Here is a 213,589-nt window from a genome sequence, read left to right on the forward strand (position 1 = left end):
TGATGGAGGTGAGAGTTCTGCTTGCCCTGCCCTGAAGAGAGCTCATCCAAGTGTTCAGTTCTGGGTCTTGGTCTGTCAGTAGGGATAGGGTTCATTTGAAGTAGTTCAGGGAAGCCAGGGGAGGGAACCAGACACCTTGATCTCAGGAAGAGCTGGAGCAAAGGGGTAGAAGACGCGAGGGCCCGGGGTTTCCGTCTTCAAGTCTCCGAGGAGCCCCTGGGAAACGGGGTGCCAGACCTGCTCCGGGTGAGCCCAGAGGGCAGAGTTAGGGCCAGTGCGTAACGGGGCACAGGCAGAGAATTCCAGCACGTCCCAGTGACGGTTCTTTTAACCAGATGGACTCTCGAATAGAAGGTTTGCAGCCTCGGCAGGAAGTGAGTGCTCCAGTGCTGGAGGTGCACAGGCAGGGGCATGTGCCCTGGATGTGGGGTGGAGGGGGCTGGGGAGGAGTTGGAGCATGAAACGGGCTCTGACCAGATGACCTTGAGCCCCTGAGCCTGGGAGTCTTGACCCTCTCTTTACAGGTGGTGCTGGGAACCCCCCGAGCCGCGCTTCCACAGTGGTGCCGAGCCCTTCCGAGGGAGCCGCCCTCTTCACTCACAGCCCCACGAGGTAGGTAGAGCAGTGCAGCCACCGCTGGGTCCTCCTAAACCCAGCCTGGCTGCCGGGGGTTCTGGATGGGCCTGGGGAAGCAGCCTCTGGGCGCCACTCGTGGGGCTTTTCTCGTAAAGCTCAGAGAGCACTCTGCCCTTGCCTCACCTGCTCCTCACCCAGAGAGGGAGGCCAGGCAAGGGTGATCCCTTGGGGAAGAGGCACGAAGCTGGCTGGGTGCCAGGACTCCTGGGCCCCCCCTCGGCTGTGCTGCTCCTGCGCTGGGTGACGGTAGGAAAGTGCTGGTAGCGCCTCGGTGGGAGGGTGGACTCCCGTGAGGAGGAGGTGCAGGGATTCTTTGGAAGGGTGAGAAAAGCTGGGGTGCGGCTGCCAAGGCTCCGGGCTTGTTGACCGGAGGAGGAGTGAGAAGGGTGAGTCACAGGGAAGGTGCATGAGTCACACTCACCTGGGACGGCTGGCAGGGTGGGGCCCACCTGACTATCAGATTCACAGGTGACCTGCCGGAGGAGGTGGAGAGGCAGGGCACGGAGTGCAGAGTCCTCTGGCCAGAGCAGGAGACCTGGCTCAGGTCCCTGCTCGGGCCTCAGTTTCTCTGCCTGTGGAATGGGTGCATTGGTCTCCTCCACCCACCTACAAGGTTGTCGCGCAGACTGCATAAGCTCACAGATGCCGAAGGGCTTTGTGAGCTGGAGAAAGGGGAAGGATCATCACTAGGGGGATAACCCAGCTTCCAGTGCTGAAACAGAGAGAAGCGAGTTTCAGATAGTAACTGTGTGGAAAGCCTGGGAAACACTCCCCTGGGTCATGACATCACCCTTGACTGCCGAAAGGGGCCGAGTACCTCCAGGGCTTACTCATCCCGCAGCCCGGCTGGCTTCCAGGCAGTGACACGACAAGCTGACCACAGTTGGTGCTGTTCCTCTTTCCCCAAGCTCAGATGCAAGGGCCTTCCAATGCTGGGACTCCCACAGAGGGGGACCAGCCGCCTCCCAAGGGCACGAGACGAAGGGGCCTCCCCCAGCTGCCCAGATGGACCGGCGGGGCCCGCCTTGGCTCTGATGCTCTCGAGTCTGAGACTCAGAGCCTTGACAGCTCCCAGAGCCCCATGGCCTGAGCGCTGTGTCCCCATAAAGGGTTGTACTCTCTGAATGCTTTGGCAAGTGACACAGGAACCATCTTCTGCTTTCCCACTTCTGCAGAAGTACGCAGCCGCTGAGCGCATCAGCTGAGGGCTCTCTGCATCTTCACCGTCCCGCTGTCTCTGTGCTGGGCCCCGCCTTTTGCCCACTCCCCAGTGACCCTTCCGTGTCCACGCCTCCTGGTGTTTCCTCAGCTCTCCATGCCCCAGCTCGCTGGAGCCCCGGGTGCCTCCTCCTCCTTGAAGCTCGCTCTCGTTTTCACTTCTGGCAGGCTGCACCGTTCACTTTAATCTCCTACTTCTCCAGCCTCCTTAACTGGGGCCCTGTTTTTTTTCCCTCAAATGCTCAGCAGGAGTCTGACTGCTTCCTCTCTGGTGAAACAGAGGTTCATTCACCCATTCATGTGTGCACGCATGTGTGCCTTCATGTGACAGATATTTATTTAGGCCCTGCACTGGGGGTCGGAGAATCAGCAAAAAATGAGATTTTCCTAGCCCTCGTGGGTCTTACCATCTTGGGTCTTATATAAGTTATTATTATTGTTGTTTAGTTGCTAAGTTGTGTCCAGCTCTTTGCTACCAAGGCCTGTAGCCTGCCAGGCTCCTCTGTCCATGGAATTCTTCAGGCCAGAATGCTGGAGTGGATATCCATTCCCTTCTCCAGGGGATCTTCCCACACCAGGGATTGAACCCAGGTCTCCTGCCTAGGCCGGCGGATTCTTTACGGCTGAGCCACCAGGGAAGCTCTACAGAAGCCATTAGGTGGATAGCAAACTCCTCCCTTCTTCAGCTGCGGAGGAGGGGCCAGTGTTAGGAGAGCAGAGGGGACTGCGCGGGTGTGACGGGCTCTTGTCTGGACAGATGAAGGAGGCCTCCCCGAGAACGCTCAGACCGAAGATGGAAGGGACAGTGTGAGCGAGGGACAGTGTGAGGGAGAGAAAGGAGCTGGGAGAAAGAGCACGGCGCAGGGAGAGAGGCCTGGAGACCAGGCGGCGCCTCCGTTGTGCGGGCCCTGGGGGCCTTGGTTAGGGTTTGGAGTTTTATCTAGACCCCTGGGGAGGCACTGGAGGTTTTAAAGTAACGGAGAGTTTTGCCCCAGTTTCAGGATTGGAACCCTTGAAAGAGACAGTCGCCAAGTCCCAGCCTGATGAGCCCCGAGGCTGTAATTTTTGGCTCTTCCACACTGTGGCGTCCTGACGCTGCGCCTCAGGACGAGGCTTGGTGTCGGGCAGTCCTGGAAATGTGTCCTTTCCAGCATTCTCTGGGCTCCTTGCGGGTTTTCACTGTCGAGCTTCTGCACTGGAGAGTGGAGGTGAATCAAACCTGGGGACCCTGGGAGATCCAGACTTGTGCTGGCTGTTGCCTGGGGCCCCGCAAGCCTCAGAGGGCTTCCCCCGAGTCTAGCGCTCTGCTGAGGGGTTGGCAAGGGAGGTGCGCGTGCAAAAGCTCAGCCCCCTGGGGGGTGCCTCTGTGTTAGGGAGCTAGTGGGCAGAGTGGCTAAAGAGGCTTTGAGTGCAGGGTCCTGACCCTCTGGATGCCAGGATTCACGGCAGGTCTTGAGTTGAGGAGCTGCTTGAGCAATGAGATGTGAGAACAATCCATTGGTGGGATGCAGAGGGGGTTGGAGAGGATGAGTGTCACTGGGCATGGCCTCGTCCCTGCCACCCCCCTACACGCGCAGTAAATGGCTCTGGGGCCGTCTCTCTCCTGCCCCCTGTCGGTTCACTCCCCTGGTCTCCCTCCTGCCCCCGTCGGTTCGCTCCCCCGGTCTCTCTCCTCTCCCTGCCGGTTCGTTCCCTCCGTTGGTCAGCCCTCCTTGGTTGTTTCACTGGGGTTTGGTTACAGCCTGAACTCCAGAGGCCAACAGGTCCAAGCATTACTCTCGCTCTGACTTGCTCTGTGCCCCTTGACATGTCCTTTAACTCCTCTCAGCCTCAGTTTCCTCATCTGTGAAATGGGAATGACAGCCGGGTTGCTGAGGATTAATAATGGGTACGTAAAGTCCTAAGCATATGCCTGGTACCTAGTGATGGCTTGGTTATCTTTCCTTCCCTGTTGATAGGTAATGGCCAAGTCCGGGTCATCATCCATCCCTCTATGACCATAAATCTGTAATTTGAACTGGAAACAAGGTGTCCCCAGAAGCCCTGACAGAGGCCTCTAGCGGGACACCGCGTGGTTTGGAAATGCCTTTACGTTTCCCCACTAGGGGCTGGACCAGGGCGCGGCTCCGGGGGCTGGACCAGGTCTTGGCTGGTCCAGCACTCAGCTCAAGGCTGGCCTGTCCTGGTTCTCTTAAATACTAAACAAACACACACAAAAATTAATTAATTAAAAATAGTCATGAACTTTGGGCATCAACCTACCAGCACCTTCATCTTATGATTGAGGAATCTGGGGCCCAGAGAGGGACAGTGACCCTTCCAAGGTCACCCAGCCTTTCAGGGGCAGGGCCTAGACCTGACTCAACTATTTATTGCAATTCTAATTTTTAAATGCCAGTCACTATTAACTTAAAAAAATCCCCAAGTCAACTGGGAAAGGGGTAACAGTGGCATGAGCATTTGAAGGTAGGGGTCACCCCGAGGCAATTCGGGGGAGCATCCAGGCTGGAAGGGCCCCAGTGATACCATGTTCAACCTCCCAGTTTACATTTGGGGAAACTGAGGCCCAGAGAGCAGAAAGCAGAAGAGCAGTCACAAGCCCACTGCCGTCATCTGCCATGGGTGGGCGGCTCTTCCCCTCAGCCCACCGCCTCATGCTTAAGAGAGTGAGTTAGAACATGCGCAGGGGTCTCCCAAGGAAGTTTGGGGTTTTAATCGTGTCAGCGAGAAGGACCATTTCCGGAACCGTGCGTGCCCTGGTGGTGCCTGTGGTTTTGGGCCTGGCACAGCTATTTCAGACCAAGCCACAGGGCCCTATTTATAGGCCGATGCGATTAGGTTGGTGTGGTCGGGAGAGGCTCGCCTGTCCTCTGCCCAGCCCAGCCATGGTGAAGGAAGAGGCCCTCGGGGGCGACTCTGACCCGTGGGTGAGTAGCCGGGGGTCTAGATTTGTCCCCAAAGCCTGCTTGAAAGAAGGACTCCAGGGGTCCCCGTGCTGACTCCCCATTCAGCCGCTGGCCAGGCCCCGTGGAGAGATGAAACCGGCTCCAAGCCTGTCCTCTCTGGGCTGGAAAGGTCCTGCTCGGAGTCCGGGGAGGCGAGGACCTCTGGCAGGCAGGCCGCTCCAGTGTTTGCCCTCGGTCTGCACCGCAGCCCCGCCTGGCCAGCGTTTGCATCCTGCTGTGGGGCCACACCTCTGAGCCTCGGCCTCTGCTCTTCCCTCCCCCTGCCTGCGGGCTCCCTGCTCCCCAGAGACAACTGCCCGCTCTGTTCACCCGTCACGGCCCTGCTGCTCCCGTGCTCCTCCCGGCTGGTTCTTCAGGCCCTGGGCGCTTCCTGCCTTGTGTTCCTGCTGCTGAGGAACCCCCAAGCTCACGTGTACACCCCGCGGGGCCGGGAGGTCCTGAGGCAGAGCCCGATACAGGGAGAAGAGGAGAAAGCCCTGTGTGCTCGGGCCCCTCCTGGGCCATTCACCTTTCTCGTGTAGATGAGACACTGTCTACGTGCCGTGCTACACAGGAGCTATTTTTAAAAGGTGTGTAGGAGTGAGCCAGGCTTTCGAATCAGACGGTCCTGGGTTCCGGACTCTGCTCTGCTCTTCTTAACTGTGTCACCTCGGGCTGACCCTTTCTGAGCCTCTGTTTCCCCATCTGTAAAATAGGCATGTGCTAGCTTTGGGATGCACTGTCAACGAGACAGAGCTGAGAAGGACTGGCCATGCTGTCTGGCCCATTTTGAGCCTCCTGTGTGCCGCAGTGAGTGCTGCTTACTTGGGGGGGCAGGGAAGCGCCCTCTCTAGGGCTCAGTGGGCTTGGGGTCCAGGCGCCCAGCTCCACCCCATGTTCTCCTTCCCTCCCTTGCTTAGCCTCCTGGGCCTATTCTGTTCCCCAGATCTGGGAGGCTTTGTTTGGGGATTGTTTTGCCTAAGAAGTTTCCTCTGTGGTGCCACTGGATGACTCAGAGGCCTGACTCACCAGGAGGCTGGAGGCCGGGGAGGAATGGAGTGGGCGGAGGAGGGAAGAAGAGAAGGAACCAGGAAGGGGCCTCCATTCCCGCCCAGCCCCCCCCCCACCCCCATCCCACAGCTCCGATGGGCCAGAGCTGGCAGCTCCCCGGCACTGCCTGGCCTCAGTTTCCCCCAGAGTGAGAGGTGCTGGGCGTTGAGTGGTTCCCAGTGTGGGCCGAGCCTCAGAATCCCAGGTTCCCGGGCCCCACCCGGAACCGTAGACTCCGAGGCTGGGTGTGGGGCCTGGGAATCCGAGTTCTCAGGAGCTCCCCGGGTGATTCGGCTGCACACCTGCTCTGCGGAGGTGTCTGGGAACCAGGGAGCCCAAGGCTGCTTGCCTGTGGGCCTCAGAGGGGCTGCTCAGCACTGCTTGGCCGTCTCCACTCACAGAGAGAGCACTTTTCTTGCTGAATGTCTTGGCAGAATGGTGCCTGGAAAGCGCATGGGCTTTAAGCAAACAAACCGGCTTTCTGAAGTACAATTTACATCAGTTGCTGGAGTAAGTAGATAGATAACTTACCTACATGTAATCCACCAGTTTGAATTAATTCAGTGATTTTTAGTAAACTTTCAGACTTATGCCAAAGTCATCACGAGACACCCAGTTCAAGCACATTTTCATTACCCCTCATCTCCCCTAAAAGGAGCCCGTGCCTGCTGGCTGGTGCGCTGCACACCCACCCCCTAATCCCTCGGTGCTCTCCTTTCCATCTCTTGGGATGCACGGACCTGCGTGCCACTCCCAGCTTCACCCTTTTCTGGCTGTGTGACCTCCTGTGGTTGTTGCCCCTCTCTGAGCCGTTGATTTTTCCCCCTGTTAGAGGGGGAGGTATAGCCTCCTTGTAGCTGTCGTTTGAATTTCACTAACGTGATAGAGTGTCTGATGTGTGGTAGGTGCTGGGGTCGTGGGAGCCTGGCAGGTAGCACACACGATGTGGTACAGACACCCGGCACAGCTGTCACAATACAGCAGACACCCGGTAGGCTCGTCACAAATCAGCAGACGCCCGGTAGGCTCGCTGTGTCTCAGACACGGGGCTCAGCCCCAGAATTGCTGTGTCTCCTTCCGTCCCCACAGCACTTACTGGGTGAGTGTTAATGTCATTTCCGTTTCATAGCCAGGGAGACTGAGGCACTGAGAAGGGGCGTGGCTTGTCATGGTCGTGGAGGTAACGGGCGGTAGGGCTGGGAACCTGTCCTCCTGGACCTTCACATGTGGGGGTCACGCAGCAAGGGACACATTTCATGGAGCCAGGACAGGGTTATGGCACACAGCTCTCCTGGGGCCAGGGCTCGGGATGGTGGTTGTGATGTTGAAAATAGCGTAGATAGATGGTACAGGTCTTTCTTGACTCACTACGGGGTTACATCCCAATAAGCTGAAAAGATCTCAAGTTTATCAATGCATTCATACACTTTTCCAATCATACACTTTTCCTATCTTAAATTCATACATCATAGCTTAGCCTAGCCTACCTTACATGTGTTCAGAACACTTACACTAGTCTACAGTTGGGCAAAATCTAACACGAAGACTCTTTTTAAATGCCGTCCCAGGCAATTTATTGAATGCTGTACTGTCGATGAACAATAGAATGGTTGTCTGGGTGCAGAATGGTTGTAAGCCTACAGGTTGTTGCCCTTGGGATCCTGTGGCCGACTGGGAAAGATCGCTGGCCCAGGAAAGATCAAAACTCTAAGTACGGTTTCTACTGAACGTGTATTGCTTTTGCACCATCCTAAAGTCAGGAAATCGTGAAGTTGGACCGTTGCAAGTCGGGGACCAACTGTGCAGAGACCCTCATACAGCAGACGTGGCATGATGTGGGGGGCATGATCCAAGGTGTGAGTGACGTGGGACAGACAGGAGGACTGTGCCCCCCGGGTGCACAGGCCGGACACGTGTGAGGAGCACAGGCCAGGTATGTGACGCCAGGACAAGGTCCCCAGGGTGGGTGTGGGGTTTGATGCTTGGCAGTAAGACACTGAGGGTCCCTTTCTCAGGTCAGCGCCCGGGGCCCCAGCATGCAGTGGCTGGAGCCGGTTTTCTCCTCTCACAAAGGCCTGTCTGTTGTTTTTATTTTTCCCTCCTCTTCTGCCAAAGAGTGGGAGTGTCCCAGAGGAGCGGGGCCCAGGGCAACTACCCTCCCCGCCCCCCATCCCATCAGCTCAGACCGCAGTCAAGGCTTGGGGCCAAGTCCTTGGCGCTGGCAGAGCCTGCCAGCCCCCCAGGTCCCCGCTGTCAGAGGCAGCTGGGAGGCCCTGGTGGCTGGGCCAGCGCAGAGTAATTTTCCTCTAAGCCTCCCTCGCTCCTGTCCCCCTCCCTGGCGGCAGCTGCTGGCTGTGAGCCTCTGCTTCAGGGCTTAGGGGAGAGGGAGCCCCGCCCCTACGGAGGTGGAGGAGCCGACCCAGCCCTGCCAGCTGCTGTCAAAGTGCAGGGAGGAGGCTGCAGCTCACAGGCTTGCATTTCTGGAGCCCTCCCGGCATCTGTCGCTCACTCCCTTACCTCGTCTCAAACTCCCCAAGAGCCCGATGAGAAGACTGAGGCTCAGAGAGCCAAAGAGCCCGCGAGGTCTCACAGTCAGAAGCAGAGCCCAGGCTAGAGCCCTGCTCCCCTGGCGGCAGGACGAAGAGAGGCAGGCAGTGTCGCAGAGGGTGTCGGGGGTAGCGTTGGGGGACTAGGGGATGAGGCTGTAAGAGCGGGTGGACTCCGGACCCCAGAGGGCCTACGGAGCCAAGCTTAGGAGTCCTGACTTCATTCAGTTTGCGCTGGTGGCTGCGGAAAGGTTTTGAGTCGGGAATGACGTGATCTCTGTGGATAATGGAGAGTTGATGCACCGAGGAAGCTGGCGCAGTGGTTCCACAGGGGAGATGGGGACCCTAAACCAGGACAGCGTCTGGGAGGCCGACGGGGAAATGAGTGTGAAGGGGGAGCGCGCGGGGTTAAGCATCCCTGCTCTGGCCTCAGCCCTTTCCTATCTCCTGGGGGGGGGGGGATGATTCTGGAGTGTCCCAGAGGGTTCTGGAAGCTCTCAGGAGGGGGTACCTATAAGATGAGGTGGGTGATTGGGCATATACCCGGGGATGGAGGTGAGGCCGGAAGCAGCGCTGCGGAGAGGAGGCCACACCCATTCTGGCCGAGGCCACACCCATTCTGGCCGAGGTCACGCCCATTCTGCAAGAGGCCACACCCATTCACGGGGAGGCCACACCCATTCCGGAAATCTGTCACGTGCCAGGCCCTGTGCTCTGACTGGATTTCATTAATTCTTCCAGCTGGTGATGCTTACTCTCCGAGCTGGGAAAGGAACACAAGCATTCCAGTCTTATACCTCTGTTTATATTTGAGAGGGGAAAGGATGTTTTTTAAAAGCCTTATTAAAATGAAAGGGATTAGCAAAGATAAAATACATCTTTGAATCTCTGGTAGTTCTATTGTAGTTCAGCTTTTGAGATAAATTGCAAAGGATTTCTAACCCCGCTATAGCACTTGGAGTTTTTCCGTAACTGATTTTCACCGGTATCAAGTTCTGGTAGGCCTGGGGCATAATCTGGCTATTCTGTAGCCAAGGACCCAGGCTCAGAAAAGTTGAGTCACTTTGCCCAGGGCCACCTAAGTACTAAGAGACAGGGCTGGGGTTGAGCCCTTGTCCCTTGGGGCGGGGGCAGACCAGAGGAGGGGGAGGGCATCCTGAAGAGATTTGTGGATGCGGTGGGACGCAAAGTGGGCTCTTGGAGTGCTGGCTGGAGACCCTCTCCTGAGATGAGTCCCTGCCCCTGGCACCAGCTGCACCTCCAGGTCTCCGGGCCTCCCCCGGGACCCTCCGGCCCTCCATCGCGTTGGGGGCAAGGATGCAGCGATGGGTACGGGAGGCCGGTGGGCGTGTTTGCAGGGCCTAGACACGTGCTGGGGGTTGTTGTGGTTATTGAGCACCTGCTGTGTACCAGGCAGGAGCTCCTTCAGTTTTCCTAGACGATCCCCAGGGTAGGACTCATCACCCCATTTTATAGAGGAGGAAATTGAAACGCTCAGAAGGGCCATTTGCCCAAGTGCCCCCTGAGGTAGGGATTCCGGCTCCGCCCATGCTCAGCCTGGACATTATCTTATTTTCCCCTGGATGGAAGTTTGCACAGCCCTCACCCTGCTGGTCGTTCTTGGTACCCTGAGCTGGCCGAGGCTCCCCTCGCTGTTCTGGGTTCTGTACTGTCTCCTCTGTCCCCTTTATGATTCTCAGAAGTTCTGCCTGCAGGGTGCAAACTGGTGCCTGGAGGGTGGGCTCCCGCTGTTGCTGGCTGTGAGGGGCTCTGAGACAGAGAAAGGCTCCATTTGGAGCTTGCAGCAGGAGGGACCTGTCACTGTCCTCTGAGGTCCTGACACCGTGGTTCCCATCGTGGTGATTATCGGATGAACTTGATCCCCAGACAGACTGGGGGAGGCGGCGCGGTGGTGGGGTAGGGAACCTTGCTTGACCAGAGGCGCAAGCATATTTGCCTCTTGCTGTTCCTTTCAGAATCTGATTAAAGTTCCAGGGCTCGAAGGGTCTTTAGGGATGGGCTGGTTTGCTCATCACTGTATCACCTTGGCTGGGTCACCACTGGACCACTCCGTATCTCTCTGGAAGAAGGGGGAGGATACTGGCATTTTTGAACCTCTGTCTTATGTCAGGCATGATTCTGGAAACTTTCACATGTATGGTCCCGTTCAATCCTCAATAAAATTCATTTTGTTTATTTATTTGGTTGTGCCAGGTCTTAGTTTCGGCCTGTGGGATCTAGTTCCCCAACCAGAGACTGAACCTGGCCCCCGCACTGGGAGCGGCGTCTTACCCACTGGCCCACCGGGGAAATCCCTCCGCTCACCTTTTAAAAAGACATTTTAATCCTGATTTTATACGTAAGGAACTTGAGGGTCAGAGAGATGTTAACAGAGGGTTCCTAAGCCTCTAGCAAACAACCACCACAGTTTCCTTAATACATGCGCACTGTGCTAAGCCCCAAACGTCTTTTACTTTATAATGTTCTCTCAGCGACCCCAGCAAGAAGCTAGTCTAATCCCATTTTACCGATGAGGAAATTGAGGCTCAGAGAGCCGAAGCCACACAGCTGGAAGTGGTAGGCCAGGGATTTAGATCCAGATTTTCCTGGCGGGAGCTCTTTCCACAGTCACACAGACTGTTTTTCTTCCTGCTGGGAAGCCCTGCCCCTCTGCAGCAGGGCGCTGCCCCCTGCGGCTGTTGCTGCTTCTGGCTCTGGTTGGGGCCCCATAGGCCTTGCTGCCCCGGGAGGTTGGCAGGCGAGACTGTGTCCCCCATCCTGTCCTGGTCCTGCTTCATGGTGTCTGGAGTTGGGCCTCCTTGTCCTGCTGCTGACGTGTGTTTGTGCCTGGACTTCCCTGTCGGTGGGCTGGGGTCCTGGGGCAGCTAGGGGACGGTGGTTCGCAGCTGTTTGCAGCCTCCCAGGGCCGCTGCCTCCCCCGAGGAGGGGAGACCGACTTCAAAGGGGACCTGGCAGGCAGGCACTGGCTCACACCCATGGCCGGATCTGGCTGCTCCCGGGGCACGGGGTCAGGAAGCGGCAGGGCTAGCCCTTTCTGAACGTCCTGTCCTGGCTCTGGGCACTAGGTGGGGTAGCCTCCAGAAGCTGGGAAAAAGCCAGTGGCTTCAAGCCCTGGGAGAGGCAGCCTCTTGGAGGTGGCTTCAGCCAAGCCTCACTGGCCGTCTCCCCAACAGCTGTCCAAGCCTGGGATGGACGGAGCCAGGGCAGAGGTCCAGCTGGCCCTTCCCGGGGGCCTTGTCGTGTTGTGGGCTCAGGCCTCGGCTCTGGCCTGGGGACGGAGACCTCTGTCCTGCCTGGTGCTCGCTAGGTGACTCTGAGAAGTTATAGTCTTGCTCTTGGGGTCATGGTCTGCAAAGAGAGGACGGACTATTGAGCGTTGCTACAAATAAGCCCTACTCTGTGCTTCTTGCCCCAGAGCTCCCAGCCACCCTGCAGCTGGGCAGCACTGTCCCTTCCTACCAGTGAGTGCCCAGCACTCAGAGAGGGAGAGCAACTTGCTCTGGGTCACACAGCTTGGGCCTGAGCTCAAGAATCTCACTGTGAAATCTGTAACCTTTCTCCGGCACCACTAACTGCTCACGCATGGTGTGTACATGCTGAGAGGCCTCTGTGCAGAGAAGCCAGCTCACACACGGGGCACTGACTTGGGGCTCCGTCCGTGTTGTGTGTCAGGCCTTGGCCCTCCTCACTGCCCTGTGAGCTCCCCGTTTTACAGATACAGAAACTGAGGCCCTGACCACAGGCGCTGAGTCTCCCAGATTCTAAAACACATGTTCTTTCAGGTCCCCAGGGCTCCCCATGCTGAGGCCCTGTCCAGTTTTACCAGGTTTCATAACCGGATTCTCTGTTTACTGACCATTGTCCTATTTAACAAAACCCCGGCCAGCAGGGCGGGTGTTCCCAGGAGGACCCAGAACCCAGCCGTGAGCCAGAAAGCAAACAAGCTCCGAGAAAGAGGGCTGCTCATGAGTGGCCGGCTGCCTGGGAATCAAGAACAACAGTGTTTGGTGCGAAGAGACGAGAGCAGGGTGGTGTCTTCCAGAAGTGGCCAAGGGCTTTTGTACACTGCGGCCGGGGGCGGAGGGTGAGGCTGCCTCCTCCCGGCGCGGGTAGCTGCCTTGGGAGGCCCACGGAGACACGGAGGCTAGCCTGAGGTCTCCACAGGAGCAGGGCCACAGCTGGTGGTGGGCGGTGGCGGTCCTGCGTTGAACTGCAGGGGAGGGATATGGTTGGATGCTGAAAACTGCCTACTGTGTGGACCACTAGGCAGGAGCCAGAAACGCCTGAGATCAGAGGGCGAGGGGGTCTCTTGCGGTTCAGAGGAGGGCAGGGGCTAGGGTGTGCATGCTTGCGGAGCGACTGGTGGCCAAGCAGGCTGCTCCCGGCACAGGGGGCTGTGCCTGGCCTGCGTGCCCTGTACACCTTGGGAGTGGCACAGAGTGTAGGCGCCATGGTTCGCCCTCCGCCCAGAGGCTGCAGCCCGGGGACCTTCCTAGTCATGCCTCTGTCCTGGGTGCTCTCCCAGGTGCAGGGCTGGAGGGCTTTCCTGGGCTGCCCTCTTCAACCGGGGAGGCGTGGCAGGGGATGCCACCCCAGAGAGTCCGGGCTGCCAGGCTTGGCTTGGGCTTGCCTGGGTCAGCAGCTGCACCCCTTCACTTGCAATAGGAGCTGCTGTTCCCTTGCTGCCCAGGCGGGATGGTGCTCGGGGCCCTGCCTGAGCCCCAGATAGAGTCTGGGCGCTGGAGCCAGCCAGACTTGGGCTTGAATCCCAGGAGTGCCTCTTTCCAGCTGAAGGACCCTGAGCAAGTGCCTGGAACTCCCTGAATCTCCGTCTCCTGGTTGCTGTGAAGAGACTCAGGGTCAGAGCCCACCTCCTTTCCTCGCTGTCTCCTCCCAGAGATATGCAGACCCAGAGGTGCGGTGGCATGCAGCGACTAGTAATGCTCTGCCCCCCTTGTGTAGGTCAGGGGCTCTGCACTGTCTGCCTCAGAAGGACCTGTAGAGGTGCCCTGGACAAGTGTTCCCATTTTACAGGTGGGAACTTCGAGGCTCAGAGACCTGTAGGTTCCCGATGTGGTCGCAGAGCCAGGATCTGGGGAATCCTGAGGCTGAGAACGAGAGTTCTCGGAGTCAGAGCTGCAGGGCCTGGCCGTTCTTTTCCGTATGGAGACCGGAAGAGCAGATGAGGACGGTGATTTGCCCAAAGTCACCCGGGAAGTCAGCAGCAGAGGGAAGCCTGGCACGGGGTGGGGAGCTCCTCCTTCCTACTTAGAGGTTTTTCTTTTGCACTTAAGCTCTCCCCACTCTTCTGAACCTGTACATCCTCTTCTGGGCAGAGAGCCCAGGGGCCTGTGGCCCCATCACAGTCTCTACACATCACTGCCCTGCAGTGAGAGTTTCCAGGCCGTGGATGCCCCGAGGGCAGGGGCCAGGGCCTGTTCTGCAGGTCTCCAGTGCCAGGGACCCAGGCCCCAGAGCTATGTGACAGGCACAGCTGCAGGGGCCTTTGTGATCATTAACCTGGGGTCAGTGACCCTGGGCTGGTGGGCCGTGACCCCTGGGACCAAGGCCGAGCCACACCAGCCCTCTGTTAATCACCAGCTGAGCAGAAGGGACTGCTCGGCTGGGCTGGATCTGGCTTAGGTTCACTTGGGGTCGGGGTGGGGGTGACTGGGGATGATAAGGAAATTTCCTCTTCCTGCTGGCTTGAATTTTCCAAATTGTCTAATGAGCAGATATTACTATATCTATTTTTAAGGTATTTTTCCTAGATCAGTCTTTAATTAAAAAAAAATAAACTACATCAGAGAAACACTTGTAAATAGTTTCAAACCCTATAGCACATTGAAAAATTTTTCACACAAGTGTACTGAGGTGTAATATAGAAACCATTAACAATTCACCCATTGTAAGCGGACAGTGTTATGCCTTTTAGTACCTTTTTCGGTTGGGTAATCATCACTGTAATCCAGCGCTGGAATGTTTTCATCACCCTAAAGTGTTCGCTCGTGCCAACTGCGGTGATGTGGGTGCCTAACCCCGAATTCTTCATCTCTTTCAAACAAACTGACTTGACAGTTTGGTGTTTACTCTCTTGATTTTCTTAAGGAGAAAGTGTATGCAAAATCAGACACCCTTGTAAAGCAGAAGCGAGGCGCTAGCGTAGAGCCGCTGCACATGCTGCTGTCTTGCACTGTGAGGTCACGCCGTCCTGGTTGGCTGCCTACTGTGTGCTGGTAGGCTGCCTACTGTGTGCCGGGCTCGGCCTGAGCTGGCTCGCTCTTGCGCAGCTGCGGAGCGGCCCATTGCCTGGCGGCTCCGTGACTTATTTAAGCAGGACCTTCGGGTCCTCTCCAGGTTTCCTCCGGCGACGCTCCAGTGGACACCCTTGCACGTGTATTTCCGTGCTCCTCTGTAAGTCATCCTGCAGGAAACGGCCCTGTTGCCACATTGCGTATTTTGAATCTGTATAGATGTCAGTTGCTCTGCAGAGAGGGGAAACTGGGTTATGCTTCCGTCAGGCGCATGTGAGAACAGTGGGGTTTTATCCTCCAGATGCCTAGGGAGAGGGAAGAGCTCTCTGAATTTAGGCCAGAGGCGTCCACTGGAGGTTCTGCAGGCCCAGGGCTAGACATACAGCCTTGAGAAGCCAGGGGCCTCTTGTGGGTCCCCACGGACACTAAGATAGAATTCAGACTCTTCAGGGATTTCCCTGGTGGGCCAGTGGTTTAGAAAGCCACCCGCCAGTGCAGGGGAGACAGGTTGGATCCCTGGTCTGGGAAGATGCCACATGCCGCAGGGCAGCCGAGCCGGTGCGCCACGACCCTTGAGCCCATGCTGTAGTGCCCATGCTCTGCAAGAAGAGAAGCCGCTGCAAGGAGAAGCCTGCACGTTGCAATGAAGAGTAGCTCCTGTTTGCTGCAACCAGAGAAAGCCCGCTCGCAGTAATGGAGACCCAGCGCAGCCGAAAATAAGTAAATAAGCAAAACAAAAAAACAGGCTCTCTGAGAAACTCTTCACCTATACCCATACGTCTTAAAAAGTATTCAGACTCTTGAGCGTGGCACACGGGCCCTTGTGACCTCTGCTGCCCTCTCGAGCCTCATCTCTTCCTGGCCCGGTGTTTCAGACAGGATCCCTATCAGTCACTGCAGTGGCCTGCGTTTGCTTGCCCTTTGCCCTTGCTGTTCCCTCCCCTGGAATGCCTCTCTTCTCCATCTCCCTTCTCCCTGTCCTTCAAGGCCCAGGTCACAAGTCCCTTTGTCCGTGAAGCCTTCTTATAATCCCTGCAGTCCAATTTATCTTCTTTGTGTGTGTCCCTTTAGCCCTTTATCTGACCCACAGTCCCCCTTAAATGGGAGGAAGTTGTGTGTGATGGAGGGCAAACTTCAGCCTGATTAGACAGAAGCTGGGCTCCAGGAGGAGCTGGGACGGATGATTGGAGCTTGCAGGGAAGGGGGACAGGAACTCCCATTTACTCACTGGCAGACCAGGCCATTTTCACACACGCAGATGGATTGGATTCTCAGCAACTACTTTATACCCATTTACTAGATGAGGAGACTGAGGCAGAGAGGAAGAAAGTAGCTTACAGTGGAGCTGGGCATCAAGCCCAGGTCTCCAGCTCCTCTGTTCTCTTCCCTGTCATTGCATTTCCCTGTTACTGAGAAAGGAGATGTGGAATGCAAAGGGAACTAGGAAACAGAGATTGAGCCCAGCAGAGTAGTGGGAGGGTGGAAAGAGGTGGGAAGGTTGTTGAAGGTGGGAAGGTTGTTGAAGGTGGGAAGCAGGCCTGGATGAGTCTGAATAGCACTTATAACCCAATGACTGTAAGTCTCCAGAAGGAGAGTAAGGGATGGGAAGGGAGCCTGGGCGAAGGGGAGGAGGCTCAAATCCTTGTCTTCCCTAAAGAGAACCATAGATGAGATCTAAAACTGAAAACGCAAGAGCAAAATCTAAACAAACAACCCCCCACCCCACCCCCAAACCCCAAACAACAAAGGCTGGTTACCTACGGCATGAAGGCAGACCTCGAAACCATCAGCTCAAGGAGGAAGCTAGAGGTGGGTTGGTTGCCTGGAGGTACAAGTTAGTGGGGCTGAGAGGTGAAACTGTATAAATGAAGTGACTGAATTTAAGGTTTGATTAAAAACAAACTTCCAGCAAAGACCTTTTAGACTTCCCTGGTGGTCCAGTGGTTAAGAATCCACCTGCCAAGGCAGGGGACGTGGTCAGGGAAGACATCATGTGCCTTGGGGCAGCGAAGCCCGTGGGCCGCAACTGCTGCGGGAAGAGAAGGCACCGCGGAGAGAAGCCCGTGCCCCCCTGCTTGCTGCAACCGCAGAAAGCCCTGGTGCATCGAGCTGCAACCAAGAGCAGCCCCAAAACATTAGTTTTAAGTAAAAAGTAACTTTTTAATGCGGAAGGAAAGAAGGGTGGTTTTGAGTAAAATAGAGCCTGCAGTCCCAGATGTGGAGAGATCAGCTCGCCCTTCTCTGTTCGGCTTGCTCAAGGGTCCATTGAAGGTCAGCCCCCTGACCCGTGTCCTTAGCTGGTGACAGCCACGTGCTGCCTAAGCGGCCATCCACCCGGACCACTTTCATTTCCTAGTTGCGTGCACATTGGTTGACGGTTCTCAGCTCAGTGCCCACCTCTTTAGAATGGGGCTGTGAATAGTACCCAGTTCATAAGGGAGGTTCATGTGACGCTGAAAACCTTCAATACCTCTTAGTTAGCTCCTGTGATTTTTTGCTGGAGATGTTAGGGGTGGAGAGGGGAGGGGTCCTGTGTGGATCCAACAGGAAGCCCAGCTAGGAGGATCCCTGCCGTTCATGCGTGTGTCCATTTAGTGTGCACTGAATTAGCACCTGCTGTATGCCAGGCCTTGTGCCTGGTCTCCACCCCGGAGCTGGAGCTGGAGTGAAGGGGCGGCCGCAACCGTTGGGTCGGTCCCGGTGGGAACCCCGATGTCTCTTAAAAAATCCAGGCCAGATTCCCGCCCCTCCCCGCCCGCGGGGGCCCAGTCCGGCCCTCCACCCTCCCAAACGGGGCGGTCTCGGGCTTGGGCGGAGTGGGCCGGGCGGCTACTTAAGGTCGGGGCGAGCCTGGCGGCCCGGCTGCCCCCTGCCTGCCTCCCGGGTCTCCTGCCGCCGTCGCTGCCATGGCTGCGCATCGCTGCGCGCTGCTGGGCGCGCTGGTCCTGGCGCTGGGCGCGCTGTCGCAGCCGGCCCGCGCGGCCGCCCCGGCGCGGGGGGCGACCCAGGCACGGGCGCCGCAGGGGCGAGTGACCGAGGCGCGGGTGAGTGCCCGGGGGGCCCCCGGAGTAACTCTTTATTGTAAGTTCTTGCAGATACAGCGCTAGGAAAAAGGGAGTAATTCAGGTCTAGAATGGAAAACCTGTTTTGTTGCTTTGTAAGTATCTCTTGCTGCTTCCGGGGCTCCGGTGGAGGGGGTGGGCGCCTCCGCCTGGCTGTTTCCCTCCCAACAGGCTAACCTCACCTTGGCCGGATTTCTTCCCTCTGCGCTGCCGTCTGACTTCTTAGCCATCTCTGCCGCCCGATTTCTCCTTCCTTCTGCCTCATTTCTCGCTTTCCCTCTGGGATTTCTCCTTTCATTTCAGAGTCTTCTTTCTCGTCTGATTTCTCGCAGGATTCCCCTCTTCCCTGGATTCCTCCCTCTTTCCTGTACCATCTCACCCTCGCCTGCTTCCCTTCATCACTGTCGTTTCTTCCCCCGTCTCTGACGCCGCCTCTGCCTTGTCTGGTTTCTCCTGGCTCCAGCTGTTCTTTCGCGTTCTCCACTCCGCTGCCTGAGTTCTCCCGTCTGGTTTTTCGACTTCTTCCACCAGATCCGGCCCGAGGTGGCCCGCGCCTGCTGATTGCCCTCGTCTGACTCCCAGCTAACCATCCCTCTCCGCTCCGTTTCCAGCCCCGTGCATGGTCTGACCGCCTGTCCCCCGTTCTCCACCACCTCGTCTCCAACAGGCTCCCGCAGACCCCGGCTGCGCCCTTTCCCCTTTTCCAAGAAATGGAATTTGGGGGGTGGGGTGGGGTTTTAGGGGCAGGAGGGAGGAGGCCAACAGCTCAGGAGGCCGCTTGGGCTCAGCCATCTAGGCCCTTCTTGGAGATGGGATGGGGCGTGGGGAAAAAGAGCCAATGCAGGCAGGCCCCTCCCTTCTTGGGGACTCGGTCTCCCAATCTGCAGGGTGGAGCTGGATAATGAACTCTGTGAGGACCCTTATACTTCTCAGGGCCACTGAGGATGCTGGAAGGGTTTAAGCTGAGCCTCTGGCCACCCCCAGATTTACCATCGCCATCTGAGGGGTCTCCCCGTGGTCCCAAAGCTGTTGGAGTCTGGACCAGTTCCTGCTCTGTCATTTCCTGGCTGGGGGTCCCTGGCTTCACCCCTCTGTGCCTCAGCTGCTGCATCCAGTTGGCACTAAGACAGGAAGGGAGAAGGGAGGGAGAGCCTTCTGTTCCCCCATCACCAGGGAGACAAGGAGGAGCGAGAGATGCTGGCCAGGGCAGGGCTTGGAGCCTAAACTCTGCCCCGTGTGCTCAACTCGTCGAGGGCAGGGTCCTAGGACGCGGTGGGGAGAGTCAGGCTCAAGTGAGGTGCTCTTGGTGCTGGAAACCAGCCTCCCTCGTGCCCCAGGGTCTGTCCCCGCCACAGTCCCTGCCCCTGCTCAGGCTCTGCCCTGTCTCTTGCAGCCGAGCAGCATGGTGGTGGAACACCCCGAGTTCCTCAAGGCGGGGAAGGAGCCCGGCCTGCAGATCTGGCGTGTGGAGAAGTTCGACCTGGTTCCCGTGCCCCCCAACCTTTACGGAGACTTCTTCACAGGCGATGCCTATGTCATCCTGAAGACGGTGCAGCTGAGGAATGGGAACCTGCAGTATGACCTCCACTACTGGCTGGGTGAGATGGCCCCGCCCCGGCCCCGCCCCCGCCGCTGTAAAGCACAGACCTTTGAGACCTGGTCCCCAGGAAGTCCCAAAGGGAATTTAGCGATTACTGAGCATCAAGTAAGTGCCAGGCCCTTGGTTACGTGTTCCCAGGACTCCAGAGGCAGCCTCCCCGAGTTCAGACCCCAGCTGTGCCCTTTGGCAAGACATGCAGTGTCTCTGTGAATTGGATGTGATGATTGCTCCGGACTCCCTCGTAAGACTGCTGTGAGGGTTAAACAGGCCACCGTCTATGGACTCAGAGTGGGCGGCGACTTAGAAATCTGGGACCCGCCCTTTCCAGCCAGATTCTAGTTTGCCCTTCCGAGTTGGGAGCCTGAAGTCCTGCTGCGGCTCTTATGTATGACCCTGTGAGTCCTGGCCCCTCCCTGTGCCTGATTTCTCTGATGCGCCCTGGCCTGACCTCAGGGGAGTGAGTGCTGGGAGGACTCTTAGAGACCTTGGAGCCAACTCCCGCCTCCCCCATTATACAGATGGATTCACCGAGGCTCACAAGAGACAGAGCCTTTCCCAGCTTCTCCAGCCAGGCTGGGGCACTGCCGGGGGCTCCGGATGCCGCCTCTGTAGGCGGCCGCTGGCCGGGAGCCAGGCTCATGCCGCTCTGATGTCCCACAGGCAATGAGTGCAGCCAGGACGAGAGCGGGGCAGCCGCCATCTTCACCGTGCAGCTGGACGACCACCTGAACGGCCGGGCGGTGCAGCACCGCGAGGTCCAGGGCTTCGAGTCGGCCACCTTCCTCGGCTACTTCAAGTCTGGCCTCAAGTACAAGGTGGGTGCCGGGCAGCGGGGACAGAGGCACCAGTGGCCGGGCTCACTCCTGCCCGTCCGCCTTTCAGGCTTGTGCAGGTGTGTAGGCAGACAGGCCGGAGCTCAGCCCTCGGGGTTGGCTAGCCCTGGCTTTGAGTTTCGGGCCCTTGCTAGCTGTGTGACCTTGGACAAATCACACGCCCTCTCTGAGCCTCTGGTCTCTTATTAAATTGAGAGAAGAAAATTTCCGTCACTCCACAAGGTGGTTTGCCTCGCCCTAGCAGTAAAAGGTGGGCCACACGGGCCCTATGCGCTGTGCGTAGCATTTGCCGTATGCAAACCCAGCATCCCCAGAGCTCGAGCCTACATCCTTTAGTCCTGAGGCCCTGCCAACAGAGTGGCCTATTTTCGATATTTGAAAGGGGATCTTTGATCCCACTCTCTTTCTGTTTGTTGAACTCTGAAGACTCTGAGCTCCAGCCCCTAGTCAGGTGGGGCTGAGCAGAGCCACGCTGGGAGCCCCAAGAGGCTGTTGCCAATATGCTCTGTGACTGCTGGCAAGCCACTCGGCCTCCCTGAGCCTCCCTGTCCTCTTCAGTTACATGAGAGCCACTTGCACCTGCCCTTCAGACCTGGGGAGAGGGTGTGGTGAGGGCAAGCTGGAAGATGCCGTGCACGGGGCCTGGCCTTTTGGAAGGGGGTTCTCTTTGGTCAGCATAGGGAAGGGATCACAAGCTTTGATGGCCTTAACGTCAGAAGGCAGACCTCTTATTTTAAGGGAGGGAGGAGAAACTGAGGCACAGAGAGGTTAAGGAATGGTCCAGGTCACACAGCAAGTCAGCCTCCGAGCCAGGACCGGAGCCCATGTTTCCTGACTCCCAGCTTTTTTCCAGTACACCAATCTGCCTCTCGTGAGCCCAGGGTAGGTATTAAGCCTCATCTACGCTGCTAATATGCTGTGCGACCTTCGAGGAGTCATTGTCCATCTCTGGGCCTCCAGTGTCTCTGTGTTAGCAGGGTGGTGGTGCTTTCTGCCCAGCGGACACACCAGGGCTTCCCAGGTGGCGCTAGTGGTAAGGAACCCACCTGCCCCTGCGGGAGATGTAAGAGACATGGGTCCCATCCCTGGGTGGGGAAGATGCCCTGGAGGAAGGCGAGGCAGCCCACTCCGGTATTCTTGCCTGGAGAATCCCATGGACAGAGGAGCTTGGTGGGCTGCAGTCCACGGGGTCGCACAGAGTCAGACACGACAGCAGTGACTTCGCACAATGCTGTCTGCCCAGCTGACATGCCAGGGATTAGATGATGGGAAAGCTCTAGCGATGGCAGAGGGCAGGGTGTGTCCTGGGAAGCGGGCCTCAGCCCTGGGCTGGGTGAAGCTGGGCTGGATTCCCTGGACCCCTGTCAGCCAGTTCATCCCTCCCTAGAGCTCCTTCTACAGACTTGTCCCAGCTCTACGTTTTCTGGAGTCTCCTCTGGGGCCCTGTTACCAGCAGGAGAGGAGTTAGGAACCCAGGCCCTGGACGGGGAGAAAGACCAGGACTTTTTGCATCTCCTAGAGCAGAAAGTGGAAGGAGCGCTTAACCAGGAGTTAGAGAGATTGGCCCTAAGGCCACCCTTCTCCCTGCCGCGCGCCTCTGCGTGGTGCTGGCACACGCTCCGTTTGTCCTTCATTCCAGCAAGTACTTATCAGGTCCCTTGAGCAGCAGTGCCTGCTTCCTGGTGTTGCTGTGTGGACAGCAGCAACTTAACTTGTGAACACACTAAGCGGCTGACGGAGCTGGTAAGCGATTGAGCTGGGATTTAAACCCAGATACGAAGGGCCTAGTTCAGAGAAACATTTGGAGACTCTCTGGCCTCGTATCTTAGCCCAGATGGAGCCCAGGCATTTGCATGTTTAGCAAGCCTCCTCCCTGCTCTGGTGATTTTCCCGAGATGTTCTTGGACCGTACATACTCTGAGGATGCTCTAGGGGAGGGGCTCCCAACCCCTCCTGCCTTTGGCTTCCGTCCTCAAAGGCCCTGCTTTTGGTGGGAACGTGAGGTCCACGGCTGGTCCTGTTTTCCCCCTTCTGCAAGTCCTCTGGTCGCCCCCGCCCTAGGCCGGCCCAGCCCAAGGCTCTCGGCCTGGCGCCCTCATCAATTATGGATCTCCAAGGAGCAGAGCTTGTTATGCAAGACTTGTTTCTGTGAAAGCCTGCTCCTCGCAGCTGGTTCTGTGCTTGGGGTGTGAGCAGGGGCAGGGAAGGGACGAGAGCCCCTAGAAAGGGCTTTCCTAGGGTCTGTCTTATCTTGTTCTGTGACCCTCAGATCCTTCAAACGCACTGTTTTTGATCTCTCCTCCTTTTTTTCTTCTTCCTCCTCCTCTTGACTTTCGGATATAACCCCAGAGACCCCAAGGAGCTGGGTTATCTGAAACCCTTTGTTCCAGCAGAGTCTGGGCTGGGCTGAGTCCTGGAAGCCCCTGGCCCCGAGGAACGCGGTGGGAAACCCACAGAATCCCTTGGGTCCTTCCTGTCCTCCCTCCTGTTTTTAGATAAGGAAATTAGAGGGTGGAGGGGATCAGCGCCAGTCAATAGGTTTTTCTTTGTTTTATAAAGAGCTTAACATATTTTTAAAAGGTAGATCTTTACAGCTTTTACCTTTCTCCAGACTACAAGTATAATACACGCTTATTGTAAAATGTCAAACATAGAAATAAGGCTTTTAGTAAGTAAAAGTTGCTCATGATTCTACTCTTAGAGATATATGCCAAATGTCTGTAATTTTTCTTTATATATGAACATATAGATGTGTATATTCAGATATAGATATAGAATTTATCCTGGCCTCCCAGGTGGCACTAGTGGGAAAGAACCTGCCTGCCAGTTCAGAAGACGTAAGAGACCTGGGTTCGATCCCTGGGTCAGTAAGATCCCCTGAAGGCAGGCATGGCAACCCACTCCAGTGGAGGAGTGCCAATCTCTTGCCTGGAGGACTCCATGGACAGAGGAGCCTGGCGGGCTGCAGGCCACAGGGTCGCACAGAGTCGGACACGACTGAGCGACTAAGCCCATCACGGCACGTGATTATACAGGGCTCCCCAGTGGCTCGGTGGTGAAGAAACCACGTGCCGATGCAGGAGGCATGGGTTCCATCCCTGGGTCAGAAAGCTCTCCTGGAGAAGGAAGCGGTAACCCACTCCAGTGTTCCTGCCGAGAAAATCCACGGACGGAGGAGCCTGGCGGGCTACAGCCTCTGGGGTCACAAGAGTCAGATACAAAATTAGCAACTAAAACAACAAACATACATATATATATGTGTGTGTGTGTATCTTTAATTTGGAAAATAGCTTTTTAAAAATTTTTCTATTAAATTTTGTTCAAATAATTTGATGCCAATCTCTGTCCACTAATGATTAGACCACAGAAAGCAGCAATAAATCTTAAATATTAAAGTAAAAATAATAAAAAATAGTAAAACTTTACAAAAAAAACCTTGCCCCTTATGCTTGGAGAGTCACTAATGTCTCCTGAGAGCTGGCTTTTGTTTTTGTATTAACTGATCTTCCCAAGTCTAAGTTCCTAGATCAGTAAGATTAGAGGAGTTAATTAATCTGGAAATGACTGTCCACACTCATTAGAAATCTGTAGCTTTTAATTTATAAATTCATATACAGAGAATTTACTGGAGCTGAGATTTATGACATTGAACAGCCTTTTTCCTTTTTTAAAAGAAAAGTTTAAGTTTCTATTTTTTTGACAAAAAATAGAAGGCATGCTTGAACAAGTAAAATATTTTAGGGATGTATTAAAAAATGTTAAGGGTCTTCCTCTTCCCTGATTTTCCCATTTCCTCCTCTCTAAGGAATCCATGGAAATGGTCGGTATGTCCGTTCAGCACCTTTGGGAAAGCTTCTCAGATCCGCTGTCTCTTTACCCTCACATATGGGGTCCCGGGGTGAGCACTGCCCGTAGACACTCAGAAGGTCCTGGGCTGGTGGACCTGGGCAAGGCTGGTTCCAGGAAGGGCAAACTTGGGGGTAAAACTTCCACCAATTAGCTGGGACCCTGGGCATGGGGCTGGACCTCTTTGCACCTCAGTTTTCTTGCCTGAAAAGTGGGGTGATGAGATTTGCGACCTCAGGAGTTTGTGGGGACCACATTGCATGTCCGTGACAGAGGAGCCTGGCATGGACTTGGTAAGAGGCAGCCTCCGCGGTCACTTCCAGATGAGCATGGGGCACTGAATCGTCTTCCCTAGCTGCCCTTCCTTACATGCTTCCCAGTTGGAAGGCCTCTGAAGCCAGGTGGAAAACAGGGCTCTAAGAAGACCAAGGCGGTCCTGCTGAGCCCTACCAAGCGGGTGCTGTTGCAAGGCTTCACGCTGGTACCAAGAACGGACACCAGAGGGCGCTCCCACTCACAACAGCGAAAACACGTTTCTACTTGATAACCCTGCTCCGAACAGTGGTTTGTTCCTGCCTCCCATCCTGGATGACCCTAGTGACCTGGGCTCTAAGAGAACCTACTGTTGGGCGAAAATGTGGGCCTTACAGATTCGTTTGCACCCGGGTTTGAAACCTAGCTCCGCCACTTACTAGCTTTGAGATCTCAGGCAAGTCTCGCTGCTTCCGGCACCCGTTCTCCGCATCTGTATATCTGATGGTGATAATGACGCCTCCCTCACAGATGAGTCCTGCAGAAGGCCCAGCGCAAGGGCATTATCATGTCACAGCCAGTTCTGTGTTGCTTGCTGTGTGTGGATGTAACAGGAACCCAGTCACACTCCGTTTGTCCCTTGCCCTCGTGGACTCAGTGCAGCAAGTCAGACCTGGCTTTGCTCTGCAGGGTGAGGCGTCAGCAAGGGACCTGGGTGGGGGCAGGAGGTGGCCGCAGTTCCGGCCCTAGTGGCCCGTGACGTGTGCGGCTTTGGAAACGGGAGGCGGGGTTACACTCCGTGGCTCTGCCGCTGCCCACTGAGCGCCCTTGAGTACGTCGCTTCCCTTCGCTGGTCTTCAGCATCTGTGCAGTTGAGTTCCGTCGCCGAGTCATGTCTGACTCTTTGCGACCCCTTCTTCGGTATACTCATGGGTAAGATGGGAAGCTTGTGAGCGCCTTCTCTTCTGACTTGACCTCCCTGGGGCTTGGGGCCTGTGAGCGTCCAGGGCTGGGGCTGCTCATAAGGACACCCAGCCCACTAGACTTTCTCCTGTCCCGAGGGTAGGTTTTTTTTCGCCTGGCTGCGTGGGTTTTTCTCTAGTTGTGGTGCGTGGGCGGCTCATTCCGGGAGCCTCTCCTGTTGCGGGGCGAGGGCTCTGTAGCACTGGGGCTTCAGCGTTTGCCGCGTGTGGGTTCAGCAGCTGCGGTTCCCGGGCTCCAGAGCACAGGCTCGATAGTTGTGGCCCATGGGCTTAGCTGCTCCGAGGCATGTGGGGTCTTCCCAGACCAGGAGTCAAGCCCAGGCCTCCCGCATTGGCGGGCGGATTCTCCACCCCTGAGCCACCAGGAAAGCCCCCACGGGCAGTTTTGACCGCTGCTGGGAAGCCCTCCTGAGCTTCCCCGGAACTCGATGTGGACTGCGGAGGGCGGCACAGCAGGGGCTTAGATCGCAGTTGCAGAAGGAGGAGGCCTGAGGCTCAGAGAGGGCAAGACACTTACCCAAGTCCCCCAGCACTCTAGTGGCGGGGCAGGGACTTGGGCCTGAGGTCAGTGTTCTGTCCGTTACCCACGGCTGCCTCTGAAGGCTCAGCTGTGGAACTTGCTGAAGCATCATGGGAGGGGGAGGGAGGCAGTCTTGACTCTTCCTAGAGAGCCTTGAAGGATGGGAAAGATTTGAATGAGCGCTTCTTAAAGCGGGTTTTGCAGAACACTTGAGCTGCAGGCAGGATGTGGAAGAGAAAAGCAGTTTCTTGACTCAAGGCAGGGTAGTGCTCTCTAAAACATGCCAAGCGAGCGTATTTACCCTTGGACTTCCCAGTGCCTTTATGATGCGGATGTGTGTTCTGTAGCAGTCAGGGGACAAGTGAAGGGCATGCCTTGTGCTTCCCTGATCATGGAATCCTTTTCTTGCAGAATATCCTGGGGGGTTAGTGTTCCTTAGAACATTCCCTGGGGAATGCAGATTTTGAGAAGGGAATATTTATAGCATTCTGATCCAGGAAAGTGGGCCCCCGGGGTCTTTGTTAGAGTATGAGATTCAAAAGGCTGGCAGCAAGGTGCAGAGGTGGGGTATCTGCTGGAAGTCCACTGGTGCGTGGGGCACAGTGCCCTTCAAATCATTCCTGTCCATTCCCAGACCTTCCCCCCTGGACTAACGCTGTCTCCTTGACCCAACAGAAAGGAGGCGTGGCATCAGGATTCAAGCACGTGGTCCCCAACGAAGTGGTGGTGCAAAGACTCTTCCAGGTCAAAGGGCGGCGTGTGGTCCGTGCCACGGAGGTGCCTGTGTCCTGGGAGAGCTTCAACAATGGCGACTGCTTCATCCTGGACCTGGGCAACGTGAGTCCTGCCCTGCCCTTTCTCAGGGGCCACTGGAGTGCCCCAGGCTTGACCTGGGGAGGTGGGCTCATCCATGTGAACAGTATGAAGACACAGTGGGGCGGGTCGCAGGGGCAGTGGGCCCTGTGCTGTGTGTATGAGTCAGACGCACCCGCAGAGACTCAGGTGGAGATGTGCGTGGTGCATAGACTCAGACCCGTCACCCACATGCACACAGGCCTGTGAACGGCTCAGTGGACGTACGGTCCCCCTGACGTGTTGATGTGCACGCCTTGTGTATCTTTTATTCATAGTCAATAACTTGCAGGTATATGGCGGGCATGTTCAAAAATGATAGGCTCTTGAAATACAGCCAATATGTTATAATAACTGCAAATGGCATATAGTTTTTAAAAATTGTAAATCACTGTGTTGTACCCCCGAGGCTTATATAGTATTATAAGTCAACTGTACCTCAATTAGAAAAAACTATAAGCTCCTTCCTAGCAGGTGTAGACGTGTCACCCTGATGAATGTCTACACGTGGAGACTTGGGGGTGTTGTTCAAGGACCCACATGTGCTGTGTAGTTGCACATGCTCACTTGTCTGTGGCTCGCTTGTGTGGGTAAGTGTGGGAGGCACTTACCGGACCCACCTTGCAGACGTGTGATGCTTTGTACACATTCTTCCCAAGTCCACTTACACGCATCCCTGCAGGAGGACGTGGCCAGATGTTATGTCCCCAGCCTCATGTATGCATGAGGTATAATGTCTGTTGGAGAGGGAAAAGGCAGCCCACTGCAGTACGCTTGCCTGGGAAATCCCATGGGCAGAGGAGCCTGGTGGGCTGCAGTGCATGGGGGTCGCAAAAGAGTTGGACGTGACCTAGCAACTTGCCAGCAGACAGACACACACACTGAGTGTGAGCTTGTGATGGAAGTGCGACAGACACACAGAGGAGCACGTGAATTCTGTGGGTGCCGCTCGATGGGTCTGCCGGAGCGGGCATGCCCGTGTAGTTAACACCAGCTCGAGGAAAAACACCTCCAGCCCCGGGAGGCCCTGTATGGCCTCCTCTAGTCCCTTCCTCCCCATGGGTAACTCTCACCGCAGAGTTCCTCCACCAACAGTTCCACCTGTTCCTGAACTTCATGTTCCTGGAACCTTTCCTGTTGACGTCTGACTTTCTTTGCCCATCATCCTCTTTCCAAGGGCCGTCCATATTGCTGCTGCCTTCAGCTGTAGCTTGTTCCTTCTTGTTTTATAAACTTTGCCAGTTTATCTCTTCTACTGTTGACGGACACTTGGGAGAGTTTGGGGCTCTTCCAAGGGATGCAACTCAGCCTTCTTGCACAAGCCTGTTTTTAAAACAGTTAGGTACACAATTTTATAAATGCTAATATTAATTCATGATTATTCTGCATGAATGAAAATCCATGGTATAAAAAGAAAGAAAGGGAAATACCATCAGTTCAGTAATTCTCAGGGATGATGCTGAGCTATCTTGCCAGCAAGCAGTCTGAATCAGACACGGCATTCTTGCACATGTCTTTTCGTGGACATTGCTTTACTGCTGGGTGTGTTCCCAAGAGAGGGATGGCTGGGTTGTAGGATATTTGCATATGGAGCTTTAAAAAGGCACAGTCAAATGGTTTTCCAATTTCACTCCCACCCTCAGGCAAACATTCTTATGCACATTCTGTAAGTAGGTGTACCTATGAAAAATGCATATCCACAGCAGACCCTCACGTGCCCTGGTACACACAAGTGACACCTGTTGTGCTTGGACGGGGGTGTGTGTGCTCCCCCAGCCCTCATCTGGGCAAGCAGAGAACAGGTGAGCTTGTCATGTGGGGCGCTGCCTCACGCGGGGGCTTTGTCTTACAGGACATTTACCAATGGTGTGGTTCCAGCAGCAACCGCTTTGAGAGGCTGAAGGCCACACAGGTGTCCAAGGGCATCCGGGACAACGAGCGGAGCGGCCGGGCCCGCGTGCACGTTTCCGAGGAGGGCGCCGAGCCTGAGGCCATGCTCGAGGTACCTGCGGCCGCTTCCCGGGAGCACAGGGTGGGGCTGAGCAAGGGAACAGGGGGCTCATTCTTTCTCTCCATCCAGTAGGCAATTGTGGGGTGATTTTGTTTTTCTACTAAGCCAAGGAGTCTCCCCCTGACCTTCCCCAGACTCCCCTGAGAGGTGGGGCTGGCATCCCAGGATCCAGTGCATCCGGGCTGTGAGCCACACCCTTCTGCCAAGAGGGTCGGATCCTCTAAAGAAGCTGAGCAGGAGGGTCTTGGCGTCTTCCGAGGACAAGCCTGGTGCTAGAACCAGGCCAGAAAGAGACAGTGGAGACCCAATCCCCTCTTTCCTCTTCTGAACATTCCAATTAGTTTATAACCCATTTCGTCAACTGCATGGTGGGCATCGCCAGCCAGTGTGCTTTGAGGACATATCAATAGAGGCAAAGGTCTCTGGGAAAAGGAGGAGACCACAGGCTCTGCTTCGCGCCGCTTGTCTCCTGCTTGTCTGGGGACGTTGAGGGCTGGTTTTTGGGAAGAGCAGAAGGTGATTGTTATGGGGAAAGAGCCTGGACGCCAAGCATGGCTTGAGAGGGGCAATAGCTGGGGCCATTGAGGCTGGAGATAGCGCAGAATGGAGGCGTGAAAATAGATTCTAATGTCGCAGGGATATGGGTTCAAATTTCTACTTACCCACCTTATAGTAATGTAGACGTTATTTTTCTGGGCTCCAAAATCACTGCAGATGGTGACTGCAGCCATGAAATTAAAAGACGCTTGCTCCTTGGAAGGAAAGTTATGACCAACCTAGACAGCATATTAAAAAGCAGAGACATACTTTGCCAACAAAGGTCCGTCTAGTCGAGGCTATGGTTTTTCCAGTGGTCATGTATGGATGTGAGAGTTGGACTATAAGAAAGCTGAGTGCCGAAGAATTGATGCTTTTGAACTGTGGTGTTGGAGAAGACTCTTGAGAGTCCCTTGGACTGCAAGGAGATCTAAGCAGTCCATCCTAAAGGAGATCAGCCCTGGGTGTTCATTGGAAGGACTGATGCTGAAGCTGAAACTCCAATACTTTGGCCACCTGATGCGGAAAGCTGACTCATTGGAAGAGACCCTGATGCTGGAAGGGATTGGGGGCAGGAGGAGAAGGGGACGACAGAGGATGAGATGGGTGGATAGCATCACCGACTCGATGGACATGGGTTTGGGTGGACTCCGGGAGATGGTGATGGACAGGAGGCCTGGCGTGCTGCGGTTCAGGGGGTCGCAGAGTCGGATCCGACTGAGCGACTGAACTGAGCTGAGCTGAGTGCTGTAGGCAAGGCGCTGCTTCTCTGTGGGCTTGGCTTCATCGCCTGTGAAATGAGAGGTAATCTGTGCCTCTTGAAAGTGAAAGCTGCTCAGTCGTGTCCGAGTCTTTGTGACCCCATGGACTTTACAGTCCATGGAATTCTCCAGGCCAGAATACTGGAGTGGGTAGTAGCCTTTCCCTTCTCCAGGGGATCTTCCCAACCCAGGGATCAAACCCAGGTCTCCCGCGTTGCGGGATTCATCACCAGCTGAGCCACCAGGGAGGCCCCTGTGCCTCTTAGCATGGCAGCAAAGGTGAAATGAGGTCTGTTGAAGGCATGTGGTGGGAGGTGTTGGTAGCTGTACTTATCCTTCTCAGAAGGCTTGGTGGAAATGGTGAACGTCTGAAGGACTGTCCTGGGGGCAGTGGAGCACGGGGTCCTCATGGAGCTCCTGGAGACAGGCGTCGGGGAGGGACAGACTCCACAGGCAGCCCTGGCTGGGCTCTGCACCCCGGAGGCACAGTCAGGGATCCAGGACATCTCCAGAGGGGGTCTTGCCCTAAGTGGAAGGTCGCCATGGATGGTGGAGGCCCATGTGGTCCCTGCCTGCGTGGGGAGAAAGCTCTCTCTGGAGCTCAGTCTCCTCCCTGGGGGAGTGGCAGGCTGCTGGGAGCTCACTGCCACACTTTCTTCCATCTCTCCATCTCCGCAGGTGCTGGGCCCCAAGCCAGCTCTGCCCGCAGGGACTGAGGACACAGCCAAGGAGGACGCGGCCAACCGCAAGCTGGCCAAGCTGTACAAGGTGAGCCTGGGCTGAGGTCCCTGGGTCTTGGGCTCAGGATGGGGCTGCAGGAGACCTGGGCTTCCCCAGCTCTGCTGGCCGGGGGCTTTGAGCCAGGCACGTGTGGGGGTGCCATGGGGGGACTCTGCTTCTATGGCTCCAGGGGACGCCTGTCTGCTGCCTCTGCATTTCTGCCCCAGGAACAAGCGTGTGGGTGACCGCAGACACATCGGTGTCACCGTCACCAACGGGGCCCATGAAGTGGGGAGGGCAGAGGGCCACAGAGTCAACGTTGCAGGATCTCTGGGGGGTCCAAGGAGAAGAGGGTTTTAGGGAAATCCAGGAAAGTACTACAGAAGTGTGTGTCTGTGTGCGTGTTATGGGTAGTGACTTTATTTATCATTTCTTCTCATGATTTTCAGAAACTGAATTAAGGCTCATCTTGAGCCAAGGATGTCTGGCCTCTGAGCCCGTGTTGCCCATGTTGTGCCCTAAGCTCATTTGTGGTAAAATAACACCAGAACGAGGTGCAGATTCGTATCGCCACCACAGGAAGACCACGTTACTGATATTTATTCTGATATTGAAGTAGTAACACATATTCGTTGTGAATATTAGGGTTGAGCAATACTCAGAAACATAAAAAAATAAAAGCCAAATCTTACTAGTTTAAGAGAACCAGTACTATTTAAAAATGGGTTCCAATTACAAAAGTAACAATGCTCAATTTAAGAAGGTCAGCCTCCTCTCCTCCCCGCTTCATGGGTCGCCATGGTTACGTGGTTACCATGTTGGTAAAGGAAACTCCGGATACAGCTTCCTGGGTCTCCTTAGGTGTTTCTCCGTCTCTATTTGATATTAACAGATGCGAGCTATTCACACTCTCCCGTGGCCTTCTTTTTTCCACTGGACCCTTTATAACGGCTGTATGGTTCTTTATTTTATGCATGTGGAAATCTCTGCAGATCCCTCATTGATGGGCGTGAGAATGTTCCCACCTTTTCTGATCGCCAGCTGTCTCTCTTTGTGCCCGTGTGCTAAGTATGGCATTAGGGGAGGTTTCCAGATGTGGATTGTTTGGGTCACAGGCTGAATGATGAGTCAGTGATTGAAAATACTGGTTCCTGCACAGAGAACTATAGTCAATAACTGGTAGTGACCTATAGTGGAGAATAATCTCAAAAATTATATGTGTGTGTGTAGCTGAATCACCTTGTTGTGTATCTGAAACACTGTATATTAACTAGTCAACTAAACTTCAGTAAAATATATATATATTAAGAAATAACAAAATAGTTAAGTATGTTTGACTCCTCAAGATGAAAAGTTTTTGGCATATACCAATTGCCATAGATAAAATAAATGGCAAATAAAAGAAGGCACTGCCCCTTGGGAGTTCCCTGGCTGCGAGCGGTCGGACTGTGGGCTTTCAGTGCTGGGGCCCTGGTTCAGTCCCGAGACAGGGAGCTGAAGTCTGCATTCAGCTGCGTGGCAGGACCAGAAAAAAACAGAAACAGAAATACCAGGTCTGGAGTTAGACTGCCTGTACCACCCCAGGGAGGAAGGTGCTGCCATGAGAGGTAGCTGACAGAAACACAGGTTCTGGGCTTAGACTGTCTGGTCGAATCCCGGATCTGGCGCCTTCTAGCTGTGCAGGTGACTCACCTCCTTGTGCCTCGGTCTCCTTGTGAATGAAACGGTCTCCTTGTGAATGAAACAGGGATAGTAGTAAGATCACCTATAGCGCTGCTGTAAGGGTTAGAGGAGTTCTGTACCTGTAGAAGTTACTAAATTACATAGATTTTTTAGAACAGTGCCTGGCACAAAGTAAGTTTTCAATAAATGCAGAACACTTACTATCTAACTTCCTGGCGCATGCTACTAAACTACATTCTGGAAGGCTCCTCGATCACCCTCACCTGTTTACCCAGAGCCTTGTCAGCCCTGGGTACTGTCAAATCTTTTGAATTTGGACAAGTAGGGTACCCTCAGAAAAGTTCAATGAACTTTTTATTTTAGAATAGTTTTTAGATTTACAGAAAAATTGCAAAGATGATTCAGAAGGTTCCCATATACCCTTCACCCAGCTTCCCCTGAACATCTTAACATAAGCAGGTACGTTTGTCAAAACTAAGAAACGTCAGTTCAATGCTGTTGACTAACCTACAAACTTCATTCAGATTTCCCCCGCTTTTGCTTCCAGGTTCCAGACCGCGTTACTTCTGTGTACTTCCCTTTTTAAGCCAGTGAGCTTGAATGCCCTCTCATCAGCTGGGCGGTGGTCTTCCTCTGCCAGCTGTATTCCCGCACTTGATTCCCCTTCCCTCTCTGCGTGCCATTTCCACGCCACACCCATGTGTAGGTCGCAGATGTGGTTGTGAGAAGGTGGAAAAGGACAAAGAAATCCCACATGAGCCTCAGGGCTGTGTTTGTCCGCAGCGTCGTTTGAGGTGGCGGGGTTGTCGGCCTCCGCAAGTGCGGGCTTGCGGGCGCCCGTGGGCAGGACGAGGCGGGGACAGCTGCTCACGGGCCCGGGGCCCCTCTCTCCCCCCAGGTCTCCAATGGTGCAGGCACTATGTCGGTCTCCCTTGTGGCTGATGAGAACCCCTTCGCCCAGGGGGCCTTGAGGTCAGAGGACTGCTTCATCCTGGACCATGGCAAAGACGGGAAGATCTTTGTCTGGAAAGGTACTGGGGTGAAGGGAAGGGCTCCAACAGGGCCTTACACGGGCGCCCCTACAGCCTTGCAAGAACTTGGCTCATGAGCCTGGGGCAGAGGAGGGAGGCTGAGGCTCTGAGTCGCAGCTTCCCTACTGGCTGAGTGGCCTTGGTCACGTCACTTAATGTCTCTAAGACCCTGACTTCCTTATATGCAAATGAGGACAAGATAAGGATCTTCATCACAGAAGGTTGCTGCGTGGATTAAATGCAGCAAGTTGTGTGTAGTTCTGAGCTTAGTAAGTGGGTCGGTGTGCTCGAGGTCGTTAGCCAGGACCCCTCGCTAGACCCCCAGGAGCTCATGGCATGGTCAGCTCTGGGGCCTCTGGCCTTGGCCGTCCACGGTCTAGGAACAAAAGGGAGGGAGGCTTGCCTTCTGCTTTCCCTGGGCCGCTGAGCGCTGGGGTGCGGCCCTGACCCCAGGCCCCTTGCTCGCCTTTGGCCGACAGGCAGGCAGGCCAACACTGAGGAGAGGAAGGCCGCCCTCAAAACAGCCTCCGACTTCATCTCCAAGATGGACTACCCCAGGCAGACCCAGGTGAGCCAGGGAGCCAGGTAGGACAGTGAGAGTGGGCCCGGCGGGGTGGGGAAGGCTGGCTTGGGGGGGGTGTCTGAGGCTCCCCGGGGGATGCCGGCCGGGTGGCCTCTGCCCTCCGAGGGACTCCGGCCCAGCCACGACCTTCTCTTCCTCCATCCCTGCCAGGTCTCTGTCCTTCCCGAGGGCGGCGAGACCCCGCTGTTCAAACAGTTCTTCAAGAACTGGCGGGACCCAGACCAGACGGAAGGCCTGGGCCTGAGCTATCTCTCCAGCCACATTGCCAACGTGGAGCGCGTGCCCTTCGACGCGGCCACCCTGCACACCTCCACTGCCATGGCGGCCCAGCACGGCATGGATGATGATGGCAGAGGGCAGAAGCAGGTACCCGGGGGGGCTAGGGTGGGCGTGTTGAGGCGCCTTCCGGCTCCCGCCCTGGCACCTCTGGCCCACCTCTTCTCTGAGGATGTTTCTCTAAGAGGCTTTGACCCCAGTTTTGATGGGTGGGATTCTTTTGTCTTGCTTGAGTTTTACAACCAACATGCCCTAAGTCACTGCTATCTTACAGGCTCCCTGCCAAGAGTCTGAGACCCTGCCCTGCCCATGAAGAGTGTCTGGGAGGGGAGGTGGCCACAGCTGGTTGCTGAGGCCTGTGTGGTCAGTGGAAGATGGGGGGGTGCACAGGGACTCTGGGAACGCAGGAAGGGCAGTGAAGGTGGGTGGCTGGGGCGTCTCCATAGAGATGGGGGCCCTTGGGTGGGGCCTCAGAACATGAGTAGGAGTTTGCTGCCAGAGTAAGAGTGGGTATTCGGGCAGGAAGCTGTCCTGGGAGCTTGGTGTTGATGATATTCTCAGGGAAGGGCCTTAAATTCCTTGTCCAAAGATGTAGCCTTGATTCTGTATCAACCGTTAGGTGCTAGTGAGGGTTTGTTTTTTTTTTTAAAGGCAGAAATGTGACAGGCGCAGTTCTGTGCTTCCAGAACTCGCTGTGAAAGTGAGTTAGAGACGGAAGAATGAGAGCGGAGGCCTCATGCGGAGGTCGTGCAGCAGTTTAGGGAGAAGAAATGGCCTTGAGGTCGAGCCCAAGGAGCTCACAGTGAAGTTGGAGAGGTGGGGAGTGGGGTTCAGAGATGTTTAGGAGATAGGATTAACTTCAGACATTGATTCCATCCTACATAATAGAAATGGCAAAAAAGCTCATTTTTTGTTATTACTGGTTTTGCCGTTGGTCCGTTAGTTCAGTGGCAGAGGAGCGTGCGATGAACGCGATCCAGGATAGGGCAGCGTAGAGAGAGCCCTGGCAGCTCAGCGGAGTGGTCTTGGGCAAGTTACTCAGCCTTTTTGAACCTCACTTTCCTCATCCGTGAAATGAAGCTTGAGTTAAATGTTAGTCCCTGGACTGTAGCCCGCCTGGCTCCTCTGTCCATGAGCAAGAACACTGGAGTGGGTTGCCATTCCCTTCTCCAGGGGATCTTCCTGACGCAGAGGTCGAACGCAGGTCTCCTGCATCGCAGGGAGATGTTTTTACTGTCTGAGCCACCAGGGAAGCCCCTGGGAAAATGAGGCTTAATCCCACTCCATCACCTTCAAGAATTTTCAAGGTTCAAAGATCCTATTTGCCTGGACTCGCGGCACCACCAGGTGGCGCTGCAGGGCTTCATGACCGCTTGGAAAACCGTGTCATCCGAGCTCTGCAAAGAGATCTGCCAGCAGGAGTCATTCTGAGGTCACTCAGTGACGACCCTGCCTCTGCAGGTGATATCTAAAATCCAGACAGCTTGCTGATACAGCTAATGGCAACATTAGTAATCATCATCACCATCGTAATTATTACTAAGAGTAGCCACCACCTGCAGGGCCATCATCCTGTGCCAAACGCTGCTCATGAATTAGCTCATTTGATCCTTACAATGTCCCTTATTATTCCCACTTTTCAGATCAGGAAACTGAGGCCCATAGACATTAAGCAAGTTGTCCAAGGGTGCACAGTCTGCGAGGGGGTAGAGCCTGATTTGGCTCCCGGTCGTACATTGATTTGTGCCCCGAGCCTGTGCTGCACTGTGTAACACGCAGCAAAAGCATTTTCTAAACCCCGCCATGCAGCTGCCAGTCCCTGGGCTGCTCTCGACGGGGAGAAAGTACGGGGGAGCAGAGGTGCGCTGTCTGGATCTGGAACAGAAGACCTGGGTTTGAATCTTAGTGGCTCCGTGATTCCAGCAAGTTATTTAACTTCAGGCTGAGTCCGAGGGCAATCCTGTGGTGTAACCGCTACCCAGCACCCTCTGGTTTCTCAGCTGGTCAGAGTTGGGGGCCGGGAATGCCGCCCGATGTCTGAGCCCAGCTTTGCTCTGGTAGATCTGGAGAATTGAAGGTTCCAACAAAGTGCCCGTGGACCCCGCCACGTACGGACAGTTCTACGGCGGTGACAGCTACATCATCCTGTACAACTACCGCCACGGCGGCCGCCAGGGACAGATCATCTACACCTGGTGAGGGTCTGGGGTCCTGTGCTTGGGGCGGAGCGGGGCCCCATGCCGGGAGCACGGCCACCACGGGGGCAGAGGGGGCGGAGCCGGGGCAGAGAGGCGGAGCGGGGGTGGGGGGGCCCAGGCCCGGAGCACGGCCACCTTAGGGGCGGAGAGGGCGGAGCCGGGGCCCACGCTGGGAGCGCGTGGGGCAGAGGGGGCGGAGCGGGGGCCCACGCTGGGAGCGCGGCCACCGCGGGGGGCAGAGGACAGGGCTGAGGAGAGCTTGCAGGTGTGTGAACCTGCACCAGCACAGCCGTGCTCCACTGGGAAAGGCTTTTGTTTCCGGGGCAAGACCGCTGGTCTTACTCTCAAAACAAATTGTAAACTCATCTCATAAAAGCATCACACGTCCATTGTAGGAGAGACGTGGGGACTAGGGAGAAACGAACAGAAAATCTCTCCCTCAATTCCACTCTAAGTTCTGTTTATCCTCTGATGTTTTCTAACTAAGAATTATTTTTAATTCTTTAAAGAGAGATGATATATTTACGATTTTCCCCACCTTGCTCTAAAACCCGCTCTCCTCTGTGGGTGCTTGCCTTCATTAGCCTCTTATATATCCTTCTAGTCATTTTTTATGCAGATAAAAGCAAAGCTGACCCTGTATCCCTAGTTCCCCTCCCTTCCTTATGCAAAAGATGGCATACTGTGTATACTGTCCTGCACTTTGCTTTTTTTTTTTTTTCAGTTAATACTTCCTGGAGCTCAGACTATGTCAGTCCATAAAGAGCTCCCTTACTCTTTTTTTTTTTTTTTTACAGCCACATAATATTCCACTGTGTGGCTGTCCTGTAGTTTATTTAACAAATTCCCTGCGGATGCATATTTGCTTTGATTCCAGACTCCTACTATTACAAGCACTGCTATGATTAGTTGGCTTAAACAAACATCATTTTGGATGCGTAGAGAAATATCTTTAGAGTGAGTTCCCAGAAGTTGGATTGCTGGCTCTGACAGTGAATGTGCTCGTCCTTTTGACAGATAGCACCCAGTTTCTCTAGATGAGCTTTGTGCCGTTTGCATTTTCACCAGTGACAGATGAGAGTATCTGTTTCCTCCTGGTCTCACTGGTGGACTGTGTTATCACACATCCGCTGTTTGTCAACTTTAGAGTTGATAAAATGATATCTCAGTACAATATTTTTCAGTTCGTTTCTCTTACTGTGCAATCTTAAAGGTTGACTGATGGGTTTCTTCTTTTTTAAACTTTTCGTTTTGAAATGACTTGCTGAAAAGTTGCAAAAACAGTGCAGACAGTTTCCATATACCTGTTACAGTTCCCTCTAGGGTCACCTCTTACTTAACCATAGTGCAGTTTTCAAAACTGGGAAATTAACATTGTTGCAAGACCATGTCCTCCTCTATAGACGCTTCTTGAAATTCGCCAGTTCTCACTAATGTCCTTTTTCTGGCCTGGGATCTAACCCAGGGTCTCACATGATATTTAGTCATCACATCTCCTCAGTGGCATTTAATCATTGTGTTCTCCGTCTTTTAATCTGTGACAGTTCCTCAGGCGTCACTCTTCTTTCCCAGCTTCGATGCTGTGGAAGAGCATTAGTCTTATTCTGTAGGTTGCCTCTCAGTTTGACAACCTCAGACTTTTAAAAGCAGCTTGAAAGAAATGTTTCTGGACTAGATATTAATAATACACACATGGTACAAAATTCACGAGAAGGCTTTTAGAACATTTCCTTTGATCAGCACGTTGATCTGTTAGACTGCTTATGCAGATAACACAGGTCAGTCATGGGAATTTAGACGGCAGAGGAAGGGGTGAGGCAGAAAGCCCTCCTCCATGCATCTCCCTGTGGGGCAGGTTTAGGACGAGGACGTCCACTGGTTGTGGTCAGACCGCTGTAAGAAGACAAGATGCTGAGCTGGGGTGTGTGGTGTGTTGGTTTGGTTCCTGGCTCTGGTTCCTTTTCAGAGAAATCTCTTTTCCTCTCTATTTGTCAGTTTCATTACCTGTAATCTGGAGATTTGTGGGTTTCTCAAGCCCAGGGTGACGGAGGGGCCCTGGCCTCTGTGCAAACCGAGGTGCTGAGGTTCACTTCCCTTCCAGGCAGGGCGCCCAGTCCACCCAGGATGAGGTTGCCGCCTCGGCCATCCTGACGGCTCAGCTGGACGAGGAGCTGGGAGGGACTCCCGTGCAGGTGAGCCCAGCCTGCTGCTCACTCATCTGACCGTCCCTCATCCCACGCGTCCATCCTTTTGACAGACATTTATGCAGGATGCGGACGCTGCGTCTGCAAACGTGAACACACAGATAGATCCTCCCCCTGGCTCCCAGCCCCGCCCTGCCCTGAACCGCTGTGATGTGGTTTATTACAGTCTAGTCGTGGGAGAAAGAGGTTCATTAGACATGCAGGCAGAGGGTGTACAATCACACGCGGCCTGAATTCTCACCAGCAGGGTGGAGCTGGGGTCTAGGCTCTGACCCAGTAGTGGTGGCTCTTGCTAGGAAGGGACCACTAGCCACCGTGTGCGGTGATCTGGATATAGGCAGCACGGGCCACAGCTGGAATCTGAAGTGACGCGGGCACACAGGGCAGGAGCAGATGGGAGGACAGAGGAGGTCCGTCCTCCGCTCAGACCTCCTTGTCCCATCCTCCCACCGCCAGGCCCTTGACCGCAGTCTGCACTGGCTCTGCAGGAGGGCTCTCTCCAGACCCGGAAGGCTCTTTTCTCACCACTCTGCCAGCTTTCTTGGCCGAGGCTGACGTCACAATCCAGGAAGAATGTCCATGAACCATCCCTGGGCTTCCATTTAAGGGAATATTTGCAAACATGGGCTCTCTGGGTTCCTGGACTGGACCCAGCCTCAGCCACGCCAGGCCTTGTGGGAGGGGAAACGCCAAAGCAGTGCCCCGGGGACCTCAGCCAGCAGGGCCGTCTCCAGCCCTCCTGCACCTCCTGCTCCCCTGCCAGCCCCTGCGCGCTGTAGGGCCATGCCCCGCTCCACACACAGACCCAAGCGTGACGGCTTGTTTGGGGGTGAGCCTGGGCCACGCCAGCTGCCCTGATCTGAGCCCAGTGTGTGCGCACAGCACGATGCTCGTGCCTCCCTTTCCTGACCTGTGCTCCCGTCTCCCTCTCAGAGCCGTGTGGTCCAAGGCAAGGAGCCCGCTCACCTCATGAGCCTGTTCGGCGGGAAACCCATGATCATCTACAGGGGCGGCACCTCCCGCGAGGGTGGGCAGACGGCCCCTGCCAGCACCCGCCTCTTCCAGGTCCGGGCCAGCAGCTCCGGAGCCACCCGGGCCGTGGAGGTAATGCCCCGGGCCCCGGACCCCTGGCAGGATTGGCTTCTCAGAAACCTCTCAGGCCTGATGGGCAGATCTCTGGACACAGGATCTGGTGGGGGTGGCTGAGGGGCTAAGAAGCAGCTTTTTGTATCTCCCGGCCCTGGCAGCAGGATTGTATGTATTAGATTTCCCCTTGTTTCAAGAATGCCCAGTGTCCCTCGCATACCTTCCATGACAGGCAAGTCACTACCTAACAGATAGTCCATTCTTCACAATCGGGATGTTGTTCTTGATTCCATTCCACTTGGCTGCTGTCCCTTTCATGGTGGAAGGTGCAGAAGCTGAGCATAATCCTACTGTGCAGCCTAGAGGACAATGGGATCATCACCTCCTTTGTTCTAGGTGCTCAACTTCTATTAATGCATCCCAGGTTTCTAGAGTCTCCTCGGCTGAGCACAGTGCATTTGTGACTCACGGGAGTCAGCGAGGCCTCTCAGCGTCCCGAGTCCTTGTCCTCAGCTCTGATGGGGCACACGCTCCCTCCTCTAAATCCACCCTTAAGAGCTGCTCTTGCTGCAGCGTCTCCTGGACCTGTTTCCTGATTGACTAATTGAGCACTACCCTCCCAGGTGATGCCCAAGGCTGGAGCACTGAATTCCAACGATGCCTTTGTCCTGAAAACCCCCTCGGCCGCCTACCTGTGGGTGGGTGCGGGAGCCAGCGAGGCAGAGAAGACCGGGGCGCTGGAGCTGCTCAGGGTGCTTCGGGCCCAACCCGTGCAGGTGGCAGAAGGCAGCGAGCCAGGTAGGAGTGGGGGCGGGGGTGCTTGCTGCTCTCTGGGGACGGAGCTGCTGGCTTCCCCTGCCTCCTGTCTGCTCGGGGCTTTCATTAACCTCCTCCTGCCTCAGCACTTGTCCCCTAACGTGTGTCCATTAAAGTGGCTGAGATGAAAATGGGGCTTCCCTGGTGGCTCAGACAGTAAGGAATCTGCCTGCAATGCGGGAGACCTGGGTTTGATCTCCGGGTTGGGAAGATCCCCTGGAGGAGAGCATGGCAACCCACTCCAGTATTCTTGCCTGGAGAATCCCAGGGACAGAGGAGCCTGGCGGGCCACAGTCCATGGGGTTGCAAAGAGTCGGACACGACTAACACATACACGCGAGATGAAAATGAGAATGTGGTCGGGGAGAGGGAGGCGTCTGGGAGTTAGAGAAAGGAGAGCTCAGTGTGGGCTGGGGCAGGCGGGGAAGGCAGCTGGAGGGGGGCTCACTTGCGGGAAAGCTGTGGAAGATTGTAGGTGGCGGCATCGGCCTAACCTTGAGAAGCTTCGTGGACAGAAATGCCACAAGCCTGCCTTATTTCCAGAGTGTGGGTCAGGAACACTTCCATCATGCTAACCCTAGATCTTTCCCTCCTTACTTTTAAGCCCGCTCTCTCTTGCTTGATGCTGAGCAGAAATGGGGAAGAATAGTTCAGTCTAGAGTCACATAATCCACTGAAAATGTCAGAAAGAGTGGACATGTCCCGTGTCTGCTAGGTCTCCTGCGGTGGCCACGAGTCACATGCCTACGGGCTTCCCTGCTGGCCCAGGGGCACAGAATCCCCCTGCCAGTGCAGAAGACTCAGGTTCAATCCCTGGGTCGGGAAGATCCCCTGGAGAAGGAAATGGCAACCCACTCCAGTATTCTTGCCTGGGAAATCCTGTGGACAGAGGAGCCTGGTGGTTAGTCCATGGGGCTGGAAAAGAGTCAGACACGACTAAACCACCGCCAGTTACGTGCTTCAATTAACGCGTATTTAAATGTGATTGCTGGGAAAACGCATTTGAATATAAAAAGCACGCGTGGCTAGAGCAGGTATAGTGGGAAAATACAGGGAACAGGAGCTGGATGAGGTGGCTTCCTCCGCGCACGCTGTGTGGCGCTGGGCGAGTGGCTCGGCCTCTCTCAGCCTCAGCCGCCTCGTTTGTCAAGGGCGTCGCCAGTCTCAGACCAGGAGCAGCCCCGGCCCTGTGTCTGCTGCCGAGTCCACCCTCCCGGGCCTCTGCTTCATCACCCTCGAGTCCCGCAGGCCCTTTCCTTTGTCACGCTGGGGTTTTAAGATGCCGGGTGGCGGTTGAGAGCACTTGGCTGTGCGAAGGCAGCGTCTGTCCCAGAGTCTACGAGGAAGTGCTGGAGGGGGAGGTGGTGTTGGCTGGTAACTGGCGTGGCCTCCCCTCGCAGATAGCTTCTGGGAGGCCCTGGGTGGGAAGGCCGCCTACCGCACGTCCCCACGGCTGAAGGACAAGAAGATGGATGCCCACCCTCCTCGCCTCTTCGCCTGCTCCAACAAGATCGGACGTTTTGTGGTGAGTCCCAGGGGAGGTCTGAGGTCGCTGCCTCTGCTCGCCCCTTGGGAGGTGTTTTCCAGGGAGCAAGCTGAGGTATCCACAGCGGGGGCAGGGAGAGACCTTCAATGACCCAGTGCAGACCCCCACAGGCTGGAGCCAGCTCAGCCCTCCCCATGGAGGGCAGAGAGAGCTGGGGGAAGGCGGTTTGCAGGTGGGCTCTCATTACCCTCTTCCATCCCTTCCTAGATCGAAGAGGTCCCCGGCGAGCTCATGCAGGAAGACTTGGCCACCGATGACGTCATGCTTCTGGACACCTGGGACCAGGTAATGGACGGTCCCACAAGTAACTTCCCTCTCTGAGCTCCATGTCCTCATCTGCAGAATGGGCGTGATGGTGCCTACCTTGCACGATCCCCACAGATGAGAGGCAGATAGAATCCCCTTGCCAATAGCAAAGCACCGTCGAGTGGCAAATCAGATGACCGGCGTTCTTCCCAGGCCTTAGGGGAACATGAACTCTTACTCTGAACCTGTTGGTAGAGAAAGTTGGACTTTGGTTCACACCTCATGCAGGCGTAATCTCTCACCTAGAAGGAGACATACGCCTGTCCCCGAGGGCCCTGTGTCCTCGTGGGGGATGGCAGTCAGTAGCCCTTCCTAGCAAGCTGTCTCCTCCCCGAGTTGTCAGGGTTGGACACAGCAGCCATGCAGGTGCGAGACTGCCCGCCATCTGCCCGGCTTCTTCTTGGGCTCCCCGGTTGGAAGATCGATACCAAAAGGTTTGCAATTTAGCCGTTCAGCTGCGGGCAGCTTTGCTCCATCGGTTCCTTAATCGGCTTGCTCATCTGTGTGTTCATGCGCTCAGTCAACACGTGTGAAGCACCACTGTCTTCCAGGCAGAATGCTGGGTTGCTGGGAGTCCTGTGAGGAACAGGATAGGCCCCATTAGAGCTGGGGTGGAGGGGCCCGTGCAGCAGGCGCACAGCCGCACATGCGTAAGGGCGAGCGTGCCTGCATCCTGTCGTCTGACACCATCTTATGGATGGGCCCCCTGGTGGCTCAGATGGTAAAGAGTCCCCCTGCAATGCAGGAGACTCGGGTTCAGTTGCTGGGTTGGGGAATCCCCTGAAAAAGGGAATGACTACCCACGCCAGTATTCTTGCCTGGAGAACCCCAGGGATGGAGGAGCTTGTCGGGCTACAGTCTGTAGGGTTGCGGAGAGACACGACCGAGTGCTGAACACTTTCACAGTTTATGAATGATGGGCATTCATTAAAATATTCAGATACCCATCAGAACAGATGACACATAAAAATCAGCTGAACTGATTTTTTGGTGTAATAAAGCTCGTCTTAAGACGCTGAAGTTGAATGGTTCTATGAAGACCTACAAGGCCTTTTAGAACTAGCACCCAAAAAAGATGTCCTTTTCATTATAGGGGAATGAAATGCAAAAGTAGGAAGTCAAGAAACACCTGGGGTAACAGGCAAATTTGGCCTTGGAATATGGAATGAAGCAGGGCAAAGGCTAATAGAGTTTGGCCAAGAGCACGCACTGGTCATAGCAAACACCCGCTTCCAACAACACAAGAGAAGACTCTACACATGGACATCACCAGGTGGTCAACACTGAAATCAGATTGATTATATTCTTTGCAGCCAAAGATGGAGAAGCTCTACACAGTCAACAAAAACAAGACCAGGAGCTGACTGTGGCTCAGATCATGAACTCCTTATTGCCAAATTCAGACTTAAATTGAAGAAAGTAGGGAAAACCACTAGACCATTCAGGTATGACCTAAATCAAATCCCTTATGATTATACAGTGGAAGTGAGAAATAGATTTAAGGGCCTAGATCTGATAGATAGAGTGCCTGATGAACTATGGACTGAGGTTTGTGACATTGTACAAGAGACAGGGATCAAGATCATCCCCATGGAAAAGAAATGCAAAAATGCAAAATGGCTATCTGGGGAGGGCTTACAAATAGCTGTGAAAAGAAGAGAAGCGAAAAGCAAAGGAAAAGGAAAGATATAAGCCTCTGAATGCAGAGTTCCAAAGAATAGCAAGAAGAGATAAGAAAGCCTTCCTCAGCGATCAATGCAAAGAAATAGAGGAAAACAACAGAATGGGAAAGACTAGCAATCTCTTCAAGAAAATTAGAGATACCAAGGGAACATTTCATGCAAAGATGGGCTCAATATAGGACAGAAATGGTATGCACCTAACAGAAGCAGAAGGTATTAAGAAGAGGTGGCAAAAATACACAGAAGAACTGTACAAAAAAGATCTTCACGACCCAGATAATAATGATGGTGTGATCACTCACCTATACCCAGACATCCTGGAATGTGAAGTCAAGTGGGCCTTAGAAGGCATCACTATGAACAAAGCTAGTGGAGGTGATGGAATTCCAGTTGAGCTATTTCAAATCGTGAAAGAGGATGCTGTGAAAGTGCTGCAATCAAGATGCCAGCAAATTTGGGAAACTCAGCAGTGGCCACAGGACTGGAAAAGGTCAGTTTTCATTCTAATCCCAAAGAAAGGCAATGCCAAAGAATGCTCAAACTACCGCACAATTGCACTCATCTCACATGCTAGTAAAGTAATGCTCAAAATTCTCCAAGCTAGGCTTCAGCAATACGTGAACCGTGAACTTCCAGATGTTCAAGCTGGTTTTAGAAAAGGCAGAGGAACCAGAGATCAAATTGCCAACATCCACTGGAAAAAGCAAGAGAGTTCCAGAAAAATATGTTTCTGCTCTACTGACTATGCCAAAGCCTTTGACTGTGTGGATCACAATAAACTGTGGAGAATTCTGAAAGAGATGGGAATACCAGACCACCTGACCTGCCTTTGAGAAGCCTGTATGCAGGTCAGGAAGCAACAGTTAGAACTGGACATGGAACAACAGACTGGTTCCAAATAGGAAAAGGAGGAAGTCAAGGCTGTATATTGTCACCCTGTTTATTTAACTTATAAGCAGAGTACATCATGAGAAACGCTGGGCTGGAAGAAGCACAAGCTGGAATCAGGATTGCCTGGAGAAATATCAATAACCTCAGATACGCAGATGACACCACCCTTATGGCAGAAAGTGAAGCCTCTTGATGAAAGTGAAAGAGGAGAGTGAAAAAGTTGGCCTAAAGCTCAACATTCAGAAAACGAAGATCATGGCATCTGGTCCCATCACTTCATGGCAAATAGATGGGGAAACAGTGGAAACAGTGTCAGACTATTTTTTTGGGCCCCAAAATCACTGTAGATGGTGATTGCAGCCATGAAATTAAAAGACGCTTACTCCTTGGATGGAAAGTTATGACCAATCTAGATAGCATATTGAAAAGCAGAGACATTACTTGGCCGACTAAGGTCCATCTAGTCAAGGCTATGGTTTTTCCAGTGGTCATTTATGGATGTGAGAGTTGGACTGTGAGGAAAGCTGAGCGCCGAAGAATTGATGCTTTTAAACTGTGGTGTTGGAATACTCTCGCGAGTCCCTTGGACTGCAAGGAGATCCAACTAGTATTCTAAAGGAGACCAGTCCTGGGTGTTCTTCGGAAGGACTGATGCTAAAGCTGAAATTCCAGTACTTTGGCCACCTCATGTGCAGAGTTGACTCACTGGAAAAGACTCTTATGCTGGGAGGGATTGGGGTCAGGAGGAGAAGGGGATGAGAGAGGATGAGATAGCTGGATGGCATCACCGACTCGATGGACGTGAGTCTGAGTGAACTCCGGGAGTTGTTGATGGACAGGGAGGCCTGGCATGCTGCAATTCATGGGGTCGCAAAGAATCGGACACGACTGAGTGACTGGACTGAACTGAAGACTCAAGATGGTGGTAGTGATGATGAGTTATTTCTCCTCCAAGGCTTAGACCCTTGTTGGCTCAGACACCCAGAGAGTGGCCCCCGCAGACCCTCAGTGCTCGCTGGTTGGATGAGGAGACAGTGAGCACATGAGTCTGCTCATTGGTTGAATAAGTAGATGCCCTGAAACGGATCGTTCGTGAGCTTCTAGAGAAGGAGCTCGTCTCATGGCTGTCTTCTCTTGGTTGTCAGCATTGGTGACTGAAGCAGGCTGGGGTGGAGGGCGCGAAGTTGTGGGGGAGTCTGAGGCCGGGTGAAACGTCCCATCACAGGGGCAGCTACTGCTCAGCTTCATCCACCTGCGAGTGATGGTTGTTGCCAAATCCTCCCCATTCTCAAGGGGAACTGCAGTCTGGATTGAATGTAATCAGCTAGTAACTCCACTTGTCTAAAGAGACACAGCAGACCACCCCCCCCAGGGGTGGGCAGGCCCGTAAAGCGGGGTGTAGGTCAGCAGTACCCCGAGTCTGTTGCCCAGTTCTCTAGTCACAGTCCGTGGGCTTTGTGAATGGAGGGGTGTGTCTGGCCCATACCTGGAACCTCCTCCTCTTCCTCCAACAGTGAGCTGGGTCAGCGCCCCTCATGCGGCTTTATCTCATACCTTCCCTTTCCCGCCTCTCCTCCAGGTCTTTGTCTGGGTTGGTAAGGATTCTCAAGAAGAAGAGAAGACAGAAGCCTTGACCTCTGGTGAGGACCCATGCGTGCCTGCGAGTCTGTTTCGGGTGGTGGGGTGGGAGCAGCTTCCTGTGCGGGTTTGGGAGTTCGTGACAGCAGGGTGGGGGCTTCCTCCCCCATGGCCAGCCCCTGGTGAGCCCTCCCTGGGTGGTGAGAGAACAGCTCAGTTCCTGCAGAAGCCGTAGGTCACACCAAGAGGAAGAGGCAGATAGAAGCTGCTTCGGGTTCCCAGGATGCCCAGGGACTAACCGCATCTGGATTTAGACGCAGGAAAGCAGGTCTCTGGTAGCTGAGTAGAGTCTGATTTGGGAGCTGGAAATCCAAAAGCTGGTTTCTTTAACACCTTCCAGTAGGGGACGCTAGAGAAAAATGAGGCATGCTTTGTGAAGCTGGAGGTTAAACTGTGACCCCTGGCCTTTCCTGTGTTTCTGGGCGGGGCAGTGAAGGAGTCACGTGGTTGTCGTTGCCTTTAAGGAATGGTGGTGTCCGGGGCGGGGTTGGGTGTTAGGGGCAGTGGGACCAAAACCACCTTGGGCGTGGAGCCACCTCCTTGGTGCTGGAGACGCTGAGGATTCTCCTGCCCGTGTCTGCAGCTAAGCGCTACATCGAGACGGACCCAGCTAATCGCGACAGGCGGACCCCCATCACCGTGGTGAAGCAGGGCTTCGAGCCCCCCTCGTTCGTGGGCTGGTTCCTCGGCTGGGATGACAACTACTGGTCCGTGGATCCCTTGGACAGGGCCCTCGCTGAGCTGGCTGCCTGAGGAAGGCAGGTCCCACCCCATTGCCGGCCAGTGCCTTTCAGAACTGTCCGCCCTTCAAGGAGACCTTGCAGTGAGCAGGGTCAACCTGGTGTGTGCGCGCGCGTGGTTGGTATTTTCTTTTTCCTTCTTTTTTTTTTTTTTTTTTTTTACTGTAGCCAAAAACAGTCCTGCAAAAATTCAGGGTCCTTGCAGAATTGTCTCAAGTGTCTGTGCTTTTTGAAATTGAATTCAATAAAAAGCTTTTTGAAGTGTGTAACCTGCTGTGGCTCAGTTTGTCCTGAGAAGTGTCCTTCTTACTGTTCTGGGAAGGGTCCATGGGGTGGGGGTGGGGGGTTGTGCCTGTGCCTGTGACCCAGTGAATGAGCTTCATTCAACCCACATATAAATCTGATCCTCCGAGAAGCAGATGCCAAGATGAGATGGAATGTGCAGAGACTGGACTAGAGGGAGAGTGCTTGTATGGAAGGAGATTGAGAGGCAGCCAGGGAAGGCTGGAGAGCCTTCAGACAGATGCCATCTGACCCCACGTGAAGCAGGGAGGAAGAGGGGTTGGGTGGATGCATCTTAGACTGCCGTGCAGTCCAGAAGGCTTTTGCATAGCTTTGGGGGAGTCCTGAGCCAAAGTAAAAAAATAATAATAATAATGGCATAGTCCCATTTTTGTTATCATTTTAAACATTTGCAAATGTACAATTCAGCAGCGTTAAAGACACTGACAGTGTTGCGGAGCTGTCCCCGCCATCTCCACCCAAACCTTTTTCGTAATCCCCAACTTAGATTTATACCCTGTGCCCATGAAACAACTCCTTCCCCCTTCCTACTTCCCATCTGCCCCTGGGAACCTTTATTGCACTTTCTGTCTCCATGAATTTGCCTGTTCTAGGTACATCGTAGAAGTGGAATCATGCACTTGTCTTCTGTCTGGCTTATTTCACTTAGCTTGATGCTTTCAATATTCATACATTTTACAGCCCATAAAGTAACTGCATTCCTTTTTGTGGCTAAGTACTATTCCATCGTGTGTGTATATACTGTTTCATTTATGCTTTCGTCCATCAATGAACACTCAGGTCCTTTCCACCTTTTGGCTGCTGTGAATGACGCCTCTGGGGGTCTTCCCTGGTGGTCCGTCTTCAACGTGGGGGACACAGGTTCAGCCCCTGGTCGGGGATGCTGCAGGGTGACTAGATCCTGTGTGCCGCAGCTGAGAGTTGATGTAGCCAAATAAATAGCTTTTCTTTCTTTTTTTAAAAAACAGTGCTACTCTGAACGTTGGTGTACAAATATTTGTTTGATTCAGAATGTTCTGGAGCCCATCAGTCAACAAAGGCGTTGGAGGTCTCCCAGGAGCGGATGAAGTGTGTCTAATCGCCCCACTTCGGTCAGTCGTTGGGAGGCATGGCCTTGGAGCACTGGGGGCAAGGAGTTCAAGGCCAGTAGCAGGACCCTCTTACATTCCTGGGGGTTGCCCTGCCCTGGAGCATCTGCCTGACTCTTGCTCGTTCCCTCCACTTGCCATGAGTGTTTCTGCTGACATGAGGTGCCCCTGGGATGCTCTCCCAGTTTGAAGCATGGGTGAGGGCCTTTGTGCCCCTTTTGGTCCCCCAGACCCTGACTCTTTGCTCAGGCTCATGTTGCCACAAAGTCCTGTTAGGCAGTTAGAATAGGAAACAGGAGTCCAGAATGGGAGTGGCTAAAAGACAAGGAGGGGAAAAGCCCATGAAAACAGGACAAAGGAACATCAGGACCAGAGTGAGGACCTCAGATGGAACAAACAGCACTCCTGCCTAGCCCAGGTCACACAGCGCAGACCCGGGGGGAGGAAAGACGTGTAAAAACATCGAGATCCCGGCAGGACTGACAGCTGCTGCTGCGCAAACTCCGACCAGAAAATGACTCTATTTACTCTATTTTAGCTCGTTTACCCTCTCCTTGTTTTTCTTTTCACCAATGATTCCGGAAAACTTAATGTACAAGTGGACCTAACGTAGTGACTTGTGAACAATGTATGCTTTCATCTTGCTTAACTCCTCAATATAATGTTTGTTCTCTTGTGGTATTGAAACGTCCACCCTATCTTATGGTAATTATGGTCTTGCTGTGTAACAACAATTATTACTGTTACTGTTATTGCTTTTGTTACTGTGGCAGCACTATCATTGACTCAACAAGTGCATACTGCCCAAAATGTTGATACTATGCCCGGAAATGTTTCTTTGGTGTTGGCAACACAGGAGGTTGCAGAAGGGAAGCGAGAAGTGGGGGTGGATGCCCTAGAGGAGGTGATGATGCGTGTTGGGACTGAATTGTAGGTTTTGAAAGTAGAGTTAACACTGTCTTGCAGATTTGTGTGACACCCCTGAGGGTAAATGAGATAGACTGTGGCCAGGCTCCAACATTGGTTTGGATTTGGAAAAACTTCACGGTCAGATAGACCATGGAACACTCCTGATTAGATTTTACTGCCGCAGGAGCAGCCAGTGACTTTTTTCCACACCTTCTCTAACTTCATTTCTGGAAAAACATTCTGTCTACTATTTTTAGCTACACTGCTGTGGCTACTGTAATTCTGCTTCTCATAATTATTAAAAAATAAAAAATGGGGAGATGCCGGGAGCCAGCACGGGAGATCCCACCCATGACAAGGTCATGAGAGGCCTGATGGGCAAGGCGAGTCAGGTCTCGAGGGGTCCTCTGTCTGAGCATCTACCCCAAAACCAAAACCTGTCTGTTTACCGTTTGCTATACTACACTCTTCTGACATTACCACTTTTTCTCTGGAAAGAGTTAATTCAGAGCTCCAGTTAACGGTCTCCTGCATATGAAAAGAATGTCTCGGCTTAACCCCTCTGATGGCTTTCTAACTTATCTGCCCGGAACAGCCCCCAACCGTGAGAGGCACGAAGCTCAAAACATCTTAAAGATACAGAGCCTTTTAGAGCGAAGAATTAGTTTGGTGAAGAGTCTGTTGAGTCAGTGACTGCTGCCAGGCCTCCATATTCTTTATCTTTTAGGCACCTGAAGGATATTAATCAATGTAATTGGGATATAGAAATAGGAATATAGCAGTTTTGATGTTAGCAGCACTAGACTTTTGAGTTAATTACTTTTCTTCGTTATAAATCACTGTACTCCTTTTACTTGTTATAAATTGTTGTCTCTTTGCTATTTAAGAATGTAACTTTATTTAGTGCTTTCTAAGAGTGGCACCAGCCTTTGGGAAGAACAACATAAATAAGTCTTCTGGTTGACAAACCGTTATCAGAAAAAAGGCTGTAAAATGCTAATTGGCTCTCTGGCCGGAAGATGATGCAAATCACCTAAGACTTGTGTATACAACTAGGTATGCAGAGAGAAAAGCCTGGTTTTGATAAGAGTCAGGGCTGCTGATGCTGCCTAATTTTATATTATCCATTGATGTCTATGTACAAACAAAGGTATAAAAGGCCTTTCTGGACAATAGGGGATGGCCCAGTCGCTGGACTGGTTTCCCCCATGTCTCCTCTTTACTCTATTTTCTGGCTGAATTCCCATCTGGGGCGTGGAGGCTCGCCATGTCTACTTACTTGCCCCGGCTTCTAAGATCCACGAGAGAGGGAGCCCAAGGTGGGGCACCCCCCCCCGCCCCTATTCAAGAGGGCACCCCCCCCCCCCCTATTCAAGAGGGCGCTGGTGGCCTAACGTAGATGGTGCAAGTTCCTAGTCTGGAACTTTACTGGCTTTCCACGTAAACCAAGTTTTCAGCCTCTCTTCTCCACTAAATTTTCCTACTACACTATTTCTTAATCTAATCTTATATTTCTAAATAAATAGCTTTCCTCGCCTACGCCCTTCACGCTTCAAATTCCCTGGATCCACTGGGGCTGGACCCCGGCAGGCAGATTCTTTACTGTCTGAGGCAGGGTGTGCAGCAGCCCAGAGACGGAGCTGGAGGGAGGCTGCTGTGCTCAGGGACAAACAGCAGGAATTGCGGGGCGGGGGGCGGGGTTCAGGGGAGGCTAGGGCAGAAGACGGGGAAGCCAGGAATTCACAGAGGGCCTCAAAGTCTGCAGTGAGGGGGTTGGACTTGATCTTGTAATGCCTGCCTTTATTCCAGAAGGCCAATTTCAGGGGCAAAGCTATCAACAAGACAAATGTGAAATCCTGGAACAAAGGGGCCTTGACCACCTGGAGCTGGTAGGGCTTCCTTAGAGGAGGTGAGGGCTGTCTAGACAGCTCCCAGTCCTGGCAACCTGTGGGAGGTCCCGCATAGGCAAACCTGCCCTGCAGTTTTCATTTCCTTTTACCGGCATTCAAGGAGGTTTATTGGCCAATTTCTGTTTATTGGTGTCTGTGGCTTCAGAGAGAGAGACCTGTATGCTCTGAGAAAGGGAGTTGCCTGAGGCAACTGAATTGCTTCAGCTCCATATTTTTTCTCTCAAAGGCAAAATAATAAGTCAGGAACACTATCACTTCAACCACATATTTTTCTCTTCCTAATGGTTTTTGAGAGATGGTGGATTCCATCATGTACCGATGGAGAAGTCATTGCAAAATGCCATGAAATGCCCAAGTGCCAATGGGGCATCTCCTGGAAAGAGGTTGGCCTGGGCTTAGAACTTGCATCCTATCTTGGACAATTCAGTTGAATAGATAACACATTTATGCCAGGCAGTGCGCAAGGCATTAAGGACAGGACAGAAAATTTATGTGAGCTTCAGTTTCCCCCCCTGCAAAATGGTAATATTGTCTTTGTACAGTACCTAACCAGAGATGCTATAATGTAGGTGTTGAAAGCCGGACTTTGAAGTCAGACCTGGGTTCAAGTCAAATTCAGTGATTTAAAAACTAGGATCAATAGAATTCTATGAGGTGCTTCAGTAATTTCACAATTTGACTGAAATTTAGTTTTTAAAGTGGTAACAAACATCACAGACACTTGAAACAAAATGGAGAGATTGAAGGTTGAGCCTCATTTAAGGATGTAACTGCCTTTCATAACTCCAACTTTTTTCAATGCAGCCTCATTGATTGACATTAAGTAACTGTTATAAATGTGAACTTGAGAATTTATTCCTTTGTTTACTTTGGAGTTTCCTTTGAAAAAACTGGGGGAAAGGTTGCTGCTAAAAAGAAGTTTGGAAATAGGTGGTTCACTGTTTCCTAGCAGAGTGACCTGGTGAAGAAGCCCAGTGTGAAGATCACAGATTTAAACGGCCGTGTAACCTCAGAGACCTGTGGAACCCTGGTTTCCTCCCATGCGGGTGAGTTGCAACATGTCCTGGCTACAAACACCCAATCTACTTCCTTCACCTGGACTGAACTGACAGCCCCAAACTAAAGTTTAAGGCCTGCTTGGCTATGAACGCACGATTTCACTAGTCAGATTGGAATCTCGACAGTGTTGAAAAGTTGTGGTCTACGTATAAAATGACTGTTGGTGGTGGTGTGCGCCCGGGAGTGGTGGAGGCAGGCGCTGTCACATGACGTAACAGGCGCCTCAGGAGCCTCTGACAGCAGACGGGTCCACGCTGGACTCTCAAGTCTGCCGCTTGCTAACCACGTGACGCTGGGTAAGCCACTCTGAACTCCAGGGTCCTCATCAGTAACATGGGGATAAAAATGCATCACAGCAAGCTGTTTCAAAGATAAATGTGTGCCCAAGTACTGGAGCACAGAGCCAGGCGCCTGCTGCGCCACAGTTGGTGGCCAGGGACCCAAGGCCCCTCTTCGTTTTCTCTGGGCTTCTCGGGGGCACCAGGGGTAAAGAACCTGCCTGTGACGCAGGAGACACGTGGAATGTAGCTCAATCCCTGGGCTGGGAGATCCCTTTCAACAGGAAATGGAAACCCACTCCAGTGTTCTTGCCTGGAAAAGTTCATGGACAGAGGAGCCCGGCAGGCCCCCATCCACGGGGTCACAGGGTCAGCCGTGGCCATGCATGCCTTTTGCTCATCTCGGCGGTGCTGGGCCTTCTCCGCAGCACGTAGGCCTTCTCCAGCTGTGGCCGGGGGTGGAGGTGCTGCCTTGCGGCACGCCAGCTTAGTTGCCGTTCGGCATGTGGGATCTTGGCTCCCTGACTTGGGACTGAACTCTCGTCCCCTGCATTGGAAGGCAGATTCTGAACCACTGGACACCACGGAAATCCCTCGGGACAGTTCTTTAAAGGTTGAATGTCACAGGTAATACCCCTAGCTTTTTGGAGGGTAGGGGTTGTTTTTTCTTTTTAAAGCTTTCCAAATGGAAATATCCTATTAGCTTTTTCTGATAGATCTGTGATTATCGTAAAAAATTAAAATATAGAAAAGGTGAAAGCTTCTATGTGATGTCTTCCCAAAACATCCATTCCTAACTCTTCGTACAGGTGTTCACAATGCCCCCACTGGTTTCATATCACTTATTCCTCTTTATAAGTAGGGTTTATGCCAGTGGGTTAGCTGGATGACAGGAAGAAGTGAGGCCCTGTCCTGTTTGGGAAATCAGACCAGCCAAGGATTCGTGAATCTCAAACTCCTCAGGGAAGCTACATGGGCACCAGAGGGAGTAAGACGTGACAGACGGTGGAAGGCCATGGGCTCCCCTCTTCCTCTGGCCCAGGAGAGCACACAGCAGCCAGAGCAGCCAGTCCAGGCCTGGAGAAACGCATGTGCCGCTTCTGAAAAATGAATCCACACACACCACATGCAGGCAGAAACAGATTCTCATCCCAGAAAATCAGTATGAGCGCACACTTTATTATGCACAGGGTTGCAGAGGGGGCCGCCTGGGCAAGCCCTCACACTAACACTGCCCGCTGTCGTCCTCCAGCTCCTTCTCCAGCTCCTCCCTCCCAGGCGACTTAACTTCAACCCACAACCCACGAGGCAGAAGAGCAAAGACTGGCTGGTATCTGGAAACAGACTCAAGGAACAGAAAGCATTAAACCTTTAAGTCTGAGAAGAGACTTCTAGCCAGGATATGTGTTTGTCTCCTGGTCCTTAGTAGTCAAGGGTGAGCCACCTCGCAAAAGAGAGAAAGTCACTATTTTAAAATTGAAAATAGAAATGCAGCTTGACTTCCCAGTCAGAATGCTCCATATGCATCTAACGAGCTCAGCCAGGACCCATATCCACGGCGGTTCAAGGCTTCGTAAAATAAACCTGGAAATGGGCTGCTGGGGAGGGGGCTCGTGAAGACTGACAGGGTGACCCAGCTAAGGACAGATGTGAGGGCGGCTCTGGGTAGGGAAGCTGCTATTCTTAGAGCTTTAAAAGTGACCTCACAGCTTCCAAGAGGAAGTGGTACAAATGTCACCAGCCGGCTTCCCAGAAACCAACAGGAAGAATACCAGGGTGCTTGGCTTCACAGGCATTTGTGAAATGGAAGATGCTTCCTAAAATTATAGCAGTTCAGAAGCACTGACCAGTTCCTCCTTCAGCATCAAATATATGACAGAAAAATGACCAGGCAGATAAAAAAGAGCCCTATCTACACAGATATGCCAAGTTTGACAGTGTTTTTCCAAGCTCCTTGGATACTGCGTGCCTGACAGACTGTGAATTCCTTCTGTTACTTAATGAACGGTAACCAAGATAGCTCACAGCATCCAAGAGTTGGTAACAGGCAGACAGTAAAATATAAGTTTTCTAAAGATATATTTTATCAAGTATTAGTCCTTAAGCTATTCAAATTGGTATATAAACAACTATTTATAGGACGTAGAGAAAATTTTGTTTTAAAAATTCAAATATTTAGAATCTGATATATGAGAATAGGCAAAAGTGAGGAAAAAAGCACTTCTGTGATTAAGTATTTAGCTGGTTTGAAAGACAGAGGAATCATTTACTCATAAAGGGGCTCAATGAAGTAAAAAAAACAACGCCCATTGTTCTAAAAGGACCTCTAAAGCAGTGGGTTTGAGGCCCTCAAGAATCAGGGTGATCATGCCCCTTGACCTTGACCTCCAGTGCTGACAGGTGCTGGCAAGAACACGTCTCCTCTCAAGTAAGGAATAGTTTGCAACCTGCTCTGAGTTTAGAAAGTAGGCGGATGTTAGGAAAATTTCCTTAATTAAGATTCCCCGGAAGTAAGGCACGCGTGGCCCAGAGAAGCTGGTTGTAGCCCAAGGTGACTATTCTCTGCAAAACGTTTGTCTAGCCAGGCTGTCAGGTTGGGAAGATACTCTATCTTCTTGCTTCTGGCCTGGAGGCTGATAGAGGGTGCAGAATGACTCAATGAAATTTGAAATAAGACGGATTTCACCTATCATGGAGCAATCTAAACATATGAACTTTTAAATATTTTAGAGTAAGGTTATCTTACATTAATCACCACTCTCTCTCTCATGTCGTATTTACAAGCTAACAACCTTCATCTGTTGCCAGGATCACTACACATTGTAAGAATATCACACTCAACCTATGGAAAAGGGGAGGGAGGGAGAAAAGTCAAGGTTCCCACCCTACTACCTCCTTCTGGGCGAGAGGCTGGTTTGGTCCCCATCTCAGCTCTGGTCAGCCCCCGCGGCTCACTGTCTTTTCTCCATGATAGCCTGCAACATATCTATGGGCAGAGGGAAGATGATGGTAGAGTTTTTCTCAGCAGCAATGGTGGTCAGCGTCTGCAGGTACCGCAGCTGGAGGGCGGCAGGAGACTCGGTGATGACCATGGAGGCTTCCTTCAGAGCCCTGGAGGCATTCATTTCTCCCTCCGCCGCAATGACCTACGGAGCAGCAGCAAGGAGACATTAGCCCAGAGGAAACGCTGGTTGGCGAGCTGCAGCCTTCAAACTAGGGCACATCTGGCTCCGGCAATACACGGAGTTTCCCAGGGAGTTGGCCAGAATAGCTCTAAGGAAAACAGTTTCCAGATCCTCAGTTTCTACGTGATCTTTTCCCTGTAACTGATTTGCCTGAGTGTGTGCCGGAGGTCAAGACATCCCCTGTAGAGGAGGGGGGATGGACTGGGGACTGCGGACTGATTTATATACAATGTTATGGATATAACGGATAACTAACGGGAACTGACTACAGCACAGGGGACTCTCCTCAAGGCTCTGGTGACCTAGATGGGGAGAAAATCCAAGAAAGCAGAGGGGATATATGTATACGTATCACTGATTCACTTTGCTGTACAGCAGAAACTAACATTATGAAGCAACTATACTCCAATAAGAATTTTTTAAAAAAGACATCCTCTTTCACTATTTATTGTCTTTCTCCCATTTCCAGGGCATCAAACAAAGGGAAAATTCAGAATACTGTGTAGGAGTTGAGAAAGTGAATGACCCCAATGACTGGATACAAAGCCTTTTGCAAGTCAGATAGATTTCCAATTCTTTGATTTCAAAGAAAGGGAAGAGGACCTTATTGTACTGCAAGCTGATAGATAATTAAAATGTTTTCCACGAAAGGTCAAGAAAGTCATAGGATTTTTCAGCACATAAATTCAGAGGGAGCACTAAGTATTGTATAAAAGTACTTTAAAAAAAACCCCTCCCATTTCTATCTACTTATTTATATAAATAAGGTTTCTTTTTCCTCATACCTGTAAAAATGAAAAGTAAGGGAACTGAACTGATGCTGAATCTTGCCTTATTCCAGCAGTAAGTAACAGCCATCGACAAGACACGAATTCATTCTTCATTCACCTCGTTGGGGCCCTTGGTTGCAGTCAGAGAAAACTGAGAAGTATCCTAACTTATGCACTAGAGGCGCTTCAAAAGGTGATAAAATAACTCATAACAAAATGTATTAGGAAAAGACTCTGTAGGGGATGTGAGATGAAAGTATAAATTCAAGGAGAAAAAGGGAAAATGAAAATTCCTATTAAAAGAGCTTATTTTCTCATCATTCTATAAAATAGAGAGTGGAATCATTATGTTACCTAAATTTCAAAGAAAGCATTTAAAATGAATGATGTTAACAGTTTTACCTTAAAATGTCAATATTTAAAACATGCCAGGACTTATATGTTTGGCAGATATCCACATTCAAAATGAAAAAATGTACATGTCTATTTACAATGGGACACACAGATTTTCTGAATTCTTTGAGGGGTTATGTGAGCAAAGCTTGAAGGCTTTTGGAGAGGTGGGGAGGGCAGGGGTTTTAGAGTTTAGGTGGCTGCTGCTGCTGCTGCTAAGTCGCTTCAGTTGTGTCCGACTCTGTGTAACCCCATAGACGGCAGCCCACCAGGCTTCCCCGTCCCTGGGATTCTCCAGGCAAGAACACTGGAGCGGGTTGCCATTTCCTTCTCCAATGCATGAAATTGAAAAGTGAAAGTGAAGTCGCTCTTAGCAACCGACTCTTAGCGACCCCATGGACTGCAGCCTACCAGGCTCCTCCGCCCATGGGATTTTCCAGGCAAGAGTACTGGTGTGGGTTGCCGTTGCCTTCTCCGAGAGTTTAGGTGGTCTTGAGCCCAAATTGCAAACCTAACCCTTCCTAGCTGAATGTCCTCAGAAAGGTTATTTAACATTCTGAGCCTCGGTTTCTTATTCTTAAGATGGGATAGCACCGCCCTCATGGGACCACTGTAGGGAAGTCAGAGGTCTAGTATGCTTTGGAGTGTATAAACAGAGGCTAATTATATAGCAAGGGCAAGTAACAAGACCTAATTTTTGGATCCACCTATGCCCTAATTCTTAAAAGATTCAGAAGCCAAATGAAGGCAGCTATTCCTAAGTCCTAATCCTAGGAGGAGAGGTGCAAAGATATCATAACCCTTTTAAAAGTGTAGTTAGGTTGTTCTCACAGGAACCTCAAAATATTAATGGTTCTTTTTTTTCTTTTCATGCTAAATTTTTATTTCAATGTTATGCAACTGCGTAAGTATGAATATTTATTCAACATATAACAATTATGACATCCACAGGGGATTTCTTAGGGAAAATGAGATGGCAAACACTAGATCCTAACAAACTACTGACCAGGTAAATCTGCAGCTGGGAGCACTACGGAGGGTTTAGTCCTTCTCTGAATATGAGAATTGAAAGCAATGGTCTTATGACCAATAAAATTTCATTCAGTTACACAGTAAACGTTGGGGGGCTTCCGGGTGCCAAGACCTATAAAGGGGCTAGGGATAGAGGAGGGACTCCTCCACGTCCTTCAGCTCCTGGCCAAGCAGGGGAGATGGACTTGGAAGCAGATCATTTCGTTCCAGTGTGACAAACGCTGGCCGAGGCAGGTCCAAGGCCCAGAGCTGGCAAGAACAGCAAAGCAGTGTTTGCCAAAGGTGAGGCGGTGGGGCTGTGCCCTCGACGAAGCAGGACAATAGAGGATGGGGGCCTTGCTGTTTGGACTAAGGTGAGGAAGAATATTTCAGGCAGAACACATGAAAAGGTACTGCAGTATAAAAAACCTAGTGTCCCAGGAACCTATAAGCAGGTGAGCACTGTGAGGAAGAGGGGGAGATGGGGGTGAACAGGGCAGAGGGGGAAGTGAAGTGTGAGTTGGGGAGGGAGGGTAAACAGGAGGGGGAGGTGAGGAAGGGGGGAGGGGGGTGAAGGGGGAAGGGGGAGGTGGGGTGAAGGGGGAAGGGGGAGGTGGGGTGAACGGGGGGGGGTGGTGAACAGCAGGGGGGAGGGGGTGAACAGGACGGGGGAGGGGGGCAAAGAGGGGAGGGCAGTAAGGGCAGCAGGGGCCCAGGTGTTTGGTCTTTATCCTGAAGGTGATGGGAAGCCTCAGAGCTAGTTTGAGAAAACACTCCAACAGATGTTGGAGCATCCGTATGAGAAGAGACAGAGGACAGCTTTCAGAGCGACCTGGTGCCAGTCACCAGTGGTGTGAGTGGAGGAGGAAATGGGCCGTTGAGAGAGACTCAACAGTGCGGAGTGGACTGGGCGGGATCCAAGGGGGACAGGCTGTGTCTGGGTTCTGTGCTGTGCATTAGGTGAGACAGAGGAGGCTTACTGCAAGAACGGAAGAGATTAGAGGATAAAAACCTGAATTTATCAGGCAAAGCATTATGTCCCCCTAGGTGTGTGGGAAGGGACCAGTGCCAGCCACACTGAGAGGGGCTCTGGGAACTGTCTCCCAGGCGAGGCCTGGACAGAACTGACAAGCTGACCCTGCCACGGGCACAGCAGGCTCTGATTTTCCCGTCAGCTCAGATGTCCAATAAGGTGCTTTTTTTTTTTTTTTTTCCTGTCTGGACAACTGCAAAGACAGCTCAGCTCCCACTACCAATCAACACACCATCTCTTGGCTGGGAAGCCAGACCCACCCGGCTGGGCACACCTTTTGTTACTAGAAAAGCTGGTCTGAGTGAGCTGCCAAAGATATGAACACAACACCCTCGCTGTGTCTAATACAAGCCAAGCAGACGCTGTGGGCAGGGTCTTAGAAAGCAGCACAAGCTACCCGCAGGCACGCACAGTTTCTCCCAGAAGCGCCGGAGGCCCCGTCAATCGACCCTTCCTATTTACAGAGCATCGTGTCAAAAGCTGGCGAGTTCAGGCCTGTGGAAGGGTCCTGCTGTCTCCTGTGGCCCAGGGGGCTGCTCCGAGGGAAGGGCTGGAAAGGTGAGCTGCGTCAGTTATCACACAACTAGGCCCAGAGATACGAGCCCAAAGCCCATGCCAGGCACTTTTCTGAGAATTGTGACAAAGGAAAAAAGGGAGGATCTGCAAGCACAAAAGATATTACATGTCCAGTCACGGTCTGAAAACCTTAAAAAGAGGTCCTGCTAACATAACATGTTCAGGAGAACCTGTCCTCGTTTGTAACTTTTCTCTCAAATGACGCTCGTGAGCACTTAATGAGCTCATTCTCTTTGCGGAGTAGGACGCCTTCATCTCAGCCGACCGTCATCCATCCAGCCGCAGCGGTGTTTGGATGATCTCTAGTCGGGGTGACTACGAAGTGCTGCTGTGAACGCTCCAGAGCACGTCTTCTGGGAAACCAGCATGCGCTCCGCTCAGATCCACACGGCCAGACGCTCCAGAGCTGTCGCACCAACGTGTGTTCTCACTGCCGAGACCTCCCCCCACCCACACCTGGATTGCTTTCTTTCTTGTTTAAAGCCGTTACAGTGAACGTTTAGTGTGGCATCTGCTTGTGACATGAGTTTGCATCTCCGGCTAATTAACTTGAGGAATTTTTCTCTGAAGTCTCTTAGGCTATAGACGCTTGCAACCTTTTCCTTTGCAACGTATTTAAGAAACAGTGACCCCTATTTCCCTGAGAGCTTGAATACTGGGCCTCGTGGTTGTTGCAGGGTAACTGCACTCTATGGAAGAATTAAGACTCCTTGAGATTCTGTGTGTTAACCCCACCCTTAAAGACAGCCAGATCCCTTGAGAGCCCAGTAATTCAGAATCCTAACTGACTTTATTTTTTCTTGTAAAGGGAAGTCAGGACTCTCTTTCCTAACTGGTCAGAGTATTTGCAGAGGGGGCTCAGTCCTTCCTGGAAAGAAGGCCGTGAGGAGCACAGGGAATCCTAATTTCCACAGTCACTAATCAGCTGTGTGATTCTGAGATCGCATCACTTGTTTGGGGTTTGATATTTTCGTCTAAATGGTGGGAATGGCAAATAAGTTTCATTTTTAGGCCAATTTCCAGCAGCTGCAGGTCGTTACCTAGAGCGCATCAGGGCTTCCCAGGCGGCACTGGCGGTAAAGACCCCGCCTGCCAATGCAGGAGACAAGAGACGTGGGTTTGATCCCTGGGTCGGGAAGATGCCCTGCAGGAGGAAACGGGCTCTGTGTTCTTGCCTGAAAAATCCCATGGATAGAGGAGTACGGCAGGCTACAGCTCAGAGGGTGGCAAAGAGTCAGACATTACTGGATTGACTTGGCACGCCCGCACGCACACCTGGAGTGCTTCAGCAGCATTCTCAAGTCAAGTCAACGCTCAGTGGGAAGCAGCGCTGTGGTCAATGACGGGCATGGGAGCTGGTGGGGGGACAGGCAGCATTTGCCACTTTCAGAAGATAATCTCTAAGGACCCTTAGGGCGCCAATATTCTATGTCGTCTATGTATGATAAATTCTACTATTCAACGTGGTTTGGAAACGGGACTTTTGGTTAATGACAGATTCTAGGTAAAAGGGATCCCTAATTTTCAAAATAACTAGATTATAGTGAGGCATAGTTAATATCATTCTCATAAATACAATTTAATCTTCTAAATAAAATACCATGGTTTGGAGAGAAAATACATGAGGGCTCTGTAGTGCTCGGTAGGGCTCTGGAGGGGTCTGGGGGGCTCTGTAGTGCTTGGTAGGGCTCTGGGGGGCTCTGGAGGGCTCTGTAGCGCTCTGGAGGGGTCTGTAGGGCTCGGTAGGGCTCTGGAAGGGTCTGGAGGGCTCTGTAGTGCTCTGGAGGGGTCTGGAGGGGTCTGGAGGGCTCGGTAGGGCTCTGGTGGGGTCTGGAGGGGTCTGGAGGGCTCTGTAGTGCTCTGGAGGGGTCTGGAGGGGTCTGGAGGGCTCGGTAGGGCTCTGGTGGGGTCTGGAGGGCTCTGTAGGGCTCTGGAGGGGTCTGGAGGGGTCTGGAGGGCTCGGTAGGGCTCTGGTGGGGTCTGGAGGGGTCTGGAGGGCTCTGTAGTGCTTTGTAGGGCTCTGGGGGGGGGGGGGGCTCTGGAGGGCTCTGTAGCGCTCTGGAGGGGTCTGTAGGGCTCGGTAGGGCTCTGGAAGGGTCTGGAGGGCTCTGTAGCGCTCTGGAGGGGTCTGGAGGGCTCGGTAGGGCTCTGGTGGGGTCTGGAGGGCTCTGTAGGGCTTTGTAGTGCTCTGGAGGGGTCTGTAGTGCTCTGGAGGGCTCTGTAGTGCTTGGTAGGGTGCTGGGGGGCTCTGGGGGGCTCTGTAGGGCTCTGGAGGGCTCTGTAGTGCTCTGGAGGGGTCTGTAGTGCTCTGGAGGGCTCTGTAGTGCTTGGTAGGGTGCTGGGGGGCTCTGGGGGGCTCTGTAGGGCTCTGGAGGGCTCTGTAGTGCTCTGGAGGGCTCTGTAGTGCTCTGGAGGGGTCTGGAAGGCTCTGAAGGGGTCTGGAGGGGTCTGGAGGGCTCTGGTGGGGTCTGGAGTGCTCTGGAGGGGTCTGGAGGGCTCTGGGGGGGGCTCTGTACTGCTTGGTAGGGCTCTGGGGGCTCTGGAGGGCTCTGGAGGGCTCTGGGGGGCTCTGGAGGGCTCTGGCACCAGAAGCACCAGTTAACACACTGTTGTTGTTTAGTCGCTCAGTCACGTCTGACTCTGCGACCCCACGGACGGCAGCCCACCAGGCTCCTCTGTCCACGGGCTTTTCCAGGCAACAACACTGGAGCGGGTCGCCATTTCCTTCTCTAGAAGATCTTCCCGACCCAGGGATCAAACATGAGTCTCCTGCTTGGCAGGTGGATTCTTTACCACTGAGTCACCTGAGAAGCCCAATTAACACATTAGGAAAATCTAAAAGTTCTGGTTAGTAAAACATTCTGGATGCAGTGTGTCAAATGAATCTATCTGGTGCTGGCTAAAAAATTAGAGTGACCCATCTCTGGCTTCGGAGAAGGTGATGGCAACTCACTCCAGCACTCTTGCCTGGAAAATCCCATGGACAGAGGAGCCTGGTGGGCTGCAGTCCACGGGGTTGTCAAGAGTCAGACACAACTGAGCAACTTCACTTTCACTTTTCACTTTCATGCATTGGAGAAGGACATGGCAACCCACTCCAGTGTTCTTGCCTAGAGAATCCCAGGGACGGCAGAGCCTGGTGGGCTGCCATCTACGGGGTCGCACAGAGTCGGACACGACTGAAGCGACTTAGCAGCAGCAGCAGTAGTATCTGTGGGTTACAGGGCATCCTAACAGAAGGGCAGGGTTCTGTGGTTAGCCAATTATCACCAGCTGCTACTGGTTTCTAACAACAACAATCTGGTTCGCTGCTGGTATCTTGGGAGATCTGTCACGCCCACAGCAACTGCTCCTGTGAAGACTATCCCTCTTTCTCCATCCATTCACAGGTGAGGGGTTGTGGGACCTTTTCAGGATCTTTGATTGACGCTGGATCAGAAAGAATCACTCTGGGGTGAATTTGGAATGGGGGCTGGTCTGTTTCCCACAGCACTCAGCTGGGAGACACACGCACTTGAGAATCAGGCCTTCTCCCCTCCAGCTGTCTGCAGTGACGCGAGGCCCGGGATGTGGAATGCCTGCCTCCCCTGAGGCTGCCCCCCGGTCTCTGGCTTTGATTCTGGTGAGGCTTGACTCTACTTCCTGCCCTCGGGTTTGGTAAGACATCCCTATGAACTCATTTGAGCATGTCTTCTTTTCCAGATTCACAAATATTCCCTCAGCACCTCCCATGGATGTCACACACCCATGCAGGGTTAAGACACAGCCAGGGATGATGATTAAAAAAAAAAGAAAAAAAGGAGAGGAAAAAAAGCAGACATCAAGGAAAAAGAAGTGGAAAAAAAAAGAGCAGAAAAAGGAAGACAGAAACTGCAAGAAGGAGGAACAACTTGGGAAAAGGAAGAAAGAGACAAAAATAAGGGGGGAAGAGCGTGTGCAAACTGATGGGACAGCCCGTCCACTCTGGAGTCAGACTGTCAGTGCGTCCTCAGCAGAGGACCGGGAGAATGACGCAGGGGGTGCACAGACCTAACGGAACGACGCAGCTGTCTATGTACCGGTATTCCCAGGAGAGGTGGTTAGTAAAAAAGCAAGGTGAAGAACAGTATGTATTGTACCCCTACTTCTGTAAAATAAACAGGCCAGTAGACTAACAGCCTAGTCAAATAAACCCCAAATGAAAATCTGGGGCTATTAACATATACACTAAGCTGTTAAGAGTGGCGGCCTCTGGTGGCAGGGGGATATGATTTAAAGTGATGAGCAGAGCTTTCATCTTTACTACTTTGGGACTATTTAGATTTTTTACAACCAGCATGTTTTACATTGTATATTTTAAAAGGGAGCCTCAACAGGAAAAACAAACCACACAGAGAAAACAAAGTCACCTTGGCTCGGGCCTCCCGGGACGCCTCCGCCTCCGCGGCCATGGCCCTCTGCAACTGCACCGGCAGCTTCACGTCCTTGATCTCCACACGCTCCACCTTGATTCCCCAGTCATCGGTGGCATCATCCAGGGTGCACTGTCAGGAAGAGAGAAGGCAGGCTGAAAATGCTCAGCCCTCGCACAGGCGCCTAGGGCAGCTGTGTTCATTGGGATCTGGAGTGGGCAAGGTGCTGGTGGAGGGCTGCAGAGAGAGTTACCCACGGAGGCATGCAGGCTGAAGTGGGAGCCTGGATTACTGGGAAGTTGTTCTTGATTCTGCTACTAATAAGCTAATGTGGGTTGGCAAACGTTTTCTAAAAAAGCTAAATTCCTTCAGTCGTGTCCAAATCTCTGCGACCCAGTGGACTGCAGTCCGCCAGGCTCCTCTGTCCATGAGATTCTCCAAGCAAGAATCCTGGAGTGGGCTGCCATGCCCTCCTCCAGGGGATCTTCCCGACCCAAGCACTGCACCTGCGCCTCTCACGGCTCCAGCACTGGCAGGCGGGTTCTTTCCCACTGCCGACACCGGGGAAGCCCTTAAAGGGTTAGATAGTGGTTACTGGTTTCCAGTGTCTGGTGCAACTAACTCAGCCTTTGCAGATTAAAAGTGGCCGTGGGAAATAATGCACCGATCAGTGGGTGTGGCTGCATTCTAATAAAGCTTCACTTATTAAAACAGGCGGCCAGAGGGCTGCTGAGCTCCTGTGAGCCCGTGGGAGCCGTGCTGCTTCTCCACGCCTCAGCCTCCTCCCTTTGCAGGGCTGGAGGGACGTCACACTGCTCTGTGTCGCATGGTTGCTGGGGTGTCACATGAGACCAGAGACAGCTGCACAGACAGCAACAGCTCAGATGCGCAGCACTCGATCTTTTCTGACCAAGTCAGATCTGATTCATCATCTGTCATGAAGGCAAGATTGGAAAGTGTTAAGAGTTACAAACGAGGTCAGGACTCGCACAGAACATGGCTCCAGCTGTACCTGCCCTGTCTCGCAGAACAGCCTCTGAGCTATTATGCTAGAAGAAAAAGGCTAACACTAACTTTGGGGAAAAAATTATACTGGAGGGAATTAAGAAACATGCACGCATTGGAGTGTTACTGCCCTATAACCTCCTCATATGAAAAAGATCCCCTTCCACCAAGCCTGGGGAGAGTTTTCTATGAAGGAAAAAAGGCCAGTGAGTCTCCAGGTTGACTTAATGAAACGCTCTCAGATGCCCATGGGCCCTGAGCTTCTCTTCCCAAACCTGCAGCTGAGTCGCACCGGCGGTGCCCTCCTCACCTGCATGTTGTGTGCGATTTCTTCCCTGTCAGAGAGGATCTGGGAAAGGTTCTTGGTGCCCAGGACGTTCCTCAGGGTCGTTTGTGCCAAAAGACGGGTTGCGGAGTCAGCGTTGGTGATGTTTGCCACAGCCAGAGTGGCGTTCTGCACGCGGTAATAGACCACGCCGTCCACGCTGATGGTGACCGAGTCCTTGGTGAGGATCTGCGAGGCAGGGAAGCATGGGAGACCTGTCAGCCTCCTCTTTAGTGAAGCTGCAAGGACTGTGATTCCACCCAACGTCTTAAAATAAGAGCTGGTTTTTTTCAGTAAGTGCTGTTGACTGAATGTTTGCGTCTCCCTAAAATTCATGTTGAAACTCCATCCCCAGTGTGTTGGTGTTTGGAGGTGGGGCCTTTGGGGGGCCATGAGGGTGGAGCCCTCATGAATGGGATTAGCATCCTTCTAAGAGACCCCAGAGAGAGCCCTCCCCCTTCTACTATGTGAGGATATAATGAGCAAACAGTGATCTAGGAATGAGGAGGCAGGCCTTCATCAGACACCAAATTTGCTGGAGTCTTCACCAGCACTACTTCAGAACTGTGAACAATACATACCTGGTTTATAAGCCACCGAATTTGTTACAGCGACCCCAAGGGACTCAGACCACGAAGTATCAGAATGTTCACTATGTCTTAAAAATTTTAATAAAGTACTTTCGTTTACTACTAATTCCATTCACTCATTTGATCATTCAACAAACCCTGAGACTTAGTCACAGTCAGTAGCTGACGCTGTGCTGGGTTTCAGGGATAAAGGCGTGAAAACCCTCACTTCCTACTTTCACGGAGGCCAGGGAATCAAGGGACGCTCTGAGGGGACAAGACGGACAGCTGTAGCTGGCAGAGGTGGGACATGAACTAAGTCGTGAGAAAGGATATTACAGTTTTCTGAGGATAGAGCGAAGGAGCATTCAAGGCAGACGATCACGTGTGAGACGGAGCAGAGGCGCCAGAGAGCCTGTGTCTGATGAGCCTGAAGAAGCACAGTGTTACTGGGGCGAAAGAACTGAACTCTTTCCACAGGGCGATGTCAGGGTGAAAGTCTATTTACAGTGTGCTTCATAAAACGCTTGCAGGACACAGACCCCGTGTGTCAGTGCTTCCTGTCACGTTCAAGGGCAGAGTCCTTGGTTTGATACCTGCCCTCCGGCCTCCTTCCTCCCCACTCCTGCACATGTCCTCCACTAGACAACGTGGGGCTCCCACACGCACCGCGCTCCATGTCCCGGGCCTCCCTGCAGGCGTTCCCCCCCAACTCCTCCCCACGTCAGACAGATATGGCAGCTAAGACACAGCTCAAGTGTCCTCTTCTCTGTGAAACTTGCCTGACCCTCCCGGGAGAGTTACATACGCATTCCTTCACCCACTCCCTGCAGTGACGTGACTTATTGACACCACTGCCTCCCTGTTCGACTGTGAACTTCTGAAGGCAGTCTTTCTTTGCACCTCTAGCACTGGCAGAGTGCTCGGCACACAGCAGGCAGGCAGTGAAACAAGAGATGGACTGGAATGGAGCGCGGCCCCGGGGCTGGAGGGAGGGAGGACCGGTGTGGGGAGAGGCAGGGGCCGCAACTCCGGCTCCAGCGCTGCTGGTTCCTCCCTCAGGGACCTCCAGCGAGGGTTCTCGACTGTCTGACTTAGCGACTCCTCATCTGTATGCCGGGGCTACTAATATTGCCCAATTCTAAGCAAATTTCTTTGAAGGTCAAATAAGATGTTTGTAAGTGAAGCCATTTTGAGAATGTAAAGAGCTATGTACATGGAAAAAAAGTCATAAAAACGATAATAGCTGTTTAGTTCTGCCAGGCATCAAAAGAGTTAATTCTTTTTTCTCAGTAACCTAAAACTTCAAATCTGGAGGAGAAGCGGGGAGTTTGTAAATAGATACATAATATATTCCCATCTTGGGTGAAAATTAATTTTCCCATGATGTGATGGAAAGTGTAGGTCATTTCTAAAGGAATTGTTGCCATGGAGACTGCGCGGCTGGAGGTTCGTAAAGCTGCAGCCTCTCTGTCTACTGATTACTGTAGGCAGAGTGTTTATCTTCCTTCATAACAAGCTCACAGGGGATCAGAAAAAGGACTGCCTGCCAAGTTTCAAACTGCTCTGCGTTCAGGGAGCAGCTGGAAGGCAGAAGCTTGCCGTGACCCTGCCAGATGACCGCCGTGTTTACAGAGGAAAGTGCCAGAACTCCCTGCTACCCTCAGAGGGCTCCTTCTGAGAGTCAACCTTCCACACAGAGAATATAGACATGCTCTCAGTCTTGCTTTTATGGGTAAAAATGATTTCTGGTGTCACTACATATGTGTGGATTACAAAGTCTCACCTCGCTAACTATGTGGCTCAGGACCAGCAGGGGAGCTTCTGAGTTGGCCTCTGAACTTTGTGACCAGGCTCCACCGCTCTGCTGAGGACCTGGCCTCTGGCCAGCAAACGCCAGCAATCTCTTTGGTCCTTTCCCTGCATCTGCTTTCAGGCTCTCTACCTGTGACGGTCATGACGCCTCCTCAGACACAAGGGCCAGGATGCCCGCCGCTGTGTCAAGGGCTGGGACGGCGCTAGTGGAGGGTGCACGTGGCGTGGGGCTGTCCCACGCTAAGCCTTGAGCAGGGACTCTGAGGCCCTGGCCCCGCCCGTGAGTCCGGAGGGACTCCTGTCTGCTTTCTGGGATTCTGCTGTGAGCCTCAACGGTGAGGCACTTTGAAAAAGCCTGAGATAATCACTAATATAAAATATCATATTCTTATCTAAAATACCAAATGGGCAGTCTCTAATTCTTTGGCTTCTAACCAGTTTATCTAGAATACTAAGAGGCATGTTCTATCAGAAACCCAGAGAGAAGTGTGGTCGGGGGGATGCTGATGACAGTGGTAACATTATACTTACATTAACATTATAGCCGCTTTGTAATGATAAGCACTTTCATAGCACTTACTATTTATCAGCCTCTGCTCTAAGCACGTTACATAGAGCGTCTCATTTAGTCCTCACAAGAACTCTATAGGGTAGGTCCTGCTATTATAACCTCTATTTTATAGATGAGGAAACGCGGGCCCAAAGAGGAGAACTTGCTGGAGGCCACACGGCCAGAAGACGCCGAGGGCAGAGGGGCTCTCAGCTGTGCTGTGGCCGCTGGCCCCGCTGCCTCTCCACGCCAGGCCCAGGACAGCTCAGCCACCCACAGCAGAAGACAACCTTACCTCCTGAGGAGGGATGTCAAATGAAATAGTCCTCATGTCCACTTTGATGAAGCTGTCAGTGCACGGCAGAATAAAAAACAAGCCTGCAACAGAGACACACCCGCCATCAGGGCACACCGGCACCTCACTCATCAGCTCACTGTGCCCTTCGGTTCTAACAGGGTCAACCCGATTAACCGCGAGAAAGCCGGGCACCTCAGGGGATGAGCCGGGAGCCAGGAGCGGCAGCCTCGACTCCCGCGGCTTTCTTCCCACAGCCGGCTGTCCCCACGAGACCTGGGGGCTGCATCTCCTTACTCTGCTTGTACTGGCACCCGTTTGCTTTCACTTACCATTTTTTTTGTGGCCGTCCCACACAGCAGGTGGGATCTTAGTTCCCCGCAGGGCCTGAACCCGTGCCCCGCTACAGTGGAAGCGTGGAGTCTTAACCACTGCACCACCAGGGAAATCCCTGTTTTCACTTAGATCGATGCAATTGCTTCTTACGTCATCTTGCTATTTCTTCCAGTCTGTTTCCTACAAACAAGCCGCACCGCGCCCTGCACAACCTGTCCCTGCTCACCTCTTCACCACTCCCCTCTGTACCCGTCCTGCACCCCGGATACGCTGGGCCCCTCTGCACCCGTCCCGCGCCCCGGCCGGGCTGCGCCCCTCTGCACCCGTCCCGCGCCCCGGCCGGGCTGGGCCCCTCTGCACCCGTCCCGCGCCTCGGCCGGGCTGGGCCCCTCTGCTCCCGTCCCGCGCCCCGGCGGGGCTGGGCCCCTCTGCTCCCGTCCTGCGCCCCGGCTGGGCTGGGCTGCCTGCAGTTCACTGAGCTATAGTGCTCTTCTTTGCATGGCTCTGCATATGCTCTTATCCTGGGGACACCTCTCCCCCAGTTCTCACCTTTTCCTGCCAAGATGTCACCTCCAGAAAGCACCCTGCCACTTGGGGTGGACACTCTTTTCTGGGCCTCCACAGCCACCTGTGGCTTCTTGACACAACACTCACCATGCGGGACTGTGACTGTCAACTGTCTCTGCTCGCGACCCCACCACCAGGCAGAAAGACCCTTGGGGCAGGGACTCTGTTTCCGTGTCCCTTGAATTCTCAGAGCCTGGAAAGCTCAGTGGGAGCTTAACTGAAGTTTGCCGAAAATAATGACTGGAAGCCATTTATTTCAGTAGGGATTCTCACGCTCAAATTTCGATAGCTGCAGCTATTTCTGGCCTAAAGATAATCTTATCAACTCAAATAGGAAGGGGAGGGGAGAGGCGGGAAGGAAAGGGTAATTTCTGGTAGGCTGTACTGCTATTGTTGCACAAATTCTGCTGTGAGAAGTCTTCTAAGTCAACAGAGACCTTCATGAAGAAAATCACATCAGTAAAAGGATGAATTTTGCTTTCCAGACAAACAGTGCAAGCACTCACCAGGTCCTTTGGCTCCTCCTTGTAAGATGCGACCCAGTCTAAAGATGATGGCTCTTTCGTATTCTTTTATGATCTAGATTAAAAACACAAATCATAATTTAACATGAGAAGTACAAGTAGTTACAGGCATAGCTTTTGAAATATTATATATATAAATTTCTCCTCTAAATAGGTGAGCTGTTTATAACACCAGATAACAGCTACAGGCAACACGTTCATGTTTAATGACCCCTCCCAGAATAACCAAGAATTAATTACTTTTTTTGTGGATTACAAAGGCAGTAGATACTCACTGTGTAAAATCTGGATAGTATAGAAAGAGTATACAAAAGCAAATTCACAACTTCACTCCTCAGCTGTTAACATTATTATTCAATTACTCATGAATCGTCAACACAGGGGGAGAAAAGTTAACATCCTCATAGTTTGTCTTCTGGTTCCTTAAACTATAATAGTAACTAATCTGAAAATTCTTAGAGCATATTTTATCTTTTTAGCAATATGTAAGTGACTGTCATTTATCACAGTATTAATAACTTCATGGCAAATAGATGGGGAAATGGTGCAAACAGAGGCAAACTTTATTTTCTTGGGCTCCAAAATCACTGCAGATGGTGACTGCAGCCATGAAATTAAAAGACGCTTACTTCTTGGAAGGAAAGTTATGACCAACCTAGATAGCATATTCAAAAGCAGAGACATACTTTGCCAACAAAGGTCCGTCTAGTCAAGGCTACGGTTTTTCCAGTGGTCATGTATGGATGTGAGAATTGGACTATAAAGAAAGCTGAGCACCAAAGAATTGATGCATTTGAACTGTGGTGTTGGAGAAGACTCTTGAGAGTCCCTTGGACTGCAAGGAGATCCAACCAGTCCATTCTGAAGGAACTCAGTCCTGAGTGTTCATTGGAGGGACTGATACTGAAGCTGAAACTCCAATACTTTGGCCACCTGATGGGAAGAGCTGACTCATTGGAAAAGACCCTGATGCTGGGAAAGATTGAGGGCAGGAGGAGAAGGGGACGACAGAGGATGAGATGGTTGGATGGCATCACCGACTTGATGGACATGGGTTTGGGTAAACTTCAGGAGTTGGTGATGGACAGGGAGGCCTGGCGTGCTGCAGTCCATGGGGTCGCAGAGTCGGACACGACTGAGTGGCTGAACTTAACTGAACTGAATAACTTTAGAGAAGAAATAACCAGCATAGGTGGGACAATAACCACGTGCCAGGTGCTCTGCTAAGTACATAGTTCATTTAATCCTCACAACAGCCCTGTAAGACAGACGTTGCCATTTCCTCCCATCTGACAGGTGAGGAAATTCAGCAGAGGTCACACAGTAAACAGTAGCACCTGCAGTCACACCTCAGAATCCTGACACTGAAGGACTTTTTCTCACAGGATTGTCCTGCATCCCTGATTCCAGAAAGCTTTAGATGGTGGTCCTTACTTTAACCCACAGGAAGGACTGACTGGATAGGGGCTGAAAAGAAGTCTGTTTAAAAAATTTTTTTTTATTTTTTGGCCACACCCCAAGGCATGGTGGGACCTTAGTTCTCTGACCAGAGGTCAAACCCACACTCTAGGGCATTGAAAGGTGGAGTCTTCACCACTGGATCACCAGGGAAGTCCCTGAAAAGCAGTCTTAGAATTCCATCGTAATAGGCGGCTACAGTAATTTTTCAAGAGATGAAGGGAAAAGAATTACAGGTCAGTATGGTTTCTCTTACACACACACCCCCCCTTCATGGGCTTATGTACTTATGAGTTGGCCCCTTTCCAGATGTGAATGAAACCTTTTTTTACCTTTATGCACATCCATATTGACATTGGGAAAGTTATAACTGTGAACAAGAATGATATAGCCACCAAAATCCATCCACAAACACCGAGGCCTGCACTGGGGCTATCTGTGAAAATAAAAAAACATACAGTTCTTATCACTGTTCTTAGCATGATCCCCCCCGTCTTCATCCTTGCCATTCACTGAACGTTGGTCGTTTACATGAACTTTCCCATCGAATCCATGTAAAAACCGTGACGTGCAAATGCTACTCCCCCTAACCTTTACTGTGTGCCGAAGTGACGAACCTTTTAAGATCCAGACCAACTACCAAGAAGGTTAAGTTTAGTGGCAAAATCATTACAATGCTAAGCACTAAGTATAGACGCAGCATCTGCTCAGAACATTTTGAAAACACAAGAATAGGAGGAGCTCACACCATACGGCTGGAATGGAGGTGAAACCAGAGTGCAGTGGGTCGGCAGTGGTGGCAGTTGTTAGAGGGGCTTCTTGCAGGACGTGATGGTTAAGGGAACACCAGTGACAAGGGGACGGAGGATAAAAGGCATTTAAGCTGAGGGTACAGCATAATTAAAGGTGAAAATCACACGATATACTTGTTCAAGCTCACTTAGGTCCTCTATTTGAAATGCCTGTAAAACATGTCACTAGCTATACGTACAGTTTATCACCCACATTGGTTCTGATTTCTTGCTGCTGGTGCTGCTGCTAAGTTGCTTCAGTCGTGTCTGACTCTGTGCGACCCCACAGACGGCAGCCCACCAGGCTCCGCCGTCCCTGGGATTCTCCAGGCAAGAACACTGGAGTGGGTTGCCATTGCCTTCTCCAATGCATGAAAGTGAAAAGTGAAAGCGAAGTCGCTCAGTCGTGTCCGACTCTTAGCGACCCCATGGACTGCAGCCTACCAGGCTCCTCCATCCATGGGATTTTCCAGGCAAGAGTACTGGAGTGGGGTGCCATTGCCTTCTCACTATTATGAAAATGCTATAATGAACATCTTTGTACATGGTTTTCCTCCCACATTCCTAATAGTTTACCTTTTCTGTAACATGAAATTGGGTTTTCTTTTTTTGGCTGTGCAGTGTGGCTTGTGGGATCTTAGTTCCTTGATCAGGGATTGAACCCATGCCCTTGGCAGTGAAAGTGCAGAGTCCTAACCACTGGTCCACAAGGGAATTTCCTGAAATAGCTTTTTGTCTGATCACAAAGATAATATTAATACATGTCCCACTCCTAATATTAATACATGTCCCACTCCAAATAGTTTAGAAAAGTACAGAAAAGGAGGGAGAAATTGCTCGATTCCAAGTTGATAAATATTCTTCCAAGCCCTTTTTGTGCATGCACGTTTTTCAAAGTAAATAACATTTGCAACCTGTTTCCCTCCCTTCTAGGTATTGCTCTTTCAGCTTCCTTTTCGGGCTTTGCTGCTACACATTTGTGCTTTTTCTGTGTCAGTTTTATTTTTATCAATTTGTGGTTTAGTTGCCAAGTCATGTCCAACTCTTACAACCCCATGGACTGTATAGTCTGCCAGGCTCCTCTGTCCATGGGATTCTCCAGGCAAGAATACTGGAATGGTTTGCCATTTACTTCTCTAGGGGATCTTCCCAACCCAGGAATCAAACCCGGGTCTCCTGCATTGCAGGCAGATTCTTCACCAATTGAGCTACAAGGGGTCAAGGAATTTTTATCAATTACACTTGCACAAAGTTAAAAAAGTCAAATAGTTCCACAAGATGAGTGCAAGAGAGAGGGCAGTGCTCTGCTCACCTCTTCGATTTCTTCCAAGGCAAGTGCTCTCTCAGCTGTGTGTTGTGGTATACGACTTACCTGTTTCTAAAGAACACACTAGTTTTGTTATTGCTTTTACAGTTTTAAGCTTCATCTATTGACTTCCTACCCCTCCCCCACCACATAAAGACACCTATCCTTGGGATTGCATAAAAATATCAAATTTTATATTTCACAAATATGCAAATATGATTCAGAGCTAAGCCATGCAGTGAGGCCTAAGTTGTTCTTCACGCATACAATTTACTGATTTTTTTTTTTCCTGGAGTCACTGTCCTCTTTTTCTTTCGCTTAGTTTTCGGTGTACTTAACGATTCAACTTTCTTCAGCTGTCTACACCTCCTTTCCGCAGGCTCAGGTATTCCACCCATTTCACCTGCTGAGGAAGCAGCTCGGAGCCGTGTCTGCTCCGATTCTCGCTCTCCCTCTGCTTGCCGCTCACTGCCATCCTGGAAATCCCCCTTCTCTTCCTGAGCTGCTTCCTGCTCTCTGTATCTGAGGTCTTCCTGGTTCTTGCTTTCCTTTTTGTGGGGGACAGAGGGCCTGAATAGGCTCAGGGATAGATCCCTGTTCTTTTCAAGCATGGAAGGCTGGTCTTTCCAGGAGCCATTTTAATGATGAGAGGGAGGGAGGGGGCCAGAGAGGAACAGGTAGGCCAGGCATGGGTGATTCCTTAGATCAGAGGAGCGATTTAGATGGCAGTGAGAAGAGGTTCCGAATAAACAGGAGGCCAAGAAGGCAGCAGATGATGGCTGGGAGCCCAGAGAAAAGATAGACACACATGGGCACCCAGGTCAAGTGCTCCACAACCTGAGATGAAGGATGAGAAATACACAGGAGTACTCTGGTCTGGTCTGGACCATGCCATGTGGGATCTTCCCAACCAGGGATCAAGCCCGTGCCTGCTGCAGTGGAAGCGTGGAGTCATAAGAAGGCCAGGCAAGTCTCTACATGAGTCCTTTGGTTATATGTGACTTTGCAGTTTTCTTATCCCGTGTCATAGTGTGAGGTAAATGTTCTACAAGTGATCTAAGTTAACCCTGGAGGCTTCTAAGTTATCTCTTTGAGGGGCATGGACGCATTCAGTGAGAAATTTCAAGCAAGGCCACACGCCACTTGTGGAGAGAAGTCCGGTCAGGCGCTGTCATAACAGGTGCGAATCACAGCAGCCTTTTTAGGCGGCTTGTTATACTTCCTGCACTATGTTGAATTACTTTAGACACATATCTCATTTACTCCGTACAAAGTCCCTGGGAAGTTAGGTGTTTTTAATTCCACTTTACCATACCAATGAAGTCACCGAAGAAACATTTTTGCTGAGGCCACACACAATGGAGGACTTGGGCTTCAAATATAGGTCATCTCGCTCCGAAGCCCATGTTATATATCAACTCACTCTTTGACCTTTTGCCTCTGAATAATAATAATTTAAAAATCCTTATTAAAGAAGCTGTTGTGTTTGGAGCACTTCCTCAAGACAAACTCTGAACTGGAAAAGCGTGGTAGGAGTTCCGAGAATGAAATCTGATATCCTTACAGAGAAGGTCCTCTTAATTCCAGTTGTGCCTATTTATAGCAAAAGACAGCCTCAAGGCTCATTTCCAGGCTCAAGCCTAGGTTTCCAAAGTGAAAGGAATTCCAAACAAGGAATAGGTGGGCCACAAAAACTTATCTGACAGCGTCTGGTACTTTCTCAAACACGGCTCCAAGACTCCCTTACTCCAGGCAAAGCTCCGTGTCCTCAACATCCTAGACGATAAACTCCCTGAAGGCAGGGCTGTTTCTTTTTTATGTTTATATTTTCAATGTCTAGCACAGTTATCTCCCAGAGAGAGGATACAAAATACTTCTTAGCTTACCTGCTGGATGTATAATTTCTTTGTGCATTTATATCCCTTGTAAGATGAATTTCTAGCTTTAGCTCTGTGACTTCTTACTTGTGTGATCTTTACCTCTCTGAACCTTTATGTCTTGAATTAATCAGACTGGCCTCCCAGGATTGAGGCAGTGCTCAACAAACACATGAGTTTTCTGTCACTCTCCTATTTTATTGCCAGGAGTAATATCAATAACCTCAGATATGCAGGTGACACCACCCTTATGGCAGAAAGTGAAGAGGAGCTAAAAAGCCTCTTGATGAAAGTGAAAGAGGAGAGCGAAAAAGTTGGCTTAAAGCTCAACATTCAGAAAACGAAGATCATGGCATCCGGTCCCATCACTTCATGGGAAATAGATGGGGAAACAGTAGAAACAGTGTCAGACTTTATTTTTGGGGGCTCCAAAATCACTGCAGACAGTGACTGCAGCCATGAAATTAAAAGACACTTACTCCTTGGAAGAAAAGTGATGACCAACCTAGATAGTATATTCAAAAGCAGAGACATTACTTTGCCGACTAAGGTCTGTTGCCGGGGGCCAGCGTGAGGAACTCCGCCCATGGCAAAGGTCATGAGGAAGGAGGCTTGGCATACGCAAAGGCGTGATCAAGCCTCAGGAAACGCCGTTCCCGAGCATCTAACCCCAAAACCAGAGTCTGTTTTATGCTCTCACCTACACCTCTGACTTTACGGGGGGCTCTCCCCCATAACCGTTTCTCTCGGAGAAGGAGTAAACGTGCCGCTCCAAGGCAATAAAAATTCCTGGGCGTGACAAGAGTGTTTCAGCTTACGGACCCCTCTGAAGGTTATCTAGCCCGCCTGTATAGGTTCGTCCGGCCACATGTGATTGTTTACAGCCTCCCGACCTGAGAGGCACGAGATGTTTTAGACTTACTAAAGGCAAATTCTTTTGGGGAGTTAGAAATTATTAGTATAGTGTGTTGGTTAGGAATTATATTGGTGAAGGGTTTTTCATTTGTTGTGTCAATAATCACTACTAATTCCCTACCCTGGGTGGGACAAGGGTGTCTCAGGTCAAACCTCTCTGCTGACAGACTAGCTTGTGTGACAGCATTATCCATACTCCTGCCACATGATTGTTGACTACCTCTCAACCATAAACAGCACAGAGAGTTTCGGAGTATTTTGAGAGTCTTAATTAGCATAGGGCTTTTTCTTCTTGTTGAGTCAATGATTGCCGCCAGGCCTCCATATCCTTAGGCACCTGGGAATATATTAATCAATGTATTTGGACTATGGAAAAGGAAATATAGTAGTTTTTAAGGTTAGCAATACTAGACTTTTTGAGTTAATGGATTTTCTCTTTTGTAATAGATCACTGTGCTTTGTTATAAATCAGTGTCCTTGCTATGTAAAAACGTAACTTTATCACTATCTTAAGACTAAATAGATCTTAAGGGGAGCATTGGTGAAAGGATTTTCATTTGTTGGGCTGATGTTTGCTGCTAAATCTCCATGTCTCCTGCCCTTATAATGAATATAACTAGCATATAGGAGAAATAAGTATTAACCTTTAAGATTAATCATGTTAACCTTGGGTTAAATAAATTCCTTTCTTGATTGCAACTCACTACACCCTCACCCTATAGGAATGTAACTTTATTTGGAGGGTGGTGCCTGCTTTAAGAAAAAACACCCTTGGAAGAAATAAGTTTTTTGGTTATTAGGAAAAAAGGATCATAAAATGTCAGCAGGTCTCACTCATGGCCAGAAGATGATGTAATATTCCTAAGACCTTTTTCTTACATTTATGTGAAGCACCTGATTTTGATAAAGGTCAGGACTGCTGACCCCCAAGTGACTCTGTATTCATCCCTATGTGTAACAAAAGGTATATAAGCAAACCTAAAAATAAAGAAAATGGGATCAGTTTCCGGAAAGACTGATTCCCCCGTCGCTTCTTTCTTGCTCCCGTTTTTCTGGCTGAATTCCCATCTGGATTCAGCCTCTTTTCTCCACTAATCTTCCTACTCTAATCTCTCTATATATCTGTAATTAAATATGTATTTTTCCAAAGACACGCCGTCCCCCTACCTTCAAATCACCCTGGATCCACCGGGGCTGGACCCCGGCAGTCCGTCTAGTCAAGGCTATGGTTTTTCCTGTGGTCATGTATGGATGTGAGAGTTGGACTGTGAAGAAGGCTGAGCGCCGAAGAATTGATGCTTTTGAAGTGTGGTGTTGGAGAAGACTCTTGAGAGTCCCTTGGACTGCAAGGAGATCCAATCAGTCCATTCTGAAGGAGATCAACCCTGGGATTTCTTTGGAAGGAATGATGCTAAAGCTGAAACTCCAGTACTTTGGCCACCTCATGAGAAGAGCTGACTCATTGGAAAAGACTCTGATGCTGGGAGGGATTGGGGGTAGGAGGAGAAGGGGATGACAGAGGATGAGATGGCTGGATGGCATCACAGACTCGATGGACGTGAATCTGAGTGAACTCTGGGAGTTGGTGATGGAGAGGGAGGCCTAGTGTGCTGCGATTCATGGGGTCGCGAAGAGTTGGACACGACTGAGCGACTGAACTGAACTCCTATTTTATTCAAGTGTTCAATTTCCACCACAAATAATGGGGAAAAAAATCGGAGAAGGCGATGGCACCCCACTCCAGTACTCTTGCCTGGAAAATCCCATGGACGGAGGAGCCTGGTAGCCTGCAGTCCATGGGGTCGTGAAGAGTTGGACACAACTGAGCGACTTCGCTTTCACTTTCATGCATTGGAGGAGGAAATGGCAACCCACTCCAGTGTTCTTGCCTGGAGAATCCCAGGGATGGGGGAGCCTGGTGGGCTGCCGTCTATGGGCTCGCACAGAGTCGGACATGACTGAAGCGACTTAGCAGCACTTAGCAGCAGGCACCTTTTCCCTTCTTGATAAAAACCTCTGAAACTACTCAACTTTCCCCTCACTTTGTGCCTGACTGGCTAGGCCTGGAGAGTCAAAGACCCTCAAGAAGCTCATTTATGAATGAATTATTAATACCAGGTGAGTACAGGGGATTTGACTGCCAATCAAGAGGAAGAAGAAATTAAGTGGATTTTCAGAAAACTGGGCTTGGTCTTTCACTTTTCGAAAGCTCAGCTAGAAATAATCTGAGCATACACACTGGTGAATCAGCACTGTTTCACCCTGAAACTCTTCCTCACCTGGTTATAGCTTTAAAAGATGCATAAAATCACATTCCTTAGAAAGGTGAGGTTTAAACTCCACCAGGCTGTAATTGAACCCTTACTCATCTACAGTTACTACTAGTCAAGGGGAAAAGAAATCCTCAGTTACTCCCCCCAAATTGTAGGAAATTCATTTCCTCCAAGATTCCCATTCATTACCTTGAGGTCTGGATCCTGCCTCCTACCTTTATGAGGTTAAAAGACAAATAACGAGTAACAGGTATTTCTGAGATATCTTCGTTGATATACCTGTTGATATTGCTGGGTAGGAACAATCGTAAACGTCAGGGACCCCAGGATAACTGGTTGTAAACACTACTTCGCCCTGGTTTAGAGTATTTTTTTTTCTTTTACTATCAAACTCTTTCCTGAAAACTGTATTAGAATAAATTTTTGACCAAGCAAGGTTCTGAAAATAGATATAAGCCCATACATTAACATTTTTTTATTGAGCATTCCAATTGGGCTTTCTTCCAAGAAACTTGCACACATTTAAAAAGAATCTTACTTTATTTTAAAAGCAAGGTATTGTCACTATATTAAACTTATAGTTCAGAATAGAGGAAGGAAAAGTGATGTATACTTTCATTATCTCTAGATGGTGATTATTTTCTGCCTTGCTATATATATGTCCTGTAAATTTTTGTCCTTTTTCCCCAAAATTATATAGTTGTATATGTAATAATTTAAAATCTGTTTTCCTCCTCTATACTGTGGACATCTTTTCATATCAGGAAATATCTTTTATTATTATTAATATCCTATATTGTTAATATCCTTTAGTATCCTTTCTTATTAAAGGATATTATGAAATATCCTTTATTATTATTTATCCTTTATTAGTATCCTTTATTATTAAATAAATATCATTTATTATTAAAAGGATGCAATTAAATATCCTTTATTACTACACTATTCCATTGTTTCATATGATGAACATTTAGGTTGTGTCCAGTTTTCTCCACTAGAAACTCAGTTGTTTTGAAGATACTTGTAGTAAAGCTTCTATACATCCTCATTGTGTAAACTAATTTTGCTGAAAAGATGAAATTACACAATTCTTAAATTTCTCTCATTCTGGAAGTGTCTTTTATGAATACTAATAATAACCATTTATTGACTGCCTATTACATGTCAGCCACAAGCTAAATTCTTATATACAGTACTTCTCATATTTATAAAAATCTGTAAAGTAGGTATAAAATATTCCTCTCAGAGTACCAAAGTACTAAAGAAAAAGACTTTTTTGGGGGAAGAGACAAAAGAAAAAAAAACAAAACCATGAAACAAATGAGGGAATAAAAAGAACAAAACCGACTTGTAGAGTCGTTGTTGTTGGGTTGGCTTCCAGACAAGCAGCAAAACAATCTTTTCAAGACCATAACATGCATAATATCAGAGCACTGCACGTTGACCATGATCCCATATCAGCCAATTTCCTTGAGGCTGATTAAATTTGTCGCCACTAGAAATTATGTGAAATGATCAATTCTGTTCACTATTGTGACTCTGCTCTAAAGTTCAAAAGATACTGGATTTCCTCTTCAAGCAAGTACCTTCTGGTGTATCTGAAAATCTGACAAAGTCATACATATTACTCACACAGGAAGAAGCGGTGTGGCCGCAAATATTAAAATACCAACACTGAAAGCTGGAGAAGGCAATGGCACCCCACTCCAGGATTCTTGCCTGGAGAATCCCACGGACAGAGGAGCCTGGCAGGCTCCAGTCCATGGGGTTGCAAGAGTCGGACATGACTTAGCAACTAAAAGAGAGAGAGAGAGAGAGAACGCGGAAAGCGTGATGTTTTCCTTCCTCCTTCCCAGAATGCAGGAATACCTGAAATACTTCATACCAGAAATTGCCAAGAACAGTGTTGCTTGGGTCATGAAAGATAGCCTGGCTAATTTAGTCTCAAAAACATGTTATCTGGTTCTAACAGCAAGTTTTAAGGGGTAACAGTAGGTCAAAATGAAAGGTCTTGGGATTTTTTGAGTTTTTCTTAAAAGCATATTTATTCAGCATACAGGTGTTCTTTTTTGGCCTCACTGGAGATTCAAAGTCAAGGTGTGGCAAACTTTTCCTGTAAACGGCCAGAGAATAAACACAAGGCTTTATTGACCGTAAAGTCTGTTACAACCACTGACTACTACGCAAAAGAAGCCGCAGACTACACACATGTGAAGAAGACGGCTGTGTCCCAGGCAAGTGTAACTTATGAACACTGGAATCTGAGCTCCATATCACTTTCAGATCTTCCTCTATTTTAAAAAATGTATAAGTATAAAAACTATCCTCAGCTTGGGGGGCTGACAAAAGCAGGTGGTCAGCCAGATTTGGTCCATGGGCCATAAGACCCATTCCTGTTCCACATCATATTCATCTATCTGAGGAAGAGGAAATCGTAAGTTAAATAAGACACTGGCTCTTTCTTCCAACTTTTCAAATAAGGCTATATTTTCCACAGTCCCAGTTTCTCTTCCCTTATATTGTTTTGAAACAGGGTCTTTGAAAGATCTGCTAAATAAGAACTCAAGGTGGAAACAAGCAAAGGGCAGATAAAAGGGCAGAATGTAAGTACGTCTTCAATTAATCAAAATTTTATATAACTGTTTTTCAATCAACTGGGATTTTAGGAGACACAGAAGGGAAGGAAACAATAGAAGAAAAGGTAAATAAGAAAAATGGAGAAAGGAAGAGAAACAACCGAAGTGAGGGTAGCATCCTATAGAGAGAAAGACGAAAACAGGTAGAGAGGGGAGAGAGAGGCCGAGGCTAGCACACAGCAGGGCGTCGGCAGATACACGCTGAAAAAATGATGGCATTTACTCGACTGATGACCACAACTTGCAATTAACTGGGCAGAAGCTTTGGAAGCAAACAAGAGCATGCTATAATCCATCTTTCAAATGATTATTTTAATTAGGCATGGTAGATGGTTCTCTGAATGCCCTTATCCTTAAACCTCTAGGGAAGAAATTATTCTCTGGGCTGGACTGGCTACAGGCCAGGTGGTATCAGGTTAAAAACCATGGCCAAAGACTGACTTCCCTCCCTGTTATAAACCTGCACATCCTAGACTTCAACAGCTAGTACTGATGAAGCATTACGCGACCTGAACTATAAAACTTAAAATGTGTTTACCGTGAGAAGTAAGGAGATAGACTAGTCCTTTTAAGGAACATTTTCAATTAAAAAAAAAGAAAGAAAGAAAGGGAATGCTGTGCTTAGCTCAAAAAGCATACAGAAATTAAGTAAGTGTAAGTATTTTATTTCCCAAGCATCTTGAGGATTTTCTGCAGCTTTCCTTCATTTGAATATTTCTGGCCATAAAAGAGACAGAATAGGTGCGAGTATCATCAGTAACTTCAAATTTGAACACCTGCGTCTTTAGAAGGGACCCCCCCCCCCCCCCCCCCCCGCTAATCTATAGCACTTCACCATCTCTAAATACCATTTATCGTATCTGTAACTACCTTACTCAGTGTCTGTCTTTTCCGGACTTTTGGCCTTGTTAAAACAGCGCAGCACCACAGCTTCCGAGTTGGCTTTGCTACTTATCAGCTGTGTGTTCTCTGCAAGTGTCTAACTCTGTGCTTTGGTCTAATCATCTAGAGAGAGGGCTAAAAAGAGCACCTCCTCGGAGGGCCAGCGTGAAGAGTAGGTGAGCTGTCACGCAGGACACCTAGTTTACAGCAAGTGCTCAAGCATTTATTAAGTAAACAGCTGTTGAATGAGTTGAGTGATTCTACTGTTTCGGGTTTTTTGTTTTGTTTTGTTTTTTTGGGCTGTGCCATGCAGCTTGTGGGATCTTAGTTCCCTGACCAGGAACTGAACCTGGGCCCTTGAACACTTAAGAGCAAGAAGTCCTAATGACTGGACCTCCAGGGAATTCCCAGATCCTGCTGTTCTTCGGGGAAGAGAAGAAAAGGCTGACTATTAGAGAAGATCAATGGAAGTTACATGTCCATATATAGGATCCCAAAATACAGTTCACCAATTTTTGGCGGTGAGCAGGTAATAGGAGAGGTAGTGAGAAATACAATGTTGTTTTACTCGTGAAACGTGGACGTTATAAACCAGTGTTATTTAAAAAAAATCACCACCACCACACACACACACAATTCAGAATCAGCCTCTGTCCCAAAGCGGTGGTCACACTGCTTTCTCCAAATGTTTTCTTTCCTTTTCTCTTTAAAATCAGACCTTCACACCCATGAGGTTAGAGAATTCAGGGAAAGTATGGACTGAATATGACCCACGTCTGGAAAGACTTATGTTCTTTATTAAATTTAGACTGACCCTGAAATATATTAAATAAAACAAAACCCTTATACTTCTTCAGTTTTTTCCCCCCCTAGCGCTTTCAATTGGATGTCTTAAGTGTTAGTTACTCAGTTGTGTTCGACTCTGTGACTCCATGGACTGCAGCTCGCCAGGTTTCTCTGTCCATGGGATTCTCCAGGCAAGAATACTGGAGTGGATAGCCATTCTCTTTTCCAGGAGATCTTCCCGGCCCAGGGATTGATCCTGAGTCTCCTGCACTGCAGGCAGATTCTTTACTGTCTGAGTCACGAGGGAAGAAGCCCTAGATATCTTAAGTGAATGTGAAAAGTGAAAGTCGCTCAGACTCTTTGCGATCCCATGGACTATACAGCCCATGAAATTCTCTAGGCCAGAATACTGGAGTGAGTACCCTTTACCTTCCTCAGGGGATCTTCTCAACCCAGGGATCGAACCCAGGTCTCCCGCATTGCAGGTGGATTCTTTACCAGCTGAGCCACAAGGGAAGCCCTTTAAAGAACCTATAATTGAGTTTTTCTCATAAAAGTCTTTGGAGGGCAACATCATTTTAATTAAAAAATGGAAAACAGAAATGTAAGGGAACTAGCTCTTAAGGTTCCCAATTCTTCAGCTGAGGTTGAGTAGCTAAGCAGTGGCTAAAAGCTTGGGGTTTTGCTGTTAAGAGTTCCATTCTACTGCTAAATTTTCTTATTAGTAAAGTGAGGGAAAGTGAAGTCGCTCAGTCGTGTCTGACTCTTTGTGACTCCATGGACTGTAGTCTACCAGGCTCCTCTGTCCATGGGATTTTCCAGGCAAGAATACTGGAGTGGGTTGCCATTGCCTTCTCCAGGGGATCTTCCCAACCCAGGGGTTGAACCCGCACTGTAGGCAGATGCTTTACCATCTGAGCCACCAGGGAAGTGAAATGAAGGAAGAGAACGGTTATTATCTCATATGAGAATATATGTAGAGTGCCTGACACTTAGGAAAGTGAAAAGTTTTAAATGAGTCAGGTGACTCAGACAGTAAAGTGTCTGCCCACAATGCGGGAGACCTGGGTTCAATCCCTGAGTCAGGAAGATCCCCTGGAGAAGGAAATGGCAACCCACTCCAGTACTCTTGCCTGGAAAATTCCATGGATGGAGGAGCCTGGTGGGCTACAGTTCATGGGGTTGCAAAGAGTCGGACATGACTGAGCAACTTCACTTCACTAAACGAGGGAAGAGAATAGTTATTATCTCCTATGCAAAAATATGTAGAGTGCCTGACACTTAGGAAGGGTTCAGTAAACAGCAGCCATTATTATGATCAGAACTGCAAGGTAATTATTGACAGTACATAGGAATAAACTTTATATTAAGTGAACTACCTTCTGGGGCCTGCACACCACAGAGAAACATCAAGACTAACAACCTGCTTGGGGATTCTGTCCCTGGAGGAGAAACAGACCACGTCTGGGGAGATAAGTCAGAGTCCTAAACATTCTTGGACTTTCACACTTTTTGTCCATAAATTTTAATTTCCAAGCTGTTAATGTTTTTATTGTGTTGTCCCCAATAAATAGTATCTTAATAATTTACATTTTAAAGTTTCAAAAGTACATTCACAAAAATGTTCTCATTTGATACTCAAAACTTTGGAAGCTAGATAGTACGGTAAGATGATGCTCATATCTAGATAAGGAATTGACTCTAGAGATTGAGAGACTTCCCCAGGTGACCCAGGTGGAAAGTGATGCTGCTGAGGTCTCAGTTCAGACCTCTGAATTTTAGATTCTACCCTCATTTCGCTATCTATACAATCTTACCATCCATGCATATTTACAACTAGGCAAGGCTAGTATCTAATTTACATTGTCTGATATTTCAGGACAGACGGGTTATTGCCAGTAACTTCAAGGCTAATCTACTGAAATGTCAGGGCAAATGTCTGGGGCTCAGGTGTCTTTACAAGTCTCAGAGTATAGACAAAGGTCCAAAAAGAATGGAAGAGTGGTGTGTGTTAACAGAGATCTGACGCACACTTCCTTCTTTCTCCTGTGACCTCTAACCGCTCTTTCCACACTTTCATAAACAAAGGAGATTCCTTATTAAGTACAATATATTACTTTGACAATTACAATCCTTTTATCGATAACATAAACCCAGATAGTCTATCCGTAATGAGGACATGTATGAGGAACAAGTCCATACCCTAAAATCAATCATCTGAGTTGTAACAAGCTTAATAAAACAAACTGTAAACAGAAAAATGTCTCCATTAGTGTAAAACAAACTGTAAACAGAAAAATGTCTCCATTAATGTAAACTTTATCTCACTCCTTCCTTTTTCTTTCAACAAATATTTCTGCAAACCTACTGGGCACTTGATTCTGAACTTACTACCGTGATCAAGGAAATCCTCTGCTTTCAGAAGCTCTCCTGGTCTAACAAAGGTGATTATAGTTCATATTTATAGTACTGTGTAATAAACATTATGATGGAGGCCGGCACAGATTGTCAGGCAGAAACAGAGAAGAGGGGGTCACTTTTTCTGGTTACAATATTTTTCAGGAAAGTGTTTTCTGACATCTTCTTACAAAACAGACTTTGAATCCAATCTTTATCATATTTATCAACATTAAAAAATTTTTTTCTTCAAAGTTGACCCGGTGATCGATGACTTTGTCTTTTACAGTGTGCAAGTTATACCATGAGGTGGGTCCAATAACCTATTTAATTATAAAAAGTGACATAAATGCCAACTTCTGCAGACCTGTCATCCTTGAGTTAATCTATGACCACTGATGGATTTAACTCAGATTAATCATTAAATAAGTTACAAAGTATTCCCCATCTGATCGACTGTAACAACTGAAATAAACAAAGCAGTCCCCTGATTCTGCTTATTTTCAGGCATTCTCCCAAAGAGATTTATCCTGTTGACATGACTCTTAATTATAATCACGCATGTCTTTGTAACCCACCTGCATTATTTCATTACAGAGTGCACGCACTGGCTTTAAAAGAAAGACTAGTCTTGCCTGAGGGTATGATCATATTTACGTTCCTAAGACTAATTATCAGCAAAATCATAACGGGACAGTTTGGGCTTTTATATTCCACTGCTTCTCTCGGAAGCAGCCCTCTGGAGTTGTCTTATCCAGGAGTTCTTAACTGAAGCTGGGTTCCTTTGCGGTCTCCCAGCTTCTGCTGATGCTTGACAAGCTCCTCCTTTTGGGTCTGCATTCCAGAGAGCCCGAGGACTTCCCTAATGGCTCAGACAATAAAGAATCTGCCTGCAACGCAGGAAACCTGGGTTCAACCTCTGGTTCTGGAAGCTCAATCCCTGGGTTGGGAAGATCTCCTGGAGTTAGAGAATGACTACTCCAGTATTCTTGCCTGGAGAGGTCCATGGACAGAGAAGCCTAGTAGGCTACAGCCCATAGGGTTGCAAAGAGTACCACACGAACTGCGACTAACACCTTCACTTTCTGGAAACAGCTCTAGGATGGGGGAAATGATTTGCAAAGTCAGTGCAGGGCTGAACCTAGTTCACAGGTGTGTGTGATTTCTTCCACTCTGAGCTTCAGTTTCCCGGCTGTAAAGGGATAGAGAATGACGTTCTCCTTGTGGAGCTGTTAGAGGATTGCACTGGATAATGCTTCTGAAGCATCTGGGCTGTGTTTGGCACGTGGCAAGCACTCGGTAAATTCTATTTAATAAATTCTCGTATTGGCTTTCCTATCAGTGGCCCATCTCTAAGTCTTACATTTTTTTAAAAAAGGTGACAGAGCCCAGGCAAAATGTTGTTTATATGTATGACTTTCAGAGGAAAAGGTGCACAGTTATCATTAGATTCTTAAAAAGACTTCTGTCTAAAAAGTAGTGAAGTACAGAATCAAGAAAAATAACTTAAAAGAGTGAATGCTGTTCTGTGAGCAGGAAAAACAACTCACATGAAGTCCAAAGATCATGTTTATTCCCAAAAAACTTCCACGGATTTCCTACCAGAGTGTCACCAAACTTAAGGTACAGAAAAGTGACAATTTAAGATTTCTATAATTCTTTTGATGTTCCTGGAATGGAACTAAAGACAAAGATTGCTGGAAAAGGAAATGGGGGCATGCTGGATCAGTGGACAGGGCTGTCATCACAAATAATCAGAACTGATGAGTCCAGTGCAGCAGTCCTCAACCTTTTTAGCACCAAGGACCAGTTTCCTGGAAGACAATGATTCCACGCATGGAGGTGGGGGTAGGGGTGGATGGGATGACTCATGTGCATTACCTTCACTGGACACTTTATTTCCAGTATTACTACATCAGCTCCACCTCAGATCATCAGGCCTTAAATCCCAGAGTCTGGGGACCCCTGCAGTACAGCGTTCTTTGTGGAGTGCTGGAAAAGCCCATCCAGCCCCCTAAATTTTTCACTGTCATTCTGTCTGAAATTCTGTCCTTAGAAAGAATTCCTTTGGATCACTAAGAACCCCTGGGAGGGAACCAGTACTCCTGAGAGGTTTACAGCCTCTCTTTATGAACCACCCCCATCTCCCCCAAGGAGTTAGCCAGTAACGGTTCGAGGAGCTAGCCCTCTCAAGAGTGCTAGTCCCTTCATAGGGGAACAAACTGAGCCACACAATTTCTGTCTGCAAGACTGGGAAGGCCCTGGTAGGGTGGGGAACTCACAATTCCTAGGGAGGGCCAAAAGCCAGGATGCCTATGTTCCTAGAACAAAGGAAGGAAAGTGGAGGGGCCAGAGTGAGGCGGAAAGTGAAGCTGGGAAGAGATACAGGAAGGATGCCAAAAAGAGCCTTCTTCCGCCAACTGTGTAGGGAACCTGTAGCGAAACCGCACCGGTCTGTTCCGGGGTTTAGTAGGACAAACTGGCCAGGGTGGGGAGCAGGAGGAGTTCTTTCTAGCTCGGGAGGACCCGGGCTTACTCTGAGGGTGGGCGAGAGCGGGGTGGCGGAGCTGTCCTCGGATGGGGCTGGAAGGGACGGGGGCGATGACGCCAACTTCCCCCGCGCCCCGGGCGTGGCGGGCAGGTTTGGGCCCCGATTCCACCAGCCGCTGCCGCCCGTCACTCGTGCACGCCACGAGATAACGAGCGGAAAGCGCTGGCACAGGGCCTGGCATCTGGCAGCCGCTGGATAACGCGAGTCCCTGCTCTGGCTGTGGGCACCGGAGACACGCCCTTGATGCCGCGTCCCGGCTGCGCGGGGCACTGGGCGTGCATTCTGCACCCTAACATCCCTAAAACTTTCCCCCCAGCCTGGGAAGAAGGGCTCATCATTCTCCGCGTACAAGGGGCAGGGACGTCGGTTGTGAGCAACAGTCACTCGGCTATGGAACCTCGGAGGTATTCCTGGGGCTTTGGGTTGGGGCTCTTCCCGAAAGCAGATGAAGGGGACGGCGGGCGACCCCACGGGCCTCGCCAGGGGCACGGGGCTCACCCTTGAAGGAATCGGGAAGCCGCCGAGCTTGGGTGTCCACTGCTGGCCGCTTGTCAGACATGCTGCCCGAACCAGAGTCGCTACTCTCGCGTCGAAGCCGCCGGAGCCTGAGGTGGAGCTGCGAAGAACGCCCGGAGCCGACCCGGGAGCCCCGAGACACAGGCAGCAGTCCCGCCCCTTCTCCGCGGCCCAGCCAATCGCCGCCCAGGACGGAGGAGGACACGCCCCCCGCCGCCGCCCGCCCCTCCCGCGGGGCCTCTTCTCCCGCCCTCCCAGCTAGCCAGGGGCTGAGGGGCGGGGCCTGAGGGGCGGGGCGCGCCTGAGGCCGGGGTCCGGGCCGGGGGCAGCGCCGGAAGGAGGGGCGTCGCCGGAAATGGAGGGCGGAGGCCACCGGGGGGGGGGGCGGCGGCTGAAGAGATAGGGGAAGGGGCCGAGCGGATGGCCTGAGGGAGGGCTATGGAGAAAGGCGCTGAACGGCTTCCTTCTGGGCAAACGAATTGGAAGATGGTGCCCTCCTTGGGCGGGTAGGGGCCAGGTGAAGGGAGGCAGCAGAGGGGCACGCGTCCAGAGTGAGGGCACCAGAGCCGCCCTAGACCGGGAGCTCCCGTGGTGAGAGGGGAGGGGGGCGGTGCGGCCAGCCTCCAGCCCACAGGAGTGAACTCGAATGAGGTGCCCTTTATTGAAATAAAGTCCTTTCCCCGCCGTAGGCAGGCAGGGCACTCATTGCTGGGGACCCAGCACGCCGGGGGAGGCGCGGGGCCGGCCCTCCTGGAGTTGTTACAGGCGAGTACACACAGCAAATCATGGCGCGTGGCCGCGGGCGCCCGCAGTGAAGGGCTCGGGGAGCTCGGAAAGCCCCGAGAGTGGCCGCTCTAGATGCCGCGCCAAGGGAAAGCCTCGGTAGGGAGGCGGCATTGACTGAGAGGTGAGAAGGAGCCACCCGTGGGAAGGAGGACAGGCGCGGTGGGAGGTCGCTGAGGGAATCCCAGGCGGGGAGAAAAGCACTAGCGAGAGGATTCCCCACCTCCAGCTTTCTGCTGGGTGGTGGCTGAAACCTCACGGTGGAAAACCAGGCTGTTTTATTCTCGATGGCTTGTCCGGATGCAAGCATTTCAAAGTATGGCGAGGTGCACGAGCAGATGCCCTTAAAAAAAAAAAAATTTCATCTGGAAATAAATACAGATTCTCCGCAAGTTGCAGAGACAGGAGCGAGAACTTATGTGTCCACTCTAGCTAGTTCCCTCTCATAGTGAAATCTTAGGTGTAGTATCAAAGCTAGGAAATCGACAGTGGCTCGCGAAGTATGTATCCTTCTGTGCCATTTTGCCTCATGCCTAGTTTTGTATAACTACCGTTACAGTCAAGCTGCAGGGCTGCTCCATCGGCCTGGCCTTAGACTATCCAGCACTGTGGTGTTTGGGGAGCCGATACGGTAGGCTTTTTAGCTTTAGCTCTGGGGCCCCGTGGTTGTCAGGGTAGACAGCGGGGCACACACAGTTGTAAGGGCGTTGGGTGGCAGATCACGGTTGCCTTGGGGTGCAGGCACTAGCGTATGGTACAAGCCTAAGGCAGAACTCTCAAGTTTATCTCCAGTCACATCGGGAAAGAACTTTATATTCGTGGGAGTGGAGTACTGCTTGTGAAGTGGCTTGGTTTATAAGCCTTCTGGAGAAGATAAGGAGGGGAGTATGGCAGTTTAAGGCTCCTTTCCCTCGCAATCATCCTTGAGAAAGTCCACAGCTTCGTATTTTCCATTCCGCAACAAATAAGCCCCAGAGGCATGAACTTCCTGTTTATGCCATGGTTCCCAGGAAGAAGGAGTGAAGGCACAAGCAGCTAATTAAAACCTTTAATAAAGGAGGGCTTGATTACAAATTGGAAATGATGGGAAAGTAGCTTTCATTTTTGCTGGAAAGGGAAATATTTCAGAATGAATTTCATGTTTGTACTACTACTCCTGCTGCCTTGATTCAAATCTCAAGGCAATCCCAACAGCCTCACTTCTGGAGGCTTAGAAAAGCGGCTTCTCCCTTTGGAACAAAGACTTTGGTAAACACTTGTTGGCCCTGGCTTCAGATTGCATCAGTGTGGGAGCTAATTCCAGGCTCCAAACTGAGAACAAGCTTTGACTTGATTTTTAAATTACTTTCAAAGTAGATGGGAATTTCCAGATTTAAGAGTTTAAAATGCTGAATTTTATTTGCCCATGAAGCTATTGTATTCTGGCTTTCTCATGCATATTCTATATAAATTTACTGATTAAACATACTTTAGGAGTTTCTGGTGGTCCGGTGGTTAGCAATCCACCTGTCAATGCAGGGGCTGAGGGTTTGATCCCTAATCTGGAAAGATTCCACATGGCATGAAGCAACTGAACCCGTGGGCCACGACTACTGAAGTCACGTTCTAGAGCCCGAACACTTCAATGAAGAGTAGCTCACACTTACTGCAGCTAGAGAAAGCCTGCGTGCAGCAACAAAGACCCAGTGCAGTCAAAAATTAATAAAATTAAAAACATACTTTGTAAATAAATACTGTTGTATCATCCTCTCTTTTTGAGGGAATTTCAGTAATGATTTGGGCTCCCTGGTGGTTCAGATGGTAAAGAATCCACCTGCAATTCGGGAGACCTGGGTTCTATCCCTGGGTTGGGATGATTCTCTGGAGAAGGGCTTTGCAACCCATTCCAGTATTCTTGCCTGGAGAATCCACATGGACAGAGGAGCCTGGCAGGCTACCGTCCATGGGGTTGCGGAGTTGGACACGACTAAGTGACTTTAACTTCAGTAATGATTAGAAGTTAAAATGTTTTTTTGAGAACTTTATGATTTAAAAACTGAGACTTATATAAAATTACAAATTGAAGAGAGAAAGAATTATTTATAGTATTATTGCCTCTAACAGAACTATTATCATTTTGGTGAATTTTTCCTCTAGCTGTTATTTAAAGGACATGCTGTGCTATGCTTAGTTGCTGTCTTTTCTGACTCTGCAGACTCACGGGCTGTAGCCCGCCAGGCACCTGTCTCTGGGGACTCTCCAGGCAAGAAGACTGGAGTGGGTTGCCGTGCCCTCCTCCAGGGGATCTTCCCAACCCAGGGATCAAACCCAGCTCTCCCAAATTGCAGGGGGATTCTTTACCATCTGAGCCACCAGGGAAGCCCTATTTAAAGGATATTTGCATAGAATTTAAAATCAGTATTCATCCCATATTTCTTTTGTTTTATTTTGCTGTTATTTTCCTAGCATCTTCAGGTACCAAATTAAGTATCGATTGATGGTAATAGTGATGACATTAAGACGTGGATATGTGTTTAAGACAGACATGCACCGTGACTTTGTAACTAAATATGTAAGAAGGCAATTTAATTAGTGTTTTTTCTGTGTCCACCTAAAAAGCACCTGAAGAACAGCAGAGAAAAGTCCTTATTTATTTTTCCTTTAAATTATGATTCCAGGCTGTTCACAATGCCTGTGGTGAAATCAACTAACCAAATGCTTATGTGAGAACAGCATTACCAGCAAGCTGTATCTGTTCCTGGAATTTTCCCCAGGAGTGGTCTGACAAGGTTGATCTGTTTCTCTGTGTAGACTAATTCACATTTATTATATTACAGTAGTATTTTTGTCTTCTTGACTCTTCTGTTCTTCAGGAAATTACTCCAGGAACTACATCATAACGGGAGTTTCACCAGAGGACTTATTGTATATGGGCTGTGGCAGCAGACCAGTTACACCATAGTACTTGGTAAGAGCACTGGCTGTTCGTGTTTTCAGATCTTATGAAAATAGAAAACATCATTGGTATTTAGTAGAGTCATCTATGGCAAGAATTTTATTAATGTGCTTTGTTAGTTCACAAAGCAGATATTTATCAAACACCTATTATGTGCCAGGCACTGTTCTAGGTGCTTGGAATATAACAATGAATGAAAAAGACAAAAATTCTTGCCTGCATGGAGCTTACTTTCTAGTATTCCTTTCCACATGTATTGGTTTGCTCTGTGTGTACTCAGTTGGATCCTACTGTTTGCAGCCCCCTTGACTACACCCTGGCAGGTTCCTCTCTCCCTGGAATTCTCCAGGCAAGAATACTGGGGTGGGTTGCCATTTCCTCCTGCAGGGGATCTTCCCAGCCCAGGGACTGAACCCAAGTCTCTTGCATCTCCTGCATCAGCAGGCAGATTCTTTACCACTAGTGTCATCGGGGAAGCCTGAATTAGTTTGCTGGGGTTTACGTAGTGAAGTGCAATGGGCTGGATGGCCGAAGCATCAGAATCGCATTTTTCTTGCAGTTCTGGAAGTGAGGAGTCCAAGATCAAGGCTCAGCAGAGTTGGTTTCTTCTGAGGAGCCTGAGGGAAGCGTCTGTCCCGGTCCTTCTTCTTGACTTGTAGGTCAGTTTCTTTTCTTGTGTTTTCGTGTTGTCTTCTCTCTGTATACTTCTGTGTCCAAATCCCCTCTTCCTATAAGGACACCAGTCATATTGGATTAGAGCCTAGCCTAATGACCTCATTTTAACTTAATTACCTCTTTAAAGACCCTACCTCCAAATACAGTCACATTCTAAGGTGCTGGGGGTTAGGATTTCAACATACGACTTTTAGGGGAACCCAGTTCAGCTTCTAATACCACATATGACTATGGTGTATCCAAATATTTCTCTTGTTTTCTCATATCCATATCTCTGAGGTATTCAAAACCATTTATGTTCAAAGGTACCGGGTAACACAATGTACCAGGTAACCTACTTATGGGTGATTTTTTTCTAGACATGATTTATTTTTATTAAATACTAAATGGAAAGTCCTTGGTTAGGAGGGATTACTCTGCTAGGAATGTTGCTCCATCTAGTGACTGCTGTATTCAACTACTTTTGTCAAAGTTATAAAAATGAAAAATGGAGAATTATGTTGGAGAAAAGGTTCTCTTTTCAATAGGTTATTATTCACAGGGCACTATGGAGTCATGGTAAAAACAATATTTCTTTCCACCATTGTATGTGGAAGGAAAGAGAGGTGTATATAATGACACTATTTTTAGTAATCGAGTAATATTAGTATCATCATTTACTATCACCACCAATTACTATTTATTTTTTTATCCCCTGAGGAAACCAAGACTGGGTTTACTCCCTTGGCTGAGATCTCACAAATTTTAAGTAGTGTTTCCCTCAAGTCTGTATGACTCCAGAGTTTAAGCTCTTAATCGTTCAGAATAAATAAGCGAAACAGAAGGACTCAAACATTTCATAATACAGCCTTGATGCATGACACATCTAAGCATGCATCCAAATGAGCGCGCGTGTGTCTTCAGTCCTGATGCAGTTGCTTAATCTTTACCTTGAAAGGCTGCTTTACTGTTCGGTGTTGCATTGATATGTTGTGTCAAAATGTGTCTGTTTTAGGTAATGAATTTATAAAGGACACAATCTACAACCAGGTCAGTATCATATAGCTTATTGTATACCTTGAATTACATGGGACATTTAAAATAACTGTTTAAAAGCTTGGAAGTTTTGGTAGTTTTCAAGAACAGTTTTTGCTTCTCTATTATACAAGTTGAATGGGGCAGCTAAACTGCCTGGAGACATCAAGAACAGCTTCTGCAGAAAGCTGAGTGTAGTAAGACAAATCCAAGTTAGAAAAGGATGCCTTTGGAATACAGAGGATGCCTCTGTAAATGCGTGTGGGTATGTCAGAGCTTGATATTTTGGGGGGAAGTATGTAATCAGATATGCAGGGATTGAAAGTGGTAAGAAATGACAATGGACTAGAAAGCATATGCCAAACTTAGAAGATAATTATGAAGCTGTAACTTATGAATGATCTTGACAAGAGGGATGGAATGACCCCTCTTATCAAGATCATGTAACAGAGAATCTGAATAGGCCTTCATCTATTAAAGAAATTAAATAAGTGATAACCTTCTGAAACAGACAGTACTGGGCCCAGATGTGGTCCCTGGTGATTTCTACCAAACATTTAAGAAAGAAATTATACCAGTTCTCTACAGTCTCTTCTATAAAATAGAACCAGAAGGAATACTTCCTAACTCCTTCTATGAGACCAGCATTACTCTGATAGCAAAATCAGACACACACATTACATAAAAGAGAACTATAGACCAATGTTGCTCATGAAGAGAGGTACAAAAGTTCTCAACAAAGTGTAAGCCAATGTCATCCAACAACATATAAAAAGAATCAGATGCAGTTACATGTGAAATGGTTCAGCATTTGAAAATCAGTCAGTATAATCTATCACATCAGCAGGGTAAGAAAAGTCCCACGATCCTATCAACAGAGGCAGAAAAAGCATTTGACAGACTCCAATACTCATAAGAACTGAGTAAATAGAAAGGGATAGAGAAAGCGTCCTCAACTTGATAAAGAACATGTACAGAAAAGTTACAGTGAACGTCATACTTAGCAGTGAGACAGTAGGAGCTTTCCCCACTAAGATCAGGAGCAAGGCAACTCGTTTCCAACATCGTACTGAAGTCCTGAAAGTGAAAGTGATAGTCGCTCAGTTGTGTCCGACTCCACAACTCCTTGGACTGTAGCCCACCAGGCTCCTCTGTCCATGGGATTCTCCAGGCAAGAACACTGGAGTGGGTTGCCATGCCCTTCTCCAGGCGATCTTCCCGACCCAGGCGTCAGACGCAGGTCTCCCTCATTGCAGGCAGATTCTTTACCACTTGAGCCACCTAGGAAGCTCCCAGCTAATGAAAAAGAGGAAGTAAAAAGTTTACAGATTTGGAAGGGAGAAAATAAAATTGTCTTTGCAGAAGACATGATTGTCTGTGTAGAAAGTATATACTCTTACAACATTACATAAGGAAGCAAAAGAAACGAGGAAGTTAAAGGGCCCAGAACAAATAGTTTCACATTTAATAATGGTGTTTTCTTATGTAGTCAACAATTAATATGTGAACATAAGGTTATTGAATGATCCCAGCTTCTCATTTGTGGCTAGCTGAGCATAAAATATCTTCTCACTAATCTTGAAATCTTTTTGCTTGGACTTTAAAGCATAATGGCTTGGGACTTACCTGGTGGTCCAGTGGCTAAGAGTCCATGCTCCCAATGCAAGGGGCCTAGGTCCAATCCCTGCTCAGGGAACTGGATCCCACATGCTACAACTAGGACTTGGCACAACCAAAGAAAATAAATATTTAAAAATAATAATAATGGTTTGAAGTTACTGGATACATCATTGGAAATTTTATGGGTGCTATATGTACACTGCATCTTTATTCTAAAAAACCTTTATTTAAGGAAGTTAGCAATAATCATTTCCATATCAGCCATTAAGGAATGCAAGCACAGTAATGTAGGATTTGATTATTGTGCCTATGCTGCCTATCTTTCTGCAGTACAGTATTCCCACAGGACACGACAAGTATTCACTAATGTTGCCTTTTTCTTGCATACTGATTAATCTCCATTTATAGAATAGGCACAAATGAGTGACATTTTAGCTACTGAAAAATACTAGCGGCTGCTGCTGCTGCTGCTAAGTTGCTTCATTCGTGTCCGACTCTGTGCGACCCCATAGACGGCAGCCCACCAGGCTCCCCCGTCCCTGGGAGTCTCAAGGCAAGAACACTGGAGTGGGTTGCCATTTCCTTCTCCAATGCATGAAAGTGAAAAGTGAAAGTGAAGTCGCTCAGTCGTGTCTGACTCTGCTGCTGCTGCTAAGTCGCTTCAGTCGTGTCCGACTCTGTACGACCCCAGAGACAGCAACCTACCAGGCTCCCTCGTCCCTGGGATTCTCCAGGCAAGAACACTGAAGTGGGTTGCCATTTCCTTTTCCAATGCGTGAAAGTGAAGTCGCTCAGTCGTGTCTGACTCTACCATGTCTTAAATGCTTACTGTATGCCAGGAATGATAGTATCTCCTTTAATCCTCATGAACACCTTGCCTGGTAGTTTTCAACCCCATCCTAAATTGAGGAAGCTGAGATGGAAAATAATTTGGTCAGAGTTGCTTTGGGAGACAGCATAGAGGAGTCGTGAAGACCATGGGCGCTGTCGCCCCCCTGCCTGGGTTAGAATCCTCATCCCACCATCTCATAGCTCTCTGACCTTGGGCAAGTTATTTAACACCCTTAAGCTTCATTTTCCTCATCTTCAAAATGGAAGAGTAAGTGAGATAACCCATGTAAAGTGCTCAGCACAATGCCTGGCACATAGTAAGCAACTTCGCATGTGTTAGTGGTTGCTAAAAGTAATTGTATATTATATAGACTTTATATACTAATTTTTATTATTACAATAAGCAAGCGACACCACAGATTTAAACTTAGGTCACTCTGACGCTAAAGCTCCCCCATTTCCCTCTAATCAGCACCATCTCTGTAAGTTTTTAGTCACTGTTGAAGACAGAACCGATTCTCTTTAAATTGCTTAGACTCTGTGAAAGAAGATGTGCCAGTCTATCAGTTAGGATAGAGTAGATTCTGTTGCATTAACGAGGATTGGAAAAGACCTTGATGCTGGGAAAGACTGAAGGCAAGGGGAGAAGGGGATGACAGAGGACGAGATGGTTGGGTGGCACCACTGACTCAGTTTTGAGCAAGCTCTGCGAGGTAGACAGGGAAGGACAGGGGAGCCTGGCATGCTGCAGGCTGTGGGGTCTCAGAGTCAGACATGACTGAGGAACTGAACAACAGCAGCAATGAACAGCTTTCATATTTCCATGATTTTTCACAAAAGTCTTTATTTCTTACTCCTGGGATGACAGAGGCTTTTTCATCACGGTCAGCCAGGGATCTCAGCTGATGGAAGCTCCACCTTGACGTGTGCTTCCACCATCACAAGGGAAGGGAAAGGGGGTGCAGTGACTTGTGCACTGTCTCTTGAAGCTTCTGCTGAAAGGCACACGTGCACTGCTGTCTAGGTTTCTGGACAGAAGCCAGTAGCTTAGCTGGGTCCAACTTCAGACAAGCAGGGAAAAGTGTGGTTCTCTGAGCTTAGGAAAGAGAGAATTAAGTAGACATCAGTGAGCAGCATTAAATGACTACTGATACCAATAATTTGAATTTTTTTTAGTTTCCTAAGTGGATATTTATATTTTCATTTTCTAAATCTGCCCCCACCCTTTCTTATGTAATAGGTCTTCCTTGACTTGTGATGGAGTTATGTCCCAATGAACCTAAGTTGAAATCATAAGTTGAAAATATTACAAGTCAAAAATGCATTTGGTGCACCTAACCCACAGAACGTCATAGCATAGCCTAGCCTACCTTAAGCGTGCCCGGAACACTTACATCAGCCTACTGCTGGGCTAAGTCATGTCACGCAAAGCCCGTTTTATAACAAAGTGTTGGCTCTCTCGCGCAGTTTATTGACTTCTGTATTGGCAGTGAAAACAGGACAGTTGTGTGGGTACAGAATGGTGGTAAGTGTATCTGTTGTTTCCCCCTGTGACTGTGCGGCTTACTAGGAACTGTGGCTGCCCAGCATCAGAGAGAATGCCATTGCTAGCCTAGTTCAGTTCAGTTGTGATTGTGTGGCTTACTAGGAACTGTGGCTGCCCAGCATCAAGAGAGAATGCCATTGCTAGCCTAGGAAAAGGTCAAAATTCACAATTCAAAGTACAGTTTCTTCTGAAGGCATATCCCTTTCACACCATTTTAAAGTCAAAGTCCTAAGTCGAACCATTGTAAGTCAGGGATCATTTGTATAAGTTCTTCAGGAAAAAAGCCTAAATATGGTTTCAGAGAAACACTTATCTTTCAGAGAGATTATATCAGAATTGTCTGGAGACTTTTTCAAGATCATGTGCCCAGACCCCACCCAAGAAATGGAAATTTCTTAAGGTCAAGCTCTACATGTGTATCTTTTGTAAAAGCTCCCCAGATGGTTCTAGTTTTCTCTCTGTTGTGACTATGCAATTGTAAACTCATACTTGTTTTCAAGGATTACGCGTAAGACAGATGGGAAGAAACAGCTGAAAGGGTCAGAAAGAGGAAGGTATCTCTGCAGAAATTACAACCTGGGTGTAGCAGAGTTCCTGGCTCAAGCTGAAGCCTTGCTTACCTCACAAGTCAGTGTATCTGACTTGTGGCATGCCTAGGTGACTTCACGGTTCCATGTATAAAAGGGATCACCAATCGTCATGAGAAAAACCTCATTTTAAGTTTAGTAGTGGCTGTGCATCACAGGAGCAGCCAAGAGGAGCTACCCCATGTCCAAGGTCAGGGCGGCAGCCGAGAGAAGCTACCTAACGTCCAAGGCCAGGGGCGATAGGCAAGAGGAGCTACCCCACGTCCAAGGTCAGGGGTGGTGGCTGAGAGGACCTATCCCACGTCCAAGGTATGGGCAGTGGCCAAGGGGAGCTACCCCATGTCCAAGGTCAGCAGTGACAGCTAAGAGGAGCTACCCCACATCCAAGATAAGGAGCAGCGGCTGCACTTCACTGGAGCAGCCGTGAAGGGATACCCCAAGTCCAAGGTAAGAGAAACCCAAGTAAGACAGTAGGCGCTGAAAGAGGGCATCAGAGGGCAGATAGACTGAAACCACATTCACAGAAAACTAGCCAATCTAATCACACTAGGACCACAGCCTTGTCTAACTAAATGAAACTAAGCCATGCCATGTGGGGCCACCCAAGACGGATGGGTCATGGTGGAGAGGTCTGACAGAATGTGGTCCACTGGAGAAGGAAATGGCAAACCACTTCAGTATTCTTGCCTTGAGAACCCCATGAACAGTAGGAAAAGGCCAAGAGACAGGACACTGAAAGAGGAGCTCCCCAGGTCGGTAGGGGCCCAAGATGCTGCTGGAGGTCAGTGGAGAAATAACTCCAGAAAGAGTGAAGGGCTGGCGCCAAAGCAAAAACAATACCCAGTTGTGGATGGGACTGGTGATAGAAGCAAGGTCCGATGCTGTAAAGAGCAAACTGAAAGTGATCAAACAGAAGATGGCAAGAGTGAACGTCTACATTATAGGCAGCGAACTAAGATGGACTGGAATGGGTGAATTTAACTCAGACGACCATTATATCTACTACTGCAGGCAGAAATCCCTTAGAAGAAATGGAGTAGCCATCATAGTCAACAAGAATCCAAAATGCAGTACTTGTATGCAATCTCAAAAATGACAGAATGATCTCTGTTCGTTTCCAAGGCAAACCATTCAATATCACGGTAATCCAAGTCTATGCCCCGACCAGTAACGCTGAAGAAGCTGAAGTTGAATGGTTCTATGAAGACCAACAAGACCTTCTAGAACTAACACCCAAAAAGACGTCCTTTTCATTATAGGGGACTGGAATGCAAAAGTAGAAAGTCAAGAAACACCTGGAGTAATGGGCAAATCTGGCCTTGGAGTACAGAATAAAGCAGGGCAAAGGCTAATAGAGTTTTGCCAAGAGACCGCACTGGTCATAGCAAACATCCTCTTCCAACAACACAAGAGAAGACTCTACACATGGACATCACCAGACGGTCAACACCGAAATCAGATTGATGATATTCTTTGCAGCCAAAGATGGAGAAGCTCTATACAGTCAGCAAAAACAAGACCGGGAGCTGACTGTGGCTCAGATCAAGAACTCCTTATTGCCAAATTCAGACTGAAATTGAAGAAAGTGGGAAAAACCACTAGACCATTCAGATATGACCTAAATCAAATCCCTTATGATTATACAGTGGAAGTGAGAAATAGATTTAAGGGACTAGATCTGATAGACAGAGTGCCTGATGAACTATGGACAGAGGTTCTTGACATTGTACAGGAGACAGGGATCGAGACCATCCCCAAGCAAAAGAAATGCTAAAAAGCAAAATAGCTGTCTGAGGAGGCCTTACAAATACCTGTGAAAACAAGAGAAGTGGAAAGCAAAGGAGAAAAGGAAAGACACAAGCATCTGAATGCAGAGTTCCAAAGAATAGCAAGGAGAGATAAGAAAGCCTTCCTCAGGGATCAATGCAAAGAAATAGACGAAAACAACAGAATGGGAAAGACTAGAGATCTCTTCAAGAAAATTGGAGATACCAAGGGAACATTTCATGCAAAGATGGGCTCAATAAAGGACAGAAATGGTCTGGACCTAACAGAAGCAGAAGATATTAAGAAACGGTGGCAAGAATACACAGAAGAACTATACGAAAAAGATCTTCACAACCCAGATAATCATGGTGGTGTGATCACTCACCTAGAGCCAGACCTCCTGGAATGCAAAGTCAAGTGGGCCTTAGGAAGCATCACTACGAACAAAGCTAGTGGAGATGATGGAATTCCAGTTGAGCTCTTTCAAATCCTGAAAGATGATGCTGTGAAAGTGCTGCACTCAATATGCCAGCCAATTTGGAAAACTCAGCAGTGGTCACTGGACTGGAAAAGGTCTGTTTTCATTCCAATCCCAAAGAAAGGCAATGCCAAAGAATGCTCAAACTACTGCACAATTGCACTCATCTCACATGCTAGTAAAGTAATGCTCAAAATTCTCCAAGCCAGGCTTCAGCAATATGTGAACCATAAACTTCCAGATGTTCAAGCTGGTTTTAGAAAAGGCAGAGGAACCAGAGATCAAATTACCAACATCTGATGGGTCATCAAAAAAGCAAGAGAGTTCCAGAAAAACATCTATTTCTGCTTTATTGACTATGCCAAAGCCTTTGACTGTGTGGATCACAATAAACTGTGGAAAATTTGGAAAGAGATGGGAATACCAGACAATCTGACCGGCCTCTTGAGAAATCTGAATGCAGATCAGGAAGCAACAGTCAGAACCGGACATGGAACAACAGACTGGTTCGAAATAGGAAAAGGAGGATGTCAAGGCTGTATATTGTCACCCTGCTTCTTTAACTTATATGCAGAGTACATCATGAGAAACGCTGGGCTGGAAGAAGCACAAGCTGGAATCAGGATTGCCTGGAGAAATATCAATAACCTCAGATATGCAGATGACACTCCTTATGGCAGAAGGTGAAGAAGAACTAAAGAGCCTCTTGATAAAAGTGAAAGAGGAGAGTGAAAAAATTGGCTTAAAGCTGAACACTCAGAAAACTAAGATCATGGCATCCGGTCCCATCACTTCATGGCAAATAGATGGAGGAACAGCACAAACAGTGTCAGACTTTATCTTTTTTGTGCTCCAAACTCACTGAATATGGTGACTGCAGCCATGAAATTAAAAGATGCTTATCCTTGGAAGGAATGTTATGACCATCCTAGATAGCATACTCAAAAGCAGAGACATTATTTTGCCAACAAAGGTCCATCTAGTCAAGGCTATGGTTTTTCCAGTGGTCATGTATGGATGTGAGAGTTGGACTGTGAAGAAAGCTGAGCACCGAAGAATTGATGCTTTTGAACTGTGGTGTTGGAGAAGACTCTTGAGAGTCCCCTGGACTGCAAGGAGATCCAACCAGTCCATTCTGAAGGAGATCAGTCCTGGGTGTTCACTGAGGGCAGGAGGAGAAGGGGACGACAGAGGATGAGATGGTTTGATAGCATCATGGACTCAATGGACATGAGTTCGGGTGCACTCCGGGAGTTGGTGATGGACTGGAAGCCCGACGTGCTGCACTTCATGGAGTCACAGAGTTGTACACGACTAAGTGACTGAACTGAACTAAACTAAGTTTAGAGGCTTCTCCCTGCCCCAACTTTTTATTGAAGAAACATTTAATCATAGAGAAGATGAAAAGTATTTCAGTTCAGTTGAATACAGTCGCTCAGTTGTGTCTGACTTCACGACCCCATGGACGCCAGCACACCAGGCTTCCCTTTCCATCACCAACTCCCGCAGCCTACTCAAACTCATGTCCATTGAGTCGGTGATGCCATCCAACATTCGCATCCTCTGTTCTCCCCTTTTACTCTCGCCTTCAATCTTTCCCAGCATCAGGGTCTTTTCAAATGAGTCAGTTCTTTGCATCAGGTGGCCCAGGTATTGTAGTTTCAGCGTCAACCTCAGTCCTTCCAATGAACACCCAGGACTGATCTCCTTTAGGATGGACTGCTTGGATCTCCTTGCATTCCAAGGGACACTTCAAGAGTCTTCTGCAACACCACACTTCAAAAGCATCAATTCTTCGGTGCTCAGCTTTCTTCATAGTCCAACTCTCACATCCCATACATGACCACTGGAAAAACCATAGACTAGACGGACCTTTGTTGGCAAAGTAGTGTCTCTGCTTTTTAATATGATGTTTAGGTTGGTCACAGCTTTTCTTCCAAGGAGCAAGCATCTTTTGATTTCATGGCTGCAGTTACCATCAGTAGTGGAGCCCCCCACCGCCCTGCAAAATAAAGTCTGTCACTGTTTCCATTGTTTCACAATCTATTTGCCATGAAGTGATGGGACCAGATGCTATGATCTTAGCTTTATGAATGTTGAGTTTTAAGCCAACTTTTTCACTTTCATCAAGAGGCTCTTTACTTCTTCTTCACTTTCTGCCATAAGTGTGGTGTCATCTGCATATCTGAGGTTATTGATATTTCTCCCGGCAGTCTTGATTCCAGCTTGTGCTTCATCCAGCCTGGCATTTCACGTGATGTACTCTGCATATAGTTAAATAAGCATGGTGACAATATACAGCCTTGGTCATACTCCATTCCCAATTTGGAACCAGTCTGCTGTTCCCTGTCCAGTTCTAACCATTGCTTTCATTGTTATTCTTTACACACACTGCTCAGACTATCTTTTTCTAATGTAAAAGTTACCATGTTTTCATAGAGTGGCAATGCAGTGATTAGTAAAAGTGTTTGGTCGTGTCAGTGATTTATTTTCCCCCTTCAGTGAAATTACTCAGTTTTGTACTCAGTTAGCAGTCATTGAATCATTCTTAGCTCTATGTCAGATATTTTATTCAGGTGATGAAATCATCAAAAGCCTTTTTTTGAGACCTTCTAGGCCTTCCAAAGGGGTAGCAAGTTAATTGCCCCTCAGCAGTACTAACGGGCGCATTGGGCGTGCACCAGATTGTGACTGCAAGGGAAGTGAGCAGCACCGGGCTGGCATCTAGTGGACTTCATGTTCAGAAGAAGCCTCCTCTCAGGATCCGCCATGGAGTCCCTAATTTAGAAGCAGGTGAACCGCAGCACTAACCAGAGAGCAAGTGAAGTACAGAAATAGGAACAGAAGATGTTTCCTAAGTCTCGAGGTGATCTTAGGCAAGTTGTTGCTTTGTCTTCGGCATCCTTTCGCTTCTCGTATCTGCCCCTCTTGTGCTTCGTGGTGCTTGGTGCTCATTACCACGATGCTCCAGTCCATCTGGGCTTGTCTTCTTCTGTCAAAACTTTCTTTGATCCAGAATTATCTACATTCATCTTTTGGAGAGTCTCTGATATTAGAAAAAAAAGTAACTCCATTGTATTGATTTGCCCTAATGAATGCACGGGCTTCCCTGGTGGCTCAGATGGTACGGAATCTGCCTGCAGTGCAGGGGCCTACGGTTCGATCCCTGCGTTGGGAAGATCCTTTGGAGAAGGGAATGGCTACCCACTCCAGTATTTTTGCCAGGAGAACTCCATGGACAGAAGAACCAGGTGGGCTACAGTTCATGGGATCACAGTCAGACACGACTGAGCGACTCTGAGAGAAAGAGAGAATGAATATATGGATTATTAGTAGCCAACCTCTTTATGTGTTCGGATATAATTGATACTTTAAAGAGGAATGCCTATTCAAATGAACTTAAATTTGAAAGGATTTCTTTCATTATTAGAACGTAAAAAAAAATTCAGGCTGTTTTAGGAGGGCACATTTAGGGGGTAGAGGTGAAAGCAGTTTGGTTATCTTTTGGAGCCCAGTTCTGTGGGTACTTAGAAGCCTAAGCTGTTAGGCCTTTTCAGGTTTACTTCCCTGTGTGAAGAGCCTGTTATTTCTTGAGCTCTCAGTTCTTTCAGAGTTTCTTTTGACGATGGTAGTAGGGATGTTGACTTTATTGTAGGAGTTGTTTGAAAGGTCTTACTTGTATCTTGGTTACTAGGTTACTAGGTATCTTTGTTATTAGATCTCTGCCTCCAGAGACTTAGTGGAGGAGGGAAAACAGATGAAGAAAAATATGTAATAAGTACTATAATAAAGTTTCTTTGAGGAATTGACGTTCAGCAAATATTAACTAGGTGCCTGCTGTGTGCCCAGCACAGCCTAGGTGCTGGGGATATGGTGATAAATAGGACAGGCTTCGTCCCTGCCTCCATGGAGCTTACTGTCTAGTGGTTCCAGACACGGGCTGCAGGCAACATGTTGTCAGGGAAGTGTTTACTACATAGAGGTCAGGCAAAACACAGACTTGCTTTCATATTCTATCATGGTAGAGTGGCATTTCATATGAAATGGAAAAGTAGCTGATCAAGTTATCTTGTATGATTATATGGGAATATGTACTCACTGAGCAGGAAGTTCTGGGGAATCAGATAGCTGTTGCCATAGGTCAGTTTAAAGGGGAACAGGCATGATTGAACCATGATGGCTGCCTTTAATGGCATGGGGTAATTTAAAGCAAGCAGGTGACACATTCAGATTGCAGAAGTATTGCTTTAATGGAGTACAACTGAGAGCCTTTATGGGATAGTGTTGTAAAAAAAAATCTCTTATAGCTTATAGTCATAGGGCTGAGATAACTGAAAGCCATATTCAGAGATTGATTCTGTGATTTGGTAAATTATGTTAGTACATGAATTCACATACTTTGCAAGCATTTTATATGAATGTCAGGTTAAGCTAGATTAGTGAATAGTGGGGTCTTAACAAATGGAATAGCAGCATATGAAAACATCAAGGCTTAGAGAACCCCAAACTCCTAGATTTATCCAAATTAGATAAATAGATATCTCTGTTGTGGCACTGTTAACATTTTGGAATGGATTATTGTGTTGTGGGGGCTGCCCTGGGCATTGTGAGATGTTTAGCAGCATCCCTGCCTCCAGCTCCATCCCTGGCCAGTAGCACCCCATCCCTGAGACACAGCAATCAAAAATGTCTCCAGATATTGCCAAATGCCCACCCCCACCCCAGGTGAGGCAAGGGAGGAAATTGCCTCTGGTTTGAGAAGCATTGGATAAATGTTACCTGTTGTGTAAACCTCGCTTGATGAAACCATGACTCAGAGAGAAAACCGAGAAGTCTCATGCTCCATCTCCCATCATCATTTATCAGTAATTCACACTTAACACTTTGTTAAAATCATATTAAACACTTTATAAAAGTAAAACAAATTGCAGTTCTAGAGTAAGAATCCATTTGTCAGGGTAAAATGCATAGCTCACTTCACACTTGTTCCATCTGAACATAAATACACACAAGGAATTAGTAATAGGAATTCTTTAATATTACAAAGCGTTTCTCAGCTGCCGCGCATCCTGGCGTTGAGTAGTATGCTAATTAGTGAAAAAATGGACATGCAACACTCTGAGACTTTAATATACAAGTATCTACTTCATCCATGCTCAGAGAGGATTTGTCCAACTGTTTGATTTGCATTTTCTCTTACCAAAGTGCTTGTGCTGTTCCTGTTCCTTCCATAGCAAAGTCTGTCTGATAGCAGAAGCACAGCCCACATGCCTACACAGGCCTCAGGGACAGTCGCCTTTTATTTAGAGGGGAACGGAGGACAAGAACAAGAGATGCAGAAGAACATCTCCCTGGAGCCCAAATTAAGTTAGTGTCACACCGGGGACCTGTTTGAGGTGACAGATTGCCCTGTGCCAGCACTGGGTGCTGGGCCCTGACTGATACCGATATCCATGTGTTCTTTTATGAATTTATTCTCTCTCTCTCATACGTAGGGGGCTCTCTTAACAAGTGGGGCCCAGGTGACCAGTTCGAAGGCTGGTGTAACGTCTTACCATTCAGTGTGTACTGCTTAGGTCACGCCCTTTGTTCGCAGTAGGGCACCTACTCCACAGCTATTCAGTCATTCTGCGCTTACCAGTTTAGTCTTTGCAGAAAGCGTTCATGCCACGAGGGAGCAGAACCAGGGCTCTCGCTCCTCTTTTTATATTTTGAACCTTTTCTATTTGTAAATACTTTTGTTTCTTTAATAACTGTATGGATTTATCTTGGCTGTGCTGGGTCTTCGTTGCTCCGCAGGCTTGTTTCTGGTTGCGGGGGGTGGGGGCTGCTCTCCAGTTGTGGTGGGTGGGTTCTCACTGCGGTGGCTTTTCTTGTGTGGAGCACGGACTCCAGGCAGCACGGGCCTCAGCAGTTGCGGCTCCCAGGATCTGGAACACAGGCTCAGGAGCTGTGGTGCTGAGTTACTCCTCGGCACATCCTGGACCAGGGATCGAACCTGTGTCTCCTGCGTTGGCAAGCAGGTTCTTTACCACTGAGCCATCGGGGAAGCCATTGAAATTACAAAACAAACTTGCAAAGACAGTACAGATTTCCTGTGCGCTCTTCCCTAGGCTCCCCTGAAAGGTAACGTCTTCCATAATCGAGCTGCATTTACCAGAACTAAGACATCAACATGAGTACAATACTGTTAACAAAACCACAAACTTTATTTGGCTTTCCCCAGTTTATTTTTGCTGATGCCCTTTCTCTGTTTCAGAAAGTTACAGTGCATTCAATCATCATGATCCTTTAGTCTCCAAGCTGTGATAGTTTTTTCTTGGCCTTTCCTTGTCTTTAGTGCCCTTGGCAGTTTTGACGAGTTCAGTTCAGTTGCTCAGTCATATCCAACTATTTGCGACCCTATGGACTGCAGCATGCCAGGCCTCCCTGTCCATCACCAAATTCCGGAGTTTACCCACTCATGTCCCTTGAGTCAGTGATGCTATCCAACCATCTCATTCTCTGCCGTCCCCTTCTCCTCCTGCCCTCAATCTTTCCCAGCATCAGGGTCTTTTCAAATGAGTCAGCTCTTCGCATCAGGTGGCCAAAGTATTGGATTTTCAGCTTCAACCTCAGTCCTTCCAATGAACACCCAGGACTGATCTCCTTTAGGATGGACTGCTTGGATCTCCTTGAAGTCCAAGGGACCCTCAAGAGTCTTCTCCAACACCACAGTTCAAAAGCATCAATTCTTTGGTGCTCAGCTTTCTTTATATTCCAACTCTCACATCCATACATGACCATTGGAAAAACCATAGCCTTGACTAGACGGACCTTTGTTGGCAAAGTAATGTCTCTGCTTTTTAACATGCTATCTGGGTTGGTCATAACTTTCCTTCCAAGGAGCAAGCGTCTTTTAATTTCATGGCTGCAATCACCATCTGCAGTGATTTTAGGGCCCCCCAAAATAAAGTCAATCACTGTTTCCACTGCTCCCCCATCTATTTACCATGAAGTGATGGGACTGGATGCCATGATCTTAGTTTTCTGAGTGTTCAGCTTTAAGCCAATTTTTTCTCTCTCCTCTTTCACCAAGAGGCTCTATAGTTCTTCACTTTCTGCCATAAGGGTGGTGTCATCTGCATATCTGAGGTTATTGATATTTCTCCCAGAAATCTTGATTCCAGCTTGTGCTTATTCCAGCCCAGTGTTTCTCATCATGTACTCTGCATAGAAGTTAAATAAGCAGGGTGACAATATACAGCCTTGACGTACTCCTTTTCCTATTTGGAACCAGTCTGTTCCATATCCAGTTCTAACTGTTGCTTCCTGATCTGCATACAGGTTTCTCAAGAGGCATGTCAGGTGGTCTGGTATTTCCATCTCTTTCAGAATTTTCCACAGTTTACTGTGATCCACACAGTCAAAGGCTTTGGCACAGTCAATAAAGCAGAAATAGATGTTTTTCTGGAACTCTCTTGCTTTTTCCATGATCCATCAGATGTTGGTAATTTGATCTCTGGTTCCTCTGCCTTTTCTAAAACCAGCTTGAACATCTGGAAGTTCACAGTTCACGTACAGTTGAAGCCTAGAGAGAATTTTGAGCATTACTTTACTAGTGTGTGAGATGAGTGCAATTGTGCAGTAGTTTGAGCATTCTTTGGCATTGCCTTTTTTGGGGATTAGAATGAAAACAGACCTTTTCCAGTCCTGTGGCCACTGCTGAGTTTTCCAAATTTGCTGGCATGTTGACTGCAACATTTTCACAGCATCATCTTTTAGGATTTGAAATAACTCAACTGGAATTCCATCACCTCCACTAGCATTGTTGGTACTGATGCTTCCTAAGGCCCACTTGACTTTGCATTCCAGGATGTCTGGCTCTAGATGAGTGATCACACCATCGTGATTATCTGGGTCGTGAAGATCTTTTTTGTACAGTTCTTCTGTGTATTCTGTCACCGTTTCTTAATATCTTCTGCTTCTGTTAGGTCCAGACCATTTCTGTCCTTTATTGAGCCCATCTTTGCATGAAATGTTCCCTTGGTATCTCCAATTTTCTTGAAGAGATCTCTAGTCTTTCCCATTCTGTTGTTTTCGTCTATTTCTTTGCATTGATCCCTGAGGAAGGCTTTCTTAATCTCTCCTTGCTCTTCTTTGGAACTCTGCATTCAGATGCTTGTGTCTTTCCTTTTCTCCTTTGCTTTTGGCTTCTTTTCACAGCTATTTGTAAGGCCTCCGCAGACAGCCATTTTGCTTTTTAGCATTTCTTTTTCTTGAGGATGGTCTTGATCCCTGTCTCCTGTACAGTGTCACGAACCTCCGTCCATAGTTCATCAGGCACTCTATCAATCAGATCTAGTCCCTTAAATCTATTTCTCACTTCCACTGTATAATCATAAGGGATTTGATTTAGGTCATACCTGAATGGTCGAGCAGTTTTCCCTACTTTCTTCAATTTAAGTCTGAATTTGGCAATAAGGAGTTCTTGATCTGAGCCACAGTCAGCTCCTGGTCCTGTTCTTGCTGACTGTATAGAGCTTCTCCATCTTTGGCTGCAAAGAATATAATCAATCTGAATTTGGTGTTGACCATCTGTGATGTCTGTGTGTATAGAGTCTTCTCTTGTGTTGTTGGAAGAGGGTGTTTGCTATGACCAGTGGGTTCTCTTGGCAAAACTCTATTAGCCTTTGCCCTGCTTCATTCTGTACTTCAAGGCCAAATTTGCCTGTTACCCCAGGTGTTTCTTGACCTCCTACTTTTGCATTCCAGTCCCCTATAATGAAAAGGACATCTTGTTTGGGGTGTTAGTTCTAGAAGGTCTTGTAGGTCTTCATAGAACCGTTGAACTTCAGCTTCTTTAGCATTACTGGTCAGGGCATAGACTTGGGTTACTGTGATACTGAATGGTTTGCTTTGGAAACAAACAGAGATCATTCTGTTGTTTCTGAGATTGCATCCAAGTATTTTGGACTCTTGTTGACTGTGATGGCTACTCCGTTTCTTCTGAGGGATTCCTGCCTATAGTAGTAGATATAATGGTCATCTGAGTTAAATTCACCCATTCCAGTCCATTTTAGTTTGCTGATTCCTAGAATGTCGACGTTCACCTTTGCCATCTCCTGTTTGACCACTTCCAATTTGCCTTGATTCATGGACCTGACAGTCCAGGTTCCTATGAAATATTGCTCTTTACAGCATCGGACCTTGCTTCTATCACCAGTCACATCCACAACTGAGTGTTGTTGTTGCTTTGGCTCCATCCCTTCATTCTTTCTGGAGTTATTTCTCCACTGATCTCCAGTAGCATATTGGGCACCTACCGACCTGGGGAGTTCATCTTTCAGGGTCCTATCTCTTGGCCTTTTCATACTGTTCATGGGGTTCAAGGCAAGAATGCTGAACTGGTTTGCCATTCCCTTCAGTGGACGACATTCTATCACACCTCTCCACCATGACCCATCCGTCTTAGGTGGCCCCACACGGCTGGCTTAGTTTCATTGAGTTAGACAAGCTGTACTCCGTGTGATCAGATTGGCTCGTTTTCTGTGATTGTGGTTTCCATCTGTCTGCTTTCTGATGCTATCTCTCAGTGCCTACCATCTTACTTGGGTTTCTCTACCTTGGAGTTGAAGTATCTCTTCACAGCTGCTCCAGCAAAGTGCAGCCACTGCTCCTGACCTTGGATGTAGGGTATCTCCTCATGGCCACCGCTCCTGACCTTGGACGTGGGGTATCTCCTCGCAGCCACTGCTCCTGACCTTGAACGTGGGGTATCTCCTCATGGCCACCACTCCTGACCTTGGACGTGGGGTATCTCCTCGCAGCCACTGCTCCTGACCTTGGACGTAGGGTATCTCCTCTCAGCCACCGCTCCTGAACTTGGATGTAGGGTATCTCCTCATGGCCGCCACTCCTGAGCTTGGATGTAGGGTATTTCCTCTCAGCTGTTCCTGCGCTGCGCAGCTGCTGCCAGAATACTAGAGTGGATAGCCTATCCTTTCTCCAGGGGATCTTCCTGACCCAGGAGTTGAACTGGGGTCTCCTTCATTGCAGGCAGATTCTTTACCAACTGAGCTATCAGGGAAGCCGATTTTGAAGAGTACAGGTCAGGTTTTGTAAGCTGTTCTCTATTTATGTTTGCCTGGTGTTTGGATTTATCATGATCACATTGGGAGTATGGATTTGGGGGAGGAATGCCACAGAGATGAGCTGCCCTCTTTGCTGTATCATATCAGAAGAACGGACAGCATGACTTATGACTTACCCTTGGGGTGCTCACTTGGCTAGGGTGGTGTGTCTTGTTTCTCTAGTTACTTGTGTCTCTCCATACTGTGTAGTTTTTTAATATCTGTTTATTTGGCTGCACCAAGTCTTTGTTTGCAGCATGCAAACTCATAACTGGCATGTAGGGTCTAGTTCCCTGACCAGGGATTGAACCTGGGCCCCCTGCGTTGGGAGCCTGGAGTCTTAACCACTGGGCCACTGGTAAGTCCTTCTGTACCCTAGTCTTTCGAAGAAAGTTGCTAAGCCCAGACCACACTCTAGGGATAGGGAATGTACTTTAAAAAAAAACATTCTAGCAGTCCTTATCTAATATCCTTTCTTACCCCCACCTCCTACTGTCCATTCAGTTCCTGAGCCTTTGGGAGATTCTGTGATAGATGACAGTTTCATTCTTGGCCTTCCCTACTATATTCTAAGTCACTTTTCTGCATTCCAGCCTTAATGTTTTATTGTTATTGTATCCTCTTCTTTTCTCTCTGGATTTCTAGGATTATGAGTTTTTTTAAAATCCCTTTAAAGTAGTTTCAGTGAAGTTTCAGAGGAAGTGAAATTGAAAATTATTGTATTCAGTCTGGCATCTTTATCTGGAAGCCTCAGGGGAAACATTTTTTAATCATCAAAATTGACTTGTAATCTGCATTAAACATTGCGATCAGTCAAGAAACTCAGTTCCCAGCTAGAGAAGCAAGGGTTCTAGTGTTGGTTGGTATGCTTGGCCCTGATCATCAAGGGTAAATTATGGTTACTGTTAAAAGCTAGCAGAGTCTGGATACTTCCTCTTACGTGCCTAGTTAATCAGTTTAACAAAAAGTAAAGTAGGCTTAGATACCTCAGGAATCAAAATTTGGGTCAGTTGACCAGGCAGAGAACTTTAACTGACTGATGCTAGCCAAAGGCAACCAAAGCTTGAATTTATAGGGGAAGGAAGTGTGGATCGTGAGTTTTAAATCATTATAACTAGGCTCAAACACATCTTTATTAATCAATATAGTAACCATTGCAATCAACACATTTTTGCCAACAAGAAATAAGCTTGTTTATTCCTATAGCGTAATTTGCTGTATGATTCAGAGAGTTCAAACCAGGGTTCTGTAACAACCTAGAAGGGTGGGATGGGGAGGGAGGGAGGAGGGAGGATTAAGAGGGAGGGGACATAGAAATACTTATGGCTGATTCATGTTGATGTTTGGCAGAAACCAACACAATACTGTAAAGCCATTATCTTTCAATTAAAAATGAATTTTTAAAAAGGTAGATTATGGATCATTATAGGCGTTAATATAGTCATGGTGATTAAATATAAACTCCCTGGGTTGGGAAGATCTCCTGGGGAAGGAAATGGCAACCCACTCCAGTACTCTTGCCTGGAAAATCACATGGATGGAGGAACGTGGTAGGCTACAGTCCATGGGGTCGCAAAGAGTCAGACACAACTGACTGACTTTACTTTAACTTCATGATAAAAAAAAAAAAGTCTGTGTTGCAGGATTTGACAAACTCTTGGAAAACATATCCTGCCTCCTGCTAGTTACAGAAGTATTTTCCCTGGGAAAAGTCACTGATATGCTTGAAGAAGTGGTAGTCGGTTGGCGAGAGGCCTGGTGAATATGGCGGATGAGGCAGAACTTCGTAACCCAGTTCATCCAATTTTTGAAGCATTGGTCGTGTGGCGTGTGGTTGGGCATCGTCGTGGAGAAGAATTGAGCCCTTTCTGGTGGCCAGTGCCACTAGCTGCAGCCACTGGAGTTGACAGTGCATCTCATCCATTTGCTGAGCAGACGGTTTCCCGGGGGCTTAGAAAGCTGTAGTGGGTCACACTGGCAGACCCTGAAACAGTAACCAGGATCTTTTTTTGGTGCAAGTTTGGCTTCAGGAAGTGCTTCGGAACTTCTTCTTGGTTCAGCCACTGAGCTGGTCATCGCTGGTTGTCTTTTCACCACACATCCCATTCCAGTTGAGAAATGGTTCATTGTTGTGTAGAATAAGAGAAGATGATACTTCAAAATGACCATTTTTTGATTTGCAGCCAGCTCACGAGGCACCCACTTACCGAGCTTTCTCACCTTTCCAGTTTGCTTCAAATGAATGCCGAATGACTGGAATGGTTGACACTGAGTTCTTCGGAAACTTCTCATGTAATTGTAAGAGGATCCGCTTTGATGATGGCTTTCAGTTGGTCGTTGTTAACGTCCGATGGCTGGCCACTGTACTCCTCATCTTCAAGGCTCTCATCTCCTTTGCAAAATGTCTTGAACCACCACTGCACTGTATGTTCATTAGTAGTTCCTGGGCCTAATGTGTTGATATTGTGAGTTGTCTCTGCTGCTTTATGACCCATTTTGAAATCGAATAAGAAAATGACTGGAATTTGCTTTTTCTCTAATATCATTTCTATCTATAGTCTAAAATAAACAGCAAGTAATGTCTTCAGCAAAAAAAAAAAACATAAAGTGAGAAGTGAGCATTAAAATGATGTATAGCATAACCACATTTATTTAAGAATATATTCCAGTATCAAATGGCAAAATCCAGTGCAAAACTGCAATTGGTCTTGTACCAACCTAATGTTGGTCTGGCAAAGGGACAGCTTCTTGACTCTGGCTTCTTGGCCATTTCTATCAGTGGAGACCTGCTCTCTATGTATTTGCTCTCTTTCTCTCTCCCTCCCTTGTCTTGCATTTTTCCGCCTCTTCCTCTTCTTCATCTTTTTAAAAGATTTTAAAGAGCAGCTTTGAGATTATAATGAAATTGGGAGGAAGATACAGAGACTTCCCGTACATAGGCATACCTCATTTAGTTGTGCTTTGCTCTTTAGTGCTTGCAGAGACTGTGTCTTTTTACCAACAGAAGGTCTATGGCAGCCCTGCATCAAGCAAGCCTGTCAGTGCCATTTTCTCCCGACAGCATTTGTTCACCTCTTGTCCCCATGTCAGTTTCAGTAATTATTGCAATATTTCAAAGTTTTTCATTATTATTATATTTGCTATGGTGATCTGTGATCAGTGACCCTTGACGTTAATATTATAGTTGTTTGGGGGAGCCATGAACCACGCCCGTGTAAGATAATTGATAAATGTGTGTATTCTGACTACTCCACCAGCTGGCTGTTGCCCTGCCTCTCTCCCTCTCCTTGGGCCTCCCTATTCCTTGAGACACAGCAGTTTTGAAATTAGGCTAATTAATAACTTCACAGTGGTCTCTAAGTGCTCAAGTGAAAGGAAGAGCTGCATGTCTCTCACTTTAAATAAAAAACTAGACATGATTAAGCTTAGTGAGGAAGGCACATTGAAAGCCAAGATGGGCCAAAAGTTAGGCCTCTTGCACCAGTCAGCCAAGTTGTGAATGCAAAGGAAGGGTTCTTGAAGGAAATGAAAAGTGCTACTCCAGTGAACACACAGATGATAAGCAAGCAACCAACCTTGCTGTTGATGTGGAGAAAGTCTTAGTGGTCTGAGATTAGGCCACTAGATTAGATAGAAAATTAAATCGCCATAACATTCCAGTAAGCCAAAGCCTAATCCAGAGCAAGGCTCTACATTTTCAATTCGATGAAAGCTACAGTAAGAAAGCTACAGAAGAAAAGTCTGAAGCTAGCAGAGGCTGGTTCATGGGATTTAAGGAAAGAAGCCATCCCTTTAACATAAAAGTACAAGGTGAAGAAGTATATATGTTCTGATATAGAACCTACAGCAAGTTTTCCCAAAAATCTTAGCTAAGATAATTAACAAAGGTGGCTACGCTAAACAACAGATTTTCAGTGTCAAGAAAATGGCCTTCTATTGGAAGAAGATGCCATCTGGGACATTCATAACTAGAGAGGAAAAAATAAATGCCTGGCTTCAAAGCTTCAAAGGACAGACTCACTGTCATATTAGGAGCTCACACAGCTGTTGACTTAAAGTTGAAGCCGGTCTCATTTTCCATTTCAGAAATCACGGGGCCCCTAGGAATTCTGCTAAATTCATTCTGCCTGTGTTCTATAAATGAAGCAACAGATCCCAGATGGCTGCACATCTGTTTACAACATGGTTTACTGAGTATTTTAAGCCCACGATTGAGACCCAGTGCTCAGAAAAAAAGGACTTCTTTAAAAACATTACTGTTCACTGATCATGCCCTTGGTCACCCGAGAGCTCTAATGGAAATGCGCAGTGAGCTTAATGTTGTTTTCCTGCCAGCTAACACAACATCTACTCTGCAGCCCATGGATCAAGAGTAATTTCAAGTTTCAAGTCCTATTATTTAAGAAATACATCTCATAAGGCCATAGCTGCCATAGATAGATATTCCTCTGATGGATCTGGAAAAGTACATTGAAAACCTTCTTGAAAGGATTCGCCGTTCTAGCGGCCATTAAAAACATTCGTGATTCATGGGTATAGGTCAAAATATCAACACAAGCAGGAGTTTGGAAGGAGTTGACTCCAGTTCTCATGGGTGACTTTGACGGTTCAAGACCTGAATTGAGGAAGCGACTTCAGATGTGGTGGAAACAGTAAGAGCTAGAATTCGAAGTGCAGCCTGAAGACGCGGCTGAACTGCTGCTGTCTCGTGACGGGACAGTGATGGGTGAGGAGGCGCTTCTTACGGATGAGCAAAGAAATGGACTTCTTGAAATGGAATCTACTCTGGTAATGATGCTGTAGTAATTGTTGAAAGACAACAAAGGATTTAGAATATTACATAAACTTAATTGATAAAGTTGCAGTAGGGTTTGAGAGAGTTGGTTCCAATTTTGAAAGAAGTTCTGTTGTGGGTAAAATGCTATCAAACAGCATTGCACGCTCCAGAGAAATTGTTTGTGAAAGGAAAAGTCAACTGATGTTGCAACCTTCATTGTTGTCTTTTTAAAATTTATTTTTAATTGGAGGATAATTACAATATCGTGTTGGTTTCTACCATACATCAGCCGTAGGTATACGTATGTCCCTTCCCTCTTGAATCTGCCTTCCACCTCCCACACCCGTCCCACCCCTCTAGGTTGTCACAGAGCATCCGGCTTGAGCTCCCCGTGTCACGCGGCGGATTCCCACTGGCTGCCTCTCCTGCACATGCTGACGTGTGTGTTTCAGTGCTGCTCTCTCGGTCCGTCCCATCCTCTCCTTCCCCACCGTGTTCACAAGTCTGCGTCTCCTTTGCTGCCTTACAAACAGGTTCATTAGGAGATCTTCCTAGATTCCATGTATATATGTGTATATACAGGTTATACTACCTGGGCCTCCTGCATTGCAGGCAGACGCTTTACCCTCTGAGCCACCAGGGCTATATATGTTAATATACGATATTTGTGTCTTATTCTAAGAAATTTTCACCTCGACCTTCAGTAACTGCCACCCTGATCAGTCAACAGCCACCAACACTGAGGCAAGACCCTCCCCCAACAAAAAGATTATGATTTGCTGAAGGCTCAGATGATGATTAGCATTTTTTAAGCAATAATGTATTTCTTAGTCAAGGTATGTACGTTGGTTTGTTGGTTTTTTTTTTAAGACATAATGCTGTTCGACACTTAATATAGTATAGGGTAAATATGTTTTTTTTTGTTTTTTTTTAAATATGTTTTATATGCACTGAGAAGACAAAAAAAATTTCACGTGACTTGCTTCATTGTGATATTTGCTTTATTGCAGTGGTCTGGAAGTGAACCCACGACATCTCTGCGGTATGTCTATATTCCCTGAACCCTCGTATGCGCAGTCTCCACCGTTATCGACATCCCTCACGAGAACAGCACAGTTGTTACAAAGGATACGCCTACACTGACACGTCATCATCCCCCAAAGCCCACAGTTTACCTCGGGGTTCACTCAGGGTTCACATTCTGTGGATTTGGACAGATGCATCATAACGCGAGGTTGAGATGGTTGGGTGGCATCACCGACTGGATGGACATGAGTTTGAGCGAGCTTCAGGGGTTGGTGATGGACAGGGAAGCCTGGTGAGCTGCAGTCCATGGAATCGCAAAGAGCCGGACACGACTGAGCAACTGAACTGACTGATGACTGTAAAGTCATTCAGAGTATTTCCACTGCCTTAAAAATCGTGCGGACTCCACTTGTTCATCCCTCCCTCCAAACCCCAGACAACCACTGGTCTTGTCTCCATACGTCTGCTTTCTTCACTGAATAATGTGCACTGGTACAGAGAGTTTCTTGGTTCTTTTTTTCCAGCTCTGTGGATGCCACAATGCTTGCCTAACCAGTTCCCTATAGGAAATAGGGTTTGTTTCTCCTTTTTGGCAACACTGCAATGAATGAATGACCTGCTACAGACTTCATTTTGTAGGTGAGTAGGTGTATTTGTGATATGAACACCTAGAAGTGAGAGAAGTGCGGAAGACTGACTTAGTATTACAGTGGACCTGGAATGGGATTAGCTGTCCCCTACAGAAACAGGAATGACCAGAAGAATAACACTCACTTCTAGCAAGAGTCGAACATGACTGAGCAACTAACGCTTTTCTTTCAACGCTAGTATTTACAACAGAGGAAATGTAATGCAGGGAAGTGCTTATGACATGGTAGAAGAACTGAGAGCCTAACTGAGAAAACGAAGCAGAGGCGCCGCAGCTTGTGGCCTAGAGAGACAGAAATCAAAACCTGTGTGACTGAATCCCAGAGCTGTGGGCCACCTGTTGGAGACTAGGACCTCTTAGGACCTCTAAGTACCTGCGTGGTGGGGGCTGGGGCCACTAAGGAGGTGCAGACACTGCTGGAGAAGTGCCTGAGTTAGAAGAGAGAGGGAGAGGAATGTCCTGGCCTTGACCTTTCCTCCCTGTCTTCCAGTCTTTCAGAAATCAGCTGATCGTGAGTTTGGGTGTCACAATTAACAGAGGTCAGCCCCCTGCAGTCCAGAGCAGGGTGGTGGAAGCACGGTGAATGGCTTCAGAACCTATATGGCCCAGCCCTCATTTTACTCAGCATTTAAGTTCATTTATCCTTCAGCCCATGTTTAGTACCTTCAAATTTCTGCCTATCATGCAGTGGCACTCTCCCCTTTCCCCAAAACAGGAAGAGGGACTCAAAGTCCATTAGTCACCATTTCCTTTTTGACTTCAGGATCTACTGATGAGCCTCACCCCTCTCCAGCAGGTCCAGATGTGACTTTTTGTGGCCTGGTGACCTATGAACTAAGTTGTAAATTAAGTCCCACCAACACTCCATACAAAACTGTAGGAGATGGGGAAGGGGTGGGGGGGGAGTAGAAATCATTGGTTTATAGGTACAGAACAAAAATATGCTTTAGTAGTATCATCCTGACTGCTATAAAGAGCCACAAGGTCATAGCTGATATTTATCACTTCCCTCTTTACCTTTTATTCCGTATTTCCTTTCTTTTTAAGCTAGCCCTTCAGGTGGTTAGAGTTATCTGCTTGGCTGGATAACTGTATCAGTCAGGATATATTCACCACAACAGAAAATACACCTGGGATTTCAACAGAATTTAATATAAGGAGTTGGCTAAGTTACTCTGGCCACCTGATGCGAAGACCTGACTCATTGGAAAAGACCCTGATGCTGGGAAAGGCTGAAGGCGGGAGGAGAAGGGGACCGCAGAGGATGAGATGCTTGGATGGCATCACCAACTCGAGGGACATGAGTTTGAACAAGCTCTGGAAGTTGGTGATGGACAGGGAGGCCTGGCGTGCTGTGGTCCATGGGGTTGCAAAGAATTGGACGTGACTGAACTGAACTGAAGTAGTTTTGGAGAACTGAAAAGGCAAAAACGGGGAACTGAGCTAACCCACAGCTAGGAACTGTGATGAAGCTGTCACTCCCGGGACCGTAGGGACAAAAGAAGCTTGAAGGAGAGTACTCTGAGACAGCGCCTGAGGCTGACAGTTGATGATATCTTTGATTAGGCATGATGAGGCTGGTTCTTGGAGTATCCTCTGACCCAAAGCGCAGTACTATAATTGTTAACCACTTGTCAGAGAAGACTGCATCCTTCCTCCCTTCTCTGCTTTGCAGAATCAAACAGGAAGTCAACTGGCAAAGTAGAAATATAGTTCTCATAGTCCCAACCCTAGCATCACAAAGCAGAGTATTAAAGTGTGGGTTTGGACTGAGAGATGATGGTGTAATAACCGGGACAGCTTGTCACTTTGCCTACTCAATATCTGTGCACAGCTTTCTACATCTATTTCAACTTCCGATACAGCAATAACAAAGTTCAGCTTTTCTTTAACAAAATACAATTGTCCTTTGTAGAAATAGGCACTCTCACCTTTTCCACAAAAAGAAAAGATCTCAAATGTCATTTTAGTGACCGTTGGGTGATGTCAGTTACTTCTCAACTTTAGAGTCCCTCTTGAATGTCCTGTAAGCTAAAGATGAAACTGTAAAGTTAACCACTGCCATTAATTCTTACAGTGCAAAGGAAGAAAAAGTCAGTTTGTATATACACAAATATACAAACACACAGATTTATAGACATACATTAAGCAAAGAAGAAAATAATATTTAGGGATTAGTCCCCTCCTCTCTGTGGTCATGAGCCTGTAGCTGATACTTGTAACTTCCTTCTTCCCCTACTCATTCCATATTTCCTTTGCTCTGAGCCAGCAGCTATACCAGGTGGTGTGATCGAAAGCTTCATTCCTGAAGACTGGGAACCTTCAGTGGTCCCCTCTCATCTTGGTTGCTGTAGTTTCCCAGTAGCTTTTGCAGTGAGAACATAGAGGAGAAAATGAAGATAGATGACACAGAGGAGGCAGATTCCCCTGACGTGGCAGCTGGTGATGTGGGTGGGAGTGGAGAACAGAAATTCAGATGTGCACTAGAAGTTTTACTCAGGTGTGACCCAGGTGACCCAGTTCTGGCTTGAGTTTGAAGGGAGCGAGATCTGGGCTTTATGTATGGTTATCAACTGCCCTGCTTTGCTCCAGACTGAAGGATTGCCCAGAACCTGAGAGTTCCTGCATTACAACAGGGAACGTCCCTGGAAAGCTGGAATGAATTCATCACCCCAGCCCACTATGAACTGGCGAAGGCTGATGAGTGACAGGAGCTTCTTGGCATGAGCGCCGAGTCACCTTCTGGGATAACCAGCCCTTAGGGAATAAGCAGTCAAGATGGGTTAGTTGACCGAGTATGAAAGCATTCAGTGGTACAGAGAAGTGGTGATTCTTCAGGCTCCGTGGCAGCTGTCATTCAGATCCATCCCCAACCCTTGGAATCCATGGGTCCAATGTGAGTTCTAGGGAGAGAAGAGGTGGGGGGGTGAAATGTTTGACACCTCCTGCCCAGTAGAGTGTGACCCAGAGGGGACAGATTCTCACCACAGACCACCCACAGCTCCAGAAAGTGAAGGCTTTAGTGCATTAATGACCAGTCGAAGATAGGCTGGAAGGTTGTCAGGGGTGGGGAGGAGGAGCTGGGTGACACAGACTGGCACGTGGAAGCTCTGAAATACTCAGCAGGGCAGAGTAACATTTATGCAGGTGGGGCATAACTCGGTGAAATTTGTGTTATTACAGCAAAGCATAACAGGAGCAGGCCAGGAAGTAGGGAGGCCAGAGGAAACTTGGCAACAGTTAGGCTTTTCTTGAAGCAATTCCAGCTGGCAGAAGAGGGCTAGGTTACTTTCTTTGTAATATTGTGCCATCTAGTGTTAACTTTTATGTACTCCTTTGTTCTAGTCAGTTAAGTCGTGTTAGCCTCTGAGACCCCATGGACTGCACGGAAAGAGCTGGACACGCCTGGTGACTGGACACCAATGAACGGACTTCAGAGAGTGGGTGTAGAGGGAGCACATCTCAACATAACAGCAGCCACTTATGGCATCTCACGGCTGTCCTCATACTCAGTGGCGGAAAGCTGAAAGCATTTCCTCCAAGACCAGGAAGAAGACAAGGATGTCCACTCTCACCACTTTTATTCAGCACAGGTTTGGAAGTTCTGGACACAGTCATCCAGGAAGAAAAATAAGAGAGATTTAAGTTGAAAAGAAGAAGTAGAACTGCATTGTTTGTAGATGACTCAATGCTCTATTATACATAGAAAGCTTCCCCAACCCCCCAAACCCTACCAGGAGCCTGCTGGAGCTCATCAGTGAACTCGGTAGAGTTGCTAGGCACAAAATTTTAATATACAAAAGGAGTGTGTGTGTGTGTGTGTGTGTGTGTGTATACTATCAGAAAGAGAAATTAAGAAAACAATTCCACTTACCATCACATCAAAAATAATAAAGTGAAAAATGAAAGTGACAGTCACTCAGTCATATCCAACTCTTTGTGACCCCATGGACTATAGCCTGCCAGGCTCCTCTGTCCATGGAATTCTCCAGGAAAGAATACTGGAATGGGTTGCCATTCCCTTCTCCATCAAAAATAATAAAATACCTATGAATAAACCTATCTAAGGAGACAAAAGATCTGTACTCTGAAAACTGTAAGATGCTGATGAAAGAAATTGAAGATGACACAAACAGGAAGATAAACTGGATACTTGGATTGGAAGACTGAATATTGTTAAAATAACCATTGTCCCCCAAGGCAATCTACAGATTCAATGCAATCCCTATCAAATTACCAGTGGCATTTTTCACAGAACAAGAAAAAAAATTATGGAAACACAAAAGACTCCAAATAGCTAGAACAATCTTGAGAAGGAAGAACAGAACTCAGGAATCACACTCCCTGACTTTAGGCTATACTGAAAAGCTAGTTATCAATACTGTATGGTACTGGCACACAGTTAATTGTGATCCACACAGTCAAAGGCTTTGGCATAGTCAATAAAGCAAAAATCGATGTTTTTCTGGAACTTTCTTGCTTTTTCGATGGTCCAGCAGATGTTGGTAATTTGATCTCTGGTTCCTCTGCCTTTTCTAAAACCAGCTTGAACATCAGGAAGTTCATGGTTCACGTATTGCTGAAGCCTAGCTTGGAGAATTTTGAGCATTACTTTATTAGCGTGTGAGATGAGTGCAACTGTGCACTAGTTTGAGCATTCTTTGGCATTGCCTTTCTTTGGGATTGGAATGAAAACTGACCTTTTCCAGTCCTGTGGCCACTGCTGAGTTTTCCAAATTGGCTGGCATATTGAGTGCAGCACTTTCACAGCATCATCTTTCAGGATTTGAAACAGCTCAACTGGAATTCCATCACCTCCACTAGCTTTGTTTGTAGTGATGCTTTCTAAGGCCCACTTGACTTCACATTCCAGGATGTCTGGCTCTAGGTGAGTGATCACACCATCATGATTATCTGGGTTGTGAAGATCTTTTTTGTACAGTTCTTCTGTGTATTCTTGCCACCGTTTCTTAATATCTTCTGCTTCTGTTAGGTCCAGACCATTTCTGTCCTTTATTGAGCCCATCTTTGCATGAAATGTTCCCTTGGTATCTCCAATTTTCTTGAAGAGATCTCTAGTCTTTCCCATTCTGTTGTTTTCCTCTATTTCTTTGCATTGATCACTGAGGAAGGCTTTCTTATCTCTTCTTGCTATTCTTTGGAACTCTGTATTCACATGCTTATATCTTTCCTTTTCTCCTTTGCTTTTTGCTTCTCTTCACAGCTGTTTGTAAGCCCTCCCCAGACAGCCATTTTGCTTTTTTGCATTTCTTTCCCATGGGGATGGTCTTGATCCCTGTCTCCTGTACAGTGTCACATACCACCGTCCATAGTTCATCAGGCCCTCTATCGGTCAGATCTAGTCCCTTAAATCTATTTCTCACTTCCACTGTATAATCATAAGGGATTTGATTTAGGTCATATCTGAATGGTCTAGTGGTTTTCCCTACTTTCTTCAACTTGTCTGAATTTGGCAATAAGGAGCTCATGATCTGAGCCACAGTCAGCTCCCAGTCTTGTTTTTGCTGACTGTATAGAGCTTCTCCATCTTTGGCTGCAAAGAATATAATCAATCTGTGTGGCTCACAATAAACTGTGGAAAATTCTGAAAGAAATGGGAATACTAGACCACCTGACTGGCCTCTTGAGAAACTTATATGCAGGTCAGGAAGCAAGTTAGAACAGGACATGGAACAACAGACTGGTTCCAAATAGGAAACGGAATACATCAAGGCTGTATATTGTTGCCCTGCTTATTTAACTTATATGGAGAGTACATTGTGAGAAACGCTGGGCTGGAGGAAGCACAAGCTGGAATCAAGATTGCCGGGAGAAATATCAATAACCTCAGATATGCAGATGACACCACCCTTATGTCAGAAAGTACAGAGGAACTATAAAGCCTCTTGATGAAAGTGAAAGAAGAGAGTGAAAAGGTTGGCTTAAAGCTGAACATTCAGAAAACGAAGATCATGGCATCTGGTCCCATCACTTCATGGCAAATAGATGGGGAAACAGTGGAAACAGTGTCAGACTTTATTTTTGGGGGCCCGAAAATCACTGTAGATGGTGATTGCAGCCATGAAATTAAAAGACGCTTACTCCTTGGAAGGAAAGTTATGACCAACCTAGATAGCATGTTAAAAAGCAGAGACGTTAGTTTGCCAACAAAGGTCCGTAAGTCAAAGCTATGGTTTTTCCAGTAGTCATGTATGGATGTGAGAATTGGACTGTGAAGAAAGTTGAGTGTCGAAGAATTAATGCTTCTGAACTGTGGTGTTGGAGAAGACTCTTAATTAAGAGTCCCTTGGACTGCAAGGAGATCCAAGCAGTCCATCCTAAAGGAGATCAGTCCTGGGTGTTCTTTGGAAGGAATGATACTAAAGCTGAAACTCCAGTACTTTGGCCACCTCATGAGAAGAGTTGACTCACTGGAAAAGACTCTGATGCTGAGAGGGATTGGGGGCAGGAGGAGAAGGAGACAACAGAGGATGAGATGGCTGGATGGCATCACCGACTCGATGGACGTGAGTTTGAGTGAACTCCGGGAGTTGGTGATGGATAGGGAGGGCCTGGCGTGCTGCGATTCAGGGGGTCGCAAAGAGTCAGACACAACTGAGCGACTGAACTGAACTGGCACAAAAACAGATATACAGATCAATAGGAAAGGTGAGAAAGCTCAGAAATTAACCCACACACTTATGGTCAATTAATATCTGACAAAGAAGGCAAGACTATACAATGGAAAAAAGACAGTCTCTTCAATAAGTGATGCTGGGAAAACTGGACAGTTGTATGTAAAAGAATGAAATTAGAACTTCTTTAACACCACATACAAAGATAAAAATGGATTGAAGACCGAAATGTAAGACCAGATACTATAAAACTCCGAAAGGAAAACATAGGCAGCACACTCTTTGACATAAAGTGTAGCAATATAGTTTTGGATTTATCTCCTAGAGTAATAGAAATAAAAACAAAAATAAACAAATGGGGCCTAATTAAAAGTTTTTACACAGTAAAGGAAACCATAAACCACAAAAAAATAACCTAAGGACTGGGAGAAAATATTTGCAAATAATGTTACTGACCAGGGATTAATTTCCAAAATATACAAACAGTTCACATAGCTTAATATCAAAAAACAAACAACCCAACCAATAAATAGGCAGAAGACCTAAGTAGACATTTCTCCAAAGACATACAGATGACCAATAAGCACATAAAAGCATGCTCAATATTCAGCTCAGTTCAGTCTCGCAGTCGTGTCTGACTCTTTGTGACCCCACGGACTGCAGCACACCAGGCTTCACCAGCTCCCAGTGCTTGCTCAGACTCACATCCATCAACTTGGTGATGCCATTCAATCAACTCATCCTCTGTTGTCACCTTCTCCTCCTGTCTGCAATCTTTCCCAGTATCAAGGTCTTTTCCAATGAGTCAGTTCTTCACATCAGGTGGCCAAAGTATTGGAGTTTCAGCTTCAGCATCAGTCCTTCCAATGAATATTCAGGACTGATTCCCTTTAGGATGGACTGGTTGGATCTCCTTGCAGTCCAAGGAACTCTCAAGAGTCTTCTCCAACACCACAGTTCAAAAGCATCAGTTCTTCGGTGCTCAGCTTTCTTTATAGTCCAACTCTCACAGCCATACATGACCACAGGAAAAACCATAGCCTTGACTAGACGGACCTTTGTTGGCAAAGTAATGTCTCTGCTTTTTAATATGCTGTCTAGGTTGGTCATAGCTTTTCTTCCAAGGAGCAAGCATCTTTTAATTTCATGACTGCTGTCACCATCCGCAGTGATTTTGGAGCCCAAGAAAATAAAGTCTGTTACTGTTTCCATTGTTCCCCCATCTATTTGCCATGAAGTGATGGGACCAGATGCCATGATCTTAGTTTTCTGCATGTTGAGTTTTAAGCCAAATTTTTCACTCTCCTCTTTCACTTTCATCAAGAGACTCTTTAGTTGCTAACTATTAAGGAAATGCAAACCAAAACTACAATGAGGTGTCACCTCACAGCAGTCAGAATGGCCATTACTTAGAAAGATCTACATGTGATAAATGCTGGAGAGGATGTGGAAAAAAGGGCCCTCCTACACACTATTGGTGGAAGTGTAAACTAGTGCCACCGCTGCGGAGAGCAGTATGGCGGTTCCTCAAAACCCTAAAACAGACTTACCATATTATCTCGCAACCCCACTCCTGGGCAGATATTGAGAGAAAACTAATTTGAAAAGATACATGCACCTTGATGTTCATAGCAGCCCTGTTTACAATAGGCAAGACTTGGGAACATACATTTAGATTCTTGATCCATTTTGAGTTAATTTTTGTAAATGCTATGAGGAAAGGGCCTAGAGTTACTTTTATGAAAAGATTTTCTCTCTCTGACTCCATTTCTTTTAAGATACTCTAATTTTCTATTTCTTCTTTGATATTTTAAAAGCCTTAAAAGTTAAAGCAAAAATTAACCATGTTAAGCACTAATGCCTTGTTTAAGGTACTAAGTGTAGAGTTTCAAGCCACAAGAGACAGCCATCACTTGGTAGAGTTTTTCCGTAGTCATTTTTATTATGAAATACTTCAGACAGAAACATGTAAAGATTATTATAATGAACATGTATCAACAACAAAGCTTAAGAAATAAAACATTTCTCGTCTAGAGGAAGCATGCTGTATTTCCCTTTCGAACTGCATCTCCTTCCTCTCATAAAAGCAGCCACAGTCACAAATTTGGCGATCATTCTTGCAATTCACATCCTTATATTTTTGCTTATGTATATATCCGTCAATCGTGTGTAATGTTACTTTGTGTTTTGTAAAGTGATACATAAGTGATATATATATAGTATGTGTCCTTCTACAGATATAAATGTTTTTGCTGAAGTTTTCTATTTTGTCATTTGTTTAGAGATAATTTGGAATCGCTTATTGAAGCTTTTTTTTTTTCAGTGAAACAAGAATTGGATTTTTAATTTTTAAATTAATTTCTATTGGAACATAGATTTACAATGTTTTGTTTCTGCTGTACAGCAGAGTAAATTGGTTATACATATACATATATCCATTATTTTTTAGCTTCTTTTCCTACATGGGTCATTACAGAGTACTGAGTAGAGTTCCCTGGGCACACAGTTATTACTCACTTTTTAAATATATAGTATTGAGTATATGTCAGTTCTAATCTTCCAATTTGTCCCTCCTCCTGAAGCAACTCTTAATTATGGCTGCTCTCCCATCCTTGTCAGATAATTCAAATCTTTGGTTTATCTTTATACTGATATCAGTCGATTGCCTTGTCTCATTCAGGTTGTGACTTTTCTGGCTCTTGGTGTGATGGGTGAATCTCTGTACCCTGGACGTTTTGAGGGCTGAGTGACGAGACTCTGGACCCTGTTTAAGTCTCTCCTTTCAGCAGCAGGCGCCCTGTTTAGTTTAGCGCCTAGGCCCCTGTGCGCTTTCTTCGCTCTGGTTCCGATGACAGCATAGGTCTCAGAGCCGAGAGAGTGCTCTTCCGGTTCACCGTGTTCGCCTGGCACCACCAGGGCTCCTGTTTGATCCCGTTGACGCCGCCTGCAGGGGCCGAGTGCGCTTTCCCTGCAGGTCCTGCTGGAGGGAGTGTGGGAGATGCTGGGCCATGGGGCAGTTACTGCTTCCCTGAGCCTGTTCAAAAGCATATTCAAAAGCAGAGAGGTTACTTTGCCAACAAAGGTCTGTCTAGTCAAGGCTATGGTTTCCCAGTGGTCATGTATGGATGTGAAAGTTGGACTGTGAAGAAAGCTGAGCACTGAAGAATTGATGCTTTTGAACTGTGGTGTTTGGAGAAGACTCTTCAGAGTCCCTTGGACTGCAAGGAGATCCAACCAGTCAATCGCAAAGGAAATCAGTCCTGAATATTCATTGGAAGGACTGATGCTGAAGCTGAAACTCCAATACTTTGGCCACTGGATGAGAATTGACTCGTTGGAAAAGAGCTTGATGTTAGGAAGGATTGAAGGTGGGAGGAGAAGGGGACGACAGAGGATGAGATGGTTGGATAGCATTACCCACTCGACGGATATGAGTTTGAGTAAGTTCTGGGAGTTGGTGATGGCCAGGGAGGCCTGCAGTTGATGGGGTCGCAAGGGGTGGGACGGGACTGAGTGACTGAACTGAACTGAACTGTGCCCCCTAAGGCCCACCTTCCCACTGCCCACGCCAAGAAGGATGGGATTGAACCCCCATAACCTGACAGCAGGTTGTGCCACCCAGTGTCCTTACAGCATAGGCCATGCCTCCCTCCCCCACTCTGAACTTACTCAAATACTCCAGTGTAAAGATTTGAGTAAGTCCTTGGGAATAAATCCAGAGTCCTCTCCCCCAGATGCAATTCTAATGTTTCCAATCTGTGCCCCATCTCCTAAGCTTTATGAAAATCCCTTGCTTCTTGGTCGTTCAAAAGATAGCAGAGTCGAGACGATCTGAAAATTCCTGGAAATAGGAGGTGAAGTGAATGTCTCACGCCCTCCAAAAAATTAAGACTCGAGCAGAACGTTCAAGTTGCTGCTGAACCTGCCTGTCCCCAAGTCCCTGAAAGCCCGGTGCTCCCCCACCTCGATGCTGACTGACATATTTCCGATGATGACAAGGATGAATATTCAGCAGTGTAAACACCATTGGCGTTTCCTAAATCTATATTAATGGAAGCCCCCAGCATTCGATGCACAAAAGAGAAGCTGGAGCAACGCGGCCTCTGCTACAAATGGCAGCAGCGCCCCTAACCTCTAAGGAGCTCAGACTCCATGACCTCCCCCTCAACACGAGCTGACCCTTCAAGCCGTATGAGCAAGGGTTCCATCGTTTCATATATGACCATCATTCTCACAGACGACCACTCTCAACACCCCTAACACAAATACACCTGGCCTGCCACTCGCTGGAGGCTTTGCTTAAACCGCCAAGAGGCTAAGTGGGCCGTCACTGCTCTGTCTTTGGTTTTTCGTACGTTTAACCAAGTTCTATCAGGTCGCTGTAATAAACCTGACCCTCACACCTGTGAACAGTCGAGTGGGTAAAACCAAAGGCCTCAGAGCCAATGGGGGCTCACCCAGGCTGCACAGGTAACCAGCCGAGGGGCTCCTGTGGGCCCTTGAACCTCTCTGTGTGCCCGTCTTCTCCCTGGAAATTAGAGGTTGTTTGGAGCAGCTTGCAGGGCTAAAGTGAGGGGTAAATGAAACTGTGGGAATAGCCTTGACACAGGCCCTGCACAGGGGAAGGGTTCAATCAACGGTGCAACTACTGCCGTTAATCTGTCGGGAACACACTGATTCAGGAAACGGAAGTGATTTTTTCCCTCCTGACTTAAAAGCCAAGGTTATGGTATGCATGGTGTGGATGATATGGATGGTGTGGACAGTGCGGGTGGTGTGAATGGTGTAAACTGTGTGGGCAACGTGGACAGTGTGGACGAGCACACGTCTTGCAGATGAGGTGTGGGGAGGAAAGGGGGCAGGGGGCATGCTGACCAGGAACTGTCACGCTGGCTTGTTTTCCACAGGTCCTTCTCATTCACATCCTTGGTCTTACACTTTGGGGAAATTTCAAGAAAGGCCTCCCGTTTACAAGATCTTGTGGCTCTCCAAGGAATGCTGAAGTTAGGGTAAAAAGCATTAAAAGGGGGTCCGACTACCTAAACCTGAGGCTCCTGCTCATCTTAAGACTGTCATTTTCTAGGTTCTCTGCTGCAGCAGTGAACCCCACAAAGATGATACAGATGTCATTCCATGTGTGTGCTCAGTTGCTTTGGTCATGTCCGACTCTTTGTGACCCCACGGACTGTGGCCCACCAGGCTCCTCTGTCCATGGGACTCCTCGGGCAAGAATACTGGAGTGGGTTGCCATGCCCTCCCCCAGAGGATCTTCCCGACCCAGAAATCAAACCCACCTTTCCTGCATGGCAGGCAGATTCTTTACCACTGAGCCACCAGGGAAGCCCAACAGTGTTGTATGAAAGTTATATGTGGAAGTTCACAGTCTTGAATTAACTAATGTTGCTGTTTCCAGGATGAATTGCAAGATAGCTCTTGTTTGTGTTAGGAAAAGAAAACTTCTTTAGGAAGATAAAAGAAAAAATGCACCAATTCTCAATCTAAATTGCTATGAGGAGAAAATATCCTGAATTGAATAACTCAGGACCCACTCTTTTCCCAAGAGAAAGCAGGTTATTTATGAGAAATAAGCTTGAAATCTTTGCAACTGGAGTTGCCTCCACAGGCTTTTGTCCTGACCAGGTCGGGAGTGGAAAAAAGGGGGGTGGGGGGGGGGTGGGGGGAGCTGATCCTCTGTTGGTGGGTAAACAGTGACATCCAGTGGCCAATTAAATTTACCATATTCCTGCAATTAATTCAACTTCATAGGGAAACACACACACACACGCACACACACACATGGAAAAAGCTGGCTTAAAACTCATTATTAAAAAAACGAATATCAGGGTATCCGGTCCCATCAGTTCAAGGCAAATAGAAGGAGAAAACGTGGAAGCAGTGATAGACTTCCTCTTCTTGGGCTCTAAAATTACTGCAGATGGTGATTGCAGCCAAGAAATTAGATTGCTTCTTGGAAGGAAAGGTATGACAAACCTAGACAGCGTGTTAAAAGCAAAGACATCATATCACAGACAAGTCTGTACAGTCTAGAATATGGTCTTTCCAGCAGCCATGATGGTTGTGAGTTGTACCATAAAGAAGGCAAAGCGCCGAAGACTTGTTACTTTCAAAGTGTGGTGCTGGAGAAGACTCCTGAGAGCCCCTTGGAGATCAAACCAGTGAATCCTAAAAGGAATTCAACCCTGAATACTCACTGGAAGGACTGATGCTGAAGCTGAAGCTCCAACACTTTGGCCACCTGATGTAACCAGATGACTCACTGGAAAAAAAACCCTGATGCTGGGAAACATTGAAGGCAGAAGGAGAAGAGGGCAACAGAGGATAAGATGGTTGGATGGCATCACGGATTCAATGGACATGAACTTGGGCAAACTCCAAGAGATGGTGAAGGACAGGGAGGCCTGGCGTGCTGCAGTCCACGGAGTTGCAAAGTGTCAGACAGGACTTGGTGATGAAACAACAATTTTGTTATCTGACAGATGTTTCTAGAATAACTAGAAGATGCAAGATGCTATGAGACATTGCATAACACTCCTCATGCCTACAGAAATTTCCTCCACCAAAACCAACCGCTTGTAGGGTAGTTAGGGAGTTTGGGATAGACATGAACAGACTGCTATATTTCAAAGGGATAACCAACAAGGTATAGCACAGCGAAATCTGCTCAATGTTATGGAGCAGCCTGGATGGGAGCGGGGTTTGGGGGAGAATGGATACATGTATATGTACAACTGAATCCCTTCACTATTCACCTGAAACTATCACAGGATTGTTAACTGGCTACACTGCAATACAAAATAAAAACGTCCAAAAACTAAAAAAACCCAACCCCTTGTCAACTCCAGACTGGCACCTGCCACGGGTGGTTGCCATCTACCTCTATGAAAATTAAATCATGAGCTGCTGCAGCTGCTGATCTTCAACACCCCCAAAGGAGTTCAGGGGGGAGAGTAGAAATAAGGCACTCTGTGCTTTGGAAAAAACCGGCAGGACAGTTCTTCAGATAGTTAGATATTCTCAGGAGCTAATTTCATGAGCCCACTTCTTGTATCTCCTCATATCTAGAAAAGCTCTGAAATCCATGATGACAACTGTTTCTCATGACTAGCAGAAGCTTCAGGAGATCAGCAGAAACTTTCTACAGAAAGTCCATGCGCTTGACTGCACGGACTCCCCCTTCACCAAACTCACATATATACCGACCTTTTCCACTGCCTCTTTTGGAGCTATCTGAGGTGCTGTCTAGTCAAGGCTATGGTTTTTCCAGTAGTCATGTATGGATGTGAAAGTTGGACTGTGAAGAAAGCTGAGCGCCGAAGAATTGGTGCTTTTGAACTATGGTGTTGGAGAAGACTCTTAAGAGCCCCTTGGACTGCAAGGAGATCCAACCAGTCCATCCTAAAGGAGATCAGTCCTGGGTGTTCTTTGGAAGGACTGATGCTGAGGCTGAAACTCCAGTACTTTGGCTACCTTATGTGAAGAGTTGACTCACTGGAAAAGACTCTGATGCTGGTAGGGATTAGAGGCAGGAGGAGAAGGGGAAGACCGAGGATGAGATGGCTGGATGGCATCACTGACTCGATGCACGTGAGTCTGAGTGGGAGTTGGTGATGGACAGGGAGGCCTGGCGTGCTGCGATTCATGGGGTCGCAGGGAGTCGGACACGACTGAGCGACTGAACTGAACTGAACTGAACTGAAGTGCTGTCTCCCAGGCTGCAGTCCTCATTTTGCCCCAAATAAAACTTAACTTGCAACTCTCACGTTGTACATTTTTTTAAGTAGACAACCTAAAGCAGAAACAGGAAATCTAGAGTCCCGAATCTTCTTCAAATGCTCAAGGTCACCTAGCCAGAGAGGTCACTGAACCTCACGGACACGCTTTGTCTGGGTTCACCACCCATCCGGTACACGTCAACTTAAATAATAGCTGTGTGCTATTATTAGTCTCAGGACATGGAAAAGTGGGCTTAGTTCTCCTGATTTCCACAACCAGTCTTTCCGTAACTCGGTCAAGCTGCATTAGCTTCCACTTCCGGGATGAGTAAACCATCACTTTCACAACTGCGTTTGAGCTGATTCAGGGGAGTAAAATAAACCCCAGAATCGCGGTTCCACCGTGGGCACACAGTTGGCAGCCTTAGGCAAGATGCTGACCTTGGTGAGGTTGAGACTCTTCGCTATTAAACAGGGGTCATTCCCTTAGCTTCACGCGCTGTGAGGACTGGATGAAGTCGTCTGTCTTCTCCTGGAGTCATGCCACACCCCCGGGGACCTGAGCACGACCGCCTGGCTTTGAGCGTCCCGTGAGGTCATCACTCAAGGCATGATGCTGCTTGCCCGCTCCGTGCCCAGTCTCCTGGCTCAGAGTCAGCCTCCCTGTAAGACGTCCCCCAGCCCGACCCGCCGTGCCTCTCCAGAGTGCCCTCACGTCCGCTGCGCCTCCAGCAGAGCCAAGAGGCCATAAAGGGCACACGTCACTTGCTGTATCTACCATTACATCCGGAAGCCTGTGTTTCAAACGTATGGATATGAATCATACCTGCGAGCAAGCCATCGAGTCACAAGATGCTGTGGTTCCTAGACTTTCTTTATGAACGTGCTGTTTGCATGGAACTTCATCATGTCCATTTTAGATCAGGCGTGCCTGGTTCAAGACTGTTGTGCCAAAGACCCCACAATTATTCCAAAATTCATTCTCCAATGACTTCACCCAAAACAGGAACCAACTCAAAATAAAATAAACACTGCTCTTTTCTCTGATTTAAGGAACTGGACTGGAGTCTCTATGCAGAGTGAGTGTATGGCATTTGCAACATGGGAGTCCTCTGTCCTCATCACAGCCTGCCCTCGGAATGAGAGAGCGTGTGACTGTTCCATTTGGGAGGTAAGGAAACACGAAAGTGATGCGTCCTCACTCTAAATAAAAGCATCATGAAAACCCTACCTTAAAAAACGATGATCAGAGTTGAGACCTCCATAATTGTTGAATTTCAACCAAAATTTTTCAATTAACCTTGGATTGAGACTGCAGGAGATGCAGTTAATATTTTTAAACACAGCAATTCTTTATCTGAGAAGCATTAAAGATTCATGTTCTATATTATACTTATTCCAGTGAAAAAATCAGCCTGAGACCTTTTGATATTCAAGAATAAGTTTCAAAGGAAAGTATTTTCCATTAGCCTGTTAGCCAGAAATTAGGTAAATTAGAATACACTCTTCTCTAAGAATTTTAGGGAATCTGGGTATTTCTACCTTGTGTCTTTTTTGTGAGTCCTCAAAAAAATGTAGCTAAAAATGGATATTATTGAAACTATGACATTCATCTTCTGAGACAAAATGCCCTGTCAAAGGGATCTCTTGGGAATTTTTTAGTATGAGTCCGGGGCAAACACTTAAGTGGACTTGGTTTACCAAAAACACAGCAGCAGTCGCACCTGATGATGGTGTGACATCTGCGATCCAGGAAGTTCTCCGCCCCCCCTCCCCGGTCATCTTCAGTTCCCCTGAAACCTACCAGGGAGACAGGGAGGTATTATTAGCTCTGTTTTTCAGATAAGAAAATGTAGGCTGGGGTCGGGGTGGGGGTGGGGGAGGGAGTCATAAGATGCTCTGTCTTCTGGGATCTGACCAGGATAGTCACTAAGTACTTAAAGCTTTTCAGTCACAGAAAATGGAAAAGAGCCCTAAGATACCTAGGCTGAGTGCTAAGGGGGTCAGACTGGCCAGCCCCGCCCTGAGGGTGGATGGCTCTGCTTTCCATCGGGCCAGCCTGGTGAGCATCCTTGGGGCTCGTAAGGGTGAGGCTTGAGCAGGGAAGGCAGGAATCTGGCTCACGTGCTGTAGTCCTGAGCCTGGAGGACGAGAAAGACAGGGAGAAGCAGAGAAGGCACTGAGAACAGTTCACAGTGGAAGTCGAAACACAGGCAGGCCCCAGAGGCGGTCGTTTGAGTGACAGTGGATGTGTGAGCAGACGGGGAGGAGCCGCTGTTCTGAGCAAGGGTACTGTATCGTGCTGCGGATTCTGCAGCCCCATGGACTGTGGTCCGCCAGGCTCCTCTGTCCATGGAATTTCCCAGGCAAGAATACTGGAGTGGGCTGCCATTTCCTCCTCCAGGGGATCTTCCCAACCCAGGGATGGAGGCTGTGTCTCTTGCATCTCCTGCATTGGCAGGCAAATTCTTAGCAAAGATGTTCTGAGCAAAAATGATATATTTTAGAGGAAGGACTTCAGGGGAGGGAGCCTTCTGTCCAGCATGACTGGAAGAAGTTTCAAGGAATAAGAGGGACAGCACATCCCCAGACTCAGACACACCTCCCAGATCAAGGGGAGTGAATGTTCACGAGGCAGAAAAGCTGAGCTGCTTCTTCATTTGGTTCTTGAGGCCGCAGCCATTCCTCCGGTCGATGGAACCCTCACGTGCTCTCATTTTCTCATTTCAGGTTTTGGCATTAATGTTGACCCGTTCAAGACATTAAAGCATCAGAGAGTTGAAAAATTCTTGGAGGTCTCCTTTCAAATTCCATGCCAAGGCTTCTAGTTAGCTTTTCTATATTTAATCAAAAGAACACAGTGCCTGCTTTCAAAGAAGTTGGCACCCAGCGCACTACCCACCAGTGGTAAACTGCAGCCCTTCAAAGCACTGGGCGGGCTAACCTCCACCAACCAGACAGCGCTGAGAAATCTGGGAGCTTCTCAGGGCGAGGACTGAATGCTGAGTGAATGCTCCATGTCATCTGTAGCTGAATCCAGCCATGTCATGGGCGCTGGAGTCATTATCTGTGACACGTGAAAAGCGAGACAGAAATCTTTTCTCACTCCCTCCTTACTGTTTTCTAATCTAATTGACAAAACCCCACAGTTCAGTTCAGTTCAGTTCAGTCGCTCAGTTGTGTCCAACTCTTTGCAACTCCATGAACCACAGCACGCCAGGCCTCCCTGTTCATCACCAACTCCCAGAGTCCACCCAAACCCATGTCCATTGAGTCGGTGATGCCATCCAACCATCTCATCCTCTGTCATCCCCTTCTCCTCCTGCCCTCAATCTTTCCCAGCATCAGGGTCTTTTCAAATTAGTCAGCTCTTTGCATCAGGTGGCCAAAGTATTGGAGATTCAGCTTTAGCATCAGTCCTTCCAATGAACACCCAGGACTGATCTCCTTTAGGATGGACTGGTTGGATCTCCTTGCAGTCCAAGAGACTCTCAAGAGTCTTTTCCAACACCACAGTTCAAAAGCATCAATTCTTCGGCACTCAGCTTTCTTTATAGTCCAACTCTCACATCTATACGTGACCACAGGAAAAACCATAGCCTTGACTAGACGGACCTTTGTTGGCAAAGTAATGTCTCTGCTTTTTAATATGCTGTCTAGGTTGGTCATAACTTCCCTTCCAAGGAGTAAGCGTCTTTTAATTTCGTGGCTGCAAAACCCCACAGAAGTGCAAGAAGAATCCCTCTCTAGCCAACAGGTGAAAATCCATTATTGTGGGAGAACTATCAAAAGGTGTACAAGGAAATGAATGGGAATGGGCTGGAGTAACCTCAGTTTGAGAAGACGGGGATATGCTGCCGGCAAAGAAAAGTCACAGAGGAAACAGGAGGAGGCGCAACTCGTGGCTGAGGGCATCCGTCTGCCCGGCTCAGGAAGGAACACACGAGTACTGCACCCCAGGTGTTTAATTATGAACGGGCCCACTTAATCCTCCAAATTAAGCCATTAAGTCAGTGAGTCATTTCCAGGGCTTTGGCAAAGGGCCCTACACAGGCCATCTCACCCAGACCAGCCCAGCTTGGGACAGCACACCACCCTCCCCGTGAAGGGTGAGCCGCCAATGCCAGGGTCACAGCGTCAGCGACTGCGCACAGATCCTCAACGGGGCATTTCAAAACGGTGAATGTTAAAGTGTTTGAAATTATCATCAACGATCATCCCGAGAATTAGGAAGTGGGTAAAAGAATTCTTCTGTGTTCTCATAATAAAGCCAGGGAGTTAAGAAAGATTTCTTGCCTGACTCTAAAACAGAATTAGGACATGAAAGAGGGAGGTCTTGTGATGTCTTCTCTGAATATTCAGTAATAACATGGCTGTGTAGTTTCATGGAGAAAGCAAAAGTCTTCTGCAAATTTAGTTGACATTTTATATATACATATATGGGCAAATATATATATGGAATAGGAAATGGCAACCCATTCCAGTATTCTTGTCTGGAAAATTCCTTGGACAGAGGAGCCTGACAGGCTACAGTCCATGGGGTCTCAAAGAGTTGAACATGACTCAGCACACACATGCACACATACGTATATAAGTAGTGGACTTTTGGATGATGGCCATTCTGACTGGTGTGAGGTGGTACCTTGAGTAGTCTTCATTTGCATTTCTCTAAAAATTAGTGAGTTGAGCATCTTTTCCTGTGCCTCTTGGCCATATGTATGTCTTCTATGTAGAATGTCTATGTAAGTCTTCTGCCCATTTTTTCACTGGGCTGTTTAGTTTTCTGATATTGAGCTGTAGGTCTGGGGTAGAACCGAGGAATGTGTCTTTTCCACCCGCGTTCCAAATGACTCTGAAAAGTATAGACCCCACACCACACTTTCCTAATCACTATTGTGCTGACATGTGGGTTTCTTAGGTGTTGGTGGAAACTGTACCAAGAATATATTTGGAAATGTTCACCTTGGAATTATGCAAAAGTGTTGGAAGAAAGGTGAATTTTGCTTCCCCCTTGAAAAAAATCCAATCTAACATCAACTCTTTCTTGAGCCCTCACTGTGTGCCTCACGTGAGGGGGACTTTTAAACGACCTTATTTAATTCTCATGGCAGCGACCCTATGGAGCAGACATTATTACCACCACTTCACAGATGAGGAAACACTCAGGACAGGCACGCTCAAGGCTGCACACAGTGGTACTGGGAGAACTCCTTTATTACTCCTCTCTTCAAAAGCCAAAGATCAAATATGTTTCTTTTATTTTCCACTAGGTTGCTAAGCTTCATTCTTGTCACAGGATACATTTCCTCTGTGATCGTCCTCTGTCTCAATGATGAAAAATGGGCAGAGGTATATTCACTTTTAGAACGAACACCCCAAAAATATGTCCCTTTCATTATAGGGGACTGGAATGCCAAGTAGGAAGTCAAGAAACACCTGGAGTAACAGGCAAATTTGGCCTTGGAATACAGAATGAATTAGCAAAGGCTAACAGAATTTTGCCAAGAGAACTCACTGATCATAGCAAACACCCTCTTCCAACAACACAGGAGAAGACTCTACACACAGACATCACCAGAAGGTCAACACCGAAATAAGATTGATTATATTCTTTGCAGCCAAAGATGGAGAAGCTCTATACAGTAAGCAAAAACAGGACCGGGAGCTGACTGTGGCTCAGATCATGAGCTCCTTATTGCCAAATTCAGACTTAAATTGAAGAAAGTAGGGAAAACCACTAGACCATTCAGATATGACCTAAATCAAATCCCTTATGATTATACAGTGGAAGGGAGAAATAGATTTAAGGGCCTAGATCTGATAGATACAGTGCCTAATGAACTATGGACTGAGGTTCGTGACACTGTACAGGAGACAGGGATCAAGACCATCCCCATGGAAAAGAAATGAAAAAAACCAAAATGGCTGTCTGAGGAGGCCTTACAAATAGCTGTGAAAAGAAGAGAAGCAAAAAGCAAAGGAGAAAAGGGAAGATATAAGCATCTGAATGCAGAGTTCCAAAGAAGAGCAAGGAGAGATTAAGAAAGCCTTCCTCAGGGATCAATGCAAAGAAATAGACGAAAACAACAGAATGGGAAAGACTAGAGATCTCTTCAAGAAAATTGGAGATACCAAGGGAACATTTCATGCAAAGATGGGCTCAATAAAGGACAGAAATGGTATGGACCTAACAGAAGCAGAAGATATTAAGGAATGGTGGCAAGAATACACAGAAGAACTGTACAAAAAAAGATCTTCACGACCTAGAATCACGATGGTGTGATCACTCATCTAGAGCCAGACATCCTGGAATGTGAAGTCAAGTGGGCCTTGGAAAGCATCACTACGAACAAAGCTAGTGGAGGTGATGGAATCCCAGTTGAGCTGTTTCAAATCCTGAAAGATGATGCTGTGAAAGTGCTGCACTCAATATGCCAGCCAATTTGGAAAACTCAGCAGTGGCCACAGGACTGGAAAAGGTCAGTTTTCATTCCAATCCCAAAGAAAGGCAATGCCAAAGAATGCTCAGACTACCGCACACCTGCACTCATCTCACATCCTAGTAAAGTAATGCTCAAAATTCTCCAAGCTAGGCTTCAGCAATACGTGAATCGTGAACTTCCTGATGTTCAAGCTGGTTTTAGAAAAGGCAGAGGAACCAGAGATCAAATTGCCAACATCTGATGAATCATGGAAAAAGCAAGAGAGTTCCAGAAAAATATCTATTTCTGCTTTATGCCAAAGCCTTTGACTGTGTAGATCACAATAAACTGTTAAAAATTCTGAAAGAGATGGGAACACCAGACCACCTGACCTGCCTCTTGAGAAACCTGTATGCAGGTCAGGAAGCAACAGTTAGAACTGGACATGGAACAACAGACTGGTTCCAAATAGGAAAAGTAGTACGTCAAGGCTGTATATTGTCACCCTGCTTATTTAACTTATATGCAGAGTACATCATGAGAAAAGCGTGGCTGGAAGAAGCACAAGCTGGAATCAAGATTGCCGGGAGAAATATCAATAACCTCAGATATGCGGATGACACCACCCTTATGGCAGAAAGTGAAGAGGAACTAAAAAGCCTCCTGATGAAAGTGAAAGAGGAGAGTGAAAAGGTTGGCTTAAAGCTGAGCATTCAGAAAACAAAGATCCTGGCACCTGGTCCCATCACTTCATGGGAAATAGATGGGGAAACAGTGGAAACAGTGTCAGACTTTATCATTTTGGGCTCCAAAATCACTGTAGATGGTGATTGCAGCCATGAAATTAAAAGACGCTTACTCCTTGGAAGAAAAGTTATGACCAACCTAGATAGCATGTTAAAAAGCAGAGATATTACTTTGCCAACAAAGGTCCATCTAGTCAAGGCTATGGTATTCCAGTAGTCACGTATGGATGCGAGATTTGGACTGTGAAGAAAGCTGAGCGCTGAAGAATTGATGCTTTTGAACTGTGGTGTTGGAGAAGACTCTTGAGAGTCCCTTGGACTGCAAGGAGATCCAACCAGTCCATCCTAAAGGAGATCAGCCCTGGGATTTCTTTGGAAGGAATGATGCTAAAGCTGAAACTCCAGTACTTTGGCCACCTCGTGCAAAGAGTTGACTCATTAGAAAAGACTCTGATGCTGGCAGGGACTGGGGGCAGGAGGAAAAGGGGACGACAGATGAGATGGCTGGATGGCATCACCGACTCGATGGACGTGAGTCTAAGTGAACTCCGGGAGATGGTGATGGACAGGGAGGCCTGGCGTGCTGCGATTCATGGGGTCGCAAAGAGTCGGACACGACTGAGCGACTGAACTGAACTGAACTGATATTTACTTCGACCAGTAGAAGAAAAGAGAAAATGCAAAATGCATAGAAAACAGAGGTTCCACAATTTTAAAGGAAAGAAGCTAAGCACAGTGGCTCACCAACTAAATAAAGACCTCTACGGCCAGGTCTGGAGGAAACAGGATACAATCGTTAGGCCGTCCACGCCCAGACGGATAGGAATGTGATAAAGGCAGATGGAGATAAAAGGCCTCTGCCATTTCCACCAGAGGCCTAGCTGGGAGCAGCGGGGCCTCCTGGCTCCTTGACCCCGCCGGGAACACAAAACAGCAGAGCAGGCGGCGCCCCTGGGGGAGACTCTTTAAAGAACTGAGCATACCTGGGAACAGAGTGAAGACAGGAAGCATACGCTCTCCTAAAATGACGGCAACTGGCAGAGCTCTGTGTGGCGCACCCAGGAGGGAGCCAGGACCACCGAAGGGGGAACGGCCAGAGGGACACCAGCACAGCCCACAGACACGGCACCCGGGTGTCAGGGAACTGAGGGCAGAAAACGGCCGCCAGCCTCAGCTCAAGACTGGAAGAGCACAGCCGCCTGGGTCTTAGAGCTCCAGCTTCAACTCATCCGCCTCCAAATGAGGTCACTTCCGCGTTCCTCTGCCTTCCGGCTCGCTGGACCAAATCAAATCCTATTGCCTCTTGGCAGACTACCTTAATACCTTGAGGTTTTTTTTTTTTCACTTATTTTTTAATAGAAGAATAATTGTTTTACAGAATTTTGCTGTTTTCTGTCAAACCTCAGCATGAATCAGCCATAGGTATACACACATCCCCTCCCTTTTGAAGCTCCCTCCCATCTCCCGCCCCTCCCACCCTCTAGGTTGATACAGAGCCCCTGTTTGAGTTTCCTGAGACATACAGCAAATCCCTGTTGTCTATCTATCTTGCATATGGTAACGTAAGTTTGCATGTTACTCTTTCCCTGCCTCTCACCCTCTCCTCCCCTCTCCCCATGTGCATAAGTCTATTCTCTACATCCGTTCTGCCATTGCTGCCCTGTAAATAAATCCTTCAGTACCATTTTTCTGTAGTCCATATATGTGCCTTAGAATACGATAGCTATCTTTCCTTTCTGACTCACTTCACTCTGTATGATACATTCTAGGTTCATCCCCCTCATCAGAACTGACTCAAATGCATTCCTTTTTATGGCTGACTAATATTCCATTGTGTACATGTACCACCACGTCTTTATCCATCCCTCTGTCGATGAACTGCCTTGAGTTCTTAATACATCCTCCTCCCAGGCACTGTAAGATGTGAGCAAGAGACAGGTGGAAAGGGCATCGCCTCCCAGGAGAATTCAGCTACAAGCTTCTTAGTTTATGAGACAATCCAGAAACTTATGGTGCTGGGACTTCCGCTGCTGTTTGGTAAAATTCATACTGATATGAAGAATTAAAGAGATTTAGAGAAAGGGGGAAGCAGAGGAGGAGATGTTTGGATGACATCACCAACTCAATAGACATGAGTCTGAGCAAGCTGCAGGAGATGGTGAAGGACAGGGAAGCCTGGCGTGCTGCAGTCCATGGGGTCACAAAGAGTTGGACACGACTGAGCAACTGAACAACAACGACAACAAGGGGTTCAGAACCTCCCAAGGGGCTTCCCAGGGGGCACCAGTGGTAAAGGAACCTGCCTGCCAACGCAGGAGACACGAGAGATGTGGGTTTGATCCCTGGGTTAGGAAGATCCCCTGGAGAAAGAAATGACATCCCACTCCAGTGTTCTTGCCTGGGAAATCCCACTGACAGAGGAGACTGGCGGGCTGCAGTCCATGGGGTTGCAGAGGGTCGGACATGACTGAGCAAGCAGGCACACAGAAAAGCTCCCCCCCTCTTGCCCAGCCCCCTGGATGCTCTGTTGCAGTGCGTCCATCTCCATACGGGACAGGGATGGGATTCAGATACATGTTTTTTGTTCATAGAAGCACCGAGTGAGTCAGCATTCGCGAGAAGGAAGATGGTGCATCTGTTCTGAAAAGCAGGTCGTAAACCAGCCCGTAACACCGCAGTGCCGGCCCTCAGCTCTGACAAGTGTGAGTGGGGCGATTGTTTCAGCTCAGAGGACTCAGGAAACACCCGCGGCTGGCTCCAGAATGCTAAAACACAAACATCAAATTTATGTAGTGCATTTAAGGGCTTTCATAACAGAGATTATTCACGTGTCAGGGACCATCCATCATCAGAGTGCGTATTTACAAAACTGTTAAAATGCACATTAGCTACCTGAGAGCTGGCTGCAATTGCGATCTTGAAATTACTGCCGTCTGTCATGTATACATGGAGGATCGGATCTTTTTTTAAAGTGTATTATGCGTCCAGCAGAGCAAAACCATGTTCCCTGAGCCGTCCTGGTCAGTTTTATTCGTCCTCGTAAATCAGCACTTAACCGTCACTCAGTTTCAAGACATGTGACAACAGCAGCATGAATGGGATCACACAGCCTGGGCCAGCCTCGGACGTGACCAGAGGCGATGGTTCAGCTCTGCTTCCGTCTCTGCTGCGGTTTCTGTGACACCGTCACGACCAGCCAACTGGACCTTCCTCTTCAGACCCCCCTCCAGAGACCCTCACAACCAGCCAACTGAATCTTCCTCTTCAGACCCCCCTCCAGAGGACACCTCGCTTCCTGGAGGAGCTGGAGCTCTGGGGCCGCTCCCCCCTCTCGGCCTGGGAGCACAGAGGCTCAGGGAGGACGTGGAAGAGCCGGTAAAGACCGATGGGTGGTCCTCCCCTCGGAAGGTGATCTCTCAAGAGTCCCCACCTGAGGGTTGTGGTGTGTGTGTGAGAGTGCATAGCATGTAACTAGGGGTGTGTGTGTGTGTGTGAGCATGTAGGGTACATATGTGCTAATGTCTAGTGGTGTGTGCATACGTGTGTGAGAGGGAGAATGTGTAGCCATGTGAGTGTGTAGGGGTATGTGTGGGTTAGGGGTACCCGTGTTAGTGTGTAGTGGTATATGTGTGCATGTGAGTGTGCGTAGCCATGTGAGTGTGTGGGGGTGGGTAGGTGTGTGTGTATGTACGTGTGTGTGTAGGTGCATGAGCATGTAGGGGGCATGTGAGTTTGTGGGGGTGGGAGGTGTGTGTGTAGGAGTGTGTATCTATATGAGTGTGTAGGTATGTGAATGTGTACAGTGCATGTGTGTTGGTGTGTAGTGGTGTGTGTGTACATGTGTGTGTGAGGGAGAGTGTGTAGCCATGTATGTAGGGGTGGGTAGGTGTGTGTAGGTGCGTGAGCATGTAGGGTACATGTGTGTTAGTGTGTCTCGGTGTGTGTGAGTGTGTGTAGGTGTGTTGTGTGTGGCCTTGGGGGAGGGAAGGGGACAGCCCCCCACCTGCATGCGTGTGACAGTGAGCAGCTCTTCTGGGTTGTTTGGTTCAGGAGCCTGGAGCTTCTTAAGGCAAAGGGGAGGCACCCCCTATCAGGTGCTTCTGCTGAAGTGAATCTTCTAAAGGGAAAACCCACGTACACCTCTCTATATTCCTACTTCTGTGGCACAACATAAAGAAGAACCCTGTTTTCTTTTCCATGGTTTTGGGCTTTTTTCTTTACAACTGAGAGGTTTTTTAAAAATGTAACTCTTTGGTTCCTTGCAAATTCTTTTTAAATGCTTTTTGCTTATTTATTTTGGGTGCACTGGGTCCCTGAGGCTGCGCACACACTTACTGTAGTTGCCACAGCCTGGGCTGCTCTCCAGGCGCGGTAGGCAGGCGTCTCCTGTTGCAGAGCAAGGCTCTAAGGGGTTTCAGCACTTCTGTGGCTCCCAGGCTCCAGAGCACATACTCAGTGGTTGTGGGGCGTGGACTTAATCTCTCTGAGGCGTATGGGGTCTTCGCTGACTAGGGATCAAACCCCTGTCTCCTGCATGGACACATGTGTGTGTTTTACCAATGAGCCACCAGGGAAGCCCTGTGGTTTTTGGTTTTTGAAATCAAAGTTGTCCTTCTGAAGCCATGAAGCTCAGCTCACAGCTTGTGACTGTATTTGATCAGATCCAGCTGCTCTATGCTGCCTGACGCCCTGGAGAAGTGTCTGGGGCAGCAGGGACGAGGAAAGAGCCAGCACTCCGGCGTCTTCTTAGAGAAGCGCTTGAGTCCAGGGTCATGGAGGCTGCAGCATAGCCAAGTGGTTAAGAATCTGTGTGTTGGCGTCTGACTCAAGCACCGTCGACCACGACTTCAAAGCCTGCACGTGTGTGCTCCCCACCTCCCCCGCACCCCCCTGCCCCGGGAATCCAGCAAGCGCCACAGAGCACTGGGTGCTAACCTGGAAGGAACGTGCTCAAGCTGGAGACAAACACCACGGCCACGTTTAACCTTATAAATAAGACACTATGGCAAGAGCCATAACTGAGCACTTCCATTGAGTCATTGGAATGATTTTGCCAAACAGCGATATTCAAAAATCCACCAGGAAACTATGAGAATTGTGGAGAATTAAACTTTACACTCAATTATCCCTCCTCTCTCCTTCAAACACAGCTTTGTGTTTGTGAATGGACCGCTTCCATCAGAGTCTGAGCAGGTGCAATGTCTCCCAACCACAAAAGGAAAACAAGACGTCTTAAAATCACAGCCTTCCTCATCCTCACACTCAAGCAGCGCCCAGGTCCTCCAGGCATAGGGAAGAAGCTTGCTGTTGTTCAGTCACTAAGCCGCGTCCGACTTTTTGCGACCCCAAGGACTGCAGTACACCAGGCTCCTCTGTCCTCCACCATCTCCCAGAGTTTGCTCAAACTCACGTCCATCTAGACAGTGATGCCATCCAACCATTTCCTCCTCTGTCGCCCCCTTCTCCCGTCCTCAATCTTTCCCCACCAATATACCTGGACCTAACATTCCAGGTTCCTAGGCAATGTTGATCTTTACCGCATGGGACTGTCCTTTCACCACCAGACACATCCAAAGCTGAGCGTGTTTTCTGCTTTGGCCCAGCCTTCATGGATCGCAGCCTTGTCGTGGCAAAGGGGCTTGAGTAACTCAATGAAGCTATGAGCCATGCCAGGCAGGGCCACCCAAGACAGACGGGTCAGAGTGGAGAGTTCTGACATGATGGTGCTCTGGAGGCGGGAATGCAAACCACTCCAGTGGTCTTGCCTCAAGAACCGCATGAGCAGTGTGAAAAGGGAAGAGGCTGGCTGTTATCAATCCTGTAAATAGACCAGCTCTATCACTTAATAAACAGGTCTCATGGGTGGATTCACCAGGAGCCTCTTAGAGTCTAAGGACTGGATGTTACGTGTGAAATGCCAACACAGTGCTGGGCTCAGAGTAGGGGTGCAATAGAGATGAGCTATTCTTTACACTGGCTAGTTTTCACTAAATAATCTCTTCCAGTGATCACTTCACCATTAATCATCTATTAAGCTAAACAGCCTTGAAAGGAAAATATGGAAAAATTCCACTCTCTTTGCCACCAAAAAGCACAAATTAAAAACAACCATAGTGAAGTGAAAGTTGCTCAGTCGTGTCGGACTCTTTGCGACCCCATGGACTAAACAGTCATGGAATTCTCCAGGCCAGAATACAGGATGGGTAGCCTTTCCCCTCCCCAGGGGGTCTTCCCAACCCAGGGATCGAACCCTGGTCTCCCCCATTGCAGGCAGATTCTTTACCAGCTGAGCCACCAGGGAAGCCCAACCATAAGAGGACAAATAATTTTCCCATACCCAAAATTATGGATATGTATTCTAATATATCTGTCTCCAGTTTAGAGAAGGCAATGGCACCCCACTCCGGTACTCTTGCCTGGAAAACCCCATGGATGGAGGAGCCTGGTGGGCTGCAGTCCATGGGGTCACTAAGAGTCGAACTCGACTGAGCGACTTCACTTTCACTTTTCACTTTCCTGCATTGGAGATGGAAATGGCAACCCACTCCAGTGTTCGTGCCTGGAGAATCCCAGGGACGGGGGAGCCTGGTGGGCTGCCGTCTATGCAGTTGCAGAGAGTCGGACACGACTGAAGCGACTTGGCAGCAGCAGCAGCAGCAGTCTCCAGTTTAAAGGAATCTGATGAGGAATTCATGGATGATGCTTGTAACCATATGCAGGAATGAAAATGAGAGAGGGGATGATCCTCTCCAATAGTCTCCCAAACAGGAAAAGCTGCCAAGAAAATGAGATGGGGAAATAAGGAGATGCAGAAAACATGATATTGTGAAAACAGTCAATTTATGGGTTCCTTGGCTTTTCGTGTGAGTTTGGAGAAATTACTAGTCTGTCAGTGACAAAGCATAGCAGCGGGGTGGGGGCGGGGGCTGACCTGAAAACCGTGGTTGGTGTGCTGCTTGACAACTCAGTATTTCAGGGGGCCCTGCAGCCCCCGTGGAGAAGCGCCCTGGCTGTGACTCAGCCTGTGGTCGCCCCCCCTTACCCACCTGCCGCCTGCACAGAGGCTCACGTGTCCCCACTGTGGGGGTGGGGGGAGCACGCGTGCAGCCTGGTGGTCTTCCCCCAGGATGACACACTTCTCCTCTTGAAACTTAAAGGCCAGCAGCTTCATGGCTTCAGTCCTGATCATGGGGTCGGTTAATAGAAACAATTTTCTAATTTTCAAACTAAGTTGGGAACTCTGCGAATCAGCCAGCCCACACTCTTCAAAATGTCCATGAGAAAAGACAAGCTATCAAGCTTAAAAGAGACGTGATTGCACCTGATCCTTAATCGGATTTTTTAAAGACAGCCTTAAAGGACATTATTGGATTAACTGGAGAAGTGCATTAAATAGTTGTATTATAATAATGCTAACTTTTCCGAGTGTGATAGAATAGTGGCCTCTATGCTCAGCCTCCCAAAGGTGTTCAGATCTAATCCTCCTCTCCCTGGGCAGCAGACCGGAGCCAGCTGCCCAAAGAACCTGACCAGCCAAGGCGACTTCGTAACACCATGGTGGGGTTCTCTCCAAACTGACCGTGAAGACCACCCCACAGCGAAGCCACCCGGAAGCTCAGGGCCTGTTACCATCATCCTAGTGACACTCCGACGTTTGAGAGATGTTTTAATGTGAAATATATACTTTAATATGGAAACATCCCCTATGGTTTTATTAACAGTATCAGAGAAGATGAAAAGAGAGTGCATCCATAAAGCAGGCCGTGCAAGAAATTTTTTCAAGGAATATGTGGCAAATGAAAGATTTGGAAAACAAAAGTAGCTCTTGAAATTAATAATATAAAAGCAGAAAACTTTTAAGTTCAATAAAAGAGTTAAAAGACAAAGTAGAAAAAACTGTGTGACCAGGCCGTGCTTGTGGCCCCCGTCTTCCTGTTTCCGTGGTGACCAGCCACCTGTTTATCTGCTATTTCAACGTGATCAGTATAAACACCCCGGCCAGGGGCTCAGGGTCCCCACCTCTGGAACTGAGGGTCTGGAACCTTGGCACCAGCTTCAGTTAGTGCAAAAAGCTTGAGTCCCCCAAGGATCAAGCTTAAGATGACATAATTTTTTTTAATCTTTGTATTTTGTATCAGGGTATAGCCGATTAACAAACAATGTTGTGACAGTTTCAGGTGAACAGTGAAGGGACCCAGACGTCCAAACACACGCATACATTCTCCCCCAAAGTCCCCTCCCATTTCAAGGTGACAGAATCTCGAAGTGTAAAAACCAGACCCGAAGGTGGGCAGGAGAACAGGGCGGGTGCTGAGGGCCAGCCCACAAAGCTGGGGGCGCACGGGCACAGGGGCTGAGGGCCAGCAGAGTGCCGCCACCAGCGCCCTGGCAGGATGGGGGCAGCTGCGGCGGCTTCTCTGGGCAACGCTTCTGCATCTGGGCCCGCGCCTGACCTGACCCGTTCTGTTCTGGGTTTAAGGTTTCACTATCAAAAGTCAACCTGATTTTGGCCACTTTCATCCCAGTATTATGGGGCATTTTAAAAGCAAACCACTAAACTTATAAAGCAAGGACATTTAAATATATCGACTAAGAAACTTTATGCAACCATAGTTCTCTCTCTGGGACCCTTCGCACTGGTACCGTTTTCCTCTTCACTGACTTCCACCCAAAAACACATGTACTGCCTTAGTCCCTGTCTAGCATTTCCCCTAGGCCCTCCTTGGACTTTTCGTTGGGCTGACCCAAAACAAAGAGACTATTAACAGTTCTCATCTTCACCTTTGGGATGCATTTTGTCTTATACGTCCATTGGTGATAATTAACGTTTTCATTTAACAAGAACCTATCATTCAAAGTATCATATTTCCATTTCATGGATTATTTTTCCTATTAAAAACCATTTTTAATTTGCCAAGTTTGTAAAGAATTACAATAATATCCACATTCGGTTCAGTTCAGTTGTTCAGTCATGTCCGACTCTGCAACCCCATGAATCGCAGCACGCCAGGCCTCCCTGTCCATCACCAACTCCTGGAGTCTATCCAAACTCATGTCCGTCGAGTCGGTGATGCCATCCAGCCATCTCATCCTCGGTCGTCCCCTTCTCCTCCTGCCCCCAATCCCTCCCAGCATCAGAGTCTTTTCCAATGAGTCAACTCTTCACATGAGGTGGCCAAAGTACTGGAGTTTCAGCTTTAGCATCATTCCTTCCAAAGAAATCCCAGGGCTGATCTCCTTCAGAATGGACTGGTTGGATCTCCTTGCAGTCCAAGGGACCCTCAAGAGTCTTCTCCAACACTGCAGTTCAAAAGCATCAATTCTTCGGCACTCAGCCTTCTTCACAGTCCAACTCTCACATCTATACATGACCACAGGAAAAACCACAGCCTTGACTAGATGGACCTTAGTCGGCAAAGTAATGTCTCTGCTTTTGAATATGCTATCTAGGTTGGTCATAACTTTTCTTCCAAGGAGTAACCATCTTTTAATTGGCTGCAATCACCATCTGCAGTGATTTTGGAGCCCCCCAAAATAAAGTCTGACACTGTTTCCACTGTTTCCCCATCTGTTTCCCATGAAGTGATGGGACTGGATGCCATGATTTTTGTTTTCTGAATGTTCAGCTTTAAGCCAACTTTTTCACTCTCCTCTTTCACTTTCATCAAGAGGCTTTCTAGTTTCTCTTCACTTTCTGCCATAAGGGTGGTGTCATCTGCATATCTGAGGTTATTGATATTTCTCCCGGCAATCTTGATATCCACATTAAGTAAAATCTATAAGCCATTTTCCTAATTACAGAAGTAATCACAGTAACAACTCCAAGCTCGAGTTTGCATTACTTTATAATCAGTGCTTAAATGTCACTTACTGGGTGCTGTTTGCTCATTATTCTCTCATTTGAGACACTGACATCAAAGGTGGGTGCCGCTGGCAAGCTGCATCTTGAAAACTCGTCTTTGGACCCCAGCCTGCTGATGAAACCAGGCTGGTCACCCATGTCCCTTCTGATTCTGGCATTCAGCAATCTGCTTCCTTTTCCTTTTAGAAATTGTCCAAGTCTTCCCAAAGGATGTAGACTCCCTTAATGTGAAAGGTAATTTTTTGTGGGCTTCTGATTTGCTCTAAAGAAACCTTCAGTACAGAAAAGGCACGGGGAGGAGTTGGCCCCTCTGGGCCCCCGGCACTTCCTGTGGTGAGAACACAGATGGCTGATCTGCGACACACGCTAAAAATGACTTGCCGTTAATTCGAAATTCAAATTTAAAGACATGTCTATATTTGATCCGGACCAAGATGCCCGCTTCCAGCCATGAGAAAGTGGCAGGGTGCAGAAGTGCACTCCAGTCATAAACAACTGGAAAACGGGCAAACTGCGTGAAATGAGCACTGACGGCCTTGGCAATGCAGGACGGTGTTCCCTGGGGATGGAGCCTGGGGAGAGGGAGCCCTGCAAAGCCCGCCCTCCCTCCACCACCACCAGCCACTAATAATCCCAGCCCTGGCCCCTGCCCCCTCCCTCTCCCAGGGCTGGCAGACTCCAGGCGCACTTAGTGTCCGTTTCTCCAAGGTAAGCCCACCTCGTCCTGCCAACCCAGCCTGCGCTCTGGGAGCCCAGGCCAGACCTGGCCACGCATGTGGCTGATGCCCTGCCCAGCGTGGCACACCTGCCCCCAGGCATCTCATGGCATGCCCAGCGTGGCACATCTGCCCCCAGGCGTCTCCTGGCGTGCCCAGCGTGGCACACCTGCCCCCAGGCGTCTCCTGGCATGCCCAGTGTGGCACACCTGCCCCCAGGCATCTCATGGCATGCCCAGCGTGGCACATCTGCCCCCAGGCGTCTCCTGGTGTGCCCAGCGTGGCACACCTGCCCCCAGGCATCTCCTGGCGTGCCCAGCGTGGCACACCTGCCCCCAGGCGTCTCCTGGCATGCCCAGCGTGGCACACCTGCCCCCAGGCGTCTCATGCCCTGCCCAGCGTGGCACACCTGCCCCCAGGCGTCTCATGGCGTGCCCAGCGTGGCACACCTGCCCCCAGGCGTCTCATGGCATGCCCAGCGTGGCACACCTGCCCCTAGGCGTGTGGACTCGGCGACTAAGGAAACAGCAGATGGCTGCGCGCCCCCTGTGCTGTGAATCTGGGACACGGCAGACTCCTCCTTCTCCGCACTGATCATGATGGAGGCCTGGTGAGGCGAGCCACTCAGTTTCATCTCAACACCAACAGGAGTGTGCGCGTGGCTGAATCCCTTTGCTGTTCACCGGAAACTGTCACAACATTGCTAATCCGCTATACAAATATAATAAGATTAAATAATACAAAATAATAAGATTAAATAAATAAACAATAAATAGAATAGGAGTGGAGAATAAAGTACTGGACGATACAGACGCAAGTGTGGCCAGGATTGGGCATGTTGCTGTTGCTGTCCAGTCAGTAAGCTGGGTCTCTTTGCAGCCCCAAGGACCGCAGCGCACCAGGCTCCTATGTCCTCTACTCTCTCCTGGAGTTTGCTCATCTCCATCGAGTCGGTGATGCCATCCAACCTTCCCATCCTCTGTCGTCCTCTTCTCCTCCCGCCTTCAATCTTTCCCAGCGTCAGGCTCTTTTCAAATGAGTCAGTTCTTCGCATCAGGTGGCCAAAGTATTGGAGCTTCAGCTTCAGCATCAGTCCTTCCAATGAATATTCAGGACTGATTTTCTTTAGGATGGACTGGTTTGATCCTCCTGCAGTTCAAGGGACTCTCGAGAGTCTTCTCTAGCACCACAGTCTGAAACTGTCAGTTCTTCAGTGTTTGGGTTAGGAAGTGATTTTGTCTCGAGTGTCACCTGCATTCACAAGCTCGTGCCCACTTCTCATTAAAGGTGAAGGCCCCTAAGTGCCCAGGGTGATAAGAATTGTGTAAAGGGGAAAAGTCCTGTTTTCTTCTCAGAATTGTGCCATTTGTTATAAGAGTTGCATGGAACTCTATTCAGAAACTTGTAAATGTAAAGCTGTAGACACACACACCTACACAAGCAAATCGCAGAACAGATTTGGTCTAGTCAAATATTTCCATTTCTCTACAGTTCCACTAATTGCCTTGGTGATTGCATTTGCAAGACTATAAGATGCTAGTGCAGACCAACATTTTTAATTCCATAAACGAAATAAGAAGGGAAGTTTGCGAGATGGAAGGGAAAGAGTGCAGCGCCTTATGCCATGTCTACATCCAGGCACCCCACCTGCACTGACCACTCACTGATTTATTTTTCACGCCATTACAAACAGGAAATTAAACTATATAACAAGTTTTAAAACTAATTTTTCAAGCTGGCGTTTTAATGCTTGGATATTAAGAAGTGGCCCCCTTCATTTTCTTCCACCCTTCCAGTAACTGGAATGATGGGATTACGAGAAGATTTCCAGGGCTAAATTACCTTACCCTTGATCCGCACCACACTTCACAAGAAGCTCCTGCTCTTTGCTCTCAACTGAGACCCTGATGACACTGCATGATTTGGTCCCAACAGAAGCTAGAATGTTGGCAGTGAAGGTGCCACATTTTAGCCTAATGGAAGCAGAGATACAAGGAAAATCAACTTAAAATCTGTCTGTGACACATAACTTTTGGAGCCGCTGAGTCAGGAAAAGCAGAGAGAGTGGAAATTAGCGTCATGGTCTGTTTGTACGGGATTAAATTTCAGAGTCCTGATCCATCTTTTTTAGAAGTAACAACGCAGCCGCTTGCTTTTCTGGCATGCCTAGGTGTGTGGAATCGCTGCTGCATCTTTTCCCAACATCTTTACATTTGAGTGCACATAAATCCAGACTTGATGGAGGTCAGGCCCTCATTAATTCACTTCACCATGCCGGAAAACTGCTCTCTAAGAAAGGGCGAAGGAAAAAATCCTCCCCCTCATTCACAAACAAGGAATTACCAACATAATATATATCAGGAAGATCAGGCCGAAGAAAAAATAATTCAACACCAGACCAACAGTTTTCATCCAGGTTCTACCACAATCCCAATGTAATTGGTAAAAAAAAAAAATGTTTTAAGATCAAATATTTCCTTCAGCTACAATTTAGAATGCTCATAAAATCATGAGCTGGCATCCACTGTCCTGATGAATCTTTAAACTTGGAACAGACCTCATATCATGAGAGTAAATTATGACACTGCATTTCAAAATGCTCATGTAACGTGATGGACTCTCTTCAAAAACCCCAAAGAAATAAATATTCCAAGCCTTCGAGCCAAGGTCACCCTATTGATTGAACAGGAAAGGGCGTTCTAGAAGGGCAAAGCCTTTTCAAAAATTAACACTACACAGACGCACCCAAATGCTTTTGAGAAATGTCTTTGGCAAACGGAACATGAATCTAAGGACTGGAAAAAAAAAAATCAGCCCATGTTGAGAACAAGAGAATGATACTTAGAAAGTATAGTATCCCTTCCAATGCAGTGATCCTGCCTGAAAGGAAAGGGAGAAAGCAAAGAAAAAAGGAAGGAGCCAAGCTTTCTCTAGGGATTAGAAAGTCACCGTGCTTTAGTGGGCACTGAGCTCCCAGGGGTCTTAACATCAGAATGACAGCAGAATGCCAAAGGTCACGTGGTCTACCAACAAGGTCGTGACCTTTGGAAGAACGACCTCCATTTAAAAATAGCTGTGTTTTAAGTGAAATGAATGGAAACCCATTTATATCTCGGAAGATGTAATCGGGCAGATGGACTATGAGGGGAGGGGCCCCGGAAGAGAAGGGGAGGTCACTGCTGCCAGCGTGCTGGGTCAGCGAGCAGGGCAGATGTTCCCGCAGGGCCGCGGGGCCGGGGGCAGGCAGGGAGGGCTCTGGGCTCCCTGTGCAGAGGACTGACTCTGTTGGGCACATTAAACCATCTTCCAGGGGCTGCTTTCCCAAAGCCGGAGTGGGGGCCTGTGACCAGGGCTTGCCTCTTGCTTTGTGATTTCAGATTTTACATTAAATAGCAAATCTCCACAGTGAGAGGAGGTTCTGGGTTCCTGCTTCATCTCACAGTTCCTTTCCCCAATCCACCTGGCTTACTGACGTCTCCTTGGGATTTCATGCCTGTGCTTCGCAATACGATGATGAGGCAGGAGTCTGTTTTCAGGCGTTCCTTCGCTGGGCGCATTACGCTCAGATAAAACTGGTAAGAAAAGTCACAGAGGTGCCTCGTCGACTATCACCTGCCAATCTGCTGGCTTCTATTCTGCGCAGCCGTTTAATCGGTGTGCTGGGGTCACATGCTGCCCATCGCCTCGACTCTTTGTGATTCGATATTTTATTATACTCCATCTAGAGTTATTATAAAATACTGGCTGTATTCTCCGTTCTATACGATGACTCTTTCAGAGAAGTCGACAGCAGAAGAGACCTAGGTGTGTGTGTCACTGTGATGAGCTGCTCAGAATGAACTGCAGTTTCACTTCAACCAGCATTCCCTCGGCACCCCACACTCACCAGGAACACTGTCACGAGCTACAAGCATCACTGGGAAAGTATATTCTCTTTGCCGGTAAGGAGTTTACCGTCTCCTGGACCCACAACCCTACTCTCACACAGGTTTTGGGAACTCCAGAATATCAAAACCCCAGTGGAAAGATGCGATAAACTTCAGACAGCTTAATACACGAAATAATTCAAGTCAACCGATCCCTGGAGGAATGCCCACCTCCCTAGTCAATCACAAGTCCTTCCGCTCATGTTCTGTTTTCATTCACCTTGAATTCGAAGGCAGAATGTTGACAGCTGACCCAGGAAGCAGGCACGGAGCTAACGCTCTCATGCTTACCTCGAAATTCCTAAAACTTCTGTAATGGGTGTGCGGCAAGGAAGTCTGATACGGGGTCCAGAAACACCCAGGAGGGTCAGCTGAGAACAGCCCACCTGTGAAGAGGGGAGCAGGTGGACCGTGAGGACGGGGGCTCTTCCACTAGCGGACTGTGAGGACGGGGGCTCTTCCACTGCCAGCCTCCTGCCAACCCCCAGCCCTCCCCAGACCTCTCCCATCAGACCAGGCTAAGTCCCAGGGCCGGGAAGGTCCTCCCAGCAACACTCCTGCTGGGAAATGTTGAGATTTATAAGCACCGACGTTGATTCAATTCTGTCCACTTGGCATGAGTTAAGAGCCAGGGTGATCCTGGGAGAATTAGGGGAGAAGAGAAGAAAGTGGCGGAGGGAGGAGCAGGAGAGACGCCTCCAGGACCCGCAGCCTCAGACCCACACCAGCGAGGGTCCCTGGAGCTGCCGGCAGTGGGGACGCCCCGCGAGCCGCAGGTCCCGTCCTGGGGTGAGAGGTGGAGCTCACTCTGGCGGTGGGCTTTAGCTAGCCTGATAGAGACAGAAGCACGGTCACATGAACATGAAGTCAGTGCAGAGATTACTGACCAGCAGCTGCTTTACACCCCGTTCTCCCGACAAGTCTTGGACCCCGATGGGTTTCTTGCTCATGGCCCCTCTGTCAGGAGAAGTCACGTCCATGCGCTTGGAGACCACGCGGGTCCACCCAGGTGACAGTCGTGGCCGTCTCGGGACGTGAACCCCCAGAGAATCGTGACACGTTCGATGAAACCCAGGCGCTGCTTCTGAGCTGAGCCACCTCCTTTTTCTTGAACAAAATCCTTTTTCCTGAACCTGTAATATTGGCTCTATTTGAACTGGATCACAGATCTTCCTAGAAGTGTGAGAGGCTGCCTCCTTCCCTAGCCACAGGGCGACAGGGCCGGCCCTCAGTCAGGCCTACGTCTGAGCGGCCGAGGTGACCGCTCGTCCCTGGGAGTCTGAGCAGATCCTCTCGAGACTGGTCTCCGACGTGCTGGGGTGAGACGTGCCTCTGAGGTCCCTCTCAGCTCTCTTCTGCTTCTTCACAGCATCTCTCAGTAAAGGGGTTTGGTTTATGTATCTTTCCTCTTCACTGATTTAATTAGTGTCTGCTGTCTCTGCTGGGGCCCGCGATGGAGAAGTCTGCGGGTACAGTGGCTTTTGTCTCCCAGGCCTGCCTTGCCGCAGGACCAGATCCCCAGGCCTTCTCACCCTTGGGAATTTCATTTACTTTCCTTTTTTCCTAAGAAATCCAGTAAGTCCCACATGACTTTGTGTCTGCCTGATGCCAACAGTGTGAAGCTCTTGGGTTAAAAACCCTCGCTGAAATAATGACACTATATCCTAAATTCCAACAGTACTGGCTCTGATCAAAGAACTTAGAGCTCACGTGAGATTACCCAAACTTCCATCTTCTTGGCGGGGAGCTCCATGCAGGCAAATGCAGACAAGTTCTGACGGCAGAAGCCTAACCTCAACACTGAAGGGCCTTCGGACAATTCCCTTTGAAAGGAGACACAACAAAGACACACGGCAGAGGAGCCGGGTACTCTGCCGATCACCTGCCTCCCTGCAGGCTGTAAGTCTCAGCCACCCTCGACAAATGCTCTCAAACTGAACCCAATAATACATTAAAAAGATCACACACCACGATCAAGTGGGGTTTATCCCAAGGATGCAAGGATTTTCAATATCCGCACATCAGTCAGTGTGATACAATACACCACAGCATCATCTCAACGGATGCAGAAAAAGCTTCTGACAACAGTCAATACCCATTTATGATTAAGAAAAAGAAAACTCTCCAGAAAGAGCGCATAGAGGGAGCATACCTCGACATGACAAGGGTCGTCCATATGACAAGCCCGCAGCTAACAGCACACCGGAAGCAGAAAGCGTTGTCTCTAAGATCCGGAGCAAGACAACAGTGCCTGTTCTCACCACTTTTATTCAAAATAGTTTTGGAAGTCCCGGTCACAGCAATCAGAGAAGAAAAGAAATAAAAGAAATCCGACTTGGAAAAGAAGTCAAACTGTCCCTGTTTGCAGATGACACGATACCATACACAGAAAGTCCTAAAGACGCCACCAGAAAATCACTAGATCTCAGCGATGAATCCAGCAAAGTCGCAAAATGCAACATGAACACACAGAAAGCTCTGCGCACTCTGTTTTTCACCTGCACGACTCCATCCTAGAAGGAGGAGGAGGCCTCTGCCATAATACTGCAGAGGTAGTTGTCCTGAGCTGAATTTAAGGACAGTCTTATATTTAAGAAAGACAATATTGAGAAGAACTCAGATACCAGCTTTGGCATTTCCGGTTCTTTATGTAATAAGCGAACCATTCTGCTCCTCTCCCAGGTTACAAGTGAGCAACACTCGCCGTGAACACAGCAAACCTCACTCCCTAGTGGTGGGACCGAGTCAGACAGGGTGTAAAACTGTGTCTGAATCCCTCACTACAGTCAGCGTCTCCCAGCAGGAACACAGCTCTGGATATTACCTACAGGAGGAAAGAAAGGTCCTTGACTTTGTGTAATGACTAAACTATTATTATTTGGTTTTGTTTGATGGCCTCCCTTTGCTTCTACATGTTCTCAGTTCTCTGATTAATCCTATTCTTTGGCTGAAGTTTTTCCACAGATGAAAGGCAGGCTGAGGACACGAGGGTGGGGAGCAGGGCCATGGGGTCCTGCTCCATTTCACATCAAACCAGGATGGCAGGTAAAGTATTGGGAACACTGATCAGGATTTCGTTTCAAAATAATTCATCAACTAAGGAATCAGTCCTTGTGTGTGTGTGTGTGTGTGTGTGTGTGTGTGTATGTGTGTATGCATGTGTGTGTGTCTGTGTGTATGTGTATGTATGCGTGTGTGTGTCTCTGTGTATGTGTGTGTACGTGTGTGTACGTGTATGTATGCGTGTGTGTATGTGTGTATCTGTGTGTGTATGCATGTGTGTCTGTGTGTGTACGTGTGTATGCGTGTGTATGTGTGTCTGTATCTGTGTGTCTATGTGTGTGTGTCTATGTGCATGTGTGTATGTATGTGTGTATGCATGCGTGCATGTTTGTGTGTCTGTGTCTGTGTGTGTATATGTGTATGTGTATGTATGTGCATGTGTGTATATGTGTATGTGTGTGTATATGTGTATTATGTGCGTGTGTGTCTGTGTGTATGTCTGTGTGTACGTGTGTGTACGTGTGTGTACGTGTATGTGTCTGTGTGTGTGTCTGTGTGTGTACGTGTGTATATGTGTGTCTCTGTGTGTGTACGTGCATGTGTGTATGCGTGTGTATCTGTGTGTATGTGTGTGTACATGTGTGTATGCGTGTGTATCTGTGTGTATGTGCGTGTCTGTGTGTCTGTGTGTGTACGTGTGTGTACCTGTGTGTATGCGTGTATGCGTATGTATGTGTGTGTCTGTGTGTGTACGTGTGTGTGTATGTGTATATCTGTGTGTGTCTGTGTGTGTCTGTGTATACGTGTATGTGTGTATGTGTATGTGTGTGTACGTGTGTGTGCGTGTGTATGTGTGTATGTGTGTACGTGTGTGTATGTGTGTACGTGTGTGTACATGTATGTATGTGTGTATGTGTGTATGTATGTGTGTGCGTGTATGTGTGTGTCTGTGTGTATGTGTGTGTATGTGTATGTGTGTACGTGTGTCTGTGTGTACGTGTGTGTACGTGTGTGTATGTATATGCATGTGTGTCTGTGTGTGTACGTGTCTATGTGCATGTGTGTATGTGTCTGTGTGTCTGTGTGTACGTGTCTGTGTATGTGTGTGTGTACGCGTGTATCTGTATGTGCATGTATGTGTGTGTCTATGTGTACGTGTGTGTATGCGTGTATCTGTGTGTATGTGTATGTGTATGTGCGTGTCAGTGTGTACGTGCGTGTATGCGTGTGTATGTATGTGTGTGTCTCTCTGTGTGTACGTGTGTATATGTGTGTGTATGCGTGTGTATATGTGTGTATGTGTGTATGTGTATGTATGTGTCTGTGTATGTATGTGTGTGTGTCTGTGTGTGTACGTGTGTATGTGTGTATACGTGTGTGTACGTGTGTGTATGTATGTGTGTATGTGTGTACGTGTGTGTATGTCTGTGTGTATGTGTATGTGTGTATGCGTGTGTGTATGTGTGTATCTCTCTGTGTGTGTATGTGTATGTATGTGTGTGTACGTGTGTGTATGTGTGTACGTGTGTATGTGTGTATATGTGTGTGTATATGTATGTGTGTACGTGTACGTGTATGTGTGTATATATGTGTGTACGTGTGTGCACGTGTGTGTATGTGTGTGCGTATGTGTATGTGTATGTGTGTGTACGTGTGTATGTGTACGTATATGTATGTGTATTTGTGTATGTGTGTATGTGTGTGTGTATGCGTATGTGATATGTGTGTGTCTCTGTGTGTACATGTATGCGTGTGTGTGTGTCTGTGTGTATGTGTATGTATGTGTGTATGTGTGTACGTGTATGTATGCGTGTGTGTATGCATGTGTGTCTGTGTGTGTACGTGTGTATGCGTGTGTGTGTCTGTGTGTGTATCTGTGTGTCTATGTGTGTGTGTCTATGTATGTGTGTATGCATGCGTGTATGTTTGTGTGTATGTGTCTGTGTGTGTATATGTGTATGTGTATGTATGTGCATGTGTGTGTATATGTGTATGTATGTGCATGTGTGTGTATATGTGTATTATGTGCATGTGTGTCTGTGTGTCTGTGTGTATGTCTGTGTGTATGTCTGTGTGTACGTGTGTGTACGTGTGTGTATGTGTATGTGTATGTGTGTGTGTGTACGTGTGTATATGTGTGTCTCTGTGTGTGTACGCGCGCGTGTGTATGCATGTGTATCTGTGTGTATGTGTGTGTACATGTCTGTATGCGTGTGTGTATCTGTGTGTATGTGCGTGTCTGTGTGTCTGTGTGTGTACGTGTGTGTACGTGTGTGTACGTGTGTGTATGCATGTGTGTATGCGTATGTATGTGTGTGTCTGTGTGTGTACGTGTGTGTATGTGTGTATGTGTATATCTGTGTGTGTATGTGTGTCTGTGTGTATACGTGTGTGTGTGTGCGTGTGTGTATGTGTGTACGTGTGTGTATGTGTGTACGTGTGTGTACATGTATGTATGTGTGTATGTGTGTGTATGTGTGTGTCTGTGTATGCGTGTGTATGTGTATGTGTGTGTGTATGTGTATGTGTGTGTATGTGTGTGTGTATGTGTGTGTACGTATGTGTGTATGTGTGTGTATGCGTGTGTGTGTATGTGTGTGTATGTGTGTGTATGTGTGTGTACGTGTATGTGTGTACGTGTGTCTGTATGTGTGTCTGTGTGTACGTGTGTGTACGTGTGTGTATGTATATGCATGTGTGTCTGTGTGTGTACGTGTCTATGTGCGTGTGTGTACGTGTCTATGTATCTGTGTGTGTACGTGTGTATCTGTGTGTATGTGCATGTATGTGTGTGTCTGTGTGTACGTGTGTGTATGCGTGTATCTGTGTGTATGTGTATGTGTGTATGTGTGTGTCAGTGTGTACGTGTGTGTATGCGTGTGTATGCGTGTGTATGTATGTGTGTCTCTCTGTGTGTATGTGTGTATATGTGTGTGTATGCGTGTGTATATGTGTGTATCTGTGTATGTGTGTGTCTGTGTATGTATGTGTGTGTGTCTGTGTGTACGTGTGTATGTGTGTATGTGCGTCTGTGTGTATACGTGTGTGCACGTGTATGTGTATGTATGTGTGTATGTGTGTACATGTGTGTATGTATGTGTGTATGTATGTGTGTATGTGTATATGTGTATGTGTGTGTACGTGTGTATGCGTGTGTGTATGTGTGTATCTCTCTGTGTGTGTATGTGTATATATGTGTGTGTACGTGTGTGTATGTGTGTGTACGTGTGTATGTGGGTGTATATGTGTGTGTGTACGTGTGTATGTGTATGTGTGTGTATATATGTGTGTACGTGTGTGCACGTGTGTGCGTATGTGTGTATGTGTATGTGTGTGTATGTGTACGTGTATGTGTGTGTACGTGTGTATGTGTACGTATATATGTGTGTATTTGTGTATGTGTATGTGTGTATGTGTGTGTATGTGTATGCGTATGTGTATATGTGTGTGTCTCTGTGTGTACGTGTATGCATGTGTATATGTGTATCTGTGTGCATATGTGTATGTGCGTGTGTGTATGTGTGTGTATGTGTATGTGTCCGTGTGTGTGTCTGTGTGTATGTGTACGTGTGTATGTGCGTGTCTGTGTGTCTGTGTGTGTACGTGTGTGTACGTGTGTGTATCTGTGTGTATGCGTGTGTGTGTGCGTATGTATGTGTGTGTCTGTGTGTGTACGTGTGTGTATGTGTGTGTGTATGTGTGTATGTGTATATCTGTGTGTGTATGTGTGTGTGTCTGTATGTGTCTGTGTGTATACGTGTGTGTGTATGTGTATGTGTGTGTACGTGTGTGTATGTGTGTATATGTGTGTATGTGTGTATGTGTATGTGTGTACATGTGTGTATGTGTGTACGTGTATGTACATGTATGTATGTGTATGTGTGTGTATGTGTGTATGTATGTGTGTATGTATGTGTGTGTCTGTGTGTATGTATATGTGTGTGTACGTGTATGTGTGTATGTGTGTGTCTGTATGTACGTGTGTGTACGTGTGTGTATGTATATGCATGTGTGTCTGTTTGTGTCTGTGTGTGTACGTGTCTATGTGCGTGTGTGTATGTGTGTGTACGTGTGTGTATGTGTCTATGCGTGTGTGTATGTGTCTGTGTGTCTGTGTGTACGTGTCTGTGTATCTGTGTGTGTACGTGTGTATCTGTGTGTATGTGCATGTATGTGTGTGTCTGTGTGTACGTGTGTGTATGTGTGTATCTGTGTGTATGTGTGTGTATGTGTATGTGTGTATGTGTGTGTCAGTGTGTACGTGTATGCGTGTGTGTGTGTATGTATGTGTGTCTCTCTGTGTGTACGTGTGTATATGTGTGTGTATGCGTGTGTATATGTGTGTCTGTGTATGTGTATGTATGTGTGTGTCTGTGTATGTATGTGTGTGTGTGTCTGTGTGTACGTGTGTATGTGTGTATGTGTATGTGTGTATGTGTGTATGTGTGTATACGTGTGTGTACGTGTATGTGTATGTGTGTACGTGTGTGCATGTATGTGTGTATGTGTGTGTATGTGTATGTGTGTGTACGTGTGTATGCGTGTGTGTGTGTATCTCTGTGTGTGTATGTGTATGTATGTGTGTGTACGTGTGTATGTGTGTACGTGTGTATGTGTGTATACGTGCGTGTGTGTGTATGTGTGTACGTGTGTATGTGTATGTGTGTGTATGTGTACGTGTATGTGTGTGTACGTGTGTGTATGTGTACGTATATGTATGTGTGTATTTGTGTATGTGTATGTGTGTATGTGTGTATGTGTATTCGTATGTGTATATGTGTGTGTCTCTGTGTGTACGTGTATGCGTGTGTATATGTGTATCTGTGTGCATATGTGTGTGTGTATGTGTGTGTGTATGTGTATGTGTCCGTGTGTGTGTCTGTGTGTATGTGTACGTGTGTGTGTGTGTGTGTGTGTATGTACCAACAGTGGTTATTCTGCTTTTTCTTAGTTCAGATTATCTATATCAAAAGGCCCTGTATGCTTTAATGTATGTGGATACTTTTTATTTTATACAAAACTTGCTTTCAAAAGTTTCAAAACATGTTTTTTAATAGAACCATCTTCAGATGCACCAATGTTGTAGAAATTAGTTTGGAGGTCAATCACTCTCAGTGTGTGTGTGTGTGTGTGTGTGTGTGTGCATGTGTGTGTACACGCACACCTGGGTATGCGTCTGTCTTCTCTCCCTCCCTCTCTTTATACACACATACATATATTAAATTATTTTAGAAGCCTTTCTCGCTATCAAATGTACCCTAGTTCAGATGATAAATTATAAGACCATCTTAATCATTGGCTTAATGGAGAATGCTTCAGCTTTTCCTTCGCTGCTTCCCTTTAAGTGGAGGAAGAATAACACTTCCTCCCACATTTACCCAAGAGCTTCCCTGGTGGCTCAGCTGGTGAAGCATCTGCCCGCAATGCGGGAGGCCTGGGTTCGATCCCTGGGCTGGGAAGATGCCCTGGAGAAGGGAAAGGCTACCCACTCCAGGATTCTGGCCTGGAGAATTCTATACATGGACTATACAGTCCATGGGGTCACAAAGAGTGGGACACGACTGGGTGACTTTCACTTTCACTTTCCACATCCACCCAAAGTCAAGTGAAGGAGACTCTCACGTGTACCGATCACAGAGATTGAGGACTTCCAAGAGCAAGAACTTGGCATGCCATTCCCCAGCCTGGTGGTGATACGGGCTTGCTGACCTGCTTCTCTGTGTTTATAAAACCAAGAGAGAGCAGAACTAAAAACATGTGGCAGGTGCGAAAATGGAGGCATCTGCACTCTCACCAGCTGCCATGTCAAGATGCCACAAGGGAAGCATTTCTGAAATAGCAGAGCAAGGGCCGTCAAAAGCCCACTCCTTCATAAAGGTAACAAGAACACTAGCAAAAAGGGTCAAAATCACTTTTTCAGGACTCTAGAAATTAATTAAAGGGCAGTTATCCAAGGAGCATTTATTCAATAAAGATAACTGAATCTCAGTAACAGTAAGCTTTGTGACATTTTAGCTTGACCTATTCCTAGCTCCCTCTCCGCAGCTCAACAATCATCTTGAAAATGGATCATCTCACAGCTGTGGAAACCACAGAAGGCAGGATGGGTTTGTGTGCGTGGGTGCACGCAGTCGCTTCAGGCATGTCCGACTCTGAGACCCCATGGCCTGTAGTTCCTCTGTCCAGGGCTTCTCCCGGCCAGAACACTGGATAGGGTCTCCCTGCCCTCCTCCAGGGTGCCTTCCCTGCCCAGGGATCGGACCTGCGTCGCCTGCAGCTCCTGCTCTGCATGGGGACTCTTTACCCACAGAGCCATCTGGGAAGCCCAGAACGGGTTTGGAGCCCTCCGAAACCTCATACCCAGAATCTCTGTCCAACCAATAGCTGAACACCGAACTCAGCAAACTCCAAGTTGGATAAACTCGAAGAGATATGTACCTAGACACATCATGATTGAACTATGAAAACCAAAAGCAAAGACAGAATCTTAAAACAATAAGAAAGAAGCAACTTCTCACATACAAATAACACATGCTGCTTCAGTGGAAACACAAATAGTTTATTTTACCATATATTTTTGCAAAAGAGAAATATGTTTCCACTCTGCTCATTTTCCTCTGGCTTCCCTACTCAGTTCAGAAGCCTCAGCAGACATTCATTAACTCTTTTTCCTACTTCTTCACTTTCTCTTTCATACCCCCATAGGTTCTGACACATTTCAATGCACACTGACTTCCAAAGCATGTTAAGTATCAAATATAAGAAGGTGACACTGTCGAGCCTGTTACCAATGGTTATAACTGTATTAGCAATAAGTGTCACAGAATATATGCTTAAGTTCTCAACATAGCAGTGATCAGTATCTTGGAGACGACAATATTTAAATTTCTAATCTTGGTGGGAGAAAGGTTCAAGAGGGAGAGGACAGATGTATAGTTATGGCTGATTCATGTTGTTGTATGGCAGAAATCAGCACAACATTGTAAAGCAATTATCCTCCAATTAAATAGTAAATATTAAAAAATAAATGAATTTCTAATTTTGAAAATTTAACCTTGTTGATAGCACATGATTTTTTTTAACCAAAACGCAAAGGTAAATAGCCTACAGCTTCTTTAAGTATGACTAGACTGCAAACACCACACAGCTAACAGCTCTACGTGTGCTCAGCGAAACAACCCCCAACTCTGAACAGAGTAATTTGAAGGCATATATTATTTGCTGTAATTAAAACCTTTGCTAAAGAAAACTGTTAAATCTTTGCACTTAGCTACATGGATATTACTTTTGTCATTAAGAGAAAGTAAATTTTAAAGCCCATTTCCCAACTCACCTTGGTAATTTGTTTCTTTCTTTTGGAATTACTCATTCAGCAGATAAAATATTTTCATGCTTTGAACGTCAGGTAGTGGAGGTTCTAGATGCCTCTTTGTGAGAACTTCCATGTTGCATAAAAATGAAACCATACCTTTCAACACACATTCCAAGAAAAAAATGTCACCAGGGGAAATGTGCAGACGTTATTGCAAACCCTTCTGGCTTTCTGAACTATCCCTGTGAGCCTTAATTTTAAAGAACCACATTTCAGTCTTCTAAACGTTTATCAAAAAGAAATGTCATAAAGAAAAGGAATCAGAACAACACGGGATGCATGGGGAGCCCTCATCTCTAGCTCCTGAGGGGACATTACTGCCCCGGGGCCTCGCTTCACCCCGGACGCGGTTTCTCGCTGTTAAACTGTCCACGTGCGAGATGGAAGCATCATGATCCAAGGAAAGCTGACTTCAAGTGGATACTAAGGTGATTTTTTTCATTTAATGGTTTCCACTCCCAGGCCATCTGAAAGACATGAAAAGCAGGTTAAAGGGAAAACTCCCTAAAGCGGTGCCCTGGCCGCCGTCCGCTCCCAGTTCTCACAGGCGGGTATGTCTGTAACGCCTGGATTCTGGGTGACTTCCGGCCGCAGTCCCGCCGCGCTGAGTCGGGATCTGCGGTGCGAGACGCGGGCTGACAGCAGCGCCCCGGCGGCGGTCTGCCGCTAGGGGGCGCCGACGCAGAAAGCAACCCTGACGGTGTCTTCCCAGGGAGTCCGAGACTGGCTTGGGGTGAGTGGCCATCTCATTTCGGCTGATCTAAGGCGACCCTTGGGGTCCCTCCTGCCCCGTCTCATCTTCTCCCCCGCCCAGCCCCCAGCCCCCGTTCTCTAAAGGAGCTGAGCTGCTATGGCATTGCTTGAACTTCAGTGTTTTTGTCTGACTGTAACACTGAATTACTCCTCCAGCACCCAGACCACACTAAAGTTAGGCCCCAAATGTGGGTATCATTGGATGCGGTATTTTCAATGAAACAGTATTTATGTGTCCATTAAAATAAAGGGTCTATCTTATACCAGTACACTACTGTGAATTTTAGAGAGTTTAGTTTCATTTGCCACTACAATAATTCTATACTAAGACAGATTAAATATTTTAGTGATTTGTAACTAAAAAAAATTTTTTAAGGGGGAAATAAAGGAAACCATGAGTCCACGTCCTACGCTGTCAGTATAAGCTGCAGCAGGTCACCCGTGTCTTTGGGTCAATTAACTAACCCCTATGGTGTAAATGCTATGATCTTTGGACTTGCTCCTAGCTCCCACATCATCCTTCTCGCTTTACAGAAGACCAAGGTCAAGACCACTGGGTCCATGAAGGGTGACGTGGACTGGACCAGAGGTTCTTACCCCAAATCCATCTTCTTTTCACAATAACACACACCAGACACAGGAACAGAGGGCTTGGGCAAAAGGAATGAGACACAATTCTAAATTCCTTCTCATGCATCAAAACATATGGTGAGAATGAAGCCAGATCAAAATCAATGGGTTCTCCATCAGAAATGTATTAGTTAACTGAAAATATCTATAAAGACAAGATGGAGATGGTTTCCATTTGATTACAATTTCCTCCTTAGGGTGTAACAAATGCTACGGTCAGGTCTAACAAGAAATCAATAAACCACGAAATGGTAAAATAATAGCTCTCCTTTATCCTTCCACACGCAAACACTGTATTACTAATTAACAGATGGTGAAGAACTGGTATGATTTTTAACTAGGGCTTGACAACCCTGAAATCCTTGTTGCCAGCTTTGTTCTGGCAATCGAGCAGCTCAGGTAACCCTCCGAAGAGTCAAATCTGGTAACAGTCTTCGCAGAAACTCCAGCTTGCCTTCTCTCATTTAACGGAGAAGACAACAACCAAAATGAAATGACGGTACAGTCAACGCTTTTAGTGCGTCCCGTGTGTTCTTGTTCGAAGGGCTTTTAAATAAGCATTCTCACTTTCAATCACCCCAACAGCCCGAGTTAGGCATTGCTATCAGCCCCGATTCATGGGTGAGACACACTTAATGAGTGGAGAGGTCATACTTGCATAGTCTGACTTCAGAGTCCATTCTCCTCACCACCAAAAATGCACCATTTGCTGGGGCTCTAATGCCTACTTCTGACATCTATGAGCAGGTCTCTGTGTATATAGTGCAGATACGTTTGGGTGTAGATTTATACATCACATGTATTACATGTATGTTCAGTTGCTCAGCTGTGTCCAACTCTTTGTGACCCTGTGAACTGTAGCCCGCCAGGCTCCTCTTGTCTGTGGAACTGTCCAGGCAAGAATACTGGAGTGGGTTGCCATTTTCCTCCTCCAGGGGATCATCCCCACACAGGGATTGAATCTGGGTTTTTTTGCGTCTCTTGCTCTAGCAGGCTGATTCTTTACCACTAGCGCCACCTGGGAAGCCCCAAAATGTACTATAATTATGTCTTAATCACTTTTAGATAGGAATTCGTAATTATGGATAACTATGCAGATATGTATCATTTTGGGGATGGCTGAGTCACTCTGGAATGCCAGATACGGGTGAGGTTCTAGGCCATTCAGTCTCACCAACCACTCCCTCCCAGCTTTACACTCAGCGGGGCAGAAGAAAGAATTCCAGATACATTTAGTCTTAGTCATTGTTTGAAAACTTTATGTCTGGCCACCAAAATATGAAATTCACAGTTGAAATATCCTATTGCCATACCTGTTCAGCATTATGTGAAAAGCAATGCCTAATGTGATTTTCATTTGCCTTTGACCCTTCCTAGCTTCAGACTGTGCTCTTCACAGCCACGGCTGATACCCTGGTTTCACGGTATTTCTTGCTCTCTGTCTTCTCCCTGAGTCAGCTGCTCTTGGGATGGTTGTCCTGAGGATGCTGGTTCAGGGGGTTCTGGTTTGTCAGGTACCTGTTCCTGGGACGGTTGTCCCAAGGACGACTGTTCAGTTGATTGCTGCTTGTCAGTTTTCACGTCTGGTTGTCTCGGTGATGACTCTTGTGACTGGTGTCCCGTTGGTGGGCCTCTCTGGTTTCCTTTTTCAGCTGGGGTGTCTAGTCGTACAGGTGTATTTTTTTCCTCTAGAATGTCATTTGGTTCCTTTTCTTGTTTTCAGCAAACAAAATAAAACAAAATCACCAGTCAACATAGTAGCCATCTAAACCACATGAACTAAATCATAAAATGACAAGCACTGTTGCTGTATCACTGATTTCAAAATGACATGATAACATTAAGAAAATAGCTTTCACATATGACATCACACTGAGAAGGTGCTTTTACATGCTATATCTCTTTTACTCTCATTCAGCAATGTGATCCATTCACTGTTTAAAAGTTGACAAACCACTGGGAAGACTTGCTTTTGCTAAGTCACAGAGAGAGGGAAGGCACGTTCATGAAAGTTAAAAAGAAAGCATCTGTGCAGGAGAATCCAGAGCCACCGTTCTCCAGAAGAGGCACCAACACACCGCCCAAGGAGAGCAGGAAGATTCCTGTGCACTTATCAACCTCCCAACGGCCAAACCGTGCTCGCCAACGCCAAGCAAATCCTACAGAAATGAAAGCCCTCTGTCGTCAGAAAGCAGAGGATGTTCCTAAAACCTGAAAACACCACCACTGGCAACAGCCCGAGGGAAAACACGTTCGGCTGGAGGTTCGCAGAGCCCAGGAGGAGCCAGGCGCCTCAGCCCGGAACCCTGGTGCCTTCCTTCCCCTACACCTGCTTCTGCTCTTGTTTGTACCAGAGCCCAATCCAGAAAGCCCAGCTCCGCGCTGGCCTCATCTCCCCCATCCCTTCCGCGGCCAGGTCTGGTCCATGTGGCCGTGAGGTCTGTCTCTCCTGTGCGGCCCTACGGCCGTGGTCCACGCCATCTAATAGACCTTGCAGACAGGAGCGCTCTAACCTTCCCCGTCCCTGCCTCCTGCTGTCAGAGTGATGATTTTAAAAGGCGAAGCTGATCACATCATCTCCCGGCTTTAACATCATCTGCAGGACAAAGACCAGGCCCCTCGAGTGACGCCCGGGGCGTGGCAGCGGTCACCAGCAGACCCAGCTGTGCTCCAGCCCTAGCGTCCAGCTGCTGCACGCGGTTCCCAGCCAGCTCGCGCCTGGGATGGGGGGCTAGGGCCTCGTCCGACCACAGGGCTGTGAACGTGAAGCCCTGTTCCCTCCCGGCTGAGCTGGGGAGGGTCTCGTGTAACCTCCTGCCTCGCCTCTCCTCTGGGAGGCGGCAGCATCAGGAAGCCCCCAGATCCCTGAGTCAGTGCTGGGAGGGGAGACGCCCACGAGAGCCTCTACTCTGCGGCAAGCTTTGTGCAGCCCAGAAGCCAGCACTGACGGGTCACGTCCCCGAGCCTCGGGGCTGATACCTTTATCGGCACCTGGCCCTGCCTGCTCTCAGGGACACAGCAGACCTGGGTTAGGGCACCTGCGTCCCCGTCTCTCCCCTCAAACGGCCCCCCCCGACATCCTTCTGCTCCAGCTGCACCGCCCGCTCCCACCGCGCCGCCTCACGCCTGCACACGTGGCCCCCTTGGCCTGACCCCCTTCTCAACACTGCCCACCCCTCCCAGCAGAGCCCCCGACCCTTCGCAGTCTGCCTGCACAACCCCCTCCTTTGTAACACCTCCCGCCGCAGCCTCTCTCTGGCCCCGGACGTCAGCCACTCTCTCCCCAGGACATTTCCAGGGCCTCCAGCACAAGCCTCTATCTGTGTCTGCGTCCATCTGTGTCCCACCCCGGGAGCAATGCGCTTCCAGAGAGCGGCAGAGCGGCTCCGAGCCCCCCCGGTGCCGAGCTGGGGAGGGCAGCTCCCCACTATTCTGTCTCCTTTTTAAAGGAGCTTTAAGTGACTCATGAGTCCTGGCTCGTCCACCTACTTTCAGAGTAATTTAGACAGACTGCCTTCTCTTCCTGGGCCTCAGTTATTTCTTTCTTGGAAAAAAACAGGTGAAAGTGGGTCTTCAGAAAACGTAAGACCATGGTGATAAGTGATCCCAGGCCACAGTGAACTGTGGACACTGATCTCTCCGTGTGCGCGGTTCCGAGGGCCCCACGGATGTCCGGTCCCTTACGTGACGGGACACGGTGTCTGCACACGACCTAGGCACGTTCTCCTGCACACTTCACGTCGCGTCTAGACTCTTGGAACGCCTAATATGGTGCGAGCGCTATGTGTGCAGCCGTTACGCAGTGCAGTTGGACACTACGTGACGGTCACCGGCACTGGGCAGGTTTGCTCTGGGGAACTTTCTGGAATTTGTTTCCTAATATTTTCGATCCACAGTTGGTTGAATCCACGGATGTGGAAGGCAAACTGGACACATGATACTTACTATTACCACAAGTTTAAAGAGAAAAAACAAAGGAAGGGATTATTACAGAAGAAAGACCAAAAACCTTCACAAGGTAATAATCGATTATATGAAAATGAAAGGCCGAGGAGGTGAGAGGCAGGAGGAGCTGAAACTGCACTTGGCAACCCCCCAGGAAGGTGCAACCACACACCACCCACAGCCGGCCCAGCACCCCCTCCAGGCTCCCTCCTGCACCTGCGGGCGGGGTGACCTCTGCTGGGTCCGAGTCCCCACCTGGCAGCTGCCTGAGGGCAAGGGTTGTGTCCTAGGCATCTTTTTTTCCCAAGTGCTCAGCTCAGCCTGGCACATGAAGAGTATTTGGAAAATGCTTGATAAATGAAAAAAAGGGAATAAATAATAAATGGAGCAGCAGTGCCTAGTCCCACACATAAAGCATCCCTAAAGACATATAAACTTAGAACGTGCAAAATTAAAAATGGTAGTGAGATGTGAATAACAGATCACCATACTCTTTAATATGAAATTGCATGAAACATTAATATACAGTAATATATGTGCTATATTGATATGTAATAAAACACATTTCAAAAACCCTTGAGTTCATGTCACCTTTTAGATGCAGTCATTGGTGAGGTGTCTCTGACCTTGCAGACTTGTTCTATATAGGTTCCCTTCAGAATTGAACCCATAATGCAATAGGCCCCTAAATGTGGCTGAAACGTGTCACTTCAGGGCCCCCAAGAATTTCTATATTTGTCTGAAGTCTCCTGTCTGAAAACTGAACATTCTTACCCCAAGTATAAGCTTTTTCCCCCTTCTTCTTTCCTTTTTTCTTATAAAATGCTATAAATACAGTGAAATTTTAAAATAACTGCATAGTTCAACAATGCAAAGTCTGCCTGGACTGAATCGCTGGCTGACGGACAGTGTGACTGTGTTGCTGAGTGAAAATTCTCCTTTGTCAATCTGCCTAAATATGGTGCCATACAAAAGAGGGTTTGCAGAGGTCAGAGCACAGTCCCGAGAGGGTCAGCTTGCGGCAGCCAAGCCAGGCGCTGCCCCCAAATGGAAGTTCCGGGGTGGCCCAGCAGGGGCGCTGTGCACACATTTTCGGGGGTAACTGCCAAGGACCAGTCTCACAGGCGCCCCATAAACCATCAGGATAACTGTTCTCTTACCAGGAAACGGAACCACTTTCTTATTCTTGCTGAGGTTCTTGAGAGATGCTGAAAAAAGGAAGAAAGGAAAACCCAGATATTAATACACCGCCTTAGAGGTTTCCATCCCGTGAGATGGTGGTGTGAGACCTACGGCTAAAAAGCACGAGGGGCATGCCAGCACGCAGGGGCGAGCAGAGGCGTTTAGGGCCATTTCAGTGAAAGCATGACCCTGCGCTATGACACAGGAGGTCAGACCAGTGTCATGCCAACCGTGGTCTCTCAGACTATGGGGCAACGGAATTTCGATCTTCTTGCTTCTCTTCCTCTGAGAAAAAGATCAGATTTCAGTCAAGGTTGCTTTCATTCAGCTCCTCCCTCCTGCAGGTTTCCAGCAGGCAGTGGGGGGTACATGCTGGCATTTCCTTCTCTCCATACAAGGGATCCCAGGGGGCCAGGGGCTCTCCAGCCAGACCAGCAAACCATGAAGTGCGCATGTCGGATGTACCCACCAACAACCAGAAACCATCGCTCCGTTTCCATGGCAGCTGCTCATCAAAAACCTCAACAGTAAAGGGGAGGAAAATCATAATATTCAATGTCCAGTGAAAAATGCTAAAACTAGGAATGTGAGATTTACATCAACACTTGCAAGTTGCGAAGTACTGGTACACACAAGCACAACATAAATAAATGCAATAAAACTTCTGCTGATCCACCCGCTGAGCCTCTCATCTGACAATTTTGCTTTGATTTCAGGCATTTTAAAGTTCATGAGCATCTCCGGCAACCCATCAACATGGCATGGAAATGGTTATGCTACTACAGACATGTGCTCCTAAACACATCGGCGTGTGAAGTTTCCGCTGACATAATTAATATGGAAATATTTTTGCTAATAAGCACTCCAGTTAAATTGAATTCAGGGGCCAAAAAGAACTAGACTGAGGCTGCTCTGCAGACCTGACATGTTGGCAAGCGAGAGGAAAAAAGACATGCGAGAACAGCTGGGGGAGCTGCCGGTCGTGAAGGAAGAAATCGGAGAAGCTGTTAGGAGAGATATGGGAGAGACTAAACTGCCAGCAGCAGCAGCTGAGAGAATCCGAACGTTGCAGCAGAGAGGAAAAGGAATAAGAACTGAGATTTTCAAGAGAAGGCTGATTTCGTTGACAGTTGTGGGAGGTCAGAGCCCACCACAAACCACAACAGCTGGATGAAAGCAGAAAAACCACTGCCTTTGTCCACAAAGAAGCCCCCTAAAGCCTGTGTTACAGTCGCGTGATTTGAACGTTCTGTTAAGTCTTGTGTTCAATACTTGCTTTAAAACCTTGTCTTCATTTTCACTCATTTCTGAGACTGCCGGAGTCTACTGCAGCTGCTTTTTATGAATTAAGATGTCAGGCTCAAATTTGTGAAAATGAATCCAATGTTTTGGTTTAAGGGGTAATTACTTTGTGAAAGTTAGAAACCCTAAGTTAGATGGCATTTAATTTTTGCATTTGGTAACAATTGTGTAGGCATCTGATTTCTCTGTGAGCGAGGCATGTTTTTAAATAAATCAGCAAAGACGTTTACCAAGTCTTTCTGTTTCGTTGTTGTTTTAGTCGTTAAGTTGTGTGTGACTCTTCTGCAGCCCCATGGACTGTAGCCCGTCAGGGTCCTCTGTCCATGGGATTTTCCAGACAAGAACGTGGGTAGTAGGGATCTTCCCAACCCAGGGATCAAAGCCGTGTCTACCATTGAGCCACCCAGGGAGCACCAAGCCTTTTACAAATCAAACCAGAAAGTAGTTTGAATTCACAGACTCTCTGACAGTGACTTGAAGACCCAACCAGAGATCGAGAATCACAGATCAACATGGTGCGCTCTCCTGAAACTCGTAAGGGTTTTCATTCCTAAAATAATTCCGTTTTCTACATTCTCATGTGCTGTTCATCACAGAAAACTTGGAAAACAGGGAATAGGCGCCCCCAAAATGAAAGTAAATTTAAGTCATAGACCCACCACTTGTTGTTTTAAGTTGTAACCTAGATGATATCTGGAGATACAAAATAAGCGCTTATCTCTGATTTTACGGCCTCAAGATAAACTCCACGATGTAGACTGCTGGCTGAGAGGCGCGCATACTGCAAAGCGCCCTGCAGGAGAGACGACCCAAGTCACACCCTCCCGAGGACTCGGTCTCCAGCAGCCCTCTTGAGTGAGGGCTGCTCACTCTGCCACACGCCTGGAAGCGGGCGTTCCCAGGTCTTTATCCCTCCTCGCCCCTAAAACAACCTCAGCCTCTTTGGTTCACATCTTGAGACTCTATGCCCACTTCCTCTCCCTGGAGTAGCCACACCCCGCCTCCTGGACCAGCTTAGCCCCGTGGTCCAGCGCTGTTAGCAGATCCTGGATGCAGGGGCAGTGCTTACCGTCCTTTGTCCCGTGTAGCAAGCCCAAGCATCACTTTACATCGAAGTGAAGGATCACAGAGTATCACTAAGCAGGTCTGTCAAGTAACCAGAGGATCTTCCAACCCAGGGGCCAAACCAAGGTCTTTCATGAACGGAAGGAAGCACCAGCTGGTTAGTGACTTTGGACTGCACACTGGTGAGAATGCGCGAGGCGTGATGGTGGATGCCTGGCGTTCACAGCACAAGGCTGGGGCCCGGATGGTGGTCTATGTTCCCCACCCCTGAGAGGATCCTGTCTCCTGGGTCTTCTGAACCCAAACCCTCACCAACTGTTAGCAGCTCTTTGAATGACAATCAATAATAGGCCATCACAGAACCAAGCTAATTGATCTGCTTTTTTTTAATGTCAAATATTCATTTTTAACCATTTCTAAGTTTCCAGATTGACTAAAATCATAGCCTCCACCCCCTCAAAAAAAAGGCCTCTAATGAAGCCTTTAAGCAGAGTGAGCATCTGGCCTGGCCCAGCTACAGCTCAAGTTCTCCAGCTCACAGCACCCAAGGGAACCAAACAGCCAGGAGACCCACTTGTGCAAAAAGGGATCCAGAAGCCAGGCAACCTGGGGCCGGTCAGCATGGTGCTGCTTCTGGGACTCTGCCCCAGGAACTGTGAGCTCCGAAGCACAGAAACGCAGGTGGAAATCACGGAGGGGAGAAATTGATTTTTTTTTCTGATTCTTTGATTCCTTCTCCACTTTCCAGTTCTCAAAAACAAACAAAAATAACTGCAGTGGAACACAGCCAAAAGTTACTCTTAGTGAGAAAAAAAGTATTACTGTTTTGAATTAAACTTCAGGGACTTAAAACTGCCTTAGTATCCCAGAAAAATGAAACTTGCAAACCCTCCCAAAAGGTGAGGTGAAGCCCGTGCTTTGGAAACAGCCTGGTGACCGGCAAGCTTCAGAGGCTTCTGAAGCGCAGACGACAGGAGCCGACAGGAGGGATGGGCGCCAACAGCCGCGAGCGCTCAGGAGGGAAGGCAGCGCTGCCCAGGGAGGCATGAAACAGGCTCACTCCCTTCCCCTACACAAAGCTTTGTGTGGGGCCACGGCGATCTCCTGCAGCTCTGTGCGTGGGTGAAACACCGCCCAGAGGCCTCTGAGGCTGTCCTTGAACCTCGGAGCTCCCAGGTAGAGCCCAGAGGCACCTGCAAACAAACTGGGGTGGGGGGGTCCTGACCTCACTCACAGCCCCCCCATCGGGCGCTCAGGACTGGCATTACGGACAAGCCCACCCTAAGCACCATTTCCGGGGCCACAGCCACGATCCAGCTCACTGCCCCCCCAGCATCCAGCTCAGCACCCTCCCAGCACCCAGCTCACTGCCTCCCCCAGCACCCAGCTCGGCGCCTCCCTGGCAAGAGTGGGGAGAGGGAAGCAGGTGCAGCTGCTTGAACCCCTGCTGTTTCCACTATCACCTCTGCCACCAAGGACAAGACAGGTTATCACTCTGATTCCTCCTCTGTAAAATGATGATCGTCACCTGGCAAGGAGGTTAAAATGAAAATAAAAATCAGAAGGAGATGTCTGTGCAGGAATTGTGGGATCCATGCATGTTTTTAAAGTATTGTTACCGCAGATGATTCAATACACATTTTATATACTTAAGGCTCCATAAAAGCCAACAGCATTTAATGGGATTTTTTTTTTCAAGTACACAGGTCCTTGAGTGCAGGGAAAGGGCACAGAGAGACTGGAAGGGAAGATGGGGTGGACTCTGTCCATAGAGATGTCACTCTGGGGTGAACTGTCACCTCGTGAGCATCCTTCTGTGGAAAATCGAATAGCAAGGAGGAGAAGCAGGGGCTTAGACACACACCCTAAAGTGCACGGGTGTGTGTGAGTCACTTAGTTATGGCTGACTCTTTGCAGCCCCAAGAACTGTAGCCTTCCAGGCTTCTCTGTCCATGGGATTCTCGAGGCAAGATTACTGGAGTGGGTTGCCATTCTCTTCTCCAGAGGATCTTCCTGACCCAGGGATCGAACCCTGGTCTCTTGCATTGCAGGCAGATTCTTTACCATTTGAGCTACCAGGGACGTCCCTTGAACTACAAGGACACGCTTATTTGTGATACTCAGCAGGTTTCTTTCTGGCCACTAGGCGGTGACCTGGGGCCCACGTGGCTGTCAGCTCCCCTATAGGGTAAACACTACCTTCACCTTTTAATACCTAGGATCCACTTTATAAAAACCTCTCTTCTTGAAAACAGAATATCTTCTCTGATCACTTTACTGGCGTTTATGAATGAGGACTTTTCTCTTAAGTTACCAAGCAGAGTAGAAAATGGAAAGGCAGACATTCCTGCACATTCAGTGGAAATTGTGGTTGAAAGATTTTGATTGTGGAGATACTGACAATCACAATGCAATTTTAAAACTGAAACCCAAAACGTCACAACACAGGGTCAGATTGAGGAACCCTGTCTCCCTGGGTCTGTCGCTCCTCCCAGGACGTAGGTGAGAACTAGAATGAAAGGTCGCACAGCAAACTCTGCTGTCTTGGAGCCTGAAGCCACCGCCCCTTCCCTGACCCAGCCTCTCTAGGGACCCTCTGACTCCTGGTGGCTCTGCCTCTTGGGTCCTGACAAGACTCCATGCTCACCTCTTCCACGGGAAATCTTCCAACTGTTCCTTCAGCTCTCTTTTCCCTTCAAGGCTCCCCCCGGGGTTGGTTTAATCTACGTTTAGTGTTAATTGTTCAGTCGAGTCTGACTCTTTGCAACCCTCATGGACTGTGGCCCACCAGGCTCCTCTGTCGATGGAATTCTCCAGGCAAGAATACTGGAGTGGGCTGCCATTTCCTCCTCCAGCGAATCCTGCTGACTCAGGGATCAAGCCCAGGTCTCCTGCCTGGCAGGCAGATCCTTTACCGTCCAAGGCACCAGGTTTTCCATGTATAAACGCCAAAGGGAGTCGGCTGTTGAGATGTGACGGGTGATCCCCTGCCCACCAGACGGGAGTGCGGGCTGACCCGCCTCCATACGAGCTACCGGGACCTCTTCAACCTCTTCCGTGGCAAACACGCCTCCTCTCCCTTCCTCGAGGGGAACAACCACAGGTCCCCACACACAGAGCCCACGGGGGAGGGCGGGGGAGCAACAGTGTTGGCTAATCCTGACCACTGGCTCCTTTCACAGGACACGATTGTCTCACAGGATTGTGATCACCACACTTCAAAGAAAGGAGCCTGCAGGTGCTTTGTAGGGGGGATAAAGTACATCGAAAGCACATACAGTCCTGAAGTAAAGTCAGTCCATCCTAAAGGAAATCAGTCCTGAACATTCATTGGAAGGGCTGATGTTGAAGCTGAAACTCCAGTACTTTGGCCACCTCATGCGAAGAACTGACTCATTGGAAAAGACCCTGATGCTGGGAAAGACTGAGGGCAGGAGGAGAAGGGGACGACGGAGGATGAGATGGCTGGATGGCATCACCGACTCGATGGACATGAGTTTGAGCAAGCTCCGGGAGTGGGTGATGGACAGGGAGGCCTGGCGTGCTGCAGTCCATGGGGTCGCAAACAGTCAGACACGACTGAGCGACTGAATGAACTGAAAGAGCTGCTGCTGGAGGTCTGAGCCGCCGTTCAAGCCCCGCGGTGAACTGTAGGGCTCCACCCCCACCCCCAGACGTGAGGCTTCAGACCTCAGAAGACACACCCTGAGGACTCCCGGGGTGTCCAGTGATTAAGACTTTGCCTCACATTGCCATTGCTGTTGCCGGGGGTGTGGGTTCGATCCCTGGTCAGGGAACTAAGATGCTGCATGCCTTGAGCCAGAAAACCAAAACCCTAAAACAGAAGCAATATTGTAACAAATTCAATAATGACTTAAAACAACAACAAAAAAAGGGAGACACACTCTGTGAGTTCTGGCTGCAACGCTGCAAGTTTGGGAACCTAGGAAATCACCAGGCAACCCTAGGAAGCAAGCACCCTGTCTATGCCTCCCTTTCCTCATCCATAAAATACCCAGCTTACGCGATAAAAAGACAAATGGTTAAGAACACATCCATCTTCACAGTCTGCAACACACTGTACCATTTAATACTGTGATACATCGTTTCCTGCTCCTCATGGTTGACACGCTACATTAGAAGGCATGTACAGGAAAATCTATTGTAAATTGCTTTTAAAACTACAAATATAAACCATTATGATCATTAATGAATAGGTATGGAAGAAATTAGCAAAGGACTTTCTAAGTTGGTGGTGGTATTATTATGAGGCTTTATGGGGGCAGGACATAAGACCTTTGCTCAGTCAAGTGTTTCATGCATATTTTAACTACGTTTCAGGAGACAAATCTGACTAGCTGTTTATAACAGGATCTTACAGTATCCCCACGCATGGCTGAATTATTACAGAATATACACATTTCTATTTCTTCAACATCTACATGACATACCTTTTTTCTTTGTGTTGTGTCTTAAGGGAAACTTTTTCTTAAAAGACATTCGTGAATTGTCTTCCTGAAATAGAAACCGTCAGTGTTAGCAGCTGAAACTTTTTTCTCTGAACATAAGCAAGAGCCCTTGGGACTGGAACATTCAGCTACAACTGGACGCTGAGAACTGACGTTTGCAACAAAGGTCAGCCTGCCAGAGGTTGTCACACATGCAAAAACAGTGACGTGCCAAACCATACAGCCTGTGCTGGAAGGCGCCCACCTCTCCATGGTCCACCATGGGCCGGCCTTACGCTGCCTGGCCTGGGAGCCCAGACCAAGATCAAGGAAGCCCACAGATCACCCTGGACCAGATAAGTTCCCTTAGTCTAGCTTCAGGGTCCAGCCCTTCTCTGTTGGACTCCATACTGGAGACCAGGACCTATGGACCCAGTTCACACTGATTCCCAAGTGTAACTGCTTTCCATGACCATCCTGTCCTCTCAAACATCCCCCACATCAGAATGGCCCGGCTTCCCCCTTGGAATGTAAAGAGCTGCAAAGAGAATCGCTCCCATCTGAAAAACAAGAAAAAGTCAGATCATCCACAGGTTACAACCATGAACTCATGGGAGAGGTGGGATCACAGGGCAACAACCAGGCTGGAATCTCAGGACACAGACGCCTCCAGGAGAGAAAGGACAGAGTGCTGGCTTCCCTGGAGGAGAGCCCAGGAGGAAGAGACCACGACAGAGGGCAAGCGGATTCCAGCCAGGAGTCTCAGAGAGTGCCGCCGAGTGTGAGGGCGTGCCACCAGGGCCCCTTAGACAAGTGGGAAGCCAAGGCAGACAGCACAAGATGAGCAAGGAGACACCTGCAGCAACAGAAACAAAGAGAGTTCTTAACAAAACGCATCAAAGGGACATGTCAAAGGAACACAGGAGCCGAGCTGAAAGAACACCAGTGGTCCAAAAGGAGTGACTGCCAACAGACCGTGGAAAGATGCTCAGCATCACTAATCACCGGGGAAACAAAAATCAAAATCACAGTGAAGTATCAGCTCACGGCTGTCGGCATGGCTAACATCAAAAAGACAATAAACAACAAATTTTGGCAAGGCTCTGGAGAAAAGAGAACCCTCACACACTGCTGGTGGGACTGCAATATGGTAATTACTGGCAGATGTAACCCATGTAAACACAGGTCTTTGCAGCCCCCAATTACTGAAGCATATAAAGGGGTCCTGAGAATAAGTCTGAGAACCACCACCTGAAGAATCAAATCAAATAAAAATCTGATACAGCACCACTTAATTCACTCAGCGTATTATAAACAATGGATGCTGTGCGTCAACTCCAATAGCGGAGCCCTGAGTCCACCATCGCTTTACACATCATGCCTCCAAGACTGAAAACAAACTCAGGCGCAGTTTTCAAGCTCACCATTTGCAAGGAGAATTTCCGAACTAGAATTTGGAAAAAGAAGTCACCAGCTTCACCAATCAAAATAGCTTTTTGTTACTTTTAAAATCTGATTCTTTATTTTTAATTACATACTCATATATACAGCAAGCAAGAAGACAGACTTTGCTTTAAAAATACAGTTCTAACTACTTCCCTGGTTGTCGGGTGGTTAAGAATCCGCCTTCCAATTCAGGGACTGCAAGTTCACTCCCTGGTCAAGGGACTAAGATCCCACATGCAGTAGTCCACACCTTACGGCCACTAGGCTCTCGAGCCCCAGAGCCCAGGCGCTGCAACTAGAGAACTGGCCCCCTGGCAAAGACGCTGCGTGACGCAGCAGAGACCCCTCGCGCCGCACATACGACCCGGTGCGCGTGTGCTAAGTCGCTGCAGTCATGTCTGTGTCTACACTCCAGAACCGTAGCCCTCCAGGCTCCTCTGTCCATGGGATGCTCCAGTCAGGAACACTGAAGTGGGCTGTGGGCTCCTTCTCCAGGGAGTTTCCCTGAGCCAGGGATTGAGCCTCCATCCTTACATCTTCTGCTTTGGCAGGCAGGTTCTTTCTCACTAGTGCCACCTGAGAAGCCCCACAGACCTGGCACAGATGGATAAATACGTACATTTAAAAACAAAGCCGGCCCAACCCTCTTCCCATCCGCTAGCTCCCCCTCCCCAGGCCCGCAGTCTCTGGGCCAGACTCAGCAGAGCAGCGATCCCTGGATCGGGCGACGAGTCTGCGTCTTGGTGCATCTGAGCACCGCAGAGCCTCTCACACCTGAACAGACACCGAGCGCGCGGCGCTGCCTCACTGGCGATTCGAAATTGCTGTAAGATACTTCTTCTACTGTGATAGGGAAACTACCAAACAGTAAGGTATTGAAAGAAGCAAAGAGATGTTTCTATTTCCTCCTCAGCAGAAGGAAAGATGAGAATAATTATTGTGGAGGGGGAGCCTCTCAACCAGCATTTGAAGGTCCCAACAGTTCAGTTCAGTCGCTCAGTCGTGTCCGACTCTTTGCGACCCCATGGACTGCAGCACGCCAGGCCTCCCTGTCCATCACCCACTCCCGGAGTTTGCTCAAACTCGTGTCCATTGAGTCGGTGATGCCATCCAACCATCTCATCCTCTGTCGTCCCCATCTCCTCCTGCCTTCAATCTTTCCCAGCATCAGGGTCTTTAGACCCAGTATATTTCGCGGACAGACGGCTAGAACGGGGAGTCAGGGGCTGGTCTAACGCGGGTTTATTTCCCAGGTACGAGTGCGCAGGCTTTGTGATGTGCGTTCAGACGGAGCTGACAGAGAACGCTGAGTGTCACGCGGGCTTCCAGCACTGAGGATGGGAGGAAAGGATGCTTGGGAGGGCGCTTCACTGCATCCAGATCAACACAGAGATTGCTGGCATGCACGCATGTTCTGTGCCTGTAGCCCTCACCGATCTGTGAGGTGCAGTATTGAGTCTAAGGTGGAAACCCATTTTCTGATATTTTACAACTTCCAAAGAGCCTGTCTCTTCCCACTTATTGTATTCACAAGCAGAAATGTGACTTTTACTTATAGAACTGATTTTTGCCCTGCCATGGACTCCTCTCCTGCAAATATCAATATAGACAAACCCTGAAAATGAATAAATAGGAAACATGCCTTGACTTGAACCACTATTACACGGTCTCATGGATAGTAACTCTGTGAGCGCAACAGTAAACCTCAGCTTTGAATCCCAAAGACCTGGCTATTTCTTCTCTTAGCTCTGTCTCAGGGAAAAGCTGCCAGGACCACAGAAAACACGTGGAATCAAGACAAAGCGCCGCAAACAATCTCATTTGTCAATTCAGCATTTCTATGGACCTTCCAGCCCCTCTATTCAGGTTTCTGATTTTCTTTCCACTGAAACTACTCACGGAAAAGATAGGTTTTCTTCCAAAATATGGCTATTAATTTCTGGCAGCTAAGTTCTGAATTCACCTAAAGGCATCTTTCCAGAAAGTGGTTGGTACAGGCAGCCAAGAAAGCTTTCTCAGAAATGAACATTTTAAGTGTTACTTTTTGCTTCCAAAAATTATATGTATGGTCCTGTCCACATTACACAGGTCTAAACCCTAGGTTGTTTGGTCCCTTACAGAAACATTGTAGATGGAGCTCATACTAATAATTCTCATAATTAAAATTAAGTCAGGTCCCTAACCATCATTTCTAACATTGGCATAAATTCAACAAAAGTGTTCGGATGGAGCCCACCATATGAAAAGACAGACCACTTCATCTGTGTCTGTTCTGTTCTCAAACATCAATTCAATACCTCCACTTCAATAATGCAGAGCATTTCACAGAATATATGCCTGCAACTGGGATGAAGATAAAGCATTTTTATTCAACAGTGAACATTTCTCTTTCTGCCTGAATCCAAAGGAATCTCCTATGTATAGAGGAATCCAAGCTTTATTTTTCTGAAGCTGTAATTCTCTAAAACTTTTAGTTCACCAAAGCCCAATTAGCATTGATGACTTATACTTAGCCTTTGAAACTCCACTGCTGCTCAGTGCTAACCTTGCCTCTTAGGGAAGGAATAAAACACTCAGCTGTAGTGACAAAGTGGTATCAAAATAATACAAGGGAAAAAATGGTAAAGATACTGGGCAGGCAACGAATTTCAAAAATCAGTTCATTCGGTCACAAAAATCCTGAGTCAGAGACAACGAGAGATCAAACACTCCCCAGCTTTGTTGGCATTTCTGGCAAAGGGAATTAAGTGAAATCCCTCTGCCGATTGCTTAATAAAGCAGATAACAAGGGTAAGTTACTGTTTTGGATTCTGTGTGCATTGTATTTCAGCAAGATGCTTGAAAGGTGTTTTCATCAGTAGCTGCAGGCAATGGGAAATGCCTCACGTTCTGAGCCCACCACTTGTTAAGTGCGTTCAATCACTTATATGTGATTTATGTCAATTGAGAGAAACTGCTACTTGATTTTTTTTTTAAGGTGTTTTGGTCTTATCACTCATTTTACAGTTGGAAACATATCAAGTCACTTTCCTGATCTGATCTCATCAGCCCACGCAGCCCACGTGAAGCAGAGCTGCACACATTTCTTTCAAAACCCCTCATCCTAGGAGGTTTTGATCCACAGCATTATTTACTGTGGAGTCATAATAACAAGAAAACCAAAATCAAAAAAGAAATAAAAGCACGCAACATTCATCAATGATGGACAATTTCTGTTCTCCACTGCATCCAAATTACCCACAGCGTTCCATTTTTATTCCAATTTTCTTGTTATTATGACTCTACCCAGAGTCATAACGGTTTGCAGTTTTCCATTTTTCAACCACAGGAAGACACTGAAGACTAAGAGCTATGAGAGGACCCGATCTTTCTCATCTCGGATTTTAGTTCTAGGAGGCCCAGGCTTGTTCAGCGAAGAATGTTTTGAACGACACACGCTCCTTGGCAGAGAAGACAGCAGAAGTCACGGCCCGACGGAAGGAACGGCCACCTCGCAGGAAAAAGAGAAGCCGGCACGCAAGAGAGAGCTGCTGAAAACCTGGAAAGCGCGCACACACACACAATAACTTGGGGGTAATCAGGGGAAAATGACAAGAGGGAAGTAGCATGCATATTTGCCAAAAGAAAAGGGCGTTAAAGTGTAATTGACGAGTTTTTTGGAAGAGGCACCTCATGAGTTGATTAGAGACATGGCTTTAGGGAAAGAGTGGACGATCAGGCCAGAAGCGGAAACTTAGAAGTTACACTTCTTCAGGGGAAGGATGGGGAATCTGCCTTTCCCTGAAAGGAAGAGAGGACGCGGGGAGGGAAGCCGCCATCAGCGTCCTCCACGAGGCTGACACTGCACGCTCACAGACGGCACGGCCAGGCCATCTGAAGATGCCCCTTTTTCTCACCTGGGCACTGCTTCTGAAAGTGAAAGTGAAGTCGCTCAGTCGTGTCCAACTCTTTGTGACCCCGTGGACTGTAGCCCACCAGGCTCCTCCGTCCATGGGATTCTCCAGGCAAGAATACTGGAGTGGGTTGTCATCTCCTACTCCAGGGGATCTTCCCAACCCAGGGATCGAACCCAGGTCTCCTGCATTGCAGGCAGACGTTTTAACCTCTGAGGCGCCAGGGAAGCCTTAGTTCAACACTATCAACAGCACTATTAACAGAACATTCTTGGACAAGAAGATTAAGCTCTGAGGTTCATTGCACGTGCAGAATCCAAGCCTTGCCCCTGACGAGCTTACATTAATTCCAGCCTAGGGCAATAACCTCGGAGAAGGTTCTTGCCTGGAGAATCCCAGGGACGGGGGAGCCTGGTGGGCTGCCGTCTATGGGGTCGCACAGAGTCAGACACAACTGAACTGACTTAGCAGCAGGGCAATAACCTACAGACAAAATGACCCTCCGTGCTGCCTTGTCAAATCAGACACCAGACAGCAGAGTCTCAGTTTAGGCTTGTGTTCTAAATGTTCCAATTTATAAACATCAAGATTTTAACAGAACAAAGCAACACCCAAATGTGCATTATTTTTAAGTTTACATGTGTCCCAGGGAATAAATTTAAACAGATGTGAGCTCTATTTATGTGTTACTGGGTACTGTTTCTCTCTTGCTTTTCCAATGGGCTAAATTACAAATGCGTTAAAGTCAGACAAAATCTGCTATTTTCCATCACGGTGACAGCACTTAATGCTCCAGAGGTTTTGAGGTCTGGTCCAGCCTTGCCTTTAACACTCATCTGAAGAGACTTCAACTTGATCTAATCATACATAGTGAAAGCGAAACTCACTCAGTCGTGTCTGACTCTTTGCGACTCCATGGACTGTACAGTGAATGGAATTCTCCAGGCTGGAATACTGGAGTGGGTAGCCATTCCCTTTTCCAGGGGATCTTCCCAACCCAGGGATCAAAGGTCTCCTGCACTGCAGGTGGATCCTCTACCAGCGGAGCCCCCAGGGAAGCCCGGACACATAACGAGGTCATAGAACATACCAACTGCGCCTCTGCATCTCATGTTTTATGAGACAAAACATCTCATAAATCAAGGAATATGTGTGTTAAAAATCTTACCTAGGAAGTGTTTTGTGACGGATAGCACACTTATTATCAAAGTTTACTTGATTTCTGAGGCCTTTGGAAAACTTTTCACAACTATCATTTTGTCTCCTTACACGCTTCGCACCTAGAAGCTGCCACTGAGGCAGCCAGCCTGGATGCCTGTCGGCCCAGAGCGCTCATGTGTTCTGATCACGCCCCACGAAGGGGAGACAAACCAGACCACCGACCTGCACGGCAGGGCGCCCGAGTGCCCTTTGCCGGGTTTGGCTTCAGTGATTATCAGCTGACGCAGGACGGACCAGAGTGATTTCACATCTATTTAAGGTTTTAAACTTTAGTTTCCATTTTTAATGTATTACTGGATAAACGATTCTATCCATTTAGAGTTGACCCTTGGAGGAGGGCTCGGGGGGTCAGTCCTGATGCAGATAAAAATCCGAGCGTAACTAGCAGTTGGCCCTCCACATAGGGGGTCCCTCCCCATCCAAGGGTCCATACCTGCAGCCCCACCCGGGGCTCCTGCAGTGGGGCGATATTTACTGCTGAACAGACTCGCATGTAAATAGACCCCTGCAGTTCAAGGGTCGACTGTACTTCCCTAAGACTCTCAACATTTCTTTATAAGCACAAATATATCCAGTGAGAAATCAATAAAATACTTATTCCAGTAAAAGAGAAGTAAAACTGCTGGCGTGAAATTAACTGATCAAAACAAATGACACCCAAGAGGATACCCAAGATGTGAAACTAACGTTGTTCTGGAAGAATTCCATACAAGCGCCTGATTCGTCTGTCATTTTTGTGGGGCCGGGGTATTCTTTTTATATGAATGGCAGCTTTGCTCAAAATGTTTGCATTTATTCCAAATAAATAAAATCACCATTCTGAAGTATATTGAAAAAAAAAAAGTAAATTCTGATAATATCCTCAGTACTGATTCATAGTACTTGTTAAAATAATACGTTTCTATTATCAGCAGAGTCATGGTTCCTTTCATATGCTACATAAAAAAATAAGTGGAAAATAGTCTTAAGAATATACACAAAAGTGAAAACAGATTCTAAACAGGAATTCAATGTTTTCATTTCTTTCTTATTTGTATCTGCTAATAATTCTACAAGAACACTGAACTGCTTATAATTTGGTAAAGTATTCTTAATTTTAAAACATGAGATAGCAGAGAAGAAGTTTTGATTTAAAAATACAATTAATGCTAACTATGAGTAAGGCACTGTATGTGCCAGATGCTGACAAAAATGAAAATATAAAGTCAAATACCCACTTCTAAGGACTTGAAACCTCTGCTAGAAACCGTGATGAGACTGGAGAATAACAGTAATAACTGCTATAATTAACTCTCAGCCCACTGTGTAAGGCTTTTTAAGAATAATTCTAATCTCCATACTGACTTCACAGGTTAGACATTCCCAGCTTTACAAACAAAGACGCTGGGGCTCAGGGAAGTGAAATTGTGTTCACGACACAGTTTATACATGTTCAAGGTCTGCATTCTTCATCCACTGTGTTTGGCTAAACATACTGATTAAAAGAGCAAGTAATAGCTACATCTAATGAATGGTAGATTTCCCAGAGAATCACCGGACACTGAAGGCCAAGTGGATGTGACTTCAGTTTTTGGGGATATCTGGGCAAAGACACAATGTGATCTTTTCTGCACAGGCTGGTCACTGAGGGGTCTTCCCTAAGGACATTCCGAAGGACAGAATGCTGGATAAAACTGGTCACACTGCTTTTAAGGAGAAGGCTAAGAGAAGGAAAACCCAGTGCCCACTTTCCAAATGGAAACGTGTGCTTTCATTATTTAGCTTCAGTAGAAATCGCACAATCCTCATTTTAAACATAAATATACTTTTCGAGAACTTTCAAATCCCCTGTCACAGTTGATTCTTTCGAGGAAAGTAAACCTGTAAATGTACGATAATCGTCGATGAATGAATGGGGTTCAGAGAGGTAAAATTACTCAACAAAGGACACTTGCAAATTCACAGGCGCACTAAGACGGGAGTCTGGCGCCCTCTCACTCGGCTGCTCGCAGGAACTTGTTCACACGAGGAACCGCAGCTTGCGTGCGCCCTCTCCCCTGAAGCTGTCAGGATCCTCCCACAATTCGCTATTTCTACTCATATACATGGAAAGCGTAGCATCGAGCATACTTTATCCACATAGTCACTAATCCCGGAGGTTGATTTGGTGATAAACTGCTGAAGAACAGACTTGCAGCAGAGGAAGCTGAGACTCTGAAATGTCAAGGGGTCCCAAGGTCACACGCGGTGAGTGATGGATGAGCTGATGTGATGTCAAAGTTCAGGTGGCTTCCAGGTGCTGGTTTTGATTAGGCACCTTCCCAAATATTAGTATTTATGGCCCAGGTATTTTTTTTATGGAGTGATGAGACTAAGTGAACTTAGGAATAAGTAAATAAATTCTTACATACTCAGACAAAAATCATTATGATCATGTAATCATTTAACAAATAACGAGGAGACCTTGACTCTACCTAGGACACTGTACTGGAGAGGAACGCCATGGAGCCGGACGCGCCATCGCCCGCCACGGGGGGGCCAGCTGCTCGGCCAGAGCCCTGCCTTCCCAGGGGCCATGAGCCTCATGGTTTGGGAGCCTGTCCTCCCCTGATGTCCCCAGCCTGTGACTCGTTCATCCTGAGCCTGACAGCGTGGAGCATTCCTGGCTCCCTGGACAACCCCGGGGGGTGTCTCCAGGTGCCTGAAGGCAGATAACTCGGGGTTAGGGGAGGCGTCTCCTGATACATGACCCTAAAGGAGTCTTCCCTCCCCTGTTTTTTATCTGCTTTTACAGTGGATCCATCCACCTGCTTGAAATGTCTTCACATTTCCTTTCCTCTGAGTTGGTTTTCTGCCTCTAGGGAACAGCTATGGTGGATGATGGAGACACAGACATTATGTTTCTAACAAGCACCTGACAAGGTTTGGGAATCCTTTGATTATCTAGTTAGGTCTGTCTTCAGAATAGGAAACACAAAGCTACAGAATCTGTTGGTACAAACCTTCCTTTCATTATCTTCATAAAGCTTTTCTTCTTCTTTTTCCTATTGTTAAAAAAATAAATATAGCAATCAACTATCCGCAAGAAGGATATTGTCAAATACACCCTTAATCTCCCGGACTCCTCTCACCCTCCCGGCTGGGCCAGATTCTCTCCTGTCACAAGTATCCCTCAGGGGTTGGGTCTAGGCCTTGACCATCCAGGCTACCACTGCTGGGATCCTCTTTCCCTTCTGTTTGGTCAGGCACTACCCCTTCCCCACTGTAAGCTCAGTTTTGTGTGCACCTTACTACATGTTTTTACACAAAATACAGACTATTATATGGCCAGTCGCACCTTGATTTTTTTCGCCTAGTGCTCTGGAGCCCCCACGCTCAGCACACACGTGCCTCATTGTTCCCACAGCCGCAGTGTTTTCCATTGTATGGAAGAAGCATAAATTAATCAACCAACCCCAAAGGATGAATTTCTCATTTGTTTCTATTTCTGAGCATATTATATCTGTGGGCTTTATTTATATCTGTGGGATATTTCTAGCTATGGGAATGATGGTTTAAAAACATGTGCAGAGTTAATTTTTATAGGAAGAGCAAAATTCCCGTCCCAAAAGGCTGCACCATCTACCTTTGACCCTGTTAAGAAGCAGTTCAACCCCCCTGTATCATCCCAGCCCTGGAAACTGTCAACCTGATTTTTAAAATAAACTCACCATCTCTTGTTTGTATTTCTTTAAGTAGGAATAACATTGATATATTTTCTTACATCTTTCGTTGATTTGTATTCTTCTCTGTGAAATTCCTGTCTCATTTACCTTTCTTTTATGGGATTATATTAATGACTAAATGAACTCTTTGTAAATTAAGAAAATTTGCCTTGCAAATAGTTTCTTCCATATTTTGGCTGACTTTTGACTTTAAGGTATTTTCCGAAGAGGATTCAATCTTCACCTACAGAAAGGTCAAGGCTTTGGTGACTTCTCAAGACGCAGTCTCTGGAGACTCCCTGCGTGTCCGGCTTCATTTTCAGCTCTCTCTGTTGGGAATCACTTCTTGGTCCCAGCTTGGCCACAGCCCTGCCTCTAGGCCAGCTACACAATAGGCCTCTACTGTGCTCAAGGTTCTTGGTCAGATTCAAGGCCAGTTGCTCCTGCGTGCCGGGCGCGGTGAGCGTTGTTAAGAATATAGTAAAATAAAGTCTTTCTTCACAAAACTTACTCTGTCAGAGGACACAGGAGAAGCGCTCAAATAACTCGAAGAAGAGCCAACCTGTGGTCCAGATGGTGTAAGAAATACGAACGGAACGCCACTGGGGTCGCGGAGGAAGAGCCACCACCTCTTTCTGAAGGATCCAGAAAGCTTAATGAGGGTGCTGGTTTTAGTAAGGAGCCTGGAGGGCGGGAGAAACTTGAAATGGCAGTGATGAGGTTGTTGTTCAGATACGACTTGTCCAGCTCTTTGTGATCCATGGGCTGCAGCACGCCAGGCCTCCCTGTCCTTCAGCAACTCCCGGCGCTTGCGCAAACTCACGTCCATCGAGCAGGTGATGCCATCCAGCCATCTCATCCTCTGTCATCCCCTTCTCCTCCTGCCTTCAATCTTTCCCAGCATCGGGGTCTTTTCCAACGAGTTGGCTCTTTGAATCAAGTGGCCAAAAGGCGGTAGAAAGTGCCAGAATAACCTCCATGGAGAGCACCCAAAGTATTAACGTCAACCTGTCTCCCTCCCCACTCCATGGATACACAAAATTATCCAGGACATGTTTAAACAGATAACCTTTTTGAAGGCAGGAAAAACTTTTAAAAAATCAATTAAAAGGTTGCTAACCCATATCTCAGAGTTAGACATAAAGGCTTAGAGTCCCAGAGGCTGGACAACTCCTTTGCAAACCTGCCTGCAGACCACTCTGAACTCTTCCCAGGGTGCAGAATTGCTGCCAGGCCAGAGAGCCCTAAACACATGGTCTGTGACTTCATCTTCACATTCCTTTGGAAGGGGACTGAATCTTTGCTAAACTTTTAGACAATGCTTTACAAACTCAGCAGGCAGTGCTCGTTAAGAAGTCCTGCTTGCATGTGAAATGCCCTACAATGGATGGATCCAAACAAATCAGCCACGAGCAGAACGGGAGAGACTGCAGCCCACCTCGATTCTGACAGTTCTCAAGCACCCAGTTTAATTAAAAACATGTGTCAGGAACACAGCTTGAACTAGATAAAGGGGGAAAGTACACACATCATCTTTATAAATTCACAGAATATATTAGCTAACTAACATTGATAAGATCCCAACTTTTTAAGAAGGAAAATATTTTTGAAGTGTCAGGTGTGGGCAAAGTTGTCCTGACTGTAACTAACATATTTAAAGTGTCCTAAGGATGCAGCTGTGCTACACTGCAAATGCACTTCACACCCCTGAGCTCAATGGTCTGATGAATTAAGCACAAAATAAACAGAACAGCGAGTCTCACGCTGTATATTAATATGCTTTATCCTAAAAACTTTCAAAATGAAACAGAAACCCTCGTGATCCAACATCAGAAACATAATATGTATTTCTAAATATTGTTCATCAGTTCAGTTCAGTCACTCAGTCGTGTCCAACTCTTTGTGACCCCATGGACTGCAGCCCTCCAGGCTTCCTGTCCATCACTAACTCCTGGAGCTTACTCAAATTCATGTCCATCACATCGGGGATGCCATCCAACCATCTCATCCTCCGTCATCCCCTTCTCCTCCTGCCCCCAATCCCTCCCAGCATCAGGGTCTTTTCCAATGAGTCAGTTCCTTGCATCAGGTGGCCAAGGTATTGGAGTTTCAGCTTCAACATCAGTCCTTCCAATGAATATTCAAGACTGATCTCCTTTAGGATGGACTGGTTGGATCTCCTTGCAGTCCAAGGGACCCTCAAGAGTCTTCTCCAACACCACAGGTCAAAAGCATCAATTCTTCAGCACTCACCTTTCTTTTTAGTCCAACTCTCACATCCATACATGACCACTGGAAAAACCATAGGTTTGACTAGACGGACCTTTGTTGGTAAAGTAATGTCTCTGCTTTTTAATATGCTATCTAGGTTGATCATAGCTTTTCTTGTGTTTTGTTCATAACAATATGCTATCCTACAGCTTAGCACGGTCACTACCATTTTACCCCAGGATCACACAGTTCGGTTTAAGCAACTGAGTCACAGGCAAGGTGAAGCAATTCCATAGAATTTATGAAGCACCTACTGTGCATAAGACACTGTCCTAGACTCCACACAGGATGCATATCAGCCCCTCAGGATTTCACAATCAGTTTGGGGAGGGTGATCAGGCCAGAAGCCACATGCCTAAGGAACCTATATATCCAACGTCGAATAAACATCACAAGGTCGATTTTTCAAATGAACAAATAAACGCAGTGCCAAGAGAAACCCCAGTCCGCTGAGAGCACGTAGGTCACGCAGCCTCCCGGCCAGGAAGTGTGGAGTATCACTTCTTTTCATTAGCGTTACCAGCTACTGCAGTGCTTATACAATGCTTGCTCTCCTTGTGATCCCATAAGAACATGGGCTAGATTTCAGGGCTGACAACCTTCAATCTCAGAGGCCTTTCACACCAGTGGGGTTCTTGATCATCTCGTGCTGGAGCCGAGACGAGTCGTGAGCACCCGACAGGACTGAAGCATCCGCAGCCTCGCACACGAGGAAGCCAGCACCCAGCGCCACAGAGCGCCCATCCTGGAAGCCCGGTGCGCGGAGTGGGCCCTCCGAGGGGCGGGACGAAGCCAGCCCGCTCCCTGGGGAGGAGGAGAGACCGACTCTAGAGCGTTTGAAACAGGGTTCAGAGCCCAGCACCCTGCTTCCTGACTGCCGGCGTGGTAGACTCGCTCACATCTCCGTCTCGCTGGGTTTGATTCTATAAAGTGGGGCTGGTGCCACCTGGAAGAGTCACGTGTGGCTGAGGTGGGATGCGAGTCCCAGCACCGTGCCCGCCCCCCCGACAGAGCTCCATGGAGATGCGTCGGCCCCATCCAGCCCTTCTGCCTGACTTAAGTCATCCTGTTTGGGCTCCTTATCACCTTCCTGCCCCAAAGCTCAGGTCCTTAGCCCAGATATGAACAAACGAGGTGCTTGTATTTGCCATTACTCCAGTGATATTGCTGGCACTGAGAAAGTCACTTTGATACGTGCTAAGCAATTGTCTCCTGCCTGAAGTCAGCGGCTAATACCCGCTGGCCAGAGGAGATATATCTACAGAACAAGTCAGTAAGGCAGAGATGGATTCCGACAGTGTGCAGACCTCCAGGCGACGGTACAAACTCAGTGCAGATGAAACACGGATGCCGCGTTCCCATTAAACCACGACATCCCGTTACTCCGCGACTGGATCCTAACAGCGCCCTTTCCTCCAGGGCCCCAAGGCAAGCAGGAGACCCTTGGCCCCTGGTCACCCAGTGCCCTGGGACCAAAGCCCTCCCACCCCAGACACAGCCTTATACTCGTCACCCACCGTGAACATCCTCGTAAACACCCCCCACCTGCATCTGAAAGCCTTCCCTAAGTGTCTGGACATAGCGTGTCTTTCCCTGAATGCTGCCTCCTGGTCAGAAAGTTAAGACTGTAAGGAAGGAAAAAGGATCATTTGAAAGATTATTCCCTCTAGCCATCTGTTTCAGATCATAAACTTGCTCAGGTTGAAAAACCTGAACCAGCTTCCTGAGGACCCATGTCCTTTCCCACAAACACCCCTTTCCATGACGTGCAAGAACCAGGGGCTGACTCTGGCTCCAGCACCTCGCAGTCCCCCACCTTGGAGTCACTGCTCCCCCTTCCCGCGCGTGGAGCCTGGACACTGCGGGGCCAGTTTCAGAGCAGGAGACGGTCACCTGCAGGGCCATACTGAGGACTGGCTCATATTCTGTCATCAGAACACACTTGGACGCTATACCCCGCGTGTGTTACACAACCTCCTGCCTGGGACCAAGAATTTAAGAAGCCACCTTAAAAAAAAAATCTAGGGATAGAATGTTTAAAACAACTTCCCAAAATCTGTTTCTCAGCTCCATGCACTGTACATTTAAAGGGAATTTTGTCTTGAATGTTCTCACTGCACACACACGTCTCTGTTGATCAGCTAGATTATGGTGACCATTTCAGAGTCGAAAACAATCAAATTGTTCACCTTAAAAATAGACAGTCTTTAGTTGTCAAATATATCTCGATTAAAAAAGTTAAAATAGAAGGGCATCAGTTTTGTTTTCCCAGTACACACATTTCATACAGATCAGTCACATAATCTCATCACTTACTACAGGAAGAAACAGGCTTCGTGCACCGATGGCAGATCTGAAGCATCTGGATGGGAAAGAGAGAAAACCCAAGCCAGGCAGAGCGTGCTGAGCGAGCTCATGCTGCCACTGCAGAGCCTGTGCCACACGCAACCTCAGCCAAGACTTGTTACACCACACGGACACCCCGCAAAACCGACGCCCCAGGGTCCTCAGAACAACGGAGCCTCCCCTCCCCTTCCCCCCTTCTAAAGACGCATCTTGAGGGTCGTTGGGGGAAAAGCTCTTCAGTCTGTGACCGGAAATACAGCAAAGGGCAATTAGGATCAGTGTGGAACCATGAACAGTACGTGTAGTTTCTGACACACAAGAGACCTGGGTGGGTACAGCCTGCCCGGAAGACACACACTCTGGTCCAACGATTCTACCCTGGGGAGACTTGGCTCTCCGACCCTTGCCCATCCAATGGGCGCTCCACTCAGCATGTTACAAGGATGAAGAGGTGCCGTAGACTCAGGCTAGGCGGTATGAAACGAACGTTGAATTAACTCACCCTGTTGCCTTCAAAATCAGACGTGTGTCTGTGTGTCTCTTCAGCATCTTTGACGATCTCGGCTGGTCTCTGGGGAGAAAATACACCACACGCTGGGTTTAGTCACAGTCAACCAGCGTCACGGTCCTTCCAAGCTGCAAAGAGCGGGTGAAGCCCTGTGACCTCCTGACGCTTGTATGGGCAGAGATGAAAGCCACCCTTTATCCCACAGAGGTTTCTTCACACCCAGGATGGAATCTGCTCTGAGTTTTTACCTTTGGCTGTGCCAGAGAATGCCAACCTCTGTAATAAAATTGCTGGGGAAAAATGTTAAGAAACACTGCAAATGCCCTTTGGGTCAAAAGGAGAGACTGGTCACTGCAGACCCTCTGCAATTCCCAGGGTACCCGTGGGGACCCCGAACAGCACGCTCCTCTGGGTCCAAGAGACTGCTTGGCCCTGCTCGATCCAAGGCCGTGGGCACACTGCTCTGTGTGGGCACCTTCCTGGTGGTCAAGGCTTGTTGGCAAAAGGCAACAAGCTGCTGCAGTTGATGCCCTGGGGCCCCTCTTCACTCTGAAAATCGTGTATTCTGGGGTCAAAATCAAAGGCTCCCACCAGAGATTCTGGGGCAGATGAGGGCCTCCCAAAGTCTGCCAGCCAGGAGACTCCAACCCCTGGTGCTCCCACGACCTCAGAGGCAGAAAGGGCACGTGGTCAAGTGCACACTGGCCTTTGAGGCCTCTGCCTGGACACGTCGTGTGTCATCAGGGATGACAGCTCATGTAGCCACACCTGACTTAAAGTGAGGGGACAAGTGACCCAACTGACGCTCGTGCTGAGCCCTGAGGGCCCGACAGCTCCTGCCAGCTGATCCTGGATGGGCAGCCCTTGGCTTCTGCTCTTGTGCAGGAGCCTGGCCTCGAAGTCAGCCCCTCGGCCAGCTCATCTGTCCGCTCTTCTCCTCCGGGGGCCACGCAGGGCTTCCCTGGATGGGACACTTCCACGTGCACGACGTCACCCGGTGCCCGTGCGGACTGGCTCGGTGATGCCCCCTCACCGCAGGGACAGGAGGCTGAGGCTGGAGAGCCAGAAGCTAGGAAGGGACAGATCCCTGGTTCCCGACCACAAGGTCTGAAGACATCACTCATCCCGTCTCTCCGCCAGTGATTCCTAGAAGCCTCCTACCTGCCAGGCCCCCTGCTGGGAACAGGGGCTACACAAGCAAGCAACGCAGACCATTCCACTGGTGTGGAGCTTGCAGCTTAGCGGGGAAAAGACAGGAGCCAAAAAACGACAAGGCGGGGCATGCAGTCACAAGCCTAGACGGCTGACCAGAGGGTCCTGGTAGCAGGAGATTCTTGGGGGATGAGCAGGCAAATGTGAGGCACAGGATCTGAAGGGTGTTAACCGCAGGGGGCAAAGAACATTCTAGAGGGGCCAGGGAGAGCTTGGGGGAGGGGCCGGGATGCAGGTGGGGGAAGGGCCACCCACCCTGTCCACAGGCAGCTCCAAGTGCACGTCTGGGGCCTCCTTGACTTCCGGGGCTTCTTGGGTCTCCTGGTTAGGAGTCTGCGCTTTAAACACGTCACCATCTGCAGGAAAATAACACAGTGGCTTCAAGCGGATGTGCATTGGGCCTTTTCTGACCCAAACCAGAGTTTCAGCTCAGCTTTCTCAGAGCCTCCTGTGTCACTGTCGGGCCGCCTGGTTCAGGGACCACAGCCCTGCACACCACCTCCGTTTCCCCACTGCCCCGATTCTGCTTTAGGCCAGGTGCTGGGCTTGGTGTCCCTCGACATCCACACTGTGTCCACAAAGGTCCCGGGCCCTGGGAGTCCAGGTCAGCCCTGTGTCCCACCCCTCATGGGCCTCAGGCCAGAGACAAGCACAGTGAGTGTGCGACGCGTGTGTGTCCGGCTCATTCAGCTAGAAACAGACGCGAAGAAGCTGCCAGACATCAGCATCAGACTTTAAGGACACGCAGATGTACGCCTTCAAAACATATTCAGGAACTGGGTTTAACCAGGCAGGGGTTGAAGCTGTATATTTGAGCCACTCAACTGAATTGGCAGATAAAATCATGTAATGAGCATTACAATGGGATGAGTTAAAAGCTTACAAAATCCCAAGACTCTTGAAAAGCTTATCCTCACCCTGATCAAAAGCAACGGACGACAGCAAAGAGAAAGAAGTGGCCCAGGCAGTTCCTCCAACATCCAAGGAGACGCAGACGCGGCCGCCGACGGGCTCGTGATCCAGAGTGGGGGGCTGTGATCGCAGCCCATCCCATTCCTTGGTCGAGAGTCCTGGACCCTCCCCCACGGGCCCGTTCTTGCCCTCTCCAGCCCCCGGCCGAGAAGAGCCACCCCCACACCCTGGGCTGGAGGATGACGTGCAGAAGAGGAGAGGAAAGAGGCAAGACCCACTGTGTCCCAGAGGTTCCTCTAGCTGTGCCTTTGATATTAACACTCATGGCAGTCCTCACACAGACCCAGAGGGCCCCCTGCAGACACAGAGTGTTCCCAGGCCCCCGCTCCAGCAGGGTGACAGCCTAGGACACCACACTCCTCCCAGAGGGAGAGCATGCTTTGCGCCTGGCCACCCGGGCCACACCCACAGGGTATGTCTTCCCAAGAAAGGCTTTACTCAGTGGTTAAATTTTCTATTGCCACTAATAATATTACAGAGTTTCGGGTCACAAAGGTTCAACAGGCTCAGTTGATGGCTTCAGAGGGTGGTTCAGTTCAGGATGACCTCGGTGCTCGTGCATCTGCCTGGCCTGCCAGGCTGCAAGCTCCGTGGATGGAAAGAGTGTGTCTGGACACCCCTGCATGTCCAGACCAGAGCCTGGTGCGCTGCAGGACGATGCCTTGTCCTGGGATGGGGAGCACGGGGGCGGTGGCGGGGGGACAGCCAGAGGAAAACGTCAGGGAAACAGCCAACACTATAGCTTGAAGCAAACACAGGCAGCTAAGAAGCAGCGAGCAAAGAGGAGAAAACCGAAGTCATTTTGTGTGGTACCGAGAGCTGAGGGAGAGGACAGCTTTAAGAGAAAGGACTTTCGAACTTGTCAGATGCTGTGGAGAAGGCAAGGGGGACCCCTGCCCCCAGCCACTCTCTTCTCTCTCCATAGCCAGCCACAGGACTGGGTCTCCGAAGCATCCATCACACCTACAGGGAACACGGGCACAGAAGCACCTTCCTCAGCGCCCGGACCCCCGTCAAAGCTAATATCGGTAGTAACAGGAGCACGAATAATACTAGTAATGATAGTGTTAACAGGAATAGTAATACTCATAATAGTAGTAACAATAGCACTAATAACAGTAGTAACAGCAGTGCTAACAGTAATAGTACAGTAATACCAGTGACAGCAATACCAGTAGTGCTAACAACAGTAGTAACAGTGGCCCGAGTAATAGTGGGGCCAGCAGTGCTGACAGTGGTAGGAACAGTAATACCAAGAATAGTAGTAACAGCAGCAGTAGTAACAGTCACGCTAACAATGGTAGTAACCGTAGCACTAATAATGGTAGTGCTAATAATGGTAGTATCAGCAGCACTAACAGTAACAGCAGTAATGACAGTAGTAACAGGCCAGTAGTAGTAGTAAAAATAGCACCAGTGACAGTCCTAACAGTAGTGCTGACAGTAACAGTAATACTAACAGTAGCACTAACAATAGTGGTACCAGTAGTACTAACAGTGGTAGTAACAGTACTACTAATAACAGTAGTAGCAGTAGCAGTAATGACCGTAGTAACAGTCGTGCTAACGGCAGTAGTAACAGGCCAGTAGCAGCAGCAACAGCAGCGCCGGTAACCGCCGCCGCAGTCGCACCGCCAGGAACCCCGATGGTGGCGCTGACGGAGGGGTAGCCCCCCGCGGGACCCCGGTCCCCCTGCTGGTACTATCGGCAGTGATACCGAGGGTACCAGCGGTTGTAGTTTTGGAATAGCGCTAAAAATAGGAGTGGGACTGCAGGAGTATCTTTTAAATTATCTGCTTTAGAATCACTTCTGAAATTTAGTCTTTTAAAGTCTCTCACACTCCAAACGGTTCAGACGGCTTTTACGCTCACATTTCCCTCAAAAGGCTGACACGCTTGCTGGTTGTTTTCTGTGTCAATGGCCCTTCAGGGAAAACATGCCCACCCTGATGTCCAGACAGACGACGGAATGAGTTCTAAGTCCTGTGTTCATCTTGGGCTTCCTGATAGGAGAAGCCCACGGTCCTCAGCCGTGGAATTTTGCTTTTTCACTCCCCTCACCACAGCCCCACCGCTAACCGATGTCTTAATAAATCGGACAGTTAGTCAGGATTTTAAATCAGATCGTTGTCAGTCACATCTCTGCAGGATGAAATTGGTCTGGAAAAGCACGTTCTCATCCCGGCAGCATTCTGAATTGCCGGCAGCCGCACGGAATTTCACCTTACCTGCCCCACTCTGGATTAAAGGTTCTGCCTTTGGTTTCTGTTTTCCTTCTTTGGCATAAAACACAGAATCCTGTGCTTCGGGTGAAACGCTGTCCTGTTTATGAGCGTCTTTCACTTTGGGATCCTCCTAAGGTACAAACGAAGAATAAAAAGCACGTTAGCGTGGATGTGTGCACGCCATCTAATCGGTTATTCTGATAAGAGCCGGGGAAAGTGCACGCCCCTCAGGTGATTTGTGGGAGAGGACCCAGGCACCTCCAAGAGGCCCCCCTTCTCACTCCATCTGGACCATGCCGTCGCTACATTTCTCTTCTGTAAAGTGGTGAAAAGACTCTCCCTCCTCCGAGGAACACCAGGGGCAGCACCTCGACGGGAAGGGAAGTGGTTCTCTGCCCAGATGAAGGGGCTGTGCGCCTGTGGGAGGAAGGCCTGTGTGGGGTGGGGGGCAGGTCTGTAGGGGTCACTGGGGCTCTAGAGACACTCCTGCTAGCCTCCGAAAAAGTGCTTCAGCAACAACCACCAAATGGCCGCCACTGGACCCTCAGGGCAGGATGTAGCACCTCTAATAAAAAAAAAAAATGCCTGGGAGGTGTGTTCAGGTTACAACTGAGGGGAACTCAGATTTCTAAAAAAAAAAAACCCAAAAAACTATAAACTATAATAACAAAGCATAACCAGATCACAGTGTGAGATGAGCTAATTCTGAGCACCATTCCAATCCTACCCCATCTTTACATACAAACCACCTTTTTTAGTTCTCCGTTATTCCTTCTTTACTGAAGTATTTGGAAGTGAAGACAGTATTTGTATAGTGAAAACTATCAAATAGATACTTCCTGTGAGTTCTCTATGTCACTTAAGAAAATGTCAAACTAGAACCATGAACTTGCACCATTTATATATGAAACTATCTGTGTATTACGCAGTACCAAGGGTTTCTTCCTTGTGGAAATTACAGTGCGAAAATAGTCCTTCAGCCACATATAGGCACCATGCAAAATCTTTCTACCTATTTTGGGAGGCTCTCCTGCAAGCTGAAACTGTGTTCATAAGTATAGGAGGCAAGGCCTTGGCAGAGTTGGTTTTAGAAACAGAAAATGGTACATGATGTTTGTGTCTTGGAGGCAGCTAGAGGCTAGGATTTAGAAAACTTGCTTGGTTCTTCCTGGCGTGACTCACACCTCCTTGTCACAGGCGTTTTCCATCTTTGGCCTCTAAGATAAAGACACCATATACTGAGCTTATTATCTCTGAAATAGCACTCCAAGCACAGTGACAAGGAACTATTCCCCCCACCCCCTCATCACAAGGGCACGAAAGTAGAGACGATGCTGGACAAACAGTGCAGAGCAAGGCACACCCGTCGCGGTCAGACGCCTGCTCCCGGCACCCCAGGAGTTCCCAGGGCAGCGGGGCGGCCGGCGAAGGCGGACACACACCCTGTTCACACCACTGGGTGTTTCCTGACGATAGAAACAGAAGCCCTGGCAGGACCGCGGGATGGTCACCCCGCTCAAGAAACAGGCCTGGGCACAGACTTCTAGCTAATCCACCATCCACGCGCCAATCTGGTCTCCATACCACGACATGCTCCGTGGACCCTGACTCGACTGCAGACCCAGCCCAGGAAAACAACAACATATTTACACAACTCTGCTTTCAAGTTCCTTCATCTTTCTTCCTATTAAAAATATTTTTGGAAAATAAACCTGAGGCAAACTGAGTTTATTACTCTGTGGTGTTTTGAGAAATAATATTATCCTGCAGAGCTGCCATCAGGCAGTCCAGAGAATTCCATGGACTGTTCAGGCCAGAACACTGGAGTGGGGAGCCGTTCCCTCCTCCAGGGGATCTTCCCAACCCAGGGATCGAACCCAGGTCTCCACATTGCAGGCGGCTTCTTTCCCATCTGAGCCGCCAGGGAAGCCCATGAATGGTGGGGTGGGTAGCCTATCCCTTCTCCAGGGGACCTTCCTGACCCAGGAATCGAACTGGGGTCCTCCTGCGTTGCAGGCAGATTCTTTACCAGCTGAGCTACCAGGGAAGCCCCAAAGTGAAAGCATTAGTCGCTCAGTCGTGTCCAACTCTTTGCGCCCCATGGACTGTAGCCCACCAGGCCCCTCTGTCCATGGGATTCTCCAGGCTGGAACACTGGAGTGGGTTGCCATTTCCTTCTCCAAGGGATCTTCCTGACCCAGAAATTAAACCCGGGTCTCCTGCATTGCCGGCAGATTCTTAACCTACTGAGCTATGAGGGAAGCCCTCCTATTGAAAGCATTTTGGGAAAATAAGCCTGAGGAACACTGCGCTTACTACCGTGCGGTGTTTTGAGAAGTAATATTTTCCTGCAGAGCTGCCATACCCAATCCAGCTGTTTTAATGCCACTGTAACGGGTCATCCAACACGTGAAACACAGCCTCCGAAGGTCACCTGGGACGAACGAGACCGGGACTGACTGACGAGCGTGACAACTAATTCAGGGGCAATCTGTCCTCGGGGGAAAACAACACGCCTCCTGGAACAAGGCATTTCTCTGGCTCCCCACTGAATGTCCTGGTTCCGAAGCGGGTCAAGACCTTCCATCGACAAACCAGTCTCGGCTCTGAGCATTGCTAACATAAAAGACTCGCTAACATCTGAACCTGAGCGTTGCATCCCCAGGCTGCCGGAAGACGGCAACAAGCACTGCCTGACTGTCCTGTGACGCTGTGTGGACCTGACCTTGTCAGCCTGCAAATGTCAGCTCCAGAGCATTGATCTCACGCTGAACTTCGCAGTCGGGGCCTGGTTATTAAAGTGCGGGTGTCGGGCGCCCACACACACTCACACTTGGGTTCCAGTGCTGTGCTCGGTTCTTCTATTTGCTTACCAACACTTGGGTTTTATGGCCAAAGAGAAACAGGTAATATTAACATTCTGATTGTGGATATGATATAAATACAATGCTCAGTAACTGTTTACCAATATTTCATGGAGACTTGCACCATATAATCTCATTTTAGTATACAAACCCGATTTTAAGTGTTTGTTAAATTAACCACACTTCTCTGGAAGGTAACAGATACCGTCTTCGGAAGACACATGCCTGTGTCCTAAGTCATTCAGTGGTGTCTGATTCTTTGTGACCCTATGGAACGTAGCCTGCCAGGCTTCTCTGTCCTTGGGATTCTCCAGGCAGGCATACTGGAGTGGGCTGCCATGTTCCCCTTCAGGGGATCTCCCCGACCCAGGGACTGAACCCGTGTCTCTGTCTCCTGCACAGTAAATGCAGGTGCTACAAAACTGAATTTGCTGTAACAAAATCGGAGTGGCTGCCTTCAGTCACTTTCACTGGACTAACAGAGTCATGGTTCAAGTTAATTGGACCATTTAAGGCATTGGCAGGCTCCTAAGACTTCGTGGTGGTCCAGCGGCTAAGAATCCGCCTGCGAAAGCAGGGGACACAGGTTCAGTCGCTGGTCTGGGAAGATTCTACATGTTGTGGGGAAGACGAAGCCCAAGCGCCACAACTGCTGAAGCCCATGGACTTCTAGAGCTGTGCTCTGCAGCGAGAGAAGCCGCTGCAACGGGAAGCCAAGCACCCGATCGAGAGCAGCCCTTGTTCACCGCAACTAGAGAAAGCCCACACCAGCAACCAAAGATAAAACCAATTTTAAAAAAAGAGTTAAGGTATCGGCAGGGTCCTAAGGACATATTTTCAAATGTTCAAATATCTGCCTCGGACAGTAAGTGAACTAAGCCAATCAAATGAGGCAGGCTGTGTCCCAAGTGTGGTTCAATCAGTTCAAGTGTGTTAATTATGATTTTTTTTGCCATTCTCTCAGAAATAGGCATTTTTAACAGTGCAATTTAAAATTCCACTAAATTAAGATAAACTCTTGTTCTCAACGGAAATCAAGATATAAGAAGCAAACAGCTTTGCTCTTCAATTTTTTTTTAATACTCTGTTAAGGTATCTACATTAGCCTAAATTAGAAATTTATGCCCTTGGAAGCAAGTTTGATGCCAGGAATCCTGTGGGAGGGAATAAGAATGAAAGGGGGGAATCGGCTTTCACCGATGGAAACCTTGAGAGGTCAGTGGTGATAAGTCTCACCACTGGTCACCAGAGCCAGGATTCCAACTGAGGAGGACATCAGAGTCCAGAACACTCGCTCTTAAAGCCTCGGGCATCCCCTGGGTGGGAGTCCTTGGCTATAAGAAAGGAAGTCTGTTGTCATAATATGTGGAGAAGGTCTCACCCACTTCCTGGGCACCCAATTAGATCCAGAGCAGGTTCATCTTTTTCCTCATTAAAGAATCCACATGGACAACCCCAGACAAACACAGGAGCAGGCTTGCCCTCTGCGGCAGATCACACAGAATTCTGTTTGACATCAACAATACTTTGTGGGGAGTTCAGGGTTTCTGAGCGCAAGCCACTCGTTCTCCTTGCTTGGCCCTGTAGTAAGCTTTTCTCTGATCAAAACAAAACCAAAACAATGCTTTTCTGCACAGATATCATCTCACACCGCCCCTCCCCTCTCGTGTGGCAGACGTGGTCATGTGGAGCAAAGCACCTCCTCACACACCAACACCTGCCTCCTCCCTCCCCAGGGGCCCAGGCCTCAGCCCCTGACCGCCGTCCACCACCGCTGCCCTGGGAGCCTGAAGTCACTCCTGACTCCTCCCACTTCCTCTCACTCCCCGGTCAGCTGGGCATGCCCACGTTCCTTCCCACGGTTTTCCTTCCCATTTTACTGAATCGAGATGCCAAAAATCGGTAAGACACATGGTTCTTTCCTGTGTCACTAATTAAGGAGTTAAGCTGCCACTTAAGCCATGTTGAGGTGCTTCCTTATTACCCAGAAGTTCTTTCCTCTACATCCTGAAAAAAAGCCCTTTAGGAACTATTTAGACATAGATAATTATCAATACCACGTGGAGGGAAGCAGTGTGTGTGGGCACGCTTACTTATGTCTGACTATTTGCAGCCCCATGGACTGTAGCCCGCCAGGCTCCTCTGTCCATAGCATTCTCCAGGCAAGAATACTGATGTGGGTAGACATGCCCTTCTCCAGGGGATGTTCCCGACCCAGGGATCAAACTTGAGTCTCCCGTGTTGCAGGCAGGTTCTTCACCACCTGAGCCACCAGGGAAGCCCAAAGGAAAACAGGAGCTGATAACCAGTACCATCTTTCAGAAGTGGGGACATGGCCGTAGACGGCCCCCAGCCCAGTGGACCCTCCAGCTAAATGCAGCCTCGTAAGTACCTGGTGGAACCAACCCAAGACCCACTTGGCCAACCCACAGAATCTAGAGAAATAATGAATCACTGTCATTGTAAGTGAAAGTCGTTCAGTAGTGTCCGACTCTTTGCGACCCCATGGATTATACAGTCCACGGAATTCTCCAGACCGGAATACTGAAGTGGGTAGCTTTTCCCTTACTCCAGGGGATCTTCCCAACCCAGGGATTGAACCCAGGTCTCCCACATTGCAGGCGGGTTCTTTTCCAGCTGAGCCACAAGGGAAGCCCAGAGGCTGGCTTGTCAAGAGTCGTCATAAGCTCCTCGGTTTTTAGATGATGGCTGTTTGCATAGTAACAGGTTATTAAAACTGGTAGCTCAGCTACGTATGGGTCGTCTCCCTTTTCTGCGTCCATAAACGGATTGGCTGTTGTTTTACAAAAGCATATGGAATTGAAGAACATAAAAAGCAAATGCATAGAAGTCCACTTCAATTCTGAATCACAGCAGAATCATCTCGAGGACATTTACACAGCAATTAAGATCACCGTGCGCAGTGCCAGCCAAGCACCCAACTGGGAAGACAGTAAAGCGAGCGGCTGTGGTCAAGTTCACCGTGAAAACAAATGAACCTGCAACACGACGGCCAAGAGGCATCAGCCTAAGACGCACGCCGTCTCGGAGCCAGGAAGACGGGACACAGCAGGTCTCAGACCCAACTGCTGCCCCTCGTGCCGTCGGCTGGGGGGCCCGGCGGCCTCGGGACGGGCCTCTCCTCTGCTATTTCTACTCAGGCTGCAGCTTCAGTCCGTACATTGGGTTCTGTCGCTAGCAGTGATTCTCGAGTGCGTGTCTGTTCATTTCACTTTGCTGCTGAGGTCAGGAGCCCCATGAATACAGGTGTCTCACCTGCCCTCCCAACCCGCGTCCTGCACCCCACTTTCCCTCACAGGCACTGTGTCCTCCCGACTCTTTGGGGCCGCGCTGATGGAGAGACATGGGTGCATTTGAAAGTCAAAGGGGTGACTGGCTGCCCTCCTGGAACTGTCGATGGAGGGAGGGCTGATGCTGGTGGAATCGGGGATGACAGCAGGCTTGGGCTAGACCAGAGAAAGAGTCCATTTCCCGGGTGAGGACAGTCACAACCACTGTGGTCCCCACGTCACGATCACTGTGGGCCCCGCGTCACGACCTGCGTCACGATCGCTGTGGGCCCCGCGTCACGGCCGCTTCACGCTCTTGCACTCCACTGGCAGACACTCACACGCGGCTCATCTGTTATCTCCAGCACATGAAGCTTTGCCCGGCCACCAGACACGTATAAATTCATCACCAGATGCCCATGTTCAAGTCTGACAGTCTGTGGGTGGAGAACTCTGTGTGTTTTTGAGATTGTTCAATGAGGGGTCAGGAAGACCTCGTACCGTAGGTCATTTAAAAACACACCTGCAGGACTTCGCTGGTGGTGCAGTGGATAAGAGTCTGCCTGCCAACGCAGGCAACCCGAGTGTGATCCCTTGTCCGGGAAGATTTTACAGCCCGCAGAGCAACGAAGGCAGCAAGCTGCAGCTCCTGGAGCCTGTGTGCCTAGAGCCCGGGCTCTGCGGGCGGAGAAGCCCCTGCGATGAGAAGCTACTCGCCGCAGCTAGAGGGAGCCCACACCCAGCAGCGGAGACTGGGCACAACCAGAAATAAATGATTTTTAAAAAATCAAACGCACTAAAACAAAACACACACGTGCAGACATAGACCACACGATTCAGCAGTCCCACTCCCGGGCACACATCCAGAGAAAACACTAATTTGAAAAGATACACACACTCCAATGTTCGCAGCAGCACTATTTACAGTAGTCAAGACATGGAGGAAGTCTAAGCGTCCATCAGCAGATGAATGGATTAAGAACAACGTGGTATAATGGAACAATATGGATGGAGATTTTCAGATTATCAGATTATCAGATTATTATGATTATCATTATCGTGTGGAACAAACATACAGAACATTGTCACATTATCAGAGGTTATCCTATTGAGGTAAGTCAGAGAAAGACAAATATCATATGATATCGTTGATATGTGGAAACTTTAAAAAATGATGCAAATTGACTCATTTGCAAAACAGAAATAGACTCACAAGCATAGAAAACAAACTCATGGTTACCAGAGGGGATACGAGGAGGGAAGGATAAACCAGCCGTTTGGGATTAAGATATGATGCTCTGCTCTACAAGACAGATGAACGACGAGCACAGGGGAACACAGCGCCAGACAGTGAGTCCAGCACAGGGAAGTAGCCTCCGTCTCCGGCGATAACCTACTATAGGAAAGAAGCTGAAAAAGAGCATACACACGTATACACATACACACGTATACACGTATACACATACACACGTACACACGTACACACGTACCCACGTACACACGTACCCACGTACCCACGTACACACGTACCCACGTACCCACGTACACGCGTATACACATATACACATACACATGTATACACATACACACGTATACACATACACACGTATACACATACACACGTATACACGTATACACGTGTAACGGGATCGCTCTGCTGTTCCCTTGAAACTAACACAACATGGTAAGTTAACCATACTTCAATTTTTTAAACTGTTTTAAAAAACTGCTTGCAGGTTTAAAAGAAAACTCAGTTCTCAGTCTTACCAACAGCTGCTACTCCGCCCAGCTGACACTCTTAGAATGGGCAGACGACCAAGGGCTTAGGACAGCCCCTCACACGCCGCAGGGCGATGTCCCCACTGAGGGCAGTCCTGGGCTTCCAGGTGGGTTTTTAAATTTCCTCCCCTCACTTTCCAGAAGGATGTTGAGATGGCTCACACAGAAAATAAATGAAAGCTTAATAAGCTAGAAGTGGAAAATTGGGGACAAGTAAATCAGGGAACACATGTATTTAGCCTAAGATAGTTGCCGTGACTAGCCCTAAATCCAGGCTCCTGCAGCCAAAGGGAAGGGGCCAGCATGCAGAGCAGTCCCCATTCTCAGCAACACAGTCCAGTCCTCAGATGGGGCTAGGACCCCCTCGGGGCTCAGTTCTGAGGTTAACGGGCCACGTGGGCCTTTACACAAGAGACGACGGATAACGCAGAGCCCTTGGCAGGTATCTGTATCAGCCTTTGCTAAACCAGTGCCGTTTATTTTCTCCTAAGACTTTTAGTCTTCTATTAATAGAACAAAACGTGCTTGTTGCACGCACAATAGATCTAGTTTTTCTAAAATAACACATTTTTGCATTGCAGTTTATGCCATGTTGGTAATCATTCTGTTTAAAGAGTCCAAAGTATTAAATACCCTCATCGAAACCCATTATCTTTGCAGTGATAGATTTCCAGAAGGGGAAACGAAATGCAGATACGCTGGGAAAAACGTGCTCAATTTTAGACCAATTTTAAATGTATAGTGAAAAGAAAATTGCATCCCTTCCTATAAGGAGCCAAAGCCAAAACAGCAAAACAGTGAGAAGAGGACACAACGAAAGCACGCACTTGCAAACCCGCGTTGCGGGTTCAGCAGGTGGATCCAATCACCTGTGTGCTCAGCGGCATCCAAAACCACAAAGGTGTGGGATTTCAAACTGGCACCGTTCACGCTAAATAAGAGTCATCGCTGAGAATCCAGTGCCCACACGACGTGTGAAATCCCGGGGAAGGCGGCAGAGAATAACCCCGTAGAGCTCAGATCCCGTGCTCTTTCCCTCCCGGGTGACCTGGCCCTTCTGAGTCACAGCCTGAACCTCATTTGCTGAGCTCCACGTGCCGATCGCCCCCTTCCCACCAGGCATCATCCTACTCACACGACTCGTTTATACGAAACGTGTGTTGCAGCTCATGTCCGTGTGCCTGTCCCCACTAGACGGAGCGCACCCCGAGGGCAGAATCATGGCTATCATGTCTGTGTCCTTGGTGATGCTCACCCACTCACCCAGCAGACATTTAACACTCAGTGCAATCCTTAGAGAGAGAGAGACAAAAGTAAGATGACCCTTCAGCTCAAGAAGCTGCCAAAATAACAACAGCATCAAATCAGAGAAAGCTTCACACCAAAAGCCAGACAGCAGACGAGCCCCATTCTGGGCTCATCTCACCTAGGAAGAGATGTGCAAAGCTCCCTAACAACATTTAGCAAAATATACTCAGAAAGTATTTTTTTTCAGCAGTGAGGCTTTTTCAGTGCAGGCCGATTGGGCAAGGATTGTGGCCATGACGTCAATGTGAAGAGGGCCAGTTCAGGGGTGTCATCATTCTGAGCTCCTCCAGGGCAAGTACAGACAGAGTGAGGGCTGGACCCCAAGGCCAGGCTTGCCCCAGGTGAACGCAAGGTGGTCCCGGGGGTACAGAAGCCAGAGCGGCCTGCAGGGAGGTGATAGACGGTGGGTATGAAATTGGAGCTGCGACAGGAGGAGAGCAAACCCTAGGGCTGGCGGCCTGCTATCAGGAAAGAGTAGACTGATAACTCAAGAGCTCCCAAGGCCAGCCACTCCCAGAGGGTGAGGACTCAAGCAGGCCAGCTAGGAAGGAAGGAAGCAGTAGGCATTCAACAGCTTTGTTGAATGAATATTCACACAGCAGAGCCACTGTAGCACGGATTTCATAAGCTGGTCTGGAATATGCGGTCCTCGTATGAACAGGTGGGCCTGTCCAGGTCGCCAAGGTCTGGCCTCCACCTGCCTCCCTTGTCCCGTGCTTTGTGTTGCAATAACAAATTGTGTTTAGATGAACACATACAGACGTGCACACACACACACACACACACACACACACACACACACAAACACACACACTTCCTCCAGCTGTCACGTCTACCTAAAATCCACTCCCAGCTCCCTCCAGGCCAAGCCAGGCTCGCCTTTGCTCCTCCCGGCAGGTCCCGTAAGACCTGTGCATCTTTTTATCTCCGCACTCACTGTGTTCCAGCACTAACCCCTGACGTGCCTCTCAGGCCTGGACTCTGGGCCCCAGGTTCACCCCGATCTCCTGCTCGCCTTGTTCCCAGGAGGGAGCCTGTGCTCAGAAGCTCATTCGACAGGAGCAAAGCCAGCCTGTCCTGCGTCCTTTTTGATGCCAAAGGACACCAGGGTCTTTTGGAGGAGGAAAGCGCCCCACCAGGAGAGCAAACCCAAGGGCTGGCAGCCTGACTTAGAAGAGAACAGACTGATACACTGAAGAGCCCCCCGGGGGTGATTACAGCTGTCCTTTGTCCTTTGTTAAGAAGCACTTACTTTTTTCTTTCTTCGTGAATGCTTCTCCATGTCTGTGTACTTTCTGAAAAACAAAAGAGAATCAAGCTTGAAATGTTTAAAGCTCACCAAAAACATCTGAATTAAAATGTTGACCGCTGCCTCAGCCTCAGGAGACACTGACCGCCACGAGGAAGGAGCTAACTGTCCCAGAGGACACAGCCTCCTAACAGCATCAGCCTCCCGGGAGAGAAAGCACCCCCCTCCCCGGGGTGGGTAGTGGTTGACCCAAGGTTGACCCAAGGGCAGCACATTTATAGGCACCTTCTGCCCTAAACTTCCCTGGTGGCTCAGACGGTAAAGCGTCTGTCTACAATGTGGGAGACCTGGGTTCCATCCCTGGGTCGGGAAGATCTGCTGGAGAAGGAAATGGCAATCCACTCCAGTACTATTGCCTAGAAAATCCTATGGACAGAGGAGCCTGGTAGACTACAGTCCATAGGTTGCAAAGAGTCGGACACAACTGAGCGACTTCACTTTCCTTTCCTTTCTGCCCTAAAGCCTTTATACGCTCTCAGGGCAGGGGGGATGGGAACCCTAACATTTGAAAGTTTTTGACAGTTGTTTAATCACATTTGCAAACGCCGTTTCTTCACACAGCCCTTGAGAGGATGGGCAGAACAAGCATTCCTGCTCTCCTTGGGCTGGTAGAGAACCTGGGCTCTGGACATGAGGGTTTACTCAAATGCCCCCCAACTGATCAGCACAACTGGGGACAAAATCCAGCCCCAAGCCCAGTCCCCCTCCATTTCCTTTGGGGCCAAAAATGAGGAGCTGGATCGGCACACAGCTTGGACCTTCTGTCCCGCAGGCAGCCTCCTGCACGTCGGTCCGCGGAGCCTGGGGCCGCCCCGCCGCCACCGGGAGTCTGACACTCAGAGCTTGTCCGGGGTCATGACCCCGAGGGCCCCAGACCCATAGGGCGGTGTCTGCATCTGGCGGCAAACTTAGAAAGGGCGGAAGGGACCGGAATCTACAGGCTGATATGTGGAGCTGGGAGACGGAGGGTTTTCACACAAATACAGCCTGAGAAGCAAGCTGGGTGGGACGCGGAAATTCACGGAGGGGTCAAGCACCATTCTGCCCTGGGGATGGACGCAAACCACCTGTCTCATCACCTCAAGGACTGGGAACAGTGAGAAGGGCTCTCTGCAGAAGCAGCCCGCTCCGTCCTCAGGAGCATGGACGCAGGATGCGGCTGCGCAGCGGAGCGCCGCCGCTGGGCTCTTCTGCCTCAGGGAAGACCCCGGCCGTCCCCCAGGCCGGAGCCCACAGGAGAGCAGGGGCCTCCTCTTCAGGTGCCCGCCTGCCCTGTCCCAGATGCCACCCGGGAGTGAGGGACAGTCGCCACACGCTCTCAGGGGACGGGACCACAGCCCCTGCCGTCTCATCCTCCTCCCAGCCCCTCCTCCACGACCAAAGACCCACACTCTGGGGGCTCCCTGTTGCCCAGGCCCGGGATCTCCTGTAAAATCACGGCTTTGTTCACCAGCAGAGACTGCCCCCCGGCACACACTGCTTTACAGAAGGAAAAGCAAGTCGAATTAAGACAACAAACTGTGTCAGGTGGAGGGCGGGTCACCACGACAGTGGCCTGGGACCGCCTCCATCTTGCACGTTTAGACCCTTGACCTCTGTGACCCCAGGCCCCCAGAGAAGGACAGCACACTCGACATGGGACCTCGCCTCGCTGTGACTGTCCCCAGCAGCAGAGGTTCCTCCACGCCAAGATTCTGAAAATCCAAAACTGCATCACATATAAAATAGGATCAAATTTCAGCAAAACAGCAGATACCTGAACTGGCCTGATACCAGCAGATACCTGAACAGAGGATGAGATGGCTGGAGGGCATCACCGACTCGATGGACGTGAGTTTGAGTAAACTCTAGGAGTTGGTGATGGACCGGGAGGCCTGGTGTGCTGCAGTCCATGGGGTCACAGAGACTGAACTCCCTGAACGGAACTGGCCACGTGAGGGGAGGTGCCAGGGAAAAGGCAGGTTTCACTAGGCGGGAAAAGGAACAGAAAGTGCTCACTGTTGGACTTCACTCGGCACCTTCGGGGACTTCCAGTAAGGGAAATTCTTGAAGGCCTCCAGTCCTGCAGCCACATAAAAATGGTTGTCTTGCAAATCCTTAGGGTTGTCCAAAAGATGTCCATTCATTGTAAACAGCCTGCAGATAAAGAAAGAGCAATGGGCTGGAGATTTAAGAGCCATGACGTCAGGGCTGGGGATGGGGAGAAGGGGCGTCCAGTAGAGAACACGACTGGCGTGTGGACCACACGGGGAGTAACGGGACTGATGCTCTCTGAACAAACGTGATCCAAACACGCTGAGCCCTGAGGGGGCGCTCTGCCAGGATTAGGCTTGCTTTCCATTTTTAGATTTTTAAATTAAAGCATATTTTTAATTATGTACAAGTGTTCAAAGGCCCTTGAGAAGAACACTTAAAGCTGTAGGTTGTTGTTCAATTAATTTTAACTAATAACAGCTAAAATGAATACAAATTGGCTTATATTGTGTAACAATACTTGAAAAAATCCTGGCATTTATTAGAAAACAATACGCCTTCTTATAAGCACCGAAAGACTAAAACATGTCTGCTTTTTATTCTGCACTCTTTCCGGCAAGCATTAACGCACTCATTCATTCATTTAAGAAAGCATTCAGTTCACCCAATGTTGAGCATCTGTTCGGCACAAGACAATGAGGTAGGCATTGCCTTGGATAAAAATATGGATAAGAAAGTCACTGCTTCCCCACAGTCGAGCAGTGTACAAAACCTGGAGAGACAAGTAGGACCAGAGAAGGGCAAAGTGCCAGCGCTCTGAGGAGAGAAAGACCACAAGCGACTGCGGGCTTCACTGGGCTGGGAGAATGTGCAGAGGGGTTTGAAGGGTGCATAGGAGTCCCTCACGGGAAGAAGGAGGGAAACCTGTGAGGCAGCAGAAGGGGCCTCTGCAGACAGCCGGGACACAGGGCTTGAACACTGAATCACGAGCCTGGAATTCATCGCTTACTCAGAGAGAGCGGAGGGTGGAAGTGTGGGGTGAGCGCTGTTTGACAGCACTCAGCTGGCTGCTATGGGTGGGATGTGGCAGAGGAAAAGCACCCCGCCCGGGGGAGGAAACGCAGAGTCGGGGTGGGGGACATGCTTACCCACAGCTGCAGTGGGCACAGGGGCGGAGGCGAGAGACGGCAGCAGGACACGCAGACGGGCGGGACCCCCGGGACCCACCCCTCCCTCCATCGTGCACCCCCAAACCCCAGCGAGCATGGGACCAACCCGGGTGCTGGCTCCCACACAGCGGCTGGGCCCCCGCCTCGGAAGTGCTGATCCTGTGAGCCCAGGATGGGGCCTGAGCATCTGTTTCCAACCAGGGCAGCTCCTGGCCCTGCTGGCTTGGGTCACCGGGAGGGGCAAGAAGGAGACCCCCAGACAAGAGAGAGTGGTGAGACGCCTTGGGAGAAGAGCCCCGGGCTTCCAGGTGGGAGGCAGGGCTTGGAACTCCCTTCCCCTCCTGCTGTCTCCTTGGACAGTCGGTGTCCATCCCCCCAGAGGGCTCACAGCTCACCAGCAGCAAGCCAGGGAGGGGCAGGCACTCTCAGCACTGAGAGGCCCAGGGTGGGGGCAGACTGACCTCCCGTAGCCTGGAGGACAGCCTCTCCCCAGAGCCTGGGCTCCGGGGCCTGGACCCCAAGGTGCTGGGGGTGGACGGCTGGGGAGACGCCACCGGAAGACATGCTTGGACAGATGGAGCAGGAGCTTGAACAAGGAAAACTTTATAAGATAAGGGAACTAAGAAATAAGCAATTACTTGAAAGAGACACATGTATCCCAGCGTTCATTGCAGCACTATTTACGATAGCTTAGAACACAGAAGCAACCTAGATGTCCATAGACACGAATGGATAAAGAAGATGTGGTACATGTACACAAGGGACTATCACTCAGCCACAAAAAGGAACGCATTTGAGTCAGTTCTGATGAGGTGGATGAACCTAGAACCTATTTATTATACAGAGTGAAGTGAGACAGAAAGAGAAAGATAAATAGCGTATCCTAACGTATGTATACAGAATCTAGGAAAGTGGTCCTGAAGAATTATTCACAGCCAACAACGGAGAAACAGACATCGAGAACAGACTTATGGACGCAGGGAGAGGGGAGGGGAGGCGGAGACGCATGGAGAGAGTGACACGGAAACTTACATCACCATATGTAAAACAGACAGCCAACGGGAACTGCTCTATGGCTCAGGAACTCAAACAAGGGCTCTGTATCAACCTAGAGTGTGGGATGGGGCAGGAGATGGGAGGGAGGCTCAAAAGGGAGGGGATATGTGTATACCTGTGGCTGAGTCATGTTGAGGTTTGACAGAAAACAGCAGAATTCTGTAAAGCAATTATCCTTCAATAAAAAAAAATTAATTAAAAAAAAAGAAATAAGCAATTACTGTTTGTAAGATAAAAACAGAGGAGCTTCATCCCAGGATGAAGCAGGAAATGATAGCAGAACACGGAGGGCGAAAGTTAGGGGATAAAAACGAGAGGTGCCATCGTCCAGACAACAGGAATCCCCAAAGAAGCTAAAACAGGAGCCGAAAGGAAGAAACACACGTAGGACCGATGGAGATTAACGTCACAGAGGGAAAGACAAAGGGCAGCGGAGCTGGAAGCGCCCCCAGCGAGTGAGAAAGCAGCAGGACCAGGCTCAGGGTCACAGGCGCGGCCCACCGTGCTCCTCGGACGCTGAGAGCGGAAACGGCCGGACCTCGGGGCCTCAGGACTCGGCCGGGACCACTCAGCGCTGTGCTCTCCAGCAGGGTCAGGGAGACGGGGGCTGGGGGGACGAGGGCCGGGGGACAGGCTACCCTCCCTCGTCCTCCCCTTGCTGCCCGAGCAGGCTGCGCTACTGTCTCAGCCACACCTTCCCCTCCAGCCACAGCCCCTTGGCCTCGATGACTTCAGCCCCCTTCCTCCCTGCGGGGACCACCAGGATGCTGGCTGCGACTTCAGGCCGTCCCTGGACACACCTCTACACTGAGGCTGCTGGCTATGACCTTGGGCTGTCCCTAGACTCACCTCCACACCGAGCCCCTCCCAGGCTGATCCTTCCCTGCTCGGCCACAGACCCGTCCACCCGTCTGCCCCCTCCCTAACCCCGGGCCACCAAGCATCAGAGCAAACAGCGGCCCTGCAAGGTGTCTCACTGCACATTCGGGCCCAGGCTCACGCTTCCTCTCCTCTCACACTCAGCTCGCTGTCCCCTGTCCACTCACAAGAAGCTACCTTCCCCACCTCCAGGTCCAGCGCCTTCCATCCACTCGGGACCTTGTCCCAGTGGCCACCCCAGCCCTCTCCTCCCCAGTGCATCACTGACCACACATATGCACACACACACACACACACAGCAGCCTGCAGACAGCAAGGCCCCGGCCTGCAGGGCCTGCACGGTGTGGACCCTGGAGGCTGCTCCGGCCTCAGGCCTGGCTGCCTCCCCACAAGGACGCCAGCTGTATACAGTGGACCGTCTGCGGTTTCCCCCAGACTCCTCGCTCGTTCCTGATCGGTATCACCAGCCCATCCCACACTCACAACACACCAAGGGCTCCTCAGGCACTTCACCACATCACAACTCCTGGAAGCAGGTACTGTTCTTATTTCCAGTTTCCCAGAGGAGGAGACAGACCTTGGGAAGCTCAGCGTCTCCCCGGCGTGACCCAGGTGCAGCCACCGCGGCCTCCTCCATCGAAGGACTCCACTCCCACTGATGGGCCGGTCAGCCCCCTGACTTCTGCCCAACTCTAACTGCTGGCCACCTGCAGGGGTGCGGGGGGCCCCAGGGACAGAGTGGGGTCACGGGACACACCTGCCTGGGTAGCCGTGTTCACCACACCTTGTGGGAGGGGGACACTCACTAAACTTTGTTGAGTGAATGAACAAAATTGGTTAAAAATAAGTATGGCCCGAAGACTACAGAAATACTGCCTGCCCGAAGAATTAAAACCAGAGTTCACGAGCCTCATGTTAGACCTCGCTGGTGCTGGCTACAAGTTCTCACCGAAACCCCCCACTTCCTGGGTCCCCAGGACAGGACACAGTCTTACTTTCTAACGCCTCCCAGAGGGAAGACCTTCTCCCCGACCGT

The 213,589-nt window shown here is 48.7% G+C and overlaps 3 protein-coding genes and 1 long non-coding RNA gene across 7 annotated transcripts in view; 2 read left to right on the forward strand and 2 right to left on the reverse strand.

Moving 5' to 3' along the window:
• The first annotated feature begins 4,674 nt into the window (after positions 1-4,674).
• On the forward strand, positions 4,675-47,596 carry GSN (gelsolin). 3 transcript variants are annotated; one of them, XM_052645409.1, is made up of 17 exons: positions 4,675-4,781; positions 19,126-19,330; positions 19,993-20,147; positions 26,442-26,603; positions 28,471-28,620; positions 30,606-30,695; positions 33,229-33,361; positions 33,841-33,929; positions 34,095-34,310; positions 36,282-36,415; positions 38,520-38,610; positions 39,556-39,726; positions 40,332-40,506; positions 41,925-42,049; positions 42,278-42,355; positions 46,529-46,589; positions 47,171-47,596. In XM_052645409.1, the coding sequence occupies exons 1-17, from the start codon at positions 4,683-4,685 to the stop codon at positions 47,338-47,340; spliced, it is 2,304 nt and encodes a 767-aa protein (XP_052501369.1). In that variant the 5' UTR covers positions 4,675-4,682; the 3' UTR covers positions 47,341-47,596. The 3 variants fall into 3 exon arrangements, with proteins under 3 accessions (XP_052501369.1, XP_052501368.1, XP_052501370.1); XM_052645408.1 differs by lacking the exon at positions 4,675-4,781 and adding an exon at positions 17,577-17,714; XM_052645410.1 differs by lacking the exon at positions 4,675-4,781 and adding an exon at positions 17,789-17,827.
• Positions 47,597-54,033: 6,437 nt separating this feature from the next.
• Positions 54,034-88,733, reverse strand: STOM (stomatin). The gene is made up of 7 exons (XM_052644582.1): positions 88,590-88,733; positions 72,010-72,113; positions 70,202-70,274; positions 68,793-68,875; positions 65,549-65,752; positions 64,231-64,365; positions 54,034-56,020 (listed from the first exon to the last, which is right to left on the reverse strand). The coding sequence occupies exons 1-7, from the start codon at positions 88,648-88,650 to the stop codon at positions 55,826-55,828; spliced, it is 855 nt and encodes a 284-aa protein (XP_052500542.1). The 5' UTR covers positions 88,651-88,733; the 3' UTR covers positions 54,034-55,825.
• Positions 88,734-89,055: 322 nt separating this feature from the next.
• On the forward strand, positions 89,056-117,388 carry LOC128052679 (uncharacterized). 2 transcript variants are annotated; one of them, XR_008199829.1, is made up of 7 exons: positions 89,056-89,198; positions 89,297-89,514; positions 92,243-92,337; positions 92,885-92,984; positions 93,995-94,029; positions 116,743-116,774; positions 117,283-117,388. It is a non-coding gene; the product is annotated as an uncharacterized LOC128052679 (long non-coding RNA). The 2 variants fall into 2 exon arrangements; XR_008199830.1 differs by lacking the exons at positions 93,995-94,029; positions 117,283-117,388 and having other exon boundaries at positions 116,743-117,227.
• A 68,930-nt stretch (positions 117,389-186,318) lies between these two features.
• DCDC2C (doublecortin domain containing 2C) overlaps positions 186,319-213,589 on the reverse strand; it is a 49,312-nt gene continuing 22,041 nt past the window's right edge. The window contains exons 4-11 of the mRNA XM_052644571.1: positions 213,549-213,589; positions 209,474-209,611; positions 207,419-207,461; positions 196,929-197,055; positions 193,983-194,083; positions 192,510-192,578; positions 186,689-186,730; positions 186,319-186,387 (exon numbers count right to left, since the gene is read on the reverse strand). The exon at positions 213,549-213,589 is cut by the window's right edge and continues 88 nt beyond it. Of these exons, the coding sequence (XP_052500531.1) occupies positions 186,319-186,387; positions 186,689-186,730; positions 192,510-192,578; positions 193,983-194,083; positions 196,929-197,055; positions 207,419-207,461; positions 209,474-209,611; positions 213,549-213,589 (630 nt within the window). The remainder of the gene's footprint in view (positions 186,388-186,688; positions 186,731-192,509; positions 192,579-193,982; positions 194,084-196,928; positions 197,056-207,418; positions 207,462-209,473; positions 209,612-213,548) is intronic.

Source organism: Budorcas taxicolor, chromosome 8, assembly GCF_023091745.1.
Source record: "Budorcas taxicolor isolate Tak-1 chromosome 8, Takin1.1, whole genome shotgun sequence".
Lineage (NCBI taxonomy): Eukaryota > Metazoa > Chordata > Mammalia > Artiodactyla > Bovidae > Budorcas > Budorcas taxicolor.

Bases quoted from the DNA above. Each gene is read 5' to 3' on its own strand.
- GSN (XM_052645408.1), top strand. From the start codon at position 17,577: ATGGCTGCGCATCGCTGCGCGCTGCTGGGCGCGCTGGTCCTGGCGCTG. The intron at 28,621-30,605 runs GTACCTGCGGCC...CCATCTCCGCAG, and splicing joins AGCCTGAGGCCATGCTCGAG to GTGCTGGGCCCCAAGCCAGC. The intron at 34,311-36,281 runs GTACCCGGGGGG...TTGCTCTGGTAG, and splicing joins ATGGCAGAGGGCAGAAGCAG to ATCTGGAGAATTGAAGGTTC.
- STOM (XM_052644582.1), bottom strand. From the start codon at position 88,650: ATGTCTGACAAGCGGCCAGCAGTGGACACCCAAGCTCGGCGGCTTCCC. The intron at 65,753-68,792 runs GTAAGGTTGTCT...CCTGCCTCGCAG, and splicing joins TTGACATCCCTCCTCAGGAG to ATCCTCACCAAGGACTCGGT. The intron at 56,021-64,230 runs GTGACTTTGTTT...GCTGCTCCGTAG, and splicing joins CCCGGGAGGCCCGAGCCAAG to GTCATTGCGGCGGAGGGAGA.